The sequence below is a fragment of the Heptranchias perlo genome, chromosome 4, assembly GCF_035084215.1.
Source record: "Heptranchias perlo isolate sHepPer1 chromosome 4, sHepPer1.hap1, whole genome shotgun sequence".
Lineage (NCBI taxonomy): Eukaryota > Metazoa > Chordata > Chondrichthyes > Hexanchiformes > Hexanchidae > Heptranchias > Heptranchias perlo.
Window position 1 is genome coordinate 100,135,843 of NC_090328.1, and position 224,702 is coordinate 100,360,544.

Consider the following 224,702-nt stretch of genomic DNA (forward strand, 5'->3'; position numbering starts at 1 on the left):
CACTTTTAAAATCTCCAACAACATTTTACTACACGCAGGAATGAAACTGAACAGTTTAAATTGTTCCCTTTCTGGGCCGGACAGATTGATTGACATTGCATTAACAATTGCCACTTTGTTAAAAGGGTACTTATGCTATTAATTACCAGACTTAACTTTATGTGGTGAGCTTAATGGGCAATTAATGTGCAAATCCAGCAAGTTCTTAAAAATAAAGGGGAGGCTAAGGGCGAGATGGTGTTTGTGTGAAGCAAACGGCGGAGAGTGTAAATTGACCAGTAAGTTCTGAAGATTCACAATTCACTGCGTACCTCTCAATCCCCTGAACTTGCTGATGGATTTGCACATTAATAACGTTGTTATTTTTCCAGGAAGATTTGGCCCATTGTGTCCTTGAGGGGGAGAAAATAAAGAACAACAAAGGGGTCACTTTTTCTACCCTAGTGCAAGAAGACGCTGGGATAGAAACTGGACCTTGTTGCTCCACTTTTACAGGCATTGAATAGGCGCAACGCGGGCCAATTTTAGGGACCGACATCCCACGGCCAAAGAATGCCTTTAAAGACGACCGACCCAATATTGAGACGGGCAATTTTTCAGGAATCCGTGGCGGCCACCCAAAACCGGCATTAGGTGTAAATGAGGGGCTTAACGCCTATTTTAGGCCCACTCGGCGCAATTCGATGTTGCCAAGCGGAGCAGGATCTGGGCCTACTCTGCTCAGGATTTTTAATCAGTCTCTGGGCGACTGCCACCAAAAGGTGAGTTTTTTTTAATTTAAAATTCGTTGTTGTGGAGGCAGGAGGAGCAGGAGTGCTCCCCGACCTCGCAGCGTATCCCGATCAACCCCCTTCCGTTGTCCCTCCACACCCATCCTTTCCGGACATACATTCGGGCCGCTGCCGATGAAGCAAGCAGCCCGATATTTCTTCAAATGAGCGAGTTGCCTTTGAAGACGCGACAGGCGCCAGCAGCACGCCCAATTAATATTAATGACGCCTGAGGCCTAATTTCAGGCTGGCCTCGGGCCTCCAAATTCAAGCGTGTGTTGTGGCCTCGCCTTCACCATCGCGCCAAAACCGGACGCTGAGGGATTTAATACCCTCTATTTTGCATCAACAAAATCCACAGTCCTGGAAGAACCAAGAACTTCCTGGCTTCAGTATTGCAGAATATATTACAGTGTCAACCTTGGCTCAGTGGTAGCCCTCTCACCTGAGTCAGAAGCCCCACTCTGGTGACTTAAACATATAGGCCGGACGAGGAGACGTTCTGCGGCAATACCCCCTTGGCCCCCCACAATCTAGGCTGACACTTCAGTACTAACATGAGATTCTCCCGGTCTTTGCTGTAACTTTGGCGGAAACCCTGAGAAAGCGGTATAAATGGTGTTAACACTGCTTTTTCAAGATTTCTGCAACTCTTTCATCCAAATTATAGCCGACGATTGGGAGAACACCTGGCAAAATTCCTTCACTTGGACCCACCCACAGTGAACACAGGCCCCGATTTCTACACGAAGATGGGAAAGGAGCATGCCAAGGTGGTAACGGGTGACGAGGCTGCAACATCGCGTGATACAGAAGCCTGTCTGATTTTAACTTAAACACTCATTTTGCACAACCAACTGTATCTTTATCCTACTTCAACGCATCATCCAGTATGCTTAAGTGCTTCATGTGGACATGTACATTTTCAGATTACCATAACTAAATCTTCACCCTTTTTTCTTTCCTTCGGGGACCTCACATGAACGGCATGAGTCCCAGCTCTCAGAGGAAGAAGACTCCTCGGAGGAACTCATCCCTCCTGAGGAAGCACCGTCACACGATATATGCGTTGCAGGCACCAGTGCAGAGACAGGCACATCGAATGGGCGCCTTAGTGAGATAGATGGGCCGGCACCAGGTGGGTCTCACTGCACAAGTGAGCAGGAGAAGATAGTGGTGATAGGCAGAGCTGAGGAGAATACGTGCCTGAACTCCAGCTGCCCCAGCAGAAATCGAAGAGCAGCAGTCAGTCGCAGGGTCCTCACGGGCTCCAGCACTCGGAGATCGTCGGCCGCGAGCATCTCAGGAGTCTGAGGTAGATGCCTACCATCATCTCTGCTCAAACCATTGGGGTGGCACCCCGTCGAAGTGATGGACTTAGGAAGCCAATGGCTAAAAAGAGCATTTCGAGTTCACACTTGGATGTCGCACTCCTTGATTTGTAAATATTTGTTTTCTTGTGCACATTAAAACCTTTCTAATTTCTGACACTTTCGTGTGCCCTCTGCTTTCAAGACACTTTCTGTGTCTGCTTTTTATGTCATAAATGTGGAAATTGGTTCAATGTTTTCAAGATGACAAGTTGGAGGATTGTAAAGCAATGGGGTGAAGGTTGCAGGACTGTCAGTACAAGGGGGTCTGGTCACAAACGTGGTCGAAGTGACAGATGTCAATGTGAAGTGCATCTCTTGCATCTTGGGCTTGTGTCACGTCCTCCATCTTCCTCCTCACCGTCCTCTTCCTCATCAGATGATGAGTCCTACAGGCTTTCTTCCTCCTAAACCTGCAGTCCCCTCTGTTGAGCGATGTTATGCAGGATGCAGCATGCCACAATTATTCTGGAAACTCTGGCTGGAGGGTATTGCAGGGAGCCTCCAGGCCTATCAAGGCACCTGAACCTCAACTTTAGCATCCCAATGGCCTGCTTATGATGCACCTTGTGGTGATGTGGCTGCTGTTGTACCTGTTCTGCTGTGGAGTGGTGGGGTTCCAAAGAGGTGTCATCAGCCATGGTAGAAGGGACTATCCCTTGCTCCCAAGCAACCATCATCTAACACTGATGCCAGGTCAAAACATGGGGGGATACTGGACTGGCTTAAGATGAAGGCATCATGGCAGCTCCCTGGTTATCGGGCACATACCTGCATGAAACTCTTTTTGTGGTTGCACTCGAGTTGGATGTTATGGTTAACACAGGCTCCTGGCTAGTCGGAGGATGCTCTGATGGCTAAGTGTGTGCTACATCTATGGCACCCTGCACTTGTAGAAAGCCAGCAATAACGCAGCGGTCATCTGCCTGATGCATTTGCGGGTGGCTGACTGTGACACCTTCGGTATGTCCCCCATGGCAGCCTGGAAGGATCCAGAGGTGTAAAAGTTGATGACGGTGGTCATTTTCAGCACCACTGGCATGGCATGGCTGCCCAGTCCAACAGGCAGGTCTTCTTCTGGGAGGCTGCAGAGATCCGCGACCATCTGACATGACAATTTCAGCCTCCTGAAGCACTGCTCCTCAGTCAGGTCAAGGAAGCTGAGCCTTTGCCTGTACATTCTGTGAAGTGGGTAAGGCCTTCTGCGAGCTTGCTCCCTCTGTTGTTGCCTTCTCTGTAGCCCATCCTTCTTCATCATGGCCTTGATGCTGCTGCTCCTGTTCCTCCTCCTTCTCCTTTCCATCATTCCAATAGAGTGCAACTAGAGTAGCACCCGTAATCAGCCTCTCCTAGTTTTTACCAAAGACTCTCCAAAATATAACCCAAAGCAAATAGTGATCACAGAATCACAGCCCACAGTGAAATGAAAAAGTGCCTGTGAATGTTGCAGCTTTATTCAGATCAATGCCCCATTACTTTCAGCACACAGATAAGTCAGGACCCAATTCCGCCAAGGTTCCCCTGGAGACCTTGCTGACCTGCGTGAAGCCCGTGCTACACCAGTTAAAATCACATTGGGGTCCTAATTGCACCATAGGAATACTGATTTACACTGGGAGACTCGTCGGGCCTGATACTCGCCATCGTTAATGTTGAGGTGAACAGAAACACGGTGGGTTGGGCGCGCGATTGGCATTTCCGGAATTTTAACCCCTCACCCAACCATTTCCTGTCTGTCGGGGGGTGAGGTGGCAGAGGGGGGGGGCGTTAAAGTCAAGGCCATAGACTTACCTCAGCAAGGCTACAGTGAACATAGAATCTCTCACAATGAATGTAGAATCTCCCACAGTGAACATAGAATCTCCCACAGTGAGTATAGACTCACCCACAGTGAACATAGACTCACTCATAGTGAGTATAGAATCTCCCACAGTGAACATAGACTCACCCGTAGTGAGTATAGAATCTCCCACAGTGAACATAGAATCTCCCACAGTGAACATAGACTCTCCCACAGTGAGTATAGAGTCTCCCACAGTGAGTATAGAGTCTCCCACAGTGAGTATAGAGTCTCCCACAGTGAGTATAGAGTCTCCCACAGTGAACATAGACTCACATATAGTGAACATAGACTCACATATAGTAAACATAGTATCTCCCACAGTGACCAGAGACTCACCCACAATGTACATAAACTCGCCCATAGTGAACATAGACTCACCCACAGTGAACATAGATACTCCCACAGTGAACATAGATTCACCCACAGTGAACATGGATTTACCATCAGTGAACATGGATTCACCAACAGTGAACATTGACTCACCCACTTTGAACATAGACTTACCCATAGTGACCACAAAATCTCCCACAGTGAACATAGAATCTCCCACAGTGAATATAGACTTACCCATAGTGAACACAGACTCACCCACAGTGAACATAGACTCATACATAGTGAACATAGACTCACCCACAGAGAACATAGACTCACCCCAGAGTGAACATAGACTCACTCACAGTGAAAACAGGCTCACAACAGTGAACACAGACTCGTCCACAGTGAACATAGACTCAACCATAGTGAACATAGACTCACCCACAGCGAGCATAGACTCACCCACAGTGAACATGGACTCACCCACAGTGAAAACAGGCTCACAATAGTGAACATAGACTCACCCACAGCGAGCATAGACTCAACCATAGTGAACATAGACTCACCCACAGCGAGCATAGACTCAACCATAGTGAACATAGACTCACCCACAGTGAACATAGACTCATACATAGTGAGCATAGACTCACCCACAGAGAACATAGACTCACCCCATAGTGAACATAGACTCACTCACAGTGAAAACAGGCTCACAACAGTGAACACAGACTCACACACAGTGAACATAGACTCAACCATAGTGAACATAGACTCACCCACAGCGAACATAGACTTGCCAATAGTGAACATAGGCTCACCCACAGTGAACATGTATAACTCTATGACTCTATAGGCTACGGACCAAATGCTGGAATATGGGATTAGATTAGACAGGGCTTGATGGCCGGCGCGGACACGATGGGCCGAAGGGCCTCTATCCGTGCTGTATAACTCTAACATAGGCTCACCCATAGTGATCATAGACTCACCCACAGCGAACATAGACTTGCCAATAGTGAACATAGGCTCACCACAGTGAACATAGACTCACCCACAGTGAATATAGACTCGCCCATAGTGAACACAGACTCACCCCCTGAACATAGACTCACCCACAGTTAATATAGACTCGCCCATAGTGAACATAGACTCACACATAGTGAACATAGACTCACCCATAGTGAGTATAGAATCTCCCACAGTGAACATAGAATCTCTCACAATGAATATAGAATCTCCCACAGTGAACATAGACTCACCCACAATGAGTATAGAATCTCCCACAGTGAGTATAGAGTCTCCCACAGTGAACATAGACTCACATATAGTGAACATAGACTCACATATAGTGAACATAGTATCTCCCACAGTGACCATAGACTCACCCACAATGTACATAAACTCGCCCATAGTGAACATAGACTCACCCACAGTGAACATAGATACTCCCACAGTGAACATAGATTCACCCACAGTGAACATGGATTTACCATCAGTAAACATGGATTCACCAACAGTGAACATTGACTCACCCACTTTGAACATAGACTTACCCATAGTGACCACAAAATCTCCCACAGTGAACATAGAATCTCCCACAGTGAATATAGACTTACCCATAGTGAACATAGACTCACCCACAGTGAACATAGACTCATACATAGTGAACATAGACTCACCCACAGAGAACATAGACTCACCCCAGAGTGAACATAGACTCACTCACAGTGAAAACAGGCTCACAACAGTGAACACAGACTCGTCCACAGTGAACATAGACTCAACCATAGTGAACATAGACTCACCCACAGCGAGCATAGACTTACCCACAGTGAACATGGACTCACCCACAGTGAAAACAGGCTCACAATAGTGAACATAGACTCACCCACAGCGAGCATAGACTCAACCATAGTGAACATAGACTCACCCACAGCGAGCATAGACTCAACCATAGTGAACATAGACTCACCCACAGTGAACATAGACTCATACATAGTGAGCATAGACTCACCCACAGAGAACATAGACTCACCCCATAGTGAACATAGACTCACTCACAGTGAAAACAGGCTCACAACAGTGAACACAGACTCACCCACAGTGAACATAGACTCAACCATAGTGAACATAGACTCACTCACAGCGAGCATAGACTCACCCACAGTGAACATGGACTCATCCATAGTGAGCATAGACTCACCCACAGTGAAAACAGGCTCACAATAGTGAATATAGACTCACCCACAGCGAGCATAGACTCAACCATAGTGAACATAGACTCACCCACAGCGAGCATAGACTCAACCATAGTGAACATAGACTCACCCACAGCGAACATAGACTTGCCAATAGTGAACATAGGCTCACCCACAGTGAATATAGACTTGCCAATAGTGAACATAGGCTCACCCACAGTGAATATAGACTCGCCCATAGTGAACACAGACTCACCCCCTGAACATAGACTCACCCACAACGTACATAAACTCGACCATAGTGAACATAGATACTCCCACAGTGAACATAGATTCACCCACAGTGAACATGGATTTACCATCAGTGAACATGGATTCACCAACAGTGAACATTGACTCACCCACTTTGAACATAGACTTACCCATAGTGACCACAAAATCTCCCACAGTGAACATAGAATCTCCCACAGTGAATATAGACTTACCCATAGTGAACATAGACTCACCCACAGTGAACATAGACTCATACATAGTGAACATAGACTCACCCACAGAGAACATAGACTCACCCCAGAGTGAACATAGACTCACTCACAGTGAAAACAGGCTCACAACAGTGAACACAGACTCGTCCACAGTGAACATAGACTCAACCATAGTGAACATAGACTCACCCACAGCGAGCATAGACTCACCCACAGTGAACATGGACTCACCCACAGTGAAAACAGGCTCACAATAGTGAACATAGACTCACCCACAGCGAGCATAGACTCAACCATAGTGAACATAGACTCACCCACAGTGAACATAGACTCAACCATAGTGAACATAGACTCACCCACAGAGAACATAGACTCACCCCATAGTGAACATAGACTCACTCACAGTGAAAACAGGCTCACAACAGTGAACACAGACTCACCCACAGTGAACATAGACTCAACCATAGTGAACATAGACTCACTCACAGCGAGCATAGACTCACCCACAGTGAACATGGACTCATCCATAGTGAGCATAGACTCACCCACAGTGAAAACAGGCTCACAATAGTGAATATAGACTCACCCACAGCGAGCATAGACTCAACCATAGTGAACATAGACTCACCCACAGCGAGCATAGACTCAACCATAGTGAAAATAGTCTCACCCACAGTGAGCATAGGCTCACCTATAGTGAACATAGGCTCACCCACAGTGAACATGTATAACTCTATGACTCTATAGGCTACGGACCAAATGCTGGAATATGGGATTAGATTAGACAGGGCTTGATGGCCGGCGCGGACACGATGGGCCGAAGGGCCTCTATCCGTGCTGTATAACTCTAACATAGGCTCACCCATAGTGATCATAGACTCACCCACAGCGAACATAGACTTGCCAATAGTGAACATAGGCTCACCACAGTGAACATAGACTCACCCACAGTGAATATAGACTCACCCATAGTGAACACAGACTCACCCCCTGAACATAGACTCACCCACAGTTAATATAGACTCGCCCATAGTGAACATAGACTCACACATAGTGAACATAGACTCGCCCATAGTGAACACAGACTCACCCCCTGAACATAGACTCACCCACAGTTAATATAGACTCGCCCATAGTGAACATAGACTCACACATAGTGAACATAGACTCACTCATAGTGAGTATAGAATCTCCCACAGTGAACATAGAATCTCTCACAATGAATATAGAATCTCCCACAGTGAACATAGACTCACCCACAGTGAGTATAGAGTCTCCCACAGTGAGTATAGAGTCTCCCACAGTGAACATAGACTCACATATAGTGAACATAGACTCACATATAGTGAACATAGTATCTCCCACAGTGACCATAGACTCACCCACAATGTACATAAACTCGCCCATAGTGAACATAGACTCACCCACAGTGAACATAGATACTCCCACAGTGAACATAGATTCACCCACAGTGAACATGGATTCACCATCAGTGAACATTGACTCACCCACTTTGAACATAGACTTACCCATAGTGACCACAAAATCTCCCACAGTGAACATAGAATCTCCCACAGTGAAAATAGACTTACCCATAGTGAACATAGACTCACCCACAGTGAACATAGACTCATACATAGTGAACATAGACTCACCCACAGAGAACATAGACTCACCCCAGAGTGAACATAGACTCACTCACAGTGAAAACAGGCTCACAACAGTGAACACAGACTCGTCCACAGTGAACATAGACTCAACCATAGTGAACATAGACTCACCCACAGCGAGCATAGACTCACCCACAGTGAACATGGACTCACCCACAGTGAAAACAGGCTCACAATAGTGAACATAGACTCACCCACAGCGAGCATAGACTCAACCATAGTGAACATAGACTCACCCACAGTGAGCATAGACTCAACCATAGTGAACATAGACTCACCCACAGCGAGCATAGACTCAACCATAGTGAACATAGACTCACCCACAGAGAACATAGACTCACCCCATAGTGAACATAGACTCACTCACAGTGAAAACAGGCTCACAACAGTGAACACAGACTCACCCACAGTGAACATAGACTCAACCATAGTGAACATAGACTCACTCACAGCGAGCATAGACTCACCCACAGTGAACATGGACTCATCCATAGTGAGCATAGACTCACCCACAGTGAAAACAGGCTCACAATAGTGAATATAGACTCACCCACAGCGAGCATAGACTCAACCATAGTGAACATAGACTCACCCACAGCGAGCATAGACTCACCTATAGTGAACATAGGCTCACCCACAGTGAACATGTATAACTCTATGACTCTATAGGCTACGGACCAAATGCTGGAATATGGGATTAGATTAGACAGGGCTTGATGGCCGGCGCGGACACGATGGGCCGAAGGGCCTCTATCCGTGCTGTATAACTCTAACATAGGCTCACCCATAGTGATCATAGACTCACCCACAGCGAACATAGACTTGCCAATAGTGAACATAGGCTCACCACAGTGAACATAGACTCACCCACAGTGAATATAAACTCGCCCATAGTGAACACAGACTCACCCCCTGAACATAGACTCACCCACAGTTAATATAGACTCGCCCATAGTGAACATAGACTCACACATAGTGAACATAGACTCGCCCATAGTGAACACAGACTCACCCCCTGAACATAGACTCACCCACAGTTAATATAGACTCGCCCATAGTGAACATAGACTCACACATAGTGAACATAGACTCACTCATAGTGAGTATAGAATCTCCCACAGTGAACATAGAATCTCTCACAATGAATATAGAATCTCCCACAGTGAACATAGACTCACCCACAGTGAGTATAGAGTCTCCCACAGTGAGTATAGAGTCTCCCACAGTGAGTATAGAGTCTCCCACAGTGAACATAGACTCACATATAGTGAACATAGACTCACATATAGTGAACATAGTATCTCCCACAGTGACCATAGACTCACCCACAATGTACATAAACTCGCCCATAGTGAACATAGACTCACCCACAGTGAACATAGATACTCCCACAGTGAACATAGATTCACCCACAGTGAACATGGATTTACCATCAGTGAACATGGATTCACCAACAGTGAACATTGACTCACCCACTTTGAACATAGACTTACCCATAGTGACCACAAAATCTCCCACAGTGAACATAGAATCTCCCACAGTGAATATAGACTTACCCATAGTGAACATAGACTCACCCACAGTGAACATAGACTCATACATAGTGAACATAGACTCACCCACAGAGAACATAGACTCACCCCAGAGTGAACATAGACTCACTCACAGTGAAAACAGGCTCACAACAGTGAACACAGACTCGTCCACAGTGAACATAGACTCAACCATAGTGAACATAGACTCACCCACAGCGAGCATAGACTCACCCACAGTGAACATGGACTCACCCACAGTGAAAACAGGCTCACAATAGTGAACATAGACTCACCCACAGCGAGCATAGACTCAACCATAGTGAACATAGACTCACCCACAGCGAGCATAGACTCAACCATAGTGAACATAGACTCACCCACAGCGAGCATAGACTCAACCATAGTGAACATAGACTCACCCACAGAGAACATAGACTCACCCCATAGTGAACATAGACTCACTCACAGTGAAAACAGGCTCACAACAGTGAACACAGACTCACCCACAGTGAACATAGACTCAACCATAGTGAACATAGACTCACTCACAGCGAGCATAGACTCACCCACAGTGAACATGGACTCATCCATAGTGAGCATAGACTCACCCACAGTGAAAACAGGCTCACAATAGTGAATATAGACTCACCCACAGCGAGCATAGACTCAACCATAGTGAACATAGACTCACCCACAGCGAGCATAGACTCAACCATAGTGAAAATAGTCTCACCCACAGTGAGCATAGGCTCACCTATAGTGAACATAGGCTCACCCACAGTGAACATGTATAACTCTATGACTCTATAGGCTACGGACCAAATGCTGGAATATGGGATTAGATTAGACAGGGCTTGATGGCCGGCGCGGACACGATGGGCCGAAGGGCCTCTATCCGTGCTGTATAACTCTAACATAGGCTCACCCATAGTGATCATAGACTCACCCACAGCGAACATAGACTTGCCAATAGTGAACATAGGCTCACCACAGTGAACATAGACTCACCCACAGTGAATATAGACTCGCCCATAGTGAACACAGACTCACCCCCTGAACATAGACTCACCCACAGTTAATATAGACTCGCCCATAGTGAACATAGACTCACACATAGTGAACATAGACTCGCCCATAGTGAACACAGACTCACCCCCTGAACATAGACTCACCCACAGTTAATATAGACTCGCCCATAGTGAACATAGACTCACACATAGTGAACATAGACTCACTCATAGTGAGTATAGAATCTCCCACAGTGAACATAGAATCTCTCACAATGAATATAGAATCTCCCACAGTGAACATAGACTCACCCACAGTGAGTATAGAGTCTCCCACAGTGAGTATAGAGTCTCCCACAGTGAGTATAGAGTCTCCCACAGTGAACATAGACTCACATATAGTGAACATAGACTCACATATAGTGAACATAGTATCTCCCACAGTGACCATAGACTCACCCACAATGTACATAAACTCGCCCATAGTGAACATAGACTCACCCACAGTGAACATAGATACTCCCACAGTGAACATAGATTCACCCACAGTGAACATGGATTTACCATCAGTGAACATGGATTCACCAACAGTGAACATTGACTCACCCACTTTGAACATAGACTTACCCATAGTGACCACAAAATCTCCCACAGTGAACATAGAATCTCCCACAGTGAATATAGACTTACCCATAGTGAACATAGACTCACCCACAGTGAACATAGACTCATACATAGTGAACATAGACTCACCCACAGAGAACATAGACTCACCCCAGAGTGAACATAGACTCACTCACAGTGAAAACAGGCTCACAACAGTGAACACAGACTCGTCCACAGTGAACATAGACTCAACCATAGTGAACATAGACTCACCCACAGCGAGCATAGACTCACCCACAGTGAACATGGACTCACCCACAGTGAAAACAGGCTCACAATAGTGAACATAGACTCACCCACAGCGAGCATAGACTCAACCATAGTGAACATAGACTCACCCACAGCGAGCATAGACTCAACCATAGTGAACATAGACTCACCCACAGTGAAAACAGGCTCACAACAGTGAACACAGACTCACCCACAGTGAACATAGACTCAACCATAGTGAACATAGACTCACTCACAGCGAGCATAGACTCACCCACAGTGAACATGGACTCATCCATAGTGAGCATAGACTCACCCACAGTGAAAACAGGCTCACAATAGTGAATATAGACTCACCCACAGCGAGCATAGACTCAACCATAGTGAACATAGACTCACCCACAGCGAGCATAGACTCAACCATAGTGAACATAGACTCACCCACAGCGAACATAGACTTGCCAATAGTGAACATAGGCTCACCCACAGTGAATATAGACTTGCCAATAGTGAACATAGGCTCACCCACAGTGAATATAGACTCGCCCATAGTGAACACAGACTCACCCCCTGAACATAGACTCACCCACAACGTACATAAACTCGCCCATAGTGAACATAGACTCACCCACAGTGAACATGGATTTACCAACAGTGAACATGGATTCACCAACAGTGAACATGGACTCACCCACTTTGAACATAGACTTACCCATAGTGAACACAAAATCTCCCACAGTGAACATAAACTTACCCACAGTGAACATAGAATCTCCCACAGTGAATATAGATTTACCCATAGTGAACATAGACTCACCCACAGTGAACATAGACTCATACATAGTGAACACAGACTCACCCACAGAGAACATAGACTCACCCCATAGTGAACATAGACTCACTCACAGTGAAAACAGGCTCACAACAGTGAACACAGACTCACCCACAGTGAACATAGACTCAACCATAGTGAACATAGACTCACCCACAGCGAGCATAGACTCACCCACAGTGACATAGACTCACCCATAGTGAACATAGACTCACCCACAGTGAAAACAGGCTCACAATAGTGAACATAGACTCACCCACAGCGAGCATAGACTCAACCATAGTGAACATAGACTCACCCACAGCGAGCATAGACTCAACCATAGTGAAAATAGTCTCACCCACAGTGAGCATAGGCTCACCTATAGTGAACATAGGCTCACCCACAGTGAACATGTATAACTCTATGACTCTATAGGCTACGGACCAAATGCTGGAATATGGGATTAGATTAGACAGGGCTTGATGGCCGGCGCGGACACGATGGGCCGAAGGGCCTCTATCCGTGCTGTATAACTCTAACATAGGCTCACCCATAGTGATCATAGACTCACCCACAGCGAACATAGACTTGCCAATAGTGAACATAGGCTCACCACAGTGAACATAGACTCACCCACAGTGAATACAGACTCGCCCATAGTGAACACAGACTCACCCCCTGAACATAGACTCACCCACAGTTAATATAGACTCGCCCATAGTGAACATAGACTCACACATAGTGAACATAGACTCACCCATAGTGAGTATAGAATCTCCCACAGTGAACATAGAATCTCTCACAATGAATATAGAATCTCCCACAGTGAACATAGACTCACCCACAGTGAGTATAGAATCTCCCACAGTGAGTATAGAGTCTCCCACAGTGAGTATAGAGTCTGCCACAGTGAACATAGACTCACATATAGTGAACATAGACTCACATATAGTGAACATAGTATCTCCCACAGTGACCATAGACTCACCCACAATGTACATAAACTCGCCCATAGTGAACATAGACTCACCCACAGTGAACATAGATACTCCCACAGTGAACATAGATTCACCCACAGTGAACATGGATTTACCATCAGTGAACATGGATTCACCAACAGTGAACATTGACTCACCCACTTTGAACATAGACTTACCCATAGTGACCACAAAATCTCCCACAGTGAACATAGAATCTCCCACAGTGAATATAGACTTACCCATAGTGAACACAGACTCACCCACAGTGAACATAGACTCATACATAGTGAACATAGACTCACCCACAGAGAACATAGACTCACCCCAGAGTGAACATAGACTCACTCACAGTGAAAACAGGCTCACAACAGTGAACACAGACTCGTCCACAGTGAACATAGACTCAACCATAGTGAACATAGACTCACCCACAGCGAGCATAGACTCACCCACAGTGAACATGGACTCACCCACAGTGAAAACAGGCTCACAATAGTGAACATAGACTCACCCACAGTGAACATAGACTCATACATAGTGAACATAGACTCACCCACAGTGAACATAGACTCATACATAGTGAGCATAGACTCACCCACAGAGAACATAGACTCACCCCATAGTGAACATAGACTCACTCACAGTGAAAACAGGCTCACAACAGTGAACACAGACTCACCCACAGTGAACATAGACTCAACCATAGTGAACATAGACTCACCCACAGCGAACATAGACTTGCCAATAGTGAACATAGGCTCATCCACAGTGAATATAGACTTGCCAATAGTGAACATAGACTCACCCACAGTGAATATAGACTCGCCCATAGTGAACACAGACTCACCCCCTGAACATAGACTCACCCACAACGTACATAAACTCGCCCATAGTGAACATAGACTCACCCACAGTGAACATGGATTCACCAACAGTGAACATGGACTCACCCACTTTGAACATAGACTTACCCATAGTGAACACAAAATCTCCCACAGTGAACATAGACTCACCCACAGTGAACATAGAATCTCCCACAGTGAATATAGATTTACCCATAGTGAACATGGACTCACCCACAGTGAACATAGACTCATACATAGTGAACACAGACTCACCCACAGTGAACATAGACTCAACCATAGTGAACATAGACTCACCCACAGCGAGCATAGACTCACCCACAGTGACATAGACTCACCCATAGTGAACATAGACTCACCCACAGTGAAAACAGGCTCACAATAGTGAACATAGACTCACCCACAGCGAGCATAGACTCAACCATAGTGAACATAGACTCACCCACAGCGAGCATAGACTCAACCATAGTGAAAATAGTCTCACCCACAGTGAGCATAGGCTCACCTATAGTGAACATAGGCTCACCCACAGTGAACATGTATAACTCTATGACTCTATAGGCTACGGACCAAATGCTGGAATATGGGATTAGATTAGACAGGGCTTGATGGCCGGCGCGGACACGATGGGCCGAAGGGCCTCTATCCGTGCTGTATAACTCTAACATAGGCTCACCCATAGTGATCATAGACTCACCCACAGCGAACATAGACTTGCCAATAGTGAACATAGGCTCACCACAGTGAACATAGACTCACCCACAGTGAATACAGACTCGCCCATAGTGAACACAGACTCACCCCCTGAACATAGACTCACCCACAGTTAATATAGACTCGCCCATAGTGAACATAGACTCACACATAGTGAACATAGACTCACTCATAGTGAGTATCGAATCTCCCACAGTGAACATAGAATCTCTCACAATGAATATAGAATCTCCCACAGTGAACATAGACTCACCCACAGTGAGTATAGAGTCTCCCACAGTGAGTATAGAGTCTCCCACAGTGAGTATAGAGTCTCCCACAGTGAACATAGACTCACATATAGTGAACATAGACTCACATATAGTGAACATAGTATCTCCCACAGTGACCATAGACTCACCCACAATGTACATAAACTCGCCCATAGTGAACATAGACTCACCCACAGTGAACATAGATACTCCCACAGTGAACATAGATTCACCCACAGTGAACATGGATTTACCATCAGTGAACATGGATTCACCAACAGTGAACATTGACTCACCCACTTTGAACATAGACTTACCCATAGTGACCACAAAATCTCCCACAGTGAACATAGAATCTCCCACAGTGAATATAGACTTACCCATAGTGAACATAGACTCACCCACAGTGAACATAGACTCATACATAGTGAACATAGACTCACCCACAGAGAACATAGACTCACCCCAGAGTGAACATAGACTCACTCACAGTGAAAACAGGCTCACAACAGTGAACACAGACTCGTCCACAGTGAACATAGACTCAACCATAGTGAACATAGACTCACCCACAGCGAGCATAGACTCACCCATAGTGAACATGGACTCACCCACAGTGAAAACAGGCTCACAATAGTGAACATAGACTCACCCACAGCGAGCATAGACTCAACCATAGTGAACATAGACTCACCCAGAGCGAGCATAGACTCAACCATAGTGAACATAGACTCACCCACAGCGAGCATAGACTCATACATAGTGAGCATAGACTCACCCACAGAGAACATAGACTCACCCCATAGTGAACATAGACTCACTCACAGTGAAAACAGGCTCACAACAGTGAACACAGACTCACCCACAGTGAACATAGACTCAACCATAGTGAACATAGACTCACTCACAGCGAGCATAGACTCACCCACAGTGAACATGGACTCATCCATAGTGAGCATAGACTCACCCACAGTGAAAACAGGCTCACAATAGTGAATATAGACTCACCCACAGCGAGCATAGACTCAACCATAGTGAACATAGACTCACCCACAGCGAGCATAGACTCAACCATAGTGAACATAGACTCACCCACAGCGAACATAGACTTGCCAATAGTGAACATAGGCTCACCCACAGTGAATATAGACTTGCCAATAGTGAACATAGGCTCACCCACAGTGAATATAGACTCGCCCATAGTGAACACAGACTCACCCCCTGAACATAGACTCACCCACAACGTACATAAACTCAACCATAGTGAACATAGATACTCCCACAGTGAACATAGATTCACCCACAGTGAACATGGATTTACCATCAGTGAACATGGATTCACCAACAGTGAACATTGACTCACCCACTTTGAACATAGACTTACCCATAGTGACCACAAAATCTCCCACAGTGAACATAGAATCTCCCACAGTGAATATAGACTTACCCATAGTGAACATAGACTCACCCACAGTGAACATAGACTCATACATAGTGAACATAGACTCACCCACAGAGAACATAGACTCACCCCAGAGTAAACATAGACTCACTCACAGTGAAAACAGGCTCACAACAGTGAACACAGACTCGTCCACAGTGAACATAGACTCAACCATAGTGAACATAGACTCACCCACAGCGAGCATAGACTCACCCACAGTGAACATGGACTCACCCACAGTGAAAACAGGCTCACAATAGTGAACATAGACTCACCCACAGCGAGCATAGACTCAACCATAGTGAACATAGACTCACCCACAGCGAGCATAGACTCAACCATAGTGAACATAGACTCACCCACAGCGAGCATAGACTCAACCATAGTGAACATAGACTCACCCACAGAGAACATAGACTCACCCCATAGTGAACATAGACTCACTCACAGTGAAAACAGGCTCACAACAGTGAACACAGACTCACCCACAGTGAACATAGACTCAACCATAGTGAACATAGACTCACTCACAGCGAGCATAGACTCACCCACAGTGAACATGGACTCATCCATAGTGAGCATAGACTCACCCACAGTGAAAACAGGCTCACAATAGTGAATATAGACTCACCCACAGCGAGCATAGACTCAACCATAGTGAACATAGACTCACCCACAGCGAGCATAGACTCAACCATAGTGAACATAGACTCACCCACAGCGAGCATAGACTCAACCATAGTGAACATAGACTCACCCACAGCGAACATAGACTTGCCAATAGTGAACATAGGCTCACCCACAGTGAATATAGACTTGCCAATAGTGAACATAGGCTCACCCACAGTGAACATAGACTCACCCACAGTGAACATAGAATCTCCCACAGTGAATATAGATTTACCCATCGTGAACATAGACTCACCCACAGTGAACATAGACTCATACATAGTGAACACAGACTCACCCACAGAGAACATAGACTCACCCCATAGTGAACATAGACTCACTCACAGTGAAAACAGGCTCACAACAGTGAACACAGACTCACCCACAGTGAACATAGACTCAACCATAGTGAACATAGACTCACCCACAGCGAGCATAGACTCACCCACAGTGACATAGACTCACCCATAGTGAACATAGACTCACCCACAGTGAAAACAGGCTCACAATAGTGAACATAGACTCACCCACAGCGAGCATAGACTCAACCATAGTGAACATAGACTCACCCACAGCGAGCATAGACTCAACCATAGTGAAATTAGTCTCACCCACAGTGAGCATAGGCTCACCTATAGTGAACATAGGCTCACCCACAGTGAACATGTATAACTCTATGACTCTATAGGCTACGGACCAAATGCTGGAATATGGGATTAGATTAGACAGGGCTTGATGGCCGGCGCGGACACGATGGGCCGAAGGGCCTCTATCCGTGCTGTATAACTCTAACATAGGCTCACCCATAGTGATCATAGACTCACCCACAGCGAACATAGACTTGCCAATAGTGAACATAGGCTCACCACAGTGAACATAGACTCACCCACAGTGAATATAGACTCGCCCATAGTGAACACAGACTCACCCCCTGAACATAGACTCACCCACAGTTAATATAGACTCGCCCATAGTGAACATAGACTCACACATAGTGAACATAGACTCACTCATAGTGAGTATCGAATCTCCCACAGTGAACATAGAATCTCTCACAATGAATATAGAATCTCCCACAGTGAACATAGACTCACCCACAGTGAGTATAGAATCTCCCACAGTGAGTATAGAGTCTCCCACAGTGAGTATAGAGTCTCCCACAGTGAGTATAGAGTCTCCCACAGTGAACATAGACTCACATATAGTGAACATAGACTCACATATAGTGAACATAGTATCTCCCACAGTGACCATAGACTCACCCACAATGTACATAAACTCGCCCATAGTGAACATAGACTCACCCACAGTGAACATAGATACTCCCACAGTGAACATAGATTCACCCACAGTGAACATGGATTTACCATCAGTGAACATGGATTCACCAACAGTGAACATTGACTCACCCACTTTGAACATAGACTTACCCATAGTGACCACAAAATCTCCCACAGTGAACATAGAATCTCCCACAGTGAATATAGACTTACCCATAGTGAACATAGACTCACCCACAGTGAACATAGACTCATACATAGTGAACATAGACTCACCCACAGAGAACATAGACTCACCCCAGAGTGAACATAGACTCACTCACAGTGAAAACAGGCTCACAACAGTGAACACAGACTCGTCCACAGTGAACATAGACTCAACCATAGTGAACATAGACTCACCCACAGCGAGCATAGACTCACCCATAGTGAACATGGACTCACCCACAGTGAAAACAGGCTCACAATAGTGAACATAGACTCACCCACAGCGAGCATAGACTCAACCATAGTGAACATAGACTCACCCAGAGCGAGCATAGACTCAACCATAGTGAACATAGACTCACCCACAGCGAGCATAGACTCATACATAGTGAGCATAGACTCACCCACAGAGAACATAGACTCACCCCATAGTGAACATAGACTCACTCACAGTGAAAACAGGCTCACAACAGTGAACACAGACTCACCCACAGTGAACATAGACTCAACCATAGTGAACATAGACTCACTCACAGCGAGCATAGACTCACCCACAGTGAACATGGACTCATCCATAGTGAGCATAGACTCACCCACAGTGAAAACAGGCTCACAATAGTGAATATAGACTCACCCACAGCGAGCATAGACTCAACCATAGTGAACATAGACTCACCCACAGCGAGCATAGACTCAACCATAGTGAACATAGACTCACCCACAGCGAACATAGACTTGCCAATAGTGAACATAGGCTCACCCACAGTGAATATAGACTTGCCAATAGTGAACATAGGCTCACCCACAGTGAATATAGACTCGCCCATAGTGAACACAGACTCACCCCCTGAACATAGAATCACCCACAACGTACATAAACTCGACCATAGTGAACATAGATACTCCCACAGTGAACATAGATTCACCCACAGTGAACATGGATTTACCATCAGTGAACATGGATTCACCAACAGTGAACATTGACTCACCCACTTTGAACATAGACTTACCCATAGTGACCACAAAATCTCCCACAGTGAACATAGAATCTCCCACAGTGAATATAGACTTACCCATAGTGAACATAGACTCACCCACAGTGAACATAGACTCATACATAGTGAACATAGACTCACCCACAGAGAACATAGACTCACCCCAGAGTGAACATAGACTCACTCACAGTGAAAACAGGCTCACAACAGTGAACACAGACTCGTCCACAGTGAACATAGACTCAACCATAGTGAACATAGACTCACCCACAGCGAGCATAGACTCACCCACAGTGAACATGGACTCACCCACAGTGAAAACAGGCTCACAATAGTGAACATAGACTCACCCACAGCGAGCATAGACTCAACCATAGTGAACATAGACTCACCCACAGCGAGCATAGACTCAACCATAGTGAACATAGACTCACCCACAGCGAGCATAGACTCAACCATAGTGAACATAGACTCACCCACAGAGAACATAGACTCACCCCATAGTGAACATAGACTCACTCACAGTGAAAACAGGCTCACAACAGTGAACACAGACTCACCCACAGTGAACATAGACTCAACCATAGTGAACATAGACTCACTCACAGCGAGCATAGACTCACCCACAGTGAACATGGACTCATCCATAGTGAGCATAGACTCACCCACAGTGAAAACAGGCTCACAATAGTGAATATAGACTCACCCACAGCGAGCATAGACTCAACCATAGTGAACATAGACTCACCCACAGCGAGCATAGACTCAACCATAGTGAACATAGACTCACCCACAGCGAGCATAGACTCAACCATAGTGAACATAGACTCACCCACAGCGAACATAGACTTGCCAATAGTGAACATAGGCTCACCCACAGTGAATATAGACTTGCCAATAGTGAACATAGGCTCACCCACAGTGAATATAGACTCGCCCATAGTGAACACAGACTCACCCCCTGAACATAGACTCACCCACAACGTACATAAACTTGCCCATAGTGAACATAGACTCACCCACAGTGAACATGGATTTACCAACAGTGAACATGGATTCGCCAACAGTGAACATGGACTCACCCACTTTGAACATAGACTTACCCGTAGTGAACACATAATCTCCCACAGTGAACATAGACTCACCCACAGTGAACATAGAATCTCCCACAGTGAATATAGATTTACCCATAGTGAACATAGACTCACCCACAGTGAACATAGACTCATACATAGTGAACACAGACTCACCCACAGAGAACATAGACTCACCCCATAGTGAACATAGACTCACTCACAGTGAAAACAGGCTCACAACAGTGAACACAGACTCACCCACAGTGAACATAGACTCAACCATAGTGAACATAGACTCACCCACAGCGAGCATAGACTCACCCACAGTGACATAGACTCACCCATAGTGAACATAGACTCACCCACAGTGAAAACAGGCTCACAATAGTGAACATACACTCACCCACAGCGAGCATAGACTCAACCATAGTGAACATAGACTCACCCACAGCGAGCATAGACTCAACCATAGTGAAAATAGTCTCACCCACAGTGAGCATAGGCTCACCTATAGTGAACATAGGCTCACCCACAGTGAACATGTATAACTCTATGACTCTATAGGCTACGGACCAAATGCTGGAATATGGGATTAGATTAGACAGGGCTTGATGGCCGGCGCGGACACGATGGGCCGAAGGGCCTCTATCCGTGCTGTATAACTCTAACATAGGCTCACCCATAGTGATCATAGACTCACCCACAGCGAACATAGACTTGCCAATAGTGAACATAGGCTCACCACAGTGAACATAGACTCACCCACAGTGAATATAGACTCGCCCATAGTGAACACAGACTCACCCCCTGAACATAGACTCACCCACAGTTAATATAGACTCGCCCATAGTGAACATAGACTCACACATAGTGAACATAGACTCACCCACAGCGAACATAGACTCACCCACAGTGAACATAGACTCACCCACAGTGAAAATAGACTCACCCATCATGAACATAGACTCACACATAGTGAACATAGACTCACCCACAGCGAACATAGACTCACCCACAGTGAACATAGACTCACCCACAGTGAAAATAGACTCACCCATCATGAACATAGACTCACACATAGTAAACATAGACTCACCCACACCAAACATAGACTCACCCACAGTGAACATAGACTCAACCACAGCGAGCATAGGCTCACCTATAGTGAACATAGACTCACCACAGTGAACATAGGCTCGCCCATAGTGAACATAGACTCACCACAGTGAACATAGGCTCGCCCATAGTGAACATAGACTCACCACAGTGAACATAGGCTCGCCCATAGTGAACATAGACTCACCACAGTGAACATAGGCTCGCCCATAGTGAACATAGACTCACCACAGTGAACATAGGCTCGCCCATAGTGAACATAGACTCACCCACAGCGAACATAGACTCACCCATAGTGAACATAGACACAGACACAGTGAAAACAGGCTCACAACAGTGAACATAGACTCACCCACAGCGAACATAGACTCAACCATAGTGAAAATAGACTCACCCACAGCGAGCATAGACTCACCCACAGTGAGCATAGACTCACCCACAGTGAACATAGGCTCACCACAGTGAACATAGACTCACACACAATGAACATAGGCTCACCACAGTGAACATAGACTCACACACAATGAACACCCACAGTGAACATGGATTCACCCTCAGTGAGCATAGACTAATGTACAGAAAACAAGGTGAGCAACAGTTTCCTGTTTCCACCATCTTTTGCATTCTAGGGGAGCTGACATTTTCTTTCCCCAGTAACAGCTTTATCTCTCCCGCTGAGAGAGGCGACTACAAGTGTGGAAAGTCGGGCACTGGGTAAGCAGTACTGTTGCCATGCCTCTTTCTTGACTGATCCAACTACACGCTAAGTGCCAACACTAGGTGGCAATCCACAGTACCACTGACAGTAACGGCCCTTCCCCACTGGGAAATTGTGCCCAGGATGCCTTGTGAAGAGGTACAAGATTGAGTTGAGTCAGATCATTATGTTTAAAGTAAATTTGATCTTCCACCTAAACAATGAACATGCCAACTCGCAGTCAGGTAATGCTGCTGATTATGATGGGATGTGATTGTTGCTGTCGAGTGAATTTCAGTGCATAGACTGCTGCGGGGCTGAACTATTTCTGGTCTCGATCACATTGAAACAGGTGATTGCTTTAAGGAGGTTTGTTTTCAATAGGCTGGCATGGTGTTATTGCTGGGTTACTAACATTACAAAATCACTATGGAAGGTCTCTGTGTAATATCTCTATGCTGTTCTGGCCAATATTTATCCCTCAACCAATGTCACTAAAACAGAGGATCTGGTCATTTCTCACATTGCTGTTTGTGGGTGCTTGCTGTGCATAAATTGGCTGCCATGTTTCCCTACATTGCAATAGTGACTACATTTCAAAAGTACTTCATTGGCTGTGATGCTCTTTGGGACTCCCTGAGGACATGAAAGATGCTCGATAAATGCAAGTTCTATCTTTCTAACTGTGATCGCAGAGAACTGCTTCATTCAGCGGCAAAGCTAGTTAAAGGACTGGTGGGATATGGGTGGCAAAACGTTTTGATGTACATATTGCCATGGAGTTGCGTGATAAAGGAACAATTTAAAATATTTCGATTCCAGGGCCTGGTTCAATATGCTGTGATATATCTTACAGTTACCAGTGAGAGTCACATTGAAATGGTGCACATGTGGCCTTTGCCACTGTCTAACAGCAAAGCCACCATTCTACGTGCTGCACAGCAGAACTGCTTGCTCACTATGATAGAAGGGTACACAGCAACGACTCCTGGATTTATTTTTCATGGTTCAAAGCTTGTTTGAAACTCAGTTGCCCATATCGTGTCCAACACTAAGTCCCACTCACCCATCACTGCCCTCCCCCATCCTCACTGACCAACATTGGCTCCCTGTGCTCCAATGTGTTGAATTTAAAATCCTTATCCTTGTCTTCAAGTCTAACCTCACCCTTTTTCGACAACCTCCTCCAGCTTAATGTTTGCCTTTTGATCCTCCAACTCTGGCCTCTTGGGCATGACCCCTCGCTTTGCCTCTTCACTGGCGGCCATGCCTTCAGCTGCCTCAGCCCTACTTCCTGGGGTTCTCTCCCTGACAAGGTACAAAAAGTAATTTAAAAAGCTAATGGAATGTTGGCTTTTATCTCAAGAGGGCTGGAATACAAAGGGGTGGAAGTTATGATACAGTTATATAAAGCTCTGGTTAGACCCCATCTGGAGTACTGCATTCAGTTCTGGGCACCGCATCTCAGGAAGGATTTATTGGCCTTGGAGAGGGTGCAGTGCAGATTCACCAGAATGATACCAGGGCTAAAAGGGTTAAATTATGAGGACAGGTTGCATAGACTAGGCTGTACTCCCTTGAATATAGAAGATTAAGGCGTGACCTAATTGAGGTGTTTAAGATGATTAAAGGATTTGATAGAGTAGCTAGAGAGAAACTATTTCCTCTGGTGGAAGAGTCCAGAACAAGGGGGCATAACCTTAAAATTAGAGCTAGGCCGTTAGGGGTGATGTCAGAAAGGGTAGTGGAAATCTGGAACTCTCTCCCCCGAAAAGCTGTTGAGGTCAACTGAAAATTTCAAAACTGAGATTGATAGATTTTTGCTAGGCAAGGGTATTAAGGGTTACGGAACCAAGGTGGGTAGATGGAGTTAAGATACAGATCAGCCATGTTCTAATTGAATGGCAGAACAGGTTCGAGGGGCTGAATAGCCTACTCCTGTTCCTATGTTCCGATGTTCACTAAGCCCCTCCACCTTTCCTCATCTCTCACCACCATTAAAATCTTCTCAAGCTCCATCTTTTCAACCAATCTATTAGTCTCCTCCTAACTCTTCTACAGTGACTCAACTCACCCTGACTCAAATGTTTTCAATTTTAAAGGTGCTATATAAATACAAGTTGTTGTGGTGCATTTTTTTAATTGACTAGAATGGTTACAGGGCAGTTGTGCCTGCACCTGTCTTGCTTGTCACCCTGTCACACTTGTCACTCTGTGAAGCTTGTCACTTCATCACACTGTAACGGTAATGCTGGCACACTGTTACTCTCTCACATTTGTGACCCTGTCCCACTTGTGAACCTATCACTATGCCATACTGGCACATTGTCACTCTATCATGCTTCTCACCCTGTCACACTTGTCACTCTGTCATAGCATGTGACCCTGTCACGCTTGAGACACTGTCATTCTTTTTTTTTATTCGTTCACGGGATGTGGGCGTCGCTGGCGAGGCCAGCATTTATTGCCCATCCCTAATTGCCCTTGAGAAGGTGGTGGTGAGCCGCCTTCTTGAACCGCTGCAGTCCGTGTGGTGACGGTTCTCCCACAGTGCTGTTAGGTAGGGAGTTCCAGGACTTTGACCCAGCGACAATGAAGGGACGGCGATATATTTCCAAGTCGGGATGGTGTGTGACTTGGAGGGGAATGTGCAGGTGGTGTTGTTCCCATGTGCCTGCTGCTCTTGTCCTTCTAGGTGGTAGAGGTCGCAGGTTTGGGAGGTGCTGTCGAAGAAGCCTTGGCGAGTTGCTGCAGTGCATCCTGTGGTTGGTACACACTGCAGCCACGGTGCGCCGGTGGTGAAAGGAGTGAATGTTTAGGGTGGTGGATGGGGTGCCAATCAAGCGGGCTGCTTTATCTTGGATGGTGTCGAGCTTCTTGAGTGTTGTTGGAGCTGCACTCATCCAGGCAAGTGGAGAGTGTTCCATCACACTCCTGACTTGTGCCTTGTAGATGGTGGAAAGGCTTTGGGGAGTCAGGAGGTGAGTCACTCGCAGCAGAATACCCAGCCTCTGACTTGCTCTCGTAGCCACAGTATTTATTTGGCTGGTCCAGTTCAGTTTCTGGTCAATGGTGACCCCCAGGATGTTGATGGTGGGGGATTCGGCGATGGTAATGCCGTTGAATGTCAAGGGGAGGTGGTTAGACTCTCTCTTGTTGGAGATGGTCATTGCCTGGCACTTGTCAGTTTTCCCCCTGATTCCCATTGACTTAAATTTTACTGGGGCTCCTTGGTGCCACACTCGGTCAAATGCTGCCTTGATGTCAAGGGCAGTCACTCTCACCTCACCTCTGGAATTCAGCTCTTTTGTCCATGTTTGGACCAAGGCTGTAATGAGGTCTGGAGCCGAGTGGTCCTGGCGGAACCCAAACTGAGCATCGGTGAGCAGGTTATTGGTGAGTAAGTGCCGCTTGATAGCACTGTCGACGACACCTTCCATCACTTTGCTGATGACTGAGAGTAGACTGATGGGGCGGTAATTGGCCGGATTGGATTTGTCCTGCTTTTTGTGGACAGGACATACCTGGGCAATTTTCCACATTGTTGGGTAGATGCCAGCGTTGTAGCTGTACTGGAACAGCTTGGCTAGAGGCGCAGCTAGTTCTGGAGCACAAGTCTTCAGCACTACAGCCGGGATGTTGTCGGGGCCCATAGCCTTTGCTGTATCCAGTGCACTCAGCCGTTTCTTGATATCACGTAGAGTGAATCGAATTGGCTGAAGACTGGCTTCCGTGATGGTGGGGATATCGGGAGGAGGCTGAGATGGATCATCCACTCGGCACTTCTGGCTGAAGATGGTTGCAAACGCTTCAGCCTTGTCTTTTGCACTCACGTGCTGGACTCCGCCATCATTGAGGATGGGGATGTTTGCAGAGCCTCCTCCTCCTGTTAGTTGTTTAATTGTCCACCACCATTCAAGACTGGATGTGGCAGGACTGCAGAACTTTGATCTGATCCATTGGTTGTGGAATCGCTTAGCTCTGTCTATAGCATGTTGCTTCCGCTGTTTAGCATGCATGTAGTCCTGAGTTGTAGCTTCACCAGGTTGGCACCTCATTTTTAGGTACGCCTGATGCTGCTCCTGGCATGCTCTTCTACACTGTCATTCTGTTACGCTTGTCACTTTGTTACGCTTGTCATGCTGTCAATCTGTTATAAGGACATAAGAACATAAGAACATGAGAAATAGAAGCAGGAGTAGGCCATCCGGCCCTTCAAGCCTGCTCCGCCATTCAACAAGATCATGGTAGATCTTCTACCTCAACGCCATTTTCCTGCACTATCCCCATATCCCTTAATGCCTTTAATATCTGGAAATCTATCAATCTCTGTTTTAAATGTACTCAATGACTGAGCCTCCACAGCCCTCTGGGGTAGAGAATTCCAAAGATTCACCACTCTCTGTGTGAAGAAATTTCTCCTCTACGCAGTCCTAAATGGCCTACCCCTTATTCTGACACTGTGACCCCTGGTTCTAGATTCCCCAGCCAGGGGAAATATCCTCCCTGCATCTATCCTGTCGAGCCCTGTAAGAATTTTGTATGTTTCAATGAGATCACCTCTCATTCTTCTAAACTCTAGAGAATACAGGCCTAATCTACTCAATCTTTCCTCATACGACAATCCCGCCATCCCAGGAATCAATCTGGTGAGCCTTTGTTGCACTCTCTCTATGGCAAGTATATCCTTTCTTAGGTAAGGAGTCCAAAATTGTACACAATACTCTAGGTGCAGTCTCACCAAGTCCCTGCATAATTGCAGTAAGACATCGTTACTCCTGTACTCAAATCCTCTTGTAATAAAAGCCAACATACCATTTGCCTTCCTAATTGCTTGCTGCACCTGCATGTTAGCTTTCAGTGACTCATGTGCAAGGACACCCAGGTCCCTTTGAACATCAACATTTCCCAATCTCTCACCATTTAAAAAATACTTTGCATTTCTGTTTTTCCTACCAAAGTGGATAACTTCACATTTATCCAACTATATTCCATCTGCCACGTTCTTGCCCACTCACTTAGCCTGTCTATATCCCCTTGAAGTCTCTTTGCATCCTCCTCACAACTCACATTCCTACCTAGTTTTGTGTCATCAGCAAACTTGGAAATATTACATTTGGTCCCCTCATCCAAATCATTGATATAGATTGTGAATAGCTGGGGCCCAATCTCCGATCCCTGCGGTACTCCACTAGTCACAGTCTGCCAACCTGAAAAAGACCCGTTTATTCCTTCTCTCTGTTTTCTGTCTGTTTACCAATTCTCAATCCATGCCAGTATATTACCCCCAATTCCATGTGCTCTAAACTTTTCACAAATCTCCTATGTGGGACCTTATCGAAAGCCTTCTGAAAATCCAAATACACCACATCCACTGGTTCCCCCTTATCTATTCTACTAGTTACATCCTCAAAGAACTCCAGTAGGTTCATCACATGATTTCCCTTTCATAAATCCATGTTAACTCTGCCAAATCCTATTATTATTTTCTAAGTGTCCTGTTATCACATCCTTTATAATAGATTCTAGCATTTCCCTACTAATGTCAGGCTAACAGGTCTATGGTTCCTTGTTTTCTCTCTCCCTCCTTTCTTAAATTTGCCACCCTCCAATCTGAAGGAACCATTCCAGAATCTATAGAATTTTGGAAGATGACAACCAATGCATCCACTATCTCTATAGCCACCTCTTTCAAAACCCTGGGATGTAGATCATCAGGTCCTTGGGATTTATCGACTTTCAGTCCCATTAATTTCTCCAATACTATTTTTTTACTAATACTAATTTCTTTCAGTTCCTCATTCTTGCCAGACCCTTGATTCTCTAGTATTTCTGGGAGGTTTTTTGAGTCTTCATCCATGAAGACAGACACTCTGGGGTCGATTTTACAATGGTGGTGGGTTGGCAGTGGGGGGGTGAAGGTGTGTGTGGCAAACCCGCATGAGCAACACTTACCGTTTCCGACACGATCGCATGTTGATTGCTGATGATTAATGTGCTCTCCGGGTTTCACGCCCGGCAGCGGGCCTGATTGACAGGCTGGCTGCCGTCAGGAGCTGCAACGCGAGGCGGGGGAGAAAGAGAGAGAGGCAGAAATCATCCGGCACTAAACTGGAAGACTGATGGGGGGGCGGGGGGGAAGAGAGTGGAAGATCTGGCGTGGACTGGAAGATCGGGAGGGAAGAGAGGAAGATCGGGGGGGAGAGGGAAAGATCAGGGGGGGAAAAGGGAAGATCGGGAGGACATCGGGGGGACATTGGGGGGTGAAGAGTGGGACATCGGAGAGGGAGACATCGGACATTGGAGCAGGGTGGAAAGGTAGGTTCATTTTGTGTTTTCATTTCCGTCTATGGTTTTTTTGTTTAATTTATTTAGTTTCTTGTTCCCTCATCCAGCCCTTCACGCCTGGTTTCACCAGGCGTGAATCAGAAGCGGTGGGCAAGCCGCCCAGGTAAGTTAAAAATCGTTCTAATCACTTCATCTGTCACAGGTAAAGTGCCTTAAGTACCTAAATGAGGTACATTTGGCTCTTTAACTGTCATCCCGCCGACTTTAATTGCTTCCGAACCTGAACGGGATTTCCGTGATTTTCGGAGCCCCCCCCGCCCCCGCAATTGCCCCCTAAAATCACCCCCAAAGTATTTGTTTAATTTCTCTGCCATTTCCTTATTCCCCATTATAAATTCTCCCATCTCTGTCTGTAAGGGACCCACATTTGCCTTCATCAGTCTTTTCCTTTTTACATCCCTATAGAAGCTTTTACTGTCCGTTTTTATGTTTCTTGCTAGTTTACTCTCATATTCTATTTTCCTTTCTTTATCAATTTCTTGGTCCTCCTTTGCTGAATTCTAAAATGCTCCCAATCCCCAGGCTTACTGCTTTATCTGGCAACTTTATATGCCTCGTTAATTGATTTAATACCATCTTTAATTTCTGCTGTTAGCCACGGTTGGACCACTTTTCCTGTTTGGTTTTTGTACCTTAAAGGAATATATATTTGTTGCAAATTATGTATAAATTCTTTAAATGCTAGCCATTGCCTGTCTACTGTCATACCTTTTAATGTAGTTCCCCAATCAACCACAGCCAACTTGCGCCTCATACCTTCGTAGTTTCCTTTGTTTAGATTTAGGATCATAGTTTTGATTGAACTACATCACTTTCAAACTTAATGAATAATTCTATCATATTATGGTCACTCTTCCCTAAGGGCTCCTTTACAACAAGATTATTAATTAACCCTTTCTCATTGCACAATACCTGATCTAAAATAACCTGTTCCCTGGTTGGTTCCTCAACATACCGATCTAGAAAACCATCTTGTATACATTCCAGCAATTCGTCCTCCACAGCATCAGTGCTAATTTGGTTTGCCGAATCTATATGTAGATTAAAGTCCCCCTTGATTACTGTATTACCCTTGTTACATGCACTTCTAATTTCCTGCTTTATACTGTGCCTTACATTACCACTACTGTTTGGTGGCCTATAAACAATTCCCACCAATGTTTTCTGCCCCTTGCTGTTTCTTAGCTCCACCCAAACTGATTCTACCTCTTGATCTTCTGAGCCAAGATCCTTTCTCACCATTGTACTGATCTCATCCTTTATTAACAGTGCTACCCCACCTCCTTTACCTTTTTACCTGTCCTTCCTAAATGTCGAATATCCTTGAATATTCAGTTCCCTGCCTTGGTCATGCTGCAGCCACGTCTCCGTAATGGCAATTAGATCACACCCATTTACTTCTATTTGTGCCGTCAATTCATCCACCCTGTTGCGAATGCTGCGTGCATTCAGATAAAGTGCCTTTAATTTTGCCCTTTTAACATTTTTTCCTATTTTGACCTTATTTGCTGCTGGCCTTTGTTTCCGCTGCCTTCCAATTTCACTTGCTGTTTTTCTGCCTTCCACTTCCAGCTTTGTTACTCTCCCTTCTGAATCTCCTCTCAGTTTCCCATCCCCCTGCCAAGTTAGTTTAAACCCTCCCCAACAGCACTAGCAAACCTCCCCGCAAGGATATTGGTCCCGGCCCTGTTGCGGTGCAACCCGTCTGGCTTGTACAGGTCCCACCTTCCCCAGAACAAGTCCCAATGCCCCAGGAATCTAAAGCTCTCCCTCCTGCACCATCTCTCCAGCCATACATTCATCTGTTCTATCCTCCTATTTCTAATCTCACTAGCGCATAGCACTGGGAGAAATCCGGAAATTACTACCCTTGAGGTCCTGCTTGTTAATCTCTTTCCTAACTCCATACACTCTGCCTGCAGGACCATACTTGTGAGACCCTGCCTGTCATGTTGTAACTCCGTCACTCCTGTCATGCTGTAACTCTGTCATGCTGCAAACCTGTCACACTGTAACTCTGAGACCCTGTCACACTGTAACTCTGCAACCCTGTCACACTGTAACTCTGTCACACTATAACTGTCATGCTGTAACTCTGTCATTCTGTCAAGCAGTAACTGTCACTCTGTCACTCTGTCAACCTCTGCCAAATGCTTCCAAATAAGATGTTGAATAAAAGAAGTCTCAAAAAGCACAGAAAAAATGTCAAACCTTTTAAAAATGCTCACAGTATGTTTTTTAATGGGACAGTTTGAGCGTCACTAATGCAGGAATAAGGCAGTTTGTTTGTGGCTCTGCTCTGTTGATTATTGTGGACAAACAGAGCCATTATCTGGAGTTCTCACGCCTCCTGCTGTGACTAAATCATTAGTGTATGGAAAGTAAATAATTGTAGCCGCCGCCACCATTGTTTCAGGCCCCCCTCCAGAAAAAAAAGTAGCACCTGCTTTTTTGCAGCCTCTAAATCATTAGAAGTGGATCTGGGTTTAACACTTGCGTGAAGGTGCGTAGTGTCCCCATCACTTGAATCTGAATTACATCAACCTGACTGATTCAGGAACTCAAGCGCTGTGCAAAGTAGCAAACGGCAGGGTGTTGGGGGGTGGGGTGGGAGTGTGGGACAGAAGTTAATTAGCAAAGCAGCTTTTCAGACTTCTGAATCTGTTCTGAGTTTTTTTTCTATCAGGTTGCTGGGGTGGGGGGGGGAGGGGGGGTGCTGGCCATTGTCTCTCAAAGAATTTGAACAATTAACATTTGAAATCAATGTTGAAAGATTAAAATCTAGCCGTTAAACTGCTTACATGTATATCTAAATTTTGCCTGGATACAATCTGATATGGATGTGTATAGATACCCATTAAATGTCACCCTTTTAAAATGACAGTGTGACTTTTATCTCTCTTCAATGTCTGAAATGTTAAACTTCAGTTGAAAAAAAATTGCTGATACTCCTTGAAGTTTTGTTACATGTTCGTTTCGGAGCTTGTCTTTCAGTGAGCTGTACAGGGTAGTGAGTCTATGTTGTTTCTGGCTCTCTTTGTGAAAGGAATCTTGCAAGGATAGAAGGTTTTTGTGAGGGAGGCGTATCTGTTTTTTAAGTAGAGTGTCTTCTTAAACTGATTCAGAATGGTGTGACTCGGGCCTCACCTTATAGATCAGCTCAGCTATGCAAAAGTCTGAGAAAAGCAGAAGAGAGTTTCAGTAAGTTAAAAAACATTTCCCATCCCCCACTCTACATGGACACAATCTCCATTTTGCTTGAAGCACTCCCTCTCTGCAGTTGGCTGGTGGGGGTAGTGCACTCCATTCAGAGTCAACAAATGTCACATTAGTTTGGTAGGATAAGTGGCAGGAAGGGGGCCAGGGATGGGTTAACGCTGGGGCTAGGGCTAGGGCTAGGGCTGAGCAGATTATAGCCCGATACAAACCACCTGTTCTGTTAGAGCCAGAGAAATTTAAAAGGCAGGAACGAGTGTAAGGCTTGGCAATAATGTACTTACAAAAGGAGCGTACACTCAAACAGGAAAAACACACCCACTTGTTTTAAAAAAAGCACAAACTCTGCTTTCAGTGAAATGTCCTAGTCGTTTCAAATTCTAGATAAGATAAAGAAAAGTGACACAGAATCAAACTGGAAGCATTTTTCTTCAGGATACAAAGTGGGAGGAATGCTGTTGGCAGAAACTCAGTACCTGGTGCTGTTTGGAATGTGTGTGTTTGTTCGTTTTATTTGGCGGATCCACGTGGGTTGTACCAGTGTGTGTGTGTGTGTGTATGTGTGTGTCGGGAGGGGGAGGAGGGGTGGGTCTTGGCATGAGTAGAAAAACTTGCTGACTCTCAGTGTGCTTTAGGACTGAATGTAGTTTTACCACAACACTGACACATGCCTGCAGCCAGTGAGTTCAAACAATAGTCCCTATGGAAATTAAAGAGGGAGTTTTAGAAGCGGTGAATGTGATGTAAGAAAGGAAGTGGCAAAAACATCACTGGGAAAGAAACAGGAACTTCCCTGAAAACTGCTCTGCAACTTCAAAACTGGTTAAAGAATATCAGGGTCAGCTTCCAAAGCGGCTTTTCTTTCCCGTCTGAGAGATTTGGTGGGTGGGTGACTGACTGATCAGAGGGGATTCAGATACGAGTGGCAGTAGAGGGGAGAGAGCAGTCCTTGTCCAGTGTACTCCAGTCCAGAGTTTCAATCCAACCTCACTAATGTTCACTATTGTGCAGTTAGAAATCATAGGTCCTTTGTGTTTAAGGACCTAGTAGGGAAATGATTTACAACTACCCAAACAAGCAAACTGATCTTCCTGACAGAGTCCTCACTGGACGGAGCACATGCTAGTCACGTCCACATTTTGAGCTGGGGAAGAGCAACATTGGGGTTTCGTTGGTGATGATAATAGATGTCAGACTGTCATATGAATATTGATGCGAAGGCTAGTCTGCTTTCGTAGAGGAGCAGAAGGAAGCAAGATGGCTGCCCTTTAGGATTTGTTTGAAAGGAGACAGATTGTACTTTGCTGGATTTCTGCGACGCTGAGGGACATACAGAGACTGGAGTGATTTTTATGCACCAGTAAGATCTTATGCTTTTTATTTGGCTGTTTTCTTTGAAGTAGGAATACGTGAAAATTTACTTTGCATGATCTCATGAAAGAGGGGACAAGGTGGGGGTTTGCAGAAAATTAGCCAAAGCTTCTCCAACATGGCTGACAATATTAGTTTGATAAAGAAAAAAAATTACCAGTGCAGTATTTGCCTTTGAAGTATGCAGTCAGGTTTGTAATGCTGCAGTCTGCTTTCATTGTGTGATATTTTTGAATTTTAAGCTAAGGAGAATTTACATGATCAGTTTTATCCTTATGTAGTTTTTTCCTCTTTTAGGTTTGAAGTGTTCTTGTGAGAGCACAGTAAAGGGATAGTGGTACCGTGGAACAGGTACTGTGTTTTCACCTCCCTGATGTGTGTGCATGAGTTTTTATGGCATCTTTTAATAATTTTTTTTTAAAATGTTGTCATTTGTAATATGTGCAGTGAAACCAATATTCTAACGTGCTGAGAAAGTAAAGTTTAAATAAATAAATGAAGGAATTGAAATGACATAGAGAAGCAGCTGTGGTGTTATGTGTTGATTTTTTTTGGAAGATCTTTGGCAAGATCCAAGCTCTCTTTGGTTTTTTTTTGCGCGTCAGTTTCCATTCGCTTGTTTGGTGACTGACAAGCAGACACAAAGACAGGAGCAGTGAAAAAAGGATCACGGATCCCAAGGACTGCAAGGTCAGGGGCAGCGAAGGAAATTAAATATAATCCTGCTGAACCATTAGGGGAGAGGGGGATTTGCAGCAAGCTCTCCTTTCTCTCAGCAGTCTCAGTTTCCAGGGGCCCCGTGTTTCCAATAACTGTGCTGCGGAACGATGAGGGCTTCACATAGACACGGCCTAGCTGCTTACTTTACTGTTTGCATGCTGGCATTTCCTTCCTGCGGTCTGGTATTGATGGCTTGTTAAAGCTTTCGGATCGTCCCTCTGCCCGTTTTGGTGTGGATTTAAGATGTCCCATCGCCCGGCCAATGCAGCCCAGACTGCCAGCTTCCTCCGACGCCTTTATTGGATCGAGAATCGGTTCTAAACTGGCGAGCTCTTTTAAGCAGAAAGGGTTTTTTTCAAAAAAAGGGGTTTGCAGCAATCTCAAAACAGAATACCTGGAGGGGAACAAAAAGGAGCCCATTTCAGTGAATAAGAGGTTTTTGTTATACAGTACTATAGAATTCCTTTACTACCTGTACAAACAAGTCACTATCAGTTGTTTTTAGCTTATTGAGAAGGATAAATAGCCATTAGGATTAGCATTTTAATTGCCTCCTTGAATATTTGTAGGTCATGAATAAAAGACCCTGGTTATCTGTGTATTTAGATTGTGTATTCTCCAGGTCCTGCTTTCACTTCAAGTTTAGAATTGTTGAGTTGTGTAAATTTTGAAAAAAAAAGTAGTGTGTTGATGGAAGATTGCTGGCAGGATGAAGCTAATGATTCAGGTGTGCTGAATAAACATGAGGAGAATGTTAGCTGAGACTGTTGGCACAACTGAGAGGAAAGTAACCTAGCATGATTTGCGCAGATAAAAACAATATGGGAACGATGTGAGAAGATTTTATCCAGCCCACTTTCAGTGCTACATAACATTTCTTGTATTAACTAACAAAATTGGATTTAAGCAGTTAGATTGTATCTGTTCTGCAGAGGAAAAGATTGTTCAACAAATACTAAGCAACACCTCATAATAGAGGCAACATGGAGGGGTGGGGGGAATCACACAACTTTGAAACTTCTTCAAGTATGTGGAGTCAGTTGGAAAATGTTTTAGTGAGGTGAAATATAAAATCTTAAAACTAGTTCTGTTTTTTGATTGAATGTCACATGGCAGCATGATATCTCAATATGTGCAGGGCTGTGTGATAGGAGAAATGTAAGGAATCTTACAACACCAGGTTATAGTCCAACAAATTTATTTTAAAATCACAAGCTTTCGGAGATTATCTCCTTCGTCAGATGATAGGAGAAAGGCAAAGCAGTGAGCCAATTCCTTTGTGCTGCTTCGAGCAATTATAAATATGATAATCACAAGTATTAATCAGAAAATAATGAATGCATGTGACAATGGAGTCTGCTCATTTGGGCAAAGGTGCTGCTATTTTAATGATCGAGAGGATTTTGCACTTTAGAAAGAAAAAACTTGCATTTATACAGCGACTTTTATATCCTGGGGATGATTCACAACCAATGAAGTACTTTTGAAGATGTTTTGTAGGCAAATGCAGCAGCCAATTTGCACACAACATGGTCTCACGAACAGCAATGAGATAAATGAACAGATAATCTGTCTATCTGCACTGGAGTGGAGAGGGGGGGGATATTTGCACTGTAGTATAGATCGCTAGGGAGATAAATAAGGGAGAAAGAAATAAGTACCAGTTGCTATAAATAACCAGCTGCTTGAGTGTGGGGTCTAACTGTGACAGGACAAAAAAATTAAAATGATATGTAGTCTGTAATGGAACGATTTCTAGCGACACATTTTAAAAATATTTCTTCAAATCTTTATTACAAAAGATGCCTTTTTATTTTTACCTAAAGAATATCAAGGCAAGGGCCTTAAAAACATAATGAACCCCCTCTCCCCTGCACCAGAATGCTGAATACTGGATTATCTATTTGCAATAAAGTAAAGTCTATCAAACTTGAAGCAGAATAATGGATGGAATTATATGCTTAGCCAGAATTGCTGCACCGAGTTGGAGAAAGCCTTGCAGCTTTAATTTTTTTTTTGTTTCTAATGCTGAGCGGCCTATTCTGGTCAGTTTATCACCGACAACTAAACAAACATCTTCTCAAATAAGTTATAGTGTAATATTGGAAAGCTTGACTAAATGACAGTGAAGAGACACTTGTCTGCTGCTTTGATACAGCCCATGGGTAGTAAGGCTACGTGTTATCAACTCTGTCGAAAGAATGAGGAAATGACGAGTTTCTGAGTTTGTTTTGACAAGAGAATCCTCAGGCCGCTGTCTAACAGCAGCCGTATGTATGGGCTTGCAGTGAGGTGTACTAAAGCTCCCACAGCACTGGGCAGTGGGGGAGAGCCACGAGGCCCCTATCTCACATGCACTCGTACTTCAGGGTACACCCTGAGTTCAAACCAGTGGATGGTGCCAAGTGACTGCGGTCTGGGAATGAGTTTTTGGTACTAATTAAATTTGAGCACGAGCTAGTGATTGAATCACTTCACTAATGTCTTTTAGGGAAGGAAACCTACTGTCCTTACCCAGTCTGGCCTAGACATGACTCCAGTCCCACACCAACGGGGTTGACCCTTAACCGCCCTATGAAGTGGCCTTGCAAGCCACTCAGTTGTATCAAATCGCTCAGCTGTTCAAGAAGGCTGCCCACCTGTACCTTCTCAAGGAAACTAGGGATGGGCAACAAATGCAGGCCTTGCCAGCGAAGCCTACATCCCGAGAATTAATTTTTTTTAAAGTCGGATGGGATTTAGTGTACACAGTAAGATAATATAATGGCTGATATTTTCTGCTGTAACTAATGCTTTAGGGCTTAGTCTTGGACCCTCCATTACTGAAAGACTTTATTTTGACTAGTGATCAGCTACAGCATTTCCAGTTTGATGCTGCTAATTTGTGAGACAACTGATACAGTTTAAAAAAAAGGACAGTGTTGCATTTATAAAGCACCACATCTAGTCTCTCGGAAAGGTCCTGAAACACTACAACTGCAGTGAATTACTTTTGAAGTACAATCACTGTTATTCTGCAAGCAAATGCAGCAGCTATTTTGTGCACAGCAAGATCCCCACAGCGGGCAGTGAAAGGAATGGGCAGTTCACTTGTTTTCTGATGGTGTCAGTTGAGGGATCAATGTTGGCCCAGGACACCGGGGAGAATTCCCCAGCTCTTTCTCAAGAAGTGCCATGGGATCTTTCACATCCATCTGAGAGGGCAGACTAGGCCTCAGTTTAATGTCTCATCTGAAAGGTGGCACCTCTGACAGTGCAGCACTCCCTCAGTACTGCACTGGAATGTCAGCTGAGATGATGGGCTTAGGTTTGACAGGGAGGCAAAAGTACTACCAACTGGTGTGGGACTTGAACCCACAACCTTCTGACTCAGAGGCGAGAGTTCTACCAGCTGAGGCTGACGCCATGATGATGGAATGAAAATTTGATGGAATGAAAACCAGGTGGATTCCACAAGCGATCAGCTCCGCTAGGTTACTGCCCAGACGGTGAAGGACAAAATGGTCCCCAGCATTTCTGATTAACCAGGCTTGTCAGTCCTGGAGAAATACCACAGTGGTAGATACTGCATATCTCGGACAGTTGTGTGACATTTACAGAAAGAAATGTTTTGAAAATGAAGCCCAGGACAGTCATTTGTTCTCCCGCACAACAATACACCTCTGGGAAAGGGGGACTCTAAAGCGGACTGAATCATCGTGGCTAGTTTGGAGTTTGTTGACTTCACAGTGTGAAGTGGGATGGTATTGGCCTGGCCCTGCCTCTCTGATAACTTTTCCTACATCCACCGGTATACGAGGATTTGCTAAGAACAATTTCTAACCATTAGGCAAAAAAAAAACAGGCAAACTGCAGCCAAGAGTGAACTCCTTTCCAAGAAGAACATGTCGTATTAACTTCTTTTGGCGGGGCTGGGATTGTCGGGGTGAATGGAGCATAGGTTTAAAAACTTAAGAAAAGTAAATTTTGTCACACTTGTGGATTCATGGGGCAAAAGAAAAGATCCTCAATTTTTGAGAACTAATGGACAAGGCCCTGTAGCAGGGCTGTTGTGATGAGAGATAAGATAAGATCACAGAGCCATGGACTGATTATTGTAATAGCTATATAGCAGGCTGTCTTGACATCAGTTGGTTGAACCCAGCTGCACTTAAGGATCCCAAACCAAGCTTTCCAAAGTCCAGAAAGTCTGCATTGCATCAGTGCTAAAGTACAACTGTGTCTGAGCAGAAGGAGTTCAAGCATGCTCTGCTGTTCATTGTCTGCCTGAAGATTCACTGATGTGACCTCGCGACAGTTTTAATCAATAAACATCCATAGTATGAATAAAATATCCTACACGTTGCCCCTGTCAGGCAAAAAAATACCACGTGACCTGACCTCCGCAACCCACTCCTGTCTTTGTTGCTTCTGGATGATGAATATTACTTGTTGAATATTACTTCATAGAGATCCTCTTTTTTTTCTAATTTGGTGCACCTCTGTAATTGACAGGTACGTGCAAAGCCGTGGTAGTGCACGGCTGTGTGATTTAGTGAGGCACTAGAGGGGTTAATGTGCTCACCATGTGGAGCCTTGCGCAACAGGGTCAAGAGATTCGTGTGCCCAGCATGCGGTCCACTTGATTTTTCATCCAATGGGTGAATTCAGAACGAGGATGTGAAATATAAGTTAGCCACTAACAGATCAGATAAAGAATTTAGGAGGAGTTTCTTTACGCAAGATACTGGCGAGAATGTGACACTCGCTGCCACGTTGAGTGGTTGAAGCAGATCGCATTGACACATTTATGGGGAGTCTTGATGCACACATGAGAGAGAAGGGAATAGATGGAGGGTGGGAAGAGGTAATTAGAGTAGGGGGAGGCTAGTGTAGAGTAAAAAGTTCAGCATAGATCAGTTGTGCCGAATGACCTGTTTCTGTGCTGTAGATTTGATGTAATTGAAATGAGTTCTTGCCCAAATTCATGATATGCACTCCCATCGTGAAGCTTGCATGTCACCCAGTCTGTAATAGTTCAGACAGCTGTATGAAGTAAAATAGCTGGTCTGCCATCTTATTGGGGGTTTTAGTAATGCAAGATTAAAGGCTGCTGTAGCCATAGGGTAAAGTTTTAATGGTTTGTATTTTTTACGGAGATGGGCTCATCATTGTAAGGGGTGATAGTGCTGTGGAATGAAACCTTGGCCCATATATTGCACCCAGTGTCAGCATCAAGTGCTCCAAGGTCAGACATAGCATTGGCTGGGTAAAGGGTAAGCCTCCCTCTGCACTAGCCCAAGAACGCATCTTGATCTCACGCTCGGAAGGCCACTCGCAACCAATGTGACATGTCCATATCCCACACTAGGCCCCGTTGTAGCCTTTGTAAGGGAAACTTCCAATTTAGTGCCCGTGAGAATTGAATTATGGGCTGCTTTGTGTTGCAGACTCGTGTCTACCACAAGAAGGTTTGAGACCGTCTAGGCTCCTTCCAGCTTTACAGCCGGCAGTGTGAAATCTCTGTTAAGCAACGCCATGTCTGTGGCAGGAACAGCTGGGTCTGTTGTAATTGTGACAGCTACTAACCCATGTGGAGCACTAGAAACCTTTGTTGGTTGTCAACGTGTGTGTTTGCCATCTCTAAGCTTGGAGTTTCACTCTTCTCAGCAGCTCCAGTTCTGATATCTGTCTATCAGCTCAACTTGCTCAGACTCTGGAAGCAGTTTGGCATTTTTGTTTGCTGGTTCCAGTGGTTTGGCACAATGGAATTGTGATGTGACATCCTACAGCATCTGGCACAATAGATTATTGCACATTCAACAAGGTCTTCACTGGGATCTTAGTTTCGCTTGTACCTTGTCGCACTTGGAGAGAGTTTGCGTAACTTATGAAAGCATTTGAATTCTGTATAATGCAAAAGAAATTAGGAGAAAGACAGTAAATACAAGGGTAAATTCCCCATTCCCAGTGGGGATTTGAATGGAGCTCCGTTCAAACTCAACTCTCCCACCGGGAGCAGGCCATCGCTAAATTTGCCCTCCAGTCTTTTTGTTTTATATATCAGCAACTATCTGGGCAAAATGCTCTGAAATATTCTCTGGCACGGCCATACACTGTAGTGCACATAGGGTTAACAGCAGGTCACTGGAAGCCTGAGGTGCTTCTACATGCTGCACCAGTGCCATCATGTCCCCTGGCCATAGGTCACACGCAGCCAGTTGCACAAACCAAACGTGAAACTGCCAAGAACTTGTTCAGACTGGCTGCTGCAAAGACCTGTGTGTTTTTAGCAGGTCACAATGTCCTAGGATCTCAGTGGCATTCCTGGTTGACATGCCAAATCCAAAACAATGAGATACAGCTTCAAAGCCTTTACAAGGTACCGAGAAACCAGCAATTCCCCGTATTAAAATGAATGCTTGTTTCAATGACCTTACTTTAGGCAGACGTCCATCTGTTTCCGCTTGACCTGGCTCGACTTGTCAGGTTTGTGAGCAGCTGGACCATACAGCCACGGGCAGCCCCAGGTGCGACTCCTAGTCTGGGCTGCGTCAGCGGATTGCAGCCCAGGGCGTCCATAGAGCCACTGCAATTGGCCTCAGCACACCCTAGTCAGTGACAGGAAGATCCTGCTCCTGATCACTATCCAGCAAACTCCTCCCTACCCCACCACCCCAGAAGTGCCTGTGCATGGATGAAAGATGAGGCCAGGATTCAGCAAATATAGTCAAATAGTTCACCAACAGTCACACATGAATAGTCACCATTTGAGCAAGAGGAAGGGAATTGGCAGAGAAAGGGGTTGTATTCCCTTAAGTTCAGAAGATTGAGGCAGATCTGATCGAGGTGTTTAAAATGATAAAAAGATTCGATAGGGTAGATACAGAGAAGCTATTTCCTTTGGTGAGGAAATAGAGAACAAGGGGCCATAATTTTAAAATTAGAGCCAGGCCATCTAGGAGTGAAATCAGGAAGTACTTCTTCACACAGAGGGTAGTGGAAATCTGGAACTCTCACCCCCAAAAAGCTGTTGAGGCTGGGTCAATTGAAAATCTCAAGACTGAGGTCGATAGATTTTTGTTAGGTAAGGGTATCAAGGGATATGGAGCAAAGGCGGGTAAATGGAGTTGAGGTACAGATCAGCCATGATCTAATTGAATGGTGGAAGAGGCTCAAATGGCCTACTCCTGTTCCTATGTTCCAATTTTGGGTACCCTACTTTAGGAAGGACATCAAAGCCTTCCTTTTTGACGGTGTTTTCAATGCAACCTGGAACCCTCTTCAACACGACGTACATTCCAAAGCAGAGTTTAAAAGAAACAAATTTGTTGCATTATAAATCGTCCCCCATTAACTGGGAGGCAGCATCCACCTGATCTCTGTGCTGTAGTTTGATGCTGACATGCAGCAAGGAAAAGAATCCTGTTCTTTCCATGCGAGGAGCAGTGAGAACTCGTTGCCACCTATACCAGTTGTGCAGGCATCAGCTTTGATGGCAGGGGTTACCTGTGGGATTCGCCCTCTAGATCAGGTAGTGAGCTGGAGTCATATCACGTGCACGTGTTCACAAACAGAATTCCTGAGAGATATCACACGAGCACAGGTGAATTTAAAATCTCTACAGCCACTTGAATGACCAGAATTCTGTACCTCAGCATTTGAATTGGATCGCACTCGATAGTATCCTGACCTTCAAAATGCATCGGTATTGAAACACAATTCAAATTTCCCCCAACTTTTGTGCTGAAGTCTGATAATCAGCATACATTTTACAATTGCTGCTTTATTCTCAGCGACAGGACTGGTGCTGGCACTCGAATGTAAATCTACTCTGCCTCACAGCTAGCAGAAAGGAGCTGAATCTTCCCAAGGAAGCATTAAATTGGAATGGTTCACCAATGTGTGCCGTGCAGGATTTAGTTTTTATTTGTAATGATTCAATAAGATTAGATGATAATGTCATAACTTTTTGTCCCTTCTCAGTGGATCCCTCTGATCTCTTAAGTCCCCATCATTGCATGTCATTGGATTGTCATTAATCCTATGGTTTTTAGCTGAATTGGGACTGTTGCCCAGATTTGACACTTTTTAGGGAGACATTTTTCATTGGGTCCTATGCTAAATTTACTTATTTCCAATTCCATCCTGTCATCCTCCTTCCATGCCCTAATTTGCAGTAATAATCTGGGTTACTCCTTTTCTTGTACCAATTAATCGTTCATATACTTTGATGAGATGTCCCCTCACTGTCCTTCTTCCTAAACTCTAAAGATTGAATTTGAGCCCTCCTTTACAGCTCATCCCTTTACACTGGGACCAGTCTCCCAGTACTTCATGCACCCTCTCCGATCCATGTATATATTTTCGTGAGGTGGTGACAAAACTGCAAATGGTTTTGTAATTTTGTTTTGGCCAGCGTATTGTAAAACCTCAGCATAATGTCCGTACACTTAGAGTCCACTGATCCACCTCAAAACCCTAGCATTCTGTTTTAGCTTCTATATTTGCTCCCCAATTTTGCCACTGCTTGAAAGTGGAATGTGTGCTATTACTCCTAGTCCCTCTTCAAAGTTTACCAATTCAGTTCCATTCATTGTATGCTTATTTCCCACAGTTTTTTGGCATCACATTTTACATCTATCAATCATTAGTCATATCTCTGACCCGTTGCATCGGTGATCCTTTGCTGCATCGACTGCTCACTGTTTTTTGTGTCATCTTTAAATTCGACAAGCTTACAGTTGGGTTAGTTATCCAAGTCATTTATGTAGATCATAAACAATGTCCATGTGGACTCTGACATTACATCCCCATTTTTAAAATCCATTTCTTATCTAGCCCCCATGCCCTTCCTTGGATTCATGTGACTTTTAATTTATTTAGAAGTTTTTCATGAACCTCATCAAAAGCTTCCTGAAAATCTAAATAAGCTACATCATAGGGAGTTCTGCTATATATTTCACCTGGTACATCAGTCAACGAGGTTATCACATGGGTCCTTCCTCTCTAAACTCATGCGAATCCATCATGGTTAATATTTTATGACTAGCGGAAAGTTTCTTCTTCCACTTTGAAAAATAATGTGGTCAGTAAAGTAAGTCAGTTTTACATGGAATTTCTGCAGAAATCTACTCATTGGAGTTCAGAAGAATGAGAGGCGATCTTATTGAAACATATAAGATTGTGAAGGGGCTCGATCGGGTGGATGCGGTAAGGATGTTCCCAAGGATGGGTGAAACTAGAACTAGGGGGCATAATCTTAGAATAAGGGGCTGCTCTTTCAAAACTGAGATGAGGAGAAACTTCTTCACTCAGAGGGTGGTAGGTCTGTGGAATTTGCTGCCCCAGGAAGCTGTGGAAGCTACATCATTAAATAAATTTAAAACAGAAATAGACAGTTTCCTAGAAGTAAAGGGAATTAGGGGTTATGGGGAGCGGGCAGGAAATTGGACATGAAGCTGAGTTCGGATTGGTCAAGGCCCTGTGGGTGGCGGAGCGGGCCCAGGGGCTGAGTGGCCGGGTCCTGCTCCGACTTCTTGTGTTTTTTAGATTTGAGGTTAGGATCAGATCAGCCATGATCTTATTGAATGGCGGAGCAGGCTCGAGGGGCCGATTGGCCTACTCCTGCTCCTATTTCTTATGTTCTTATGTAAATCTGAAGAGAACCTTAAATATAGAGGTAGCTTACTGTGTGTGACCTGGGTTGTATTTTACACTTCAGATGTTTACAGCATTGCTGATTGGGTATTAGTGGCAGGTTATTGTCATAGTGCACTGACACAACTGATGGCTCCATGTGCAAGCTACGTGTTGGATCTGGAGGGAAAGGGATACGAGGTGGAATTACAGATTATTCAAAGTAAACTACATATCGTGGCATATAACACAAAGGTGCAGCAGGCGTGAAGACTTTGCTGAAATTATTCCTGTCAGTAGTTTTACTGCAAAAAGTTGGCATGAGTACAAAACAGGATTTTTCAGTTATATTGCCAACAGCAGAACTTTCTGCCCTTATATCACCCTATGCCATCAGTGACTTACTGGGCCTAGAACACTTTTGTCTCCATTTGTGCTGCACTTCCTTTGTAGTGTGGCATTTGCAACATTTTTTAAGAGGAAGGATTGGCAACAAAGTGAAAGGTAGAATCTTTGCCTATTGGAATTGTGTGGGGTTGGGGGGCAGGACTAGTGAGTCTAGCACCAGCACTGCCTTCGTACTGGCTATGGATGTGGAATCCCTTCAGAAATAATTTGGTGGTTGAGTTGGGCGCAAAGAATCCCAGGTGTTAATCAAAGAAGAGCAGAGAATTCTTCTGGTGACCTGTCTAACATTCCTCGCTCAACCAACACCACCCGGAAGAGATTCATTGGTCATTCATTTCATGACTGCTGGTGGGATCTAACGGTGCACAAAATGGTTGTCATGTTTGCCTACATAACAACAATCTCCGCACTTCAAAGTAATTTACTTTATGTGGAGCTTTCTGGGACATTGTTGAGAGTCAAGACAAGGTGCTATATAAAAGACCTTTTTCTTTCAACAGCTGTCATCTCTTATCTCTGATGGCTTAACCCTTAACCTTTCTTCATTTATCAACATGTTTGGCCTCACGATCTCCCCAATGCCAAATAAACCTCCCACACCTTCATTGCTAAACTGCCTCAGCATTTATATAGCACCTTTAACACAGTAAAATGTTGTTAGGTGCTTCACAGGAGGGTAATCAGACAAAGATTGACACCGAGCCACAGAAGGAGAAAAGAAGCTTGGTTTCTTTCTTCATGTTAAACATTTCTTTCCCTTCAGCAACTGTGAAATTCCTTACCTCCTTTTAGTCTTTTCTGTATCCTACAATCTCTAGGCTTTTAAAAATCAAGCTTGGTACCACTGAATCTACCAAGTCTTCTCTTGTACTCTTTTCAACGTAGGTGATGCCCTGCACGCACTGGGGGCCTTGACCTTTCACCTTGCTCACTCAATGTAAAAACAATGCATTGAAATCTTATGGCTTTAAAATCTTTTTTGAGTCATTTTTTTTTAATCTAATGGGATTGCTTTTTGAAGAGCAGGTGGCTCTTATGAGTGCTGGTGGCCTTGCTTAAGTTAATGTTCACAGCTTATGATTACAGCACTCCAGTGAGCTAATAACCATGGCGACCAGGCGCAATGAAAGAATTGAGCTCAGCCATATTAGGCCAGCAGATGAGCAGGAGATTCATTATAACTTGTTGATCTACAAAGAACTGGAGTACTGTGTACCAGGGTGGGTGGATTAGAAAGACAATATGGCTGTTTGGGTGTTTATTCTGACTGAAATCTCTAAGCAGCAAGTGGAATGACTTGCATTTCTTGGCAGCTCAGTGTGTGGTTTCTTTTCAAAGGAAGAATGACACAGGAGAAGGGCACAGAAAATAGCAGAATGGTAAAAAAATACTTCCTCATAAAGTCTTTAACTGATCGTGACTTAAGACTACCCTTAGACAAGAGGTGAGACCTCTGTAAAACTTTAAATGTAAAGCCATCAAGGCAAAGAGGCAAACCTTTGATTTGATTTTAGTCTCTTGAAAGAAAATGTTATTCTGAGGGAAATATAAGTTATTCTATCAATGATAAAAATGTGTTAGAAGTAAGTTCTGTCCATATGTCGACAGTCGGACTGATAAAGGGAAGTGATTTTTTTCTTCAGATATCAGAGTTACGATTATTAAGGAAATGGCTAGTGTTTGAGCCAACACACTGCACAGTGACATATGTCATGAAACCAGTCTAACACATTTCATTTCATTCCTCAGTGTCGTTTTGTGGTGCCTGACTTTCATCCCACCACATCATGGTGTAACACCAGACACCCGACCTTGTTTCCTCTTCCCTTCCCACTGCCCAGTTTCGATATCAGGGAGTGCAGGCATGCTTTTAAAGGGGCAATGATTTAGGGAGCTCTTTGGCAGTCTCACTCAGCTTGCTGCCAAAACGTTTGCTATGGTTAGTTTACACGATGCCTGCTGCACTGTCTGATTGCAAACATTCCTGTGGATCTTCCTGTCCCAAAATCTTTAAAAGGGATCGGTGCACGATGCCATTTCAACATCGGAAACCGACAGGTAGAGTTCACTCTTAATGGACATGGAATCATTATCTGTCATTATGTAGATCCTCCTGTGGAATTTAGGCTTCTGGAGAGTTTGGTTAAAATGTACGGAATGAGAAAATGGGCTTTTTTGCGATTCTGGTTTAAAAGCATAGAGTGCTGGCAGGTCTGAGCTATATTTTCATATTGCTGTCTTAGTCTTACTAAACAGAAAAAAAATGTCCAGCAACATGTTCAATTAACAGTGTAACAACATCACTGTAAAATCGATTGTTCTCCCACCCGTAGCAATGCATAAAAGAGACTTGCAAGACACTTTGTCAATGAGGGAATTTCCCCTTGAATGTATAGGGATAATCCCACACGCCCAATGTCACCCACTTGCATGGATTGCAAGTCAGAGATAGGAGTGGGGATCCCATGATCCAGCATTCCCAGCAAGGCCAGCCACTCACAGGATGCTCAGGGCAGAGATGGGGGGGTGGGGGGGAAATCACATGGTCCGGCACTTCCAGCAGGGCTACTCACTCACAGGAAGCACAGGGCAGAGAGAGAAGGGGTGATTCTTTGATCTAGCACTCCCAGGACAGAGTGACACCCACAGAGAGCACAGGGCAGAGAGAGGAGGGGTGATTCTTTGATCTAACACTCCCAGGACAGAGTGACACTCACAGGGAGCACAGGGCAGAGAGAGGAGGGGTGATTCTTTGATCTAACACTCCCAGGACAGAGTGACACCCACAGGGAGCAGAGGGCAGAGACAGGAGGGGTGATTCTTTGATCTAGCACTCCTAGGACAGAGTGACACCCATAGGGAGCAGAGGGCCGAGACAGGAGGGGTGATTCTTTGATCTAGCACTCCCAGGACAGAGTGACACCCACAGGGAGCAGAGGGCAGAGACAGGAGGGGTGATTCTTTGATCTAGCACTCCTAGGACAGAGTGACACCCATAGGGAGCAGAGGGCAGAGACAGGAGGGGTGATTCTTTGATCTAGCACTCCCAGGACAGAGTGACACCCACAGGGAGCAGAGGGCAGAGACAGGAGGGGTGATTCTTTGATCTAGCACTCCCAGGACAGAGTGACACCCACAGGGAGCACAGGGCAGAGAGAGGAGGGGTGATTCTTTGATCTAACACTCCCAGGACAGAGTGATACTCACAGGGAGCAGAGGGCAGAGAGAGGAGGGGTGATTCTTTGATCTAGCACTCCCAGGACAGAGTGACACCCACAGGGAGCAGAGGGCGGAGAGAGGAGGGGTTATTCCTTGACCCAGCACTCCAGATGGGAAGCAGCATTCATAGGGAGCAAGGCTCAGGAAATCACAGGTGTGGAGCTCCTGATTTCCATTCATTAAAATTATTGGAGAGAAAATATGGGGTCGCGATTCCTTGAGTTGCGCAACCTGCAAGTGCCACTCCCTGCTGGGAGTGCTGGATCATGGAGTCACCCCAAGGGCCACGACACTGTAGCCCCAACTCTCTCATCCACAAACCCTGTGGGAAGCAATGGACTGCAGATACTGCTTCCCTAACTGTGGTACCATTGCGATGTGCGTTCCAATCCTGCAGTGCAGATTACAGCAGGGCGAGTCCGGATACATCTCCGATACCCTCTGGTGATGTCACGAGCCATTGCCATTATCCTGCGGTGATGTCACAAACCTGCATCCCTCCTTTTCCTCGGGGTTATCTAGCCCATCTCACTTGTAGACTTGTTGAGTATTCAAAGACGTTTTACAGGCGAGCTTTTAACCTGCCAGTTTATAAGCATGCAAACTAATTATGCTGTTTTTGTTACTGTCTTCATTTGTAGTCCGAAGAACTTAATGCAGCCTTTGGGCTTGAGATTTACAACAACAATTTGTATTTATATAGCGCCTTTAACATAGTAAAACATCCCAAGGCACGTCACAGGAGGGCAATCAGACAAAAATTGACGCCAAGCCTAAGAATGAAATATTACGATGGGTGACCAAAAGCTTGATCAATGAGGTAGGTTTTAAGGAGGAGAGAGAGGTGGAGAGGTTTGGGGAGGGAATTCCAGAGCTTAAGGCCTAGACGTCAATGCTGGGGCGAAGGAAATCGGGGATGCAACAAGAGGCCAGAGTTCTAGGAATGCAGATATTTTTGGAGGGTTGTAGAGCTGGAGAAGGTTACAGAGATAGGGAGGGGCGAGGCCATGGGTGGAATTGAACACGAGGGTGAGAATTTTAAAATCGAGGCGCTGGTGGACCACGAGCCAATGTGGCTCAGCAAGGATGGTGGTGATGGGTGAATGGGACTTGGTGCGAGTTAGGATACGGCAGCAGAGTTTTGGATGAGTTAAAGTTCATGGAGGGTGGAAGATGGGAGGCCGGCCAGGAGAGCATTGGAATAGTCGATTCTGGAGATAAGAAAAGCATGGATGAGGGTTTCAGCAGCAAATGAGCTGAGGCAGGGGCGGAGACGGGCGATATTACGAAGACGGAAGTAGGCGGTCCCGGTGACGGAGCGGATATGTGGTCGGAAGCTCAGCTCAAGGTCAAACAGGACACCGAGATTGAGAACAGTCTGGTTCAGCCTGAGACTGTGGCCAGGGAGGGGGATGGAGTTGGTGGCTAGGGAACGGGGTTTGTGGCAAGTGCCGAAGACAATTACTATGATCATCCCCGTGTTTAATTGGAGGAAATTACGGCTCATCCAGGACTGGATGTCGGACAAGCAGTCTGACAACACAGAGCTAATGACTAAAATGACACCCAGTTCTTCAACAACCAAACGATTGAAAATCCCTCTCTCTGCAGCAAGGTTCCTTCCTTCAAATTTCTAATTACAGCTTGTGTTTAATTATTTGAAGGCTGTGCCCCACTCTCAGTGTTGTTAATGATTAATACAGTACTCACTATTTTTTTAAGTCACGTTCCCAAATAAATCTGTGTTTTCATGCTACAACACATTTTAATCAAACTCTTAAAAGACGTACATGCCATATGGGGATTAAGAAAATTAGAGAAAATGAGTTCCTCGTTTAACCAGAATACAGGCTTTCAGTTTTGGAACAAGCCCATATATTGATCCCATTTAGGAACATTTGTTCCACAACCTGTACACACCCACACTTGAGAGCACTTTTTGCCCTCCTCCTGCAAGTGCTTTGCCTGCACAATCTGTAGAATCATTTCAGCAGTTAAGTATGGAAAGGGGCGTGTATTACTCCCTCTCCAGCGTCCCTCCCATGAGTTTATGCACACAAAGACCTCAGCTATCCTCCTTCACCTTGGGTAACCCATCTGGGAGCAGTAAAATTTGCTGCAGGCAGAATACCAGTTGCAACACGTTTGGTTGGGAATCAGTGCTGTTTCACAGATCAGTTAGGGAGATCACCAAAAAATATCCAGCGGAGCAAAAACAAAACCTTTTGGGCAATGTCTGCTTACCCAGGAGTGTGGGAGGAATAAACTGAAGGTAGGAACTGTGACACAATTCCTGCTATAGAAATGACAGCATTATAACTGAAAAGAAAAAACAAAGACTTACATTTATATAGCGACTCAAGTCATCCTAAAGGGCTTTGCAGCCAATGGAGTAGTTTTGAAGTGTAGTTGCTGTTGTAATGTAGAAAACGCGGCAGCCAATTTGCGCACAGCAAGGTCCCACAAACAGCAAGAGAGATAATGACCAGATATTCTGTTTTTCAGTGATGTTGGTTGAGGGATAAATATTGGTCAGGACATCAGGAAGAACTCCCCTGTTCTTCTTCAAAATTGTGCCTTGGGATTGTTTACCTGAGAGGGCAAACGTGGTCTTGGTATAATATCTCATCCGAAAGACGGCCCCTCCGACAGTACAGCACTCCCTCAGTGCTGCATTGGAGTGTCAGCCTAGATTTTGTGCTGAAGTCTTTGGAGTAGGGCTTGAACCCAAGACCTTTCGACTCAAAGGCGAGAGTGCATCCACTGAGCCATGGCTGACTGCTTGAGTGTTGGAGAGTCACCACTTGATTCTTTGTGAAGTGTGATTATATTTTGTACCCATCTAGATAAGGGATGTGAAAGCTGAGAAAGACAACCCTTCTTTGCTTTTGACACTGAATAGAAAAGTGTTCAGTACTGGACAGGTTAAATTGCTTTTCTTTCCGAGGAGATCTGGTACTGCACTATGTCCCTACTGGATTATGTTGTGAGGTGTTTGGTTCACAGCGTCAGGAATGTTGTTTTTTTTCACCTGCTCAGACATTGAATTGTAGAGGTTTTGAATCTCCTCTCAGCATTGTTTGCAGTTCATAGGGAAAATTTTCATCTTACTGTGCTCAGGTTCCCCATACGCACTTCCAGAGCATGTCATGCCGTCCCGGGGCTACTAACAGCAAAAATTAGGTATATGTTCCATCAAATAGATTGAATTTTGATTTTTAAATCAGTCAAACCCCAGAAAAGGTATAGAGGGGGACTGGTGGCTTTGACATTTCTCCTCTTGAATCCAGCCCACACTGATGGAATAAGAGTCCTGTCTCTATTTTCTGTAAGGTTTTGGACAGTTCCAACGACGGACCCACAGCTCTATACTGCCCTGATACGGTGCTGTTGGCAATCTGATTAAGAGACGCTATAAGTTGGGGATATGAGAGTGTAACCGTGGTAGTGTAGGTAGAGCCTGTCTGAGTTTTGAGGTGAGGTGTATCACTGAGGTAGGGTAGCGGGAGCTTAACCCTGCTCCTAACACATGCTACACAGGATCTCCAAGTGGATGATGCTGACAAAGGGTGCCTGAAATAGCGAACAATCTCATTTCGCAAAACTAAAATGGAGCATTGATGGGATGGAGCAGGAGGGGTTGCGGTGGATCAGTAAGGGATGGAGCAGCATGGGGTGGAGGAGTTAGGATGGAGCAGTGATGGGATGGAGCAGTAGGGGGTGGAGGAGTTACGATGGAGCAGTGATGGGATGGAGCAGTAGGGGGTGGAAGAATTACGATGGAGCAGTGATGGGATGGAGCAGTAGGGGGTGGAGGAGTTACGATGGAGCAGTGATGGGATGGAGCAGTAGGGGGTGGAGGAGTTACGATGGAGCAGTGATGGGATGGAGCAGTAGGGGGTGGAGGAGTTACGATGGAGCAGTGATGGGATGGAGCAGTAGGGGGTGGAGGAGTTACGATGGAGCAGTGATGGGATGGAGCAGTAGGGGGTGGAGGAGTTACGATGGAGCAGTGATGGGATGGAGCAGTAGGGGGTGGAGGAGTTACGATGGAGCAGTGATGGGATGGAGCAGTAGGGGGTGGAGGAGTTACGATGGAGCAGTGATGGGATGGAGCAGTAGGGGGTGGAGGAGTTACGATGGAGCAGTGATGGGATGGAGCAGTAGGGGGTGGAGGAGTTACGATGGAGCAGTGATGGGATGGAGCAGTAGGGGGTGGAGGAGTTACGATGGAGCAGTGATGGGATGGAGCAGTAGGGGGTGGAGGAGTTACGATGGAGCAGTGATGGGATGGAGCAGTAGGGGGTGGAGGAGTTACGATGGAGCAGTGATGGGATGGAGCAGTAGGGGGTGGAGGAGTTACGATGGAGCAGTGATGGGATGGAGCAGTAGGGGGTGGAGGAGTTACGATGGAGCAGTGATGGGATGGAGCAGTAGGAGGTGGAGGAGTTGGAATCCTTCAGGAATGAAATAAGACTTGTGAAATAGTTGTTGATGAAGAAATAATAGCTGAACCACATCTGGCAGTGTCGGTTTCATTGTGAAAGCACTGGAAAACTCAAGGGAGGCAGGGTGATACAGAATGGATCCTTCTGGCAGCTGTAAAGATCCGATCTAAAATATGTCTGTGTTATTTGAATCCAGTTCCTGTAGGAACAGATCTAATACTGGATTCATAATCTAGAGAACGGGGGTAAATTTTAACCCCGAAGAACGGGTGGGTTGGGGGTGGGCGGGCAGTGAAAGTTGTCAGTTTTGGGAGCGGGACCGCATCCCGGCTCCAATGGCCAACTTCCAGGTTTGACCCAGACACATCTGGTTGTGCGCACGCTTCTGAAACCCGGAAGTCCCGTCGGCACTTAAAGCCGGTGGGACAATATTTAAACGGCCAATTAAGGAACTTAAACTATTTAAAGACATTAATTTTTTGTGGTTTGAACTACAGAAGCCATTTTAACTGTTTCTGAACGTGTCTCCTGTGGTCTCTGAAACAGGCCATGGAAACAGAGGAGAGTTGCAGCCGGCACCTATTTGGACCTTTAAACCAGTGATTGACACGTGAAGAAAAGGTGAGTTTTTGCAGCAGGGCAATCAGTTCTCTCAGACAAACCTTTGGCCGGGAGTTCTTTGTGTTTAAACTGAGATTTCTTGGTTCACAATCAGAATTCTTGGGCTCAGACATATTTACCTACATTCTGGACCCCCTAAAATGGACACCATCAGGATGGGGAGTGCAATGGATTTATTCAGTAGTATATCTGAGGAGGAGGCACATCACCATCTGCGGCAGGCATGCCGTGCAGTTTTGAGTGTTGCAGCTCCACAAGACAGAGGTGCGCCACAAGGACCTGCAGAAGAGCAGAGAGGGGAACAATGGAGGGGCCGAGGTCGCAGGAGGCACTAACCACGTGAGAGGGTCTACAGACAGAGGCTGAGGTTCCTGGCCCTCTCTGAGGAGCAGTGCCTCCGAAGACTCAGATTGAGTCGCCAGGTGGTCGCAGACACCTGCAGGCTCCCCTATACAGAGCTACTCCTGGCTGGGCCTGGTGGCCATGCATTGCCCATCGCGGTTAAAGTCACCACTGCCCTCAATTTCTTTGCCTCCAGATCCTTCCTGGGTGCCACCGGTGACATTACCAGGATCTCTCAGTCGTCTGCACATAAGGGATGGGTTGTTTGCCAAGGCATCCGACGACGCCAACTTCCCTATCGATGACATCAGCCAGGCTGAGAGGGCAGTGGGTTTCCACTCTCAGGCTGGCTTCCAACGGGTGCAGAGTGCAATTGATTGCACACGTAGTAATCTGAGGACGTCTACATGAGCCAGGGCTGTTCATCAACAGAAAGGGATATCACTCTATCAATGTGCAGCCGGTTTGCGATCACCGGAAGAGGTTTCTGCAGGTGCGTGCCAATTTCCCAGGCAGCTGCCATGATTCCTTCATTTTGCACGAATCCAACATCCTGGCCCTCTTCCACGCACAAGACAGGCTCAGGGGCTGGCTCCTTGGAGACAAGGGATACCACCTGCAGACATGGCTCATGACACCTGTGAGAAACCCCACCAATGAGGCACAGCAGCGATACAACGACAGGTCTGTCACTGAACAAGCCATAGGAATGCTCATGATGCATTTCAGGTGCCTGCATCAATCTGCGGAATCCCTTCAGTACTCACCAGCGAGGGTGTATAGAATAATAGTCGTGTGTTGCTTCCTGCACAACATCGCTCAACAGAGAGGGTTACAGGTGGATGAGGTCCCAGGCACTCATGAAGCATCCACACCTGCCACCAACATTGAAGAAGACGAGGATGAGGAGGAGGAGGACGATGGGCAGCCCATCGGCAGAGCAGCGTCTCACATGGCTGCTCGTGATGCCAGGGAATCACTCACATTTGATTGATTCTCATAAGGAGATCTACAAAGTGAAGATAGTGAAGTACTCAGACCACCTGGAACGACCACCACCAACACCAACACCAACCCCCCACCGTCCCCCCCACCTCCATTTGCACAAAACAGTCCTACAACCACCCATTGTAAACGCACCCAATGGGTGGCATCAAGTCTTGCTGTTCATGCTGAAGCACATGCAAGGGCGCCTCCACAAAAGGCGTGGCAGAGATAGTGACAAGTGTGACATTTATTGTGAATATAAAAAAAGAGAGAAATGAAAAACATGTCATTCAGTCAGATACCCCTGTGCATACCCTCGGTGATCACAAAACTTTCGCCTTCCTCTCTCTACTACTTCTACAAGGTGCATCCCTTGTGGCTTCAGAAGAGGTATTAAGAACATAAGAACATAAGAAATAGGAGCAGGAGTAGGCCACATGGCCCTCGAGCCCACTCCGCCATTTAATAAGATCATGGCTGATCTTTGACCTTAACTCCACGTTCCCGCCCGATCCCCATATCACTTGATTCCCCTAAAGTCCAAAAATCTATCTATCTCAGCCTTGAATATATTCAACGACTCAGCATCCACAGCCCTCTGGGATAGAGAATTCCAAAGATTCACAACCCTCTGAGTGAAGAAATTTCTCCTCATCTCAGTCCTAAATGGCCGATCCCTTAGCTTGAGACTATGCCCCCTGGTTCTAGACGCTCCAGCCAGGGGAAACAATCTCTCAGCATCTACCCTGTCAAGCCCCCTCAGAATCTTATATGTTTCAATTAGATCACTTCTCTTTCTTCTAAACTCCAGAGAGTATAGGCCCATTCTACTCAATCTCTCCTCATAGGACAACCGTCTCATACCAGGAATCAATCTAGTGAATCTTCGTTGCTTCGCCTCCAAGGCAAGTATATCCTTCCTTAGATAAGGAGACCAAATTGGTATTGGCAGATTGCTCAGGTCCCTGCCCTGACTGCTGAAGTGCTCTCGGCCTATGCCGTTTGGGTTTTGGAGCCCATGAGGGCCCCGTCAAAGACTGCACCACCTGCACCTGTGCAGATGCAGACTCGGCAATCTGGAGAGGAGGCAGCATTGAGGGTACTGGTTGAGAGGGGGACAACGGGTGAGACATGGGAGCACTTTGAGTGGCATTCCCACTTTCAAGTCCCCTTTCGCCATCATCCCCTCCAGGGCTAGGGCCACATCACTCCTACCACCCTGCTGGACAACAGCTTGGAGGACATCTGTGATGACTTGTAAGGCCACTGCTAATGCATCTGTCTGCCGTTGTCAGGGCCTGAATGGACTCATTTGTGAGCCGTGCTTGAAGCTCAATGGAGGCTGCCATTCTCTCCATCGCAGACATTCCCGCCCTTACCTGCGCCACCAGTCCACTAGCGATGGAAGTGGTCTCCTCCATCCTCTCCGCTATTGTGGAGAGTGTGCGTGGCACATCTTCCAGTACGTCACAAAAGTGCATCTGTACCTCAATCATTCTCTTTTTCAAGGATGGCACCAGGGGTTCAGCATCTGTGTCCAGCTGAGCAGAGCTTGGAGAGGAGTGTTCCCACCAACGTGGACTCTCCACCGTTGCCCCTGCCACTAGTGTCTGCTCGTACTCACTTGTGTGCCGTGACTCACCCAACGAACTCTCTAATAGGACCCACCGAGTTGTGAGTATCTGTGCTGGTGCATGGCTCACTCAAAGGCAGGGATCTCCTCTGAGGAATCGCCCTCGTCCGTGTCGTGTGCCTCTTCAGCTACCTTTGATGGCCCTGGAAGAAAACATACAGCAATACTAAGAATCATCACAGAAGTGATGTTACGATGAGCTCCTGAGGCATGCAACAGGTCAATCATTGATAATATCAATTCATGATGTGCATGAAGGATGTTAACGTTCTGTCACCAGCCGTTTGCGGGTTGCCAGTCTCGCCATCTCCGATGGTCAGGCATTCAACCATGCAGCTGAGATCTTACGCCTCCTCCTCCACCTCTGTCAGGGCCACTATTTGTGGCAGCCCCCCCTCCAGTCCTACTCCTCTCGCGTGCATTTTTTGCTCTTTTCTACAAGGGGAGAAAGAACAAACGTGTGAGTGACTGAAGGTGACGTGTTCACCCGATGGATGCATTGCTTTGGGTGAGGCTGACAATGAAGACGATGCATCAGAGGGTGACTATCAGACAGATTCATCACATGGAATCAGGATTGGGGTGAGTGGGAGTGGGAGTGGTGGGTTCACAAATGGGGAGGTGAGGAAGTGCACAGAAAGTGAGGGTAAGTTGATGATAAGACTTAAGTGGGTGTGAGGAGTGATGTGATGGAGTAGGCTTGACAAGACAGAATGAAGTGGGTGGAGGGGCAATATACACCACAGGATGTACTCATATTTCCTGACCTGGTTAGGTCATTAAAGCGCTTCCTGCATTGTACCCATGACGTTGCCACCTTGCTCCTGCTGCTCAGCTCTAATGCCACCTCCAGCCATACCTTCTTGATGGCAGAAGCAGGGCACTTCCTCCTGGCTGCCGGATATAGTATCTCCCTCCTGCTCCTGACACCAGCCAGTAACAACTCCAGAGATGAGTCGCTAAAGCAGGGTGCTGCCTTACACCTGTGAGGCTGCATCTCTGCACGTTCCTCCTTTCTCCCTCAAAATCCATGCTTGCAATGGCCCTTTAAATACTCAAGTTCCCAGCACATCATGCGGGTGTGCAGTACGCCCGCTGCACAGCTTGGAGACGTGAAACCCGGATGCCACATTAAGCACCTTCAATTTAGTCGCGATCGCTCGAGAAAACACACTCGAGAAAATTCTTTCCCGGTTTCCCTCTCACTTATTGACCCCTCCCCTGCTGAGATCCCACCGCTAGGTTAAAATTTACCCCCAGGAGTTCAAATCCCACCATAGCAGTTTAAGAATTTGAATTCAGTTAAAAAAAAAATCTAGAAATAAAAAGCTGTTATCAGTAAAAGTGATCATGAAGATGTCGAATTATTGTAAAACCCATCTGATTCATGAATGCCCTTTAGGGAAGGAAACCTGCCATCCTTACCCAGCCTGGCCTACATGTGACTCCAGTCGCACATCAACATGGTTGACTTGTAACTGCCCTCTGAAGTGACCTAGCAAGCCGGTTGTATCAAATCGCTTGAAAAAATAACAAGATGCCTTCACCACACAGACTGCAGCGCCTCAAGAAGGCCCACCACCACCATCTCAACCAGGGATGGACAATAAATGCCGGCCTTGCCAGCGATGCCTACATCACGAGAATGAATAAAATGCACACGCTCTTGCAAATCATCCCAGTACCTTCACTTCCAGCCAAAACCATGGGGCTGTAATCAGGATCGGGAGGCCTGGCTAATATAAAGTTAAGTACAACTCTCTGTAGTATAGGAAAAGAACTTGAATTTATATAGTGCCCTTCAGGATGTCCCAAAGAGTTTCACAGCCAATGTAGTGTAGTCACTGTTGTAATGTAGGTAAACATAGCAGCCAATTTGCTTACAGCAAGATCCTAGAAACTGCGAATAAATTAATGATCAGATAATTGATTCACGGTGGAGTTTGGCAGAGGGAAGAATGTTGGTCGGGACACCGAGAGAACTGCTCCCTCGTCTCTGAATGACGCAATGGGATCACTTCAACTGTGGCCTAAACGATGCCTTGTGCAAGTTCACACCCATTCCGTGGAACGCACTCATAATTTTTTTTATATATTCGTTCATAGGATGTGGGCGTCGCTGGCGAGGCTGGCATTTATTGCCCATCCCTAATTGCCCTTGAGAAGGTGGTGGTGAGCCGCCTTCTTGAACCGCTGCAGTCCGTGTGGTGAAGGTTCTCCCACAGTGCTATTAGGCAGGGAGTTCCAGGATTTTGACCCAGCGACAATGAAGGAACGGCGATATATTTCCAAGTCGGGATGGTGTGTGACTTGGAGGGGAACGTGCAGGTGGTGTTGTTCCCATGTGCCTGCTGCTCTTGTCCTTCTAGGTGGTAGAGGTCGCGGGTTTGGGAGGTGCTGTAAAAGAAGCCTTGGCGAGTTGCTGCAGTGCATCCTGTGGATGGTACACACTGTAACCACTGTGCGCCGGTGGTGAAGGGAGTGAATGATTAACAGACCTCCCATGGCATTGCTTATGGCGGGTTGGAGGATGTGCTGTCCTTATAACAATATGTCTGTTATACCATGTATCACACAACGAACAATCAGGGCCACTGATTTTTTTTTCTAGCTGCTTTCCTAGCTTTTGATTTGCACTTGCTTAGTTCTGATTTGCCGTTGTTTTACTTTGAGCCCATCGACAAAACCTGATGACTGAAGTATGACGTAACCAGACATAAGCGTCACACCTACAGCAGGCCCTCCCAGGGCATTGCTCGCATTGAGTTGGTAGATGCCTTACAAGACACACAGATACAAAGAGAGAAGGTGACAGAGTGGGATACTCAGAGAGATAAATGGTGAGAGTGTGACAGCAGCAAAGTGTGGGATCTGATCCCACTGTGCACACTCAGAGAAATCCGGGCTCTTCCATGTTGCTCCAAATCACCTTCCTCACACTCCAAGAATTAGAACGAATGGAATCCCTTGGGAGAAGTGACTTCTCAACCTTCTCTCGAGAATATTAAAGAGAGGTCAGAGTCACATGGAGAGGGGATTAAGCAGTGACACTGAGGCCTAGACGAGAGGGAATGTGAGGGCGGGGGGGTGCGTGGCGAGACGGGGAGGGTTCTGTAGAGATTTCTACAGAATTCGGGGAAATAATACTGTGTTAATTATTAAACTAATCAAGCACTATTCTAAGAGAGACTGCACATGCCCAGTGTCGGAATGTGTGATCAAAACACTAGCCGAGTGACCCCCTGTTTCCATTCTATCGCCACCTTGGTTTACGAACTCCTCCAATTCTGACTTTTTGCGCATCCCCGATTTTCAATGCCTCACCATTGGCGGCCGTGCCTTCAGCCATCTGAGCACTAAGCTTTAGAATTCCCTCCCTAAACCTCTCCACCTCTCTCTCCTCCTTTAAGACGCCCCTTAAAACCTACCTCTTTGACCAAGATCATCTGTCCTAATATCTCCTTATGTGGCTTGATGTCAAATTTTGTCTGATTACCATCATGTGAAGCGCCTTGGGCCATTTCTGGACTTTAAAGTTCAGTTCCGAAACTAGGGGTCATAAATATAAGATAGTTACTAATAAATCTAATAAGGAATTCAGGAGAAACCCCTTTACCCAGAGAGTGGTGCGAATGTGGAACTCGCTACCACATGGAGTAGTTGGGGCAAATAGCATAGATACCTTTAAGGGGAAGCTAGATAAGTACATGAAGGAGAAAGGAATAGAAGGATAATTAAAATTATGAAGGGTTTCCACTGGCAGGACGGTCGGTATCTAGAGGATACAGGTTTAAGGTAATTGGGAAAAGAACCAGAGGAGACACGAGGACAAAAAATTTACACAGCGAGTTGTTATGGTATAGAATTCACTGCCTGAAAGGGTAGCGGAAGCAGATTCAATAGTAACTATCAAAAGGCAATTGGATGTATAAGTTTGCAGGGCTATGGGGAAAGGGCAGGAGAGTGGGACTATTTGGATAGCTCTTTCAAAGAGCTGGCATAGGCATGATGGGCCAAACGGTCTCCTCCTGTGCTGTATCATTCTATCAGTCTATGATTCTATTTTCTAGCAAGAAGAGAAAGTGTAACAGGAAGTAAGTGTGACGCTCTCTGCAATTGTGTGCTACTTGCAGGATTTTTAATATACAATAGACTAAAGTGGCATCAATTAGGTTGATCATTTAATCCAACAAGCTTCCTCATAAAATGTATTAATTAAATAAAAACAACAGCCGTAAATGGCCTTTGGGTCACACTTTTATAAGCAGCAGAAATGGGCTGCAAGTTGAATAATTATGTAAAGCATTTTTGAAATACTGCCTGGATCCTTTCGCAAATCTCGGTTGGGTGGGAGGGAGGGGTTCCTGATCTCCTGCTGTAATTTTGACGCAAATATGGGTGGAAGTCATGGGGAAATGGCGGGGGATCGGGAGACCTTCCCCACGGAAATTACTGGCAAAAGTGAGACAAACAGGAAACCCTGTTATAAACCCTGTTATATCTTATAAATAGATGGTGATGTTGATGAGGAAGCTATGCAATGGAACAGGTTTGTGTATCGTAAACAGCGACGGTAGTCTTGTAACAAAACAAAGATAAAAAGATGCATGTACCAACTGAATTTAAATAAAATTATTATTAATTCTTGGGATGGGAGTGTCGCTGGCAAGGTTGGCATTTATTGCCCATCCCTAGTTGCCCTGAGAAGTGGTGGTGGGCCTTCTTCTTGAATTTTATACTACTGAGTGGCTTGCTAGCCCACTTAAGAGGGCAGTTAAGAGTCAACTGCACTTATGTGGGACTAGAGTCACATATAGGCCAGCTCCGGTATGGACGGCAGGTTTCCTTCCCTAAAGGATATTAGTGAATCAGTTGGGTTTAATTCAAGTAGGTTAAGTGTTTATTTCATTATTATGCAGCAGTCATTTCCAGTTCACACTCCCTTGCCATAGGAATGCCCAAGTGTACGGTGTCAGTCATGGCCCAGTAGTAGTACTCTCGCCAGTGATTCAGAAGGTTATGTGTTCATGCTCCCACTCCAGAGACTTGAGTTCAAAATCTATGCTGACATTCCAGTGCAGTACTGAAGGAGTGCAGCACCATCGGAGGTGCCGTCCTTTGGATGAGACATTAAACCGAGGCCCCGTCTGCCCTCTCAGGTGGACGTAAAAGATCGCATGGCACTAGTTTAAAGAAAAGCAGAGGAGATCTCCCCGGTGTTCTGGCCAATATTTATCCCTCAACAACTAACATCACTAAAACAGATTACCTGGACATTTATCTCATTGCTGTTTGTGGGACTTTGCTGTGCACAAATTGGCTGCCGTGTTTCCTACATCACAATAGTGACTACATTTCAAAACTATTTCATTAGTTGTGAAGCGCTTTGGAACAACATGAGGCCATGAAAGGTGCTATATAAATACTTTCGTTAAAAACTCAGTGACTGTAAATGGATTGCAGTGTAAAAGATTACATGTATTTTACTCACAACTTAAATATAATGCTGGTATTCTTAAATGCAAACAGAACCCACCCAAGCCTAAGGGCATACAACAATATGCAGGTAGGCTGAGTGAGAGCATTCAATCCTTTCTAACTTCCTTGTTAAAAATAAAATCACCTTCTAGAATAATTTTGCTTAAAACATGTCTAAAAACACAACAAAAATAAGTTGCAAAAAAGTTTTTTTTTCCGGTAAAATTGTGAAACCCGCAGAAGTGATGGTTCTCCCAAAGCAGATTTACCATTTTGTCCTGAGCAGCTGTGACACTCCCCAGCACTAACACATACTCCATTTCCCTGACAGCATGTGGCATGGTATGAGGATCAACAGGATATTATTGTTGCTGCATTTCTTACCGTACTTGACCCACAATGACCTGGCATTTGTGTGGGACAAGCACTGATCTAAAAACGATTAAAAAAAAGGAGTGTTGATCCAGCATTGACAGTTGGAGCCTCATGGAGCCTGCGTCAAACAGTGCAGAGGAGCGCAGTGTGAGCACATTGAGCTTTTGTATGTGGAACCGTTCATTTTAATCCATTTCAAATAAAACAGGTTGATGCCTGTATAAAAATCAGAAGCTCTACCCTCTTATTTTTTTGCAGACTGCAACTTGAAGATCACTAGGCCTTTGAATCGTATAACCTTGTTCGCAGCGAGTTCTGTACATTTACAAATTTACAGGAGATTAGTGTGTTTATGTCACTGGCCCTAGTCAGGTTCATCTTTTTGGTTTGCAAAGCAGTGACAATAAAAAATATTAATCTCCAAGCTTCCAATATTTCAGCCGTTGTGTTGTAGCAACAATGGTACTCCATCTGGATTCTACACACTGTACAGGTGCTGAATATTCCTGGTATTCATGAGATTGCTTGTGTAAATCCAGTAATTCAGGAAAGATGAAGAATGGAATGATGTAACACGAGGGGACATTAGATTTCACAGAGAGGACTATGGAGTCACTGAAATTTGGAATACATTTATTTGCATCCTCTAAAGATAGGAAGATAGGAACAGGAGTAGGCCATTTAGCCCCTCGAGCCTGTTCCGCTATTCAATGCGATCATGGCTGATCTGTGACCTAACTCCATATAACCACGTTAGCCCCATATCCTTTAATACCTTTGGTTAACAAAAATCTATCAATCTCAGACTTAAAATTAACAATTGAGCTAGCATCAACTGCTGTTTGTGGAAGAGAATTCCAAACTTCTACCACCCTTTGCGTGTAGAAGTGTTTCCTAACTTCACTCCTGAAAGTCCCGGCTCTAATTTTTAGGCTATGTTCCCTAGTCCTAGACTCCCCAACCAGCGGAAATAGTTTCTCTTTATCTACCCTATCAGTTCCCCTTAATATCTTGAAAACTTTGATTAAATCACCCCTTAATCTTCTAAATTCCAGGGAATAAAACCCTAGTTTGTGTAATCTCTCCTCGCAATTTAACTCTTGGAGTCCAGGTATCATTCTAGTAAATTTACGCTGCACTCCCTCCAGTATATCCTTCCTAAGTTGCAGTGCCCAGAACTGAACACAATGCTCCAGGTGTGGTCTAACCAGGGCTTCATGTAGCTGCAGCATAACTTCTACTCCCTTGTATTCTGTACTTGTCCATGACATTTTAATGATCTATGTACATGGACCCCTAAGTCTCTTTGGACCTCCTCTGTTTCAAGCTTTTCACCATTTAGAAAGTACTCTGATCTATCCTTTTTAGGTCCATAGTGGATGACCTCACACTTGCTTACATTCATAGTATCATAGTAGGTACAGCACAGGAGGAGGCCATTTGGCCCATCGTGCCTGTGCTAGCTCTTTGAAATTTAGTCCCATTCCCCTGCTCTTTCCCCATAGCGCTGTAAGTATCTTCTCCTTCAAGTATTTATCCAATTCCCTTTTGAAAGTTACTATTGAATCTGCTTCCAACACCCTTTCAGGCAATGCATTCCAGTTCATTACAATTCGCTGCGTAAAAAAATGTTTCCTCATGTCGCCTCTGGCTCTTTTGCCGATCACCTTAAATCTGTGTCCTCTGGTTATTGACCCTTCTGCCACTGTAAACACTTTCTCCTTATTTATCTTGTCAAAACCGTTCATGATCTTGAACACCTCTATCAAATCTCCCCTTAATCTTCTCTATTCTAAGGCGAACAACTCCAGCTTCTCCAGTCTCTCCACATAATAGAAGTCCCTCATCCTTTCTAGTAAATCTCTTCTGCACCCTCTCTGAGGCCTTGACATCCTTTCTAAAGTGTGGTGCCCAGAATTGAACACAATACTTCAGCTGAGGCCTAACCAGTGTTTTATAAAGGTTTAGCAAAATTTCCTAGCTTTTGTACTCTATGCCTCTATTAATAAAGCCCAGGATCCCATTAGCTTTTTTTAATAGCCTTCTCAACTTGCCCTGCAACTTTCAAAGATCTCTCTGTTCCTGCACACCCTTTAAAATTGTACCATTTAGTTTATATTGCCTCTCCTCATTCTTCCTACCAAAATGCATCACCTCACACGTCTCTGCCTTAGATTTTATCTGCCATGTGTCTGTCATTCACCAATCTGTCTATGTCCTCCTGAAGTCTTTTATCATCCTCCACATTTCCGAGTTTCGTGTCCTCTGCAAACTTAGAAATTATACCCTCTATACCCAAGTCCAGAACATTAATATATATCAAAAAGAGCAGTGGTCCTAATACTGATCCCTGGAGAACACCACTGTACACTTCCCTCCAGTCTGAAAAACAACCGTTCACCACTACCCTTTGCTTTCTGTTCCCTAGCCAATTTTGTATCCATGCTGCCACTGACCATTTAATCCCGTGAGCTTTAATTTTGCTAACAAGTCTATTATGTGGCACTTTTTCAAATGCCTTTTGAAAGTCCATAGACACAACATCAACCGCACTACCCTCATCAATCCTCTCCGTTATTTTATCAAAGAACTCAATCAAGTTAGTCAAACATGATTTTCCTTTAACAAATCCGAGCTGACTTTCATTTATTAGCCCATATTATTCCAAGTCCCAATTAGTTTTGTCCCAGATTATTGTCTCTAAAAGTTTCCCCACCACCAGTTTTAGGCTGACTAACCTGTTTTTGCCGGGTTTATCCCTCTCCCCTTTTTTGAACGGGGGTGTAACATTTGCAAACCAACAGTCCTCCGGCACCATCCCCATATCTAAGGAGGATTGGAAGATTACGGCCAGAGCCTTTGCAATTTCCATCCTTACTTCCCTCAATAACCTAGGATGCATCCCATCTGGACCGGGTGACTTTTCTATTTTGAGTACTGACAATCAGTGTACATTGAAATCCATTTGCCACAGCTTTGTCCATTCACTTAATCTATTAATATCTCTCTGTAATTTTATGCTTCCATCTACAATGCTGCCTATCTTTGTATCATTGGCAAACTTGGACATGTGGCTCTCTATCCCATGATCTAAGTAGTTAATAAATACAGTGAATAGTTGGGGCCCCAACACAGATCCATTTGGGACACCACTAGTCACATCCTGCCAATTTGAGTACCTGCCCATTATCCCTACTCTCTGTCTCCTGCCACTCGGCCAATTTCCTAACCAGGTCAATAATTTGCCCTCAATTCCATGAGCTTCAACTTTAGCTAACAGTCTCTTACGAGGGACTTTATCGAATGCCTTCTGGAAGTCCATATAAACAACATCCATAGATATTCCCCTGACCACTACTTTAGTCACCTCTTCAAAAAATTCAATCAGGTTTGTTAGGCATGACCTACCGTTTACAAATCCATGCTGGCTCTCTCTGATCAACTGAAAATTTTCAAGGTGTTCAGTCACTCTATCTTTAATTATAGCCTCTAGTAATTGACCAACAACAGATGTTAGGCTAACTGGTCTATAATTCCCTGGTTTCCCCCTCTTACCGTTCTTAAATAGCGGAGTGACATGTGCAATTTTCCAATCTAAAGGAATGCTTCTTGAATTGAGAGAACTTTGGAAGATTATAGTTAGGGCTTCTGCAATGTTCTCACCAACTTCCTTTAAAACCTGGGATGGGAACCATCTGGTCCTGGGGATTTGTCACTCTTTAGTGCCATTATTTTCTTCATTACTGTTAATTTGCTTACGTTAATTATGGTGAGTCCCCGTCCCTGATTCAAAATTAGTTTCCTTGGGGTGTCCGGCATGCTATCCTCTTCCTCTATTGTAAATACTGACACAAAGTAAATATTTAACATGCCCACCATTTCCTTATTTTCAGTTACCATTATCAGTTTTTAAAGGGCCCACATTGCTCTTGACCACCCTCTTTTTCCTAATATAATTGTAAAAAAATGTTTTTGTTGATTTTGATATCCCTTGCAAGTTTCTTTTCATACTCCTTTTTTGTAGCTCTTACTGTTTTGTCACCCTTTGCTGTTCTTTGTATCTCTCCCACTCGCCAGGATCTGTGCTATTTTTTGCATTTTTGCATGCTTCATCTTTTAGTTTTATGGCTGTTTTTTTCAGCAAGTAGAGCTCTTGCCCCTTAGGGGTATAAACTGGTTCTGTATCACATTAAATTCTTTTTTAAACACTCCCACTGATCTTCTGCCGTTTTCCCCATTAACAGATTTGCCCAGTTTACTGTGAACAATCTCTGTCTAATCCCATTGTAGTCGGCCTTACCTAAATTTAGAATCTTAGTAGCTGATACGGGTTTCTTCCTTTTAAACACAACGTTGAACTCAATCATATTATGATCGCTATTAGATAAATGTCCACGTACCTTTAGGCTATTAACTTAATCTGGCTCATTACTCATTATTAAATCTAATATGGCCTGCCCCCTTGTTGGTTCTAGGACATATTGTTGCAGAAAGCTGTCCTGAACACACTCAAGAAATTCACTACCTTTCTGATATTAGCTCATCTGCTTATCTAAATGAAAGTTAAAATCCCCCATTAAAACCACTCTGCCTTTGCTACATGCTTGTCTAATCTCTGCATTTATATATTCTTCCACTTCACAGCTGCTACCAGGGGGCCTATGCACAACTCCCACTACAGTCTTAAATCCTTTTCTATTTCTTAATTCAACTCATAAAGTCTCCACTGCCTGCTTACCTCTTGTTATATCCTCTCTTATCAGTGAAGTAATTTCATCCTTAACCACTAAGGTTACGCCTCCTCCTCTACCAGTTTCCCTATCCTTCCTATAGACCTGGTATATTCAGTTCCCAGTCCTGACCGTCTTGCAGCCATGTCTCAGTAATGGCTACCATGTCGTACCCTCTAAGTTGAACTTGTGCCTGCAATTCATTCAATTTGTTCCTTATACTCCGTGCGTTTGTATAAAGGACGCTTATTTGAGCCACACACCCTAACCTGTCCTTCTGCTCTAATGTTGTTTTTCTCTCACATTTCTTATTTCTCTCTCCCGATTTAATTACTTTACATCTTTTAGTTTTCCCTTTACCTAAAGCATAATTTCTGACTATTACTCTACTCCCTTCCACTATTATTCTACTCACTTCCTGTTTTCCTGTCACAATTTGGAAGAATACAAGAAAAAAATTCATAATTGACTGTAACTGACACTGGAGAGAGGCGGTGATGATGCTGGACGGGGGTTTGTGTTGGGCTGCTCTTATTTACTGTATGATCTGGATTTAGGAATTGAAGGAAAAATATGAATTCTGCTGAAGGCACCAATTTGCAGGTATGGCAAATTGTGAGGAGGTTGTGAAAGACAGAGAAGGATTTAAACAAGCTAACAGGATGGGCAGATAGGTGGCAAATGCAGTTCAATGTAGAAAAATGAAAAGTAATACCTTTTGAGAATAAGAATAGAGGGATGAAGTAAACTTTTATTGGAATATTTTAAATGGAGCAAAGGACAGAGGGACTTTGGTGGGCAGAACCACAGGTCATTAAAGGTGGCAACACAGGTAAATAAGGCAACAATCCTTGATTCTGTATCTAAAGGCATAGAACATAAGAGCAAGAAGGTAATTTTGAACTTGTGAAGATCTGAATTAGTGGAGGGAGAAATATAAAGCAATGGAAAAGGTGCAACATAGATCGACCAGAGTGTTGCCAGAGATGGGGAGATTACAGTTATAAAGAGAGACTTGAGAAGTTGAGGCTTTTTTTTCATTGGAGTTGGAGCGACCTGATTATGAAAGGTTACGATAAAGTAAATAGTGGTAGCTTGCTTCCATTGCTCGGTGAGACAATAACAAGAGAGGATAAATCTAAGATAAAATCACAAGACAATTAAAGGGAAGGTTAGGAAAATTTTCTCTATGCAGAGGATGGTTAGAATGTGGTATTCCCTGCCACAAACCATTGTCAAGCAGAGTATGTAAATTATTTTAAAGGGAATTAGATAGTTGCTTAAAAAAAGGAAGGATATTAAAAGATAGGGCAAGCAAGCAGAGTTAAACACGATGGCGAGAAACACCAGTACAGTCTGGATGGGTTGAATGGCCTGTGCCTACGTTGGAATTTTCTATTATTCTGTAGTTACGAGCTTCATATGTTGACAGTGCGGAGTTTCTAGAATCGGCTATTGTGAAAGATGGTAGCAATGTAGTCCCCTGATAAACATCCAAACACAAGGGTGGCAGTTTTGACTTTGGGCGACAGTGTGAAACGGGCGATATCAATTCAGCCGCCCATTATACATCTCTCCTGAATTTCATTTCTATTGACTTCGATCAAAACGGGGAGAGATGTATAAAGGGCAGCTGAATCAATATCGTCCGTTTTACACCATCTCCCAAATTCAAAATTAACCCCAAGGAGATTTCTCTCTCTTGATACTAATGATGAAATATACTGGGTGAATAGTGGGATTCAGCATTTATTGATTTATTAAAGTGTCACTGAAGCTTTAAGTAAACTTATTTATGATGAAATGGGCATTAAGTATTATCAATGAATTCTGCTTATTTTAAAATTAATGTTGCCCAAAAAAAATGTTACACCTGCATAATGAATTAAGCATACAGTCCTGTACACAGCAGAGTTAGAGGCTGCTGTCCTGGTCACTACATTGACATGATGGCTGTATTGCAGATTATTTATTTGTACTTTGTTTTAAATAGTGAGTTTATTAAATTGAAGAAAAAATGACCTGAGCTCCGTGGCTTCTGTTTCCCCATTGCTGGCTCTAATATCAGGTCGAATCTCACCATATAGTAAGAACATAAGATAAGAAAACAGGAAATGAGAAATAGGCCATTCAGCCCATTGAGTCTGTTCTTTCCTGTTTAATCCCTTCTGACATGGATTCTATTCAGCTCATGCAGGAATCTGCTCAGTAAAGGCTCTGCAACTTTCCCTTGACTCATAGAAGAAAATGATATAAAACTCCAGAATGTTGGTCTTATAACCCAACAGACATTTTATATCCCTGACCAGATGTGGTTGATATCATTGAGTTTACACAATCATGTGTTCAATGTCATTGAGATTAACCAATGATGTGTTTGATGTTTTTGCCTTTGCCTAATTATGGGTTTGGTGTTATTGAGTTTACCCAACGATTTGTATGATGTCATAAACTTACCCAATGATTTGTTTGATGTCATTGAGTTTACGTGATGCACACTGTGAAATTAGCATAATTAGCCATGTTTTTGCATTTTTAAAAATTTGTTCTTAGTATGCAAGTGATGCTGGCAATGCCACATTTATTGCCCGTCCCTAGCTGACGTGCGAAGGTGGTGATGGGCCTTCTCCTTGAACTGCTGCAGTCCTTGTGGTGACAGTGCTACCGCAACAGTGCTAGGTATGCAGGGCTTCTTTTGCCCTGGTGACTTCATGCACGGCAAGGTGTGGTACTGAGTTGTATAGGCCAGGCAGGTCCCAGCTTCTGGTTTTTGACTGAGGTAGCACCAAAGTTAGCTTCATTGTCCCCCGAGTGGAGAGGAACATCTGCTTCTAATCGGTATCTGATGACTCCTGGTACAGACTTTACGTGAGGGCGGATCGGGCTTGACTTTGGTGCATCTACCATTGAATAGTTTGCCAACACTCGATATCCAGGTTCGCCACCGGACCTGGGTCAGGGCTGGATTTTCACCCATTGTCTGATCCCACAGTGACCCTGATCCATTTTTCTGGGCCAGGGATCATTACAGATGCAGGATGAGCTCACATCATTATCTCTGCCACGTAGAGAGGGCCCACCACTGCCAGCGAGCAAAGCTCATTGTTGCTGTAGTAGGACACCCAGTGCAACACCAGTAACAGCAGTAACCTGGATTAAACGGGTCAAAGTGCCCCAAAGAATTTTTTCCAAGAATTGGAAGAAATGCAGTCCAGACGCTGTGGACCCTCCAGGAAGAGGTATGGGGCAGAAGAGAGGGAGAGGTGCCCTTCTCTCTCCAACAGAGCCATAAGAGGGCTATCCGTTATTGTCCCAAGTTGTACCACCATCCCTCTCCTGAGAGTTTCTGGATTTGGTGGCCATGTCATACTGCCGGCAAGGAATTGGAGACCTTCCCTGGCCCCACCACCTACCATCACTTAAATGTGATGCAGGTGTTAAGGGTCAGGCTGACAAGTTCCCTGCTCAAGTGGCAGGGGGTGTTGGCAGGGACAGGGGTCCATCAGTATGTCTCTCTGCCCCATTTCCCTTCTTCTACTGCCTGATTTTGGGAGAAGATCCAGCCTGAAGAGTGGTCATTTCAGAAAGAATTTGCATTTATACAGCACCTTATCAAACCCTTAGGAAGCCCCAGAATGCTCCATAGCCAATGAATTACAATCATTGTTGTTTTTTCAGTAATCGCAGCAGCCAATTTGCAGACAGCAAGATTTCATAGACAACAACAACAACTTGCATTTATATAGCGCCTTTAATGTAGTAAAATGTCCCAAAGTACTTCACAGGAGTGATTATCAAACAAATTTTGACACCGAGCAACATGAGGAGACATTAGGACAGGTGACGAACAGCTTGGTCAAATAGGTAGGTTTTAAAGAGCATCTTAAAGGAGGAGAGAGAGGTGGAGAGGTTTAAGGAGGGAATTCCAGAGCTTAGGGCTTAGGCAGCTGAAGGCACAGCCGCCAATGGTGGGGTGAAGAAAATCGGGGATGCACAAGAGGCCTGAATTGGAGGAGCGCAGAGATCTTGGAGGGTTGTAGGGCTGGAGGAGGTTACAGAGATAGGGAGGGGTGAGGTCATGGAGGGATTTGAAAACAAGGATGAGAATTTTAAAATCGAGGCGTTGCTGGACCGGGAGCTGGTGTAGGTCCACAAACACAAGGGTGATGGGAGAAAGGGACTTGGTGCGAGTTAGGATACGGGCAGCAGAGTTTTGGATGAGCTTAAGTTTACGGAGGGTGGAAGATGAGAGGCCAGCCAGGAGAGCATTGGAGTAGCTGAGTCTAGAGGTAACAAAGACATAGATGAAAGTTTCAGCAGCAGGTGAGCTGAGGCAAGGGTGGAGAAGGGCGATGTTATGGAGGTGGAAGTAGGCGGTGTTGGTGATGAAGAGGATATGGGGTCGGAAGCTCAGCTCAGGGTCAAATAGGATGCCAAGATTGCGAACAGTCTGGTTCAGCCTCAGATAGTGGCCAGGAAAGGGATGGAATCGGTGGCTAGAGAATGGAATTTTTGGTGGGGATCAAAGACAATGGTTTCGATCTTCCCAATATTTAATTGGAGGAAATTTCTGCTCATCCAATAGTGGATGTCGGACAAGCAACATGACAAATCAGATGCAGTGGAGGGGTCGAGAGAGGTGGTGAGGAAGTGGAGCTGGGTTTCATCAGCGTACATGTGGAATCTGATATCGTGTTTTCGGATAATGTCGCTGAGGGGCAACATGTAGATGAGTAATAGGAAGTAAATGTTTAGTTAATCTGTTCTGGTTCGATGAGAAATGTTGGCCAGGATGTCTTCCTGCCCGTCTTCAGATAATGCCATAGGATCTTTCACATCCTACTAAACAAGCAGTTGGGGCCTTAGTTTAACATCCCATCTGAAAGACGACACCTCCAACAACACATCACTCCCTCAGTACTGTACTGAAATGTCAGCCTAGATTATGTGTTTAGAGTCTGAAGTGGGACTTGAACCCACAACCTTCTGACCCAGAGGCAAGAATGCTACTAACTGAGCCAAACTGACAGCCATGCGATACTACAACCGTACCCAAGTTACTGCATTCAGGATAGGAGGAGTGAAAAGAGAAAAAAAAGTAGGCTATGTGCATTTAGTAGTGGGTCTGGGATACAATCGCCATCAAGCACAGTCCCTAATGCTCATAGTCCCTTGTTCACTTATTTACACAGTGTCATCTTGGTAGCCCTCTCACCTTTGAGTTAGATGGTTCTGGGTTTAAGCCTCACTATGCTCTTGACCGAATAATCTAGGCGATACATCAGTGCAGTCAAGAGGAGAGCTGCATTGTGAGAAGTTCTGTCTTTTGGATGAGACATTAAACTGAAGCCCCGTCTGCCTGCTCAGGTGGATGTAAAAGATCCTGTGGTACTGTTTGAAGAAGAGCTTGGAGATATGCTGGTATCCTGGCCAACATTTATTCTTCATCAAAAGAAATGATTATCATTTGCTGCTTGCGAGTCCTGGAAGTGCGCAAATTGGCTGCTGCATTTACCCACATAACAACAGTGCCTACACTTCAAAATAGTTGATTGGATGCGACAAATTGTTGATTGGTTGTGAAAAATATTTGATTGGGTGTGAAAAATAATTGATTGGGTGTGAAAGTTGTTGATTGGGTGTGAAAATAGTTGATTGGGTGTGAAGATTGTTGATTGGGTGTGAAAAATAGTTGATTGGTTGTGAATAGCTTTGGGACTTTCAGAGGATATGATATGGTGCTATATAAATGCACATTGTTTCTTTCTAGAATTCAAATAAGGAGAGCCACACAGCCCAAAGGGTAGGTACATACAGCACTACTGAAGGACAGGACTTTGCAGTCACAAACTGTCTGTTTAGCAGATTTGGAAACACTTAAAACTGTTGCTTTTTGGACAAAAGAACAATTTACTGGCCCTTTGTCCATGTGAACCCTTGGGGGAATGAAGAGTGAGACAATAGGACATTTAAATGCAGCTGAAAGACCAGGCAGCACAATATCCGTGTGGAGTTACATGACCTTTGAGCTACTAGGATAGCCGCCGATCTAGAGCAATAGCTCATTATCACTGACTGAATTTGAACTTGAACAGCATGAGTGACTGTCGGTCTCATTACACAGTGATATTGCACAGTGCACCTAGTGCATTTGAACCACTCCAGCCACCGACACTGTGTGTGCATCTGTGCTTGTGTTTGTGTATTTGTGTCTTTGTGTGTATGTCTGTACCTGTGTTGGAATGGATGTATGTCTGCGCTATGTGCATTTGTGTGCGTGTCTGTGCGTGTGTGTGTATATAGATATATGTGTGTTTGTTTGTGCATCTGTGTGTGTTTGTGTATCTGTGAATGTGCACGACTTGTGTATGTGCGTTTGTGTATCTGTGCGTGCCTGTGTGTGTTTCTGCATGTGTGTGTGTATGCGACAGCGTGTGTGTGTATGTGTGTGCATCTGTGTGTATTTGTGTATCTTAGTGTGGGTCTGTGTATTTGTGTATCTGTGTATGTGTTTGTACATGTGTATGTCTGTGTATCTGTGTGTACAACTGTGTGTGTATGCATCTGTATGAGTATGTGTGTGTTTGTGTGCCTGTATATCTGTGTGTGTTTGTGTGTATTTGTTTGTGCATTTGTATTTGTGTGCCTGCATATGTGTTTGTGTGTGTATGTGCATGTGTACATGTGTGCACCTTTATGCATATATACATGCGTGCATGCACATGCATGTGTATTCATGTGTGTTTGTGTGCATGTACTTAAGTGCATCTGTGCATGTGTGTCATTGTGTGTTCGAGTATTTGTGTGTGATTTTGTGCGCGCGTGTGTGTGCACGTGTAGGTGCATCTGCCTGTATGTGTGCCTGTGCATATGTGTGTTTGTGTCTGTGATTATGTATGTGAGTATGTATGTCTGTCTGAGTGCATGTCTGTGATAGTGTGTAAGTGTGTATGTATGCATATGTGTGATTCTGTGTTTGTGTGTGTGTATGCATGTGCCTGTGTGTTTGTGTGTCTGTGCGTGCGTGCTGCAATGATAACAACACTGCACATGTGGCATTCAGTAAATTATCCTGAGATGACCTCTAGATCCCAGTGTTTACTGTGTAAGTAGCAAACTCGGCAGCCTTTTCTTTCACTGAGAATTTTGCGCAGATGTTTCTGTTGTTACATTTTACAGCCTATCACACAAGTGTACCGAGAAAGGCCATCACACTAGTTCTGAAATGGATAATTTGCTGCAGATATATTTTTTAAAAACTTCGCTTCCATGTGCTAACCTGATTAGGCTGGATTTCAAACTGATAATCAGCACGGCAACCTCGTTTACATATCGACAGCTTTTCATTGTGTTGAAGGCGAAATATGCAAATATCATGAATGAAGAAGAAAATAGAACTGCCCTGGTGGAAAACTAGTATGAGATCACTCCGCAGCCAATGGGGTAACTGCATTTCTTTAAACTGAATAATACTTAGTGACTGCTTTCAACCAATACCCCTGCTGCATGATCCCTTTTTGTTAAGTAGTTATCCAAATACAGGCTGATCAATAGAACATAGGAACAGGAGTAAGCCATTCAGCCCCTTGAGCCTGTTCCGCCATTCAATTAGATCATGGCCGATTTGTACCTCAATTCCATTTACCCGCCTTTGCTCTGTATCACTTGATACCCTTACCTAACAAAAATCTATCGATCTCAGTCTTGAAAGCTCCAATTTTTCTGGCATCCACTGCCTTTTGGAGGAAAAAATTCCAAATTTCTACTACCCTCTGTGTGAAAAAGTGCTTCCTGATTTCACTCCTGAATGGCCTGGCTCGAATTTTAAGATTATATCCCCTCGTTCTTGATTGCCTCACCAGAGGAAATAGTTTCACTGTATCTTCCCCATCAAAACCTTTTATTATTTTAAACACCTCGATTAGATCACCCCTTAACCTACTTTACTCAAGGGAATACAAGCCAAGTTTATGCAACCTTTAAATGCACGTTACAGATCAGTGGGTCTCCATTCGGGCACCGGTCGGAGAATCGGAGGGAGCTTGGAACTTAAGTAAACCTCACAAAACAAGATACCCTGGCCCTTTTTATTCATTCATGGGCGTCGCTGGCAAGGTCAGCATTTATTGCCTATCCCTAATTGTCCGTGTGGTGAAGGTTCTCCCACAGTGCTGTAGGTAGGGAGTTTTGACCCAGTGACAATGAAGGAACGGCGATATATTTCCAAGTCAGGATGGTGTGTGACTTGGAGGGGAACGTGCAGGTGGTGTTGTTCTCATGTGCCTGCTGCCCTTGTCCTTCTAGGTGGTAGAGGTCGCGGGTTTGGGAGGTGCTGTCGAAGAAGCCTTGGCGAGTTGCTGCAGTGCATCCTGTAGATGTACACACTGCAGCCACGGTGCGCTGGAGGTGAAGGGAGTGAATGTTTAGGCTGGTGGATGGGGTGCCAATCAAGCGGGCTGCTTTGTCCTGGATGGTGTCGAGCTTCTTGAGTGTTGTTGGAGCTGCACTCATCCAGGCAAGTGGAAAGTATTCCATCACACTCCTGACTTGTGCCTTGTAGATGGTGGAAAGGCTTTGGGGAGTCAGGAGGTGAGTCACTCACCCCAGAATACCCAGCCTCTGACCTGCTCTTGTAGCCACAGTATTTATGTGACTGGTCCAGTTAAGTTTCTAGTCAATGGTGACCCCCAGGATGTTGATGGTGGGGGATTCGGCGATGGTAATGCCGTTGAATGTCATGGGGAGGTGGTTAGACTCTCTCTTGTTGGAGATGGTCATTGCCTGGCACTTGTCTGGTGCGAATGTTACTTGTCACTTATCAGCCCAAGCCTGGATGTTGTCCAGATCTTGCGGCTTGCGGGCACAGACTGTTTCATTATCTGAGGGGTTGGGAATGGAACTGAACACTGTGCAATCGTCAGCGAACATCCCCATCTCTGATCTTATGATGGGGGGAAGGTCATTGATGAAGCAGCTGAGGATGATTGGGCCCAGGACACTGCCCTGAGGAACCCCTGTAGCAATGTCCTGGGGCTGAGATGATTGGCCTCCAACAACCACTGCCATCTTCCTTTGTGCTAGGTATGACTCCAGCCATTGGAGAGTTTTCCCCCTGATTCCCATTGACTTCAATTTTACTAGGGCTCCTTGGTGCCACACTCGGTCAAATGCTGCCTTGATGTCAAGGGCAGTCACTCTCACCTCATCTCTGGAATTCAGCTCTTTTGCCATGTTTGGACCAAGGCTGTAATGAGGTCTGGAGCCAAGTGGTCCTGGCGGAACCCAAACTGAGCATCGGTGAGCAGGTTATTGGTGAGTAAGTGCTGCTTGATGGCACTGTCGACGACACCTTCCATCACTTTGCTGATGATTGAGAGTAGACTGATGGGGCGGTAATTGGCCAGATTGGATTTGTCCTGCTTTTTGTGGACAGGACATACCTGGGCAATTTTCCACATTGTCGGGTAGATGCCAGTGTTGTCGCTGTACTGGAACAGTTTGACTAAAGGCACGGCTAGTTCTGGAGCACAAGTCTTCAGCACTACAGCCGGGATGTTGTCGGGGCCCATAGCCTTTGCTGTCTCCAATGCACTCAGCCGTTTCTTGATATCACATGGAGTGAATCAAATTGGCAGAAGACTGGCTTCTGTGATGGTGGGGATATCGGGAGGAGGCCGAGATGGATCATCCACTTGGCACTTCTGACTGAAGATGGTTGCAAACGCTTCAGCCTTGTCTTTTGCACTCATGTACTGGACTCTGCCATCATTGAGGATGGGGATGTTTACAGAGCCGCCTCCTCCCGTTAGTTGTTTAATTGTCCACCACCATTCACGACTGGATGTGGCAGGACAGTAGAGCTTTGATCTGATCCATTGGTTGTGGAATCGCTTAGCTCTGTCTATAGCATGTTGCTTCCACTGTTTAGCATGGATGTAGTCCTGAGTTGTAGCTTCACCAGTTTGGCATCTCATTTTTAGGTATGCCTGGTGCTGCTCCTGGCATGCTCTTCTACACATGGGCCATCTATAACAGCAGCTCAGTTATGGGGCAGCATGGGCAGTGCCTCAGAGCAGGTCACCAGCCATGTCTTTCAATTGGGGTAGGGCGTAGGGCTGGATAGGACCAAACAGGTGGTGAGAAGGTAGCAGCAAGCCATACAGTGTTGTAGAGATAGAGGATAAGCGATAGTGAGCAAAGATTTGTTGAAGTTTATCAATCACAGGTTCTTAATTCCTCCCTCCCTGGTGTGCGTTCTGTGTACTAATTAGTCTGTGTTAAGAAGAATTTCCTGTCATCTGTCCTAAATTTACTTTTTACTAGGCTGAACCTGTGTCCCATTGTCCTTCTCTCGCAATTTAATTTAAAGCGATATTCTAGGTTTGCCTTAACTATCTTGTATCCCTCCATAAGATCACCTTTCAGACACCTCCTCCAAGGCTGAAAAGTCCAAGTATCTCCAGCCTTTCCTCATAACACAGACCTTTGACATTAGGGATCAGCCTTGTGACTTTTCTCTGTATTGCCCCCAGCGCTTGAATGTCTCTCTTGTGTCTTATTGACCAGAACTGGACACAGTCCTCAAGGTGCAGTCTGACCAGAGCACGGTACAGTTTGGCCATTACCTCCTCTGCCTTGTCTTAAACCGTTTTGGTGATGTAGTTCAACATCCTGTTGGCTTTGTTGATTGGTGCACTGCATCAGTTGGACATGTTGGGTGTTGAGTCTATTGAGCCTCCCTAGGTCTCTTTCAGCTTCATCCTTAGCTATTTCAACATGGAGTATGTGTGCCACCCATTTTCAACACGATACATGGAGTATGTGTGTTGTCCATTTCTCCTAAGCTTTACACTTGTCTGCATTTAATTGCTTCTGCCAATTTTTTCCACACGTACATATTTTGTCCAACTCATTCTGCAAGTTCCGAACCTGCATTGAGATTCTGAATCTAAGTAATTGATGTAAATGAGAAACGGTAATGAACCCAACACCACGGTACCCTGCTTTGTACTTCCCCCTCCCCATCCTGACAGAACTAGGGATAGGGGGAGTGAACCTTCTTGTTTGTTCTAAACATTCAAACTGCTTTGGGTGATTGCCTCCCCTGCATGGTTTGTGGGAGATAGATAATCATAGGAGTGGTATGAATTGGTACAAAATGGTTTTCAACTGATATAAGCTCAAGAGAGAATTCAAGATATGATGCATCATGGGATGCAGTCAACAATTAGTAAGCACAATGATGTTTTTACCTGTTACACAGACACTATTTTAACCATTTAAATGGATAAGAATTGTCACCAGATAAGGTCACTTGTGACAAAAAAAAGAAATAAGTCAGGATGTTGCAGAGTCAAAGCCTGATACTGTGCTGCACAGCGTGCTGCTATACAATGTCAAGCAGTACAGTCCTCCAGATAACTGCTGTCACAGCTACTCGGATGCTAGTAAGTAACGGCAACTTACGTTGCATCCAAAACTACTTTGTGCCAATGCTGAACTCATAGTGTGAATGCAGCCCTTAAAAGAAGTGAGTTTAAGTGAAAGTCTATGGGTGTGAAGAGTTTCAAGGTAATATCAGTGTTTGTGCTTCTAAGGTGTCATCCTTGGCTCAGTGGTCCCACTCTCGCCACTGAGTCAGAAGGTCATGGGTTCAAGTTCCACTTCAGAGACTTGAGCACATAATCTAGGCTGACACTCCAATGCAGTACTGAAGGAGTGGTGCACTGTCAAAGGTGCCGTCTTTCGGATGAGACATTAAATTGAGGCCCTCTCGGGTGGATGTTAAAGGTCCTACAGCACTATTCGAAGAAGAGTAAGGGAGTTCTCCCGATGTCCTGGCCAACATTTATCTCTCAACCAACACCTCAAACAGATGATCTGGTCATTTATTTCATTGTTGTTTGTGGGATCTTGCTGTGCGCAAATTGGCTGCCACATTTCCTACAACAGTGACTACACTTCAAAAGTACTTAATTGGCTGCATAGCGCTTTGGGACGTCCTGAGGTCATGAAAGGCGCTATATAAATGCAAGTTCTTTCTTTCTTGAATGGTGTTTATCTACTTGCAAAGACCTTTTTGGGAACAGTAGAGTTAGTCTGTAGCTTCCCGGCATAAACAGCAACAGTCTTGTCTAAGGTTGTTTACAGTCAGTAAACATTCTGGTGGATCTATAGAGTGATCTGTATCGGGCTGGACTTACTATACAGATCAAGTACTCAAAGATTGGTAAATGTAGAACTGAAAATAATTACCTGTAACCAAATAGTTGAGTTCTGCCCTTTTTGAAAGGTTATATCTTCTCATACCTAGTGCAGATGTCAACGACAGAAAGTGTTTTGTTGCCAGCTCCCCAAGCATGATTGAAGTAAGTGATGTCATTGACTTTAATGGGAAGATGAGTGAGACGAGATGTTTAAATGTGGCCACTGTTAGCTGCCAGAGGCTCACAGCTGGGTAAACTTTTTTTTTGGAGTTCGTACAGTAAAATCCCCAGTGTATAATTTGGGGATGATCAGTGATCTCGTTGGAGTTGGAGTGCGAGTACAGCAACACTGACGTTAGCTGCACTGCTTCTACGTCCCAGGTAGGGAGGAACTGGAAATATCAGCACAGCTGCTCCGTAATAAGGTAATTCTGCAGAGAATTCATCGGCTGACTCGTCAAATTGATGTGATACTGTAACATTAAAGAGCAACTTTACAAATACAAGTTGATGTTTGAGAGGTTTAGGTAGGTTGAAAGGTTTTAATAGTTTAAACAAGAGGCACTGGTCTGTTGCACCACAAACACTGAGGTATTTAAAATCCTTTTTTTAGCAGGGCATTGGTGCAAAATGTACAGTGCTGTATCAAAGCAGGCAGTTCTAATTTAAGCACACAGCACTCAGTTACTCAGCCTTTGTTATCTCATGTGTAGGGAGACATTTCAGTGGGTGTAACCAGCTGATACATGAAAGTCCGATCCTCACTAAACTCTGGCATGGATCTCATGGCCTAGAATCCGGCTCTGCCATGCCTATAAATAGCAGCAGTGCTGGCGGTCCTCTTATCAGTCAAAGTGCATTAGCGGGGATTCCCCTTCTGATGTTTAATTGCACCACACTTGACAGGTTAACCTAGAACTTGGTCAAAGGCAGACGGGATTTCGGGACTGATGACTCACTGACCGAGATACAGGATTTAAAGACTCTCCATCAGTTCTTTTGCCTAGAGCGAGAAAAACTGAGCAGTGTAGACGGTGCTGTGCACAGATCTTTGCAACTTACATGCACAGTGAAGCCTGGTCATATTCTTTGAAACGGGACATTCTTATTACAGGGTTTGTTACGATTAGAGAAATGTGAGATGTTCAGCTATGTTTATGAATCCTGAAAGTTGCCAGTCTCGTGTCACTCAACCCGTCAAGCCTCACTCATTTTGGTTTAAAAACGTTACCTATTTTGATGTATCTAGGAACATAGGAACAGGAGTAGACCATTCAGCCCCTTGAGCTTGCTCCACCTTATGATTAGATCATGACTGATCTTTTGGGGCAAAGAATTCCATATTTCTTCCACGCTTTGTGTGAAAAAGTGCTTCCTGATTTTCCTCCAAAATGGCCTAGTTCTAATTTTAAAATTATGTCCCCTTGTTCTTGATTCCCCCACCAGAGGAAATAGTTTTTCTGTATATACCCTATCGAATCCTTTTAACATTTTAAGCACCTTGATCAGATCACCCCTCAACCTTCTGTACTCAAGGGAATACAAAGCCAAGTTTCTGCAACCTGTCCTTGTAATCCCCGGTATCATTCTGATGAATCTGCGCTGTACCCCTTCGAAGGCCAATATATCCTTCCTGAGATAAGGTGCCCAAAACCGAAAGCAGTACTCCTGATGGAATCCATACAACAACAATCTTGAACAAGTAACCACAGCAAGTGACCTATTGCACTGTTTCTGATCATACTCTCACTCCGAATAGTTCTCTGATGCTGCCATCTCTATCTGCCACTAAAAGTAAATGATTCTGAACCTAGTGTCACACAGAAGCCAACAAAATTAGAGTAGCAGAGAGCTTTAAGTGTCAGCTTGACTCAGTTGGTAGCACTCTTATCCATCACCGCCGGCCATGAATTAAGAGGTTATGGGTCCAAGGAAGAACATTAAAGTCATAGAGAGCATACAGTGTAAGTTCACCAGGATGATGCCAGGGATGGCAAACTACAGTTATAAGGAAAGACTTGAGATCCTGGAACTATTCTATAGACACATAAATAACAAAAGGGAAATCAGAATAGGGATAGGGCCACTAAGGGATGCACAAGATAAAGTCACAATGACAGCGAAATGGCAGAAATATTGAATAATTACTTTGCCTCAGTATTTACCAGGAAGACAGACAAGATGGACATGACATTAGAAGATGAGATCAAAAAAAGATAGAAAGGCATTTAAGATAGAAAGGGGGGAGATAATTCATAAACCAGTCAAATTTAGAGAGGATAAAACCCCTGGTCCGGATGAATTGCATCCGTGCATATTAAAAGAAGCACAGGCACCATTATATATATATAAAAATTCATTAGAAAAGGGAATTGTGCCAGAGGATTGGTGGACAGCTAATGTTATTCCTATATTTAAAAAAAGAGATGGAACAAGTCCAGGGAACTATAGATCAGTTAACTTAACATTGGTGGCAGGAAAGATAATGGAATCTTTACTCAAAGGTAGAATAGAAAAACATTTAAAAACCAAAAATATAATAAAGAATAATCAGGATGGATTTCAGAAGAAAAGGTCATGCTTGACCAACCTTATTGAATTCTTTGAAGAAGTAACAGAAAGAGTAGACAAGGTAATGTAGTAGATGTAATATATTTGGATTTTTCAAAAGGCCTTCGATAAGGTACCGCATAGTAGACTCATGACTAAAATCAGAGCATGTGGAGTCAGGGGGCAAGTAGCAGAATGGACAGCAAACAGGGGTTCATTTCTAGAGGAATTGAATTGAAAAGCAGAGAAGTTATGTTAAACTTATATAAAAGGGTTGTTCTCCTTAGAGCAGAGAAGGTTGAGAGGAGATTTGATAGAGGTGTTCAAAATCTTGAGGGGTCTATACAGAGTCGATAGAGAGAAACTGTTCCCATTGGCAGAAGGGTCAAGAACCAGAGGACACAGATTTAAGGTAATTGGCAAAAGGACCAAAGGCGACATGAGGAAAAACTTTCTTACGCAGCGAGTGGTTATGATCTGGAATGTACTGCCGGAGGAGGTGGTGGAGGCAGATTCAATCGTGGATTTCAAAAGGGAATTGGATAAGTACTTGAAAGAAAAAAATTTGCAGGGCTACAGGGAAAGGGCGGGGGAGTGGGACTAGCTGGATTGCTCTTGCAGATAGCAGGCACGGGTTTGACGGGCCGAATGGCTTCCTTCTGTGCTGTAACCATTCTATGATTCTATAACCTTGGTTAGACCACACTTAGAGTACTGAGCACAGTTCTGGTCTCCCTATACAAAGAGGATATAGAGGCACTGGAGAGGGTGTAAAAAAGATTTACAAGGATGATGCCAGAACTGGGAGATTATAAATACAAGGAAAGACTGAACAGGCTGGGGGTGAACTGGAAATGAAAAGGCTGAGGGGTGACCTAATAGAGGTCTTTAAAATTATGAAGGGGTAAATGTAGAGAAGATGTTTTCACTTGTGGGGGAGTCCAAAACTAGGGGCCATAAATATAAGATAGTCACCAATAAATGCATTAGGGAATTTAGGAGAAACTTCTTTACCCAGAGAGTGGTTAGACTGTGGACCTCATGACCACAAGGATTAGTTGAAGTAAATAGCATAGATGCATTTAAGGGGAAGCTAGATAAGTACATGAGGTAGAAAGGGCTAGAAGGATATGCTGATAGGGTTAGATGAAGTAGCGAGGGAGGAAGCTTGTGTGGAACATAAAAACACCGGCATGGACCTGTTGGGCCGAATGGCCTATTTCTGTGCTGTAGATTCTATAGGAGTAATTTTAACTCCTAAGCACGGGTGGGTTGGGGGTGGCTGGGCAGTAAAAATTGTTGGTTTTTGGAGTGGGACCACATCCTGGCACCAACGTGCCCACTTCCAGGCTTAACCCAGGCACGTTGGGATGCGCACATGTAACAGAAACCCCGAAGTCCCGTCCCTACTTAAAGCTGTTGGGCTGATACTTAAAGGGGCAATGCAACTCACTGTGATAGTTGAGGAACTTAACTTTTGTGTATTAGAAAAGTCAAGAAAATCTAACCTTACCTGTTCGGGTTTCCCTTCGCTTCCGATTCATGTCAGATGAAAGCAGGTAGGGAGGGCCGGATCCATGAGGTGAGTGCCCTTATTGCACTGCCTATAGGTCCGGATGAGCAGGTATGCTTCATCCAGGCCCAACAAGCTCACTTGGTGTGATTGGACCCCCGCGATAAGCCAACCCTCCCACTCCAATGTTGGACCCCACCCCCACAATGCTGGACACCCCCTGATGCTGTCCCCCACTCCGATGCTCCCCCCTCCGATGCTGGGAACCCTCCCCCATCCGATGCTGTCACCCCCTCCCCCAATGCCGAACCCCCCCCCCCCCCCCACAATTCTGGACCCTCCGATCTTCTCCAAGGCCCACACGATGTCGTCCACATCCCCCCACCTTCTCCCACCCCTCTGATTTCTTCCAGGGCCCACAATCCCTCTCTCCCTCCCTTCCCCCTTTCCAATTCACGGCTCCTTTCACTTCCGACAGGCAGCCTGACGCATGGGAAACCCAGAAGCAGAAATACTTACCTTCAATTGAGTTGCGATCGTAGATTGCGACGCATTCATTTGGCTTCTGGGTTCTCAATGTGACTATCTGCGGACGTGCTTGCTCCGAGCTAAAATCATGCCCAGTGTATTTCTATGTATTTCCACTGGAGCAGAGCAGGCTTAGGGGAGATTTAAAAGAAGTTTTTAAAATTATGAAGGATTTTGTTAAAGTGAATAGGGAAAGATAATTTCCTCTGGTTGGGGAGTCAATGATGAAGGGTCATCAATTTAAAGTTGTCAGTATGAGAGTGTGGAGCATGGAATGCTTTTCCAGAGGGAGACGTTGAGGTAGAAACCATTGGATCTTTTAAGGAAAAATTAGGTAAACGTTTGAAGCAGAAGAAGATACAAGGCTTTAGGAAGAGAGTGGGGCAGTGGGATTAGTTTGTGGATTCCTCTAGCAAAGAGCCAGGACAGAAATGATGGGCTGTATGGCCTCTTTCTGCATGTAAATTTCTGTGTGGTGTGGGTGTGTTTGCGCATGCACACACATATGTGTGCACGTATTATTACAAGAGGATTTGAGTACAGGAGTAAAGATGTCTTACTGCAATTCTATAGGGCCTTGGTGAGACCACACCTAGAGTATTGTGTACAATTCTGGTCTCCTCACCTAAGAAAAGATATACTTGCCATAGAGGGAGCGCAACGAAGGTTCACCAGACTGATTCCTGGGATGGCGGGACTGTCGTATGAGGAGAGATTGAGTAGACTAGGCCAGTGTTCTCTAGAGTTTAGAAGAATGAGAGGTGATGTAGAACCATAGAACAATGGAAAAGATACAGCACAGAAGGGGGCCATTTGGCCCATGGTGTCCGCGCCGGCTCGAAGAACAACCAAGTGCCCATTCTAATCCCACCTTCCAGCATCCGGTCCGTAGCCCTGCAGCTTACAGCACTTTAGGTGCAGGTCCGGGTACTTTTTAAAAGAGTTGAGGGTCCCTGCCTCTACCACCAATTCGGGCAGCGAATTCCATACACCCACCACCCTCTGGGTAAAAAAGTTTTTCCTCATGTCCCCTTTAATCCTTCCGCCAATCAGCTTAAATCTATGTCCTCCAGTTCTTGAACTCTCTGCTAGGGGAAACAGGTACTTCCTGTTTACTCTATCTGGGCCCCTCATAATTTTGTACACCTCAATCAAGTCTCCCCTCAGCCTCCTCTGCTCCAAGGAAAACAACCCCAGCCTATCCAATCTCTCCTCGTAGCTGCAATTTTCAAGCCCTGGCAACATTCTTGTAAATCTTCTCTGCACTCTCTCCAGAGCAATTACGACCTTCCTGCAATGTGGTGACCAGAGCTGCACACACTACTCTAGCTGTGGCCTTACCAGCGTTTTATACAGTTCCATCATTACATCCCTGCTTTTGTATTCTATACCTCGGCTAATAACGGAGAGCAATCCGTATGCCTTCTTCATAACCTTATCTACCTGTACTGCCATCTTCAGGAACCTGTGCACATGCACTCCAAGGTCTCTCACTTCCTCTACCCTTCTCAATATATTCCCGTTTACTGCATATTCCCTTTTACTGTTTGCCCCCCCTAAGTGCATTACCTCACACTTCTCTGGGTTGAACTCCATTTGCCACTTTTCCGCCCACTCCACCAACCCATTGATATCTTCTTGGAGTCTACAGCTATCCTCTTCACTATCAACTACACGGCTAATTTTTGTGTCGTCTGCAAATTTGCTAATCATGCCCCCTACATTCAAATCCAGATCATTAATATATACCACAAACAGCAAGAGACCCAACACTGAGCCCTGTGACACACCACTGGAAACGGATTTCCATTCGCAAAGACATTCATCGACTTTTACCCTTTGTTTCCTGTTACTGAGCCAATTTTGGATTCAATTCGCCACATTTCCCTGTATCCCACAGGCTTTGAGAGGATGTCATTGAAACATACAAAATTCACACCGGGCTCGACAGGGTAGATGCAGGGAGGATGTTTCTCCTGGCTGGGGAGTCTAGAACCAGGGGTCACAGTCTCAAAATAACGGGTAGACCATTTCGGACTGAGATGAGGAAAAATTTCTTCACTCGGAGGGTGGTGAACCTTTGGAATTCTCTACCCCAGAGGGCTGTGGAGGCTCGGTCATCGAGTACATTCAAAACAGAGGTCGATAGATTTCTAGATATTAAAGGACTCAAGGGATATGGGGATAGTGCAGGAAAATGGCATTGAGATAGAAGATCAGCCATGATCCTGTTGAATGGCGGAGCAGGCTCGAGGGGCCGGATGGCCTATTCCTGCTCCTATTTCTTATGTTCTTATATGTGTGTGGATATGTGTTAACATGCCGATATGTGTGGGGGGTTGTATTGGAGAGGTGGAGATGAGGGATAGAGATGGGGAGAGTGTGTGGAAGAACAGGAGAGAGAGGAGGGAACTGTGGATGAAGGTACAAAGATCTTGGTCAATTAAGATCAGCTACTCCCTAAAAACTAAGGTAAAAATACAAGAACTACATTGCAAGGTTTATGCAGCAGATGCAGTGATTTTAAGAAAGAAAGAGCTTTAATTTCCATATCCTCAGGACTTCTCAAAGCCCTTCACAGCCAGTAAATTACTTTTGAAGTTCATTGGCTGTTATTTTGTAGGCAAATATGACAGCTAATTTGCACACAAGCAGCAATGAGATAATTCACCAATTAATCTGTTTGTTTAGTGGAATTGGTTGAAGGATAAATGTTGGCTAGGACACATCATGAAACAGTGCCTCAAGATGTTTCAAGTCCACTTGAACAGGCAGACAAGACCTTGGTTTAATATCACATCCAAAAGTCAGCACCTCCAACAATACTCCTTCGTACTGCCCTGGAGTATTAGCTTCAATTAAATGCTTAAGGCATGGAGTGGGACCCCATTCCATGCCTTAAGCATTTAATTGAACCCACAACCTTCAAACTCAGAGGCAAGAAGGCTGCCAGTGAGCCAAGCTGACAATCCCAGGTCAGAGCACAAACTGCACTAGCCGTCAACATGAGAGGTGCTAGCTGTGCCTTTCCAAGTCCTCCCTAAGCAGGCAGAAGTGGACCTTTCACACATGTTAAATGAAATAACTGCACCTCTTAAAAAGGGAAACTGTGTGCAGGATGTTTTGTAACACGTTCTCAGAGGGGACATCAGTGGGATGAAGATAGCAGTTTGTTGATTGAGATTGTACAGTAAATATTTAAAAAAAATTTTTGATTGCGCGAGACTCACTGGACCCAGTCCTCTCTTTTCTATAAATAAACATGTTGCTACATCAGCAAATGAGACCAACACACAGCAGGGTTTATAAACAGGAGATCACAGATCTGGCGGGTACTAAACAGGGCACATAGAGCATTGAAAATGTACTGAACACAACTTGTGTGGAGTGACTTCAATGATTGGTAGGAGGCATTTGTTTTGTCTAACCCCTCCCACCTGCACTGTCCTCCATCGTGGGTGAGAAGGAGGAGGCTCCAGTAAATGTTGCAATGACACTCCTTACTCAACCCAACAGGAAGCACACTGGACTTAGTTTTGCATTTACCCCCCTTCAATCGCAGGCTGTATTTTCTGGTTCTACTGTTCTGGACAATGTGAAATACCTACATTATCTAGTCCCTTTAGAATCCTAAAAACAGCGAATGTTCTGGTTGTGTTGTTCTTTTTATTACCTCTGTCCTTCAGTAGATGATATAAATGCTGTTGTGCTCTGTTATAAATCCACACTTAAAGCAATGTTGCGCATTGAGTTATTCCACTCTTGGTTTTATGGTCAAAGAGGTCATTCTGCAAGATTCTGCTGCCGACATGCGGCCTCGCTAGTCACAAGCTTGGGTCCAAAAATCAGCATTGCAATCTTGTAACTCGACCAGGAGTGCTCACTGTTAGAGGAGCTGGGCGAAGTCTCTCAGAGTCACCCCTCATGTTCTTACCAGTATCAGCACTTCGCTCGGTGGTAGCACTCTCACCTCTGAGTCAGAAGGACATGGGTTCAAGCCCCACTCCAAAGACTTGAGCACATAGAATAGGTTAGGTTGACCTTCAGTGCAGCACTGAGGGAGGGCTGCACTGTCTTTCAGATGAGACATTGAACCAAGGTCCCATCTGCCCTCTCAGGCAAAAAGGATCCCTCAGCACTATTTCGAAGAAAAGCAGTGGAGTTCTCCCAGTGTCCTGGCCAATATTTACCCCTCAACCAACTTCACTAAAAACAGATTATCTGGTCATTATCTCATTGCTGTTTGTGGGATCTTGCAGTGCGCAAGCAGGCTGCCGTGTTTCCCTACATTACAACAGTAACTACACTTCAAAAGTAATTAATTGGCTGTAAAGCACTTTGGGATGTCCTGAGGTTGTGGAAGGCGCTATGTAAATGCAAGTCCTTTGTTAAAGGCCTTTCTACTTTTTGCTTTGATCAGTTTCCTCAAAGTCTCAGACTCTCATCTGCTCTATTTCAAATAACTTTGAAACAAAGCCAAGTTCCCCGTCGCTCCCAGTGGTTTCCCTGTGGGCGCGAGCTCTCTTTAGGCTGTTTAATGATTAATAAAGAGTAACAAGAAGTGCAAGTGGCAGATATAAATTCCAACGAGACAAGGATCAAATGTTACGATTAAGCACAAAGCTTCACGTATTTATTTAAGGGGCAGAAGCTGGAAAAATCACACTGGCTGCAAATCGGAGTGCTGATCTCCGCGCCCGAATTCGGGGCAGAGCCCCATGCCGGCAGCATTCATTGTAAAATTTACCTCTTGCATTCCTTACCCTGACTGTCACGCTCAGGTGCTCTTGTCGCCGGTGAAGCCTGTCTGATCCTCCCACTGGCGTCAGCTTTCCTGACACTGAGTTTCTTTCGGAGCTCAATTTTACTTAGTCTGAGCGCAGTTTTGATCGCTGTTTGAGTGATCTTGCTGTGCACAATCGGTTGCCATTGTTTGCCTACGTAACAACAGTGACTGCACTATTCATTCAGTAATTCATTGATTGTAGATCACTTTGGAACATCCAGTGGATGCGACAAGACGCTATATAAATGCAAGCTCTTTGCTTCTGTTGTCCTGCTTTCTTCCCATGTGCAGTGCTTTCTGCATGTCATAGCAAGAGACTATTTATTTCTCAGCAACAGATCAGTTGTTTTTGCAGTGGGTTTATCAGGGGCAAGCTTGATTCACATTAAATGAAATTTTATGACAGGCTACCCCTTCTGTTGTGCCTTACATTATTGTGACAAAAATGATGTATGATTCTTTTGTCTCCTGCCCATCATGGGAGCATAGGAACAGAAGTAAGCCATTCAGCCCCTTGAGCCTGCTCCGCCATTCAATGAGATCATGGTTGATCTGTACCTTAACTCCATTTACCTGCCTTTTCTCCATATCCCTTGATACCGGTACCCAACAAAAGTCTATTGATCTCAGTCTTGAAAGCTCCAATTGACCCAGCATCCACAGCCTTTGTGGGGAGAGAATTCCAGATTTCTACTACCCTTTGTGTGAAAAAGTGCTTCCTGATTTCATTCCTAAATGGCCTGGCTCTAATTTTAAGATTATGTCCTGTCATTGTTGATTCCTCCAACAGAGGAAATAGTTTTTCTGTATCTACCCAATCAAATCCTTTTTAACATTTTAAACACCTTGATCAGATCACCCCTCAATCTTCAATACTCAAGGGAATACAAGCCAAGTTTACGCAACCTGACTTCATAATTTCAACCCTCTAAGCCCTGGTATCATTCTGTCACCAAACCAAAGTTTGCCAAATGCTATTTGATGGGGAGAGTGCAAAGGGCCCTTCCTCTGTTCTATAATGACGTAAACCTGTTGACAGGTCCTTCACTTACGGAGTTTCTGCCATGTGCGGCCACCAAATCCTGGTCTTATATGAAAAAAACACCCAGAAGTGACTAGAGGTTTCGTGAACTGCAATGGTACCTCAGAGTGACTTCTTTCTCAGAGCTTCATCCTGGGAGAACTTGAGTGCCATTCCCATGAGGCGCAAAGATGTTCCGAGCAACCAATCTTCCTGTTTTTGTAGTAATAAAAAGCTTTACTCATGCAAGTGTGCAGGAGAAGGAAAGCAATGAAGGTAATTCAGAAACATCCATCCATTTTAAGAGTTAGTTCCAGACCAAGAAATGAAGCAATATCTTGGACTCAACTTTAATGAAGTGAAGACAAAATGGGGTTACTCTCAGACAAGAAATGGAAAGCGAGCTCGTACAACTGCTGAAACCACAATTTCTTTTACCGTAAATGTTATGTGACCTTTCATTTATCATAAATATATAATTAAGGCGTAGATGTCTTTGAAATGTAAACAATGTGACCATTTCCAGTCAAGGTTTCTTGTGGCTCGTTTGTTAAGTGTTCTTGTTTGTTCTCCGTTTGATAGTGCTTGAGTAATCAAAGAATTGAGATAAATCTACAAACTTTAAACAAATGTGGTGAATTATGAGAGAAAAAAATCTACTAGAGACTGAACGATTTAAGTAAAGAAAAAAGTACTTGATTTAGCAGCAGAAATAAATGACTGTGGTTTAGAAATGGCAGTTGGATATTTAAGAGTGTGAATGGTGTACAGGATTTCCATGTGGAATTTACTGCAGGTGAGAGAACATCAAGAGTAGTATCAAATGTCAGCCTTGGCTCAGTAGTAGCACTCTTGTCTCTGATGTTAGAAGGTTGTGGGTTCAAGCCCCATGCCAGAGACTTGAGCATATAATCCAGGATGATATAGGAACAGGAGTAGGCTATCCAGCTGTTACTGAGGGAGTGCTGTATTGTTGGAGGTGCCATAAACTGAAGCCCTGTTTGCCCTCTCAGGCAGATGTAGAAGGTCCCATGGACTATTTGAAGTAGAGCAGAGGAGTTCTCCCTAGTGTCCTGGCCAATATTGATCCCTCAATCAACATCACTAAATACAAATTATCTAGTCGTTATCTTATTGCTCTTTGTGGGACCTTGCTGTGTGCAAATTGGCTGCTGTGTTTCCCTACATTAAAAAAAAGTACCTCATTTTGTGTAAAGCACTTTGGGATGCTCTGAGACAGTGAAAGGTGCTACATAAATGTAACTACTTTTTCTAGTCGGATCTTGTGTCCAAAGCAGGTCATTTTAATGTAACGATCAACATTTTCAGTATGAAAGAAACCTTTTAAGTAACAATTCTGATCTTGATAAAAATTAAAGAGGCTGTTTGTGGTCAGGGAGGTGAGCTGCTAATTGGCCGATTGTGTCACAACGTTCAACTGCACTGTTTGGATCAGTATCTGAACTTTCAACATTTGCATCAAACACTGATGTGTAAAATGATGGAAAATCATCAACCATCAAATGAAAATATGACAAGCGTTAAACCTGTTATCAATGCATTCAAAGGCTTGCACTTCACTTAATTTCAACACATCTTCAGCTAACCAATTGTAGCCATGCCTGTGTACCATCTTGTCAATCTGAGTATGAAGCAGATAACTGACGGATAAAGATGAAGGATAAGTCCTTCAATTATGTCCAAAATGCTCAGTTGGCAAGGTAGGATTTGCGACCCTATTCAGTCACACCTTAAAGGTCTTTGTGTTATAACTAAATATGTTTAGGCTGATGTATCAAGTACTTTGCTGGTTTTTTTTAATCAATCCTCTCTCCAGCTGCCTGTGATTGAAACTAATCCATCCCAACGTTGATACAGCACACAGTCTATCCACTTAAAGTTTACATAAGTCGCTGTTCATACAGGTTAGCTATTTCAGTTTTCTTATTCAAATGACTAGGAGGAACTGGAAGGAACTAGAACCCCGCCCTCCCAAACTCTTCGTTCCTCCGACTCTGACCTTGTGCTTTCCACCCCCTCACTCCACCATAGGCCTCATGCTTTGGAAATCCCTCCCTATATCACTCCGCCTCTCTACCTCCTTTAAGACCCTCCTTAAAGCCCACCTCTTTGACCAATATTTGGGCACTCCTCCTAATATCTCCTTTTCTGGCTCGGTGTCCTTACTCCACTGTGAAGCACTTTGGGATGTTTTATCTAGGTTAGAAGCCCTGTGTAATGCAGGTTGTTGTTGCTGTCATTTGAATTGCGACTCTCCTATTTTCTTCCTACTCCAGTTTCTTTCATTGATCTCCCCAATGTACCTCCACCTCTCTGAACCCTCACTGACTGGGACTTAGAAACGGAATGCAGCACCAAAAACATCAAGGACCAAACCACTATTCTTTCATGTGAAATGAGATGCCAAAACAAAACGGCCTGTTGAAAACTAAATGCACTGAATACTGTGCTACTGAGCAATGCAATCAGTCTTATGTTCTACCTTTGATCTGTGCTGAGTTAGCCAATCTCTGCCAGGCAGAAGTGACACTATAGGCTTATTACCTTTGACCTGAACATTCCTAAGATTAAGAAAGGGAAAGATAAGATGAGCCAGGTCCTGCTCCTGGCCCCTATCCAGTGACCGCTGTTGGAAGGCATACATGTGTGGACTTTGGATGGGGGCAGGTTTATGCTCATCTGTGATGTTTCCATAGTCAAATTGCCTGCCAGAATTCAATCTCTCAGCTCATACATGAGGGTATATTTTGTGCACTTGCACTCTTGGTGCAGAGCATTGCCCACTGGTAATGCAAATTGGTAGTTCAAGTGCAGAGGACAACGTGCAGTGGGTGCGGCTCTGTGTCGGGAGCACAAACTCATAAAATGTACCTAATGAAGAATGACCACTTTGGGCAAGAACCCGAGAGCACCTGCACGCAGGTGCCGAGGCCATCGGGCCCCGCAGGATATTCCATCTGTAACGGGCGAGATTGCGGACAGCCGCCATTATTGCCATGAACTACTGCCTTCAGGAGAGGCGAGGTAGTATGGAAAAATCTGAGGTGGAATTGTAGGGCCATAGGCCTGAAAGCACAAAAAGAACGAGCTTGTTTTTATATGGTGCCTTTTAAATATTTTTATGAAGTAGTCACTCTTGTTATGCAGACAAATGTGGCAGCCAATTTGCACACAGCAAATGCAAAGAATGACCAATTAGTCTGTTTCTCTCGGGGTGTGGGTTGAGAGAGGAATGTTGGCCAGGACAACTCCCTGCACCTTTTCCAATGGTGCCACAAGACCTTTTATAGCTATCTGGGCAGGCAGGGCCTCGGTTTAACGCCTCATCTAAAAGACAACACCTCCGACAGTGCAGCATTCCCTCAGTGTTTGCCTAGATTACATGCTCAAGTCTCTGGAGAGGGGCTTGAACCCACAATCGTCTGACTCAGAGGTGAGCATGTGACCACTGAGCCAAGGCTGACATTATGAAAGCGGAATATACAGGAGGACAGTGGTGAATTATAGAAGCAAAGCCACATCCAGCCTAACTCAATGATGTACTTATTGGCATTTACCAGTTCCCAGTGTGGGTCCTCTATATATTCCACAACACTTCATGCGCCAGTCAATATTAGCGTTGACGTAGTAGATTGTTTCATTTTTAAATGTACTCTGCAAGTTGAATAAAAGGATCTGTTTGCAATGTCCATGTCCCTGTTCCTGCTCAGGTCCCAGTCTTTCTGAGCACCCAGTCCCACAGCCATGTACTCACACTGTCATTCAAGACTGATAGACCAAAGAAAAGGAGCTTTGAAACTAATTACTAAACACCCTATTTATGGAGATGTCAATATACAATGAATGGGGTGGTGCTGTCTTTCAAAGGTGTCTGGTTTCTATGCAGCAGGCAAGGACTTGTAGAAACAAGTTTAACATTGGACCTCCCTGAAAATATTCTCGGCAACAGTGCTGTGTCACAATATATGGTTATGGGGAACATGCTTTCGAACTTTAAACCTACAGCGTGCATATTGTTGTCGAGCAGGATGCATAATAACAGGAATAACTTGTTCTTCGGAACAGATTTACCAACTCAAATTTGCAATTGGGCATGGTGCTGCTAATTGGGCAGATCCCAGCATTCCTTAGTGTAAAAAAAGTAGGGCATCGTAGGGTAAATTCAGCAATCACGCATTCCTAACGGGAAACTGCACCCGAAGGGAGTGCAGGGTGGAGATGGGGCTGCATTGTAGCTCCAATTCTCCCACCCCATTCTTCTTTGAGAGGAGGCTCCATGCTGGGAATGCAGGATCACAGAGAAAGCAGTAACAAGGCAGTAACTTGGTGGTTGCTGGGAATACCAAAAGATTTGGAGGGATTGTTCAGGGACACCAAGCAACATAAATAGTACAGACTCCAGAAACCTTGATTCAACAATGTAATCTTTATGTAATGATCAACATTTTCAAGGCAGTGCCTATCAGGGATCCAAAAAAACCTTCATAAATGTACATTCCCTTTTATAGTCTGATGCTGAGGAGCTCTGAATGACAAGCAACGGGCTTCAGTAACTAAGGATTCCACAGCCTGTTAACAGGGACTACAGTGCTATGTCACTCCAAACTTGGCTGAGTGATGAAGGTCACAACAACTAGAGCACAAAAGCATACTTACAACATGCCATATACAGTGTGGGTTATTTTAATACATTAGAGACCATTTTGTTGTGACAATGGCTAAGGGACTACTCCAATCTGCTTTTAATTATGTGTAAAGCAACTAATAAACAACTACTTGAAATAAAAACCGAAAATGCTGGAAAAGCTCAGCAAGTGAGGCAGCATCTGTGGAGAAAGAAACAGAGTTAACGTTTCAGGATGAAGACGAAAGGTCCTGAAACATTAACTCTGTTTCTTTCTCCACAGATCCTGCCTCACTTGCTGAGCTTTTCCAGCATTTTCAGGTTTTTATTTCAGATTTCCAGCATCCACAGTACTTTGCTTTTGGCAACGACTACTTGCATTAATTTAGCACTTTTAACGTAGAAAATTGGCCCATACCTCTTCAATGAGACATAATCAAAAAGATGCTAGAAGGGGTTGGTCAAAGAGATTGGTTTTAAGGAGGATCTTAGAGGACAGGGAGGTGGCGAGCCAGATGGAGTGAGTGGTGCAAGATGCAGTGAGGTGCTGGTTTCTTCAAGGCCATTCTGACCTGCCTGAGTTTGTGGGACAGTTACAGAAACAGAAGAGGGGCATCTGTTAGATTGCAGGACGCCCCTCTATATAGGCATTAGGAACATAGGAACAGGAGTAGGCCATTCAGCCCTTCGAGCCTGGTCCACCATTCAATGGCTGATCTGTATCCTAACTCCATCCACCTGCCTTGGCTCCATATCCCTTAATACCCTTGACTGGCAAATTTAAAATTATTAATTGAGCTAGCATCTACTGCTTTTTGTGGGAGTTCCACATTTCTACCACCTTTTGCGTGAAGAAGTGTTTCCTAACTTCTCTCCTGAATAGCCTGACACTGATTTTAAGTTTATGTCCACTTGTCCTAGACTCCCCCACTAGTGGAAAAAGTTTCTCTCTATCTACACTATCAATTCCTTTCAAAATCCTAAAAACCTCAATCAAATCACCCCTTAACCTTCTATATTGCAGGGAGTACAAGTAATATATAGGGAATAGTTTATGTAATCTCTCCTCATAATTGAACCCTAGGAGCGCTGGTAACATTCTGGTGAATCTGCGCTGCACTCCTCCCAAGGCCATTGTTTCCTTTCTGAGGTGCAGTGCCCAGAGGTATGATCAGGCGCTGAGGTCTGAGGCCTGAGGCGTTCTGCACATCCCAGAGTGGGCAGCATGGCCAAAGGGGACACGGTGCTAGGTTCAGTCGGCCTCCAACTTTGATGGAAATTTGTCAACCATCCCGTAATGCAGTTGGTGCACTTCAACCTACAATCACCTATTTGGAACAGGCGCTGAAGGAGAGGTCACATTGTTGGGAAAAAAATCCATGGCCGCCCCTCGCCACCCATTGCCCCCTGGTATCCCTAGCCTTCTACCCAGTGCCTCCTGTGCCTTTTCTGCCCCATGGCTGATGATGCACCCTCTCTCCTTCCCCCATACCGGAAAATTGCCCGGGGCCCAACAGGCAGCCAGGAGCCCTCCACTGACTGCCAATTCTCAACACTGTGGCCCTGGCCACTGCACAGTTTGGTCACGGCTTCCTCTGACTTATATCCTACTGTTTTAGCTGATTTGGTTCAATATCCTATTGGCTTTGTTGATTGCTGCTCTGCATTGGTTGGACATGTTGAGCATTGAGTCTAAGATCCCTTGGTTTCTTTCAGCTTCTTCCTTAACTATTTCAACACCATTCATGGAGTACTTATATTCTTCCTTTCTATGTGTAGCTGGGTCTGCTGCTCGTGCCCATTAAGAAAAGTCCTGGAAAATTTCATTGCAACATGAGGGGAGCAGAGATCCAATATAACTGGACTCTGCTCCCTTTTTCTCTCTGTTGACACTGGGAAATAAGGATAATTGGGGCCATAGTATCTAAATCCCTGCTGATTATTCACTATAGCCTCTGCCCTCGTCAGATCAACATTAGTATCAAAAAGTAAAATGCACAAGCACCCAGCTGTGAGATTGGCTGGTCTCCAATTCCTGGATTCATGTCTCACTGTTTTTGAACATCAGAATGACATTCAGTCATTAGCTGCAACTTCTATATTTATGGAGCTCCTTAAAGTATTAAGCTGGGACACTCGAGCATCTTCACTTATTTCCCTGAGGATTGTGTGATGTATCCCATCTGATTCAAATGTCCCATGGATATCCAATTAGTTGTCTGTTTTTCTTTTAGCGCATGTTTTACTGATCTCCATGGGAGATAAGATATACAAATCGATTTATCCAGGTCTTGAATAGTGAGGCAGGTGCGAAAGAATGAGTTCACTTCCTGATGCCCATAATATTTCATTGCACTATCCCTTAAATGACCAATCTACTCTGTTGACTACACGTAGCTGAGATGGATCTTCTTGCCTTTGACAATCCGTTCTATTGTCCCCTTATCCTTTCTAATACTTTTATTTATTTCCAGCTGAGTCTTGTTTGACTCCCATTTCTCACCATTAGTTTTTGTACCTTGTATCTTTGAAAGCGATTCTTCCTATTCTGTGTTTGAGGTCATTCAGCTTTTTTACACAGGGATGCATGGAGTCAATATTTCAAGCTTCAGCTCCTGGGAGCTCCTTATGTTTCAAACAATATCAAATCTAACGATGCAATGATCAGTAGAGTCAAGAGTCCAACCATCTGCTAGTTAGCAATCATTCCTGGTGAATTGCTAAATGATAAACGTAGCATTGCATCTAACCAAGTTTCTGCACCATTGTGTCAGTCAATTATTACTTCTGTGAAATTGTTCACACTTTCGCCCTTCGCTTTTAACTTGTCCTCGACCCCTTATTCACCTACTATTGCATTCAGACGGGTAATGGGATCCTGGCACAGCAATGCCCAGGACTCAGTTCCTCGGGCGCTGAGCACTGCCTGCTCATCTCATACGAGAAAGCAAGGTCTGCTTATTTAAATATTGGGGCAGAAATCACTCCCGAAATAATGGAGGAGCTCAACAGCACTCTCCATTGTTAGTGACGAATTGAAGGAGCAAGTTCCTGTGTTTGCACAGGGGCAGTGAAACGCGGAAATCCAGAACTTGCTCCTAGTGGTTCATCGGCGATATGACAGCTTCGAATTAAAGGGCCATCGCACACTGCAGTCAGAGAAATCATTGAAAAAATGCCAACTTGCTTATCTGCCCAGCTAGAAAGTAACTAATTATGCCAACAAACAGATAATCTTAAAAATACAGGTCTAAACTAAGTTTTAACAGCACGTTAAGTCTTAATGACCGCCAAACAACTAAAATTTAACTTTTCAAAATGTGGAGTCTCATATTACTCCTTATTTTAATAGTTTTAAAAAAAAGTTTTTAAATTAAAAAATTTTTAAAACATTTTTACTTTTCCCTTCTGTCTCTTTAATTCAATTATTTCTTTGGCTTTTAATTAAAAAAATAAAATTTTTATTTACAATGACATACAGAATACTAACTTTAAATGAATGAAGTCTGCTTGCCTGTTTGAGCAATGCGGCCTGAACCACAGATCTGTCAGGAAGAGGCGTGACTCCTCTTCCTGACAGATTTTGTGGGCGTGTCTTCTCCACACACACTTTTCCAGACGCATGGCAACTCACGCTGCTCAGAGGCTGGGTTGATAGCACACAATTTTTTAAAAGTTCAAATTCAAGCAATTTGATGCCACAGGGCCCCGCAGTAAGTAATTTCGTTAATTTAATTCGCAGGAGCAGCGGTGAGCATTGCCTCGCTGCTCAGAGCGATTTCTGGCCCAATTTCATGGGTCTCCTGATAGGTAGCGCATAATATGCCAGGAGTGCCACAGAGGTTAGGGATGGGCAATAAATGCCGGCCTCGCCAGCGACGCCCACATCCCATGAACGAATTTTAAAAAGGTCAAGGGTCAGGATCCCAGCGCCAGCAGCTAGAAAAGAGCTGCTTACCGCTTCCCAAAGGCCTAGCAGTTTTGTTTTGTAAAGGCATTGGGTGCAGCATAAGGAGGGGGTGTCCTGTTAGAAGGGCAAGGCCACACGGACAAAAAAAGACCAAGATCCATCCATCCTTCTACCATCCTGGTAGTCGCATGATACAACGATAATGGAGTTGTTAAAGGAAATGATTCATTTTTTGAACGGGCATCCCCTGAGGAGCCCATTCCAAACATAAGAACATAGGAACAGGAGTCGGCTATACAGCCCCTCGAGCCTCTTCCGCTATTCAATTAGATCATGGCTGATCTGTACCTCAGCTCCAGGCAGTTCACATCCGGAATGTCACTCAGGCAACACACATTATTTTGGCTGATTTTAAATTGAAACTGGGGATCTGATAAGATGGGCCCTGATGCTCAAAACACTGCTGTGTTCCAGGCCCTCAGCATCGCACCATCAGCCCCATTGTGTTATCCTGAAGTTGTTTTCATTTTGTTCTCCTTGTCATTACTCATTTCTGCCTCCATTGTTTCTGCTCTCTGCTGTTACAAGTGCCACCAGCTCTAATTGGACGTATTCCGAGAGATTTTTCATCACGTGACTTAATAACGTTAAGGACTGACCTATTCGATACTCATTTACTACGAAGCGAGCAGTTTGCCCCCAGTGGAAAATTTAGGAAGCAGCGTGCGGATCAGATTTTTCATGTACACCAGTAGACCAATGAGACAGTTGATGGAGGGTAGGCACACGTTGCCTTGACATTTCAAACATTTTTCTCCCGGGCTTCCCGCAGAGGAACAACCTTTAATTCCAGAAGACTCCGGGACAATCCGGGAGGGTTGGCAATGCTAGTTGTTATATCTACTCTTTCAATAGCAGCCCCGTCCAGTCCCCCACTCCTCCACCTCACTTAAAAGCTCTGTTTCCACAAACATTGTCTGCATTTTCTTTGCCCCTTCTTTCTCAGTGCCGTGTTGCTGTGTTACCAACAGCAGGGCGTGGATCGTCTGGGTCCCTGTGTGTAGTGACATTGTAAATCCAATCATTAAGATTTCTCCTGCTCAGTGTTAGGGTTAAGCAGTGTAGTGGTTATGTTACTGGACTAGTGATCCCGAGACCTGGACCAATAATCCAGAAGAATGTGAGTTCATAATCCCACCAAAAATCTGGAAATAAAATTCTGGTATCGGTAGAAGTGACCATGAAGCTGTCGGATTGTCGTAAAAACCCAACTGGTTCACTAATTTCCTTTAGGGAAGGAAACCTGCCATCCTTCTATGGTACGATCTATATGTAACTCCCGTCCCACACCATCGGTTGACTCTAAACTGTCCTCTGAAGTGGCCTAGCAAGCCACTCAGTTGTATCAAACCCGCTACCAGCGGTTCAAGAACAAGGCCCACCACCATCTCTCAAGAGCAACTAAGGATGGGCAATAGATGCCGGCCTTGCCAGCGATGCCCACACCCTGAGAATGAGTTTTTCAAATTTGTAGCGAAATTGCAAACATCCAAAAGGATTCACTGACGATTTGGACAGAGATCATCTCCATAACCCATCATGTTGCCACACATAGTGCCAAGCAATCCGTTACCCTAACGTCGGGACCTTTCATAGTTGCATCTGTTCCTTGCATTGGCTTAAAAACATTTAAGGAGTAAATTTTACTAGGTTATAACGTTACAATTAGATTTGAATGAAGTAACCTCGCTTTAATAATTAATTAAAAAGCACTCTCTGAAATACGATCAGACAGCCAAGCAGTTAGGGTGGTGCCTGCGACTTGTAGCAGAACATGACAAGACCAGCTTAACTGTAACTTTAGTTCCTTTAGATTTTAGAAACATGCATGAACTTAACAGGACAAAGTTTACATTTTCTTTGTAGCAGCTATAAAGTACTGTGCTATTTTCCCTGGTTCTACCTTACCTAATGCTGCTCAATGTCCTTTCTACATGCATCTTTAACGACTATTAATTTCCTTCATGCTATTGGTATCCTGTGCTTCTATTTCACAGTAATCCTCATGCTTCACCTCCGTGCTCTTTAAGTCACGTCACTTCCTGCAGACCTCCTGCCAGCTCCCTGTGAAGACAGCGTCGATGGTGTCGGTGACGTACTGTTATTCCCCCCCCTCCCCCCTGCTGGGGACTCCCCCTCCCCAGGGACCCCCCCCACCCAACTTAACATTTTCTCCCAGGACCTGCACGCTCCGTAGTGGGATTATCAAACTTTTCGACATTTGTGCTGGTTTTAAGTGGCTCATTATGACCGTGAGAAGTTTTAAAAGAATCACTATTGCAGGCAGGCAGCAGTCTCAGGCTACTTTTCAATGTTGCTAAAGAAATTGCGTTCTTACATTTCAAAGCTACACAGTCCCACTGTTTGATTCGGGGCTCATTAATCCATGGGGGATAATGCCCGAGTTCCTTCTATTTGTTATTGAAAAGAGGAACATTCAGGCACTGCCCTCTTCTCTACTCTGCAGTCCTCACAGAGCCTCACGTAATGCATTTCTACTTTTTGTGAAATCTTAATGATTGCATTGACAACATTGCCGCACACAGGGACCCAGGTGATCCGTGCCCTGCTCTCGGTAAGACAGGAACACAGCACACGAGAAAGTAAAGGGGCAAAGAAAATACCGACAATGTTTGCGAAGATGGAACTGTTACGTGAGGTGGGGGATGGAATGGGAATGCATGGCTGATCATTGGCAATTTCCGGCATGGTCAGAACACTCACACACTTGCCCAATGTGCCTGATACATTTACATACATGTTGGCAAATGAAGCCACAAGCCAGCGGAAGATCAAAACACAATAACAAATAATGACATGTGCAATCTCCAGCTGGCATTCACATTTGTCGATTGTGCCCTCTCACTTCACAAGTGCCCCTTTATGTTTCTGTGTCACTTTTTGTCATCACTTTTGGCTGCTTTTCTTTTTTTGTTTTGTTATTTATTTTTCTCCCCCTCTTTCCCAGAATTTGTTTTAGGGGTAAGCTTGCCACTTGCAAGGGGTCATTTTCTGATTTAGCTTTTCCTATGGGGAGCATTGCCCACCGGGAGCATTATTGGTAATTTGAGTCAGGTGCTGCTGCGCTTGATTTTCCGACCATTTAAATCAATGCCCGGGAATTTCCTCGGAGCTGTTCCCACTCCACTGAGTAATTAGGGCAGAAGTGCGGTGGAATCCGTGTTTCCAATATGCACTAACCAGCTGACTAGGCTCCCTGCTAGAAGCACGAAAGCTGAAAATTCCCTCTCCTGTTGCATGCGCACATGACTCAACTTTTGACAGGGAGCATCAAATCAGAAAATTACCCCTTATATGCTTTTACCATTGCAGGAGGGCAAGCTTACGCCCAAGGGAAAGAAAGGGAGCCAAACCAGATGGGATGGACAGCCTTTTAAGCTGCTGTTATATTGTTCTTTAGCTCCAATCTCCTGCAATGTTGGTCTCTTGCGGTTAGCAACAACAACAACTTGCATTAAATAGCACCTTTAACGTAGTAAAACGCCCCAAGGCACTTCACAGGAGCGTTATCAGACAAAATAAACTGATACCGAGCCAAAGAAGGAGACATTAGGACAGGTGAACAAAAGCTTGGTCAAACAGGTAGGTTTCAAGGAGCGCCTTAAAAGAGGAGAGCGAGGCGGAAAGATTTAAGGAGGTAATTCCAGAGCTTAGGGCCTGGATGGCTGAAGGCATGGCCGCCAATGGTGGGGCGAAGTAAGTCGGGGACGCACAAAAGGCCAGAATTGGAGGAACGCAGAGTTCTCGTAGGGTTGTAAGGCTGGAGGAGGTTACAGGGATAGGGAGGGACGAGGCCATGGAGGGATTTGAGCATGAGGAAGAGAATTTAAAATTTGACGTGTTGGTGCAACGGGAGCCAATGTAGGTCAGTGACCACAGCGGTGATGGGTGAATGGGAATTGGTGCGAGTTTGGATACGGGCAGCAGAGCTTTGGATGAACTGAAGTTTATGGAGGGTGAGAGATGGGAAGCCAGCCAGGAGAGCATTGGAATAGTCGAGTCTGGAGGTAACAAAATCATTCAACTAAACAATGCACTTAAGAGGATGATGGAGGGACAACCATATTATTGGCACGACACGTACTTTTAAGCTTGATTTCTCAAGGTAGCATCTTTATGAAGCCTAACTTGCCCAACAAAAACAAAAGCTAAGATTTCCAGTACCACCCACCCGCCCCAAATGAGTTGGTAAACAAGGTCGACAGCTGCCAACAATGCTTTATTTTTAGACGCCTGAACATGAGCTGGCCTGTTTGGAGTCTGCCGGCTGTTTCTAAAAAGCTGACAGACATGAAGGACAGCAGCTGTATTAGGCCGCGGTGTAGTATTACAGTCATTTCCATGGAGTTCCAGTCCAAGTGACAAAAGAAATTTGCTGCTGGCATCTAGTCCTTGTGACTGTAGTCCCCATTACAGCTTCAAGATGTATCTGTCTTGCAAGGTACAAAATTAGGAAGGTGCACGTCATTCCGTGTTGCTTCATTTTAATTCCGCTATGATATTCTCACAGAGTCAGGCTGTGCTCTCAATGCAGTGCCTTACCAGGCAAGAGCCCAGAGAATTGGTGTTTTATAGCGATCATTTTAGGAATTTGTGCTCTGAACTTTTCTTGCCCAGAAGGGCCCATATTGGGAATTAGGGCATGTTCCTATATTCTCGACATGTGCTCCTCATGGGAGATGCTTTGTGCTGGGAGCACAACTTTCTAAAATTACCCCTGTAGCTCTGTTTCTGACCCACCTTTTCATGTGTGTCAGCTGTGGCTCAGTGGTAGTGTTCTTGCCTCTGAGTCAGAAGGTTATGCGTTCACATCCCACTCCAGACATTTAAGCACGTAATCTAGGCTAACACTTTACTGTGGGAGGTGCTGTCTTTTGGATGAGATGCTAAACCGAGGTCCCGTCTGCCCTCTTAGGTAGACGTAAAAGATCCCATGGTACTTTTCGAAGAAAAGCAAGGGAGTTGTCGCTGGTGTCCAAGCCAAATTTTATGTCTCAATCAAAAACAGATTATCTGGTCATTTATCTCATTGCTGTTTGTGGGATCTTGCTGTGTGCAAATAGGCTGCTGCGTTTCCTACATTATAACAGTGACTACACTTCAAAAGTACCTAATTGGATGTAAAGCACTTTGGAACGTTCTAAGGTTGTGAAAGATGCTAGTCTTTCTATTTAGTGAGGCTCCTCACTGGGGAGTGAGAATCATACATCACAGGAGGCCATTCGGCCCATCGTGCCTGTGCCGGCTCTTTGAAAGAGCCATCCAATTAGTCCCACTCCTCTGATCTTTCCACATAGCCCTGAAAATGTTTAATTTTCAAGTATATATATTCTCTTTTGAAAGTTACTATTGAATCTGCTTCCACCACCATTTCAGGCAGTGCAATCGTGATCGTCGTAACTCACTGCGCAAAAATAATTCTCCTCATCTGCCCTCTGGTTCTTTTGCCAATTATCTTAAATCTGTGTCCTTTGGTTACCGACCCTCCTGCCAGTGGAAACAGTTTATCCCCATCTATTCTATCAAAGCACTTCATGATTTTGAATGCCTCTATTAAATCTCCCCTCAACATTCTCTGCTCTAAGGAGAACAATCCCAGCTTCTCCAGTCTCTCCACATAACTGAAGTCCTTCGTCCCTGGTACCATTCTGGTAAATCTCCTCTCCACCCTCTCCAAGGCCTTGATATCCTTCCTAAAGTGTGGTGCCCAGAAGTGGACACAATAATCCTGCTGAGGCCTAACCAGGGATTTATAAACATTTAACATAACTTCCTTGCATTTGTACACTATGCCTCTATTTATAAAGCTACAGAATATTACAAGCGAGGCCTGACCAGTGCCTCAGCATCACCTCACCAGACATTGTTCCAACTACATGTCCTAGCTTTTTTTTTCATTTGCCTCACACAGTGCCTAGACTTTGACGGTGACAAGTGCATTGCCACTGCTAGGTTCCAATTCTGGAGACAGCCTGTGCTAATTCACTTTGTATTTGTGTCACGTTTTACTTTGCTCGATGTGAAACACTTTGCATTTGTCCCTGGTAGACAAGCATCTGCCACCTGTCTGCTCTATTTACATAAATGATCCAAATTCTTAGCCGCTTTCCCAGCACTGCCACTTTGCCTTGCTTTTCACGGTTAAAGTTGCAAGCCTCCTCCTGTTACAGCGGAGACCTGCTTGACACAGGGCGCAGAATCGAGGCCCCATTATTGGCTGTCTACAACCTGCGCCCATGTCTCGTGATGTCAGCGGAGCCTGACAGTGTCTGACTTTCAGTGCCATTTGACAATCTTGTAGTTGGTTTCAGAATCCGGGTTATTTATGTGTATCACCAGAGGCTAAAGTCTCAGCACATGCAGAACTTCACATAACTCTTTCCCCCCCGCCCCCACAGCCCGACATTACATCTCTCACTAGTGCTTCCTATTTCTCATCTGTTAGACAAACTTTGAGCCCAGTTCCGTACTCTGCCTTGAATTCCCATGCTGTCTGGCGTAATGAGATGACTTTCTTGCAAAATCTCCTCAAAAGTTTCAACAACTTCAAATCATAGAATCATAGAATTATAGAAAGGTTACAGCACGGAAGGAGGCCATTCGGCCCATCGAGTCCGCGCCGGCTCTATGCGAGAGCAATCCAGCTAGTCCCACTCCCACGCCCTATCCGCATAGCCCTGCAAATTTTTCCTTTCAAATACTTATCCAGTTCCCTTTCGAGGGCCATGATTGAATCTGCCTCCACCACCCCCTCAGGCAGTGCATTCCAGATCCTAACCACTCACTTGTAAAAAAGATTTTCCTCATGTCACCTTTGGTTCTTTGGCCACTCACCTTAAATCTATGTCCTCTGGTTCTTGACCCTTCCGCCAATGGGAACAGTTTCTCTCTATCTACTCCGTCGAGACCCTTCATGATTTTGAATACCTCAATCAAATCTCCTCGCAACCATCTCTGTTCCAAGGAGAACAACCCCAGCTTCTCCAGTCTATCCACGTCACTAAAGTCCCTCATCCCTGGAATCATTCTCGTAAATCTCTTCTGCACCCTCTCTAAGGCCTTCACATCTTTCCTAAAGTGTGGTGCCCAGAACTGGACACAATACTCCAGTTGTGGCCGAACCAATGCTTTATAAAGGTTCATCATGACTTCCATACTTTTGTACTCCATGCCACTATTGACAAAGTCCAGGATCCCATATGCTTTTTTAACTGCTTTCTCAACCTGCCCTGCCACCTTCAACGATTTGTGCACATATACTCCCAGATCTCTCTGTTCCTGTAACCCTTTTAGAGTTGTGCCCTCTAGTTTATATTGCCTCTCCTCATTCTTGCTACCGAAATGTATCACTTCACATTTTTCTGCGTTCATTTTCATCTGCCACGTGGCTGCCCACACCAGCAGCCTGTCTATATCCTCTTAAAGTCTATCACTATCCTCCTCACTGTTTACTCCCTTCCAAGTTTTGAAATTGCAAATTTTGAAATAGTGCCCTGTACACCCAAGTCCAAGTCATTAATATATATCAAGAAAAGCAGTGGTCCCAGCACCGAACCCTGGAGAACACCACTGTACACCTCCCCCCAGTTCAAAAAACAACCGTTTATCACTACTCTGTTTCCTGTCACTTAGCCAATTCTGTATCCATGTTGCTACTGCCCCCTTTATTCCATGGGCCGCAATCCTGATGATAAGCCTACTGTGTGGCACTTTATCAAACGCTTTTTGAAAGTCCATATACACGTCAACTGCATTGCCCTCGTCTACCCTCTCTGTTATCTCATCAAAAAACTCTATCAGGTTCGTTAAACACGATTTGCCTTTATCAAATCCGTGCTGGCTTTCTCTAATCAATCCACACTCGTCCAAGTGACTGTTAATTCTGTCCCAGATTATTATTTCTAAAAGTTTCCCCACCACTGAGGTTAAACTGACTGGCCTGTAGTTGATGGGTTCATCCTTATACCCTTTTTTGAACAAGGGTGTAACATTTGCAATTCTCCAGTCCTCTGGCACCACCCCCGTATCTAAGAACGTTTGGAAGATTATGGCCAGCACCTCCGCAATTTCCACCCTCACTTCCCTCAGCAACCTAGGATGCATCCCGTCCGGACCAGGTGACTTATCTACTTTAAGTATAGTTAGCTTTTCTAGTACCTCTTCTTTATCAATTTTTAGCCCATCCAGTATCTCAACTATATCTTCCTTTACTGAGACTTTGGTAACATCTACTTCCTTGGTAAAGACAGATGCAAAGTATTCATTTAGTACCTCAGCCATCCCCTCTGTCTCCATGAGTAGATCTCCTTTATGGTCCCTAATTGGCCTCACCCCTCCTCTTACTACCAGTTTACTGTTTACATGCCTGTAGAAGACTTTTGGATTCCCTTTAATATTGGCCACCAATCCATTCTCATACTCTCTCTTTGCCTCTCTTATTTCCTTTTTCACTTCCCCTCTGAACTTTCTATATTCAGCCTGGTTCTCACTTGTGTTATCAACCTGACACCTGTCATACGTACCTTTTTTCAATTTCATCTTACTCACTCACTTTTGTCATCCAGGGAGCTCTGGCTTTAGTTGCCCTACCTTTCTCCCTCATGGGAATGTGCCGAGACTGTACCATCTCCTCTTTAAAGGCAGCCCACTCTTCAATTACAGTTTTGCCTGCCAATCTTTCATTCAAATTCAAACCGGGCCAGATCTGTTCTCATCCCATTGAAATTTGCCCTCCTCCAATTAAGTATTTTTACTTTAGAGTGGTCCGTGTCCTTTTCCATAGCTATTCTAAACCTTATGATACTCTGTTCGCTGCTCCCTAAATGCTCCCCCACTGACACTTGCTCCACTTGGCCCATCTCATTCCCTAGAACCAAGTCCAGCAATGCCTCCTTCCTCGTTGGGCTGGAAAGGTACTGGTTAAGAAAGTTATCCAGAACACATTTCAAAAAATCCTCCCCGTCTTTGCCCCTTATATTATTATTGTTATCCCAGTCTGTGGCATCACTGGGAAGTTGACTATTTACTTTTCTAGTAGCATCCTTAAAAAAGTCAAGGAGGTTTGTTAGGCAGGATCTACCCTTTTGGAACCCACGTTATTTATGATTATGCTACTTCCATACAGCTCCTCCTCCATCCCTTCCTTCACACTGGTCTGAATTATTTTGCCACAATTAGAGGTTTGGCTAGTTGCCATGTAAGTGTCTGGATTTGCATCCCTTTGTAAGTGACACATCTACCTGCTGCCAAACCAGTCACACCTCTCCAACGTTCAGTAACTCGCTCAGTATCTCACCAACACCCAGTGACCCTCTCAGTATCTCACCAACACCCAGTGACCCTCTCAGTATCTCACCAACACCCAGTGACCCTCTCAGTATCTCACCAACACCCAGAGACCCTCTCAGTATCTCACCAACACCCAGTGACCCTCTCAGTATCTCACCAACTCCCAGTGACCCTCTCAGTATCTCACCAACACCCAGTGACCCTCTCAGTATCTCACCAACACCCAGTGACCCTCTCAGTACCTCACCAATACCCAGTGACCCTCTCAGTATCTCACCAACTCCCAGTGACCCTCTCAGTATCTCACCAACACCCAGTGACCCTCTCAGTATCTCACCAACTCCCAGTGACCCTCTCAGTATCTCACCAACACACAGTGACCCTCTCAGTATCTCACCAACACCCAGTGACCCTCTCAGTATCTCACCAACTCCCAGTGACCCTCTCAGTATCTCACCAACACCCAGTGACCCTCTCAGTATCTCACCAACACCCAGTGACCCTCTCAGTATCTCACCAACACCCAGTGACCCTCTCAGTATCTCACCAACTCCCAGTGACCCTCTCAGTATCTCACCAACACCCAGTGACCCTCTCAGTACCTCACCAACACCCAGTGACCCTCTCAGTACCTCTTCAATACCCAGTGACCCTCTCAGTATCTCACCAACACCCAGTGACCCTCTCAGTATCTCACCAACTCCCAGTGACCCTCTCAGTATCTCACCAACACCCAGTGACCCTCCCAGTACCTCACCAATACCCAGTGACCCTCTCAGTATCTCACCAACACCCAGTGACCCTCTCAGTATCTCACCAACACCCAGTGACCCTCTCAGTATCTCACCAACACCCAGTGACCCTCTCAATACCTCACCAATACCCAGTGACCCTCTCAGTATCTCACCAACTCCCAGTGACCCTCTCAGTATCTCACCAACACCCAGTGACCCTCTCAGTATCTCACCAACACCCAGTGACCCTCTCAGTATCTCACCAACTCCCAGTGACCCTCTCAGTATCTCACCAACACCCAGTGACCCTCTCAGTATCTCACCAATACCCAGTGACCCTCTCAGTATCTCACCAACTCCCAGTGACCCTCTCAGTACCTCACCAACACCCAGTGACCCTCTCAGTATGTCACCAACACCCAGTGACCCTCTCAGTATCTCACCAACACCCAGTGACCCTCTCAGTATGTCACCAATATCCAGTGACCCTCTCAGTATGTCACCAATATCCAGTGACCCTCTCAGTATGTCACCAACACCCAGTGACCCTCTCAGTATGTCACCAACACCCAGTGACCCTCTCAGTATCTCACCAACACCCAGTGACCCTCTCAGTATCTCACCAACACCCAGTGACCCTCTCAGTATCTCACCAACTCCCAGTGACCCTCTCAGTATCTCACCAATATCCAGTGACCCTCTCAGTACCTCACCAACACCCAGTGACCATCTCAGTATCTCACCAACACCCAGTGACCCTCTCAGTACCTCACCAACACCCAGTGACCATCTCAGTATCTCACCAACACCCAGTGACCCTCTCAGTATCTCACCAACACCCAGTGACCCTCTCAGTATCTCACCAACACCCAGTGACCATCTCAGTATCTCACCAACACCCAGTGACCATCTCAGTATCTCACCAACACCCAGTGACCCACTCAGTATCTCACCAACATCCGTTGACCCTCTCAGTATCTCACCAACACCCAGTGACCCTCTCAGTATGTCACCAACACCCAGTGACCCTCTCAGTATCTCACCAACACCCAGTGACCCTCTCAGTATCTCACCAACATCCGTTGACCCTCTCAGTATGTCACCAATATCCAGAGACCCTCTCAGTATCTCACCAACACCCAGTGACCCTCTCAGTACCTCACCAACACCCAGTGACCCTCTCAGTATCTCACCAACACCCAGTGACCCTCTCAGTATCTCACCAACATCCGTTGACCCTCTCAGTATGTCACCAATATCCAGTGACCCTCTCAGTATCTCACCAACACCCAGTGACCCTCTCAGTACCTCACCAACACCCAGTGACCCTCTCAGTATCTCACCAACTCCCAGTGACCCTCTCAGTATCTCACCAACACCCAGTGACCCTCTCAGTATCTCACCAACATCCGTTGACCCTCTCAGTATGTCACCAATATCCAGTGACCCTCTCAGTATCTCACCAACACCCAGTGACCCTCTCAGTATCTCAGCAACACCCAGTGACCCTCTCAGTATCTCACCAACTCCCAGTGACCCTCTCAGTATCTCACCAACACCCAGTGACCGTCTCAGTATCTCACCAACTCCCAGTGACCGTCTCAGTACCTCACCAACATCCAGTGACCCTCTCAGTACCTCACCAACATCCGTTGACCCTCTCAGTATCTCACCAACACCCAGTGACCATCTCAGTATCTCACCAACACCCAGTGACCCTCTCAGTATCTCACCAACACCCAGTGACCCTCTCAGTACCTCACCAACATCCAGTGACCCTCTCAGTATCTCACCAACACCCAGTGACCCTCTCAGTAACTCACCAACTCCCAGTGACCCTCTCAGTATTTCACCAACTCCCAGTGACCCTCTCAGTATTTCACCAACTCCCAGTGACCCTCTCAGTATCTCACCAACACCCAGTGACCCTCTCAGTATCTCACCAACTCCCAGTGACCCTCTCAGTACCTCACCAATACCCAGTGACACTCTCAGTATCTCACCAACTCCCAGTGACCCTCTCAGTATCTCACCAACACCCAGTGACCCTCTCATTATCTCACCAATACCCAGTGACCCTCTCAGTATCTCACCAACTCCCAGTGATCCTCTCAGTATTTCACCAACACCCAGTGACCCTCTCAGTATCTCACCAACACCCAGTGACCCTCTCAGTATTTCACCAACTCCCAGTGACCCTCTCAGTATTTCACCAACTCCCAGTGACCCTCTCAGTATCTCACCAATACCCAGTGACCCTCTCAGTATCTCACCAACATCCAGTGACCCTCTCAGTATCTCACCAACACCCAGTGACCCTCTCAGTATGTCACCAATATCCAGTGACCCTCTCAGTATCTCACCAACACCCTGTGACCCTCTCAGTATCTCACCAACACCCAGTGACCCTCTCAGTATCTCACCAACACCCAGTGACCCTCTCAGTATCTCACCAACACCCAGTGACCCTCTCAGTATGTCACCAACACCCAGTGACCCTCTCAGTATCTCACCAACACCCAGTGACCCTCTCAGTATCTCACCAACACCCAGTGACCCTCTCAGTATGTCACCAATATCCAGTGACCCTCTCAGTATCTCACCAACACCCAGTGACCCTCTCAGTATCTCACCAACTCCCAGTGACCCTCTCAGTATCTCACCAACACCCAGTGACCCTCTCAGTATGTCACCAACACCCAGTGACCCTCTAAGTATCTCACCAACACCCAGTGACCCACTCAGTATCTCACCAACACCCAGTGACCCTCTCAGTATGTCACCAACACCCAGTGAACCTCTCAGTATCTCACCAACACCCAGTGACCCTCTCAGTATCTCACCAACATCCGTTGACCCTCTCAGTATCTCACCAACACCCAGTGACCCTCTCAGTATGTCACCAATATCCAGAGACCCTCTCAGTATCTCACCAACACCCAGTGACCCTCTCAGTATCTCACCAACATCCGTTGACCCTCTCAGTATGTCACCAATATCCAGAGACCCTCTCAGTACCTCACCAACACCCAGTGACCCTCTCAGTATCTCACCAACTCCCAGTGACCCTCTCAGTATCTCACCAACACCCAGTGACCCTCTCAGTATCTCACCAACATCCATTGACCCTCTCAGTATGTCACCAATATCCAGTGACCCTCTCAGTATCTCACCAACACCCAGTGACCCTCTCAGTATCTCACCAACACCCAGTGACTGTCTCAGTATCTCACCAACACCCAGTGACCCTCTCAGTACCTCACCAACACCCAGTGACCGTCTCAGTATCTCACCAACTCCCAGTGACCGTCTCAGTACCTCACCAACATCCAGTGACCCTCTCAGTATCTCACCAACTCCCAGTGACCGTCTCAGTACCTCACCAACATCCAGTGACCCTCTCAGTACCTCGCCAACATCCAGTGACCCTCTCAGTACCTCACCAACATCCAGTGACCGTCTCAGTATCTCACCAACACCCAGTGACCCTCTCAGTAACTCACCAACACCCAGTGACCCTCTCAGTATCTCACCAACTCCCAGTGACCCTCTCAGTATTTCACCAACACCCAGTGACCCTCTCAGTATCTCACCAACATCCAGTGACCCTCTCAGTATCTCACCAACTCCCGGTGACCCTCTCAGTACCTCACCAATACCCAGTGACCCTCTCAGTATCTCACCAACTCCCAGTGACCCTCTCAGTATCTCACCAACACCCAGTGACCCTCTCAGTATCTCACCAATACCCAGTGACCCTCTCAGTATCTCACCAACTCCCGGTGACCCTCTCAGTACCTCACCAACACCCAGTGACCCTCTCAGTATGTCACCAACACCCAGTGACCCTCTCAGTATCTCACCAACATCCGTTGACCCTCTCAGTATCTCACCAACACCCAGTGACCCTCTCAGTATGTCACCAATATCCAGTGACCCTCTCAGTATCTCACCAACACCCAGTGACCCTCTCAGTATCTCACCAACACCCAGTGACCCTCTCAGTATCTCACCAACACCCAGTGACCCTCTCAGTATCTCACCAACACCCAGTGACCCTGTAAGTATGTCACCAACACCCAGTGACCCTCTCAGTATCTCACCAACACCCAGTGACCCTCTCAGTATCTCACCAACACCCAGTGACCCTCTCAGTATGTCACCAATATCCAGTGACCCTCTCAGTATCTCACCAACACCCAGTGACCCTCTCAGTATCTCACCAACTCCCAGTGACCCTCTCAGTATCTCACCAACACCCAGTGACCATCTCAGTACCTCACCAACACCCAGTGACCCTCTCAGTATCTCACCAACACCCAGTGACCCTCTCAGTATCTCCCCAACACCCAGTGACCCTCTCAGTATCTCACCAACTCCCAGTGACCCTCTCAGTACCTCACCAACACCCAGTGACCCTCTCAGTATCTCACCAACAGCCAGTGACCCTCTCAGTATCTCACCAACACCCAGTGACCATCTCAGTATCTCACCAACACCGAGTGACCATCTCAGTATCTCACCAACACCCAGTGACCCTCTCAGTATCTCACCAACATCCGTTGACCCTCTCAGTATCTCACCAACACCCAGTGACCCTCTCAGTATGTCACCAACACCCAGTGACCCTCTCAGTATCTCACCAACACCCAGTGACCCTCTCAGTATCTCACCAACATCCGTTGACCCTCTCAGTATGTCACCAATATCCAGAGACCCTCTCAGTATCTCACCAACACCCAGTGACCCTCTCAGTACCTCACCAACACCCAGTTACCGTCTCAGTATCTCACCAACACCCAGTGACCCTCTCAGTATCTCACCAACATCCGTTGACCCTCTCAGTATGTCACCAATATCCAGTGACCCTCTCAGTATCTCACCAACACCCAGTGACCCTCTCAGTACCTCACCAACACCCAGTGACCCTCTCAGTATCTCACCAACTCCCAGTGACCCTCTCAGTATCTCACCAACACCCAGTGACCCTGTCAGTATCTCACCAACATCCGTTGACCCTCTCAGTACCTCACCAACACCCAGTGACCGTCTCAGTATCTCACCAACTCCCAGTGACCGTCTCAGTACCTCACCAACATCCAGTGACCCTCTCAGTACCTCACCAACATCCAGTGACCCTCTCAGTATCTCACCAACTCCCAGTGACCGTCTCAGTACCTCACCAACATCCAGTGACCCTCTCAGTACCTCACCAACATCCAGTGACCCTCTCAGTACCTCACCAACATCCAGTGACCGTCTCAGTATCTCACCAACACCCAGTGACCCTCTCAGTATCTCACCAACGTCCGTTGACCCTCTCAGTACCTCACCAACACCCAGTGACCCTCTCAGTATCTCACCAACACCCAGTGACCCTCTCAGTATCTCACCAACACCCAGTGACCCTCTCAGTATGTCACCAACACCCAGTGACCCTCTCAGTATCTCACCAACACCAAGTGACCCTCTCAGTATCTCACCAACACCCAGTGACCCTCTCAGTATGTCACCAATATCCAGTGACCCTCTCAGTATCTCACCAACACCCAGTGACCCTCTCGGTATCTCACCAACTCCCAGTGACCCTCTCAGTATCTCACCAACACCCAGTGACCCTCTCAGTACCTCACCAACACACAGTGACCCTCTCAGTATCTCACCAACACCCAGTGACCCTCTCAGTATGTCACCAATATCCAGTGACCCTCTCAGTATCTCACCAACACCCAGTGACCCTCTCAGTATCTCACCAACTCCCAGTGACCCTCTCAGTATCTCACCAACACCCAGTGACCCTCTCAGTACCTCACCAACACCCAGTGACCCTCTCAGTATCTCACCAACACCCAGTGACCCTCTCAGTATCTCACCAACACCCAGTGACCATCTCAGTATCTCACCAACACCCAGTGACCCTCTCAGTATCTCACCAACACCCAGTGACCCTCTCAGTATCTCACCAACACCCAGTGACCATCTCAGTATCTCACCAACACCCAGTGATCATCTCAGTATCTCACCAACACCCAGTGACCCTCTCAGTATCTCACCAACATCCGTTGACCCTCTCAGTATCTCACCAACACCCAGTGACCCTCTCAGTATGTCACCAACACCCAGTGACCCTCTCAGTATCTCACCAACTCCCAGTGACCCTCTCAGTATCTCACCAACATCCGTTGACCCTCTCAGTATGTCACCAATATCCAGAGACCCTCTCAGTATCTCACCAACACCCAGTGACCCTCTCAGTACCTCACCAACACCCAGTGACCCTCTCAGTACCTCACCAACACCCAGTGACCCTCTCAGTATCTCACCAACACCCAGTGACCCTCTCAGTATCTCACCAACATCCGTTGACCCTCTCAGTATGTCACCAATATCCAGTGACCCTCTCAGTATCTCACCAACACCCAGTGACCCTCTCAGTACCTCACCAACACCCAGTGACCCTCTCAGTATCTCACCAACTCCCAGTGACCCTCTCAGTATCTCACCAACACCCAGTGACCCTCTCAGTACCTCACCAACTCCCAGTGACCCTCTCAGTATCTCACCAACACCCAGTGACCCTCTCAGTACCTCACCAACACCCAGTGACCCTCTCAGTATCTCACCAACACCCAGTGACCCTCTCAGTATCTCACCAACACCCAGTGACCATCTCAGTATCTCACCAACACCCAGTGACCCTCTCAGTATCTCACCAACACCCAGTGACCCTCTCAGTATCTCACCAACACCCAGTGACCATCTCAGTATCTCACCAACACCCAGTGATCATCTCAGTATCTCACCAACACCCAGTGACCCTCTCAGTATCTCACCAACATCCGTTGACCCTCTCAGTATCTCACCAACACCCAGTGACCCTCTCAGTATGTCACCAACACCCAGTGACCCTCTCAGTATCTCACCAACTCCCAGTGACCCTCTCAGTATCTCACCAACATCCGTTGACCCTCTCAGTATGTCACCAATATCCAGAGACCCTCTCAGTATCTCACCAACACCCAGTGACCCTCTCAGTATGTCACCAATATCCAGTGACCCTCTCAGTATCTCACCAACACCCAGTGACCCTCTCGGTATCTCACCAACTCCCAGTGACCCTCTCAGTATCTCACCAACACCCAGTGACCCTCTCAGTACCTCACCAACACACAGTGACCCTCTCAGTATCTCACCAACACCCAGTGACCCTCTCAGTATGTCACCAATATCCAGTGACCCTCTCAGTATCTCACCAACACCCAGTGACCCTCTCAGTATCTCACCAACTCCCAGTGACCCTCTCAGTATCTCACCAACACCCAGTGACCCTCTCAGTACCTCACCAACACCCAGTGACCCTCTCAGTATCTCACCAACACCCAGTGACCCTCTCAGTATCTCACCAACACCCAGTGACCATCTCAGTATCTCACCAACACCCAGTGACCCTCTCAGTATCTCACCAACACCCAGTGACCCTCTCAGTATCTCACCAACACCCAGTGACCATCTCAGTATCTCACCAACACCCAGTGATCATCTCAGTATCTCACCAACACCCAGTGACCCTCTCAGTATCTCACCAACATCCGTTGACCCTCTCAGTATCTCACCAACACCCAGTGACCCTCTCAGTATGTCACCAACACCCAGTGACCCTCTCAGTATCTCACCAACTCCCAGTGACCCTCTCAGTATCTCACCAACATCCGTTGACCCTCTCAGTATGTCACCAATATCCAGAGACCCTCTCAGTATCTCACCAACACCCAGTGACCCTCTCAGTACCTCACCAACACCCAGTGACCCTCTCAGTACCTCACCAACACCCAGTGACCCTCTCAGTATCTCACCAACACCCAGTGACCCTCTCAGTATCTCACCAACATCCGTTGACCCTCTCAGTATGTCACCAATATCCAGTGACCCTCTCAGTATCTCACCAACACCCAGTGACCCTCTCAGTACCTCACCAACACCCAGTGACCCTCTCAGTATCTCACCAACTCCCAGTGACCCTCTCAGTATCTCACCAACACCCAGTGACCCTCTCAGTACCTCACCAACACCCAGTGACCGTCTCAGTATCTCACCAACTCCCAGTGACCGTCTCAGTACCTCACCAACATCCAGTGACCCTCTCAGTACCTCACCAACATCCAGTGACCCTCTCAGTACCTCACCAACATCCAGTGACCGTCTCAGTATCTCACCAACACCCAGTGACCCTCTCAGTATCTCACCAACACCCAGTGACCCTCTCAGTATCTCACCAACACCCAGTGACCCTCTCAGTATCTCACCAACTCCCAGTGACCCTCTCAGTATTTCACCAACACCCAGTGACCCTCTCAGTACCTCACCAACATCCAGTGACCCTCTCAGTATCTCACCAACACCCAGTGACCCTCTCAGTATCTCACCAACATCCGTTGACCCTCTCAGTATCTCACCAACACCCAGTGACCCTCTCAGTATCTCACCAACACCCAGTGACCCTCTCAGTATCTCACCAACTTGACCCTCTCAGTATCTCACCAACACTCAGTGACCCTCTCAGTATCTCACCAACACCCAGTGACCCTCTCAGTATCTCACCAACACCCAGTGACCCTCTCAGTATCTCACCAACTCCCAGTGACCCTCTCAGTATCTCACCAACACCCAGTGACCCTCTCAGTATCTCACCAACTCCCAGTGACCCTCTCAGTATGTCACCAACACCCAGTGACCCTCTCAGTACCTCACCAACACCCAGTGAGCATCTCAGTACCTCACCAACATCCAGTGACCCTCTCAGTATCTCACCAACTCCCAGTGACCCTCTCAGTATCTCACCAACTCCCAGTGACCCTCTCAGTATCTCACCAACTCCCAGTGACCCTCTCAGTATCTCACCAACTCCCAGTGACCCTCTCAGTATCTCACCAACTCCCAGTGACCCTCTCAGTATCTCACCAACTCCCAGTGACCCTCTCAGTATTTCACCAACACTCAGTGACCCTCTCAGTATCTCACCAACACCCAGTGACCCTCTCACTATCTCACCAACACCCAGTGACCCTCTCAGTATCTCACCAACTCCCAGTGACCCTCTCAGTATCTCACCAACACCCAGTGACCCTCTCAGTATCTCACCAACTCCCAGTGACCCTCTCAGTATGTCACCAACACCCAGTGACCCTCTCAGTATCTCACCAACACCCAGTGACCCTCTCACTATTTCACCAACACCCAGTGACCCTCTCAGTATCTCACCAACACCCAGTGACCCTCTCAGTATCTCACCAACACCCAGTGACCCTCTCAGTATGTCACCAACACCCAGTGACCATCTCAGTATCTCACCAACTCCCAGTGACCCTCTCAGTATCTCACCAACACCCAGTGACTGTCTCAGTATCTCACCAACATCCGTTGACCCTCTCAGTATGTCACCAATATCCAGTGACCCTCTCAGTATCTCACCAACACCCAGTGACCCTCTCAGTACCTCACCAACACCCAGTGACCCTCTCAGTATCTCACCAACTCCCAGTGACCCTCTCAGTATCTCACCAACACCCAGTGACCCTCTCAGTACCTCACCAACTCCCAGTGACCCTCTCAGTATCTCACCAACACCCAGTGACCCTCTCAGTACCTCACCAACACCCAGTGACCCTCTCAGTATCTCACCAACACCCAGTGACCCTCTCAGTATCTCACCAACACCCAGTGACCATCTCAGTATCTCACCAACACCCAGTGACCCTCTCAGTATCTCACCAACACCCAGTGACCCTCTCAGTATCTCACCAACACCCAGTGACCATCTCAGTATCTCACCAACACCCAGTGATCATCTCAGTATCTCACCAACACCCAGTGACCCTCTCAGTATCTCACCAACATCCGTTGACCCTCTCAGTATCTCACCAACACCCAGTGACCCTCTCAGTATGTCACCAACACCCAGTGACCCTCTCAGTATCTCACCAACTCCCAGTGACCCTCTCAGTATCTCACCAACATCCGTTGACCCTCTCAGTATGTCACCAATATCCAGAGACCCTCTCAGTATCTCACCAACACCCAGTGACCCTCTCAGTATGTCACCAATATCCAGTGACCCTCTCAGTATCTCACCAACACCCAGTGACCCTCTCGGTATCTCACCAACTCCCAGTGACCCTCTCAGTATCTCACCAACACCCAGTGACCCTCTCAGTACCTCACCAACACACAGTGACCCTCTCAGTATCTCACCAACACCCAGTGACCCTCTCAGTATGTCACCAATATCCAGTGACCCTCTCAGTATCTCACCAACACCCAGTGACCCTCTCAGTATCTCACCAACTCCCAGTGACCCTCTCAGTATCTCACCAACACCCAGTGACCCTCTCAGTACCTCACCAACACCCAGTGACCCTCTCAGTATCTCACCAACACCCAGTGACCCTCTCAGTATCTCACCAACACCCAGTGACCATCTCAGTATCTCACCAACACCCAGTGACCCTCTCAGTATCTCACCAACACCCAGTGACCCTCTCAGTATCTCACCAACACCCAGTGACCATCTCAGTATCTCACCAACACCCAGTGATCATCTCAGTATCTCACCAACACCCAGTGACCCTCTCAGTATCTCACCAACATCCGTTGACCCTCTCAGTATCTCACCAACACCCAGTGACCCTCTCAGTATGTCACCAACACCCAGTGACCCTCTCAGTATCTCACCAACTCCCAGTGACCCTCTCAGTATCTCACCAACATCCGTTGACCCTCTCAGTATGTCACCAATATCCAGAGACCCTCTCAGTATCTCACCAACACCCAGTGACCCTCTCAGTACCTCACCAACACCCAGTGACCCTCTCAGTACCTCACCAACACCCAGTGACCCTCTCAGTATCTCACCAACACCCAGTGACCCTCTCAGTATCTCACCAACATCCGTTGACCCTCTCAGTATGTCACCAATATCCAGTGACCCTCTCAGTATCTCACCAACACCCAGTGACCCTCTCAGTACCTCACCAACACCCAGTGACCCTCTCAGTATCTCACCAACTCCCAGTGACCCTCTCAGTATCTCACCAACACCCAGTGACCCTCTCAGTACCTCACCAACACCCAGTGACCGTCTCAGTATCTCACCAACTCCCAGTGACCGTCTCAGTACCTCACCAACATCCAGTGACCCTCTCAGTACCTCACCAACATCCAGTGACCCTCTCAGTACCTCACCAACATCCAGTGACCGTCTCAGTATCTCACCAACACCCAGTGACCCTCTCAGTATCTCACCAACACCCAGTGACCCTCTCAGTATCTCACCAACACCCAGTGACCCTCTCAGTATCTCACCAACTCCCAGTGACCCTCTCAGTATTTCACCAACACCCAGTGACCCTCTCAGTACCTCACCAACATCCAGTGACCCTCTCAGTATCTCACCAACACCCAGTGACCCTCTCAGTATCTCACCAACATCCGTTGACCCTCTCAGTATCTCACCAACACCCAGTGACCCTCTCAGTATCTCACCAACACCCAGTGACCCTCTCAGTATCTCACCAACTTGACCCTCTCAGTATCTCACCAACACTCAGTGACCCTCTCAGTATCTCACCAACACCCAGTGACCCTCTCAGTATCTCACCAACACCCAGTGACCCTCTCAGTATCTCACCAACTCCCAGTGACCCTCTCAGTATCTCACCAACACCCAGTGACCCTCTCAGTATCTCACCAACTCCCAGTGACCCTCTCAGTATGTCACCAACACCCAGTGACCCTCTCAGTACCTCACCAACACCCAGTGAGCATCTCAGTACCTCACCAACATCCAGTGACCCTCTCAGTATCTCACCAACTCCCAGTGACCCTCTCAGTATCTCACCAACTCCCAGTGACCCTCTCAGTATCTCACCAACTCCCAGTGACCCTCTCAGTATCTCACCAACTCCCAGTGACCCTCTCAGTATCTCACCAACTCCCAGTGACCCTCTCAGTATCTCACCAACTCCCAGTGACCCTCTCAGTATTTCACCAACACTCAGTGACCCTCTCAGTATCTCACCAACACCCAGTGACCCTCTCACTATCTCACCAACACCCAGTGACCCTCTCAGTATCTCACCAACTCCCAGTGACCCTCTCAGTATCTCACCAACACCCAGTGACCCTCTCAGTATCTCACCAACTCCCAGTGACCCTCTCAGTATGTCACCAACACCCAGTGACCCTCTCAGTATCTCACCAACACCCAGTGACCCTCTCACTATTTCACCAACACCCAGTGACCCTCTCAGTATCTCACCAACACCCAGTGACCCTCTCAGTATCTCACCAACACCCAGTGACCCTCTCAGTATGTCACCAACACCCAGTGACCATCTCAGTATCTCACCAACTCCCAGTGACCCTCTCAGTATCTCACCAACACCCAGTGACTGTCTCAGTATCTCACCAACACCCAGTGACCCTCTCAGTATCTCACCAACACCCAGTGACTGTCTCAGTATGTCACCAACTCCCAGTGACCCTCTCAGTATCTCACCAACACCCAGTGACCCTCTCAGTACCTCACCAACACCCAGTGACCGTCTCAGTATCTCACCAACTCCCAGTGACCGTCTCAGTACCTCACCAACATCCAGTGACCCTCTCAGTACCTCACCAACATCCAGTGACCCTCTCAGTACCTCACCAACATCCAGTGACCCTCTCAGTACCTCACCAACATCCAGTGACCGTCTCAGTATCTCACCAACACCCAGTGACCCTCTCAGTATCTCACCAACACCCAGTGACCCTCTCAGTATCTCACCAACACCCAGTGACCCTCTCAGTATCTCACCAACTCCCAGTGACCCTCTCAGTATTTCACCAACACCCAGTGACCCTCTCAGTACCTCACCAACATCCAGTGACCCTCTCAGTATCTCACCAACACCCAGTGACCCTCTCAGTATCTCACCAACATCCGTTGACCCTCTCAGTATCTCACCAACACCCAGTGACCCTCTCAGTATCTCACCAACACCCAGTGACCCTCTCAGTATCTCACCAACTTGACCCTCTCAGTATCTCACCAACACTCAGTGACCCTCTCAGTATCTCACCAACACCCAGTGACCCTCTCAGTATCTCACCAACACCCAGTGACCCTCTCAGTATCTCACCAACTCCCAGTGACCCTCTCAGTATCTCACCAACACCCAGTGACCCTCTCAGTATCTCACCAACTCCCATTGACCCTCTCAGTATGTCACCAACACCCAGTGACCCTCTCAGTACCTCACCAACACCCAGTGAGCATCTCAGTACCTTACCAACATCCAGTGACCCTCTCAGTATCTCACCAACTCCCAGTGACCCTCTCAGTATCTCACCAACTCCCAGTGACCCTCTCAGTATCTCACCAACTCCCAGTGACCCTCTCAGTATCTCACCAACTCCCAGTGACCCTCTCAGTATCTCACCAACTCCCAGTGACCCTCTCAGTATCTCACCAACTCCCAGTGACCCTCTCAGTATTTCACCAACACTCAGTGACCCTCTCAGTATCTCACCAACACCCAGTGACCCTCTCACTATCTCACCAACACCCAGTGACCCTCTCAGTATCTCACCAACTCCCAGTGACCCTCTCAGTATCTCACCAACACCCAGTGACCCTCTCAGTATCTCACCAACTCCCAGTGACCCTCTCAGTATGTCACCAACACCCAGTGACCCTCTCAGTATCTCACCAACACCCAGTGACCCTCTCACTATTTCACCAACACCCAGTGACCCTCTCAGTATCTCACCAACACCCAGTGACCCTCTCAGTATCTCACCAACACCCAGTGACCCTCTCAGTATGTCACCAACACCCAGTGACCATCTCAGTATCTCACCAACTCCCAGTGACCCTCTCAGTATCTCACCAACACCCAGTGACTGTCTCAGTATCTCACCAACACCCAGTGACCCTCTCAGTATCTCACCAACACCCAGTGACTGTCTCAGTATGTCACCAACTCCCAGTGACCCTCTCAGTATCTCACCAACACCCAGTGACCCTCTCAGTATCTCACCAACACCCAGTGACCCTCTCAATATCTCACCAACACTCAGTGACCCTCTCAGTATCTCACCAACACCCAGTGACCATCTCAGAATCTCAGCAACACCCAGTGACCCACTCAGAATCTCAGCAACACCCAGTGACCCTCTCAGTATCTTACCAACACCCAGTGACCCTCTCAGTATGTCAACGAACCCCCAGTGACCCTCTCAGTATCTCACCAACACCCAGTGACCCTCTCAGTAAGTCAACAAACACCCAGTGACCCTCTCAGTATCTCACCAACACCCAGTGACCCTCTCAGTATCTCACCAACACCCAGTGAACCTCTCAGTATCTCACCAACACCCAGTGACCCTCTCAGTATCTCACCAACACCCAGTGACCCTCTCAGTATCTCACCAACTCCCAGTGACCCTCTCAGTATGTCAACAAACATCCAGTGACCCTCTCAGTATCTCACCAACACCCAGTGACCCTCTCAGTATGTCAAAGAACCCCCAGTGACCCTCTCAGTTTGTCAACGAACCCCCAGTGACCCTCTCAGTATCTCACCAATATCCAGTGACCCTCTCAGTATCTCACCAACACCCAGTGACTGTCTCAGTATGTCAACGAACCCCCAGTGACCCTCTCAGTATCTCACCAACACCCAGTGACCCTCTCAGTATCTCACCAACACCCAGTGACCCTCTCAGTATGTCAACGAACCCCCAGTGACCCTCTCAGTATCTCACCAACACCCAGTGACCCTCTCAGTATCTCACCAATACCCAGTGACCCTCTCAGTATGTCAACGAACACCCAGTGACCCTCTCAGTATGTCAACGAACCCCCAGTGACCCTCTCAGTATTTCACCAACACCCAGTGACCCTCTCAGTATCTCACCAATACCCAGTGACCCTCTCAGTATCTCACCAACACCCAGTGACCCTCTCAGTATGTCAACAAACACCCAGTGACCCTCTCAGTATCTCACCAATACCCAGTGACCCTCTCAGTATGTCAACGAACACCCAGTGACCCTCTCAGTATGTCAACGAACCCCCAGTGACCCTCTCACTATTTCACCAACACCCAGTGACTCTCTCAGTATCTCACCAATATCCAGTGACCCTCTCAGTATGTCAATCAACACAACTAGAAAGCAATGAACTGGTCATTTATCTCACTGATGTTTGTAGTATGTTGCTGTGCACAATTGACTACTGTGTTTGCCGACAGAACAATAGTGACTGCACTTCAGTGGTAAATCATTGAGTGTGAAGTGCTTTAGGACATCCTGAGGATGTGAACAGCACTATATAAATGCAAGTTATTTCTTTTCTTACCATAATCGCACAGTTCCACAATAATGTCACTGCCTCTTGCAGAATCCATTCTTTGTTATCCTTTTCTTTCTACCTTTGCTGATAGGTTACGTTTCTGATAAAATAACATAAAAGTATTTCATGGTTCATGACTATCTCTGATCTGTACAGTAGTTTATTTTCTGTTGACTTCTGTTAAATTAAAAGGCTGAATGTTTCACGTCAGTGCTCCTGGTGCACTCTAGGAACAAATATTGGAAAGTTCTACACCCCAGCCGTGTGATTTTCTGGCTATTTATTTTAACGGCCAAAAATTACGGGCTGGAAGTGTGCGATTTCCCGATATGTGCTCCCAGTATGGGCCAGGAGCACCAGAATGGAAAGTTCCAGGCCTATGTGCACAAAGGTTTGTGTTTAGTGTGTGCCATATCTGTCACATCTCAGGCATCGCACCTACATCTGTTTCACTCATAAAACAGGAAAAAGTTATGGCTGAGGAGGTTGGGAATGTATCAATGTGAAAATAGCAAGCAGGAATGAGGACTGCATGTCCTAAATTAAACATTGTTAATCAATATTCCACAGTCAGCAAAAGAGAACCAGTGAAATCACTCCAAAATGCTTTTCAAAATCCTTTCAGCTGCCATCTTAGTTTTTCATTAGGCTGAAGTCTTCGTACCAGAAATAAGGTTTCAAATGTAAAAATGACATTACAAAATGACAGAATTCACAGTATAATAATTAATCTTATCTTTACAGTTGCCTTTTGTGTTTGAAATGACTCTAACATTGTTTCAGTTGAAGGCCTATGTCTCTCTGAGAAGTCGGGGCTTGGGTTGATGAAGCTTCCCAGAGCTATCATTCTTTTGGTTGAATGAAGAGGATCAACTAGGTAGTAGACCACAACTCCCAGAATGCATCAGTGTGACCACTGTCATTCTGTCAGCAATCTGACCATCACAACATCCAGAATTAGATTTAAGACTGCTTTTTTTCAAAACCTAGTGAACACCACCACACTTTCAAACAGTAGGATTGTTTTTTAATTGAAAATAAGGCTGGCCATTCATAGAGTGTGCCATGATTTGCTGTTGACCAGCTTCAGCTGTTCCCTGCTATCCCCAGTGCAAAAGCAATTACAGAATTGAAGTCATTATAGGCCAGTAAAGGTAGCAATGAGTTTGTTATTTTGTTTTGTATAAAAACATCAAAACAAAGTAAAACGAACACAGCAAGAGGAGCTAATGGAGACTGAGAGACATAATGAGAGGAGCTAATAAAGGAATATGTTTAATAAATATAGTGAATGAATCAGTTGTGGTACCTGCAATGATGGAATCTGTTGTAATAAGTATATTGAATGAATTAGTCATGATAAATACAGCGAAAAAAACAATCGTGATTATAGTGTAAGAATTGTGACACTAGTGAAAGAATCAATCGTGATAATACAGAGAATCAATTGTGATAAATACAGTGAAGGAATCAATTTGTGAGAATAATGAAAGAATCAATCATGATACTAGTGAAAGAATTAATCATGATAATAGTGAAAGAATTAATTGTGATAATAATGAAGGAATTAATTGTGATAATAGTGAAAGAATCATTTCCGATAATAGTGAATCAATCGTGATAATAGTGAAGGAATTAATCGTGATAAATACAGTGAAAGAATTAATTGTGATAATAGAGTAAAGGAGTTAATCGTGTTAAATACGGTGAAAGAATTAATTGTGATAACATGATGGAAGAATTAGTTGTGATAAATACAGTGAAGGAATTAATCATGATAAATATAGTGAAAGAATTAATTGTGATAACACATTGAAAAGTTAATTGTGATAATAGTGATGGAATTAATTGTGATAATACAGTGATGGAATTAACTGTGATAATATAATGAAGGAATTAATTGTGATAACATGGTGAAGGAATTAATTGTGATAACATAGTGAAAGAATTAATTGTGATAACCGTGAAAGAATTAATTGTGATAACGGTGAAAGAATTAATTTTGTTAATACAGTGAAGGAATTAATCGTGATAATACAGTGATGGAATTAACTGTGATAATACAGTGAAGGAATTAATCGTGATGATATAGTGAAGGAATTAATTATGATAAATACAGTGAAAGAATTAATTGTGATAAATACAGTGAAGGAATCAGTCCTGATACTTCCCACAGAGCTGCTTTGAAAGTCATAATTAAAACTGTAGCATTCCATCCAGCTCAGGGCCAAGATGAGCCTGTATGAGTGCTGCCTCTATTTTAATACTTGTACCTAGTAGCTCATAGATTGTGTGACAGTAAGTCCAATAGCTGGCTGCACTAATGAGGGAAGAGACTGTGCAGCCTCGTTAATTGCTGCACAGATGTGGCAGCTAATGCTGTGCAAATTAATTATCCTTCAATGAGATGATAGCATCAAACTCGCTGTGCTTTGTCCTTCAAATGGAACACAAGTTGTAGGCACAGGACAGAGACAACACCAGCTTACCAGCCTATATATCAATTTGTTTCATGTTGGTAGGAAGCTAGAATCACCCTGGAGAGCTTTTGATTTCCCTTTCCTATTCTGTTTCTACCTCTAAAGACAAATTTCTTTTAAACATAATCTTTTGCACATTGAGCCTGAATGAACCCTACCAGTATTAATCCTTATAGACTGCTGAAGGTGTAAACACCTGATCATACCTAGTGTACAAATCTGCATATTACAGTCTGCAGGTTGAAGCAGTGAGAGTTCCTTAGCATCATCTGTTTCACACCCCCACCCCCGTCTCTGATGAGTATTTCATGAAATGCACTTGAAAAGTGTGTCTCAGTGTCATTTATCCTTAATGCCACGATGGAGAGAATGAGTGAAAGATAAATCAACCTTGCTGCTGCACATGATGGGAAGGGGAGGAGGTTCAAAACCTAAAAATCAGCCACAAGAGCACTGAACTGACTGAAAGGACATTTGCTCCTGCGCCATCAATGTAAACAGTAAAAGCTTTTTTTGCTGTAGTTACATAGTTTCAGTATGGAAAGCGCTTATGGGTGAGAACAAAACAAAGTAAATTGCTGAATGTTTCAACAGGCTCTTCTAGAAGGCATCTCCAAGATGTCTCAGATATCAGCACAAACAACGAAACATTGTTTTCTATTGATATTGTGCTTTGCCGAAATCCAAAAGTTTGCAACAAACATTTCGTTTTTTAAAATTCATTCTTGGGATGTGGGCATTGCTAGCAAGGTCGGCATCCCTAGTTGCCCTTGAGAAGGTGATGGTGGGCCTTCATCTTGAACCGCTGCAGACCATGTGGTGAAGATGCTCCCACAATGCTGTTAAGTAAGGAGTTCCAGGATTCTGATCCAGCAACGATGAAGGAACGACGATCTATGTCCAAAATATGTCAGACCAGGAACATCTGCTTTTAAATCGCCATAATCTGCACCTTTTTATTAATCAAAATCAGATCCATCTATGGCCTAGAAATTAGTCCGTGCAGCGCCCGTTTTCCCTTTTACTAAGGCCCCAATATGGCAGGCAGGAAGCGTGCGAACATTTCTGTCCGGAATTGCGCCGCATGCCATATTGGGCAAGAACAAAAAATATGCACCTTTTACCCACACCTGAGGCAGGCGTAGGCTCTTTGCATATTTAAATACAGGGCCTAACGCCTGCTTGAGATCCCCTCTCCAAGACTGATTTGCCCTGAGGCAGGTTGCAATCAAGGAAACCAGGCCTAGCAATCGCCTGCTAGGCCCATCCGACCCCACATTAAAGGAACTGATTGTCGCCGCCGCTTCCCCCCGCCCCCGGCAGCAGCCTGATCTTGCGCTGCTCTTCACCGGCAGGCTCCACGGCCGCACCAGCTCCATTATAATGAGGCCAGAGGCCCACTATCTGGAGAGCCTCGGGGCCTCACCATTCAGGCACAGGGGATGTACCCTGTACCTTCCACTTGCCAATTTTTGGGCCCACCTGAATTTCTGGGCCTATTTTTCCAACATCCTTAAGCTGGTGATGACGAAATGAATGGGCAACCCATGTTGTTCTTATTTTCTCTAGAGGTGGCACTGTAACCTCTTTCAGCCTGTTATAACTAACACAGCTAAAAGATATAGGGGCTTAAATTAGTTAACCCCCGAAAACAGGTGCTGGGATCGCGGTGCGTGATTAACCCGCGCCCAGTCGTTGAGATGCAGGCAGCACGTAACATTCGTGCTGCCTGGTGATTTCAATGATTGCTGCGTGCAGTCAGCACTACCTGCGCTGTTGAGTGGCTGCATGCACCAGAGAATGAGTGAAAGATAAATCAACCTTGCTGCTGCACATGATGGGAAGGGGAGGAGGTTCAAAACCTAAAAATCAGCCACAAGAGCACTGAACTGACTGAAAGTGATGCTAGCCATTCCCAACACGCACCAGTAGGGGGCTCAGATGTTGGGAATGGCTAGCATCACTTAAAGGCTGCCTGCACCTCTTAAAGGGGAGGTGCACTGTAGCTGCAGGAAGTGGTGGAAGTCAATGATGAAGTGAATCTGTGCTGCAATATAGTGAAGAATGGTGATGATGGGAACTCTGGAATTTTTAATGAGCAACAACTTAGCTGCTCAAAGTTTTTGGGACTCTTATATTTTCAAAAAATAAGATATGGGGCTGAACCGAGGCTGAACAGAGATCAGAAATCGCACACGTGAAAGATAGATGCAGGTCCCGTCCTTATGTTTAAAAACTGTTGATTTATTTTAAAACACTGAATAAAGGTTGCTCACAACTAAATCCCACATCCTCCAATCTGCACACCAGACCCCACCAATCTGCCGATCTGAGTTTGTACCGGGCCTACGAGAGAACGTACACCAGGGTTCTCTGATGATGCACTAGAGGCCTTGGTGGAGAGAAGGAGGGGCATCCTATATCCACGGTGGGGGGGGCAGGGGCAAGAGGCACTCCAGACGTATGCTCCCGAGGCAGTAGGGGGCGAGGTCAATGCCAGGCGCTTACCACCAAGAACACAGATGCAGTTCGATGCTTTAACAAAGTGGTCAAGGTGAGTGAGGTCAACTGTCAAGTGGCATCTTCTACCAACTGCACCACTAGCCGCATCCGCTGCTCCACGCACTACAGCCCCATCACCCACCAACAACCTCTTTCAATCAGTACTCAACTCTCCCAATCAGATGCTTCCTCTCACCCTCACACATTACTACTGTTGCAAGCCGCACACCCACAACACAGGTCTCACACATACTGGCAGCTTTGAACCATGACAGCCACATCACCCAAACATCTTGCAGGACACTCACTGACACACTTCCCGCTTTCTTGCAGGAGAAGGTGGTGCATAACAGGAGGCAACGACTGGCAGTGTCTCCATGGAACATGAACCTGCTGTCCTCTCTCAGGATGACAGCATTCCTGTCCCACCCCTGCCACTCCGCCAGTGCTCTTGCTGTTGCTTGTCAGCCAGTCAGCCCACTCCCTGTAGAGTATTGAAACTTTATTATAGGAACATAGGAAGATGGGAACAGGAGTCGGCCATTTAGCCCCTCGAGCCTGTTCCTCCATTCAATCGATCTGTGACCTAACTCCATATACCCACCTTAGCCCCATATCCCTTAATATCTTTGGTTAACAAAAATCTATCAATCTCAGACTTAAAATTAACAATTGAGCTAGCATCAACTGCCTTTTGCGGAAGAGCGTTCCAAACTTCTACCACCCCTTGTGTGTAGAAGTGTTTCCTAACTTTACTCTTGCAAGTCCTGGCTCTAATTTTTAGGCTATGTCCCCTAGTCCTAGTATTCAAGTATAGGAGACCTCCAAAAACAGGTACAAATGCATCAGCAGCCAGACGCAATAATCCAGCAACTAACCTGTAATTTCTGCATGATCCCTTTAAATCGCGCTGGTGTGGGGTCCTTAATGTTGTTTAAAATCTGTTCAGCTGTGCGAGGTTAAGCTGGAGCATGTGTTAGCTGGAGCATGGAGTTCCAATATAGCAGTGGTCCTTTTAAATCAGTGTTAAGTGCGTCTGCACAACCACCTTTACCAATATGGCACGTCATGCTGGAAGTGTGCGTGCGCGTCTGGGATGCCATTTTTGAGGCTTAGGAGTCCACGTAGCACGTACACAACGCGCGCTACACGGCTCAATTGAGCCCTCATTCCATTTCCAATGACTAACCACGAGCAAGGCCACGGGAGGTTGCACTTGTTATATTAACAGGAATACTGAGTTAAAAGCAATCTTGGGACTCAGATATGGGGGCAACTTTCACCTGTCTTCAATCCCGTTTTCCAGAGTAAATGGAAGACTGGGGGGAGAAAAATCACACCACATTGGCCGCCTGGGGCCTACCTGACTCGATTTTCAGGCTGGCCTCAAATTAAGCCCAAACAGGTGGGAGCCTAATTGCCTAAGCAAATCAGAGCCCTACGCTGGATTTAGGACCCTGTTTGCAATTTTCGATAACAATGGGCAGAACATGCTCCAAGCACCCTCCACCCAGCGATACAAACTGTTGCGGGCCACTCAAAAACATGTCATTTTAGGTACAAAACTGTTGATAGATGGGACAGTGTAGAGGAAGCTTTACTCTGTACCTAACCCACCCTGTACATGCTCTGGCAGCGTTTGATGGGACAGTGTGAAGGGAGCTTTGCTATGTACCTAACCCACGTTGTACATGCCCTGGCAGCGTTTGATGGGACAGTGTGGAGGGAGCTTTGCTATGTATCTAACCTGTTGCACCTGACCTGGGATTATTTGATGGGACACTGTAGAGGGAGGTTTACTCTGTACCTAACGTACGCTGTACATGCCCTGGGAGTGTTTGATGACACAGTGTAGAGGAAGCTTTACTCTGTACCTACCCCGGGATTGTTACATAACATATAAGATTATGAGGGGGCTTGACAGGGTAGATGCTGAGAGATTGTTTCCCCTGGCTGGAGAGTCTAGAACTAGGGGCATAGTTTGCAGGATAAGGGGTTGGCCATTTAAGACTGAGATGAGGAGGAATTTCTTCACTCTGGAATTCTCTACCCCAGAGGGCTGTGGATGTTGAGTCATTGAATATATTCAAGGCTGAGATGGATAGATTTTTAGACTCTAGGGGAATCAAGGGATATGGGGATCAGGCGGGAAAGTGGAGTTGAGGTTGAAGATCAGCCATGAACTGATTGAATGGCGGAGCAGGCTCGAGGGGCCGTACGGCCTGCTCCTGCTCCTTATTCTTATGTTCTTATGTTTGATAGTTGAGGGATAAATATTGGCCAGGATACCGGGAGAACTCCCTGTTCTTCTTCGAAATAGTACCATGGGATCTTTTACATATACCTGAAGGCAGATGGGGCTTCGGTTTAACATCTCATCCAAAGGAGGGCACTTCCAACAGTGCAGCACTCCTTCAGTAAGATACTTGAATATAATAATATGTGTGTTTGATGGTAATATTTACCTTTTTATGGCAGTACAATTAATAAATGTGCACCATTATTCAGTTGAAGGTTGAAACAGCAGCTGTGGCAAGTGATGGTACCAGCTGTGAGCACAGATGTGTTAATGACACAAAACTGAGACAAAATAATGCATCTAACAGGAAGTCACAGTTAAAATGACATATTATTACTCAACTAAAAAGCAAACTGTATGATGGTAATCTAAAGTGTTTGGGGTCCGACTCTTCAGAAGAACTGGTGGTACCCGAACCATGAATCGACCTTTCCCGGACACGCTGCTGGGAGTTTCCAGTATTTTTTATCTGTATTTCTGGTCTAATTCAGTCTACAGGAATGAATATAGTGGGTACAGTTCAAAGATGATTCAAGTTTTTCAATTTCTGTTCGCTTAACAGAATTACTAGCTTATCAGATTTTGCTGTCGTTTTCTTAACCAACTGCCGCAGATTCCCAGACATTACTCATCAATTCTCCAAAGACTCGTTGGAAGTTCTCTGGTTGATTAATATTTGTGAAACTGATAATAACACCAGGTTTTTAAAAAGAGGGTTGTACTTTCAAATATTTTCTTTAATATCTTACATTTTTTAAGAAGGATTGAATCATGAGGAGACAGTGGAAAAGAAAAGAGAGACTTGTATTTCTTTGCTCCTTTTCACATCTCTCAGACTTGAATCCTTAATTTGAGATCAAATTAGTGAGTACTTAAAGATGCATGAAATAATCAAGGACAGCCAGCGCAGATTTGTTAAAGGTAAGTCGTGTTTGACAAATTTGAGAGGTTTCTTTTGAAGTGACCGATTGGATATATAAAGGGAATGTAGTTGGTGTAATGTGTATGGATTTTCAGAAGGAATTTGATAAGGTGTCTCACAAGAGGCTCGTTACAAAAATTCAGGCGTCTGGTATAAGAGGCAATGTAGCAGTTTGGATAGAATGTTAGCTAATGGACAGAATACAAAGTGATAGGGTTAATGGTTGATGCAGGGATTGGAGAAGGGTTGGAAGTGATGTACCCCAGGGGTCAGTGCTGGGTCCACTTTTCTTCTCAATATATACGGTTGATTTGAACTTGGGTATGGAGAGCACAATCTCAAAATTTGATAATGGCACAAAAGTAGGGGTTTGGCCAACAACGAGGATTATTTTAGAGACAGAGGAAGTGGCAAAAGCAAACAATGCTTATCACGGTCGTTTGACATTGCTCTGCCTGCTGTTTTAATGCAGGCGTTTATTTTAAACAGGCTAATGCCTCCTCTGTGTGTCAGCCGTTGCCCAGTTGGTAGTACTCTCACCTCCGAGTCAGAAGGTTGTAGGTTCAAGTTCCACTCCAGAAACTTGAGCACAAAATCTAGGCGGACACTCCAGTGCAGCACTGTGGGTGTGTGCACTGTCGGAGGTGCCATCTTTTGGATGAGATGTTAAATCTAGGCCCCATCTGACCTCTCAGGTGGGTGTAAAAGATCCCATGGCACTATTGGGAGAAGAGCAGGGGAATTCTTCCCAGTGTCCTGGCCAACATTTATCCCCCAACCAACATCACTAAAAAAAAACAGATTATCTGGTGATTTATCTCATTACTGTTTGGGGGACCTTGTTGTGCACTAATTGGCTTCCATGTTTCCTTACGTTACAACAGTGACTGCACCTCAAAAATTATTTAATTGGCTGTAAAACTCTTTGGGATGTCCTGAAGTTGTGAAAGGCGCTCTATAAATGCAAGTCTTTCTTTCTCTAACATAATAGGCAGAGGAATGTCAAATGCATGCATTAGGTACCATTCACTAATATCACCAGCAGAAATCTCTAGGCTACAAACAGCGAGGGAGAGGAAAGGAATGGGTTTACTTTATCATGTGAACTAAAACTTAACAAAATCCACTTAACCAGCACTTAACATTTCAAAGCTTCAAAAGAAGGCAATCGGATCACTGTTGCTGGGGTACTGTAGTGTAGTGGTTATGTTACTGGACTAGTAATTCAGAGAATAATGAGTTCAAAATCCCACTGTGGTAGTTTAAGAATTTGAATTCAGTTTCAAAAATCTGGAAATAAAGAATTGGTATCAGTAAAAGTGACCATGAAGCTGTCAGATTGCCATAAAAACCCAACTGGTTCACTAATGCCTTTAGGGAAGGAAAGCTGCCGTCCTTACTCAGTGTGGCCTGTATGTGACTTCAGTCCCACACCAACATCGTTGACTCTTAACTGCCCTCTGAAGTGACTTAGCAAACCACTCAGTTGTGTGAACAATGAGGGATGGGGCTTGCCAGTGACACCCACACCCTGAGAATGAATAATAATGAAAAATAAACAGAACATTGCAGATACATCAGCAAATCTGAATCAGTTTCTGTGTAGCTACAGTATCCTTCATAAAGCAGCAATTAATTTTATTTTGGAATTATAAATCACCCAGTCTTAAAACTCAGCCAGACGATCTGAATAATTAACTGCCATCCTTTATTTTTGTGAGTGTTAGCTTTTTTTGCAAATGAGAAAATGTTCTACACGTGGAAGCTTATTTAGGAAGGACTTTAATTTACAAAACCCACAGAAGAAGTTAGTTCAGTGGCTGTGGGCGATACCTGTTGTTAAGAAAAAATTGTGCACAAAATGCTTGTTGTGTAAATCTCTGATAATACAAACAAATTAATTAAAAAGGAATCACTTTCAATCATTGAAATTACAGCACAGAAGGAAGCCATTCAGCCCACTCTGTCCTGTGCTGGTGCTAGCTCTTCAACTGGAATTATCTAGTCTGATCCCATAACATAACAATATAATTTTATATTTATCCTTTTCAATTCCCTTTTAAATAATGCTACAAATCCAAAATTTAACTATTCTGATTCAATGAGATACAGATCAGCACAGATCCCACTGAACAGCCACCACTTAAAATGCTGTAGTTTCAACCAATCAGATCTGTGAATTTATTTGCATAGTGGTGCCATTTTTTATCTCTGACTCAACTGAAATCGTAGCTGGATAAACAATATTTTTCATGTAACATAAAAACATCACAGCTCCCACTAAAATCAGTAAATGGTCTCACGCAATATGATATCCCATATTCATACACAACCATATGTTTCCAAAAGCCTACCTGCGTAATCAGCAAGACCTAAACTCTCCTTTTCAGCTACTACTTGAAACTTTAGCCCCTGATTCCATCTGCCTCCTTGGCTGCTCTCTCAGGCTGAACTCAGCTGTAGAAAGAATCTTCCTGGCACTGGTATCAGCAACCACAGGTTGAAATTAGTTCAGCACAGCTCGAAAATCCAATTACCAGAATGTGGCAGTAAACTGCAGGAATAAATGCCATTCTACTGCCCAGTCCAGTGATAATTCATCCAATCAAAATGAAAAACAATGTTTGAATTATTGCTTGATGCGATCAACTGATTTTGCACAATCATTAAAACAATTGAAACCCAATAAATCTCTCAGAATATCACAACTGGTGCTGCTTCACTTTGTAGAGGAAACATTTCCTGCTAACTTGTAGCAATGATGCCCTCCATTGATACACCTTTCACAAAGAGCGCCAGTGAGATGGCTGAGAATATGCCACAATGGCCTGTTGACATAGACTAAAAGATTAGAATTAAAGTAGTTTGGCAAAAGTCATGTTTATAATGGTCAAGAAATTGTAATTTTTCTAGTGCTGTGGGTGTGAAATATTTGTAATTTCTGAAAATGACTGTGCAACGGTGGTTTAATCAGATGCTAACAGGCTTGTCAAAGTCACAAGCTCACCTACTTGGTGTTGGTTGCTAGGCCATTTCAGAGGGCAGGTAAAAGTCAACCATGTTGGTGTGGGATTAGAGGTCAGACCAGGTAAGGGTCTCTCTTCTGTATGTTCACAAGGTCACAAGATAATTACCAATAACAATAACAATGCCAACTTGCATTTATATAGCACCTTTAATGTAGTAAAATGTCCCAAGGTGCTTCACAGGAGCGTTATCAGACAAAATTTGACATCGAACCACATAAGGGGAGATATTAGGACAGATGACCAAGAGCTTGGTCAAAGAGGTAGGTTTTAAGGAGCGTCTTAAAGGAGGAGACAGAGGTGGAGAGGTGAAGCAGTTTAGGGAGGGAAATTCAATACTTATGGCCTAGACAGCTGAAGGCACAAATGCCAATGGTGGAGCGAAGGAAATTGGGGATGCACAAGAGGCCAGAATTGGAGGAAGAGGGTTGTAGGGCTTGAGGAAGTTATAGAGATAGGGAGGGGTGAGGCCATTGATGGATTTGAACATAAGGATGAGAATATTAAATTTGAGGTGTTGCTGGATCAGGAGCCAATATAGGTCAGTGAGCACAGGGGTGATAGGTGAACAGGACTTTGAGCATGTTAGGATATGGGCAGCAGAGTTTTGGATGAGCTGAAGTTTACAGAGGGTGGAAGATGGGAGGCCAGGTAGGAGGGCATTGGAATAGTCAAGTCTAGAAGTAACAGAAGCATACATGAGAGTTTCATGGACTGAGGCAGAGGGTGGAGACAGGTGATGTTACGGAGGTGGAAGTAGGCAATCTTGGTGATGGAGAGGATATGGGGTCAGAAGCTCAGCTCAAGGTCAAATAGGACCGATGAGGAACCCCATCTTATTTCATCTATTCAGAAGAACCCTACAGTCTTCCCATTTCAACATCCAATTGGTCCTAACATGATTCTAGGGTTTTTAACTCCACTACTCTATCTGAAGTCCATTCTGTGCATTGACCACTCTTTGTGTGAAAAGTAGCTTCCTAATATCAGTCCTAAATGTTTCTTTACTCGTCTGAACCTTGTCCTTCTCTCAATTTAATTTAAAGTAATATTCTGATTACTGTTCCTATTTCCTGAACTACCGTATATATTTGTTTAAGATTAACTCTCAGGCACCTACTGTCCAGACTGAAAAGTGCAAGTTTCTCCAGTCTTTCCTGATAACTCAGACCCCTGGTACTGGGGATCAACCTCATGACTCTTCCCCGCACTGCCCCCAGGATCCTAATGTGTCTTGGTGATCAGAACTGGTCAAGGTGCAAATTGACCAGAGTACAATTTGATCCTGACTTCCTCTGATTTATATTAAACTGTTTTGGTGATGTAGTTCAACATCCTATTGGCTGTGTTGATTGGTGTTCAGCATCGGTTGGACAGGTTGAGTGTTCAGTCTACTGAGACCCCGAGGTCTCTTTCATCTTCATCCTTATCTATTTCAACATGGAGTATGTGTGCCATCCATTTATCCCTCCTTTGTGCTGTATTGATCTGCATTTAATTCCATCTGCCATTGCTCTACCCACTTACTTATCTTGTCCAACTCGCTCTGTAATTTTTAAACTGATTGCGCTACCCCTCCTGGTGGGTATCAACTGTCAATTTGACAAACTTTCTGAATCCAATGTAAAATCAATTTTGCCTGAACACAAGCTTTGCTCTTTAATCCTCTCCATATATATTTTTATTGGTTTCTCGCTGTACCACACAGGTGGTCAGAATGTGGAATTCTCCATCACAGACTGTTGTTGAAGCAAAGCCCATAAATAAAGGGGAATTAGAGAGTTACTTGATAAAAGAGGAATATTAAAGGGTATGGGGAGTGAGCAAGAAAGTGGAATTAGACTAGGAGGCTCATGTGGAGAATAACACTGGTGCAGATTCGATGGGCCAAATAGCCTATTTCAGTGTTGCAAGGGGAGTAGAAATTTAGAACTCTCTCCCCCAAAAAGACTGTGGATGCTGGGACAATTGCAGCTTTCAAGACTGAGATTAATAGGTTTTTGTCAAGTAAGGGTATGAAGAGATATGGAGCAAAGGCAGGAAGATGGAATTCAGGTGCAGATCTGCCATGATTTAATTGAATGGCAGAGCAGGCTTGAGAGGCCGAATGGCCTAATCCAGTGCCTAATGTTCCTAACTTTCTATGAGTCTACATGAAGCTAGACAGCAGGAAGCCCCCAGCCAAGCCTCTCCCTATGCTTCGGCAGATCTGGATGCCAGTGAGTGCCTGAGAGCAGCCTAGGGTGACTCCCCTTTCAAGTTTTGTTCCTCCTTATGGAAGCCAAGTCTCTGCTCAGTGCCTGCATAATGGTGTGGCTCAGATTGGCAGGAAAGCAGGCTTTGCACCTGACCAATCCAAGGACAACGTGTAGCTGAAATTAAAATGGTGTTTCTTCCACAGAACAATGCCAAATGTCCTCATTCTGCCCAAAGAAATGTTGTGAATGAGGAAGATTGGGTTCCAATAAGCCATTCTTTATTGAATTGGCTGAAGCAAAATAGAACTTGGCATGGTTGAAAAATATGTTATCGACTAAATTACAGCTCGTTAGGAACGTCTTTTAAAATGTTTAGAACTCTTGCAGCCTTTAAAATGACCGGCATCTCATGGGCCAAACTCCACCATGGTGCTGAGTGAGGTAAAGCGAGGTTATGCTGGGATGGTGATTGTGCCGGTACCCACCAGCGCTGGCACCACTGAGGTTTGCCGGATCAGTGGGAAGGACACCTCGTTCTCGTGGGAACGCTGGCGCAAGTGTCACTTCAGGCGTTTTTCTTAGTGTCTGATTGTCCATGTTGGCCGGTCACTTGTTGTGGTAGTTGGGGGAGGGTTACCCTGATCCCCACCCCTGACGTCAGTCATCATCCCCTCAGTCTCCTGAGCAAAGAGGTTCGATCTACAAAAATCCTGTTATCCACTTTCCTGGTCTAGATCCCACCAGTGGGGCCCACATGCATTCTTGTGGAGGCCGATATTTTTCCACTCACTCAGCATAACATCTCCACTGACACGTCAAGTCCCACTAGAGCCTAAAGAGCAGAAACTCCTGGCTTTGGTAGTCGCTGACCCTGCATGACATTTGCCTTCTGAGGGGCAGATAGAAGCTCTGCCTCTTAAAAAGCAAACAGAAAACTCCCGGACGATAAAGTCTCCGCCATATCCATGGGGAGGTTTCTGCTGGTCTCCTGCTGGTGTTACGATAGGTTTTGAGCCCAAGGTGTTTTTTATTTGTTCCTGGGATATGGGTGACCCAAGACCACATTTATTGACCATTGAAGTTGCTTTTACAAGTGAGCGGCTTGCAAGACCACTTTAGAGTCAACTACATAGAATAGGATTGGAGTGACAGGGGTGGCTGCTTCCCTTCCTTGAGGGACATCAGTGAACTACTTGGGTCTTCCAGTCAAATCGGCAGATTTCATGGTCACTTTTTCTGGTGTCAATCCACAGATTACCAAATTTATTGAGTTCAATTTCCCAACTTGATGGGATTTGAATTCGTACCTTTGGAGTTGTTAGCCCAGTTCCGCCACCACTAGATGACCAATACCCAATTGTGTATGACTGAGAACAGATACACACACGCACACACCCACCAGCACAATAAAGGTTTCAAATGAAGGTACCAATGAAAATGCCTGGGAGTGGGGAATCTTGGTGTGTGGGGTTGGTAAGGCTTTAATGCTGAAGATTTATCACTGATCTGTAAGTATGGTATTGTCTATATTTTGAGTTGGTAATTTAGTTCCAGCAGAAACTCCCAAATAGCTCTCAGAAAAGATGGAACAGTCTAATTTATCACGTGCCACTTGGCCTCTGACAGTACCTGGTCCCCATGGGTCTATTACCATGGGGCTAAAACTTGTAGCCTTCCTTCCATTAATTTGCAGTGACCTTCAGTTACCGATACTAGCTAGTTATTGTAACAGGCAGAAATTTTCTTCACTGTTAGATGTGTGGGAAGAAGCAAAACAGCGGCACTTTGAAACCAGTTCCTGATTAAAAGTCAAAAGCCCGTGAAGGGGTGAAATTGACTGGGGAAGTTGTAGTATGATGTGAAAATCACCAAATTTGTTACAGGACATTGCACTATAATGAAGCCTTAATGAAGAGTTTACCTTTCATGAAGCATCCAATTTTCTGGCACCTTTCAAAGCTGGCAGGTATTGCAACACACTGCAGGATAATAAAGATTTATGGCTGAATGACTCATAACAGGTTCCTATTTACAGCAGCTGACCAGATACATGTGAGTGAGCATCAGGGTCGGGCAGTGAGAATTGGTAAAGCCTGCTCAACTCCAACAGATTTTAATCACATTCAAATGCACAGGAGAATACCATCTGACTCATTCAATTCAGATCCACTGCAGCCAATAATTCAGATCCACTCCCCCAATAACTCAGATCCCCCCAATAACTCAGATCCCCCCAATAACTCAGATCCCCCCCAATAACTCAGATCCACCCCAATAATTTAGATCCACCCCAATAATTTAGATCCCCCAATAACCCAGATCCACCCCCTAATAATTCAGACCCACTCCCCCAATAACCCAGATCCACCCCCTAATAATTCAGACCCACTCTCCCAATAACTCAGATCCACCCCCTAATAATTCAGACCCACTCCCCCAATAACCCAGATCCACCCCCTAATAATTCAGACCCACTCCCCCAATAACCCAGATCCACCCCCTAATAATTCAGACCCACTCCCCCAATAACTCAGATCCACCCCCTAATAATTCAGATCCACTCCCCCAATAATTCAGTCCCACCTCCCCCCCAATAATTCAGACTCACCCCCCCAATAATTCAGACCCACTCCCCCAGTAACTCAGATCCACCCCCTAATAATTCAGATCCACTCCCTAATAATTCAGATCCACTCCCCCAATAATTCAGATCCACCACCCCCGCCACCCCGCCAATAATGTTATTTGAGTCAATCGTGACTTTTTTTGCCCTAAAGAGTGACAATTATTTTTGAGGTGGGATGTCCTCAGGACACTCACCAGGGGCCGATGCTATGAATGTGCGCAGCTGCCAAAGGCTGCACCCAGGGGACTGTGGATATCATGAAATCACAGGAGTGCTGCTCATACTTTTCCATCCACTGAAACTGCAGGATGGAAAATCGTATGCATCATACAGGGGAATTCCCCGCTGGTAGCGCACATTCCTAATATTGGCCCTGCCACACCAGGCTTTGACATAGAGAGACATAGTTCACATTTAAGCAATTTATGTGAAAGCCATCAGGAAGTGTACCAGAAAGGGTGGTGGGTTTTTCATTTATGCCTATAATTCCATGCTGGAGCTGAGACTACCAGCAGAACTCACCAAATGGTGTCAGCGTTCCCTTAACAAGTCCACAGATAATCGTACTGATTTGGGTTGTTTTGAAGTTGATTGTTGCGCAGACCGTGAATTGGAAAATCAAGGTGGTCGATTTTGAGTGCCCTCACCTGGCGTTATGGGGGCAGTAACCGCCTCAAAATGGGGGCGACAACCTTACCGCCCTGTTAACACCGACGACGCGGCCAGCTCCATTTTAAAAGGGGACCTACTGCCGGGTGTCCAAAGTGTCCACCTAATTCAGGCAAGAGGCCCCTTTTAACATGGAAATTGGGGTCCTATGACGTAAATAGGACCCCAATTGCCATTTTCAGTAGGAACTGGTTGAAACCTGCGCCGTGCAGCCTGTGATAACTTTCACGGGCGAGGGAAGGGAAGAGGCCCAGCAAAGGCAAGTCTTGAATTATTTTTGTGGTTTCAGTTAAGAGTTGAGACAAGTTGCCTTGTGAATTGTTTGAAGTCATCTATTTTAGAGGGGAGAAAAAAGACCGACATTAGGCAGAGCCCATTGGTATTTTAAAGTGAAGTAAAGGAAAACGAACCGTGCAAGGGTTAACACTTGCTGCGGTGGGAGATTTGGAATTCCACGCTCAGCAAGCCTGACCTAAGCTCTAGTTTCCTACAACTTTGATTACAAACACCGCTCTGTTATTTACAACATTGATAGGATCCACCGCATTCTGCTCCTCTCACCAGGAGAGTAACTCTCTCATTTGTCCTCATTTTTACATCAATCTGCCAATATACTTACCATCAACGGTCAACATTTATTGGATCAGTTACATTGCAGGTTCTGTGTTGTTACAATGCACATTTTACATTGCAACGATGCAGAGACTTTAGTATAACTGAGGTTTGAAATTGGCAATTCTGACTGCAATTAGAATTTTGGCATGGTACTGCACAACTATTTTTTGTCCTTTCCCAATATAACAGGAAGTGGCGCACCTTCAGCTGGAAATGTGCATGCGCTTCCTGCTCGCCATATTAGGGCCTTAGTAGGCCATTAGTGCCTGAAAAACATGCGCTGTGTGGCCGAATTTCTAGGCCAGTGTGTCACTGTGCCACTCACGTATCTGGTTAAAGAGCAAACACTAACTTTGAAAAAAGATAGCTGACGCTCCTATTCAGTCATATCCTAAAATATTGAACCATATCCCACTGAGTCTTTTTGAAAAAAAATATGAATGTGCTGTCCCTTCTGGGAAAGGTGTTGTGAAGCTGGGAATTACAGAAGGACAGATTTTTTTTGCCTTATGTGATCCTTCTTGCACATAGTAAGTGGAATAAGTACTGTATTTCAAAGTGTAGCATGTAAAAGTTAGCACGTCAGATGTCTGCGAGTTGAGCAGCTTATTAAGAGTGTGATATTTGTTTGTTGTGGGTTTCTCAGGCTTTGAGCATTTACAGATATAGCTGGCATCCAAGATGTGGGACCTCACATCTGTAAGAAGTAAAGTGAACACAAGGGAAACATTAAAGTGTTTAATGTCTGTCTCTAATTTGGCATATCTTAGATGAACCTCAAACCAACGTCATGCCTCGAGTTGTAAGCTGACTTGTGGGACTTGCATTTTGCTACTTCAGGAATTTTATCAGCTGTTTAGCCGTGTAAAAGAATGTTTTTTTTCTCCCCCTCCAGATACGTTCAGTGGGTAACCTTGTGGATGGCCCTCAAGCAGACCAGATGGAACAGGATAGAGTCGGTCATGTCGAGGACAAGAGACTGAGTCCAGTATTATCGATCCATTATCACTCTCCAGAGCATCACACTGAGAACCTGTCGGTGAAAGTTGAAAATGGAAGAGAGTTACACCAACTGCCAGAAGTAGAGCAACATCAGGTCAATGGAGATTGCAAATGGGACGGTGTGAAAAGCAGTTACATAGAGAGCCACGCTCAGGAAAATGAGGAAAACTGTGACAGCCCCGAGCCTCAGCAAGAAAAGATAGGATTGTCCAAGTGTGTGCAGAATGGTGGCGTCAAGCATGTCCTCAGTGAGCCTTCATCGTGTGGGCTTCAACAATGTAAGAAAATCAAGTTGGATGAAGAGCCAAATGGACAAGACCCAGACTTAGCAGAGAATAAGGAGGCCAAGCTGAAAGGGTGCATCTGGGGTAAGAGTGAATTATGGGGGTTCGAAGGGCAGAAATCGGCAGGAGGCACTATCAAGCCTCCAGGTTACGACAGTGAAGGTCCTGGATGTCTCGAACAACAACTAAACGAACACAACAAACTGGAAAAGAAAATTGCCAGTTACAAAAACGGGGACGTTCTCTCCCTCCTCGAAAACAAGCAGCTCCCAGTTCCAAATGGTGCTACAAGTTCCACATCTTCCATAGACATCCAGCAAGATGGTCTTCGAGACAAAACGCTGTCTCAGTGCTATCCAGAGTACGTGTTTACTGCAACACACGTTACATCTCATGAATACACCAGAACAAATCAGACCATCACTGAGCTGCCGTGGAGGACAGCTCCCACATCACATACCTCAGGACTGACAACTTCCCCGTGGGCCTCCACCTCTGGCTCACCTCAAGTGGCAGCTGGAGTGACCACAGAGACATATGTCACAGGGAAGTGTCGCGTATCCCCGGTGCTATCAGGCGTGTATTCATTGAAGGCAGAAGGGCAGCTCAAGCAGCAGATACATCATCTGCCAGCGACCAAGAGCCAAGAGCCACAGAGCTGCACGGGGCAGGTGCCCGGTCAGAGTTACCCTGTGGTATCTACCAAGTGTTTACACCTGCAGACCAGCAGCCCAAGTGCCATGTGCTTCATGAAGATGTCAGAAGCCGCTGACACATTTTCCAGGGGGCGTACAACGTTCATTGGTGCTATAGGCGAATCGGAGAATTTTTTACAGAGTGCGGAGGGACATCGTTTAAATCCCTACCGACACACCAGCAATGCCACCGAGAACCGCAATGTAACCGGCAACCTGCGCCAACCAGAGTTACCGAATAGCAGGCACTCGCCGGAACAAACGGACGCCGGTGCCTCGGGGCAGCTGGAACCTGCACGGCCGAAGTCAACATGCAAAGAGCCAGAGCAACGCTGCCTGAATGAGAATGGTGCTATTTCTTCTCAGACGTTAACACAGCAGCATTGCGCTGATGCACCGGTCAGAGAGCCAACTCAGCAACCGCCGCATGATGCTTGGCTGCAGCTCCAGTACGACTTCCAGCCGCTCCACCAGCAGAGACAAGATCAGGACTGTCAGGAGAAACCCCCTTCGTGGGCCAACCCAGAGGACTGTGTGCAACAGACTCACTCACAGCCACAACAGGTGGAATCTCAGCCAGAGGGCAGGGATCCTTCTTCCCAGGATTGGAGAAGTCCACCTTTGAGTGGGCAGCACCCGCACCATCTACAGGTTTCCCCGGATCAAGGGTCGGGTCGCCTGCATTCACTAAGGAGACAGGAACACGTGTGCAGCAACGGGCAAGCAGCTGGCACGCAGCGAGCTGAGCCGGATGTCCAGCTTCAAAGGCAAGTGCCAGGAATGGAACAGGATCCAACCGAGCCCGCAGGATCAGAGATCCATCAGTATCGCCCACAGTCTGCCCCGCAGCGACTCCTGCAAGGTAACCAGGACAAGTCGGAGACCCTGGCGGGGAAAAGGTCACTACTGCAAAGGATGACTCAGAGCCGGCCCCATTCGGTCCCTCAGCAGCAGAGCGTCGTCGTCGTGAAGCCCCGCCACCAGACCTGGCACTTACAGCAAAACGCAGTGGTGCAGGAGCAGCGGGTACCGGTGCCAGCGGGGGGGCCTGCTCCCCACCTGTGGCCCCACAGTCAACAAGTGCAGATGCCCAATATCCAACAATTGCAGCTTTCTACGGATTCCGGCCAGAATGTGACGCCAACTATTAAATGTCACGACCATCGATATCAAAGTGGTGCCGAGCAGCAATTTGATTATAAGTTAAAGCCTGTGGAGTTCATCAAAATGGAAAACCCAGTGGAAATGTCGAACGACCGCCAGTCTCATCCAGTGCAGAAGCAACAGGGCCAGCCTTACAGAGTCCACAGTAACAGTCCCCTTCATAGAAAACTTATTGAGCCACAATTAAACAAGCTCATTCCGGCTTATTGTGTCAACATGCAAATCGCCCCAGAGGGGGCAGGACCATTCTACAGGGCAGGAAGCAGTGTGAGCCAGGGTCTTCATCTGCCAAACAAAGTCACTGATTTGCAGCAAGTTCAATACACTCAGCAGGGTTCCGGGCAAGCTCAGCGACTAAAGCAACAAGTACACCACATGTCTGTTATACAACAGACCCAGCAGCCATTGACGCATCAGCAACATTCACAGGTACAAACTGAGCTGATCCAACGAGAATCTGCCCATAGAATGGAGCAAGAGCATTCAGTCCCTCACTCACATCCAACACCAGGGCAAATGGTCCGAGGCTCACAAAGCCCTCAGTGCCCATCCAGCATTCAAAAGGAAGAGGAGTTTCAAAAAAATGCAGCACTTAAACCTCATTTAATGCGACAGGAAGACTTCGTAAGGAGAGTGTACCAACAAAGAATGCAGGATTTCGAAGGACTTCGGACAGTAATCAAGGTTGAGAAAGAATCTCCGACAGCCCCTTCCACGATACTACCCAGTGCCCAGCTGAAAGATGACCCTGAGATAGTAAATCTTATTAAACAGCAGAGCCAGCAATTCAGCTGTGACCACCAGAAGCAAGAAAGGAGCATCATTGAGGCACTGGAGCAGCGCTTCAAAGAGTACCAGCTCTCCTCCCCCTTTGAGCGACAGCCGTGTGTCATCAAATCGCCCAAGCAAGTGAAGGTGGAAACCTCAGGACCTGTCACTGTTTTGTCTGCCGTTGCAGACTTCGAGTCAGATATAGGCGGTGACTGTACCTCAGCACTGCAAACGAGCTCTTCCACTGAAGCCACACCAACAAAAAGGCGGCCAGGATCCACTCTGAGTAATTTTTTAGAGTCGCCCTTGAAATATTTAGACACCCCTGTAAAAAGCTTATTGGACACCCCAAAAAAGACCCAGTATGATGTCCCAGCGTGCAGCTGTGTTGGTAAGTATTGTCATTTTGCTTCTTCTACTGATTTCATATAGCTTTCAACTGGCAGAGTGGTACAGAAACATAGCAGAGCCATGTACCCCCAAAAAATATACTCACAGAGCCATGTACCCACAGAGCCATGTACCCACACAACTATATACCCACAGACCTATATACCCACAGAGCCATGTACCCAAAGAACCATGTACCCACAAAGCAATGTACCCACACAACCATGTACCCACAAAGCAATGTACCCACATAACTATATACTCACAGAGCAGTGTACCCACAGAGCAGTGTACTCACAGAGCTGAGTACTCACAGAGAACCATGTACCCACAAAACCATGTCCTCACAGAGCCATATACTCACACAGCCATGCACCCACAAACCTGTGTACCCACAGAGAATCACATACCCACAAAGTCATGTACTCACAGAGCCATATACTCACACAGCCATGTACCCACAGACCTGTGCACCCACAGAGCCATATACTCACAGAGAACCACATACCCACAAAGTCATGTACTCACAGAGCCATATACTCACACAGCCATGTACCCACAGACCTGTGCACCCACAGAGCCATGTACTCACAGAGAACCACATACCCACAGTCATGTACTCACAGAGCCATTTACTCACACAGCCATGTACCCACAGACCTGTGCACCCACAGAGCCATGTACTCACAGAGAACCACGTAGCCACAAAGCCATGTCCTCACAGAGCAATACACTCACGGAAGAGTTGAACGACGTTTTTAAAAGAGTAGATAGGCCCTACAAGGAAAGCTTAGGCCTCCTCTGCTACGATCTTGCCCTCATCCTTTTGGCGGGAATGGTAAAATCGCCTCCTTACTGTCTATGGAAATCCCGATGTTACCAGAGAAACTGTACTTGACTGTTTACAATCTGACAGAGTTGACCATACCCTGTTTTAATGAGTGACAAATAAGTTCCGGGACTTGATTCCATTCTTCCTGACTTCTGGCTTCCGATGTGAGGTATTAACTTATTCAACTTTCCAAATGAACTCTGCCAGAAGCAGCAGTACAATGAGAGTGCTGTTAGTACCAACAGAAAAAAGAAGCAAGATCTTGCCAACAAGGGGAAAGCAAACTTCTACTGGTACAGCATGGGATAATTTACTTTCTTATCAAGAATTACTTCAGAGCAAGGAAGCAAGAGTTCATAGAATCATACAGCTTAGAAGGAAGTCACTCGGTTCACCGTGCCTGTGCCAACTCTTTGCAAGAGCTATCCAAGTAGTTCTGCTCCCCTGCTGTTTCTCCATAGCCCAGCAAATATTTTGATTTCAAGTATATATCCAATTCCCTTTTGAAAGTTACTATTGAATCAGCTTCCACCAAACCTTACTGTGGGTGAAGACTGGGAGTGATGGGGTGCAGGACTTTGTGCAGGCGAGGACTGGGAGTGATGGGATTTGAGGACTGAGTGCAAATGAGGACTGGGAGTGATGGGATTCTAGGACTGAGTACAGGTGAGGACTGGGAGTGATGGGATTCTAGGACCGAGTACAGGTGAGGACTGGGAGTGATGGGATTCTCGGACTGAGTACAGGTGAGGACTGGGAGTGATGGGATTCTAGGACTTTGTGGAGGTGAGGACTGGGAGTGATGGGATTCTAGGACCGAGTACAGGTGAGGACTGGGAGTGATGGGATTCTAGGACTTTGTGGAGGTGAGGACTGGGAGTGATGGGATTCTAGGACTGAGTACAGGTGAGGACTGGGAAAGAAGAGAAAGAGGAAACAGGGAACTACAGACCTGTTAGCCTGACATCAGTAGTAGGGAAAATGCTAGAATCTATTATAAAGGATGTGATAACAGGACACTGTGGGAGAACCTTCACCAAATGGACTGCAGCGGTTCAAGAAGGCGGCTCACCACCACCTTCTCAAGAGCAATTAGGGATGAGCAATAAATGCTGGCCTTGCCAGCGACGCCCACATCCCATGAATGAATTAAAAAAAACAGGACACTTAGAAAATAATAATAGAATTTAGCAGAGTCAACATGGATTTATGAAAGGGAAATCATGTTTGACAAACCTACTGGAGTTCTTTGAGGATGTAACTAGTAGAATAGATAAGGGGGAACCAGTGGATGTGGTGTCCTTGGATTTTCAGAAGGCTTTCGATAAGGTCCCACACAGGAGGTTGGTGAACAAAGTTAGAGCACATGGAATTGGGGGTAATATACTGGCATGGATTGAGAATTGATTAACAGACAGAAAACAGACAGTAAGAATAAATGGGTCTTTTTCAGGTTGGCAAACTGACTAGTGGGGTACCGCAGGGATCGGTGCTTGGGCCCCAGCTATTCACAATCTATATCGATGATTTGGATGAGGGGACCAAATTTCCAAGTTTGCTGATGACACAAAACTAGGTGGGAATGTGAGTTGTGAGGAGGATGCAAAGAGGCTTGAAGGGAGTATAGAGAGCATAAGTGAGTAGGTAAGAACATGGCAGATTTTTTTTATTCGTTCATGGGATGTGGGTGTCGCTGGCAAGGCCAGCATTTATTGCCCATCCCTAATTGCCCTTGAGAAGGTGGTGGTGAGCCGCCTTCTTGAACCGCTACAGTCCACGTGGTGAAGGTTCTCCCACAGCGCTGTTAGGAAGGGAGTTCCAGGATTTTGACCCAGCGACGATGAAGGAATGGCGATATATTTCCAAGTCGGGGTGGTGTGTGACTTGGAGGGAAACGTGCAGGTGGTGGTGTTCCCATGTGCCTGCTGCCCTTGTCCTTCTAGGTGGTAGAGATCGCGGGTTTGGGAGGTGCTGTCGAAGAAGCCTTGGCGAGTTGCTGCAGTGCATCCTGTACACACTGCAGCCACAGTGCGCCGGTGGTGAAGGGAGTGAATGTTTAGGGTGGTAGATGGGGTACCAATCAAGTGGGCTGCTTTGTCCTGGATGGTGTTGAGCTTCTTGAGTGTTGTTGGAGCTGCACTCATCCAGGCAAGTGGAGAGTATTCCATCACACTCCTGACTTGTGCCTTCTAGATGGTGGAAAGGCTTTGGGGAGTCAGGAGGTGAGTCACTCACCGCAGAATACCCAGCCTCTGACCTGCTCTTGTAGCCACAGTATTTATGTGGCTGGTCCAGTTCAGTTTCTGGTCAATGTTGACCCCCAGGATGTTGATGGTGGGGGATTCGGTGATAGTAATGCCGGATGGCAGATAATAATGGTAATGGCAGATTTCCATAATGTGGAAAAATGTGAAGTTATCCACTTTGACAGGAAAAACAGAAATGAGAGTATTTTTTAAATGGTGAGAGATTGGGAAATGTTGATGTTTAAAGGAACCTGGGTGTCCTTGTACATGTGTCACTGAAAACTAACATGCAGGTGTAGCAAGCAATTTGGAAGACAAATGGTATGTTGGCCTTTATTACAAGAGGATTTGAGTACAGGAATAAAGATGTCTTACTGCAATTATATAGGACCTGGAGTATTGTGTACAATTTTGATCTCCTTACCTAAGAAAGGATATACTTGTCATAGAGGGAGTGCAACGAAGGTTCACCAGACTGATTCCTGGGATGGTGGGATTGTCGAATGAGGAGAGATTGAGTAGATTAGGCCTGTATTCTCTAGAGTTTAGAAGAATGAGAGGTGATCTCGTTGAAACATACAACATTTTTATAGGGCTCGACAGGGTAGATGCAGGGAGGATATTTCCCCTGGCTGGTCAGTCTAGAACCAGGGGTCACAGTGTCAGAATAAGGGGTAGGCCATTTAGGACTGAGAAGCAGAGAAATTTCTTCAGAGGGTGGTGAATCTTTGGAATTGTCTACCCCAGAGGGCTGTGGAGGCTCAGTCATTGAGTATATTCAAAACAGAGAGCGATAGATTTCTAGATATTAAAGGCATCAAGGGATATGGGGATAGTGCAGGAAAATGGCATTGAGGTAGAAGATCAGCCCTGATCCTGTTGAATGGCAGAGCAGGCTCGAGGGGCAGAATGGCCTACTCCTGCTCCTATTTCTTATGTTCTTATGATGGCATTCTAGGACCTTGGGCAGGTGAGGACTGGGAGTGATGGGATTCTAGGACTGAGTACGGGTGAGGACTGGGAGTGATGGGATTCTAGGACTGAGTACAGGTGAGGACTGGGAGTGATGGGATTCTAGGACTGAGTACAGGTGAGGACTGGGACTGATGGGATTATAGGACTGAGTACAGGTGGGGACTGGGAGTGATGGGATTCTAGGACCTTGGGCAGGTGAGGACTGGGAGTGATGGGATTCTAGGACTGAGTACGGGTGAGGACTGGGAGTGATGGGATTCTAGGACTGAGTACAGGTGAGGACTGGGACTGATGGGATTATAGGACTGAGTACAGGTGGGGACTGGGAGTGATGGGATCCTAGAACTGAGTAAAGGTGGGGACTGGGAGTGATGGGATTCTAGAACTGAGTAAAGGTGGGGACTGGGAGTGATGGGATTCTAGGATTGAGTACAGGTGAGGACTGGGAGTGATGGGATTCGAGGACTGAGTACAGGTGAGGACTGGGAATGATGGGATTATAGGACTGAGAACAGGTGAGGACTGGGAGTGATGGGATTCTAGGACTGGGTACAGATGAGGACTGGGAGTGATGGGATTCTAGGACTGGGTACAGATGAGGACTGGGAATGATGGGATTCTAGGACTGGGTACAGATGAGGACTGGGAGTGATGGGATTCTAGGACTGGGTACAGATGAGGACTGGGAGTGATGGGATTCTAGGACTGGGTACAGGTGAGGACTGGGAGTGATGGGATTCTAGGACTGGGTACAGGTGAGAACTGGGAGTGATGGGATTCTAGGACTGGGTACAGGTGAGGACTGGGAGTGATGGGATTCCAGGACTGAGTACAGGTGAGGACTGGGAGTGATGGGAGTTGAATGGTTTCTGCTGCCCTCCTGCTACTAAACACAGGACCAAACTCTCAGTGTGAAGAAAGGCGAGGTGAGGGAGATCTACATACAAAGGTGTGACCAGTAACCTAGGAACCCGGGATCGTACAGAAACAGAAAAGATTCTATGCTGACAGTTAAAATCCAGGCCCTAATTGCTGAAAGAAAGTTACAAAGAATACCTGAGAAATGAATTCCACGATGGAACATTTATTTTCCTCCCATTTGACCCTATCCACTGGTGAGAGATGATTTTGTGACCTCACTCCCACAAGACTGGTAATATTCGAGGGCTGGAGCTCCTCAGAGAGCTGTGGGCCTGCTGCAACTCCCTCCAGTGGCTGTTCAGGTGGTACTGCGCTTGATGATCTCCACAGAAAAACCCTTTTTATCCACCAAATGGCAGACCCCGGAGGAAAGTCTCATGGAGGCCAAGCCACCAGTGAACAACCACCAATGGTGAAATGCAGGGAGTAGGGGGCAAGAGATAGACGCATAAATGGCGAGAGCAGGGACCCAAAAAGAAAGCAGACCGCTGAAATAAGGTGGCATGAGGCCGATGGATTTAAAGGTGAAGTCTTTGGGACACAGGACACCAGTGCTCCATGGAGCGCATAGGGGGTGATGGGACTTTGTGTGGGGGAGGACTGGGAGTGACGGATCTGTAGGAGTGAGTGCGGGTGAGGGAGTGATGGGAAATACGAGCCCATTAGAGATTCACACCTGGAAACTACAGACCCATTAAAGGGTCACACCTGGAAACTACAGACCCATTAAAGAGACACACCTAGAAACTACAGGCCCATTAAAGAGTCACACATAGAAACTGCAGACCCATTAAAGAGTCACACATAGAAACTACAGGCCCATTAAAGAGTCACACCTAAAAACTGCAGACCCATTAAAGAGTCACACCAAGAAACTGCAGACCCATTAAAGAGTCACACATAGAAACTACAGGCCCATTAAAGAGACACACCTAGAAACTGCAGACCCATTAAAGAGTCACAACTAGAAACTACAGGCCCATTAAAGAGACACACCTAGAAACTACAGGCCCATTAAAGAGACACACCTAGAAACTACAGGCCCATTCAAGGGTCAGAACCTGGAAACTACAGACCCATTAAACAGTCACACCTGGAAAATACAGACGCATTAGAGACTCACACCTGGAAATAGACACCCATTAAAGAGTCACATCTGGAAACTACAGACCATTAAACAGTCACACCTGGAAACTCTGACCCATTAAAGAGTCACACCGAGAAACTACTGACCCATTAAAGAGACACACCGAGAAACTACAGACCCATTAAAGGGTAACACCTAGAAACTACAGACCCATTAAAGAGTCACACCAGAAACTACAGGCCCATTAAAGGGTCACACCTGGAAACTGCAGACCCATTAAAGAGTCACACCTAGAAACTGCAGACCCATTAAAGAGTCACACCTAGAAACTGCAGACCCATTAAAGAGTCACACCTAGAAACTGCAGACCCATTAAAGAGTCACACCTAGAAACTGCAGACCCATTAATGAGTCACACCTAGAAACTACAGACCCATTAAAGGGTAACACCTAGAAACTACAGACCCATTAAAGAGTCACACCAGAAACTACAGGCCCATTAAAGGGTCACACCTGGAAACTACAGACCCATTAAAGAGTCACACCTGGAAATTACAGACCCATTAAAGAGTCACACCTGGAAACTATAGGCCCATTAAACAGTCATACCTGGAAAATACAGACGCATGAGAGAGTCAAACCTGGAAATACAGACCCATTAAAGAAACACACCTAGAAACTACAGGCCTATTAATGGGTCACACCTGGAAACTACAGACCCATTAAAGAGTCACACCTGGAAACTACAGACCCATTAAAGAGACACACCTCATAACTACAGGCCCATTAAAGAGTCACATCTGGAAACTACAGACCCATTAAAGGGTCACACCTAGAAACTACTGACCCATTGAAGAGTCACACCTAGAAACTACAGACCCATTAAAGAGTCACACCTGGAAACTACAGACCCATTAAAGAAACACACCTAGAAACTACAGACCCATTAAAGAGTCACACCTAGAAACTACAGACCCATTAAAGAGTCACACCTGGAAACGACAGACCCATTAAAGAGTCACACCTAGAAACTATAGACCCATTAAACAGTCACACCTAAAAACTACTGACCCATTAAAAAGTCACAGCAAGAAACTACAGACCCATTAAAGAGTTACACCTAGAAACTACAGACCCATTAAAAAGTCACACATAGAAAGCAAAGACCCATTAAAGAGTCACATCTGGAAACTACAGACCATTAAACAGTCACGCCTAGAAACTACTGACCCATTAAAAAGACACACCTGGAAACTACAGACCCATTAAAGAGTCACACCAGAAACTACAGGCCCATTACAGGGTCACACCTGGAAACTACAGACCCATTAAAGAGTCACACCTGGAAATTACAGACCCATTAAAGAGCCACACCTGGAAATTACAGACCCATTAAAGAGTCACACCTGGAAACTATAGGCCCATTAAACAGTCATACTTAGAAAATACAGACGCATTAGAGAGTCACACCTGGAAATACAGACCCATTAAAGAGTCACACCTAGAAACTACAGGCCTAATAATGGGTCACACCTGGAAACTACAGACCCATTAAAGAGTCACACCTGGAAACTACAGACCCATTAAAGAGACACACCTCGAAACTCTGACCCATGAAAGAGTCACACCTAGAAACTACAGGCCTATTAATGGGTCACACCTGGAAACTACAGACCCATTAAAAGTCACACCTGGAAACTACAGACCCATTAAAGAGACTCAGCTGGAAATTACAGACCCATTAAAGAGTCACACCTGGAAACTATAGGCCCATTAAACAGTCATACCTGGAAAATACAGACGCATTAGAGAGTCACACCTGGAAATACAGACCCATTAAAGAGTCACACCTGGAAATTACAGACCCATTAGTCACACCTAGAAACTACAGACCTATTAAACAGTCACACCTAAAAACTACTGACTTATTAAAAAGTCACAGCAAGAAACTACAGACCCATTAAAGAGACACACCTGGAAACTACAGACCCATTAAAGAGACACACCTCGAAACTCTGACACATTAAAGAGTCACACCTGGAAACTACTGACCCATTAAAAGGTCACACCTAGAAACTACAGACCCATTAAAGAGTCACACCTGGAAACTACAGACCCATTAAAGAAACACACCTAGAAACTACAGACCCATTAAAGAGTCACACCTGGAAATTACAGACCCATTAGTCACACCTAGAAACTACAGACCCATTAAACAGTCACACCTAAAAACTACTGACTTATTAAAAAGTCACAGCAAGAAACTACAGACCCATTAAAGAGTCAAATCTGGAAACTACTGACCATTAAACAGTCACGCCGAGAAACTACAGACCCATTAAAAAGACAGACCTGGAAACTACAGACCCATTAAAGAGTCACACCAAGGAACTACAGGCCCATTAAAGGGTCACACCTGGAAACTACAGACCCATTAAACAGTCACACCTGGAAACTACAGACCCATTAAACAGTCACACCTGGAAACTACAGACGCATTAAAGAGTCAGACCTGGAAACTACAGACCATTAAACAGTCACGCCTAGAAACTACAGACCCATTAAAGGGTCACACCTAGAAACTACAGACCCATTAAAGAGTCACACCTGGAAATTAGAGATCCATTAAAGAGCCACACCTGGAAATTACAGACCCATTAAAGAGTCACACCTGGAAACTATAGGCCCATTAAACAGTCATACCTAGAAAATACAGACGCATTAGAGAGTCACACCTGGAAATACAGACTCATTAAAGAGTCACACCTAGAGAAACTACAGGCCTATTAATGGGTCACACCTGGAAACTACAGACCCATTAACGAGTCACACCTGGAAACTACAGACCCATTAAAGAGACACACCTCGAAACTCTGACCCATGAAAGAGTCACACCTAGAAACTACAGACCCATTAAAAGTCACACCTGGAAACTACAGACCCATTAAAGAGTCTCAGCTGGAAATTACAGACCCATTAAAGAGTCACACCTGGAAACTATAGGCCCATTTAACAGTCATACCTGGAAAATACAGACGCATTAGAGAGTCACACCTGGAAATACAGACCCATTAAAGAGTCACACCTGGAAACTACAGACCCATTAAAGAGACACACCTGGAAACTACAGACCCATTAAAGAGTCACACCTGGAAACTCTGACACATTAAAGAGTCACACCTGGAAACTACTGACCCATTAAAAAGTCACACCTAGAAACTACAGACCCATTAAAGAGTCACACCTGGAAACTACAGACCCATTAAAGAGTCACACCTAGAAACTACAGGCCCATTAAAAAGACAGACCTGGAAACTACAGACCCATTAAACAGTCACGCCTAGAAACTGCAGATCCATTAAAAAGACAGACCTGGAAACTACTGACCCATTAAAGAGTCACACCTGGAAACTACAGACCCATTAAACAGTCACGCCTAGAAACTACAGACCGATTAAACAGTCACAACTAGAAACTACAGACCCATTAAAGAGTCACACCTGGAAACTAGAGACCAATTAAAGAGTCACACTGGGAACTACAGACCCTTTATAAAGTCACACTGGGAACTACAGACCCATTGGAGATTCAAACCTGGAAACTACAGACCCATTATAGTCACACCTGGAAACTACAGACCCATTATAATCACACCTGGAAACTACAGACCCATTATAGTCACACCTGAGAACTACAGGCCCATTATAGTCACACCTGGGATCTACAGACCCATTATAGTCACACCTGAGAATTACAGGCCCATTATAGTCACACCTGAGAACTACAGGCCCATTATAGTCACACCTGGGATCTACAGACCCATTATAGTCACACCTGAGAACTACAGGCCCATTATAGTCACACCTGAGAACTACAGGCCCATTATAGTCACACCTGAGAACTACAGGCCCATTATAGTCACACCTGAGAACTACAGGCCCATTATAGTCACACCTGAGAACTACAGGCCCATTATAGTCACACCTGGAAACTACAGGCCCATTATAGTCACACCTGAGAACTACAGGCCCATTATAGTCACACCTGGGATCTACAGACCCATTTGAGCGTCACACCTGAGAACTACAGGCCCATTGGAGAATCAGATCTGGGAACTACAGGTGCATTAGAGAGTGACACCTAGGAACTACGGGCACATTAGCCTGAACTCAATTATCAAGACAGTAATGGAATCAGTTATTAAAAACTTAAAGTGTTACCTGTAGGAAAATAACGATGTAGGTGACTGTCAATATGGATTTTAAAGGGATAGATTTTACCTGACCTGTCTCAAAGTTGTGCATTCCAAATTATCAGGAAAACCATTTGACAAATTATACTTCCAAAAGACCTTTGAAAAAGCACCGCATGACAAACTCCTTTACAAAGGTCAGATATGGAACATGGTTTAACAACTAGCCAAAGAGAAGGTAGCAGAGGGTCATGGTTGACTGCACTTATTTGGTTATTTTCATCCAAGTAAACCTTTTTGTTTTTGGTAACTGATTCCATTAGTGTCCTGATAATTGAGTTCAGGTTAAGGGCAAGATGCATAATGGGTCACTGATCCGATATCATCCCATTTTACATTATTAACAAAAATTAAAATTAACGCCCTTGTCTCCTCAAGAAGGAAGCAAAAGCCCCGATTTTAATCCTGCCCGTCCGGTGCAATCCTACCGGCCTGCCATTTTAACTCTCTGGTTCTCAGGAGAGTGGAGGTCGCCCACCAAAGGGTGGTGGGGGCCTCATAAATATTGAAATGTCAGGGTCTGAAGGCATCATTCGAACCCTGACACCAATTTAATTTCAAGATGCGCACGTTCTCCAAGCCACCGGTAAAAGTTGGCCGCCAGCAGCATCGGGCACAACGAGGAATTTTTAGGCCTCCTCTGCCCTGGGCTTCCCTCCACCCCACCCTCCTCTGGATGTGATCGACCCGGACTCCCGCTCCTGGTTGGCTTACCTTGCCGGGGACTATTTCCTTCGGTCCCTTGAGGAATCTGGCTCCGGGGAAGACTCCCGTACCCGCTCGCTGGCCATGACGTCGCTCCCGCTGATTTTGGGCGGGAAACAGATCTGAACTATTCGAATAAGGCCCAGGAGTTAAAATGGAGGAGGAGTCCATGGGGTGGGGGGGGGGGGTTCCCTCCCGTCCTGGACCCCACCTGCCCTGATTTAAAATTAGCGGGGAAAGGAGCCAAAGTGAAAATACAGCCTTTCTGCATTCCCCAGCACAGAGCCTCAGTAAACCGGCACATAGGTCAGACATAGGGCTACGACACTGTTCCATCAATCCTCCAGCCTCACTCCCTTTGAATGAGGCTCCATGCTGGGAGCACAGGATGGAAAAATAGACCTTCCAACAGCGCAGGATGGATTATCAAGTCTCAACAGGGAAACTGCTGTGTGCTTTTCACCTTCTTATTTTACCTGGTGCTCCAAAAACTAAGAGAACTTAGAAAAGGAAGAAATTTGCATTGATATAGCACCTTTCACGACCTCAGGACATCCCAAATCGCTTCACAGCCAATGAAGTACTTTTGAAGTGTAGTCAATGTTGTAATGTAGGAAACATGGCAGACAATTTATGCACAGCAAGGCCCCACAAACAGCAATGACATAAAGACCAGATAATCTGTTTTAGTGACGTTGGTTGAGGGATAAATATTGGCCAGGACACTGGGGAGAACTCCCCTACTCTTCTTTAAATAGTGCCATGGGATCTTTTTCATCCACCTGAAAGGGCAGACGGGGCTTCGGTTTAATGTCTCATCTGAAAGACAGCACCTCCGACAGTGCAGCACTCCCTCAGTACTGCACTGGAATGTCAGCCTAGATTATGTGCTCAAATCAGGGGCAGGATTTCCCTCTTTGATCTTTCCACAGAGAGAGAAGGCAAATTATATTGTACCTCACGTTTGTGCAGGAACAAATGTTACTTTTTTCATGTGAAAACGTTAACTTGACTTGAACCGACTAAAGTAAAATTGGTTCAGATGAAGGTAGCCCTTCAACCAATTTGATTGCATCCTTCCAAAATACCAACCTTAACTGGAGAGACTAGAGAAGCTGGGATTGTTCTCCTTAGAGCAGAGGTTAAGGGGAGATTTAATAGAGGTGTTCAAAATTATGAAGGGTTTTGATAGAGTAAATAAGGAGAAATTGCTTCTACTGGCAGGAGGGCCGCTAACCAGAGGACACAGATTTAAGGTAACTGGCAAAAGAACCAAGGGGGAGATGAGGAAAAAAAAATTTACGCAGCGAGTTGTTATGATCTGGAATGCGCTGCCTGAAAGGATTGTGGAAGTAGATTCAACAATAACTTTCAAGAATGGAATTGGATATATACTTGCAAAAGAAAAATTTGCAGGGCAATGGGGAAAGAGCAGGGGAGTGGGACTAATTGGATAGCTCTTTCAAAGAGCCGGCACAGGCATGATTGGCCGAATGGCCTCCTTGTGTGCTGTATGATTCAATGATTCTAACTTCTTCCTTTTGACATCCATCTGAACAAGTAGTGGACTTTGATCTAACATCTCATCTAAAAGACAGGGACAGTAGAATGAGAGATAGTGTGAGGGTATTATCCAGGCACAAGCACGTGGTGGGATGGTATAACATGCTCGTAATGTGAGAGATGGATGGCCTGAGGTCATCCCTTGTGAGTGGTGTTTGGTTTTACGTTATTTTGTGTGTACAGAATGTAGTTTGAAGAATGAAGGCAGTTGGCACCTTTGCTAGGCATCCTGTTTTTTTAGGCTGGTAATTTCCTCGAAGCTGAGGATATTCCAATGAGATATACAACAAAACCTCTAAACACACTGAACTTACAGCCTCCAGCCTTGATTAATTTGTTTCACACCTTCTGAAGCTGTGACAAATGTCGCACTTGAACCTCTTAATTAAAGCCGGGTGGAATTTCCAATCGGCAAATATCTTGGGCACGGGAGTAAATTGTTGGAAGTTCCAATTGCCAAAGTCACATCAGTGTTCTGAATGTTAACAGGAGAGTATCGTTAGTCTGTTTTATTGCCAGGAATGACTTTTGGCAACACTTTCAATGAAACATGGTTTTGGGACTCTGGCTTTTATCCAAACATTACAACATGAGAAAAGGTTTTAGTGGCTTGCATGTCTTTAAATGCTTCTTATTGGATAAACCGCAGGGTAAGTTTGACTCCTGTGTGTGAACATGTATACAGCATCCCTTTAAATGAGGACAGGATTGAGAATTCAGCAAGTGAATTAGGAGGTTAAAAATACTTCTATTTTAAATTGCTGCTTAGAATCATATAAAAGTCACACGTAGTTACACATTTTTAAATTTACTCTAATTAGATAGAAATAACTTGTGTAGTGTCTTTCAGCACCTCAATGCACTTCACAGCCAATGAGGTACTTTTAACGTGTAGTCACTGTAGGGAAACACAGCTGCCAATTTGAGCACAGCAAGGTCCAACAACAATGAGATTAATGACTAAATAATCTGTTTTTAGTGATGTAATGAGAATTCCCCCGTTCTTCTTTCATTAGTGCCAATGGAAGCTTTTGTGTCTACCTGAGAGGGCCGATGGGGCCGCAATTTAACATGTTATCTCCTCAGTTCTATACTGAAGTGTCAGCCTAGATTATGTGTTCAAATACCTGGAATGGGGCTTGAACCCATGACCTTCTGCCTCAGAGATAAGAGCGATACCACTGCACTCAGAACCTGGACTGCGGTCTGTGACAGTGCAGGCTCTCTATTTTTTCTCTCTGTTGTCAGTTGTATTGAGTACATTCAGTAAATAGAATTACTAAATATGATTTCTTCATCATTGAGTTCTTCATCTGATTTCTTTGTTATTTATATTTCATTGATAAACCCAACCAGTGTAGATACTGTCTTGTCAAAAAACCTATAAGAATGACACAATGATACCTTTTTCACTTGAATTAACAGAACAAATTAGTGAAAAAGATGAAGGTCCTTACTACACACACCTTGGAGCAGGCCGGAACGTAGCAGAAATTCGAGAGATGATGGAAAGCAGGTACTGTCTTAAACTAAATGAGAGTATATAATACATACAATATTGAAATCTTGATATCTACCAGGAAGTAATGTGATGTATGATGTTGTTAATTGATAAACCTTTTAATCCGGGCTCACGGGCTACATTCAGCCCTCGAAACCCAGACACTGCAGTTCTAGTCAGGCTTATCTTCCTTACTCGTTGGCTGTTTGAATTCTGAGGACCTGGAGGTTTGGAAAAGGTCTGTTCTTAGCGCTGTTGCCTCACTGGTGAATAAATCCAAAATTTGAACACCAAGATTAGTTAGTATTAGCAACTACAAATGAATGGGAACAGGGAAATAATCTTAACACGTGGTCCTAAGGCTTCATAGTATGCACCTATGCAACCTGTGAAGGCAAAATCCTGGACACCCATTGCACCCGTTTTCGGGTGAAAAACATACCAAATTAGTAGTGGGACGGCCTGCGTCCAATCTGTGCAGTTGTTGATCCCACTGGGGATTTTTTTAGGCATCCCAGGTGAATGCGTAAAACAGGCATTAGGCTCCTTAAATATGTACATCTTTTTTATTCCTTCATGGGATGTGGGCGTCGCTGGCGAGGCCAGCATTTATTGCCCATCCCTAATTGCCCTTGAGAAGGTGGTGGTGAGCCGCCTTCTTGAACCGCTGCAGTCTGTATGGTGAATATTCTCCCACAGTGCTGTTAGGAAGGGAGTTCCAGGATTTTGACCCAGCGACGATGAAGGAACGGCGATATATTTCCAAGTCGGGATGGTGTGTGACTTGGAGGGGAACGTGCAGGTGGTGTTGTTCCCATGTGCCTGCTGCTCTTGTCCTTCTAGGTGGTAGAGGTCGCAGGTTTGGGAGGTGCTGTCAAAGAAGCCTTGGCGAGTTGCTGCAGTGCATCCTGTGGATGGTACACACTGCAGCCACAGTGCGCCGGTGGTGAAGGGAATGAATGTTTAGGGTGGTGGATGTGGTGCCAATCAAGTGGGCTGCTTTGTCCTGGATGGTGTCGAGCATCTTGAGTGTTGTTGGAGCTGCACTCATCCAGGCAAGTGGAGAGTATTCCATCACACTCCTGACTTGTGCCTTGTAGATGGTGGAAAGGTTTTGGGGAGTCAGGAGGTGAGTCACTCGCTGCAGAATACCCAGCCTCTGACCTGCTCTTGTAGCCACAGTATTTATATGGCTGGTCCAGTTAATTACAGCCTAATGCCTATTGAAGGACCCTATTGAGAAATTAGTCGGCAATCAGCAGGACAGGTGTCGGGCCTGCTCTGTTCAGGATTCTTCAGCATCCCACGGCCACCTACGAAGGGTAATTTTTAAAAATCTTTTAAAGAACGTTCCTGTGGAGCCAGGGGGAGCAGGACTGCTCCTCCAACTCCACAGGAGCTGCAATCACTCCCCACTACCCCCCTCCATAGACCACTCCAATCCCCCCTCCTGGGACTTACCTGAGGGCCGCTGCCAGCATTGATCTCCTTGCACAGGTGAACTGGCTGTGGAGGCGGGACCAGTGTTGGCAGCTTGAGCTGAGTGTGCTAATGAGGCCCAAGGAACAATTTCCATAGATCCTGCCTCTTTCTTCATACCAAATGTCAGTTCAATTTTTTAAATAGGACAGTTGAATTTTGAAGCCAATGAATTATCTCAACCGTACTTTATTCAGAGTTAGAAAAGGTAATTGCTAATCACTTACATCTGTGAGACAGAAGTTGTATGGGGGGGAGAGAGACACACAAAGAGGGAGATATATAGATAGAGAGACATGCAGTATCTATCCTCATTCTAATTCGACTTTTTAAGAAAAGCAAGTACATTACATTTTAAAAGTAAACAAGGGAAATGGATAGGAAAGGGGTGGATGGAAACAGTTTGAGGATGAAGGGGCCTCTGGCCTTTTACCACCTACCCTTGAGGAAAGCAAGTGGGGTTGAGGGGATTGAGAGTTAAGGGTGAGGTGAGTGACAGTGGAGTGAGAGGACGGGGATGATAAAGGGATTGAGGAAGTAGTTCAAGGGGGAAGAGGTAGGGGCATTGTTGGGAGGGAGGGATATGTAGGAATGGGAAAGGGGATAGTAGGAAGGTGAAGTGTAGGGGATGTAATGGGAAAAGCACGAGTGATTGGAGAAGGGAATGAGAAGGGAGCCACTAAGGGCCACACTTTCCCCATAATCCCCACCCCAATGCAGCCTATAGCCATTGGTGACTCCAGTCCATACCATGCAACCACCTCCCACCCAAACGGAAAGAAGAAAAAGACAGAAAGAGTAGAAAGGATAGAGTGAGGCAAAAAGAGTTAGTGAGAAAAATGCAGAAGAGAAAAGAAAGAGGCAGAAACAGAAGAGAGAGAGAAACAGCAACATGAAGACAGCAGAGATAGTGAAGAGAGACTATATTCTCAGACTTATCATGTGCAATGCTGCAGGAGAAGGGCTAATTATTTTGAAATTGCCTCTCACCCCCATCTTTTTAAATAGGAAATACCTTAAATATGATCACCCAGTGTTTTTTGTGTGACATGTTACAACCATTTGTACAGAAGACTAGATAATTATTTACCAGCAGCACAGTTCACATATATTACTTACATATTATAAGTGGCAGGTGAGATTTTAAAAAAATTTTAAGGAAAAGAAAGGATCATTTTTACAGGGCTGGTTTTCTGTTTGAATGCTCCCGACATGAAGCCTCACCTGCTGGGTGCACATATCAGAAAACTGTACACATTCTGCCCATGCTTTTTCATCCAATGAAATAAATGGACTGAAAATCGTGGTCTGCGCGTGTGCGATTTGCTGATAGGCTCCAGCCGATGGGAGCACACAGGCAGAAAACAAACGCTATGTGTCACTTTTATATAAGTGCATCTTAGGAAAAGAAACACCTGCTGAATTGGATGGAAGGTTTTCTTCTGAAAAATAAAAGTCAGCATTAAATCAGAACGTTTGTGACTGCTGGAGTTTGTTTGGCAAGTGTGATGTGTGTCAGGCGTGACCAGTCACTGTTTGAATGCACAGCATGGAGCTGGGAGTCACTTTGAATTCTCAGATGAGAAGGTCACATGAATTCTTGGGCAATCTTTCATTTTTGAGTAAAATCCGTGCCGTCAAGTTCTGTTTTGACTTGGCCTGAAGTATTTAAATGTTGTGGGGTGGGGTCGAAAAAGACTTGAGAAGAGTTCAGGGTATCATTTAAAGGGATTGACTCACTTTACAATACATGTAGCCAACCATGAATGGAAAGGGCATGGGAACTATTATCATGGGTTGGATGAGTTAACAGAATAATAATGAAACACAAGAGTGCAGATCAGTTTGGGCATGGCAGATGATCAGTAGTTCTTTCACATTTTGAATTTGAATGTAGATGTGGAAATAGTTTATGATTACAGGAAGGTGGATGTGTCAAAGGAGTCTTGTCATCACCAATTTCTGGCTTGAAAGCCAGAAATCTTTGATGTAAACAAATTGCCGTAGTCGGCAGCAGTCAACACGGAGGCTTGTGCTACTCCTTTCAATGTTACTACTTTCAAATAATTACCCTCATCTAGAGGTAAATACAGAATGGGAGATATTAAGAGAAACTTTATCACAGTGTTACTGTACTTTGCTTTGGCACAAGTTGGGATTGAGGCTCCCTCGATTACAGTATTGAAAAATGTTCTAGATAATGCTCTGGAAAGGAGATGAATAGAAAATGAAATGGGATTAGTTTGGGGAGAGATCAGGAAATGGGACTGTGTAAAATAAGCCCCCGAGAGGGGCCTAGATTCATCGCAGACAGGATGGGCTGAATGGCCTCCTCCTGTGCTAAGATGTCTACACAGAATACTAATTAGTGAAAAAATACAGTTACTGTCATGAGAAACTTCATAAAACAGTACACAATGTGGAGATGTTGCTCTATTGGTTACCTGTCTGACGTGTCTGATTGAGCTGGCCATGAAAGGTGTCCCAGATGGTGAAGGGTGTTACGTCGTGATCCTACCAAGTTCTGCTGATGTAATGTCAGCTCAGCAGTTGATGTTGGTGCGTGACCTGAAGGTGCCTCAGGAATGCTGCCAGCAATGCAGCTTCCCAGCAGGTGGGGATTTTGCCTTATCCCGTGCACTCACTCTTTGAATAGAAGGGTGAACTTTGCAAGTATGGAGCCTCACTCACCAGGACCACATTTCATGAGCTCGGGCACTTGCCCCCAGTTTCTGTCGTTGGATGTAAAATTGTGTGTATGGGGGGGGGGGGGGCAAACTCCCGATGTATACTGCCAACAAGTGAGGCTCCATCCCTGGAGTGATTTGTGAATTTTCTTTTAATATTGTTATTAGAGTGATATCAACAACAACAACTTACATTAAAAAGCACCTTTAACGTAGGAAAACGGCCCAAGGTGCTTCACAGAGCAAAAATGGACATTGGGCCAAAGAAAGAGATATTAAGAGGGGTGACCAAAGTCAAAGAGATGGGTTTAGAAGGATCTCGAAGGAGGACAGCAAGGTGGAGAGGCAGAGGGGTTTAGGGAGGGAATTCCGGAGCTTAGGGCCTGGATGGCTGAAGGCATGGCCGAAAGCAAGCAGTTGGTAGTAGGGGTCACTACAACAAGCAGTGGGCAGAAGGGGGTTCCGATGACATTGAATCCACCCCCATGTTATGCTGGCATCCTTCCTACATTGGTGCCTTTGCAAAAATGAACCTCTAAAATGGGTTTGGTCTACACAGGCACCAGTCCACTTTGGTAGGAAGAATAGAAAAGCAGAATATTTTTTAAAAGGTGAGAGATTAAGAAATGTTGGTAATCAAAGGGATTTGGGTGTCCTTGTACGTGAATCACAGAAAGTTAACATGCAGGTACAGCAAGCAATTAGGAAGGCAAATGGTATGTTAGCCTTTATTGCAAGGATGGTAGAGTATAAGAGTAAGGAGGTCTTACTGCAATTATATAGGGCTCTGGTGAGACCACATCTGGAGTACTGTGTACAGTTTTGGTCTCCTTGTGGGCCTATATTGTCTGGAGTTTAGAAGAATGAGAGGTGATCTCTTTGAAAGGTATAAAATTCTTAGAGGGCTTGACAGGGTAGATGCTGAGAGGCTGTTTCCCCTAGCTGGAGATTCTAGAACTAGAGGTCATAGTCTCACTTAGGGCTGAGATGAGGAAAAATGTCTTCACTCAGAGGGTTGTGAATCTTTGGAATTCTCTACCCCAGAGGGCTGTGGATGCTCAGTCGTTGGGTATATTCAAGACTGAGATTGATGGATATTTGGATACTATCAAGGGATATGGGGATAAGGCGGGAAAGTGGAGTTGAGGTAGATGATCAGCCATGATCTTATTGAATGGCGGAGCAGGCTCGAGGAGCTGTATGGCCTATTCCTACTCCTATTTCTTATGTTCTTATGTCCAGCAGTCTATCAACCCACCCAAATTCAGAAATCGCACTCCAGCCAATTTCAAATGTAATCTGACTTCCGAAGCCTAACACAACATTGGCATAAATTAGAGCGGTGACACAGCTGGCCAGTGCTGGCCTGTAAGTGTGAGTAATGCTGCAAGATCAGTTTAGCAGTCCTGCACTGAGTCACTTGGACATATATTATCCCCATATGTTGCGAGTGTTTTTTTCTGATAAAGAAAAAACATGCATTTCAACAGCACCTTTCATGATCTCAGGATGTCCCAATGCCAATGAAATATTTTTGAGGTGTAGTCACTGTTGTAATGTAGGAAACGCAGCAGCCAATTAGCGCACAGTAAGATCCCACAAACAGTAATGAGATAATGACCAAGTAATCTGTTTTGATGTTGAGAGATAAATATTGGCCAGGACATCAGGGAGAATTCCCCTGCTCTTCTTCGAAATATTGCCATGGGATCTTTTACATCCACCTGAAAGGGCAGATAGGGCCTAATTTAATGTCTCATTTGAGAGACGGAACCTCCGACAGTGCAGCACTCCCTCAGTACTGCACTGAAGTGTCAGCCTGGATTATGTGCTCAAGTCTCTGGAGTAGGATTTAAAACCATGACCTTCTGACTCAGAGGCAAGAGTGCTCCCAACTGAACGAAGCTGACATAATGGCTGTGTCCATAATCATTAATAGCAATCTTTTTGAAATTAGATTTTTTTTTGAGTGGTTCAATGTTGTTATTGGAAGAGACTGCAATGGACACCATGTAACTCAGTGAACACCAACTTGGTGGCTTCTCCTGATTTGCTATAGTGGGGTCTGTGTCTTGGAAGATGAAATATGTCTCATAAAGTTACCCTCAATCAGCAGCTTGTTCTTTGCTTCCTATTAGTGTATGCTAATTCAGAATATCTCCTTCAGGGCCCTTTTGTTTCCTTTTTTTTCTTACTTTCCACCCCTTTGTTTGTGTAATAACAAGATTGTAATTACTTTTCCAGTGCAATGTTTAAGCTCAGTGCTTCAATGGGAAGGGGAAGAGGTGAAATGGCTGTCAGAAGTGCATGCAGCCTGTTGCTCATTCCATACTCTGTAAATCAGGGGCCATATTTATTTCCCCATCATTTTCTTGTTTCAATGATTTCTTAATTTTTTTCGCTGGCAAAAGAACCAGACCAGCGATGAGAATTTTTTTTTACTCAGCGAGTTGTGATGATCTGGAATGCACTGCCTGAAAGGATGGTGGAAGCAGATTCAATAAGAACTTTCAAAAGGGGATTGGATATATACTTGAAAAGGAAAAATTTGCAGGGCTATGGGGGAAAGAGCAGGGGAGTGGGGCTAATTGGATCTTTCAAAGAGCTGGCACAGGCATTCTGGGCAGAATGGCCTTCTTCTGTGCTGTATCATTTTATGATTCTATGATTCAGAAGCTCAATGACATTACGATGCCACTAAAATGGGAGGTTGGACCATCTTGAGTCTCAATCCTTGCTCCAACTTTGGTCTCATGGGGAGATGGTTGCTGTGTCGCAAGATTTACCATTAGAGCGATCCTGCCTGTACATTTATAGTCTGCATTTAGTGCATTTAAAATGCCTGTCGGGAATATTGAAATACACAGAGCTTCAATCCATAAGCAGCGCACTCTGTAGGCTTTGTCGCGCTAGGAACCAGGTGCTGCCTGGATACCTGTCTGCTCCGAACTCCTGCTTATAATGAATGAATTGACTTAAAGGAGGTTGGAAATCGAATGATAGACTCTGAATAAAAGGTGTTTCTAATTCTGTGGCCTTGGTTAATTATTGGGACAATGCTTATTTTTTCTAGGTTTAATGAGAAAGGCAGTGCTATCAGAATCGAGAAAATTATTTATACAGGCAAAGAGGGCAAAAGCAGTCAAGGATGTCCTATTGCAAAATGGGTGAGTTGTTCAATTTTATTTTTCCGAGGTTTTTGATACGTGACAAGGATGTAGGCGTTTCTAGTGATTTGCGTTCAATTGTTAACTTATTGTGCTCAGCTTTTACCACAGGTGCACGAGGGAACAGAGTTTAAACAAATAATATTACAAATAATATTAATTCACATGGAATCACAGAACGTTCCAGCACAGAAACACACCATTTCAGTCTGCACCAGTGGTTTTCCCTATATATTTTTAAAAATTTGTTCCCGAGATGTGAGCAACTCTGGCAAGGCCACATTTATTGCCCATCCCTAGTTGCCCCAAGAAGGTGATGGTGGGCCTTCTCCTTGAACGCTGCAGTCCATGTGGTGAAGGTACTCCCATAATGCTGTTGGGTGGGGAATTCCAGGATACTGACCCAGCATCAATGAAGGAATGGCAATATATGTCCTAGTCAGGATGGTGTGTGAATTGGAGGGGAACTTGGAGGTGAAGGTGTTCTTGTGTCATTGCTGTTTTTGTCCTTCTCAGTGGTAGAGAGCGATAGTTTTTTGTTAGGTAAGGGTATGAAGCAAAGGCAGGTAAATGGAGTTGAGGTACAGATCGGCCATGATCTAATTAAATGGTGGAACAGGCTCAAAGGGCTGAATGGCCAACCCCTGTTCCTATGTCCCGATTAGAGGTTACAGGGAGGAAGGTGTCACCTTGATAAGCTGCTGCAGTGCATCTTGTAGATAGTACGTACTGCAGCCGCTGTGCGGTGATGGTGGAGATGGTGGATACTGAATCCAATGACGGGGTGCCGATCAAGTGAACTGCTCTGTCCTAGATGGTGTAGAGCTTCTGGAGTTGCACCCATCCAGGTGAATGGTGAGTATTCCATCACATTCCAGACTTATAAATTATGGAGAGACTTTGAGGGGTCTGCAGGTGTGCCACTGGTCGCAACATACCCAGCCTCTGCCCTGCTCCTGTAGCCATGGGTGTTGATATAAACTAACCCCACTCTGCTGCTCACTCTCTATTCCCTCAGTATTCTTTTTCAAGATGCATATTATTCATATAAAAACAGCCATTGTATTTGAAATCTGATAAGAGAGCCAAAATAAATGAGTGTTCAGTTGTCAAAATAGCATTTACTTAAAAGAAATAATTATTGATTGAAGTTCTGAGGTGCTTGACTATATCTGCAATGCAGTGGGGAGTTATCAGCTTACAATCTTACAGCACAGAAGGAGGCCATTCGGCCCATCGTGCCTGTGCCGGCTCTTTGAAGGAGCTATGCAATTAGTCCTACTCGCTGCTTTTTCCCCATAGCCCTGCAAAATTTTCCTTTGCAAGTATGTATCCAATTCCCTTTTAGAGTTACTATTGAATCTGCTTCCACCACCCTTTCAGGCAGTGCATTCCAGATCATAACTCTCTGGGTTAAAAAAAAATTCTCATCTCCAGCCTTTAACTGTCACATATTTAATGGAAAACATTGTCCCATAATAGGAAGGATTAGAAACATAGAAAATAGGAGTTCATTCGGCCCTTCGAGCCTGCTCTGTCATTCAATATGATCATGGCTAATCCTCTATCTCAATACCATATTCCCGCTCTCTCCCCATACCCCTTGATGCCTTTTGTGTCTAGAAATCTATCTATCTCCTTCTTAAATATATTCAGTGACTTGGCCTCTACAGCCTTCTGTGGTGGAGAATTCCAGAGGTTCACCATCATCTGAGTGAAGAAATTTCTCCTCATCTCAGTCCTAAATGTCCTACCCTGTATCCTGAGACTCTGACCCCTTGTTCTGGACCCCCCCCCACCTCCCCAGCCAGGGGAAACATCCTCCCTGCATCCAGTATGTCTAGCCCTGTCAGAATTTTATACGTTTCAATGAGATCCCCTCTCATTCTTCTAAACTCGAGTGAATACAGGCCGAGTCGACCCAATCTCTCCTCATACGACAGTCCTGACATCCCAGGAATCAGTCTGGTGAACCTTTGCTGCACTTCGTTTATGCAAATATATCCTTTCTTAGGTAAGGAGACCAAAACTGCACACAATACTCCAGGTGTGGTCTCATCAAGGCCCTGTATAACTGCAGTAAGACATCCTTGCTCCTATACTCAAATCCTCTTGCAATGAAGGCCAACATACCATTTGCCTTCCGAACTGCTTGCAAACCTGCATGTTTACTTTCAGTAACTGGTGTACAAGGACACCCAGGTCCCTTTGTACATCAAGATTTCCCAATCTATCACCATTTAAATAATACTCTGCCTTTCTGTTTTTCCTTCTGAAGTGGATAAGTTCACATGTATTTGTCCACTCACTCAACTTGTCTAAATCGCCTTGAAGCCTCTTTACATCCTCCTCACAACTCACGATCCCACCTATTTTTGTGTAGTCAGCAAACTTGGAACTATTACATTTGGTTCCCTCATCCAAATCATTGATATAGATTGTGAATAGCTGGAGCCCAAGCACTGATCCCTGCGGTACCCCACTAGTCACTGCCTGCCACCCTGAAAAAGACCCATTTATTCCTACTCTCTGTTTTCTGTCTGTTAACCAATTTTCAATCCATGCCAGTACATTACCACCAATCCCATGTGCTTTAATTTTGCACATGAACCTCTTATGTGGGACTTTATCAAAGGCCTTCTGAAAATCCAAATACACCACATCCACTGGTTCTTCCTTATCTATTCTACCAGTTACATCCTCAAAAAACTCCAGTAGGTTTGTCAAACATGATTTCCCTTTCATAAATCCATGTTGACTTTGTCTAATCCCATTAATATTTTCTAAGTGTCCTGTTATCACATCCTTTATAATAGACTAGCATTTTCCCTACTATTGGTGTTTGGCTAACTGGTCTGATCCAAGGTCTGATCAGAATCCATCTGATTCAAACCCATCTGATTGATCCAAAGCCTTCAAGAAAAGAGCAATGGATTGAATATTGAAGCTTAAAATTGGATTTTGAAATAAAGGGACAAGAATGAGCTGAAATGAAAGCCTTTAAGAATGGAGGGTTGAATTTTCAATCATTGCGCCTTTCTTTTTGGTAACGTCAGGTGATTCGGCGAAGTTGTGTCGAAGAGAAGTTGCTCTGCTTGGTACGGGAGCGAGCCGGTCATTCCTGTGACACTGCGGTGGTTATCGTCTTGATTCTGGTGTGGGAAGGAATTCCTTTGTCACTTGCCGACAGACTATACCTGGAACTCACCGACACCCTGAGGAGACACGGCGCCCTGACGAGCCGCAGATGTGCACTAAACGAAGAGTAGGAAATGCAGCATTCTGCAGTCTTTTGTACATTTTCAACAAGAGCAACGCAACTCACTCCTTGCTGCGCAGTGCTGTTTGTAAATAGGTTGATTCGGGGAGTGTGAGCGAGGGAGGGAGGGGAACTGAGTGGCCCAGTGGGTTATTGGCTAGCCTCTCACCTCTGGGACCTGGGCTAAAATCCAGTCATTCCGATGGGATGAAAAGGTCATCTGCTGGCTGTGAGAGTCCTATGTGCAACAAGCAGTTCTGCCTAGCATGGGTTCATAGCTCAAAACTGCTCTACTAGGGCTGACTGACGGTGTTTGGACAATCTTCGCTCTGCCTCCACTTCGTCTTAGGAGTGCTGGATGCTGACACCGGGTGCCCCATATGGAACGGCATCCATTCCCCAGCATCTCGATAAGCACCAAAAAAAATAGTAACTTCTACAGCACTTTATTATGTGTTTCAAGGTTTGCGTTGGTGGTTTTATACTAGATTTTGAAGATAAAAAATGTAAAGGGTCCATTTAACTACGCTGTTCTCAGCATAGCCCCTCATTTGATCGGTGTGCATGTTGTAGATATGTTCCGATTCTGGGACCCACTCCCTTGGAATGAGGTTTCATGTTGAGAGTACAGCATCGATGAACGGACTCTTCATCAGCAACGTAGAAATAAAGTTTGATATTGTAATGGGAGAATTTTCTCAAGCGTCGATTGCGCTGAGTGAGGAGCAGAGTCCACAAGGAGCACATGTGGAGAGATCGCGGGCCGTGAATTTCTATCGGTTTCCCAAGGTTGTGCCCACTGGGAGTGCCAGATCACAGAATCCCACCCCCTCTCCCAGGCAGTGTGTGGCACAATTGTAAATGCAATCTTTATAAACGGGCTCACACTTTGGTTACACATGGTGTAGAGAGCAGTCCTTCACTCACTGTTGCACTTACCGGGTGCGGAAGTGTCAGCAGTAACTTGGTGATGCCCCTTCACATTCTGCGCCAGGAAGCACTCTGAGATAACACTGCTATTAGGTACGGAAACACAACGAACCATGTCGAAACAAATTCACATCACTTTCAACTGACGTAGTCAAAACTGGCACACAGTCCTTATAGTTCTTCTATCTCCCCAAACAAAAACGGCCAAACATGTGGTCCAGTTTGACAGTCAGTGATGGCATCCAACACACCTGATTGGATATCTGTCCTGCAACTCACATGATATACAGGATAGCAGGGTTGTCCAACATACAGTCCCTGGGATAATCCAACCTCAAGCTCCTTTTATCCAGCCCAGAGAACGCACACAAATTCGGAAACTAGTTACTAATAGACTACAACTCAGTCTTTAAATAACCCAGGCCCAGAGGCCTGGATAAGTGCTGCTCTCTGATTGATAGATTTAGACCAATCAAGGAACAGCCACAATTAGCCTTGATCTATCCTCTGGGCCCAATAGGCTTAAAGGGCTGAGGATGAAGCTTCCAACTTTGCAAGAATGAGGGACAGAAAGATAGCAGGAAGGATCAGGAGGGGCAGTAGGCTGGGAGGATGAGAAAGGTCAGAAGGATGGGGGAAAGAAGGGGACGAGGAGAAAGATAAGAGGAAGGACAGGAGGAAGGTTGGGGATAGGCAGAAGGATGAGGGGGGCAGAAAGATGGGGAAAGACAGGGGCAAAGGTGGGGAGAGCCGGAAGGATGGGAGGGAACAACGAAGGGAAGAACATGGACGTGAAGGAACGATGGATTGAAGAAATAGATGGGAGGAGAAAGATGGTGCGGAAAGGAGGGGAAGGGAAAGACGTGAGGGGAAGGATCATGGAGCGGGATGAGAGAAAGATGGCAAGGATGAGGGAAGGAGGTGGAGGAGAAGGACTTGAAATTTTTGTCGCCGGGAGTCTTGCTCTTGTGTATGGGGGTTGGGATTCCTGCGTTGAGTCAACCCAGTGGTTGAGACATGTTTTCAGCCCCCAGCCTCAAGACGTTTTCATTTCCCTGCATTGTGGGATAAAATGTTCTGATCTAGTGCTCTTGGTGCAGAGATTCACACAATGTGCCCACGTACTTAGAATTCAGCAACATCCAACCTGCCAACCCCACGATTTTACAGTTATTAATTTTAATGGACAGAAATCTGGTGCACTGAGCTCGGCACTTGATTTACCACTTTGCCCTCCTGTTGTGCAAAGTTCTGCAACAACGGCACCAAGTTATAAAACGTTCCCCTGCATGTGTTATTCCCCAGTAATCCCCTGAAAGGCACAACACTGTGCCTGTCTTTTGTTGAGCTCAAACATCATTAACCCATCATTTCCGCCCATCTTTCCAGTGCTAGAGGCAGTTACCACATCAGAAGAGCTCGCGCTGAATATAAAAAAGCACAGAGAATTTCGTTGGAGGGCCCAAGTGCCTCAATGTTTTTACAAGCTGTTCCATCCTAAAAGTATTTTCTTGTAAATACATGTCTCTCTTCACCAAAAAAAAAGACAGTAGTTAAGCTTCTGCACTGATCTAATTCACAGACAATCAGCAACAATGTGAACACCCCTCTGTGAGAAGCTTCAGGAAGTGACTAATTAACATGTGGGGCCTGGAAATTCTCAGCTTCAGCTGCCAGATCCTGAGGACATTGACAACCCCTCCCCCCCAGCTCGTTGCCTCCCAAATTACAAGGGCGGGGTCACTTTAATAATCGGGATGGGAAACTCACACCTGTACAGGTACAACTGAAGCCCTCTTCTACTCCGACGAAGGGAGTTCAAGGCCCCTGTCAGAAGCGAGCGCCACTAATTTTTATTTTCCCTGCAGGGTTGAAATGGCTAAAGTTAGAAGGTGATCGGCCCTTCTGGGATCTCTCTGCGATTGATTTGCTTTTCACCCTTCACATTTCTGAAGCCTTTATTGGCACACGATGGAACCCAACCCTGCTCTTGGCATAGCTCCCACTGGGCCAACCATGGCGTGCTGGACAGAATTATCAGGGCAGCCGGGGATTACCCCCAGAGGCCCCCCCCAAAACTGACAGCCCATCAAGGCCCCCTTCCCAATTGGAATTTGGAATACAATGTAATCGGGGCAAAATCCTGACAGGCTCTGGTTCCATCCCACCTTCTGGCCACCGCCCCTACCCTAAGGGTGGTCCATTCCTGTCTTTTAATTTTAGTGGTCAGAAAATCGTGGGATGTGCGGACACGATTTCCAGCTATGTGCTTCCAGCGGGCAAAGGTCTGTGTTGAGAAGGAAAAATTTATTCTCCGCTGTTTAACATTCTGTAGAGAGAGCCTTTGTTCCAATTTATTAATTTAATAACCAATTACAGCGTTGAACACACATCTCCAAAGTTATAATTATGTCACTGGGAATTTCAGCATATATGTCAGATTTTGACACTCCCTTCAAAAGAAAAACACATTAAAAGATTGTCATAGCTACCAGAAATTTACAGCTGCGAACTTGCTAATTCCTTTTTTTAAAAATGAGAATTTTCATATCAAAAAATTTGAAGTTTTTCAGTTTTACAAACTGTTCAGATTTTGAAAATAAAACAGTAGGTATCACAGTAACCGACTCTCAGGAAGGAGTTCAGGACTGCACCCTAAATGGGATTTTCCACTTTCTGACTCTAATAAATTGAAATTCAGGGGCTACAGATTCACGAGCTCCTGATACACACATTCAAAGAGTGAGGCTCTGCACCAAGCCCTCGCAATTGAACATTTACCTATTATAGGGCTATAGAACCCCCTCCAGAACACCAACCCTCCTCCCACAAACCAATCCCCCCTCCCACAGACCAATCCCCCCCTCCCACACACTAATCCCCCCTCCCACACGCCAATCCCCCCCTCCCACACGCCAATCCCCCCCTCCCACACACTAATCCCCCCTCCCACACGCCAATCCCCCCCTCCCACACGCCAATCCCCCCCTCCCACACACGAATCCCCCCTCCCACACGCCAATCCCCCCCTCCCACACGCCAATCCCCCCCCTCCCACACGCCAATCCCCCCCCTCCCACACGCCAATCCCCCCCTCCCACACGCCAATCCCCCCCCCTCCCACACGCCAATCCCCCCCTCCCACACGCCAATCCCCCCCTCCCACACGCCAATCCCCCCCTCCCACACGCCAATCCCCCCCTCCCACACACCAACTTCCCTCCCACAGGGGAGTGCTGCACTGTCACAGGTGCTACCTTTGTTAAACTGAGGCCCCGTCTGCACTCTCAGGTGGATGTAAAAGCTCCTGTTGCACTATTGCACCAAGGGAGTTCTCTTGGTGTCCTGGCCACCATTTATCTCTCAACCAACACTATCTGCTCATTTTTCTCATTCGCTGTGTGTGGGAATCTTGCTGTGTACAAATTGCCAGTTACATTTGCCAAATAACAACAGTGACTACATTGTAAAGTACTTCATCGGCTGTGAAGCACATTGGGACATCCTGAGGTTGTGAAAGTCATTATATAAATTCCAGTCCTTTCAGTTATGATATAAGAAAAATTTACCACAGAGTCTCTCAAGTATCCTCTCAGAAACATAAGAAAACACAGAACAAATCAGCTCTGCGGGAGCATGGAGCAGTCACCCAACTGAGATAAGCAGCAATCCCTTTCAGCACTCAAACTTACAATCTGTTTGGTATTCAACCTAGCCACTGCATAAGCTGTTGGCCAGACTTTGTGCACCTTTTACAATGAGTGCTGTGATGTTTGGGCAGCCTGCCTTGTGGCCCATGATTGAATCTAAAATGACCTTGTCGACAGTAAGCCTTACTCCCGGGAGCAAGTATCGAAAACTCGGACAAACACCAGGCACGATTTTCTCTACCGTTATAGTCAGAAAATGCGCCAGCCACGCACGCGAATTTCCGATAGACAATCCAGACGGGGGAGCGGGGGGGGCTCCCTGACACCTGCTGCAGTTGGAAAATTGCCCCTTATGTGGTGTCCTCAGTCAAGCTCCACCAGCTTCAGGCACCCAGAATCCACCGTCACATATTAGCACTTAAACAGAGTGTGACTGAATTCAATCATTTTTTTACTATTCTTCTCGGGATGTGAGCGTCACTGGGAAGGCCAGCAATTATTGCATGTCCCTAGTTGCCCTGAGAAGGTGGTGGTGGGCCTTCTTCTTGAATCGCTGCAGTCCGTGTGGTGAAGATACTCCCAAAGTGCTATTGGGTAGGGAGTCCAGGATTTTGACCCAGTGACGATCGATGAAAGGAACAGCAATATATGTCCAAGTTAGGGTGGTGTGTGACATTTGAAATGCTAATGCCAGATACAAAGTCAAACAGCAGCAAGTTGTAAATCTGACCTTTTTCCTGCAGACGAACATGCGCTTGCCAAGGGCTGAACCAAGACACTTGTGGAGCCTCATTTTCCTTCGGCTGCTCCTGGAGCATGTACTATAACGGGTGTAAGTTCGCAAGAAGTAAAGCCCCCAGGAAATTCAAGCTGCTGGGTGATGATCCCAAAGAGGTCAGTGGTAACTCAGTGTGCATCTCCACCCACTAGGGGTCATTTTGTGAGCCTCCTTTTGTCAGTGGCATACGCAGGTCGGCATATTGGAGCTGTAAAGATGGATTTCTCCTCGTTGGCATCCCAGGCGCAAAGCCTCGCCCACCAGAAATTCAATTCATGCAGCTCTGGTTTTCCATCCATTTGTTTTAATGGTTCGAAACGCAAGGGCTGTGTGGCCACCATTTACTGGGCTGACGAGGCCTCACACTTGGAGCACTGAGGTAGAACATTCAAATCTCCCGTGTTGTAGTTCCATCGAGCTCCGCAGTTGTGTCTATTGAAGAACCCCTGCAATCCCCTGTCATTAAACTATTCAATTTTTTTTGTTACTCATTCTTGGGATATGGGCGTCGCTGACAACACCGACATTTATTGCCTCTCCCTAATTGGCCTTGAGAAGGTGGTGGTGGGCCTTGTTTTTGAACCGCTGCAGTCCGTGTGGTGAAGGTTCTCCCACAGCGCTGTTAGGTAGGGATATTCCAGAATTTTGACCCAGCGACGATGAAGGAACATGTTACATTGCTTAGAACCAAGAGTTAGCTCATGGGAAGGCTGACTGCATTGGACTAAACTCCATTTGCGACAGTGCCCTGCCAAAAGAATGCACTGGCAGTACCACCGGCGACATACGTCCAAGTCAGGATGGTGTGTGACCTGGAAGGGAACTTGGAGATGATGATGTTCCTATGCACCTGCTGCCCCTGTCTTTCCAAGTGGTGGAGTTCATGGGTTTGGGAGATGCTGTCGAAGAAGCCTTGGCAAGTGGCCGCTGGTTCTAAACTAATGAAAAGTAGAAGCTGTTAGCAGGGCCAGTGTTATACTGTATGATAAATGTTAATCCCAGTAGTTCAAGAGAAGTTGAAGGTTACTTAATTTTGTTAAAAACATGGGATTCATGGGTAATATTTTTTGATGGTAGAGACCGATCTTGGTCTGATGAACTATCAGTGCTAATTCAAAAATCAACTAAAGGCCAAATAATAGAAGCCATTGCCCTGTCGATACTTTATAGCAGGAACAACACAGGGGCATGTTACAGTGTGAATAATTTTTTGGGGGGAAAGAAAATTCATCTCTGTCCCTCAGTTCTGGACCAGGGCTGGGAATTTCCTCAGAGCTGCTCCAGCTCCGCCACTCTGTACTGGACCAGGGCTGGGAATTTCCTTGGAGCTGCTCCAGCTCCGCCCCTCAGTTCTGGACCAGGGCTGGGAATTTCCTCGGAGCTGCTCCAGCTCTGCCACTCTGTACTGGACCAGGGCTGGGAATTTCCTTGGAGCTGCTCCAGCTCCGCCCCTCAGTGCTGGATCAGGGCCGGGAATTTCCTTGGAGCTGCTCCAACTTACTTGTTACATTGTTTAGAACCAAGAGTTAGCTCATGGGAAGACTGACTGCATTGGACTAAACTCCATTTGCTACAGTGCCCTGCCAAAAGAATGCACTGGCAGTACCACCGGCGATATTAATCTGCGTATCTTTGAATGCAAACGTCTGAGAGTGTCCCCCCAACCCCCACCTCCCACCCTCACCCTGACTTAAAATCTGGAGAACAGCAGGTGCCTTGAAAAATATAGATGTTGGGATTGAGATGGGATTAACAATTTAAAGAGAGTGAACCTTTGGCTTATTGGTAGTGCTCCTGCCTCTGAGTCAGAAGATAGTGCAGAGTTCAAACCCCACTCCAGTCAGTCCTGGTGAGTGCAGACTTATGCTCTGACTCTAAATTCTGGGTTGATATCCAGTGGGATGGTAGTGGGATGGTTGTAGGTGCCTCCCCCCCACCCCCCTCATCGAATGGGTTATGGGAACCCATCAAACCCCCCTGCCATATAAGACTAACCACCCTATCGGCTGCTATAAAGATAGTTACAGCCATGGAAGGAGCAATTGTGGCATGTCAGACTATTAATCAGCCTGTGAGTCCTTCCACTATGAATGTAAAGCAGTAATTCTCCAAGTGGTGCACTGCCCTCAGGGAGCACATCTTGGTAAATGAGGAATGCCCAGTCCATAATTATCCACCCAAATCATGGGCTGATTCCCCAGATGTGCATCCTATGAGCTCCACTCCCTACTGGGAGTGCCAGATTGTGGAATCTCCCTTAAAAGCTGACTTTTGAATCTTTCAGTAATTCCTTTTCTGATGATTAATTTACGTCTTTCTATTCAGGAGGAAAAGCTGGAGTCGAATCTGCAAAACCTGGCAACCTTATTGGCACCTGTTTACAAGAAGCTTGCGCCAGATGCATTCAGCAACCAAGTGAGTGGCTGCCTTGTTTAATTTCACATACATACCTCTTCCACACAAATAAGGTAAATGTTCTGAGACTTGATTGACAGGAACGCCAATCGGAGAACGGGATGTGGAAGCAGAGACTTGGAAAATTTATCCTAAAATCCTAACAGTTTCAAGGCTAGTGGATACATGTCAAATACTTTTGACTTAAGGGGGCTAATTTAAAAAATACTTTTAGTCAACTTAGGGCGTAGTGGGGGTTAATTTTGATTTTAGGTAATAGTGTTAAACGGGTGATATTGATTCAGCCGACAGTTATACATCTCTCCCGACATTGAATCGATATCACCCGTTCTACACTATCGCCCAAAGTCAAAACTACCCCCAGTAGCCTGACAAAGAGTTAAAGCAGTTAAACTCTTGAGAGCATAACCTTAAAATTAGAGCTAGGCCATTCAGGGGTGATGTCAGGAAGCACTTCTTCACACAATGGGTAATGGAAATCTGGAACTCTCTCCCCCAACAAACTGTTGAGGCTAGTTCAATTGAAAATTTCAAAACTGAGATTGATAGATTTTTGTTTGGTAAGGGTATTAAGGGTTACGGAACCAAGACGGATAGATGGAGTTAAGATACAGATCAGCCATGATCTAATTGAATGGCGGAACAGGCTTGAGGGGTTGAATGGCCTACTCCTGTTCCTGTTCCTATAAAAACCTTCTAGATCAATTTAAAAAGAATTCCTTATAGACTGTAAGATCCATAAGTCTGAATGGGATATTTTGTTTTGTGTTTTCATGTTCCAGGTGAGTACTGTTTGATGCATCACTTTATACTGCTTATAATCAGCTAGCCCAGATTAGTGTGGAGGAGCCTGTGAGAAAGCTGCATGCTTCATGTCTCACATCTCATGATGTGGAGATGCCGGTGATGGACTGGGGTTGACAATTGTAAATAATTTTACAACACCAAGTTATAGTCCAGCAATTTTATTTTAAATTCACAAGCTTTCGGAGGCTTCCTCCTTCGTCAGGTGAACGATGTGAAAATGAAATCCTCGAGATGAAATCGCATTTATAATTCACAGAACAATGCTTGGTGAGTACAGACAGTTTTTTCAACTGCCCGTTGCCAAGGCAATCAGTGTGCAGACAGACAGGTGTTACCTGCCAGGTCTCACAGAATATACAAATCACCAAAAAAAAAACAACAAACAAAAAAAAAGAGATAGAGAGGTAGAAACATAGAAAAGACAGCAACTGACCTCAGTTCTGTCTTTTCTGTCTCACATCTCAGTGGGTACAGTCTGAGGTCCCTGGTGGAAGCTGGCACTCCAGCATGCTTCCTGTAAGTACAATGAGTTCCGTCAGCTCGCAGGCAAAATTGATCAGATTCCGCTTTGCCCTGTCGGTGCATTCAGATGAACACGCATGTTTTGAGAAGAAATTTCAGCAAGTTGTACACTTTACATTTGCCTCATTGTTAGAATTTTCTGATGATTATACTTTGAAGAGTTGTACAACTGGATCATCTATAGTGACTCATCTGTACTATGGGCCTGATATCCAAGTTGGAGGAGCTGGGGAAGACAGAAGTTTTCCAAGTACATTATAAGGACGTTGCCTATCCTCTAAGTTGTGGAAGGCGACAGATACCATAATTCAGTATTAGGAAAGGAATGTGTGAGTTGCATGCTAATTTTCCTGAGTCGGATGTCCTTTAACAAATCCTACTGCAGTCCAAGTCGACCAAGACTCACTTCAAAAGCTGCTTTGAGTCTCAAGCCAACTTGTGAGTCTAAACTGCATGTGATGTTTGGGATACCTGTTAGTTTAGCCTGGCATTAGCGCCGTGGAAACATGGGGAGTAAAAGCCACGTTTTTCAACTCCTTATACTTTACTGCGAATGAGAGGCCGACAAAGAAACAAATGTTTCAACTGAAAGGCTTGTTGAACTTGTTAAGTGGCTGTGAAAAGCCTATCAACTTCTTGTGCCTCTTAGTGTCTCCTTTCTCTTGCACTTCACTTTGAATGAAAGGTGGTGTTAGAGCAGGAGAGTAGTCTTTGCAGTTGGCGAGTGGGCCTACAGTGCTTTTCAGTGCGAGATTTATTCCTGTAATCCTCGATATGATGTTGTTTCTGGATGAAGAAGATCAAGAAGAGCAAGGGGGGAGGGGGTCCCAACTGTAAAGCAGACACCAGAGGAGGATGCATAGGACCTCTCCTATCTGGGACTCTACGAGGAGTCGTCGTGCTGCTGAAGACTCTCACTTTATCAGGGAAGTAGTCACCGAGCTCGGCCATTTCCTGCTGCCACTTACCTGGAAGTGTGATCAAGCACCAAGGCTGCATTAGCCAAGTCAGTGAAAGCGGCATTCACGTAGAACTCTTCACCTTCCAGCCAGCTGCAGGCAAGGTCATGTGTGTAAGTGAAGCAGCAGCAGAGAGATCCCATTTGCCCTCCACAGACACCGTGGCACAATCATCAAATATCGCCAGCAGTCGCAGAAGAGAGGCACCAATTTTGCGGCTTTTCCGGAACCTGAAGCACAGTAGACTGCGTGCATATGGTTATTTAATCATCAGTGCAAGATGCAATTCCACACCTTTATATTCTGTTCCATAAATGTACAGGTGGTCTGCGTTCCCTACCTGTCATACTCTCCTCTATCACCACGCGGGATGCCGTCATCTTTCCAGGAGAGGACAGGTTGGATGACTGACTCTTGACACTTGTAAATTACCCTCAAACCCCAGCACAGAACAGGTATAATATGCCCAATTTTAAGTGCTGGTGGGAGTCGCGCAAGTAGTGGGGGGCGGCCAAGACAGTCAAGAAACTGCTTCTCTTGATCTCTGCGGGGTTAAAATTGCCTCTAATGAATCACTCAGCTGCCAGTGGGTGTCTCATTGAAAAAATCTTTGGGTTCTTGAAGCAGTGATTTAGATTTATAGTTGTCTTCTGGGCACTGCACAGCCTCACAATCGACAGAGGCCTACTTGTGGACTTGAGAGAGGAGCAGCAACACATGGAGGAGAAGATGAAGATGTGCAGCAGCCTCCTCCAGTAGAGATGCCCGGGTATGAGGGCAAATCAGCTTGCCAATCTCTGACAACTCTCTCGACTGTTGAACTACCTTTCCTTCTAGATGCCCTGTTGTTGCTTCTCATTCCCACTTCAACCCTCATCAACATCAGCCACCCTCTGCCCTCCCAGCACACACCAGACCGTGCATCGACGGCCTGTGATTGCGCTGGAGTTGCGTAGTTCCGCAATATGCTTTTCTGGCCTGTGCCAGGAGCACAGGAGGAGAATTTCTCCCTTTTAATCGTAACCATAAAATGATTGACTGCTGGACACTGCAGTTGAATGTTGTTATTGGTGGGAGAGTGTGCGTAGGGAATAGAAGTATAGAGCTATGCTTCCTGTGGGAGGTCCTCTACCTCATACTCAGAAGAGGGGAGTAAACACCTAGTGGAAAGCTTGCGGTGCTGATCCTGGCTCCAAGGTTTGCTTAGTAGCTCCTTAAGACTCTGCTGACATGCTTGTGCCATTGAGGATCAGCAGCGGCTACAGGGATGCCCTATGCTGCCATTAAGGGGCAAATCGTGTTGTGGGGAGCATGAAAGGCCACTTGTGCAGAGCCACAGGCTGACACGAGAGGCCGATCTGTGATACCTGATGCATGTTGCTATTTATGGGGAAGTCCTCACAGTGACCAATGCTCTGCATGAGGACTAAGCAATGTTCTGCCACAAGGTCCATGAATCCCTTAATACTTGTCATCCAGCTTGTTCCATGTGTGCTGAAGCTGCAAACTATGGCATCTTGCAGCAGCAGGAAGGTCTCAATGAGAAAGGCCCATCCTGACACTATTTGTGCATGTGCCCCTGCCCTCCACTGTAAGTGCCACTAATGAGGCAGTTTGCTGCCCAAGACGCATGTTCATGATGGCATCCATGAGGCTCCTCATGGCATTAGTGATCTGGGGTACAGAGAAGAATGTTCCTTTGTAAAGCAGGCATGGTGAGGTCTGTTCCTCTGAACATCACTGCACAACAAGTGCCCATTTGGAGTCTCTCTCCCTCCTTGGCTGATTCTTCCTTGGCCTCCTTATAATAATACCAACCATTACAAATCCCACAATCACCCATCATACCTATCCTTACAGACCCAGGAACCTCCTGTCCTATCTACCCTTACAATCCCTTACTATCATTCAATCTCCCATCATACCTACCCTTACAGACCCTGCAATCTCCCATTGTACCTACCCTTACAGACCCTGCAATCTCCCATCATACCTACCCTTACAGACCCTGCAATCTCCCATCGTACCTACCCTTACAGACCCTGCAATCTCCCATCGTACCTACCCTTACAAACCCTGCAATCTCCCATCGTACCTACCCTTACAGACCCTGCAATCTCCCATTGTACCTACCCTTACAGACCCTGCATTCTCCCATTGTACCTACCCTTACAAACCCTGCAATCTCCCATCGTACCTACCCTTACAGACCCTGCAATCTCCCATTACACCTACCCTTACAAACCCTGCAATCTCCCATCATACCTACCCTTACAGACCCTGCAATCGCCCATCGTACCTACCCTTACAAACCCTGCAATCTCCCATCATACCTACCCTTACAGACCCTGCATTCTCCCATCGTACCTACCCTTACAGACCCTGCATTCTCCCATTGTACCTACCCTTACAGACCCTGCAATCTCCCATTGTACCTACCCTTACAGACCCTGCAATCTCCCATTGTACCTACCCTTACAGACCCTGCATTCTCCCATTGTACCTACCCTTACAAACCCTGCAATCTCCCATCATACCTACCCTTACAGACCCTGCAATCTCCCATCGTACTTACCCTTAGTGCTGCATTGTCAGCCTTTCGGATGAGACATTATATCGAGACCCCATCTATCCTCTCAGGTGGACGTAAAAGATCCCAAGGCACTATTCGAAGAAGAGCAGGGGAGTTCTCCCTGTGTCCTTGCCAACATTTCTTCAACCAACACCTAAAAAAACCGATGGTTCTAGTCATTTATTTCATTGCTGTTTGAGGGATCTTGCTGTGCACAAATTGGCTGCCACGTTCCCTACATTACAACAGAGACTACACATCAAAATTACTTTATTGGCTGTGAAGCGTTTTGGGATGTCCTGAGGTCATGAAAGGCACTATATAAATTCAAGTTCTTTCTTTCTTTCTCCATGCAAATACACACTTGTTTCTCAGTATAGGCCCTTAATAAGACCTTAACAAGCAGATTTGTTTTCGCTACTCTCCTCACACCCATTTTGCACAAGTGTGAGTAGCAGTTGTAATAGAAGAGAAGGCCTTTCTGCTTTTACTCTTCAGTTTATCAACAGCTACCTTTCTCACCACCCAGAGCAAAACGTACCAAAACATCAATCATTTAATTACCTCTTGAAATAATTTCATCAGATGTTCCTTACAACTAACAGCTCTGGTTTGTGGTTTTCATGGAAAAAGCAGAATTCTGGGAACGTGATCCCAAAAACGCCTTTACAGATCCATGAAATAGAACGGGAATTCAATATATTCAATTACTATAAACCAGTCGCACTGCTTACAGCCTCTGCTCTCAGTAATTGAATACACTGAAGCATAATAGTTCTGTCTCACTGCCCTTTCTCCTTACCCTCCTGAACACTTCCGTTCTAATGTTTTAATTGTGGGATCCCGGATGTTCCTTGATTTCTACATTACACACCAGACCTTGCTCATTAGTGAAGATTAAGTCCAGAATAGATTTTGACTTCACTGGCTGTTCAATAAGCTCAATAAGGAAGCAATCCACCACCATCTCCTCTAGTCCTGTCCCTTCCATGGGCTCTTTATGTTCATATATCCAGGATGAGAAGAGGCCATCAAACCCATATGACCATCCTCTGGCTGATTTCATACGTATGCACTAACCACCACCCCCCATCTCCCCACCCCCCTCCTCCCCAGCCACCTCCTGAGAGAGGCAAAGAAAACAGAGACTCTGTTAAAAATTCCTCTCCAATCCCACACGGGTGGTCAGGCGGTCCCCAGGGTGTCCTAGATCCACGCACTGTTGTCCAGAATGGTTTACTCTTGCCCTCTGTATGCCCTGAGGTCATCTTGTTTTTCAGAAATCCCACTTGGTGACGTAGTATTTTAATCTCCCCAGCCTATTCCTGTCTCTGTCCTGCATTTTTTTCTTCAGCTTTCCTGCTTTCCCAGTTAATATCTAGTCATCTATTCTTCTTTCTCCCACCATTCCTTCGCCCTTATTTCCCCTAGCTGAAGTATAAAGTCATTACTTTACCCTCACCTTCCTCACTAACACCTTCCATGTTATCTAGCAACTGGAACCTGCTTGAAACTTTGTTTTCCTGCATTAATTCCCAACTCCCTCACCACTTTTCTTTACTGTTACCCATTCACAGTCCCCTCACCCCATCTCCTCCCTCTTTATCATTTTCCTAGCAGGCATCTCTTGCTGGTCTATCCTGGTCGACCCACTCAGCTGCCTGAGCTACTGAGACTAGCATCTGCCATGCATGATGAATGGCCTGAACGCACTCACTGATCTACTCTCAAAACCAATACCTGTTCCTTCAGAATCTTAATTAGCAATGTTCACAGAACAATCCAGTCTGACCTCCACAGCTCTTAAGAACATAAGAAACAAGAGCAAGAGTAGGCCACACGGCCCCTCGAGCCTGCTGCGCCATTCGATAAAATCATGGCTGATCTTCGACCTCAACTGCACTTTCCTGCCCGATGCCCATATCCCTTCATTCCCCTACAGTCCAAAAATCTATCTATCTCAGCCTTGAATATACTCAACGACTCAGCCTCCACAGCCTTCTGGGGTAGAGAATTACAAAGATTCACAACCCACTGAGTGAAGAAATTCCTCCTCATCTCAGCCTTAAACGGCCGACCCCTTATCCTAAGACTATGCCCCCTAGTTCTAGACTCTCCAGCCAGGGAAAACAACTTCTCAGCATCTACCCTGTCAAGCCCCCTCATAATCTTATATGTTATAAGATTCAGTAAGTTACTACAGTGAGAGTTATCACAACACACACACATCATTCGTTGAACTTCACACTCCATCCTGTGATACTAAAAGTGCATTTGCACTACAGATCATTGGTCTATCTTCTCACTCCATCCCCTAGATTTGAGCTCTCCTCCGTACACCTGCTACCAGTGATACTGAGGTTCAGAGCAGTGAAAGGCCATGCAGAATGATGGGTTGCAATTTACAAGGACATGTTTGTAAGCAGCAATGTTTATTTTGTTCATTTGCATCTTCTCTAGAAAATTCCACAGGACTGTTAAAAACAATGGAAACCAGAAGTGTTGGTTTTGTGCAAGAATATAATTTAAATACAGGACACTTTTTCCTGATTCAGCACTTTTCTATACTACAAAATAACGAAAGCTTTCTAAATAATATGAGTGTGCATGCAGGGTTGAAGTGTAGCTTTTTTGAGTCCTGGGTACCTAGGCTGGCCCAATCCATGCTCGCAGCAGGCAAAATACCTCAAGGACTCAAAATGTCTATCGTATTAGGTCCACGCAGTCTCAGAGCCACAGTTTAATTGTATTTTGTTTGTACGACATGTAACGCCTTCTATTGCTACCAGATGACATGTTCATGTTCGTGATCTCATTTTCTTCTCACAGTTCACAGTAATTATTAATTTTATTCATTGTTGATGATCAATCTCCTGGAGCTAGTGACACAGGCTGTAATGTTCAATTTGCAAAAACCAGAAGGGTTGTCATTACAGGGTTGAGCCTTCCAGGTATATCAGTGCTCTCATACTTTCAGCTGAGCCATGCACTAGAGGCAGGCTGTCTGCACAGGAGCATCATCAACTTTGGAGATTTCAGATGGTTCAGTGCCCTGTTAGCAGCTTAACAAATAGCTCCACAATATAACTGCAGTTGTGTTCTGATTGGAATACAAACACAGTGGATGAGCCAATGAATTCAAATTAATGCATTCCGGCAAAGCTGTGACCAGGACAATAAAAAGAAAGTTGTCTTTTTTTTCCTGATATAAAAACAATTTCACTTCCACTCTTTGATGAAAATTAGACCTGCCCTCCAGTATCACCCGTTGCACTGAAGACCTCTGATGCAGATATCTCAATATATGATTGAGCACACAAAAAGCCAGCAGAGAATTAAACAGAAGGAAACCGCGATGGGCAAGTTGTACAAGAAATGATTGTGTTTTATTGTAAAGCAGTATTACTTTGCACTTTTGTTTTTGCAGGTTGAATTTGAGCAGAGGGCACCAGACTGCCGGCTTGGCCATGCGGACGGCCATCCATTCTCAGGGGTGACTGCTTGTGTGGATTTTTGTGCTCACGCTCACAGAGATTTGCACAACATGCAGAATGGCAGCACAGTGGTACGTACAAATTGTCTTAAACGTTTTGTTCCAATCACAGACCTTACAACTTATTCATCCACACTTAACTCAATCACCAACACTTAACTCACCTTCATGTAACTCAATCATGAGCATTTAATTGAATCACCTGCTCTTAACCCAATCACCTGCATGTCACTGAATCACCAGCACTTAATCATTGACATTTAACTAAAATCACCCAGATTTAATTCAATCACTTTCACTTAACTTAATCATGTGCACATAAGTCAACCACTTACATTTAAATCAAAAGCCATGTTTAACTTAGTCACCAACACTTAATTTAATCACCTACATTTAATTCAATTACCTATATTTAATTTAATGACCTATCTTAACTCAATCACCTACCTTAACTCAATCATCTGCAGAAACTCAATTGCCCGCACCATCACAATCACCTGCACTACCACAATCACCTTCATTTAACTCAGTCACCTGTAGTTAACTCAGTCATCTACACTACCACAGTCACCTTCATTGAATTCAATCACCAGTACTAACTGAATCACAAATCACCCACATTTAAATCAAAAAACACATGTAATTCAGTCACCAGCACTTAAGCAATTACATACACTAAACTTAATTAACCATATTTAACTCAGTCACCCACATTTAACTCAATCACCCACACTTAACTCAATCGCCTGCACTAACTCAATCACGTGTACTTAATTTGATCACCTACACTAACTCAATCACCTACATTTAACTCAATCGCCTGCACTTAACTTAATCAGCCGCATTTAACTCAATTACCTGCATTTAACTTAATCACCGCTCTTATCTCAATAACCTAGACTAACTCAATTACCTACATTTAATTCAATCACCCGCAATTAACTCAATCACCTGCATTTAACTGGGTTAGAATCACCGCTACCATCTAAAATATTTCAGTAACAGCTTCCAGTTACACTTTGCAGCCCTTCATTCAGTGTGCACACTAAACATGGTGACCCTGATGTTAGAAGTGGCCTCATAAAAGAGCAGAGTGGAAAGGGTTTCTCTTCATAGGAAGTACAAAAGTAAAAGTGCTAAAATAAATAAAATAAAGTATAAAGACAAGGCTGAAGTGTTTGCAACCATTTTCAGCCAGAAGTCCCGAGATCCCCACCATCACAGAAGCCAGTCTTCAGCCAACTCGATTCACTCCACGTGATATCAAGAAACGGCTGAGTGCCCTGAATACAGCAAAGGCTATGGGCCCCAACATCCCGGCTGTAGTACTGAAGACTCATGCTCCAGAACTAGCCATGCCTCTAGCCAAGCTATTCCAGTACAACTACAACACTGGCATCTACCTGACAAAGTGGAAAATTGCCCAGGTATGTCCTGACCACAAAAAGCAGGACAAATCCAATCCGGCCAATTACTGCACCATCAGTTCACTTTCAATCATCAGCAAAGTGATGCAAGGTGTCGTCGACAGTGCTATCAAGCAGCACTTACTCACCAATAACCTGCTCAGCGATGCTCAGTTTGGGTTCCGCCAGGACCACTTGGCTCCAGACCTCATTACAGCCTTGGTCCAAACATGGACAAAAGAGTTGAATTCCAGAGGTGAGGTGAGAGTGACTGGCTTTGACATCAAGGCAGCATTTGACCGAGTGTGGCATCAAGGAGCCCTAGTAAAATTGAAGTCAATGGGAATCAGGGGGAAAACCCTCCAGTGGCTGGAGTCATACCTAGAACGAAGGAACATGGTAGTGGTTGTTGGAGGCCAATCATCTCAGCCCCAGGGCATCGCTGCAGGAGTTCCTCAAGGCAGTGTCCTAAGACCAACCATCTTCAGCTGCTTCATCAATGATCTTCCCTCCATCATAAGGTCAGAAATGGGGATGTTCGCTGATGACTGCACAGTGTTCAGTTCCATTCGCAACCCCTCAGATAATGAAGCAGTCCGAGCCCGGTCATGCAGCAAGACCGGGACACCATCCAGGCTTGGGCTGATAAGTGGCAAGTAACATTTGCACCAGACAACTGCCAGGCAACGACCGTCTCCAACAGGAGAGAGTCTAACCACCTCCCCTTGACATTCAACAGCATTATCATCGCCGAATGCCCCACCATCAACATCCTGGGGGTCACCATTGACCAGAAACTTAACTGGACCAGCCACATAAATACTGTGGCTACAAGAGCAGGTCAGAGGATGGGTATTCTGCGGCAAGTGACTCACCTCCTGACTCCTCAAGGTCTTTCCACCATCTACAAAGCACAAGTCAGGAGTGCGATGGAATACTCTCCATTTGCCTGGATGAGTGCAACTCCAACAACACTCAAGAAGCTCAACACCATCCAGGACAAAGCAGCCCGCTTGACTGGCACCCCATCCACCACCTTAAACATTAACTCCCTTCACCACTGGCGCACAGTGGCTGTTGTGTGCACTGCAGCAACTCGCCAAGGCTTCTTCGACTGCTCCTCCCAAACCCGCGACCTCTAACAGCTAGAAGGACAAGGGCAGCCTCCAAGTCACACACCATCCTGACTTGGAAATATCGTCACTGGGTCAAAATCCTGGAACTCCCTACCTAACAGCACTGTGGGAGAACCTTCACCACACGGACTGCAGCGGTTCAAGAGGGTGGCTCACCACCATCTTCTCAAGGGTAATTAGGGATGGCCAGTAAGTGCTGGCCTTGCCCACATCCCATGAATGAATTAAAAAACATTATTTGGTGTCAGACATGTGAAGGGAGGGGAGCAGAGGGGTGAAAATTTAACAATTTTACCCTTTTTCATCACCCTGGGTCATTTACCATTCATTAACGAGACAGTGTGTATTTACAATCTCTCCAGGAAGACACGTTTTAAATCTAAGAGTGGAACTGTTACATAAAGAGATGCGAAATGTTAGATTTAAAAATCAAACAAGTTTAGATAATAATACAAGAAAAAGCGCGTGGGGTGAATTTTACGATTCGCATAACAGGAGTGCATATTGGGAATCTGGGGGCAAAGTACAGCACGACCGATTCACTGCTCACAAGGCTTTCCGTCCATTGCAGAAGTTTGGAGCTAGTTAGCATGTTTTTAATGCTGCGTTCATATTGCAGAACCACTTCCGGACTTTTGGAGGGAAGGGGGGTGTAAATAATTTCTGGGTGTCAATCAGAGTCTTTGTTCCAAGGAAAAATTTCTGTTACCGAGCAATGGGGTTATTAGGAAGGTGACAAATGCTGTGCCTTCCACCAGTGGCTGGTGTCTGCCTATCGCTGCACTGATATCATTGATCAGAGCTCTCTCACTGTCTAAACTTTGCGATTGCCGCCGCAGTGCCTGCAGTGAGCTTAACAAATACATGAAACGGGATTGAATTCACATTTGGTTAGTTGAATGATACAAACTAAGTTGGATCTGCATTGTGGGACAGACTGTGAAAAACATAAAATCACTAAAGTGATTTAGTGTGTAACCTCTCCCTCACATTTTTCACCATGATTTCAAAAAACATCGTTTGGCAGCATTAGTAGAAGGCAAACTGTGTTATTCGCTCCGAGGTTGTATTTTTCCCACTGACTGGAGTGCAGAATCTCATTTGTATCTGAGCCTTGCAATCTTTAAGTTGTACAATGAAAGAATTAGTCACTGAACTCATATTTGATTAATGCTGTTTTCCACTAATACGCGCAGGTTTGTACACTTACCAAAGAAGACAATCGGGTTATTGGCCAAATACCGGACGATGAACAGCTCCATGTGCTGCCTTTGTACAAAATCTCTCCTACCGATGAGTTTGGAAGTGCGGAAGCTCAGGAGGAAAAGGTCAAGCAAGGTGCCATTCAGGTGCTGAGCTCCTTCCCCCGTGTGGTGAGAATGTTGGCCCATCCTGTCAAGAGTGGGCGGCAGAAGAAGGAAGCCAAGAAGGCAGCTGCAGCGGCCGCGGCGGCGGAGAGGCTCTTGAATCAGGAGAACAGCGCCACTAAAGCAGAAAAGGCTCATTCGACAGCAGCACGGTCGAATCAGGCCGACTCGGGGAGTGCAGCAGCCGACCAGCAGATGCAAAGTAATTTAGGTAAATTCAATTCCAGATTTTCCGCCATTCTCTCTAGAATTACCAGGAGCTGTATTTTAAACGTTAAATGCCTGCCTGTCCCACATTTGATATTTCCCTGGTGTAGCACAGCATCACAACTGGAAGAATACTGTCATCTATGGACATGAAGTCTTTGAAGGAAAGTCTTTGAAGAACGTGAGCCCTGAATTGACAGCATGGAACACTAACGAGAGAGAGCTCAATGTGTTTATCTGAAATTCAATTCTCTGCTATTTGAGCAGAGGTTCTAGCCTGTTTAAAATAAACAGGTTAACTCCTCTATTAAAACAGCAGAACGGGGAACTTCAAACAAATACAGTAAGCATTCGTACATTAGTGTTCCACAGTCTAAATTCAGAGCCATGTAATTTAATAAATTATTCACAATTTAATAAAATAATTTGTGTAATGCATTATTGCCTTTAAAATCTACAATGCATTCGATATATTTTGGCTTCATGCCGCGATTTCACTTATTATCTCCTTTCTTAGTTTTCCACTTCTTCACTGTACGTCACTAATTCTTCACTGTAATTCACAGTACTTCATTATGTAGCTTCATTTTACTGCTTCACTGTACTTCAATGCATATCATTTATTCTTCAATGCACTTCACTGTATTCTGTACCAATATTTCTTCACTGTATTTTTTAAACTGCACCTTTACCAAGGTGTCAGCCTTGGCTCAGTTGTAGCATTCTTGACCTCAAGTCAGAAGCTGTGGGTTTATGACCCACTTCAGAGACTTGAATACATAGTCTAGGCTGCCACATCAGTGAAGTACTGAGGGAGTGTTGCACTGTTGAAGGTGCCGTCTTTTGGATGAGACGTTAAACTGAGGCCCTGACTGTCCTCTCAGGTGGACATAAAAGATCCTGTGGCACTATTCGAAGAAGAGCAGGGATGTTCTCCCATTATCCTGGCCAATATTTATCCCTCAATCAATATCACAAAAGAGATTATCTGGTTATCAATCTGATTGCTGTTTGTTAGGCCTTGCTGTGCGCAAATTGGTTGTCGCGTTTCCTACATCACAACAGTGACTACACTTCAAAAGTACGTCATTGGCTGTAAAGCCCTTTGAGACGTCCTGAGGGCGTGAAAGACACTATAAAAATGCGATTTCTTTTTTACTTCATGATACTTCTTCACTTTGCTTGACCCTAAATGGATTAACAAAGTAAGAGTTAAATAAAGAGGAAAAATAACCTCTACAAATCCAGCAGGAAAAAAAGGAAGGGAGTAACTGGGATGAATATAAGGGAAGAAACACATTAAAAGGGCAAGCAGAGGGGTGAAGAAGAACCTCAAAAAAAAAAACATAGCAGCAGAGGCTGAACCCAACAGTAAAAATTCTTACAGTACTACAATAGTAAAAGAGCAGTCAGGGAAAAGGTGACAATCCTAAAAGATGCAAATGAGCTTGAAACTATCTAACACCATTGTGAGAACCTCACCATTGCAAGGACTACAGTGGTTCAAGGAGAAGGCTCACCACCGCCTTCTCCGCGATCATTACATAGAATGTAGAGCACAGAAACAGGATATTCGGCCCAACAGATCCATGGGGGTGTTTATGCTCCACACGAGCCTCCTCACTCCCTACTTCATTTAACCCTATCAGCATATCCTTCCATTCCTTTATCCCTTGTGTTTAGCTTCTCCTTAAATGCATCTATGCTAGTCGCCCCAACCATTCCTTGTGGTAGCGAGTTCCACATTCTAACCACTCTCTAGGTAAAGAAGTTTATCCTGAATACCCTATTGGATTTATTAGTGACTGTCTTATATTTATGGCCCCTAGTTCTGGTCTCCTCCGTAAGTGGAAACATCTTCTCTATGTCTACCCTATCAAACCTTTCATAATCTTAAAAACCTTTATCAGGTCATCCCTCAGTCTTCCTTTTGCTAGAGAAAAATGCCCCTGCCTGCTCAATCTTTCCTGATAGGTATAACCTCTCAGTTCTGGTATCATCCTAGTAAATCCTTTTTGCACCTTCTCCAGTGCCTCTATATCCTTTTATAATATGGAGACCAGAACTGTTCAGAGTACTCCAAATGTGGTCTAAGCAAGATTTTATACAAGTTTAATGTAACTTCTCTGCTTTCAATTCTATCTCTCTAGAAATGAACCCCATTGCTTGGTTTGCTTTTTTATGGCCTTATTAACTTGCGTTGCTACTTTTAGTGATTTGAGTATCTGTACCCCCAGATCTCTCTGCTCCTCTATCCCAAAGGAGAAACAAGGGGCACAAAGGATCGGGAGAGAAAGACAGCACTAGAGCAAGAGATATTATGGTATTAGGTGGGATCAGACTAAAAGAGAGTGCAAGAAAGTATAAGACTGGTTTGCAGTGCATGTGTGTAAATGCATGAAGCGTGTAAAACAAGGTTGGTGAGCTGCAGGTGCAAATAGCCACATGGGAATACGATGTCATGGCGATAACAAAGATCTGGCTCAAAAAAGGGCAGGATTGGGTACTAAATATTCCTGGATACAAGGTGTTCAGGAAAGATAGAGAAGAAAAATGGTGGGGGGGGGTGTGGTGGCAGTATTGGTTAAGGAGAATATTGCAGTGCTGGAGAGAGAGGATGTCATGGTGGGGTTAAGAACAGAATCTATTTGGTTAGAGTTAAGAAACAATATTCTATAGGCCACCAACTAATGGGAAGGATATAGAGGAACAAATTTGCAGGGAAATTACAAAGCTATTAGCAAAAGCTATAGAGTAGTGATAACGGGGGAGTTTAATTACCCTAATATAGACTGGGATCATAATAATAAGCAGCAAAGAGAGGGAGGAATTTTTGAAATGTGTTCAGGATAACTTTCCTGACTAGTGCGTTTCCGGCCCAGGAAGGAGGCATTGCTGGACTTGGTTCTAGGGAATGAGGTGGGCCAAGTGGAGCAAGTGTCAGTGGAGGAGCATTTAGGGACCAGCGATCATGGTATCATAAGATTTAGAATAGTTATGGAAAAGGACACGGACCACTCTAAAGTAAAAATACTAAATTGGAGGAGGGCCAATTTCGGTGGGATGAGAACAGATTTGGCCCAGGTAAATTGGAATCAAAGATTGGCAGGCAAAACTGTAATTGAACAGTGGGCGGCCTTTAAAGAGGAGATGGTTCGGGTATAGTGTAGGTACATTCCCACGAGGGAGAAAGGTAGGGCAACTAAAGCCAGAGCTCCCTGGATGACAAAAGAGATATAGAGTGAGATGAAGCGGAAAAAAGGGGCGTATAAAAGATGTCACGTTGATAACACAAGTGAGAACTAGGCAGAATATAGAAAGTTCAGAGAGGAAGTGAAAAAGGAAATAAGTGGGGGAAAGAGAGAGTATGAGAATAGACTGGCGGCCAACATAAAAGGGAATCCAAAAGTCTTCTACAGGCATCTAAATAGTAAATGGTTAGTAAGAGGAGGGGTGGGGCCAATTAGGGACAATAAAGGAGATCTATTCATGGAGGCAGCGGGGATGGTCGAGGTATTAAATGAGTACTTTGCATCTGTCTTTACCAAGAAAGAAGATGCTGCCAGAGTCTCAGTAAAGGAAGATATAGTTGAGATATTGGATGGGCTAAAAATTGATAAAGAAGAAGTACTAGAAAGGCTAACTATACTTAAAGTAGATAAGTCACCGGTCTGGATGGGATGCATCCTAGGCTGCTGAGGGAAGTAAGGGTGGAAATTGCGGAGGTACTGGCCATAATCTTCCAAACATCCTTAGATATGGGAGTGGTGCTAGAGGACTGGAGAATTGCAAATGTTACACCCTTGTTCAAAAAAGGGTGTAAGGATAAACCCAGTAACTATAGGCCAGTCAGTTTAACCTCGGTGGCGGGGAAACTTTTAGAAACGATAATCCGGGACAGAATTAACAGTCACTTGGACGAGTGTGGATTGATTAGTGAAAGCCAGCGTGGATTTGTTAAAGGCAAATTGTGTTTAACTAACCTGATAGAGTTTTTTGATGAGGTAGCAGAGAGGGTAGATGAGGGCAATACAGTTGATGTGGTGTATATGGACTTGCAAAAGGCATTTGCAGCCTATGGAATAAAGGGGAACGTAGCAACATGGATACGGAATGGCTAAGTGACAGGAAACAAAGAGTGAATGGTTGTTATTTGGACTGGGGGGAGGTGTACAGTGATGATCCCCAGGGGTCGGAGCTGGGACCATTGCTTTTCTTGATATATATTGATGACTAGGACTTGGGTGTACAGGGCACAATTTCCAAATTTGCAGATGACACGAAACTTGAAAGGGTAGTGAACAGTGAAGAGGATAGTGATAGACTTCAAGAGGATACAGACAGGCTGGTGGCATGGGCTGACACATGGCAGATGAAATTTAACACAGAAAAATGTGAAGTGATATATTTTGGTAGGAAGAACGAGGAGAGGCAATATAAACTAGAGGGCACAATTCTAAAAGGGGTACAGGAACAGAGAGATCGGGGGGTATATGTGCAGAAATTGTTGAAGCTGGCAGGGCAGGTTGAGAAAGCGGTTAAAAAAGTATACGGGATCCTAGGCTTTATAAATAGAGGCATAGAGTACAAAAGTAAGGAAGGTATGATGAACCTTTATAAAACATTGGATCAGCCACAACTAGAGTATTGTGTCCAGTTCTGGGCACCGCACTTTAGGAAAGATGTGAAGGTCTTAGAGCGGGTGCAGAAGAGATTTAGTGGAATGATTCCAGGGATGACTTTAGTCATGTGGACAGACTGGAGAAGCTGGGGTTGTTCTCCTTGGAGAGAGATTTGATAGAGGTATTCAAAATCATGAAGGGTCTAGACAGAGTAGATGGAGAGAAACTGTTACCATTGGCCAAAGGGTCACGAACCAGAGAACATAGATTTAAGGTGATTGGCATAAGAACCAAAGGTGACATGAGGAAAAACTTTTTTACACAGCGAATGGTTGGAATCTGGAATGCACTGCTTGAGGGGGTGCTGGAGGCAGATTCAATCATGGCTTTCAAAAGGGAACTTGATAAGTACTTGAAAGTAAAAAATTTGCAGGGGAGTGGGACTAGCTGGACTTGATGGGCCGAATGGCCGCCTTCCGTGCTGTAACCTTTCTACGATTCTATGATTTAGACTCTTATTATCCAAGCAGTATTTTTTTTAATTCGTTCATGGGATGTGGGCATTGCTGGCAAGGCCAGCATTTATTGCCCATCCCTAATTGCCCCTGAGAAGGTGGTGGTAAGCCACCTTTTGAACTGCTGCAGTCTGTGTGGTGAAGGTTCTCCCACAGTACTGCTAGCTAACCCTAACCCTAACGCTGTGAGTTCCAGGATTTTGACCCAGCAATGATGAAGGAACGTCGATCCATTTCCAAGTCGGGATGATGTGTGACTTGGAGGGGAACGTGCAGGTGGCTCCCTTATTTTTCCTACCAAAATGTAATACCTCACACTTACCTATGTTGAAATTTATTTGCCAATTACACGCCCATTCTGCAAGTTTGTTAATGTCTTCCTGTATTTTGTCGCAGTCCTCCTCGGTATTAACTATACCCCCCAATTTGGTGTTGTCCGCAAATTTTGAAATCATACTTCTGATTCCACAGTTCAAATTGTTTATGTAAACGGTGAACAACAGTGGTCCCAGCAACGATCCACTTCCCACCTTTTATCAGTCTTAGTAACTACCTTTAACCCTACTCTCTATTTTCTGTTCTGTAGCCAGCTTGCTATCCATTCTGCTCTTTTTTTTATTCGTTCACGGGATGTGGGCATCGCTGGAGAGGCCGGCATTTATTGCCCATCCCTAATTGCCCTCGAGAAGGTGGTGGTGAGCCGCCTTCTTGAACCGCTGCAGTCCGTGTGGTGACGGTTCTCCCACAGTGCTGTTAGGAAGGGAGTTTCAGGATTTTGATCCAGCGACAATGAAGGAACGGCGATATATTTCCAAGTCGGGATGGTGTGTGACTTGGAGGGGAACGTGCAGGTGGTGTTGTTCCCATGCGCCTGCTGCTCTTGTCCTTCTAGGTGGTAGAGGTCACTGGTTTGGGAGGTGCTGTCGAAGAAGCCTTGGCGAGTTGCTGCAGTGCATCCTGTGGATGGTACACACTGCAGCCACAGTGCGCCGGTGGTGAAGGGAGTGAATGTTTAGGGTGGTGGATGGGGTGCCAATCAAGCGGGCTGCTTTATCTTGGATGGTGTCGAGCTTCTTGAGTGTTGTTGGAGCAGCACTCATCCAAGCAAGTGGAGAATATTCCATCACACTCCTGACTTGTGCCTTGTAGATGATGGAAAGGCTTTGTGGAATCAGGAGGTGAGTCACTCGCCGCAGAATACCCAGCCTCTGACCTGCTCTCGTAGCCACAGTATTTATATGGCTGGTCCAGTTAAGTTTCTGGTCAATGGTGACCCCCAGGATGTTGATGGTGGGGGATTCGGCGATGGTAATGCCGTTGAATGTCAAGGGGAGGTGGTTAGACTCTCTCTTGTTGGAGATGGTCATTGCCTGGCACTTATTTGGCGCGAATGTTACTTGCCACTTATGAGCCCAAGCCTGGATGTTGTCCAGGTCTTGCTGCATGCGGGCTCGGACTGCTTCATTATTTGAGGGGTTGCGAATGGAACTGAACACTGTGCAGTCATCAGCGAACATCCCCATTTCTGACCTTATGATGGAGGGACGGTCATTGATGAAGCAGCTGAAGATGGTTGGGCCTCAGACACTGCCCTGAGGAACTCCTGCAGCAATGTCCTGGGGCTGAGATGATTGGCCTCCAACAACCACTACCATCTTCCTTTGTGCTTGGTATGACTCCAGCCACTGGAGAGTTTTCCCCCTGATTCCCATTGACTTCAATTTTACTCGGGCTCCTTGGTGCCACACTCGGTCAAATGCTGCCTTGATGTCAAGGGCAGTCACTCTCACCTCACCTCTGAAATTCAGCTCTTTTGTCCATGTTTGGACCAAGGCTGTAATGAGGTCTGGAGCCGAGTGGTCCTGGCGGAACCCAAACTGAGCATTGGTGAGCAGGTTATTGGTGAGTAAGTGCCGCTTGATAGCACTGTCGACGACACCTTCCATCACTTTGCTGATGATTGAGAGTAGACTGATGGGGCGGTAATTGGCCGGATTCGATTTGTCCTGCTTTTTGTGGACAGGACATACCTGGGCAATTTTCCACATTGTCGGGTAGATGCCAGTGTTGTAGCTGTACTGGAACAGCTTGGCTAGCGGCGCAGCTAGTTCTGGAGCACAAGTCTTCAGCACTACAGCTGGGATGTTGTCGGGGCCCATAGCCTTTACTGTATCCAGTGCACTCAGCCGTTTCTTGATATCACATGGAGTGAATCGAATTGGCTGAAGACTGGCTTCCGTGATGGTGGGGATATCGGGAGGCGGCCGAGATGGATCATCCACTCGGCACTTCTGGCTGAAGATGGTTGCAAACGCTTCAGCCTTGTCTTTTGCACTCACGTGCTGGACTCCGCCATCAGTGAGGATGGGGATGTTTGCATAGCCTCCTCCTCCCCTTAGTTGTTTAATTGTCCACCACCATTCACGACTGGATGTGGCAGGACTGCAGAGCTTTGATCTGATCCGTTGGTTGTGGAATCGTTTAGCTCTGTCTAAAGCAAGTTGCTTCCGCTGTTTAGCATGCATGTAGTCCTGAATTGTAGCTTCACCAGGTTGGCACCTCATTTTTAGGTACGCCTGGTGCTGCTCCACGCTCCTCCTTGAACCAGGGTTGATCCCCTGGCTTGTTGGTAATGGTAGAGTGAGGAATATGCCGGGCCATGAAGTTACAGATTGTGCTGGAATACAATTCTGCTGCTGATGGCCCACAGCGCCTCATGGATGCCCAGTTTTGAGCTGCCAGATCTGTTCTGAATCTATCCCATTTAGCACGGTGGTAGTGCCACACAACACGTTGGATGGTGTCCTCAGTGCGAGGACGGGACTTCATCTCCACAAGGACTGTGCAGTGGTCACTCCTACCAATACTGTCATGGACAGATGCATTTGCGACAGGTAGATTGGTGAGGACGAGGTCAAGTAAGTTTTTCCCTCGTGTTGGTTCGCTCACCACCTGCCGCAGGCCCAGTCTAGCAGCTATGTCCTTCAGGACTCGGCCAGCTCGGTTAGTAGTGGTGCTACCGAGCCACTCTTGGTGATAGACATTGAAGTCCCCCACCCAGAGTATATTCTGAGCCCTTGCTACCCTCAGTGCTTCCTCCAAGTGGTGTTCAACATGGAGGAGGACTGATTCATCAGCTGAGGGAGGACGTTGGTGGCAATCAGCAGGAGGTTTCCTTGCCCATGTTTGACCTGATGCCATCATGAGGTCCAGAATCAATGTTGAGGACTCCCAGGGCCACTCCCTCCTGACTGCATATCACATGTACCACCAGCTCTGGTGGGTCTGTCCTGCCGGTGGGACAGGACATACCCAGGGATGGTGATGGAAGAGTCTGGGACGTTGGCTGAAAGGTATGATTCTGTGAGTATGGCTATGTCAGGCTGTTGCTTGACTGGTCTGTGGGACAGCTCTCCCAATTTTGGCTCAAATCCCCAGTAAGGAGGACCTTGCAGGTCGACTGGGCTTGGTTTGCCGTTGTCGTGTCCGGTGCCTAGTGGTCCGTCCGGTTTTATTCTTATTATGACTTTTACGTAGTGAGATTTTACAACTGAGTGGCTTGCTAGGCCATTTCAGAGGGCAATTAAGAATCAACCACATTGCTGTGGGTCTGGGGTCACACATTGGCCAGACCGGGTAAGGACGGCAGGTTTCCTTCCCTAAAGGACATTAGTGAACCAGGTGGGTTTTTATGACAATCCGGTAGTTTCATGGCTATCATTACTGATACTAGTATTTTAATTCCAGATTTTTATTTAATTATTTTATTAATTGAATTTAAATTCGCCAGCTGCCGTGGCAGGATTTGAACTCATGACTCTGGATTTTAGTCCAGGCCTCTGGATTGCTAGTCCAGTAACATAACCACTATGCTACCTAACCCCTGACTCCACATGCTCAGACCTTAGTCATGAGTCTACTATGCGGCACCTTATCGAAGGCCTTTTGAAAATCCAAAGATATTGCATCCACTGCATTACCCTTGTCTACCCTTGCTGTTACTTCTTCAAAGAATTCAATAAGGTTCATCAAGTATGACTGTCCCTTTTGAAATCTGTGCTGACTAGTCTTCATTATATTTTTGTTTTCTATATGTTTTTCTATTACATCTTTGATTAAGGATTCCATTATCTTTCCTACCACTGACGTTAAGCTAATTCGTCTATAGTTCCCTGGAGTTATTTTATCTCCCTTTTTAAATATAGGAATCATATTTGTGTCGGCCAATCCTCTGGCACTATTCTCTTTTCTAATGAATTTTTATCTGTATGTAATAGTGCCTCTGCTATCTCTTCCCCAACTTCTTTTAATATGCGTGGATGCAATCCATCCGGACCAGGAGTTTTATCCTCTCTAAGTTTGATTAGTTTATCAATTATCTCAGCCCTTTCTATCTTAAATGTCTTTATATCTTTATTGATCTCTTCTTCTAATGTCACGCCTGCCATGTTTGTCTCAGTATTTACCAGTGGGACTAAGTAATTATTTAATATTCTTGCCATTTCACTGTCATTACCTGTGAGTTTATCATGTGGATTCCTTAGTGGCCCTATCCCTGTCCTGATTTTTCTTTTGTTATTTAAGTGTCCGTAGAATACCTTACTATTTCTTTTTATAGTCCTTGATATTTTAATTTTGTAGTTTCTCTTTACCTTCCTAATTTAAAAAAAAAACTTTTCCTAGTCTTTTCATGTTCCCTTTTGTCATCCTCTCGTTTGTTGTCTATGTACTTAATGTATGCCTTTTTCTTTAGTTTCAAATTTGCCCTTATTTCATTATTCATCCATAGTGTATCATTACTGACTAGTTTGTTCTTGCTTTTTAGTGGGGTATATTTCTCCTGGACTCTACTGATCACCATTTTAAATGTTTCCCACTGCTGTTCTATTTCTTTATCAGTAAATTTTTCCAGTTTATTTTCCCTAGTTCCATTCTCAACCCCTGAAAATCAGCTTTTTTCCAATTTATTACTTCGATCTTTTACTTCTGACCTTCTCAATCTTTATCTTAAACCTTATTATGTTGTGATCACTATTGTCTAGGTGTTCCCCTACGCTTGCTTCTCTTATCTGTTCTGTTTCATTTCCCATTACTAGATCCAGTGGTGCTTCCTCTCTTGTTGGGCTTTTTAGATACTGGGTAAGAAAGGAGTCCTGCACACATTGTAAAAACTCCACTCCCTGTACCCATTTACCTACCCTTGCTAGTTTATTTGGGGTTAGTTAAAATCTCCCATGATTATTATTCTATGTCCTTTAGTCATTTCACATATTTGCTTACATATTTCTTCCTCCACCTCCTTTCCACTATTAGGCGGTCTGTAGTATACCCCTATTAGTGTGATTGATCCCTTATGTTTTATTTTAATCCATTAGGGATGGACAATTAATGTGGCTTTGCCCACATCCCGAGAGCAAATTTAAAAAATAAGGAGAATTACAAAATCGTAAACATTCTGAATGATTTCATCCTCCAATTATTCGAGGGAAGACATGAGTAATATGCACTCTCCAAAGAGAAATAACCAAAGTAAAATCAATAACCGATATAAAGAGATGGAAATCCTCGACAGGCTAAATGGGCTTAAAATAAATTGGGAATCCAGAAAATCCCAAGCAATAGATGGTTTTTATCCCAGGGTGCTAAGACTAGGGAGAAGGTTTTTAAGGCACTGCCAATCATTATGAGGGAGTCACTGGACACTGGGAAGGGACCAGTAATTTGGCTAATATGGTGCCCATATTCAAAAAGGGGGACAAAACAGATACAGGCAACTACAGACCTATTAGTCTTACTTCCATTCTGTGTAAAATAATGGAATCAATTAGCAGGAGTAAACTTGAGAATGATTTGTACAATAATAACCTAGTAAATAACAGTCAATATGGCTTCAGAAGGGGAAAATCCTGTCTGACTAACCTACTTAATTGCTTAAAACAAGTGACAGCCCAAGTGGACGCTGGAAGCTCTGTGATGTAGTGTTCCCAGACTTCCAAAAAGCATTTTACAAAGTTCCATGTGCAAGACTATTGGTTAAACACAAAGCAGCAGGGATTTAGGGTAAACCCTGGGAATGGACAAGAAATTGAGATGTAGAAAATAATGAATACTCATTGGAAGAGTATTGTCAGAGTGGGGTGGGGAAAAGGACTGGATGAGGTGCCTCAGGGTTCAGAGTTGGGACCACTACTGTTTTTAATTTACATAAGTGACCTAGATTCAGAAACTTAATGCAAAGAGGCCAGATTTGCAGATGAAACCAAACTAGGTGGGGCAGTGGAATCAGAGGAAGCAACACAGAAATTACAGAAAGAGTTGGATAAAGTATGTATGCGGGCAGATCAATAGCGGATGGAATTTAACGCAGTGTAAGGTACGCCACATAGGAAGGAAAAATAGTTGACCCCTGCTCTGTGAACGGTATTGGAATAGCTACAGTTGAAGCCAACAGAGACCTGTAAAGTCTTAGTAGACTCAACACACAATATGTCCAACTAATGCAGATATCAAAAAAAAATAGGATGTTGAACTATGTAGCCCAAACAGCAGAATATAAGTCAGAGGAAGTCATGACTGCACTGATCAGACTGCACCTTGAGGACTGTGTCCAGTTCTGGTCATTGAGACATAAGGCAAATAGATATTCAAGTTCCGGGGGCAGTGCAGTGAAGAGCCATGAGGCTGATCCCTAATGTCAAAGGTCTGAGTTATGAGGAAAACCTGGAAAAAGTTGGACTTTTCAGCATTGGAAGGAGGTGTTTGAGAGGTGATCTTATGGAGGGATACAAGATAGGTAGGGAAATGTAAAAGGCAAATCCAGAATATTACTTTAAATGAAATTGCAAGAGTAGGCGAAAGGTACATAGATTTAAACTAGTGAAAGGAGGCGCATTTAGAGTAGCACAATAGGGTTCCTGACTGTTCCTCCTTTACCTCATGAGGAAGCACCCTGACATCATGAGGCACACTGTCCAGAAAGTCAGACAAGAACCAGTGAGCTACTCCTGAGGAGGAGAGCCAAACTCCAATATCAAATCATCCTGGAATTCAAATCCAGGTCTTCTGAACGGGAGCCCATTCCTCTACCACTGGAACTACCCAGCCACTCTTCCTATGGCTGGTTAACACTGTGGTTATTTAGAATTGGTAATAGAATATATTTCATGTGTATGCTCCCGGATGGTAGATTCATGCTTGGGTTTGAGGTGCAATTAGTAACTAATGTCAAGTGAAGATATAAACCCATACTCATTAAGAACAAAATTCCCCTACGAATTGGAAATCTTGAGGTTTATGCTGTTGAAGGAGGCTATGATCTTATAGGTATGTAAAATGCAGATGAATTTACATGGATATAAATTGCTCCGTAGGGGTAGAAAAGGTAAATTGGGAGGGACTGGCTTTTTATGTGAGAAAGACACGATGATAATACGAGAGAGAGAAATCTGGCTCTGGTGCAAAGTGGAAACCTTGTGGATCAAGGTAAGTGACATTAAGGGGAAAAAGTTATTGGGGTTCGTTATAGGTACCGGAGCAAGAAGACAGATGAGACCTGAAACTCTATACTCAACTAAGGGGAGTGTGTGAGGGGTCAAATGTAATTGTTATGGATGACTTCAGTTTACCAGGGGTTAATTGAGATAATCAAACACTTCCTGGCAAGCATTTTTAGGTACTAATTGGAAACAATAATAATGTCCAAAGATTGGAGATGGACAAACACAATGGGGGTCATTTTGATTTTGTGCGATAGTGTAAAACAGGTAAAGCAAATCAGCAGCCTGTTTTACATCTCTCCCGATTTTTAATTCTATTGAAGTCAACAGAAGTAAAAACCAGAAAAGATGTAAAACGGGCTGCCAATTCGCCTATTTTACACTATCGCACAAAGTCAAAATTACCCCAAATGCCAATTTATAAAAAAGGTCATGAAAGGCCAGGGTCTGAGCACCCCCCCCCCAACATCCCCCAAAGTCCCGATCTTTGCTCCCTCCCTCCCGATTGCTGTGCTCTGACCACCCCCCATCATGCCCTGATCTTTTCCGATTGTCGGGGAACATCCACAATGACTCCTGGCTGCGGCCTTCTACCACTGGCTTTCCCACCCAGCAGCCAGCCAGCTTGTCAATCTGACTGGTTGCCTGGACAGGAAACGGAATAAAAGATGATAATGAAGTCCTGCAGTTAAATTTGGCAGGACCTCCACGTCCCCGGGATTTCCAGGTTTCCCCCCTACCACCGCGCTCCCTTGGTCCCTCCCTGCCGCCCCATAAATATCGGGGCCAATAATCCCCAGGGTAAAGTATTTTTTGTTCCAACATCTTTAAACCTGACTTCCATAATATTGTCACCAGCACAACTCCACTTTATATTACGATTTAAACAGAGACTTTGTACATAGGAAGTTTTTCACCCAGTCAGGAAGCTATCCATGGTGCTGAGTGGCGGGCTCCTTTTGTTCTGACCAACTGTGATCGCCTAAATACAGGAAAAAACACAAGCTCACAATTACAGTAGCCTTAGTATGAGGAGGCATAATGTGAAGGCAGGTATCTGCCAATGACACTCACCATAAAGTTCTGCATCTTCCTTATTGAACTGCCAATAAAGGGAAATCAAAGGTGCAACAGGTTAGCAAACTGTTCTTCCATTTCTAGGATCTGCTGAGAACTGTCAGCTGGTAATAACGTGCTCAAGCCCTTTCAATCTCTGAACAGTTGGTAGTAAATCCACTGCACGGACCATCCATAATTTAGCTCTAAATTGGCCATCTCTTATCAGCAAGGCCACAAGAGTGGGAAGTGGAACATTTTTCCACTTTTCATATTAAATATTCCCACGTCAGTTATAGATTCAGAACACAGCTCCTCCCACAGTATTCAACAAAAGAGGTCCAATGCCAGTCTCAGAGGGGCACAACCACTGCACAGTGAGATTTTTTCCATTCCTATTGCATCATTAAAATACTGCAATGTAGTAGCAATGTATGCTGTCAGGATATTTCTTAATATAATCTTTCTTTCATGTCATGGTCCCTTTTTTTACTATCCTGTACACTGTAGCTAATACAAGTGCGTAGATTACAGATAAAGCTCTTCCTGTTGTTGACCAATTTATATGAAACTTTTTTTTTACATCCTGACCTACTTTGTATGAAAGAATTCTGCTATATTTAATAAACAATGCTTTAGAAAATAGTGGAAAGGATTGAGCGAAGAGATACAATGTGGATAGTTTTAACCTAACTCACCCAGTAAGAACGGGCTGGGTTCAGGTTGGATGCCTGTTTTACACTTCCTTTTGACATCAATGGAGCCTAAAATTGGGTGGGGTGTAAAACGGGCATCCACTGCTCTGTGAAGCCGCTCTGTTCCCGCCGAGAGGGTTAGGTTACAATTACCCTCCTTAAGGTCTCAAGGCTGTAAATTATGAGGTGAAATGTACTGAGCTGAATTTGTTTTCATTGACCAGAAGAAAATCGGATGGGGTAACATAGCCCTGGGGCTTCATTTTAGCACCCGCTATCGGGTGCGTTCCTGGCGGGAGCGGGGGGGGGGGGCTCCGAAAATCAGGGAATCCCGGAGTGGGTCGGGAGCCCGGCTCCAACCCGCCCACTTCCGGGTTCCCCACAGACGCGCCGACGTGCGGGCGCAGCCCCCGCATGTGGGACTCCCGCAGGCAATTAAAGCCGGCGGGGTGCCATTTGAGAGTATTTATCTAGCTATTTCAGGTCATTAACAGACCTGATTAAGGGAGTATGTGAGGAGGGGTGGCATTTTACAGACAACTGGGACTGTTTCCCATACTGGGGGAAACACTCCCAGTTGAAATGGACGTGTTGCAGCTGTCAGCCTGTGGCAGCTGCAAAGGTCCATTTGACGGGTGGTGGGGGGGACCCTCACTCATTTCAGGAGGCCACTCTGTCACTTGGGACAAAGTTTGGCCTCCACCACCCTCCTCCTGACAAGAAATTTCACCAACTTGCACACTTACCCCGGGGTCCAGAGACATGTACCAACCTTGCGGACCCCCTCAGATGTACATCTTTCGGATGGGGGCTGCCGTAGCTGCAGTCATGACCTCCTCAGAGGGCGAACAGCATCACCAGCCTCGCTGGCCACGCCATCCACCTCTGACACGTGGAGCTCCACAACACAGTGCTGTGACACATCCATCTGCACAGCAGGAGGGAGGGCAACCGCAGAGAGAGATGCGTCGCGGAGGGCACTACCCTCACCACAGGGTCCACAGACTGAGGCTCAGCTTCCTGGACCTCTCTGAGCAGCAGTGCACACAGAGGCTCAGAGTCACTCGACATGTAGTCGTGGACATCTGCAGCCTCCTTCATGCCGAGCTGCTCCCGGCTGGCCCGAGTACCATCTTCTTACCTGTCGCTGTCAAAGTCACCACTGCCCTCAACAACTTCTCCTCCGCATCCTTCCAGGGTGCCACCGGGGACATCGTCGACGTCTCTCAGTCGTCTGCACAAAAGAGCCCTGAAAATACACCTACACCCACTCTGCAGTGACACAATGGGTGTCAACAGTTGTGGGCCTTCATTGTGATCCTCAGGAAAGGGCATTATTGCACAAACCAGACAAGATTCGCAAAGACGTGGCAGTAGTGGTGCCAATATAATATGTAATGTGAGTTGGTCAGAAATTAAATATAAGTAAAAACCATGACAAACCCTCAAACACCCTTGTGCATCCCCTTCATGCTCACGACACGTTTGCCTTACGCTGCCGACTGCACATATGTGATGCATGCCCTGTGGCTGCAGCACAGGTAGTGGCAGGTTGAGTGAGGCTGACTGTGAAAGAGATGCACGAGAGGGTGAGTATGAGATAGAGCCATGAGATTGTATGAGGATTGGGTTGAGTGGTAGTGGTGGGATGAGTACTGGCGAGGTGAGTAAGTGCAGGTAAGATGAGGATGAGCTTTGAGTGGGTATGAGGGGTGATGTGACAGAGTAGTGTTGGCAGTGCAGAAGGAGATGTGGGGTGGGGGCAGTGATGTGGCAGATGGAGTGTAGGGGAATGAGTAAGTGTACTCACTTTGGCTGACCTACTTAGGTCATTGCAGCGTCTCCTGCACTGTATGCAGGTGGGCGATATGTTGGTGGTGCAGGTGACCTCCTCTGCCACCTCGAGCCAGGCCTTCCTGGTGGCAGAGGCAGGCCGCTTCCTCCCGCCCGCCGGGGGAGAAGATCTCTGTCCTCCCCCTCCTCCTCACCCCATCTAATGATACCTGGAGTGAGGCATCATTAAACTGGGAGCAGCCTTCCCCCTGGGCTGCTCCATGCTGTAATTTTTGCTATTTGTTGTAGCATCTGTCAGTGGAGGACTGCCCCTTTAAATAGAGCTCCTCCAGCTGACAGACCTTACTGCGCATGCGCAGCCCGCCCAACGCGCAGATCAGCAGTGGGGAACCCGAAAGACCAGGTAAGTGGATCCAATTAGGCTGCGATCGCGCGCGGGGCAGACTGATTTCACCGGGCCGTTACCCACGCGCCCAATTGACCCCCGCCGCGAACCCGCAGCCCTGGTAACATCGAGCCCCTGGTCTTTAAGATCCTCATGGGCATAAAAGACTATGGGGGTGATTTTCATCTTCAGTAAACTGGTCGAGTGATTGTCCGCCCATCATAGAACCCACCCGATTTTCATTTCCATTTAAATCAATGGATGCGATAATGAGGCGGGTTCTGTAACAGGCAGATGATCTGCTCTTCCAGCATACTGCCCGGCAGTGAAGGTGAAAATTACCCCATTTGTCTTCAGCTATGACACAGACTGGAAGAAAGTTTCAAACTTGACAAATCCCAAGGGAGTTTACAAATTCTTTTTTCTCAAAGTAGTGGAATTATGGATCGTACAGACTATAAAAGCAGTTGACAGTAAGTTGATTAAATACATCAACAAAGGACTGAATAACTATCTGATTGGGAGCAATAATCTATTGAAGGTTATAAGGGCAGTACTGACAGAAGTAATAAAATATTCTACAGCAAATGAAGGCTTTTGAACTGCTGGGGCTGGAGGGTATTGCCAACCTATGGAGAGTAGCTAGCTAAGGCTGAATAATTGAGCTGTGGGGTTGGATAGCTATTGCAGAGTTTGCCTGATTGCCTTTCAGGGTCAGGGAATATGTATCGCAGAAGGTTAAATATTAAATAAGTGGGTACAGTCCATAATAGGGTAGACTGCACATGGCTTGTGGAATAAATGGGCTTAATGGACAAACGGCCTTCTTTTATTCCATAGCCTCTTAAAGTCTGGCTGTTTCAAAAGGCCATGTTGTATTGAATTGTACAGTGTTTAGTTTCTTGCATATATAGTCTACACTGCTACAAACAGCTTTGTATGATGGGTGAGATATTTCCTGAAAAGTTGAACTGTAGAATAGGATTAAATAATGCTTGTGAATAAGAAAGATGTTAGCAGATTATGAAAATCTTCCTCATGAGTTCATTAGGAGCCTGTTACCTACTGCTGTTGAATAACATGTGTTAGCCCATTGATCTAAACCAACAACTGAATAGAAATGCCTGGTATTTTAAACTTTTTTCATTGTTTTGTTTTGACTGTAGGTCATGTCATTCCTCCAGCTATTCAACAACATCCAATGCCCAGTTTCTACCAATCAGCCCCACCAAGCACTTACCCAGGTTACCAATGTAATGGAAGCACGCCTATAGACAACTATCACCATTATATGGGGTCTTACTATCCCTCACTTGCACACCATATGGACATGTACCGTTATCAGGTTCCAATGAACAAACTTACCCTGCCACCAATTCAGACTCTCTACCAGCAGTTTTCAAATTCTTACAGGTATGGCAATAATCAAATGTGTATGGGCAGATTTTGTAACTATGGTGACTATGGCATGCCAGTTAATGGCTACAACGGCTGCCAGATTGATAACAGAATGCCAAACATCCAACAAATGAGGGCTTATCCTCATTATGATTCTTCCCCTCAAGTTGAGACTCAGCTTATGGAACCTGCTTCTAAATCAGTGTCCAATTTGAGTCATCAGAGTTTGGATCATTCGGCAGTAGCTCATGGCAGCCAATACTCTTCATACACAAGCCCGTACCGAGCCAATGATCATCGTCCTGCTAATTCTTTCCAGATAGAAAATAAAGAAAATGAACTTAATATGCTTGGAGCTAATGGTATTTCGAGACTTCCTCCATCAATTAGTTATGACGTGGCTAATACTTCGCAAGGAGGGGTAGCTGCAACAGTCAATCTCAGAGTTCCAGAAAACACCTCTCATATGCCTTCACAGAATGATGTACCTGTTCCAGAAGAGCCTCAGGAGGTCTGGTCAGACAGTGAACATAACTTCCGAGACAAAGAAATCGGAGGGGTCGCAGTGGCACCGTGCCATGGGTCCATTCTTATTGAATGTGCAAAACGTGAACTACATGCAACAACCCCATTGAAAAACCCCAACAGAAATCACCCAACAAGGATATCTCTTGTATTTTACCAACACAAGAGTATGAATGAGCCAAAACATGGATTAGCACTGTGGGAGGCCAAGATGGCTGATAAAGCTAGAGAAAGAGAAGAAGAGGCAGAGAGACTTGGTGTGGATTATGTGCCTACCAAATCTTATAGCAAAAAAGCAAAACGAGAGGTCCCAGAATTACATGAACCCATAGAACCACCACAGATACGTTTTATGAAGACTCTTGCACAAAGGACTATGACTTTCACAACAAACTCAGTAACTACAGCGTTCCCATATGCCTTCACACGGGTTACAGGGCCTTACAATCGATGGATATAGCTTCATACTCACACGGGTTACCTCATATTCTGTCTAGCATTTGGCAAGGCAGCTGTGCTATACCCAATGGGGGAAAAACAGTGTTTGATGGAGCACTGGCATAAAGAGCAACACACCAGCAAATGGAGACAGCCTACAAAACATTTACCTTGTATCCCAGCTCAATTTTCAAAGAGTGCTCACAGTAAGGACCAAGCCGAGAAGTGTCCTATGCAAAAAGTGTTGTTTCAGAACATCATTCTGGAATATAGATACATGCAGAGTCTTTCTGTAAATTAATTTAATCTAAATATTTATGCCAGACACAAGTGACCTCTTATGTCATTAATGAGCCTATTCCTTGGAAGCAGGGCAGGAAGAGAAGTTAATCCTCTGGTGCTGAGTATTCATACTGTTACCAGGGCAACATTTAAAAACTACACATTTCCAACATGTAGTTTTTGATACAAAAAATGGATATCAAACTCTTAGCAGTTTGTTTTGGCTTTCTCTATATATTGTTTGCAGATAGCAGTCACCTCAAACAGCTAGAACCGATTTTAATTGACTAGTCAGGAGAAAAAAACACTGAAAAGTTTGAAGATCATGGTGCTATGAAAAGTTTGAAGGTCATGGTGCTATATTTAGAGGACTTTTAACATCTTTGATGTAAATCTCAATGCCATTTAAATGGTTTCATAATAATTAAAATTTCTCAATTGATGCTGAGGTTTCCTCTCATAGTGTAGAGGCCTTTTAACTTAAAGCTACAGCTGTGTAAAAAAATGCCTACATTTAAAATGTAGTAAAGTACTTTGGAGGGTCGGCGAATTTTGATTCTGTAGTAAGGATCCTCAAAATTAATTTTACAGAATATTTTGTAAGATTTTGGTGTTCAAAAAGCACTTTGAATATTTTAAGCTTTGACAACTTGAAGGGTGATAGGGTACCAAGGCATTAAGAGATTTACTGTAAAAAAAAACCTGTCAAAGTACTTCATAATATCCTAGCCATAAGTCAGATGATAGGCTATGTATACTTTTTAAGTGTCATTGATTACCTTACAGTTTGGGATTTACTGGACACAAGGGGAAACCTTAAAACAACTTTACATAAAACACTGATTTCGGTGCTCGCATACAATATGCAGCTATATTTGTTACATTAAAATATAACAGTCCATACTAAATCACTAAAGTGATTGTGCAGTTTTAGATCCTAGGCTTTCATATTAACACTTATCACACAGCATGTTTTAGACAATAATACTATGGTTATCCTAGACCAATTAAAACATTTATAAATGAATTATATATTCACTCAATAGATTTGATTTGCGATGAGATGTTAATGTTTTTTACAGTTACAATGTAAGCAGTGACTTTAAGAGAGAGAACTGATAACATGCCAGGGAAGATGAAAACAGGGTTAGTTGTATCCAAATGGAGAAATCAGGCAGCTGGCTTGCTGTGGTAATGTTTAAATCATTAATTTGTAAATATAAAAATACAAAAAAAAACAAAAAAAGATTTTAAAAACGGTGTACAGTAAATTAATTTGTAAACAGAATTTTCTTTTTTTTTTACTTAATGCTTTTACTATTTTAGTACTGTAATATTTTCCTAATACTTTTTTTTAAGCTTTTTTTTCAGAATGGTGCTACTCAATCTGCTACAGTTAAAATGTGAGTTTAGGAAGTGTAAAGGGGGTTGGAGATGTTCCTACTTGTCATATACCTCAGCTCTTGTACTGGGCAATAGGAAAATGATGAATCAGTAGTCAGTAGTGTTTTGTACACCATCATTGTTTAATTTAAAATAGTCTTTATGACATAAACATGCATTTTTTTTCATTTTGATACTCGATAACTTGAAACTCAAGCTTTTGTTCTACAAGAAGATCAGGGATATTACAACTCTTATATTCTCCTTATGCCAATACATCACCTGTGTTTTAATATCACCCTTTTGTTTTTATTTTATTTTCAGGGATACCTTCACTTTGTTTAATCCCTATTTGGATTTTACATGTATAGTGGGATACATGTACTTGATGCTTCTAAAATGAGCTTTGTTTTTAATTCTAAGCGGGAAAGTACGTAATAGTTCTTTTTTCTTTAAGAATTTTGGATGATGTATGCACTGAGCTGATAAAAGGGAAAAAAAAGAAAAGAAATGAGAAGTTTGTTATTTTCACGGGGTGGGGGGGGGGGGTGCGGGGGGGATCGGTATCTCATATGAATGAATGAACTTGTGCCACTTGTTGTACAGGGCCCAGCTTCAGTAGCAACATGTCTGTCAGAAGTAAAGTGCACGTATAGGGTATTGGGTTGATGCTAGCCATACTTGAAGATGCTTCAGAGTGGTGTTGACATTACTTGAATTTAATTTCAGCTTGATTGACGCACAGCAGTATATATTGTTCACTTCTCGAGCTAGAGGTTAACGTATACTCAAGTGTAGGTTACTTAGCTGAATTTGACACTAAAAATCAGTTTTGGTGTGCATTTCGTATGCGTTGTGTTCTGTATTTTACTTTAGCTTTGCTCTTTACTGATAAATTGGGTATGTTGAAAAAAGATAAATGAGGCTGGTTATAAATACTGTAAGTAATGTACTAAAAGCGGAAAGTTATTTGAAAGCTGTTTATTATATCATTCCTGATAATGCTGAGATGTGGGTGTTTTTAATAAAATTTATATTTATTTAATGCAGACATATTCAAGTTGTGTGTTTCTTTTGCAGAAGTAACTGTTCCAGGTTACTAAAATGCCGTAGCAAATACACGTGGGAAACACTAGTTTAGTCATAATATTGAAGTCCACACCTGGTACTTAAGCACCATTTGTGAAGAATCAAATTCCTATAATGTGTTATTATTTCCAATACTTTGATTGTGGATGACCACAAAGAGCAGTCAAGAAACTCAACATCAGTTATTCACTTTAACTAAAATATTACATTCTCAAAGAATTTCTACAACAATTTGTATTTGTATAACGTCCTTAATGTAGAAATACGTCCCACAGTGCTAAGGGAAAAAAATGGACACTGAGCCAAGGAAGAGGATATTAGGAAGAGGCGACTAAAAGCTTGGTCGAAGGTAGGTTTTAGGGAGGGTCTTAAAGGAGGTGAGGGAGATGGATCATTTTGTGAGGAAATTACAGAGAGTAGGGCTTAGGCATCTGAAGGCATAGCTACCAATGATAGGGCAAAAGGGCGAAGGGAGGAGAAGATGCGATGGGGCCAAAGTCAGAGGAACGGAGAGATCAGGGATGGGGAGTTGTAGTGCTTGAGAAGGTTACAGAGATAGGAAGGGTGAGGCCATAGACTGATTTAAACACGAGGATAAGAATTTTAAATTTGAGACGTTGAGGGACTGGGAAACAATGTAGATCAGCGAGGACAGGATGAAAGGAACTTAATGCAGGATAGGATACGGGCAGTAGAGTTTTGCATGAATTTTCTGACCTATAAATACATCTATAACTTGACCGTCACCTCGGAGTCAGAAGGTTGTGGGTTCAAGCCCCACTCCAGAGACATGAGCACATAATCCAGGCTTATACTCCAGTGCAGTACTGAGGGAGTACCGCACTATCAGAGGTGCCGTCTTTCGGACGAGATGTTAGATCTCGTCTGCCTGTTCAAGATCCACGACACAATTTGAAGAAGATCGGAGAGCTCTCCCGCTGTCCTGCCCAAAATTTATCGCTCAACCAGCACCACCAAAACAAACTAACTAGTCATTTATCTCATTTGCTGTTTGTGAGCTTTGCTGTGAAAAAATTGGCTGCTACTTTTGTCTACATAACAACAGTAACTACACCTCAAAAATACTTAATTGGCTGAGTGTAAGGACTTGCACAACACCAGGTTATAGTCCAACAGTTTTATTTTAAATCACAAGCTTTCGGAGCTTACCTCCTTCGTCAGGTGAGTGAAGGAGGTAAGCTCCACTCACCTGACGAAGGAGGTAAGCTCCGAAAGCTTGTGATTTAAAATAAAACTGTTGGACTATAACCTGGTGTTGTGCAAGTCCTTACATTTGTCCACCCCAGTCCATCACCGGCATCTCCACATAATTGGCTGAGAACATCTTGAGGATGTGAAAGGTGCTACATAAATGCAAGATCATTCTTCTTTCTTAATGTGTGCTAATATAGAATAAGGGCAGCTATATGTTAGACTTTAATTTCATATTTTCCTCATGCTCAGCCCAAAGACTACTCCCGTAAGGAAGCCCTCGCTCCCTACAAGTGTCAGCCTTGGCTCTGGTAGCACTCTCACCTCTGAGTCAGAAGGTTGTGGGTTCAAGTCCCACTCCAGAGATTTGAGCACAAAATCTAGGCTGACATTCCAGTGCAGGACTGAGGGAGTGCTGTACTGTCAGAGGTGCCACCTTTCAGAATAGATGTTAAACCGAGGCCCCGTCTGCCCTTACAGGTGGATGTAAAAAATCCATTGAAACTAATTCGAAGAAGGCTGAGGGAGTTCACCCCGGTGTCCTGGCCATTATTTATCTAAAAAAAGATAATCTGGTCATTATCACATTGCTGTTTTAAGGGACCTTGATGTGCGCAAAATGGTTCCTACATTACAACAGTGACTACACTTCAAAAGAACTTCATTGGCTGTAAAGTGTTTTGGAATGTCCTTAGGTCGTGAAAGGCGCTATATAAATGCAAGTTCTTTCTTTCTTTACAGACCTGACTGTAAATGCACAATATCAGGTAAGGTTGCAATCATTTATGGGGCAAACAGAAAGCCTTCCTGTAAGAGTTCACTGCACTGCCACAAGTCTCACACTCCCCACCTCATCTTCCTCTAATCCTCAAATAGCAGAGGAATAAACACAGTAGTGGACCATATGACTTAGGCTAAAAGCTATGAATCAATTTTTTTAAAGTAAAAAATAGTCAGCAGAAAATCAATTCAGCAATTTCACTTGATTACAGAATGTTTAATTGCACCTTCTTGGGTGCCAAAAAAAAGACATGACGCTTTGCTAACTTTCTTATTAATAAACCTGGAGCAATGTCTGTAACATAGAACCATAGAAAGGTTATAGATGGAAGGTGGCCATTCGACCCATCGAGTCCGTGTCGGCTCTATGCAAGAGCAATCCAGCTAGTCCCACACCTCTAACCTATCCCCGACATAAAACTAATCCCATGAGGTTTCACTTAACCATCACAGAGTCTTTAGGTGATTATCTCCATAATCGATGAACCCAGAAGAACTGCCTGGGACATGCCTATCAAACCCTTTGAAGTTCAGAACTCGGATGCAGAAAATCAAAAGATATTTGATCTAACCTCAATGAGAGCCCCAGCTCTCTGCCCCCTTGCAGTTGTCGAGCGCTTTGCCTTAAAATGAATTGATTTCACAACTAAACCACCAGTCTGTGTTAAGCGATTTCTCTTTGCTTTACATTCAAAATATTTTTTACATAGGAATAATGCCTTTGAAGTGACATTTTGCATACCAGGTAGCGATGTGTACCCAGGAAGGAAACAAGTCAGAAAAGAAACACAGACCACTTCTCAGCATGCAGCAATCAAATTTACAGTGATCAGCCACATTACATAAATAGACACTAAATAGACTTTACAATTTGAATTCTGTCACAAGGACAATCTCAGAATTCCAACTGCACTAAAAGCATTAAATTTGGTTCTCTTATACACTTCCTTCCTACCTTTTCAGACACAACTATGTAGAAAGCTGGGAACAAAAATAAGCCAGCAATTCCCCTCAGCGTGCCATCTTTAATGTGTTTGTTACAGTTTTTTTTACATTGTGACAAAAGGAATGCGGAATCAGTTGACTGAATCTTTGGCTCCAACTCACAGCACTCTCTGTTGAGTAGAATGCACAGCCAATTACCTAAGTTATACTGCCAGTTCAGATTCAGAGAAGCGTTGTGCAGACACATGCAATGCTCACTCCCTAGCCAGTTTATTTTTAAGAGAGCAAGCTTCAGTATCCACTTTCTTCAAACACTAAAAACATTCAAAAGTAAATTTATAAAATGACTAGGAGCTCTACCTGGGCCCTTTTTAAATGTGGCTTCACAAACAGGATTTGAAGTGATTCAATTTGGGGGAAAAATCTGAGAAATTCCTCTCCGACCACCCCCGCCGCCACAAGGCAATCAAAACTAGTCCAGGAGATCACTCCAGCCCTGATAATTCCATATAGTACCTACCTTTTGTATGAGGCATCTCCACCCCAGCCATAAACATGGTCCAGCTCTCACTTGAAGGAATTCAGCCAATCAGCGTCCATCCCCGTACGATCCTGCAGCCTGTTCCAGAGGTTCACTATTCTCTGGGAAAAGAACCACCTCCTGACATCTAATCTAGATCTGGCTCTGTACAACGTAAAGTTGTGACCCCTGGTCCTCCCTAACTTATTTAATTGGAACAAACTGTCAACTGGAACACAATCTATTCCTTTCATCATCTTATAAACCTCGATCAGATCACCCCTAAGTCTTCGCTTTTCTAAAGTGTAGAGTCCCAGCTCTTTTAACCTTTTTTTTGATTCGTTCACGGGATGTGGGCGTCGCTGGCGAGGCCAGCATTTATTGCCCATCCCTAATTGCCCTCGAGAAGGTGGTGGTGAGCCGCCTTCTTGAACCGCTGCAGTCCGTGTGGTGACGGTTCTCCCACAGTGCTGTTAGGAAGGGAGTTCCAGGATTTTGACCCAGCGACAATGAAGGAACGGCGATATATTTCCAAGTCGGGATGGTGTGTGACTTGGAGGGGAACGTGCAGGTGGTGTTGTTCCCATGTGCCTGCTGCTCTTGTCCTTCTAGGTGGTAGAGGTCGCGGGTTTGGGAGGTGCTGTCGAAGAAGCCTTGGCGAGTTGCTGCAGTGCATCCTGTGGATGGTACACACTGCAGCCACAGTGCGCCGGTGGTGAAGGGAGTGAATGTTTAGGGTGGTGGATGGGGTGCCAATCAAGCGGGCTGCTTTATCTTGGATGGTGTCGAGCTTCTTGAGTGTTGTTGGAGCTGCATTCATCCAAGCAAGTGGAGAGTATTCCATCACACTCCTGACTTGTGCCTTCTAGATGGTGGAAAGGCTTTGGGGAGTGAGGAGGTGAGTGACTCGCCGCAGAATACCCAGCCTCTGACCAGCTCTCGTAGCCACAGTATTTATATGGCTGGTCCAGTTAAGTTTCTGGTCAATGGTGACCCCCAGGATGTTGATGGTGGGGGATTCGGCGATGGTAATGCTGTTGAATGTCAAGGGGAGGTGGTTAGACTCTCTCTTGTTGGAGATGGTCATTCCCTGGCACTTATCTGGCGCGAATGTTACTTGCCACTTATGAGCCCAAGCCTGGATGTTGTCCAGGTCTTGCTGCATGCGGGCTCGGACTGCTTCATTATTTGAGGGGTTGCGAATGGAACTGAACACTGTGCAATCATCAGCAAACATCCCCATTTCTGACCTTATGATGGAGGGAAGGTCATTGATGAAGCAGCTGAAGATGGTTGGGCCTCGGACACTGCCCTGAGGAACTCCTGCAGCAATGTCCTGGGGCTGAGATGATTGGCCTCCAACAACCACTACCATCTTCCTTTGTGCTAGGTATGACTCCAGCCACTGGAGAGTTTTCCCCCTGATTCCCATTGACTTCAGTTTTACTCGGGCTCCTTGGTGCCACACTCGGTCAAATGCTGCCTCTTGATAACTAAGATGCTTCAAACTGGGAATTAATCTAGTGGCCCTCCTCTGCACTCTTACCAAAGCCTCAATGTCACCCAAGTGAGGAGTCCAAAACTAGACACAGTATTCTAACTGAGGCCTGACCAAGGTCTTGTACAAGGACAAAATGGTATACCTTGTCTTACAGTCAATTTTCTTATAAATGCACCCCAACACCCTATTCGCTCTAGCTATCAATTCACGGCTTTGCTCATGAACCTTTAGAGATCTATGCATTAGAACGCCCAGATCTCTTTCTTTCTCCACCTGATTTAATGTTTTTCCCTGAATAGTGTATGTATGTTCAGCATTCACCCTGCCCACTTGCATAACACTGCACTTTTCAAAATTAAACATCATCATTTGCCAGTCATGAGCCCAATCCCCCAACACATCAAGATCCGCCTGAAGCAGTCGAGCATCGTCTACAGTCCTGACAGTCGCACAGATCTTGCGGATCTTGCCCCCAACACCTACATCGAGATCATTAATAAAAATAAAAAGCAATGGTCCCCACACCGATTCCTGCGGGACACCATTGGTGACTGATCTCCAAACCAATCCAGAGCCATCTATAACTACTTTCTGCCTACGGCCTTCCAGCCAGTCCTCAATCCAGTTCAATATATTACCACTAATTCCGAAGGCTTTGATTTTGTAGAGATGCCTCTTATGCGGTACATTGTCAAAAGCTTTTTGGAAGTCTAAGTAGTCAATGTTCACTGGGCTTCCCTCATCCACCATCTTGGTGACTTCTTGAAAAAATACAATCAAATTTGTAAAACATGACCTTTTTTTGAAGCCATGTTGGGTGTCCCTAATATGTCCCTCGCTATCCAAGTAATCATATATTGCATCCCTAATGATTCCCTCAAGCATCTTTCCTATTACTAATGTCAAACTAATGGGCCTCTAGAAACCCAGGTCCATCTTGTCTCCTTTTTTAAAGATGGGGACTAAATTAACCTCCTTCCAGTCTACAGGAACTGTCCCAGAGTGCAGTGAACTATTAAAAATACAGGCAAGGGGCTCACACAGCACATGTCCCATCTCTGAGGACCCTTGGGTGGATATCATCTAGCCTGGCTGCTCTATCTATTTTCAGGTTCTTAATTCTATCTAAAACAATATGTTCATCTATGTTAATATTACCAGTTTTATTATTAACTTTAAATTCTAAGTTCAGTTCTACAATTTAAACAATGTTCACAGAGATGTGATATCCTGCTAACAAGTTGCAATTAAAATGAAGTACTTCATTGTTATTGCTTGGTAACTAGTTGATTCCTAGCCTGGACACTTTAGCACACAGAACCTCACAACAATTCAGATGCATAAAAGCTTAAACATTGTCCTCAGTAGGAACAAACTGCAAATATTTCATGTTAGTCACATTACAATTTATTGCTGATTGCAAGGTCCCACAAACAGCAATGAGATAATGAGCAGATAATTTGTTTCAGTGATGCTAGTTGAGGGATAAATATTGGCCAGAACACAGAGAGATCTCCGTTGCTGGTCTTCAAATAGTGCCATGGGATCTTTTAGATCCACCTGAAAGGGCAGACGGGGCCCCGGTTTAACGTCTCATCCCAAAGATGGCACATCCGACAGTGCAGCACTCCCTCAGCGCTACACTGACTTGATAGCCTAGATTGTGTACACCACCAGAAGCCCACATCAGAGGGTAAGAAAGACATGGCTTACACGTAGGTAAACCATGACATAAACAACTACTTCTACCAAGAATGCAATAACTCTTTTAAACCACCATCTTTGCTTCTAGCACCATTGTTATATATTTTTGATCAGGTATAGGGTGACAGTAAAGGCCTCTCTGATTCTCTGAAAACTGGCTCCAAAGTTGATTATTTCAGCTAGTTGGAAGGTAGGTCATCAAATTTTGAATTGGAGCAAGAGGTCAAACTTTCCACATTTTTCAGAAGGTTGCAGAGTCCAAAGGGGGAATTTTAACCCCCAAGGACAGGTGGGAAGGTAAAAATTGTAAAAATGTCAAACCCGCCTTCAACCTGTCCACTTCCGGTTTTAACGGAGGTGGGTCAAGGGGCAGGCGACCAATCCGATGTCTCTGTACCCCTCCCCCCGATATCTCCATACTCCCAAGTCTCTCTGCTCTGCCCAATCAAGGGAGATCGAGAGCCATCCGACTCCCAGCAGCAGGCGATGGCCCAAATTTTCTTTTGAGAGGCCCAGAGGAGCTCTCCTGTACAAATTATACTGAGCGGAGTGTCTGTGGCAAACACCATGCTCAGTAAGCAGTTAAAATTGGATCAGGGTCCTATCTAAGTGATAGGCTTCCGCCTACATCAGACCCTAGAAAACAGCAGTGCTACAATAGCCGCTGGACAGGAAATGCGTGGTAAGTGTACCACCTGGATTTAAACTCCAGTTCCACCCAGTTTCCGTCGGGTGGTAGGAGTAACAATTCCCCCTTTAGACTTTTAAGCCTTCAAACAAGCCATCGAGAGGAAACTTTATATAAGTATATAAGATGCTAAAGTGGAATAGAAAAGGTTCATACTGAGCTTTATTTCAGGTTAAACCATAATTGCAGAATGCGGGGACATAGGTACAAACTGGTGAAGGCAATTTCAGGATTCATGTCAGGAAGCACTTCTTCACGCAAAGTGTGATTAATACCTGGAAAGATCTTCCAGGTAATGAAGTGGAGGCAAACTTCAGGCAAGAGATAGTTAGGTGCGAGGATCGTAAATTTCTATGGAGAGGCTGAACTAAATGGACTCCTTCATCTGTACCACTGGGATCTTTGTCAAAGGTAAACCTAAGTACCAAGGAGCAGTACTGTGCCGATACCAGCTGCTAATTTTCACACTATGCAATAGAGGAAATAAGTGTCTGCACTTGCTTTAACATTACTTGTCATTGGTTACAATACATAGCCCAACATAAGACAGCAAGAGATGAGATTTGAAGGTCAGAGGACAACATAGTTTGGAACTGTTATTTGGTAGTTGTGGTTTGTCCCTTTAAGAAATGGTTCATACTGCCCAATATCTACCTGCATGATAACATAACCCAAGAGGTGTAACATAGTGTCCCCCTTGCTATACAAACTGGATAGCGTGTCTTTTGCGGACCTCCTCACACGTTTCAATCTGAGCTTTGCCTCTTAAAGAGTAACAATCTGTCTACTGAAAGATTTGTACAATCTCTTGGTTTGTTTCAGGTCAGTCTGCGCTGGCCGGTTTTGACTTGGGAAGTCCAAGTAAAGATCGGCTCTGACTCAGGTTCCCAGTTCAGAGTTGCCACCTTCATACAGAACTCAAGTCCGAACTAGAGTCCAAGGCAACAGGGAAAGATGGGGCCTATTAAAAGTGGCATCAACTGGGCAGCCTGACTACACCTTATGCAGGGGGATTCTGGCTATGGATTCAGGGTGAATATCAGCAGATTATAGGATTACTACTGGTTACAGGTAGGATATTGGGGCATTACACCTAGTACTACCAGTTACATATGGACTACCAGTGAGTTATTGTATCACAGTTGGGTATGAGGGAAATGTGAGTGTTGCCAGTATTACTAGTAGTTATCGATGCAATTTCAGTGAGTTCCTATTCGTTATTGATGGAATCAAAGTTCCTCCCACTTCTGGTTCCCCCCTGCAAATCGCTCCCCCGCCCGGTTTCCCCTCATCAGCTGCTCACGGGTGGTCTCCTGGTTCTTGGAACTTCTCGCACAACAGCTGCTGGCGGGGACACTGTACTAAGTGCAGTAACATTTGCAGATATGTGATCTGATGTCACGCGATTAGATCATGTGGTCAAACCTCCAGGAATGCTTCCAACCAGAGTTGCCAACACTAACTTTAAGCCAGGTTGAGTTACAGGTCCTAAAAACACTTTAGGCCAAGCTATGAGTTACAGGTTGTATATCACCATATAGAACAATGACGTGGATGATGCCACTAAGTTAGGAGGCACAGTAGCCTATAAATTCAACTGCACAGCACCCGTTTTTCAGGCGCTGACCAGCCTACTAAGCCCCCAAAATGGTGGGCAGGAAGTGCGTGCACATTTCCAGCCAGAAGTGCACTGCCCGCCATATTGGTGAAGGAAAAAAAAACTAGGCATGCAGGGCCCACGCCTGAAACAGGCATTAGGCCTCTTATTTGAATATGTTTGAGCACCGCACTACAAGATTGGTTTGCCCAGAGGGAGCCGTGCTACGCTCAGTAAAACCAGACCTTGGGATGGCCTGCTACCACAAAGGTAGGTTTTTGGCATTTACTTACCTAAACATGTAGCCAGGAGGTGCAGGAGTGCTCCTCCCGACCTCACATTTAAAGAAGGCAGGTCGCTGCTCCCATCCCTCCATCCGATCGCTGCCGCTCTCCTTTATGACCTGACCCCCAGCTTTACTTACCCGAGTGCTGTTGCAACGCTAGAAATGGCCCCAACTTGGTTGATACTTCACCTGCTGGGTGTTCAAGCCACGCTGGCTTGATGGAAATGGGGCCCCGAGGCCCAATAGCAGAGGAAGTTTGGGCCTCACCATTTCAGGTGCAGGGAATGAACCCTGTATCCAAAGGATCCCAGTCAATATTTTTAGTATTTCAGTACCAACTTTAGAGTTTTCCAAGCCCACTGACATGTGTATCGGAAATCAGGGCTGGTGGCTGGCAAGGACGCAGCCAACCTACCATACTCACTACAACTGATCTTCTGGTGGTAATAACTACACTCATTAAGGTCACAAAACACAAATAACCCATTACAGTGGGATATTAGTGAAGCAGCATACAGTAAAGAAAAGGAACAGCAGCAGCCAGTTTGCATATAGCAAGATCCCACAAGCAGCAATGAGATGAATGACCAGTTAATCTGTTTTAGGTAATGTTGGCAGTAAAACTCCCTTTGTTCTTCTTTGAAAACATGCCACTGGTTCTTTTGTATCCACCTGAACAATGTCATCTCCAACAATGTAGCACTCCCTCAGTATTACACTGAAGTGTCAGCCTAGATTATGTGCTCACGTCCTCGAGGGAGGGGGAGGGGTAAATAATCATTCACAAATGTTACCTTGCAGTTCTCACTGAAGATGATGTCAGAGAATGATGTGGAGATGCCGGTGATGGACTGGGGTGGACAAATGTAAGGAGTCGCACAACACCAGGTTATAGTCCAACAGCTTTATTTGAAATCACAAGCTTTCGGAGCTTTGCTCCTTCGTCAGGTGAAGTGAAGAGTTACAAAAAGGCACAGCATATATAGTCAGAGAACAATGCCTGGTGATTACAGATAATCTTTCTAACTGTCCTTTATCACACCTCGGCAGAGAGATAATCACAGCAATCAAAGGAGTCAATGGTGTTCAAACAGGTTAGTCAGGGAAACATTGCATCCAAGAATACTGAGGTGGGGTCACCAGGGGTCAAATGTAGCAGATGCTGGGGTTTGTATCAAAAACAGATAACTTTTTTTTGCTGGAAATCGCAGCAGGTCCGGCCGCATCTGTGTATGGAGAAAAAGCCAACTACGACTTGAGTCTGGATGACTCTACGTCAGGTGGGGTGACATGTAGCGTGACATAAACCCAAGATCCCGGTTGAGGCCGTCCTCATGGGTGCGGAACTTGGCTATCAATTTCCGTCGACGATTTTGCGTTGTCGTGTGTCTCGAAGGCCGCCTTGGAGAATGCTTACCCGAAGATCGGAGGCTGAATGTCCTTGACTGCTGAAGTGCTCCCTGACTGGGAGGGAACCCTCCTGTCTGGCGACTGTTGTGCGGTGTCCGTTCATCCGTTGTCGCAGTGTCTGCATGGTCTCGCCGATGTACCATGCTCCGGGGCATCCTTTCCTGCAACGTATGAGGTAGAAAACGTTGGTCGAGTCACAGGAGTATGAACCATGTAGCTGGTGGGTGGTGTCCTCTCGTGTGATGGTGGTATCTGTGTCGATGATCTGGCATGTCTTGCAGAGGTTGCCGTGGCAGGGTTGTGTGGTGTCGTGGAAGCTGTTCTTCTGAAAGCTGGGTAATTTGCTGCGAACGATGGTCTGTTTGAGGTTAGGTGGCTGTTTGAAGGCGAGTAGTGGAGGTGTGGGGATGGCTTTAGCGAGGTGTTCGTCGTCATTGATGACATGTTGAAGGCTGCGAAGAACATGGCGTAGTTTCTCCGCTCCGGGGAAGTACTGGACGACAAAGGGTACTCTGTTGGTTGTGTCCAGTGTTTGTCTTCTGAGGAGGTCTATGCGATTTTTCGCTATGGCCCGTCGGAACTGTCGATCGACGAGGGCATCTTTCAGTGTCTGTAGGTGTCCATCGTGTTCCTCCTCGTCTGAGCAGATCCTGTGTATTCGCAGGGCCTGTCCATAGGGGATGACCTCTTTGATGTGGTTAGGGTGGAAGCTGGAGAAGTGGAGCATCGTGAGGTTGTCCGTGGGCTTGCGGTAGAGTGAGGTGCTGAGGTACCCGTCTTTGATGGAGATTCGTGTGTCCAAGAATGAAACCGATTCTGAGGAGTAGTCCATGGTCAGATTGATGGTGGGATGGAACTTGTTGATGTCATCGTGTAGTCTCTTCAGTGATTCTTCGCCGTGGGTCCATAGGAAGAAAATGTCATCGATGTATCTGGTGTATAGCGTTGGTTGGAGGTCCTGTGCAGTGAAGAAGTTGTGCTCGAACTTGTGCATGAAAATGTTGGCGTATTGGGGTGCGAATTTGGTCCCCATGGCTGTTCCGTGTGTTTGGGTAAAGAACTGGTTGTCGAAGGTGAAGACATTGTGATCCAGGATGAAGCGGATGAGTTGTAGGATGGCATCTGGAGATTGGCTGTTGTTGGTGTTGAGTACTGAGGCTGTCGCAGCGATGCCGTCATCGTGGGGGATACTGGTGTAGAGTGCCGAGACGTCCATCGTGGTAAGGAGTGTTCCTGGATCAACTGGTCCGTGGGTGCTGAGTTTTTGTAGGAAGTCTGTAGTGTCGCGACAGAAGCTGGGGGTTCCCTGTACGATGGGTTTCAGGATGCCCTCGACGTATCCAGAGAGGTTCTCACACAGGGTTTCGTTGCCTGATACGATAGGACGTCCGGGTGTGTTGGCTTTGTGTATCTTTGGGAGGCAGTAGAAGTCTCCCACACGGAGAGTACGTGGGATGAGAGCGCGTAGGATGCTTTGAAGGTCTGGATCGAAGGTCTTGATCAGTTTGTTGAGCTGGTGGGCGTGTTCTTTGGTCGGATCTGCAGGTAACCATCTGTAGTGTTCCTGGTTGTCCAGTTGTCGGTATGCTTCTTTGCAATAGTCCGTTCTGTTCTGTATGATGATGACTCTTCCTTTGTCCGCTGGTTTGATGACGATGTTGCGGTTGGTCTTGAGAGCGTCGATGGCGTTGCGTTGTGCTCGGGTGACATTCTGGACTGTCTTGTGAGTGCAGCTGATGAATCAGCCTCTGATCTTCGGGTAAGCGTTCTCCAAGGCGGCCTTCGAGACACACGACAATGCAAAATCGTCGAGCAGAAATTGATAGCCAAGTTCCGCACCCATGAGGACGGCCTCAACCGGGATCTTGGGTTCATGTCACGCTACATGTAACCCCACCTGACGTAGAGTCATCCAGACTCAAGTCATGGTTGGCTTGTTCTCCATACACAGATGCAGCCGGACCTGCTGCGATTTCCAGCAAAAAAAAGTTATCTGTTTTTAATACAAACACCGGCATCTGCTACATTTGACCCCTGGTGACCCCACCTCAGTATTCTTGGATGCAATGTTTCCCTGACTAACCTGTTTGAACATCATTGACTCCTTTGATTGCTGTGATTATCTCTCTGCCGAGGTGTGATAAAGGACAGTTAGAAAGATTATCTGTAATCACCAGGCATTGTTCTCTGACTATATATGCTGTGCCTTTATGTAACTCTTCACTTCACCTGACGAAGGAGCAAAGCTCCGAAAGCTTGTGATTTCAAATAAAGCTGTTGGACTATAACCTGGTGTTGTGCCGACTCCTTACAGATGTCAGAGAAAGCAGTTGAGAGATGGTATGGCCACAGAACTAATTGGTGGGGGGATGATTCTGTAGACCGTATTGTTGATCAATTTCAGACATTTTGGATTATAACTGGTTTTCAGAAGTAAAACAGAATTTGATTTTTCATGTGGTGATGTGGCCAAAGTT

At 45.2% G+C, this 224,702-nt stretch overlaps 1 protein-coding gene across 2 annotated transcripts; it reads left to right on the forward strand.

Moving 5' to 3' along the window:
* Window positions 1–33,563: 33,563 nt before the first annotated feature.
* On the forward strand, window positions 33,564–211,542 carry tet2 (tet methylcytosine dioxygenase 2). 2 transcript variants are annotated; one of them, XM_067983395.1, is made up of 11 exons: window positions 33,564–34,099; window positions 34,408–34,461; window positions 141,578–144,989; window positions 158,995–159,085; window positions 166,310–166,403; window positions 169,460–169,668; window positions 174,986–175,136; window positions 177,346–177,435; window positions 185,723–185,860; window positions 189,527–189,908; window positions 207,634–211,542. In XM_067983395.1, exons 3-11 carry the CDS (start codon window positions 141,623–141,625, stop codon window positions 208,848–208,850), a joined length of 5,739 nt encoding a protein of 1,912 aa, XP_067839496.1. In that variant the 5' UTR covers window positions 33,564–34,099; window positions 34,408–34,461; window positions 141,578–141,622; the 3' UTR covers window positions 208,851–211,542. The 2 variants fall into 2 exon arrangements, with proteins under 2 accessions (XP_067839496.1, XP_067839497.1); XM_067983396.1 differs by lacking the exon at window positions 34,408–34,461.
* Window positions 211,543–224,702: the final 13,160 nt, after the last annotated feature.

Coding starts and splice junctions, on each gene's coding strand:
- tet2 (XM_067983395.1), top strand. CDS start 141,623: ATGGAACAGGATAGAGTCGGTCATGTCGAGGACAAGAGACTGAGTCCA. Junction 166,404..169,459: donor GATGTCCTATTGCAAAATGG/GTGAGTTGTTCA, acceptor TGGTAACGTCAG/GTGATTCGGCGAAGTTGTGT. Junction 185,861..189,526: donor TGCAGAATGGCAGCACAGTG/GTACGTACAAAT, acceptor TAATACGCGCAG/GTTTGTACACTTACCAAAGA.